The 288,358-nt window shown below is 43.6% G+C and overlaps 1 protein-coding gene and 3 long non-coding RNA genes across 9 annotated transcripts; 1 reads left to right on the forward strand and 3 right to left on the reverse strand.

Moving 5' to 3' along the window:
* Positions 1 to 3,963: 3,963 nt before the first annotated feature.
* On the forward strand, positions 3,964 to 230,225 carry LOC143835751 (uncharacterized). Of its 3 annotated transcripts, XR_013230334.1 has the most exons (8): positions 3,964 to 5,104; positions 63,083 to 63,213; positions 63,990 to 64,697; positions 83,413 to 83,508; positions 85,795 to 85,872; positions 174,150 to 174,353; positions 175,534 to 175,619; positions 227,987 to 230,225. It is a non-coding gene; the product is annotated as an uncharacterized LOC143835751 (long non-coding RNA). The 3 variants fall into 3 exon arrangements; XR_013230335.1 differs by lacking the exons at positions 3,964 to 5,104; positions 175,534 to 175,619 and having other exon boundaries at positions 63,120 to 63,213; XR_013230336.1 differs by lacking the exons at positions 3,964 to 5,104; positions 63,083 to 63,213; positions 63,990 to 64,697; positions 83,413 to 83,508; positions 85,795 to 85,872 and adding an exon at positions 123,771 to 124,134.
* TSPAN1 (tetraspanin 1) lies at positions 24,051 to 45,405 on the reverse strand. The gene is made up of 8 exons (XM_077333891.1): positions 45,272 to 45,405; positions 44,597 to 44,661; positions 37,528 to 37,734; positions 36,985 to 37,059; positions 33,219 to 33,317; positions 29,850 to 29,984; positions 27,650 to 27,733; positions 24,051 to 25,886 (listed from the first exon to the last, which is right to left on the reverse strand). The coding sequence occupies exons 2-8, from the start codon at positions 44,651 to 44,653 to the stop codon at positions 25,833 to 25,835; spliced, it is 711 nt and encodes a 236-aa protein (XP_077190006.1). The 5' UTR covers positions 44,654 to 44,661; positions 45,272 to 45,405; the 3' UTR covers positions 24,051 to 25,832.
* LOC143835753 (uncharacterized) lies at positions 132,200 to 133,752 on the reverse strand. Its single transcript, XR_013230341.1, has 3 exons — positions 133,610 to 133,752; positions 132,658 to 132,915; positions 132,200 to 132,306 (listed from the first exon to the last, which is right to left on the reverse strand). It is a non-coding gene; the product is annotated as an uncharacterized LOC143835753 (long non-coding RNA).
* Positions 215,189 to 223,964, reverse strand: LOC143835752 (uncharacterized). Of its 4 annotated transcripts, none has more exons than XR_013230338.1 (3): positions 222,678 to 223,964; positions 222,209 to 222,267; positions 215,189 to 220,534 (listed from the first exon to the last, which is right to left on the reverse strand). It is a non-coding gene; the product is annotated as an uncharacterized LOC143835752 (long non-coding RNA). The 4 variants fall into 4 exon arrangements; XR_013230340.1 differs by having other exon boundaries at positions 222,665 to 223,964; XR_013230339.1 differs by having other exon boundaries at positions 215,189 to 222,267; positions 222,665 to 223,964.
* Positions 230,226 to 288,358: the final 58,133 nt, after the last annotated feature.

Consider the following 288,358-nt stretch of genomic DNA (forward strand, 5'->3'; position numbering starts at 1 on the left):
TTGCCCTGCATCTTAGTCCATACTTGCTGATTAAAATAAGTAGCATCAGAACAAGGGCTGAGGTGTACCAATGTTCTCTAGTGAAAACAGTTGCCTTCTCTGGTGCTTGGCAAAAGTAAATAAGGCCCACAAAGGAGCTGAGAGAGCAGAACTGGGAACTCTGTGTGTGAAAGTATAGCGCCCTCTCCCTCTCTCTCTCTCTCTCTCTCACACACACACACACACACACACACACACACACACACAGACGTACGTTCACACACACAAGTCAGTGCCTGTATTATTCCTACCTATATTTTATTCCCATATGTTCCCAGGCAACTCTTCGCTGTAGCCACCAGAGGTCATCGGTGCTCCGGATCCAGAAAATGAGTTTTATTAGTCCTCAAATCACAGATCAAGAAGGAAATGACTCAGTATTTAGAGGTCGATATATTGTCCCAAGGAATGTCATTAAGCTAAAGGATGGTCATACATTCATCACTGGGTACAGTCACGAGGTCTCTGATTTAACCCTGCTCCCTTCTGTCATATCTTGTGTTGGCCAGAAGCTGAGGTTGTGCTGCCACTCAAGGCAAGCTGATGGCAAATGTGGAGTGCAGATCCTAACAGGCTAGGCCTTAAAAGGTTTGCCTGAATCCCTGATGCAGCATATCAGATTCGTAGTCCGGCTGTCAGGGGCAGCCAATGTGCCCTATGTGTGGAGGGGGTGTGGTGGGGGAGTCACCGAGCCACCCTCAGTCCTGCCCGCTGATGGAGGAGAGAAAACAAGTAGAACTGACTCTTGCTGCCCCCAGCCACCCCCCCCCAGGGCTCATTTAGCCAGCTTCTGGCAGCACCAGTTCCCATCCCCTCTGTGTGGGGCATGGGGGGGGGCTTGGGAGGCACCTGATTTTTTGGGGGGAGGGGGCAAGGATTCTGGGTCAAATCCTGGGCTTTTGCCCGGGCCCAAGAATTACTAAGACTGCCACCACAGCTATTGTAACAGAGAGCTTTTAAAATCAGCAGCTGTGGTTCAACCTGTTTCTCATTATCTGATAACTGCGTAGGGTTTCCAGTATGAACTATCAAATGCAGCTGCGATGGCTAAGAAAGGAATGCTGGACATGTTGGGTCTAGGATGCAACTGCACACTTTTGCTCACCTGCCTAATCATAAAAACCCAAGTGCACTTGAGCTGGTATGGAGGGCTTTGCTTGGATATCCTTACTCAGTCATCTTGACTGGGCATTGCCCTTCTGAGTTTCTACTGAAGCAGAGACATATTATTGGCTTAGAGGAAATGTTTCTTCTATTTGCCTGAAGGGTTGGTTCACAACGTGTGCAAAAATGGAGCAAATTAAAGGGAAATGTAGAAATCTCCAGAAAGTCGGTGTGTCAGGTCTATGCATTTTATTGCACACTTCCTGCGTTTCTGTAAAGCCTCACTAGAACCTTATGACTTTTGTATAAAGCACGAATACTGCTCTTTCTTCAACAAGTTTCTATGGGCAAGAATTTTCCTAACAGATGTGCAGCAGCCCAAAAGTTGAAAGTAATTGAAGCATGTCTGTGTGTGTGTGTAGGGGGGGGGAAGCAATGAACTTCTCTGTTGCAGATATTGGAATCCCATAGAGGCCCGACATACATTCACTAGAAGTGGGCAATAAAATAAATATGTATACTAGAAAACATTCAGTGCTTTGGGAAGTCTTCCTACCTGAAAGCTCTTCATTTAGAAAGGGGCTGCTGAAATGATTTCTAGACTTGATGAATGAAGCATCATCAAAAGCCTAATAATGAAGGTGCATAAAGGCAGCCTGTCAGCTACAAGTGTGGGGTTGGGTAGAGAAGTATATTGTGTCAGTCCTTGCTCTGTGGATTTATTATTCAGTGTGAAAACACTTAGATCTTGCATGCTTCATTTAAAGAAAAAACCCCAGAGCCTAAAAAAACAGAAACAAATACTAACCACACATAAAGCCAGGTGTTATCACAGTAGGTTGAAAATAATAAAAACAGTAGCAGAACAAACAAACAAGTTCTGCTGCAGCAGAGCTTTACCACAAAGGTGCTTTAGACCAGAGCCAGCCATAGTCATCCATGAATGTCTGAGAAAAGGAAAACATTTTCATTTAAAGATCAACTCACTCAGCTCTAGAGAAAGCAAAGAAGTTCTAAAGCAAAGATACTCTGTCAGAAAAAGAAGCCTGGTTGGTGGTAGTCATCCGTATGGCTTCAGAAGTTGGGGCGGGTGCTGGTGGGGCCTGAGTGGAGGGGATTTTAGGTTGCCGGGTTCCCCCCTGGCCACTGGTGAGGGATGTGGGGGGGGGGGAGATTATGTTGCCATATCCAGGTTAGGAAACTCCTGGAGATTTGAGAATGGAGCCTGGGACTACAGTGGGGTACAGTGCTGTAGAGTTTACCTTCCAGAGCATCCATTTTCTTCAGGGGAATAATCTCTGTAGTCTGTAGTTGAACTGTAATTCCAGGGGATCCTCAGGCTGTATATTCCCTGGAGGCTGGCATTCCTAAAGGGTCAGTTTGTGGCTTTGGAGGATCCTCTCCAAATCATCCCCTTCTCTAGCCTCACCTCCAAATCTCCAAGGATTTCCCAGCCTGGAGCTGGTCATTGAGGGATGTCCTGTGGCATAACTAGAGAAGACAAGCAAGGCAGTCCAAAAGAAGGCACAGAATTTTCAGCATAGCTGCTGGAGCCTCCCCTTAAGAACACACAGAGTTTCAAAAATATTGGAACAGGGACTCCAGTTTTATAGGTACCCAAAGAAGATGCCCTCATCCTCCATTGTTTCCAATGGGGTAAAATAGCAAGGGCATAGAAGCCTAGCAGAATGTCCTGAATAATCCCTGCAGTTAAAGTGAAGGGGGACATTTTTGCATGATCAGCTGAGAGGCAGGCCCAGTGCAATACTGCCCAGTTGAACCAGTGCCACTGTGGCAGTGCCAACCTAACACGACCAAGTTCACATCAGAGAATCTCCAGAGTAGAAACTGAAGGGGAGGGAGACTTCTTGAGGGACAGCAGAACCATGGAAATCAATGTACTAGTGCCCCATTGTGGCGAATACCAGCTCAACAGGACTGTGGCACAGAATCACAATCCTCTAGTCTTTCTCAACCTTTTTACCTTTGAGTAACCCCTGAAAAAATCGTCAGGCTTTGAGAAACCCTGGAAGTGATATCAGCAGGCAACACCTTCCTGCCACACTGCCAGAAGTCACATGTTACCAGACGTGACACCACCCAGACCCTCCCACCAGATGTGACATCACCAGGTCACTCCCACAGCACAAGAAGTGACAACAAAGAAATATTTTCAGATGATTTCTGAACAGAACCTACCTGTACTCTGGGCTGGTTACTAGTTTGCTCTTTCTCGCCAAAGGGAGCCTGCAGTGGGAGCCTGCCAAATAAGGCCAAGAAAGGCCTATGCTTCTCCATCACCCCATGCCCACCCCAAGGTCAGAAACAGAGCTGGAGCAAATCTATTTTGCTCTGTTACCCCTACCCCCCCCCCACCATCCAGAAACAGAGCTGGGGCAGGCTTATGCCACTCTGTCCCACAGTTAAGTTAAAATGATAGTACTTACCTCTCTAGGAGGTTGAGAGGGGACAGGATAGCCCTTTTTAAGTATTCAAAAGGTTGTCACTTGGAGGAGGGCAGGATGCTGCTTCCGTTGGCTGCAGAGGAAAGGGCACGCAGTAATGGGTTTAAACTTCAAGTACAACGATATAGGCTAGATATCAGGAAAAAAATTTTCACAGTCAGAGTAGTTCAGTAGTGGAATAGGCTGCCAAAGGAGGTGGTGAGCTCCCCCTCACTGGCAGTCTTCAAGCAAAGGCTGGATACACACTTTTCTTGGATGCTTTAGGATGCTTTGGGCTGATCCTGGGTTGATCAGGGGGTTGGACTAGATGGCCTGTATAACCCCTTCCAACTCTATGATTCTATGATTCCAGTTGCTACCACATGCAACAAGCCTTGACCAGGAAGGATTTGTATGACCAAGACTCCTCCATGTCCATCACCAGCCATTCTGGGAGGGGATGGGTGGGTTGAAATGATCAAAATGATTATACATACACATACACACACATATATATAAATTAACACCCACCCAATTGACGAAACCCTTTGGGAGCTGTCATGAAATCCCAAGGTTGAGGAAATCTGCTCCAAACCCTAGCTAAATTCAGTCTTCATTGATACGAGAATATATGTCTATTTTAGTAAGTAGCACCCTGAGTCCTTTGGGGTTAGTATTATTAATAACTGTCAAAGATATCTTGGGAATTGCAAGTATATTTTCCCAGGATTCTTGCTGTTCTAAGCAACACTGTGTTCTGGAGTTGAGGTGGTGTTATTTATTTAATACCCAGAATGTCCAGGTGTTCCTACAGTTCCAATGACAACAAGCACAAAGTCACCTTCTTCTCCCAGGGGAACCGTAGTTCTTGGTATTTTGTGGTCTTCTGTTCTTTCTTTTCTATTTTACTATCTACTGGGTTTGCAGTGTCAATGTAAATGATCCAAACCCTATTTCTAATATTTTTTCTACAGTTGTGATATTGGAAATGTTATGTTCCAGGTGTTTATTGGTTTGTAATCAGGAGTCCCAAGGAATCTTTGTTTCATCATTTTCCATGATTTGGAAAATCATCTGGTTTGTGCTGCCATGAATTTCTGACTAATGGTAAGCCATACTTCCTGCAAGGATTTGAGTAAAACGTAACTGCGACTCAACCCTGACATTCTTTATCGTCAGTTTGAACTTTTTACTTCAAGTACTGACCATGTGGTCCAATGTTTCATTTTTTGTCTTGAAAACTGTCATTTGCTGTTTGAGAGCTGGCTCTTTTGCAACTAGAAGGATCCCTTCTATTTCTTTCTTCAGGTGCTCATTTTGGAGCCACTTCCAGGTGTTTTCATTACCAGTTTTAATGCCAGCTGTGTATTTTAGATCTTGGATTGCTCACTTTTTAATTGTCTTTACTGTGTTGCCTCTATTTAATTTTGTCCTCAGTATCTCTAACTCTTGGTGGTACTCTTGGTCATATTTTTCTTAATAAGCGAATGCTTGATGACAGCTTCCACAATTGCAAGGTATTTGTCTGATTTTATTTCTACTTTTTAATCTCCCTCTAGTGATTTGTAGAATTGTCTTTGATTAGCTTGCAATTGGAAGTTTTATATATACTGCTGAATCCTACTGTTGTGCCTCTTGATTGCAACAATTCTTTGGCTGATTTCTTCTGCAACTTGGATTATTTTTAAATATCTGATTTTTTCCCCCAATGTTTTTCTTCTACCATTCTTGAGTTTCTTTTAATTTTTTTAAGGTGCCTAACCCTGAATGGCACTTGTTGATTCTCTTCTACAATTTCATTTGCCAATCTGGATTTGCCTTAAAATCCTTAATGTCCATTCCAAGTTCTCTTGTTACTATAACTGCTGTAGTAGGCATGAACTAACTGTTTTCAGTTATGTTTGCTGTAGGAATTGTTTCAATTGCTGCACTGATATTTTAATTGATGTTGTTTTCCTTTCTTGGATTGTTTGCCGATGTGGTTAATGATTTTATAAGTGGGCAGCAATGAAATTAGCCTGCATTGGGATAAGGGAGGGGGGATTGAAAGGATAGATGATTATCATGCCAAAATGAGGAAGTAGAATTTTTAAGCCATTTTGTTTTTAGACAACCTGATTTAAAACCTAAATGCATTGTGGTATATGAGGTAAAAAGGCAATGTGGTTCCACCTATGGCACTGAAACAAAAGCATGCTAAATCGCACTATGGCTCAGTTTATCCGAGTATTGTTTTGCATGTTAGTAAATTTCTCAGGAGTAAGACTGTTGTGTTGCTTTTCCCATAGTGGTTCAGGGTGTGTTTTTTTAGGCGGTTGTTAGATTTTCATTTCCAGCACTGTGGTATTAACTTGTAACCTGTGCAAACAGACATTAAAAGGCAGGAACAGTCCCAGCAGGCTGAAAGGGAGATAAGGAGTCCAAAATCAATAGTATATAAGCTAATGGCACAGCGAGTAAGCACTTGGGGCCTCTTACAGCTGATGCCTGGATAAGGTGGCAGGTAATATATGAGGCCGGTCAAGGACACAGCAGTTGTGGTTGGTTCTTGGTGACATTTTCTGCTATGCAGAAGGAGTCTGTAGCATGTTCGTTCTGATTAATAGCTGGTAGAATTGCCACATTAGATTTGCCAGGCGATCCAGGCAGATCTGGCTTCATGGTTAATATACATGAATCACTAAGGGTCAAAATAGGTAATGCCATTTTAAAAATAAATAACAATCATAGAATCATAGAATCATAGAGTTGGAAGGGGCCATACAGGCCATCTAGTCCAACCCCTTGCTCAACGCAGGATCATCCCTAAGCATCCAAGAAAAGTGTGTATCCAACCTTTGCTTGAAGACTGCCAGTAAGGGGGAGCTCACCACCTCCTTAGGCAGCCTATTCCACTGCTGAACTACTCTGTGAAAATTATTTTCCTGATATCTAGCCTAAATCGTTGTACTTGTACCATTAGTGCGTGTCCTTTCCTCTGCAGCCAAAGGAAACAGCATCCTGCCCTCTTCATAGGGCTTGGTCCCTTGGCCCCAGATCATCCTCGTCGCTCTCCTCTGTACTTTCAACAATGAAATAAAATAGCTTGATAAAAGTGTTGAATGCAGTGGTTCAGTCATCCCTTGTGGAAAGTGGTTTAGAGGAAGAGTTTTAGAGAACCATCCAAGGAAGCCACATTGAAGCACTCAGGATATTTCTTCACATGGCCTCAGAAAAGCTTGTGTGAAGGCAGAATAGTTATAGGAGCTCGGAAAGCAAAACAAACAAACAAACAAAAAACCCAATAAATAAATAAAGTCATAGTTCTGTGGGAGGGGATCACACTATATTTAAAAATCTGATCTGCATTTCACTTAATAATGGACTTTATGGGAAAGAAATTAATAGAAAGGAAATGCTATTGTTGGAATACAATGCTGGTGATTTTTTTGCTTGTCAAAACCTGTCTCAGCTTTTCTTTTTGACCAGACAGGTTACTTGTGCTTCTTATCTAATGAGCAACTAATTCAGTAGGTGAAAGTGCTCCTAATGCTTGCACCTGCCACATGCTGAAAGCAGCACCACCTACCTCAGCTCTGCTTCTTGTAGCCCTCTTAAACACAGAGGAGCCCTGGTGGCAAAGGGTTTTTTTAAAAACATCAAACCCTTCCTGCTCTGAATGGAGGCACTCCAGTGTGGCAGGGGCATGTCTGACATGTGATCTTGTGGTCATCTCTCTTAAACTGAGTGTTCAGCTGCTTCTCATGCTCTGTTCATACAGAAAGCGCTCCATAGCCCACATGGGCATTGCACTGGCATGCTAATATGGCTTGTGTGCAATGCTAGTGCAATGCCCATGTGGACAGTGGATCGTATGCTAAAGTTGCACAAGAAGCAGAGAGTCTAGTTTAAATTAGATGCAGAGTGCATGCAAGATCACATGGGTAAGTTCCCTTTGCTCATTAATTTTTACATTTAAATCAAGCCTTACCTGTGCAAAATTTCTTAGTGGTATAAACACCTCCTATATAGGCAGCCATGAACTCACCTTAAAAAAAGCAGACCTAAGGAGGGGGAAGGAGCACAGTTCAAAATCTGTTATATTTCACACACAGCCATCCCTTGCAGTTTTCTCAAACTAGAATACTCAAGGATTTGACCATATGGTACTTATGTTCTGGCAATTCCACAAAAGGAGCTATCCCAGGGCTGGAAGAAAGAAGGGAGTAGGACTGCTGCTGTCATTGGTTTTGTTTTGTTTTCCATGGAATAACCTTTGTATCTTCAATAACACAACAGGAGCTAACTCTGAAGGTGGATTTTTCTTTATTGTCATTTTTCCATGGTGTAGAAATTAGCAATTGTTGAAAGTCTGCTTCCCATGTAGGTGTTAAAGGCAAAGGAGCATGGGGCGTAGGGAAGGGTGCTCCAGTCATATTTGACTTGCAGGAGGGACTTTGGGCTTAAGGAAGACCTGTACACATTTTAGTTGGCTTAAACAAGACCACAGCTTTATTATTAACTCTGCAGGAGTATTGGCACAGCATGGGAGAGGGATACTGACTTGCAGTCAACTGACCACAAGACCCTGGACCCCAGTGGAGCCCTGGGGCCCACCCAGTTCCCCCGCCAGGAATGCAGGTCCCCTTGCTGCTGGGATCCCAACCAAGGGAAATGTCCTGAGGCCTACCTGATTCCCCTCCTGGGAATGTGGATCCCCTTGCTGCTGGAAGTGTCCACCTGGGGTGCCAAGAGGAAACACCGGCTTTCCTTGGTCCCACCTTAGGCCCCCTGCCATTGTAAACTCTGAGGGGCCAAGAAGAGGTGCACATCTCCCTTGGTCCCACCCCAGGCTACTGGGTCAGCCCTGCTCCACAGACCTGCCACCTCATAAGGAGGCCCCTTGCCTGGGGATGCACAGACTAAACTCCCCCCAAACAGGCCACATCTCATGCCAAAGCACCAGCTGTAATGAAATGCACATCAAATACATATGACAGTGGCCCATTCAAAAACTGTAAACAGTATTATCCAACCTAGCAGGGTGGGTGGGAGGGAATCTGTCCCAGAAGCAATTAGGGCAAAGGAGGCAGGACCCCTCAGGAGCAGCACCTTTTAAAGTGCTCCATGCCGGAGCTTCCCTGCCCTGCCCCAGGCATGAATACAACATTGGTGCACCTTCCCTCCATACTGCTGGGCTCTTTCTCCCAGCGCGTCCTCCTTCTCTACCCAGCTCCTCTGCTGAATCAACAGGTGCCTAGAGGCAGCGTCTCAGGCACATTTGTCTTCAGAATATCAGTTTCAAGGTGCTGGTAAAGCTGTTTTCACCTAGGCTGGAGCAAAATTTTCCATTATGGAAAGCCCTGTAGGGAAGAAAGGCTCCTGCTTCTGAGGTGAACTATCTCATGTCTCAGAAAAACAGAATGTGTTGCTCAGAAATCAATCAAAATATGCAAAATCTCTGCATATCTAATGATGTTACAAGCACAGAGGCTGGGCCAGTAAAAACATGGAATCTGGTCTAATTGCACACCAAAGGTCAGAGTGTTCCCATTTAATATTTGATCCAGGTATACATAATAAATAGGCACAAAATACACTGTAATATGGGGAAGATTTTATGTCCGGGTCAAATTCTATGTAAGGCGTTCACAGAATTTCAAAATCAGCTGGCTTCTTTCATTTGGCACATTATCTTCTCCATTGCAAATGAGTCCAAGATTTCTTGTTTCTGTGACTTCTGGGTAAGAGGTGTGGAGGAGGAAGTAGATAAGAGATGAGGAAACAGCAAGCACAGAGTCAGCAAAGAACTCATACATGAAAACAGCCTGCCCAACCCTCACCTGAGAAGCAACCTGACACATATCGAAGAGGAAGTGTAGAGCAGCACCTACAGCACAAGGGATGTCCCATCGCTACATCAGCCACTTATTTTTGAAAAATGATCTTGTTTACATTTCTGAAATAAGGGGATTCCTCCTGCATATAATTATCAAAGGAAAAGCTGGATGATCTGCCTGCAAGGTAGCTAATGCCTGTCAGTCACAGTTATGTCATGAGGCACCATCACTGTTCTTTATAGCAACCTGCTCATTTTTTGATGTGCTTTAGTATTTCCAGGTTTTATTTACATTTTTAGCATTTCTAACTTGTTTGAGTTTTCATGCCTTCAAGACACAAAAGAGAACCTATCTGGCTTAACTAGTCACATGAACACAAGAAACCATCTTACAGGGAAACAGATCCTTGATCTGCCGAGGTCCATCCATATTGTCTACTCTGACTGGCAATGGCTGCCAAGCATGCAGGATCTCTCAAGGATCTTTTGCATTACTTACCGTCTAATACAGTTAACTGGAGATACTGGGGATTGAGCTCTAGCGCTGAGCCATGACCCCACTCAACCAATTCAAGTCCCCAAACCACTTGACCAAACAAGGCTCCTCTTCTTCTACTCTTCACTTTCCACAGGGTATTCCACCGCTATCAGCAGGAGATCAGTTCTAAGGATTTTATCCAGCCCAAGAATTTTGTACATGGGCTTTTGAATTTAGTCCCTTAAAAGTCCCTTGAAATCTCCCAGTTTCTCCAAATTGCTTCAGATGGGTCCACTCTATCTTCTGTGAGCTCTCCAGGCAGGTATGGCCCATCCTGATAGGTGTGGGTTAAAGTTGGCAAAGATCAGATTTTAAAAGAAAAGAATTTTAATATGTAAATTAAAAGTACAGATTGCACAGGAAAACACAACAGGCTAAGCAAAGCTAAAAGAAATTTGCATAAACACACTTCCTCTTTCCTTAACCCTGCAAAACAATAAAAACTTTATATAGATGGAAGTGATGGATTGGGTTTGCCAAACAAATGCCAATTTTATTTTTTTGAATTACAATTTATTCAGCTTTTTTTCACACTTCATGTTGGTTGACAACCACAGCAATCCTGCGATCACAGAATACAAGCTATTTAAAATCTTGGGAGAAGCAATGCTTGACATGAGCAACTTGTGATTGGTGATGGGCCTGCTAAGCTGTATGGGCGAATGGCTACCATTTTTGCTGTGTTGCCTATTTTTCCTCAACTCTTTATAACTGTTAAGTTGTCATTATTGCTTGGAGGAATAGGTACCTAACTATTTATATCAGTTTGTACACCTGAATAGCAGCAACTATCTTTTCTTTGTGTCTTCTTTCACAACTGTCCTCTTCTGTCTGGACAGTACCTTGCTAATCATTGGAATCTATAAAGTATGTATAGTAAGCATACATATTTGCATAAATCTCATAATACGTTCAAGTTTCAGAAAGCAGGTTGCTACAAACCGTGGATATATTGATAGCATCATGACCTTTTTGCTGTCGTCAAATGTTCATTGGTACCGCCCACGTTTATGCTAATATGGCAGTGTTATGCCTATAAAACACAGTTGTGAAAAAGCCCCTTATAGAGTCCTGACTGTTGACATAAGCCTTTTCAGGAAATATCTCATTTTATGCATCACAAAGAATGATGTAAGGGCAAGAGTGAGAGAGCAAAGCTAATTAATTCTAGGCTCCTGAAGTTTTCCTTTTCAGTTCTTGTTGTGTTTTTGTTCTTGCAGCACGTAACCATAGCCATTTTAATTAGTAACTTTTTCTGGCTTAAAGATAAACCCAGCATGTTCAATGGCTGTGTCATAGATTTAAAAAAACAACAGCAAAACAGTGTTAGAGCTTTATTTTGTTACCACTAAATAAAATCCAACAAGGATATTAAACTTGATGGAAAATTTTCTTATGGCTTTTGCAATCTGATGCTCAAATTCAAAGGAATGGGCTCCTGGAGTGAATCCCCACACATTCACATTTAAATCCTCTGAGGAGGCCTTAGAACCTTCATTGTGCATTATTACATGAAGTTCAATTAAGTTCAAATGGAACATAGAATATATAGAATTTGTAATTGATTTGTTCAATTAATAATTTTCATTTAATAAAATATCAAACAAATCACTTCTATAAAGAACTGACCAAACACTCCATCTATAAATAACAGATTGAAAATTACAATTTGATATGTAATAACTATTTAATATAGCAAATAAAATTATTGCAATTTATGGAATAATTAATGTAGGGGAGGGGTAATCAATCAACCATTGTGACAAGGATCAAGTACAACCAACTTTGGTCACCATTGCATTTGATCACCAATACATTTACATTGGCATATTTATATAAAGGATAGATGAACTAAGTAAAAACATAAGAAGTGGTGCATCTTGTCCAGCTTCTTCTTTCAAGTAACAGCTGGTCAGGTGTTTCTGGGACACCCACAGGCAGGTCATGACAGCTATAGTTCTTTACTGCTGTTTGCTCCCAAGATCTAGCATGCCCCTGAGCATGGAGGCTTCATTTAACTGTTATGGCTGAAAGTGATTATAGTTTATGCTCTATCAATTTGTCTCACTGCAGTTTAAATTCTAGTAGGACGTGGCTTCTTCTCTGTGTGGGTTTGGCCATCCCCAACAGAGCTGAAGTGAGTTGGCTTTGGAGGATTTGACTGCTTAGAATGGCTCTTCAGTTTGTTTATCTGGTAGGAATGTGAGAATGAAAAAGGGGAAGCCCCAAATTTTCAGATTTAATCACTTCAGAGTATTCAATGACTTAAAATGCCTGTTACCATTTTCTCTAGAACTCAGAGCCCTTGGTCTAGCAATCAGAGTCCTGGCTGAGACAGTAACTTTGCCTCTGTAGCTTTGCTACAAGCTTTGAATGAATATTTTGTAAAATATTCTGCATTTGCAAAATACTCTGACTTCTGTGTGGCTTCAGACTTCTGATTGACAAGGTAACTTCTGAATACATGCAATTTTGCTGAAGGTAAGCAATTTCCAGCTGTAGAAACAAAAGGTAGCATAGAAATACAAACCCCCAGAAATATACCCACACATTCCGTCACCAACCACATACTGAGTGCCAGACTCCCATATCACTCCGGAATGGAAACCATCAGTCAGGAAACGGCAGTGAGTGCACAATCCCACAATGTCAGCAGAACTCATAAATACACTGCACAACCAGCAATCCCCAAAGAAATCATTGCCTCTCCCCCTGCAAAAACCTATGTGTTACTTCAGGTCAGAGAGGACTACATAGTCAGTCCATTGGGACCATGAGAGCAGGACTGCATTATTCCCACTATGAGAATAATGTCTTCATGTGAGCAAAATCCACAAGTCTAGGCATAGCTTTATATTGTCAAAGAAGCAGCATTTTTCTAGGGAGAAAAATAGGTGTTAAAGAGAAATGTATTTTACTTTAGAGGCCTGTAATATAAACACATTCACCTTTTGTTTTAAAAGGTTTTCTTTCTCTATTAGCAGAAAACAGGAAACAGGGAGGAAATCAATTTCTCTTCAGCTTCACCCTAGAATCATAGAGTTTAAGGGACCTCCAGGGTCATCTAGTCCAACTCCCTGCACAATGCAGGAACTCAGAACTACCTGTCCACCCACGGTGACCCCAATTTCTTGCCCCCCCCAGACACCAAAAATCTCCAGAATCCAGCCTGGCCTGGAGGAAATTTACCTACCACCCCACAACAGCAATTACCAATTTCCTGAGTGCACAAGGAAGGGCCACAAGAGACAAACACTGACACATCCCTTCTCACCCACTCACTCACAATCTGCCTAAGTTCATAAAATCAGCAAGGCTTTATAAATTCTAATGGCTTCTCTGGCTGGAGAAAATGAAATGGTCCAGCTAGCATGGAACAATAACTTGGGAAACTACAAATACAAAAGTATTTTCCCAGAGATTTCAGGAAAGGCATCTTTCAACCATGGGTAGGAGGGAAAAGAGACAATGAATCACCTGACCACAGAGATGATTCCATCTAGGGAAAAGGGCTTCTCTCCCCTGACACGTTGCTACCACCTGCAGGCTCCTCGGACGACTCTCAGCTTCCCCAGCCAGCCCCGAGGGCTCCAGCCACACCTCTCCACTGCAATTCACTGCTGCATCCAAACAGAGGACCAAGCTGGACCCCACAGGCCAAGTGGGGAGCAGCTCTTCTGATGCATGGTTCTCTTCTAGCCAGTGAGCACATAGCTTTTCTTCCCTCTCTACCATGACCTTGTCGGGGGGGGGGGGGCGGCACATTGGGGACTCTGAGGCACAGGTGGAAGGCATGTAGTCCACAGGAGGGGGAAACAAAGGTCTTCCGTGGGGCCCCCTGCCCCAGGGCCCCCCAACCCAGTTTGGCCTGAACTTGCCTTGGAACTCACTAGCAGAATATTGAAGTCCCAGTAGCGGTCTATTCATTCCCCACCGGTTTCCGGTCTTGCCGGTATCACAACAAAGGAGGCGATTTTTTTCTGCGCTTCTTCCTGCCCCTGGCCATCAATCAAATAGAACAGCCAATGAACTGTTGTGTTCGTGCTCCCAAAAAGCCCCTTTCCCTTTAAAAACTGTTTTTAAAAAAACCCCGTAGCAACAAATATTTGTTCATTGTTCATTCAATGTCTCAGAAAGACCTTTTTCGCTGGCATAGGAGCTGGTGCTTAATCGTTTACACGCTCTTCAAGTAAAAATAATTTCCCCCAATGGGTGCAATTTCTGGCCGAAATTACGGGCAGTGTCAAATAGGGGGCTATATTGTGCTCGAAAACTTTAAAGACAATTGCAGAAGGGAGCTTTATTTTACTGTTAAGCACTTCTGTGGAGGGACTTCAGCCGAAGAAGCCTCGCTTATTCATTGCTTTCGCCGGTTTAAGGGGGAAAAATGATCACATCTCTGGAAGATGTGAGAGGGCGAGAGCTAGGGAGGGATAGATGCATATGCATCCCAACTGAGAAGTTTCACTTAAATGTTAAAAAATGCTTGTATCACTGTCCCTTTAAAACAGGGAGAAACATGATTGGCTGCCTGCAATGAGTGACAGGCGGGGGGAGAGTCGCATGTATAGCGCTTCTCTCTTCTCCGCCATTTCAGGCAGTCATGAAAAGTGCCAGGAAGCAGCAAAAGCACTATTTTTAATAGTGTCACGCAATTTCGCTGGTGTGATGCTATTTTTTTTAGATGTGCGGAAAAGCCCAACCCCTCCCATTTGGATCTAGGGATCTAGTGATGAGATTTATAAGGAGAGAGACAGAGACAGAGACAGAGAGACAGACAAAGAGACACACTGATCCCAAGGATTGTCTTTCGTTATATCCTGGGTCCCGCCCAGCTTCAAGAATGCAGCCAGAGCTCAGTTTACCCTGTGCCTTACCATACCTGATTTCCAAGGTAAAGAATTATGCTGTTTTACTTTCTTCCTTGTCAACAAGGATGTTCTCAGCCTCCTTTCCATGTTCTGATTTGTTAGAGCAGTGCAAGCAGAACACACATACAGTTTAAGTCTTCCAATTCCATTTAGTGAACAGCTAGATTTTACTTGCTTGGGAGGGAATGAAACAATTGAATTAGGGCATGGGCCAGTGACCAGCAGGCAGGTGGTTGGAAACAACAGCACTCACTTTACTACTCTTAATCCTGAAATTACATGGCATTTCCAGCTCATAAAAATGATAACAAAGAGAAGAGACTCCCCCAGCATCCGTGTAAGATATAATTCCACTTGTCTGACTCATACGCTATTGTTCTATCACTTTGATTTTCACATCAGTTTACCATTGCAGAACATGCAAGGAAAATACTGTGGACACATGGTCCTGTTACCTCCTATTCATAAGCTCCTTTTGTGTCAAGGAACTACTAAATGGTTGCATTATCTCACAGTCAACATTTGCACAGCCTTTTATCTCAGTATGTGGGAACATACTATTCATTAATCTTTGAGATAAAGCCAGCTAATCTAGGGTGTGGTGGTGATAACATCTCGAAAAAAGTCTCTGTCATGCAGTGTATAATGCTCATAGGAGGTCAATTGTGGAGTCATTCAATAAATTCTCTTATTCAAACCTACTACACAGGGTACAGACAAGAGGCTTTGGAATCTGTTTTCTGTCCAATCTCTATTTTATTTTATTTTTTTAACATTAGAATGAGGATGATCTGGGGCCTGGGGCTTGCCCTGTGTGGAAAGGCTGAGGGACTTGGGAATGTTCAGCCTGGAGAAGAAGAGATTGAGAGGGGGAAAGATTGCTCTATTTAAGTATTTGAAAGGTTATCACTTGGAGGAGGACAGGGACTGGTTCATGTTGGCAGCATAGGACCCACAGTAATGGCTGTAAATTATGTGTAGAATGGTACTGACTAGATATTAGGGAAAACATGTTCTCAGGCAGAGTAGCTCACCAGTGGAATTGACTGCCTAAGGAGGTAGAGCATTCCCTGTCACCAGCAGTCTTTAAGCAGTGGCTGGACAGCTAGCTAGATATAGATATAGGTTGCTTTTAACGGCATAAAAGGCTACATAGATACTTATCAAGCTCCTTCCAAATCTATGATTCTATAACTCATGCACAGTTATAGAGAGTGCAAAGGCTTGCATGCTGTTTGTGGCATTGTGGTTGATCTTAATAAATAGTGTTACACAATGGGGGTTGTTTTGTGTTTTTATACTTCGTTTTAGGCAAATATAGTTACCTGCAATCTCTCTATAACTGAAAGGAATTGAGGCTAGATATCCTGTGCTCACATAGTCTTAAACTTTCTGCTGCTATTTCTCCCTTTTCTTGCACCAGCAGATATCTATGTCGATTTACCAGCAATATTTAAGTAACTGAATCCGTCCTCCATTCAAGCTTTACTCCAGCCATAAACTCAGTGAACAGCCTTAAGCCATTGTCACCTGGCTCTAAGTAGAGTCAAACATCTTAGGACTGTATCTTTAAAGGACAGTAACACAATACAGTTAGAACCAACTAAAAGTCATAAAGCAGTGAGCTAGATTTTGTGCTCATTCCACTCTGTGAACTTTGTGTCCATGCAGGTCACAGAGGGTATGGTGTGAGCCATATCTGCAACATATTACAGTTGAAATGAAACTCTTTGCAGACTCTCAGTACAGTCCTAAATAGAGATACACCCTTCTAAATCCATGGGTTTAGAAGGGTGTAAATCTGTTTAGGCTTGCATTATAATTATGCTAGACTGAGCCTGATGCAAAAGATCACACGTTGCTCTCAGACAAAGCTGCAGTGACCAAAGAGCAGCAGTTCCTTCAGTCTTTCTCTCTGGCAGTAACAGGAACTCACAGAAAGGAAAGGAAAATATGACATTTCTTGTGACTAAGTTGGGGATTAATTGAACGGAAGGCCATTTATGTCTGCCTCCACTCTACTGTCTTCCTTTCTGAAACTGCTATTTCCAAACATCCTCCTGGGACTTTTCATACTTAGCAGTGTGTTCCCCCACATTTTGTCATGTGACAAGAAAAGTCCAGGGTATGAGGTTATGATGTCTTTACTTAAGAAAAGTACAGAGACTATTCATAACGGCCGTTGTGGGCGATAGTGTAACTTCCCTAGTTTTACATTGTCACCTGTAACGATTGAGGAATTCATCCTTAAGCACTTGGGAAATATGGCCTTTTAGCTCTTTGACAATTTCATTCTACAAATGCATTACCTGCCAACTGAGACCCATCTCAGGTGTCTGACAAAGGTGTCCACAAAAGTTGATTCTGTAACAGTTATCTGGAGGATTGCAAGAGGGCCAGGTGTTCAGAGTGAAGGAAGCTGGAGGGAGGGTCAAATAAAAAGGGCAATTTGGTTATAGCACGAACAGTGGAGGAGCAGGCATTACAAGCAGAATAAAGGTTCTCAGGTGGCAGGAAAAACAAAAGGAATCTCTGCAATGCTGAATTCATTTAGGCGGGACCAGCGACTCCCCACTTCAGAGACTAGATCCAAATATCACCTGTAGTACTGAAACAGATCAGAGTGGGCACACAGCCTGCTTTGTCCGATGAACTGTTTCAGAATCCTTTCATTTCCTCAACCTCTTTGTCCTGTTTCAGCAAACAGTTCTTGTAGGAGTGGCTATGACATCAGATAAGGAAATGCAGCTCTGGCCTGATGACCTTCAAGGAATCACATGCCTTGGGGGATTTCTTCAGAGCGAGTAATAAAGAAGTCCTCAAGAAAATGCAGTTCTAAAAGGTTAAAGTGTTTCTAAGTAATAAAGAGTAATGAAGAGGTTCTAAGCCTTGGAGGCATGTGAGCTGCCCATTGTTGCATTCCCCCGGGTATGAAACTGTTAGCCTCTTTGATAGTTCCTGGTGTAAAAGTGCATGACATCAGCAAAAGAAAAATACACATTAATCAAGAATAAAGCACTGGCCACACCCCTTAACTACTTTGCTTTTTGAAGGAAGTGAAGTGACAACCGTGACCTTCCCACTCTGGTAGAAACAAAGTAGTAACAAAGTGATGGTTAGTCATATTAACTTTTGCCTGCTAAAAGAAGCAACATACTTAGAAAGTGCTCTTAGGAAGATCTATAAACCAGTTTGCTCAGAATGAGCAAGGACTCGTAGGCCTTAAGAATAAAAGGGACTCCAATTTCACTATGTCATAGCATTCTGCTAATATGGCATTATCATGTGCATTTTGGATAGTAGTATTTTCCCCAATTTATATCTCACATGCATACATATGCATACACCTCAGCAATGCTGTTTGCCAAATAACTTGCCAAAGTAAGTAAAGGGAGGGGAGCTGCAAAGTAAATTTAGACAATTAGCCTTTTTTTTTTTAAACACTGCAAGATAGTCAAATCAGCAACCTTCTCTGTTGTGAGTGCTGTGCAACAGTGATCAAGACCTTGGATCCTAACAGTAGCATTGGGAATGCAAAAATATCCTTGGCTACCTTGCAGGATCCAGCCTGCTGTTGGTTGTTATAGTTGCCCAGTCAGAGGGCCCCATCAATGGGCCCAGGCAGAGGCCAATCACAGGCTTTGCTGGGAGCCTCTGAATTCTATATAATTTTTAGTGGTGGGCTTTTGTTTAGTTCAGTTGTGTGCAACCAATAAAGAGCTGATGTTTCAGCACACAAGTGAATATTGAACCCACTATTCAATATTCTTGATATCACCTACTTTGATCCTAAGAAGGGAAACAATATCTTGCAGGAGATAAAGGGGAAATCGATGAACCTGTAACTTTCAGAACATGAGGAAAGTCTTAAATAACTTTATTATGCCTTTGGAACTTGTTTTCTGTGGGGGTGGCTGAGGCCATTGTACCAAAGCATAACATCAAAAGATTGATTGTAATTACAGTGACAACAAGAGAACGAGAGCCTACAGATTCTCAGTATAGTATCTTGCATTTGAGGGTCAGTCTATGCAATCTGGACCATTCTCATTATACAGGTTTATCATAACTAACATCCCCCCCATTTTTCCTCCCAAAATACAGTTGCCAGAAAGGTGCCAATGTGTTCAGAGTAACAAGCTTTATTCTTCCCTCCCAAGTTGCTGCCCCCCCCCCAACACAGAGCTTCCACTTTATGCCTAGCTCAGCCTTAGGAAGACTTGTTTTCTTGGAGACGTATAGCCTCAAGGCAGTGGTTGTGGCTATAAAGAGATGACCAGAACAAAAACAAAAAGTTGCTTGTCATTAAAGGGCAAGATGGGACCTGCATTAGCTGTTTAGGCTGGGACTTGCAGGATTCATTCACAATTCTTGCTTTTTGTTTGCATTGACAATCCAAATGTCAGGAGCCAGCCTGCTGTGTTTTTATCTTTTCCATGCTGTGTTTCTGTCTTGTTTCAAAATATTTAAATAATTTTTGATGTGTGTTTTTAATTAAACTGTTCATTAAAAAAAAAGCATTTGCTATTTCAATCTACCTTGTGTGAGGTGTCAGAGCACTACTGGGGTGTCAAGGTCCGCTGTTTCTTCCCACTCAAGATTAAATCTTGTTGTCATCCCATTCTGCACACACTGGACAATGCACTTTCAGTGCACATTAGAAGTAGATTTTGTTTCACACAGGAAAATCCAGCTGCCAAAGCATATTGAAAGTCATCATTCAATGTGTGCAGAAGGGTAAATTTATCAGCGTCTTCCTTGTGGAAGGGGAAAGCACCCTGTCTACTTTTAAGTGAACGTATATCCTAGTCTTCCTCAGCTAAAGCTCTACTCAGGAAGTGTAAAATCAGCAGAGTTGCACAAAATTTCCCCACTGCACATATTACCTGTATACGATCAGTGGCAAAGGGTGGTGACAGTCTGCTTAAATAGAATATCCTTGAGGCAGTGATTACACTGCCTGGATAAAGGTGTTTTTATTATATTTACCAAACAATACATTTACTCCCATGCTTAAGTCTCTGTAACAAGAAGGTCAATTTTATTGGCAGTACCTTCAAGGTTCAGTGCCATTTTGCATGACAAGAATGCCATCCTGTCCAAGTGCAGAGTTGCCTCTTTCTCACCATAGCTTCCCCCCTGCTTCTGCCCCACTTTTTGCTCAGAATTTCTAAAATGCCAGCCCACTGGGTGTCAGTTCCCCTTCTCAGGAACTAGGTACCATTTCAGGGGTACGGTTGGCAGCCTGATGCCCAATGGGCCCTGTTGGCACGGCCAGGGTATCCAGCCAAAGTAAGACAACAAAAGTAAAACTCACAAACCGCACTGTAGGATGCTCTCATCATTCTCCTGGGTTCACTTCAGCTGAGTTAATGAGTAACACGAGAGCAGCTGGGCTTCAGTGAGCTGCTTATTGCCCTGCCATGTCTGGGGCTCCAGGTCAGAGCATAAATGGGGAGGGGGGCAAGAGGCCAGAATTAATGAAAAGGGGCCCTTAATGAAATCCAAAGGCCTTGTCACTTCCAGCTCAGCTTCTCTGTAAGTCTGTGCAAAGTTTTCACAAAGAATACATTCCAGATGGATTGGCCTCACAATGCATTTAGAATCAGAAACTCCACTTCAGAGGGAGTGGACGTTGTCAGGGTTCCCAAAACTCAGTGTAAATTTCTTTTCCAGTAGTAGAAGGAAATAATGCAAATGTATAAGGAAGTTGCTTTGAAAAAATAGTAGCAAAACTGAGATCATTGTGTGCCAGGGCATTTCCACAGCCACAAGCAAATGCAGGGGCGGGGGTGGGGGGATCTTATGTTCTCTTACATTCATGTTCCAAATGTTATCAGGACAATCAATCTCCTATTCCCTGAATTGAAATGAGAGGCAATATCTATTATCTCAGAAGCATTATAATTAGCTCTGGTGGAACACTCAGGTTCCCAGATCTCCCCTGCCCAATGGAGGGTTTCCAGATCCAAGTTGGGGAGGAAAGGGATCTTAGTAGGGTACAATGCCAGAATTCAACCATCCAAAGCATCCATTTTCTTCAAGAGAACTGATCTTGGTAATCTAGAGCAGCCTTTCTCAACTTTTTTACCATTGACAAACCCCTGAAACATTCTTCAGGCTTGAAGAAACTCCAGAAGTGGTGTGATCGTACAGAATATGGTTGGGAAGCAGAGCTATATACACACCCACCTGGGGCACCTCCCCTTCCCACCCCTTCCAAGCCCATCATTGGTCATTTTAGGGAGTCAAGATGACCATATATGGTCATATCACAACAATGTTTAACATATTATATATATGTATGTACACACATATATAACTCCCACCTACTCAGGAAACCCTTCCAGGGTCATCAAGGAACCTCAGGGTTTCACAAAAATTCTGGTTAAGAAAGCCTGATCTAGAGCTATAATTCCAGGGAATCCCCAGGTCCCACCTGGAGGCTAGCATCCCTATGACACATACACAAAAGAAACTGAGACAAACACACATGGTAATATTGAGACAATTTGCTTTCAACTCTTTATAAAGTGCAACTAAAAATAATCTGCAAATAAGCTTGCCAGCCTGCAGGTGAGGCCTGGATGTGTCCCAGAGTTACAACTGATTTCCAGAGATCAGTTTCCCTGGTGGGTCCACAGAATGTAGGAGAAATTACAGTGGCTACTGTGAGTGAATACTGTAGGACTTTAATTTATCCTGTGGTATACCAGAAAGCAGGGCCATCTAACAAATGGGAAGGCCTTGGAGCCTTCAAGGTAAGGAGAAAGTAAAAAAAAAAAAAAAAAAGGAAATACCCTTCAGCCATACCCAGTGATTGGACGTAAAAGCTTGGGTCCAGTGATTGCCCAGCCTAAGAAAGGTGGGCATGACTCATGGAAGGGATTCATGATACAAGAGGGATACCTGAGTGTTGGGACCCAAAGGATGCAAAGACAGAAAGAGAGTAAGGAAATGAAAATGCTACCTTAGCTTCAGGATGAATCCCTGGCTTTAAACCCTGGCAATACAGTCACAGCAGTCCCCTTGACAGAGAAGGGAGTTAGCCAAACTACAAACACCCAAACTGAGATACAGCCCAACATGGTTAGAGCAAAACCAAGTCTTTGGAAACTGTCCCCAACACCCCAGAACAATTTGGCCATGTCCTGTAATTGCATTGCCAACAGACAAACTGAAAAGCTATGGTAGCTTCAGCTGGTGGGCACATTGGGTTTGGGACATGTCATGACCAGCATCTATAGCAGCCTGGATCTACAGCATTGGACCTGGCATTGGGTGGATTGTGTTTTTAAGCACGCTAGGCAGATTTGTCTGACCGTGTAACCACATTGCCAGAAGGCAGACTGGAACAGACCCAATTAAGCAGCATGACCTGCTGTCACACACAGTCAGGAATCTGGACCTTGATGGGCTCTAACTCCAGGAGGATTTGGCCATGCCCTGTAATCATATTGCCAGCAGGCCGACTGATAAGCCATTCCTGCTGATGGGGGTGGGGCAGGTCAGGAAGACATGGTGGCTCTTCAGGTTGGCAACATTATGACTACCTGATACTGTTAGCAGAGTTTAAATATGCAAAAGAGAAGCAAATGCCAGGCTGCTTAAATGACTAATATAATTTCATTATGAAGGGCCCCCCTAATGAAGATAGGAAGGAGGGGGCCTAAATGTCCTTCTTTCTGTTCTGGAGGCAAGCAGGAAGGAAGTCTACTACAAGGAGCAGGAAATCTCCTGTTGAGCCAATCAGGCACTGGGGGAGATTATTTGAAAATGGCCAGAAAGTTCCTATCTATGCTAAAAACAAATCCCCTTCAATGCTCCCTGTAGGACACTCTATCTATTCTTCTTCATCTGAATGAGCAGAATGAGTGAGGGGGGATGGCTCTTGCTCTGTGGTGGAGCCCATGACCAGCAGGAACACAGACCGTGTTACGTGGCCAGCCCTAGCCAGCAAGCACAGTCATGGGATTAGCTCTTACACAAATGCCCAGAAAACTACTTTGGGTAGACAAGTAGTTGCGAGTTCCCTGCATTCGACAAGGGGCTGGATTGGATGACCATGGAGATCCCTTCCAACTTTATGATTCTGTTTCTAGTCATGGGTTTCTTGTCTAATTTTATATTTTTGTAGCCAGTGAAACATTCCTAGGAAGTTAACTTTCCCTTGTTTATCCCAATTACTGTTGTTAAAGCCTGTGCCAGTTTTTGCCATCTTTGCAAGAATGTGACCACTGAGTAGATTCAGCAATAAGTAACATGTACATTGGATGCAGTCTTGATGCAGCATACTTTTGTGCATGAAGTACCCTATCTAGATGGCAGCATATATTCAGATCAACATGGGCCCTGGACATTTAAGCAAAGCATCAGTTTTCAGCATTAGCACAAGAACTCTCTTCTTCATGTACACTGTAATATGCAACATCATCCTCTATCCTCAGGTACAAGCAACATAGTCCTTTCTGAGATCTACTCACAAAAACCTTCTGGAAGCTTTAGAAACTGCCACCCATGGATACCTACCATTATGCAAGTTTCACATATTTGCAAAGCAATCAAGTGGCATTTACAAGCATTAACTGAGCCAAGGCAAAAGAACACCCCCACTAGTCTTGAGCCATAAAGCCATGCCATTTGGAAAGGGTCATTCATTGTGGAAAATCGCCCTGCATTCCTCACATGTATCCAGTTGCAACTGGAATTAAGCATCAAACTGGTTAGCAAGAAGGTGCTGGATATGACATCCGAAGAAATTATAGTCTTTTTGTAGTACATCAGTATCTTTTAACATTTCTTTAGCTTTCAGGTTTCTAAACCCAGAGGCTCCCATTCCACTTGCAATGTTGATTTGTCCAATGCAGGAGTAAGCCGGTATTTGCAGAAATCCAGAAGAGCTATACATGTAGACTCACCCTCCTCCACTATTAGCCTGGGAAAATTCACACCAGCTGTAGCTACCACCCCATAGTGACAGCCATTTGTGTAACCACCATGCAAAACTGTCTTTATAGAGTAAGCTCCAATTTTCACCAAGTCACTTACATACTCCCAATTCTGACCATTTTTCCAAGATGCAGTTGTTCTATCAAACACACACATACCTGTGCTGTGGGAAAGAAAACACTCATCATGAAATCAACTTTATCCCCCTGAATTACTATATTCCTATAGGTACTCTGAAGTTATAAGGATTGAAAACTATGCATCAAGGCATCAATATCCACAAGACATTGTTTAAAAGTAAATTTTATTGCAATAGTCAATGTGCAAACAGTGTATTTTAGTTAGATTATAAATTAAGTAGTATTTACAAAGAATAAAAAAATACATATCTAGAGAACTGACTTAATGTACAATTGATGAAGCTCTCTTCAGATATAGCCAGCTTATCCAGAAGTCCAGACAGACTTGGACCATTTCCACATGAGGAATCTGTCCCTAGACAGTCTTCAAATGTTGGCAGCTTTTATAACCCCCTCCACATGTTGTTGCCTGCATCCCGAGACTGTCAAGGAACTGGGTTGAGTTTTGGCCATGATTTGGCCATTAACTCGTGATTAAGAAACTCGCCCAAACTAGATTTACCACCTTTAATTGTGCGTCACATCAGTGAGCAACCAGTGGCAAGCCTGTATGGGGGGGGGGCACGATAGTCTCTGCAGCCTTGGCTTGCCCTTGCCCTTGCACCCGCCATCCCTTCTCAATTTCCTGCTCAGAGTTGTTTCTTTAAATGGTGCGGTCTGTGTTGCAGCGTGACCACAAACCTACATTGTCAAAGGTAAAGTGTCCATGGTCTTTTTATGATCAGGCAGGCAAAACACAGCCCCTTTTCTGTTTTCTGGAGGTGGGAAATGAGCTGGGAAAGGGGGGGAGTGATCAAGCAGTCTTCTTCCACTCATACAGGAGTCTGTATGGTTTTTAAGCCAACCATTTATACAAAATGATTTTTTGGACTCCAGGGATCATGTTCAGTGTCTCAGAAATCCACCCAGACAGAAATAAAGTCCAAAAAAACATGAATACCAAAAAAAGGAGGGAATGATATAGCGTTGTGGCATTTCTCCATAACAATGGGGAAGTGTTGATTTCTATTAAAAATGCATCTGTGTTGTGGCATTACCACATAGCAATGTGGAAGTGCCTTTAAAAAAATTGGGGGGTTGGGGGGGGGGAGAAGAAAGTTTCAGTCCACGAGATAACTGCTGTGCTGTTATTGGTGCCTTGCTGTGATTGACAAGCCAAGGAGTGGAAGAAGAAGTTGGTTTTGTTTTCCTTTGCAGCCTCGTCAGGAGGCAAAAAGCCATAACGAGGGCTGCAAACACTAGGTTTACCATCCCAAATTTGCAAGCTACTCGCATTTTACCCCCCCCATGTGGAAATGATCTTGGATTTGTTGTAATTAACATCCTGGGGGAGGGGGAGGAAGGAGGAAGAGAGAGAAAGGCAAGGTCAGTTCCCCCCACGCATTGCCGTGCAGAGAACATGTGTTTCCATATTCTAGCCATGGAGTCCCAATCCCAACTGCTGGCTGTTTTTTGTTTTAGCAGTCTGTCTTAAGCTGGCATTTATACCCAGAAGTGCAATTGACTACCATTTATACCATCCGTGGGTTTGAATCCTATCTGCATAGGAATTGGAATTCTTTTAAAACCATTGGCAGCATTCTGAAACATTCATTCTCCCAGGAACAGAGAGATATTTCATACAAGTCTCAGGGTGCCAGGTATCTAACTCACCCAAAAGGCAACTTCTGGAAGGGAGAAACACTGTCTTCCTTTTAGTCTTCGGTCTCCTTATCTCTGAATTTTAAAACAAGAGCTCTTCGCATCGCAAACATTTCATATCAAACCACTTTTCATTCAGGTACATACTATAGATTCCAGTTCGGCAAAGTCAAATAAATTAATCATATGAGATGCCTTGGGCTCAAGAAATGTTTGATTGTTATAGACACAGTTTAGAAAAGGTTGGTAGGTGTTTCCGGTCTCTTGCTGGTGGTACTCCTATCCTGCTCACTTCTCATCTAGGTGACAGTATAGGTACATGGCTACAGCCATAGCTGCAATCTGGAAAGCAAAACAGGACAGAAAAACACTTTGCTAATACTTTTGTTCAAGTTTTGTTACCCTGATATAACTTTAGAACTGGAAGCAGATCATACATTCCTAGTAAATCTTATAGATGTTTTAAGGAGGGAAAACAAGATGGATAAAGCTTTCAGGACAGATAAGTCCTGCATACAGCTGAGCAAAGCTTGTACATTCGATGCATACCATGACAGGAAAGGTTCCCTGAGGTGACCAAAATCAGGTCTTTGTTATTACATACCACTGCTAGAGATGGGCACAAACTGGTTCACAAAGTAAAGTTAATCACAAATTTTAGCCAGTTCATGATTTTTGAACTGATGAGCCACCATGAACTTTCATGAATACTGATTCCATTCATGGTGGTTCATGAAAGAAGGGGTTTAAATGGCTCTGAGCTATTTAAACTCCTGCTTTCTGCTCTTCGCAAAAACAACAATGGGGCAGTGGGAGCCGCTCAGTTGCTTGTGCTTTTTGTTCCTTGTAAAAAGCTGCAAGCAGCAGAAAGTAGAGGGTTAAATGGCTGGAAATCATTTAAACCCCTATTTTCTGCTGGCCTTCAGACATTCGGTCCCCAGATTTCAGCTGGCCATGGCTTTTCCCAGCAACTAGAAAACATAAGTGTCGCAGAGTGGCAAGGCAGCAGACATGCTGTCTGAAAGCTCTGCCCATGAGGCTGGGAGTTCAATCCCAGCAGCCGGCTCAAGGTTGATTCAGCCTTCCATCCTTCCAAGGTTGGTAAAATGAGTACCCAGCTTGCTGGGAGGTAAACGGTAATGACTGGGGAAGGCACTGGCAAACCACCTCGTATTGAGTCTGCCATGAAAATGCTGGAGGGCGTCACCCCAAGGGTCAGACATGACCCAGTGCTTGAACAGGGGATACCTTTACCTTTACCTTTTAGAAAATATGGAGTGAAATACTTTCAAACCATTTCCTCCCCTCCTTTTTGAGCATCACCAAAAGCCACAGCAAGCAGAAAGCTAGGAACTAAATGGTTCAGAGCCATTTAAGTCCCTACTTTCTGCTTTCCACTGTTTTTCTCAGGGCTTAGACTTTAAATGGCTCACAAACCCATATAAATCAATTCAGTTCACAAACCAACTTCCCAGTTCATATGGGTCTATGGTTCAGTTCATGGTTCGGCCACAAACCACATACTGAACTGCCTGAATTACTATGCCTACTTTAACCAGGCACAGGTAATTTTTTGCTCAGTGAAGTTCAAGTCAGCTGCCATTTCTCACTCCCCAGGATGCTTCTAAAGAATAGCTAATAATGACTTTTCCAGAGCTCAATAGGCCAGTGGCGTACAGCCAAGGAATGGTATTGAGATCATCAAGAGTATAATAATTAAGCTTGTAATATTTTTTTCAAAAATACTTATGGAGTTAGCATGTGAAGGTTATGAAACTCATCATCATATGGTTGCCAACAGGGCTCGTGGGAAAGTGCCCTGTCCCTTTAATAGAAATGCCATGTGTAGAAATGGGCAGCTGAACCTTTTCATGTTGTGGAGGTAAGTAACATCCCCTGGTAAATAATACCCCAGTAAAGGCTGCAGTGCTTTTCCCTCCTCCAGGCTTATTGTCAACCCTATATAATCCTCCCCAGTAGAAGCCACATGGGCTTCAATAAAGGGAGGAGCATCTTTTCCACAGATGTGCCCAGGCACCCATGAAATATAGCAGCGTAGCTTAGTGCTCCAAGGGAGACTGCAAGGAAAGGCTCAGTCAACATACCTCCAGCACACAGATCCCAGCGGCTACTCCTCCCACTGCACCAGCATTTGAACGTATTTCAGTCAGCAACTGAGGAAAGCAGCCCTAAGTTTTTTAAAAAAGAAAGAAACAAAGCTATTTCTACTAAAGTACAAGTCATAGTCTGACATGAGAGATACAATAGAGATAGGCAATAATTGAATTTCAGCGGTCATCCAGCTGGCATAAGCACTGAAGAAGAAGAGTTGGCTCTTATATGCCACTTTTCTTTACCTGAAGCAGGCTCAAAGTGGCTTACAGTCATCTTCCCTTTACTCTCCCCACAACAGACACCCTGTGAGGTGGGTGAGGCTGAGAGAGCCCTGATATCACTGCTTGGTCAGAACAGCTTTATCAGTGCCATGGTGAGCCCAAGGTCACCCAGCTGCATGTGGGGGAGTGCAGAATTGAACCCGGCATGCCAGATTAGAAGTCCACACTCCTGACCACTGCACCAAACTGGCCCTCATTTATAATGCTTCCAAACTCTAGGTAGTGGTGAGTGTGTGAGGAAACAATGGCTTGGATCCACCGGATGATTTCTGCATGTATTATGATCCTCACATGAGCATGAAAATAACCTCATGCTATCCCCTTGCACCATGTTGAACATATTTTATCCCAAACTGCTTTTCTGCAAGATGTTGTACAAGCAATTTCTGAGCACCATAAAGTATATGGAAACGGAACTGTAACTAAGTCTGTTTAGATGTCTGCTTATGCATTGCTTGATCCAAACCCATGCTTTAGCATTCTACTGAGCAAACTTTAAAGCCTCCCTCATGCTTCAGTGGCTTTTTCAGAAGCTGGATGAAGAGCTTCAAGTTCAGCTGAGTGGAATGGTGGGATGCATGTCACTGCCTGCAGCTTCAGGAGCTTCTGGGTGGAGTCACTCCAGAAGCAGCCATGGTGGCTCAGGCAATTAGCTATAAGTGAGATTAGTGGTGTTAGGCAAGGAGTCTGTGGCCGGCCGTGCAGGCATTGAACAGTCAGAGACAGGAGCAGAGCTGCCACCTGCCCAACAGCCAGGGTTGCCAACTCCGGGTTGGGAAGTGCCTGGATCACAGGAGCCATGGCCATGCTACTCAGTACTCTAATCCTTCCATATTATCATGTTCTCTTTTACTTACTCCCAGATTCATCAACTGGGAAAGCAACTATCCATTAATTTTTAATCTTGACATTTTTATTTCCTTCACAATGTTTCTTTCACCCAGAGGTGAACCCAAACAAAAGATGACTTTATAATTCATGTGAAGCCAGTATATCTGGTAAACAACTTTATCATGCTGTATACTAAGCCATGACTGACTTTCTCCTTATATAGGTGGGCCTGGTAATTTCCATTTCATTTTCCGATGAAGCGTGCTTTGCACACAAAAGCTTACAACATGAATAAATATTTGTTGGTCTTAAAGGTGCCATTGGACTCAAAATTGTCTCCCTCCATCTTATAGAACTCTGGTTGAACTAGTTCCCCAGAAATTCTACCCATAAATCTGACAGAAATTTATTTAAAATGTTTATATGCCATCCCCTGACCAAATCAATACCCAAGGTCACAATAGTAAAACAAAGCAGTATTTTTTTAAATCACAAAACATACTCATTAAAACAATAAAATATACTAAACCCATCATTTTAGAAACACATATTCCCTTGTGACCCAACATGGAACCCTAATTTCACTACTAAGTTATTATCCGAATGAAAGTCACTAAACACTATCTATGAAATACCCCCCAGTTGTAAGATTTAACTTGCTCAAAAAAAACATATTCAGCTTTATGCTCCTAGGAAAGAACAATGTTGCTCATGGCTAACAAAAACAAAAAACAAAATCAGAGTCCAGTGGCACCTTGAAGACCAACAAAGATTTATTCAGGGCATGAGCTTTCAAGCACAAGCACTCTTCCTCAGACTATGAACTACCCCGAGGACTAGTCTGACGAAGAGTGCATGCACTCGCAAGCTCAGATCTTGAATAAATCTTTGTTGTTCTTAAAGGTGCTACCTATTTGAATCTAAAACAAAAAACAAAAACATGTTCACCTATTTTAGAAGCACCATTACATTACCTGGTGAGAAACCACCAGTACACAGGCTGGGTGTTTCGAGATCCCTGCTTCCCCCCCTCCACACACACACACACAATGAAAGGAATAGCCATTTATTTTCTTACTTCTATATTGGACACGTTAGCTGGTGATGTAGTGCAGTCCTTATCTTTGCAGCAGAATAGTGGATATTCCTTATACTTATTGAAGTAGAAGGAGTCATCAAAATCTGTGTAGTTCATCAAGCCACAGCATCCCAGCTGAAGAGTACAAAATGAATATTACTATATTCCTGTTTCCCTTCACAAGTATGGCTTTCATAAGACAGCAGAATCACTCAACAACTTAGATAACCACCATCATCTTACTGGGATTAAGGCCTTTCTCAGACTCGCACTTTACCCTTGAATGACAGCCTTTCAAGCAAATACATCTTGCCATCTGACTTACTGTAAACTGCCCCTAGCTGGCTATGCCAGGAGAGGCAGTGAATACATCATATAAATAAACAATAATAAAAAATCTCTCCTTGGCAGTGAGGGATGCCAATAAATACTCACCACCCTAATTGCTCAGGATGCTACTGGTCCCCTTTTAGTCTAAGGGGACCAGATTGTCCCACTTTTGGAGCGACATCTGAGGGTATCTGGCAAATTGTACTTATGTTGAAATTAAATATATATATATTACAATACTATTTTTGCATTCTATGCATTCTATGAAACTTTTTGTTGCTCCATATAGACCAAATTTTTAATCAAGAACCCCCCTGGTCAATGGTGTCCCGCTTTACCAATGTTGAAATCTGGTCACCTTATTTTAGCCTCATCTCCAGTATCAGAGAAAATAGAAGGCACACGTGTCCACCTAGTCATGAACACCACAGTAAGAAACTAGTAAGAAACTAAATGAACCAGTAAGAAACTAAAGGCAATCCTGACAGCCTCTGCACAACAGATTAGGCTGTGGTCACCATTTGTTTGCGTGTGTATTCCCGCCTGCCCCCCTCCACTTATGCTCGGAATCAGACCTGGTCTAGGGAGATCTCTGGCTTGGCCCAATTTAGCCCTTCAGTTGCCCCACAGCCAGGGAATGCGGAGAAACCAGGTGTATGTCAGGGCTGGGCCATGTGGACATGGGAAAAACTGGACAGTCCACAGTCATCCTTTCCCCACCCTTGCACCCTCTCCCCCACCCCCAAACATCCTGTCATCCACCCTTCCCACCTTCCCTGGCTTTTTTTTTTTATGGCCGACTGCACAATTCCAATAGAACAAAATAGCAAAACAAACAAACAAAACAAACAAACAAAAACAAACAACCCTCTCCAGCCACCAGGTTTGGCCGACACCATTCCTTCTTTCTCTTTTTTCTTTAGGATTCTATTTTATGCTTGTTTGTACTGAGTACAGGGACAGCCTGTGTGCCTTTTCAACCACTCCTTTCAGAACAGCATCTTTATTGTACTTTAGTACAGCTTTTGCCTTCTGTTCCGGGGGGGGGGGGGTATTGAGAATGGGGACAGATATGTGCTCAAGCAATTACTCCTTTCACAAGAACATTTTTATTAAAGTTTAATGTGGTTTTTGCCCACAGTTATGGGCAGGAGGTGTCTCTACAACCTACATATCTTGTACATGATCGGGGGTGAGATGATATTGTAACACAGTAACAGCTTTGGAGGTTTGGAGTTTGAGATCATCAATAATTGTGGCCATCACATGCTCCTCATGAGGAGAGACTTGTTACCATGTTGGTGGCAGGGAAACGAAACTGCCAACATCAGCAGTGCCCTCCAGTCACTGTGGCCAGCTGGAGTGATACACCAATCGCAAAACTAGATCTGTGTAGAGAGAGTATAGCAACCCCAGAAGCCAAAAACATGCTGGGTTGGTGGTGTGACTATTTTATGTTTGGGGTTTAAGGTGTGTAGTTCTCAGCCAAAGAGAGAGAACAGTAAAGGCTTCTACCTCAACCACTTCAGTAGGAGAGTCCACTTCAAAAATGAGCAGGCCCTCTTGGAAGAACCATGAGATCCGAGCCCTGCTAGCCCACTGGAGAGGGTCCAGGAGATGCTATGCCTCCCCCAGGAGAGGACACGGACACTACAATTTGCTCTTCTGCCCTTTTTTCAACAGGAAACTCATTGTCTTGCTCTTCTCATAGCAAGCCTGTATGCACAATGGCACTCTTTTAAATATTTAAATCAATAATTAGACACTCAAACTCTGGGCCATTCCACACCGGGATCCATGTAGCAAATTGTTTGCTGAACGAAAAATCGCCATTTTAAATAGTGGAATTCGGCGTAACGCATACCTGCCTTTGTAGTGGAATCCAGTTGTGTTTCTATCGTTTCCCACAGGGTTCCGGTCTCTGCAAAAATCGCTAGCCAGGAAGCGCTATTGCTAAGCTGTGTCCCACCCCTGGCTGTCAAGCAGCCAATGGGCGGCCGTTATCATGCTCCCAAACAGCCCCTTTCCCTTTAAGGAAGGTTTTTTTTTTTTAAACACACCCATTGCAACGAATATGCATTGAGACCCATCCAGCTAGCAGGTGGTGTTTGAGCTGCTGTTTCATCGTTGCCACGCTCCCCCCGAGTGAAAAAAAAAATCCCCCCCCTCACGGGCGCGATTTTCGGCCAAAAACAGTGTGAAAAATAAAGTGAAAATAAACCAGCAAACGGGCCTCTGTGATGCTTGTGCCTGGTGACTTTAAACAGAGGGGCTGCAGCCAGGGAAGCCTCGCTGGGTAAACGAAGGCTTGCTGGTGCGTTGATCTCCGCTCGCTCGGAGAAAAAAAATGGCGATCGCTTCGCCGGAAGATCAAAGGGGAGAACCAGGGGGAGGGACTTTGCAGAAACCGCAACAATGGTAACGCACAGAACTTTCCCGCTAGTGTTGCAGATTGGTTGCAGGAGTGTAGCGCTTTCCGGAGGGTGAATCCACTTTTTGGGATTTCCCTGAAAACGCTACAACGAAGTGCTTTTTGCAGATCGGTTTCAGGAGTGTTGCAGATTGTCAACGACTTTGTGCATAATGGCAAAACTGTAGCGATTTCAATTAGTAACTATTGTGCTATTTTGGATGAATGCGGAACGGTCCTCTGTTCTTTCTTCCATGTGGGTGAAACCCACTTTTTTTTATAACCTGCGCTGATTGCTTCTAAGCTGATTGCTTATGCCAGGGATAGTCAAACTGTGGCCCTCCAGATGTCCATGGATTACAATTCCCATGAGCCCCTGCCATTGACATCTGGAGGGCTGCAGTTTGGCTACCCCTGGCTTATGCCCTTGTCCAGTTTGCCAACTAGGACCAGCACAGATCACAGTAAAAAACAAAGCTATGATGAAGCCAAGCAACAAGGTAGCCAACCTTGGCTACCGTAAAAGCAACCAAAATAGTATCTGATTTTCTACAGAAAGTCAAGCAAGTATCAGCCGGTAGTCATCATCATTCTTCATAATTGCAAACTGTTCTGCAGGAAAAACTTACTTTACTCATTGTTTTATTCCAAATGGCTGTAACTTGGTCATTAGCTCCATAGTCCTTTTGTAATGCCTTGGTTACTGTCGCTTCCAATATTGTCTCTGCCTGTAAGGAAATAAAGATGTAATCATGCCCAAACATTATTTGGGAAGAGCTAAAGATTCAATCCCACACTACTTTTGCTTTCATAGGACACAACAAACTGCTGCCCCAACCCTTCTCACTGGCACACAACAGAAAATAAGAACTGGATATTTGCAACAAAAAAAAATCTATTTGCTCAATATTTATAGGTACTAGTTGTCTGAGGACATTTTTCATTTGATCCATCTAACTAAATGCACACTGCAAAAAAGCTAAACAAACCATTCAATTGGAGCCATTTGTTTAGGACTATGCTGTGGCCTCATTTGGAATACAGTGTACAGTTCTGATCACCATATATCAAGAAGGCCATTGTAGAGATTGAAAAGTATAAAAGAGGGCAACAAAGATGATTAAGCGGATGGAACACTTCCCCTATGAAGAAAGGCTGGAGAATTATTTTCAGTTTAGAGAAGAGACAACTAAGGCCAGAGGGAGGTATGATAAAGGTTTATAAGATTGTGTATGGGGTGGAGAGAGGTAATAAAGATAATTTTTCTCCCTCTCTCCAAATACTAGGACTGAAAGTAAGGTGACCAGATTGTCCCATTTTTGGAGAAACACCTGGGGGCACCTGGCAAATTGTACTTATGTTTCAATTAAAAAAATATATATTAGAATACTATTTTTGCGTTCTAGGCGTTCTATGAAACTTTTTGTTGCTCCATATAGACCAAATTTTTAATCAAGCCCCCCCCCCCCAGTCAATGGTGTCCCACTTTGCCAATGTTAAAATCTGGTCACCTTAACTGAAAGGCATCTAATGAAGGCAATTGGCAGTAGGTTCAGGACATTCAAAAGGAAGAACTTATTTACACAGAGAGTGGTTAAAAGGTGAGATTTGCTGCCAAATGATAGCCGCAGACAGATAAAACTTTAAAAGGAGATTAGATAGTTCATGGAGGATCGGTCTATCAGTAGCTATTACCATGGTGACTAAAGCGAACTTCTACATTCAGTCAGCTTCTGAATCCTCGTACCCAGAGGCAACAACCGGGGTAAGCCTCAATCTCTATTCATTCATTCAATTTATTCACCGCCACTCTCGGGCCAGCTCTTTAACCCTGTTGTTGGATCTCCAAAGGAACAAGTGGGCCAGTTTGTGAGACCGGATATTGGACTAGACGGACCACTAGTCTGGTCCAGCAGGGCCCTTGTCATGAGGCCAGCAGCACTAGCCTAATCTGCTTGGGAAAGTTCTATTGAATCTCATGTGACTTTGGAAGAAACCTTTGTGTGTCTGTGAAACACTACCGCATACATGAGGTCTCTTCTTTCTATAACTATGAAACGGAGCCTAACTCCTGTTGCTTAGAAGTGTTAGCCATTTGTGGTGTGTGGAAAGTGGAAGTTTTCTTTGTGGTAAGCTGTGGGTTTGTTACATTGAAGCAGCAATAGCTTTGTAGTACCCTTTAAACATTTTCTTTGAGCCTTCCTTGTCACGGTGTGTTTCACCTCCTGCTTTTTCTGGCAACTGCCACATCATGGTTCATCTGCATCTTCGTCAAAGCAGTTAACCATTAACAAACAAGGCAATGTTGATTCCTTGAGTTCCTTGATGAACTCATATAAAGGTACAATCAAATTTGGCTCTTTTAGACCATTTACGCACTGGAGGTTTCATGCCAGGCTGCAGGCTGGCGTTTTAGTCATGGCAGGTTGCCCCACCTCTGCCTGCACTCACATGGGGGAGCATTTGGCCCAGTGCACTTCATCCACCCCCAATTTGTGCTCCTGCATGGGAGCTGGAGCAGTGAAGTTCCCAGTGCATAAACGGTCTTAGTAAGGACTTTATGCTACCAAGTTTTCTAGTGGATGGCTATCTTTCCCCCTTTTCAGTGGATAGTCTGTTTCCTTTACCGGGAAACATAACAGCTGGAAGGTGGCCAAGAAAAGATGAAGTGAAATTGAGCACACTGGATCTTAGGTTTATCTAGAGAGTCAGCATGGTGTAAGTATTAAGAGCAGCAGCTTCTAATCTGGCGAGCTAGATATGATTCCCCGCTGCCAGCTGGGTGGCCTTAGGCTACTCACAGTCCTGTTAGAGCTCTCTCAGCCCTACCTACCTCACAGGGTGCCTACTGTGGGCAGAGGAAGGGAAGGCAGTTGTAAGCTACTCTGTGACTTCTCTAGGTTGTCAATCAATCTTTATTGGCATAGTCCAGTTGTTAAAATTAAATATTAACAAATGCAGCCCTAATATTATGAACAGGTCTGAAGGTAGTGATTGCTCAATTTTTTTAATTGATTGCTCAAAATAAGTTACTGCTTAATCACCTTCAGGCATTAAAAAGTAGGGTACAAAACCCAACTCTTCCTCTTGTAGTCAGAGTAAGTGCCGAATGCTGGAAGCAACATGAGACAGACAGGGGTTTGCTCTTACACTCCCCTTTTTGATGTGAAAAATTAGATAGAGCACAGTTTACTTTTATAATGATAAGACACACAATCAGACCATCATGGATGCTCCTACAAGTTTTTTCCTAAAAAAAGCTTTTTCCTAAAAAAATTAAGAAAAGCTTTTCACTACCAAAGGAGTCCCAAAGCAGTTTACAAACACCTTTCCCTTCCTCTCCCTACAACAGACACCCGGTGGGTTAGGTGGGACTGAGAGAGCTGTAAGAGAATAGCTCTGGAAGAACAGTTCTAAGAGGTCTGCAGTTGGCCTAAGGTCATCTAGCTGGCTTCATGTGGATGAGTGGAGAATCAAACCCACTTCTTCAGATTAGAGTTTATTGCTCATAACCACTACACCACACTGGTCCATAGATCCTCTCTTAAAGACTTGGATACCTTTTCTTCTTCACATGCAACTAAAAATGTTTATGTATGTTAAGGGATAAAATCCAATAATTATCATGCACATTCCTTTGCTGCACATGCCTTATTTAGGAGTTCTGCTTTACAAACCCCATCGAGATATAGCCTCCCTTCTGAGAAGTTCTGAACCCATTTTGTACACTAAGCTATGATTACTTTAATTTTTTCCCATTAACTCATGTCAAATTCCTATGTGAAGTATACAAAACCAATTGTGATAATTTGCCATATTTTCATATCAAATATCAGAAGGCTTTCATGCTGCAAACCTCAACCCTGCTGAAAACAACCTCTTGGACCCCTCTTAACTTGTCAAAGAAGAAAATTCTTGCAAAGAGACCAAACTTTTATTTAAAATATTTCTTAGCCTCCTTTCCAGAACTCAAGGCAGCTTACAATATAAATATTATTTTAAAAACACAATTAAAATAACTATTATAAAATTTTATTAAAAGTCAACAACTGATATCTTCCAGTTGACTGTCAATAAAAACAATATCAGTCAAATGCAGTCCTAAATAAAACTGTCTTTAGCTGCCTCTTGAAGCTTGGGTGCATCTCAATAAGGACATTGTTCCATAACTGGAACTTTATCTGTGCTTGCTGGGTTTTTTAAATGTAAACATTGCTCCTAAGATTGGACATTTTCACATTGGAAGTCTACTCCCTGAAAGAGGAGAACTGGGTAGATATCCCTGATTCATGATATCCAAGGCAACCAGCCACCCAGTGCACCCAAGGCTGAAGATAGTAGGCTACTCTCCTGTCCCTTAAGTCTTCTTGCCCAACATTTATCCCTTCTACTTACAACAGATGTGTAGACCAGAGCCACCACTGCAGCAGCAACTTCAATTATGAAGATGATCAGGATAATGGAGAAGAACTAGGAAGAGAGAAAAGAGTCAGACTTTGTACTGGTTATCTGTGGATAGCACAACATTGGTACAATTGCAAATATCTTCTACAGCTCTTTGTAGCTATAACTAGTCCCTAGACCAAATCTTATTTAGCTTGAACTCTGAACAAAAAGGGGCATGTTGACACCATATTCTAGTAGGGATTTCCCAGTAACTGAGGGCTCTTACATGGTGGGAAATGATTTAGCTTAAGTCTTTTTAGAGGAAGGTGATTCAAAGTGCACACCCCCGTACCACTACCATGTGCAGAAGAGTCAGGATTAAGAAATTATATCATGTGGTCAATTGGCTGCATTGTCCAGAGACCCTTCTGCCTTAACAGACTAGCCTCATGAAGAAGACAGCCTCTCACTGGGCCTTAACCACCCTTTCTATAGAGCTCTCCGACACGGGTAGGCATGCAGCAGACTAGAGGCCACAGCTTAGAGTCTTACCGTGATCAAAAGGCACTTGCTCTCTTTCTGAGCACCACAGCATCCTAGGAAGCCCAGCGCAAACAGGACGGCTCCAATGGCAATGAGGAGGTAGCCCACATTCACAAATTGCAAAACGTTGGAAGACAGTGGGCCAAACAGGTTGATGAAAGAGGCACTGTCAACGGTGACCCAGATGCCAATGCCCAGGAGTGCTCCCCCACCAAGCTAAGAGAGAAAATAAAGTTATTTAAAAGATGAGACAGGAATAGGGATGCCAGACCCCCAGTGGTGCAGATAGCCAGTGGGAAGGTATTACCCACCTCCCCCAAATAGTAGGGATGCATGCTGAGCCAGATCATAACACTCAGGGAACATGTGGAACTGGATCATTTTGCCCAGCATGTCAGGATGCTTCTCTACCTAAGCAACTGAGGCAGATTCCTCCTGAGGTGCTGTGGGAAAGAAGGCATAGCTGAAGTCCCTCAGTGCTTTCTTGATATGTGTAACCCCCAGCAGGACCAGAAGGTACTTGTTTCTGGTCAAGTACTAGCCTTTAAGTGGGACCAAAGAAAAGACTGATGCCTTGGAGGATAAACTCTATGGCATTCTACCTCACTGAGGTCCCTGATTTCTCCAGAGTCCACCTCCAAATCTCCTGGAGTTACCCAGCCTGGAGTTGGCAACCTTACATCTTCTCTAGGGAACCTGGCAATCCTAAGCACAATCCTTCTCTCTCACATACTTTCATTATATGAGAAAATAGATTTTTCCTTATAGCTTTGCAAGGGAAGGGACAAGAGAATCCACTCCACCCCCTGAGTGAAAGCTGAGAATTCAGGAAATCTGAAGCATACTGGCATATCAACATAAGGCTATTCAATTATGGATTTCCTTTAAAAAAACAAAAAAAACAAAGGAGCCCTGATGGCAGGCAGAGGAAATGGCTGCTGTGGGAGAAAGGGTTGCTGTGTCAGCAGGTCCCAGAAAAATCTGGACTTCTCTGCCTGTGCATCAGCCATCCTAACTTTGCTGTGATCTTTCCCAAAATTTCAGAGCATAACAACTTTGAGAAAAATCAGAGAAAAGTTGAGGAAACCCCAGAAGGTATGCAGTATGCTTACTTGGAACAGCTAACTAGGTATCTTAACACACTAGAATAAAATATCTCGGAACACTCATCCTTATATGAAATATTTATCAAGCCACTGGAAACTGGAAGCAAGCAACGTGGACCATTCCAGACTAGGGTATGGTCAGTGCCTAGCACTGGGACAGCAATTCACACTTAGACTGTTTATGCACTGGAGGTTTCATGCTGGGCTGCAGGCTGGAGTTTTAGAAGTGGCAGGTTGCCCCTCCTCTTCCTGCACCCACATGGGAGAGCATTTGGCCCCGTGTGCCTCATCTGCCCACGATTTGTGTTCCTGCACGGGAGCTGGGGCAGTGAAGTTCCCAATGCATAAACGGTCTTAGTGAAGATGGGGCAGGCCAATCAAAGCCATATGACTGGGTTGCCTGATACTGTCTCTTAGTGGGAGAATCATAGAGTTGGAAGGGGCCATCTAGGCCATCTAGTCCAACCTCCTGCTTAATGCAGGATCAGACTGAAGCATCCAGGATACGAATCTGTCCAGCCGCTCCTTGAGGACTGCCAGTGAGGGGAGCTCACCACCTCCTTAGGAAGCTGATTCCAATGTTGAACTACTGACTGGGGGAAAATTTTTTCCTGATATTTAGCCAATATCGTTTAGTTTAGAGCAGGGGTAGTCAACCTGTGGTCCTCCAGATGTTCATAGACTACAATTCCCAGGAGCTCCTGCCAGCATTTGCTGGCAGGGGCTCATGGGAATTGTAGTCCATGAACATCTGGAGGACCACAGGTTGACTACCCCTGGTTTAGAGCCATTACTTCAGGTCCTACCTTCTGCTGCCAATAGAAACTACTCCCTGCCCTCCTCTGACAACCTTTCAAATACTTAAAAGACAGAAGATACACAGGAAACTCAGGCTCAAGCCACTTCTTACTCTTCTCATTCTTGGGCAAAATTTCTTACTGCTATCACTCTTGGGTAACACTTGGGCAAAACCTCCTTTTTCATGCAGTTCTTAAAGATGGAAGCCTTCTCTGCTTTTGTATCAAGTATCAGTAGTGAGCACCCTCCTTAAATTTCTAAACATTAGTCTTGTTTCAACGCTGCACTTTCAAATTCCCTGAATACTTGCACATTCTCTTGTTACATAGAGGAGGTTTCACAAGAGACTATTCACAGCTTCACCCTTCTAATTAAATTCAGCTATGCTCTTGGCACTGTGCAGAAATATCCCCAACAGGTTCAAAACCATTGTCCTTGACCAAAGGTGCCAGTTTTGTTTGCTTTCAAACAAAAGGGCAAGGCAGACCCTGCTCCAGCAGATGTTTACACAGGCACAAGGCAGGGAAATGTTCTTAGGGTGAGGCAAAGGAGAAATTAAGCCAATTTCAGAGCCACCATTTCCTTATAGTCAAAGTGTAACAGCAAGCTTATCAGCTAGCATCTAAGATCTATCAAGATACAGCAAGCATAACAGCTTGAACTAGCAATGAGAGATTGATTCAAGGCTGAGGACTTCATCAACAATTGTTGATTTCAGAAGACAAAGGCACACAATCACACTCTTCTCATGTCTTAACAACATAAGATAGCAACAGGTTAACTTATCACCCAGGAAAAGGAACTTGTGGGACTTCAGAGGGCAAGAGTTTACCGTCTAAACATATATGGGCACAACCATTATCATCTTACAGAAAGAGAAACAGAGAATATTTCCTACCACTGCCTCAATGGCAGAAGAACTTGTTTTTAAAATGCCATTAGGCCAGTGGTATGATATCATTCCTGCGGGAAACCTGGAAGAGATGTCCAACTCTGTCAGAATTGATGGATGCTTTGGGATGCCTTTGGTTTAATACCTGATAATCATGCTGAAAGCGCTTTGCTTCAAGTTCATATTGCTTTAGGATGCTTTGGGCTGATCCTGCGTTGAGCAGGGGGTTGGACTAGATGGCCTGTATGACCCCTTCCAACTCTATGATTCTATGATTCTACGAAACGGCGCTACCATACAGTTATGATGATTCATTGAAAGGCCTGACATCATGAAGAGTATAAGAAGTCTAATTCATTGCAACATTTCCATGTCCAAACCTGAAGGTCTTTTCCAGGAATTCATAGGGCACAGACCAAGCAGAAACAAATGTAGGCAGTTTCCTCAAGCAACACTTCACAGAGCTGGTTGATGTGCCTGATCATGGCTGCCACTATACAGCCAGATGAATCTGAAAGTGATGGGAGCTCAGCCACTAGGAATAACGACACCAGACTGTGAAATTCCTGGAGATTTGATAGTGGGACTTGAGGTGGGCAACGAGTGGAGAGAGGAGGGAAGTCAGAAGGGTGAGAAGCCACACAGCTCACCCTTCAAAGCTGCCATTTTCTCTGGGAGAACTAATCATTGTAGCCTGGAGATAAGATCTAATTCCAAAAGAATGCAGAGCCCTTCTAAAGATCAGCAACCCTATTAAACACAGATACTGCCTTTTATGCCTTGGTAGTAACACTGCCAGACCCCCTGGTGGAGGCTGGGGTCCTCCATCACCTGGTCCTTTTCAAGTCATTTCCAATTTGACCTGGAAGTGAAGTCATTACATGAGCATGATGTACTTGTTTGGGCAGAAACTCTATGTCAGAAGCCAAATTTACCATAGAGTTTTTGCCCAAATACCAGAACATCTCCCCAATGTCACTGTGCAATTACATCACTTCCAGTTTATGTCAGAAGTTATGGAGACACATCACCACTACATTAGCTGGACCTCTCTCCCACTCTTTGTAAATCCCCTTCATCCCCACCAATTGAAAGGAAGTACCTGGCACTCCTACTTGGGGGTCTGTGAGGTAAGACTATCATAAGTTGCTTTCCAGCCATCACTACCACCTGTCCCTTCTCTCCCAAAGGCCCACATAGCAATCAAGACTTGGAAACAGGCTAGGGTTGCCAACCTCCAGACAACAGTTCCTGTAGAGAAAATGGCTGCTTTGGAGAGCAGACCCTACAGCATTACACCATGCTGAGGTCCCTTCCAGAGCTGGCAGCCCTAAACCAGTCATCACTGCCACAAATGTTAACCACAAATGGGAACTCTAAAGATAGTTTTAGGCATGGAAAGACTGGACACAGAAGTACTTGCCAAGTTGCCATGACCTTGTTGAGCTAATCCATAGCCAGGATGTAAGAACAGTTGGCCACAGTAGTTATAGAGAGCAAGCACTGGCAAGCTGTAGCCAAATGGCTGCAGCTTAAATAAGGAAAGTTATTAGCAGAAGAAGACTGTTGAACTTCTGTCACACACTCCCAGCCTACCTTGTGTGTACAGTATACAGAAAAACAAACCAGAGTGGAGAAAAAACCTGACTTTTCCCAGTGCACTCCCATGTCTAGCATGGAGCCTAAAGACAAAAACCAGCTGGTTGGCACCTATGACACAGGTATGAGTTATATGCCCAGCTGGAAACTGACCAAGCAATGATATACATCTAGATCTGGAAGGATATCAGGTGGCTCATATGGCTTTTTCACTCTGCTCTTCAGATGGGCAGAATCATGTTGGCATGAAGCAGACTTTGACCTCTTAGGGCTCACAAAGTCAGGTTGTGGGTGTACTTCAGGAATAAATATGACTACATTTTCTGCCTGCTCTCAGTACTAATACGAAAGAAATCAGTTCAGTTTAACAAACCCACATGAACTTTTCCCCCTTCACACAGTTTCAGAATCTTGGTGCCTCTCCCTTTTGCAAACCAAGCCCACCTTTTGAACAATGCTATGTAGGGGCCAGGTTTCCTTAAGTCTTTTTCAAAATGTAGTTTTGACAGATAAAAAGGATATTAAAATTCACCACCACTCAGGCTAATCTGAGCCTTCGGGGAGGGCGGTATATAAATCTAAATAAATAAAATAAATAAAATAAATAAATAATAAAATAATTTAAGGATGGCCTTTGGTTTAATGCCTGATAACCATGCTGAAAGTGCTTTGCTTCAAGTTCATATGCTTCACACGACCCCCCCTCTCCCCATCTGACTTCTGTGTTATGGCAAGTATAGTTTGCCCTATTTATCCCACACAACAAATTATTAGTTTACAGTTATACAACACATACATCCCTTAAACTGTAAATCAGTTAACAGATAATTAATTTTACTGTGATGTCAAATCAGGAAACAAGGGAAATGATCCCCCAAGAGGTGAAAGTACTGCATGAGCCTGACTCCCAACAGCCATAAAATCTCAAACAATCTCTTCCAAGCAATATTCTGCCAAGAATATTGGTTTCTGGTTATTCCCAGATTCATCCTTTGTCACTTCCTTTTTAACCAGTCGGCATTGTAAGATCCCACTCAACCTCAACTCAAAGCCCTCCTGCACTGCCTGGCAAGCATAAAGGCAGGGCTTGTTATCAAATGAAAGAGTTTTCCATTTGAAGTTTGGGAGGAATAGTAAACTCCTGGGCTTTCCTTTAATCAGTGTTTGATTACATTCCCCCTTCCCAAGAGATATGAGGAAGAAGATATTACATGTGGTCCCACTTCCTGAAACAGCCATTATTAGTTTGACTCCATTTCCTACAGCAGCTTTTATGGGATGGTTCTCACATCTCTCTGCCAGATTCCAAAGGTGCTTACAAGCTCACAAGATTGGGGATCCCAGACTACAAGAATTATATTTTCTAAATGTGGAAAATAGTATTGCAGAATCTTGAAGATGGTACATCCACTTTTCATCTTCCTCATTTTGTTATTTTCCAATGTGAATGCATTCAGGTGCTATTTGTATTTGTAGGTAGCCTATAAGCTGTATTCTCTGTACACTGACAACAGTTTCCTGGACCTTGTAATGACCTCAGTGCCCTGGGCATTGTACCTCAGCAGTGCTACAGGACACAGCAGTTCTTGACTTTTTCAGGATTAGACCATACCAAAGGTATAAGTTTGTATGCAAGAGAACCTTGAGAATGTTGCTACAGAGGTATCATTGGGACCAATAAAGCACAAATACAACATCAACTCCAAGCTCATAGAAACTGTAGCACCCACTCAGCCTGTCCAGATACTGGCAAGGGATAGGTGCATACAATTTAATGAGTACCTTGGCTTGTGTCATGATTATAGTTAAGTTACCTATTGCAGGTTTCTAGGCTTGGCTTTACATGATGAAACACCTGTCCATCAGGCTTAATAAATACAATAGGAGCTTTTGGTACTTATCCCCATGGGTGTGTCAACTGAAAGCAACCAGAGTCAACAATAAAGCTTGTTATTATCCATCCAGTCCTAGTATAAAGTGACTGCTCTCTACCATCCACTAAATAAGTCAGTCTGTTAGCCAGCAAAGCAAAGCAATAACTAGCTTGGTCGAACAGATCTCTGCTTCACATAATATGCACCGTATAATCATCTGCTGTACAAGACTACAAGAAGCATGCAGTCCCACAAAAGCATCAGAAGAGGCCATAAACTAATCTGATTAGGCTTTTGGAATATTTACTTTGAGACGAAGATTATTCACATGCTTTGTTCATGATAAGCACATTCACAGACTATAAATCCAATATAAACCCTTTATAGTACTCTGGTACTGCTGGAATTCATAAGTACTCGATGGAACAAAGGACAATATTATGTGATCAGAATTAAATATAACACCTTACATATGGCACAAGTAAAAATTAGGTTGATCAATTATACATCTGGTTAAGGCGCTCTCAACGAAGCCTAATATTTCTTGTCTAAATCTGTCCAACCTATTCCCTGTCAATCTGGAAGGCATCATGCAGCACAATCTGGATCATATTCAAAAAGGGTGTTTACACTTGCAGCCTGAACTGTATTTTGTCTCAGTAGATCTACTGACACAGGGCTTTAGGTTAGCAGCCCCTTGGAGCTTTCATTAAGTAACAACTGACAGGGTTAAGATTCAGCTAACCAGTCCTTCATTAGAACACCAAGTATATCATCACTCATTGCCAGAGAAAGAAAAGAGTACTTACAGCTATGGCCAGGTTAAACAAAATCATCATGACCTTCAAGAAACTGAAGCAACTCATCTTGGTATCTAAAGAAAAAAGTTAACAGTGATCTAGGCAGATAGCTGTAGGGAGATAAAACCAACGAACCTTCCAGAATTTGAACATAAACTAAAATTAATGACCTGATCCTAAAAAGTTTATGCAGAAATCCCACTATGTTGTGTTTGCAAAACTTACTTCTTGGTAAGAATACTATAGACCACAGCCTTAGAAAAAAAATCATGATCAGTTTTTGGATGCTGTATTTGTTTTTGAGAAAAAACAAGCCCTAAAAGCAGAGGAGAAACATCATCCAAGAAGAGCCAGGGACCCCATTACACGTTAGCTACATTTCCTCTCATATTCTAAACCACATGTTTTAAAAACATATTTAAGGCAACACACTGATACAGGCTATAGTATAGAACATTAGCAACATTTTATTATGAGTTTCATAACCTCAGTATTTGTTGCTAATTTAGGGAGTGAGAGAGATCGTCCTCAAGTAAACTTTTTTAAAGCTCAGAGCTCCCTGCCACAACCAACAAAGGCAAATTAAAAACCACTACAACCCAAACCTACACCAAATCTCTTTTTTCAGTTTAGGAAATTCTCATTCTATCCCCCCTCCCTTCCCCAATTCCACATAGAACTTACCTTTAAGGGAAACTCCAATAGTAACTTGAAATACTCCTACTATTGTTCCTCTAGACAGGACAACCAGTTTCTTAAGCAAACCTATGCTTGTTGCTTCACCCTATCAAATAGATCCCACTTTCAGGCCAATCAAATCTCAAAGCACAGGCCACACCTCACCAACTTCTATTTTAAAAAAACAATATAGGACTAAGAGGTTAGTTTCCTTTATTCTTTACTGCTCTCTAGTGGCTACAGGTTTCTTCATTCACAGCAAGAGAGTAAAACAGTTATGCTAGACCAGGACTTCACCAGTTGTGACCTACCCAGCCAAAGGTTAGCTTGTCATTTATTTACTGTGACCATTCTTGTGCTTGATAGCAACACCCTCTAATACAGTGGTTCTCAACCTGGGGGTGAAATAACCCTTTCACAGGGGTCGCAGCAGGGCAAGCAGTTTGGCCGGGGGGGGGGTGCTGTCTGAAGCAGCAGAAAAGAGCGAGATCGGTATGGTGGAACAAGAGGCAGAACTGAACTGAGAAACCCCAGGAAAAAAAAACAATGTATATACAATCATGAACAATGGAAAATTTGAGTCCAATGGCACCTTTAAAGCCAACCAAGATTTATTCAAGGTGTGAGCTTTCAGGTGCAAGTACACTCCCTCAGGCAATGGAATAAAAATCATAAAAGTACAGATACAAGGAGAGAGTAAATTAGAATAATAACATCTGTTCTTTACCCCCATCCCATTGTTTCTGAAAAGACGGTTCAGATCTATTCTAAATGTGACTACTACTTACACCAGGCCACTGGGAGGCACCCTGACATCATATAAAAAGTCTTCATTGCCTAAATCTGGCAAGAAATAAAATTCATGCCTTGGGGCTCTTACAAGACAGCATGTTATATCTTCTGAATTACTTAGAAAGAATTCATAGCACACACCCACACAAGGAACTTCTGGGTTAATTTGAAGCTCAGTATGTCACCCAGTTACTAAGCATTAGAAAAGAGCAAGAATTCAGTAGCACCTTAAAGACTAAGAAAATATGTGGATCCCACCCTACTTTTTACTTTTCAATAATCCAGCCCCCTGGGTTAACATTGCCTAGGGTCATCTGTATAGGCCCAAGGCTGGACGAGCAGGGCTGCTTTTTAGGAGGGTTAAGGAACTTATTATGCCACCATCTATTTGTATTGTTTAAGGGGTTTATGGGTTTTGTATTATAATTGTATTGGTTTTATACTCTGTAAGCTACAAGATGGCTATTATTTAAAGGAGCAAACAGCACTTTCCTATGCTACTAACTTCCATTCACAGATTCTACTCCTTCTAGCCTAACTCATTGGATACGGGGGTTTACACAGCCACCTTTGGAATTCTTTGGACAGTGGGCACAACCACAAAAATCGCTACCACAGGAGGCAGAGCCACAAAACCACAAAGTGTCTGGAAGTGGGATTATTTCCTTCAGAAATATTGTCTTCCATAAACACAGTTTACAGTTGGAATGAAGACACTTGTGGTATGGTAGCTGCTACTTTTGAAACAATGTTTTTAAAATCTTCAGTCATACCTCCAGTAGCCAGTCAGAATCTCTGCTGTGGAAAAGGCCCACTGGTTCCCACACACTTTCCAAAAACCCCTGGCCAAAGCCAGGAAATCGACTGGTGAGTGTAACCGGTGCCCATGGGTGCCATGTTGGGTTGTCCTGGAACAGAATACACTCCCCTTCCTTTCCTAGGCTCCATCCAGCAGCACCTTAAAGACTCACAAGGTTTTCAGGATGTGAGCTGTTGAAAGTCAAAGCTCCCTTTGTCAGATATGAGATGTGGAGGGATGCTGCCCTCCTTAAGCAGCTTGATAGACTATCTGGACAACAGGGCCTTGTAATTATGAGTGACTTCAATTTCCCTGATGTGTGCTGCGAAATAAACTCTGTGAAGCATTCTGAATTAGGCAACTTTCTGATCTGCCTGGCTGACAATTTCATTGATCACATGGTGGAAAAATCTACGAGATACTCAGCCAGACTCAACTTAATAGGCAAAAGCTAGTGGATGGGCTGAAGGAGGTGAGAACCCTGGGAGGCATGACCATGTCCTCTTAGAATGTCTTATAAGATAGCAGACCAAGGAAGTTCATAGTCAGACGTCTCTGTTAGACTTTCATAGGGCAGACTTTAATAAACTCAGAGACATGATGAGAGTCATCCCTTGGACTAGAATGCTGGAAGAGAAAGGAGCAAGTGATGAGCAAGTGATGATAAACAAGAAAGGAGCAAGTGATAATAAACAAGAGCTATTGCATGCTCAAGCAATGACTATTCCAGCAAGATGGAAACATGGTAAGAGATCCAAGAAGCCAGTTTGGATAAACAGAGGAGCTAAGGAAGAAAAAGGGAATGATCAAGAAATGGAGGGAAGGACAGACCTCTAAATAAGAGTATCTGCAGGTTATTAGGCCATCAAGGAAACCAAAGCTGAGAGTGAGCTGAGACTGGCCAGGGAACCCCGCTATAACAAGAAAAGCTTTTTCAGATATGTGAGGAGCAAACAAGGCAATAAGTTTGCTGTTGGGTGAAGATGGAGAAACTCTGATAGAGGACAGAGAGAAAGCAGAAAGGCTCAGTACCTATTTTGCCTCTGTGTTTTCCCAGAAGAATATGGACACACCTAGGGCTGGTAGTAGGCAAGGTATAGTATCTGGCAGAGAGGTTGTTGAGAGGCACCTGGCTGCACTGGATGAGTTCAAATCCCCTGGGCCAGATATGCACCCAAGAATGCACAAAAAACTTCCTGGACCTCTTGGAGGACTGAAGAGGTGCCAGAAGACTGGAGGAGGATGAATTATCCCAATCTTCAAAAAAAAGGAGGAGAGATGACCCAGGAAACGACAGGCCAGTGAGTCTGACCTCAATTGGAGGGAAGATAAGGGAGCTGATTTTAAAGGAGATGATCTACAATCATCTGGAGAACAATTTGTTGATCTGAAGAAGTCAGCATGGATTGGACTCCAACAGATCCTGCCAGACCAACCTGGTTTCCTTCTTTGACCAAGTGATGAGCTTATTAGATTGTGGAAACTCAGTAGATTTCAGTAGGGCTTTTGCCTAAGGAACAAGCAGGGAGAGCCAATAAAGTAACAGGCTATGAGAAGCCATCATCATTTGCTGCTATGCTTGTAAAGCCATGTTTGATTCCCTGCTGTTCTGAGTAAGCAGTAATATCAAAGCTCTCTCAGCCTCACCCACCTCACAGGGTGTCTGTTGTGGGGAGAAGAAAGGGAAGGTGACTGTAAGCCACTTTGACTTCTTCTGTTAGAGAAAAGCGGCATATAAGAACCAACTCCTCCTTCTCCATTGAGCATTGTACACAGGGTGACTGTTTCTTTGCTGAGGCAAAGCACTAAGCTTTTAGCACCTCAGGAGCTCCAGTTCCCTCACTTACTACACTTGAAGCTCCGGATATCTCAATAACCACCAGAGGAATGTCTCACAACCATAACACAGCAGAAGGCTCCAGAGATGAAAGAATTACACAAGTGGACTTGTTTGTTGTTGTTGTTAGGTGCGAAGTCATGTCCGACCCATCGCGACCCCATGGACAATGATCCTCCAGGCCTTCCTGTCCTCGTGGACTTATTAAGTGGACTTAATTAGGTTATTAGGTTAATAAGTGGACTTATTAACCTACAAATCTCCTATAGGGTAGCATGTCCAAACAAAAATCTGAGCCAGCTTGAGGAACATGCCAGCCTTTCTCTGGCGAAAGCACAGCACAATAGGCATTGGCAGGATCCAGGTGCAGTTGCTCATTCGGGATCTAATCTTTGTTCATTTACCATAATGAAGCCAGCTCATACACCTTCTTGAACAGCTCCTAGCTCAGTAGGTTCTGGCTGCCTAGGTCCTATATTGCTTCTTTGCAAGCTTTCCTGAATCTATGGACAGCCTCTGATCATCAGGTATATTACTCACTGACTTCCCTAAATTGTAGGTTTTATTTTTATTTCAAGTCCACTAGAACTCATCACCCTTCTCTCAGAACAAAGTGAATTCCCATAACTTGGCAGTGATAGTTGTTCCCCATAGATTACAAGGGACTAACTATGCATTTCCAGTGAGCCATTTAATAGAGGGTCTGCATGTTTATAACATACCACAGTCTGTTGGTTGAGAATTACAAAGACTACTACAAGCATGAAGAAACTAATCCCACTAGTTCAGTTTTTTCTTGAAGAGGGGAATCATCACAAGACTCTGTGAAAACGCCTCACTGTCATTAAATTTACTAATATTTTGAGAATCAGAAATGTTCAGGTTGCCCCTCCCCCATCATTAACTGGATTGGAACAGATAAGACAGATAAATAATTTGTCCTTTTGCATGCAATCAACAATACAATACAATTTTGTTCCGGAAAAAGAACTGCTGCTCTCTATCAAAAGCGACTCCAGACAGAATCAGTCAGTGTTTTGAAAACACAGCCTTTTGTATTCCCACTCGTTGAGAATGTTGCCATTTTTCTGATGAGAATTCAAGCAAAGGAAAATGAACTGAGCTAAAATGTTAATTAGAACAATTCAGAGAAAGGGGGAAATTCAAGCACCCTTTGACCTGCTCCAGAAAGACCAGAATCCATTGTTCTTTGGGATAACTGACTTTCAGCGTTGTAGGATTATCCAACTGGCTATTCGGGTAGCTCTAAATGGAAGGAAATGGGGGTAAACAAGAATCTCTCAGATTCCTTGTCACTGTAAGATCAGTGCATGTTCCAGATTTTAGAGGGAAGTGTCTCAGATGTATGAGATTGACAGGAAGCTTTCTTGAAAGGCTCCATCACAGCTTTAAAACCATTTTAATTTCCTTTCAAATGGAATTGCGAGTAGGTTTTATCACACCATGCTCAAAATCTGCTACAACCATGAGAGACCAGAATGGTTTCATTGGTACTATCTGACTTGTGGTCCTCTATGGCCCATTATGCATGGAGTGGAAGGTCCACATTCGGGGTGGAATGTCAGCGGCTAAAATCACCAATTATGCACGCTGCAGGCGGCAACCGGGTACAGAGTCAACGTATGCTGCAGAAAAAGCTGCATTAGCGAGATGCAGAAGAAAGTGGAGCTTCCCGGGACCAGGGCGCAACCAGAAGCGGCTCTGGAGTAGCCATGTGCATAATCAGATACTCTGGGTTTTGCCGCCGTTGCGTTCCATCCCGTGCGTAAGTGGTTTGCTTCACTTCTTCCTCCTCCGCGTTCTCCATACCGCCGTTTCAGCGGCCATGCATAATAGGCCTATGTGAGTATCTCCAGTTAGACTGACCTTCTTGGGACATTAACTGAGGAAGAGGTCACACCTGCACTATTTCTCCTGAGAAAATAAATTAGAGAGAGGTCTCTTGGCCATGGTCTCAGTCACAACGTTAGTGGTTCTCACATTTCCACTATCATGTTGGCTGGCCATAGTTCAGAGAGTAGCAGCTGCCTATGATCCCTTATCCAGCAATTACCAGGTAATTGTTATATAGTTTGCTGTTGCCGTGTGATTAAACCCAGTTAAAAGCATTCCCCAGCAATCTTCAACGAATGGAAGTTCATGAGTGATTCTTGTACCCTCTGGTGAAGATGCTTCTCAATTACTTGTGCTGTGCATTAAGTTGCTCCTGTAACTAGAAGGCTGTATTTATTATATCCATGTAGGAATACTGAGAAACTGCTGTAGCTACTCAGGAGAGCTTTAACTAGTACACTGGTTGTTTGCAATATGGCCCATTTCACTGTGATGAACAGCTCACAGCTGCTTTTCTGTGCAGACAAGCCAAGTTAGTTTAGACATTGGTGCTGAGTAGTTAATAAGCAAGGCAGGATGCTGTGATCTAGCAACAGTGCATCTCAAGCTGGGAGAATAGCTATATAATATCTCTTAACACAAGATGATTTTTGCCTAAAGATGACATGGCCATTGCTCAGCATGACAAAATGCACCCTAAAGGAAAATGTAACACTCATTCCAGGCAGGAGCTTTGGGTTTTATTGTGCCCAACATGATGTACATAAGCTCTCATGTGAATACTGGCCATGGACACAAAGGTTAATTGGACTGGTGCTCTGAATACTCTGCAACGGGGCCTTTGTAAACAAATAACAAACATGACTAAATTTTCTTGATTACTGAGCAAGATGCACATATTCCCCAAGTTTAAAATGACTAATCCATCAAGCATGGAGCCATTTGGTGTTCCTCGCCCTTTGCACAATAGAATACACCTTTTAAATTATTTATATTGGAAACATTGCATTGTTTGCTTTTTGAACCTGGGCATTGATTCATGAAGAGAGTACCAGTGCTGATTTTTAGTTTAGCTAGGTTCATGGGTAGGCAGATATCAAAGGTGTATACTGACAACTAAGTAGTACGTCTCAACTAAAAAATCTCACACAGGTTTCCCCTTCAACTATGATCATTTAAGTAGCTGGAGGCAGCAGCTGCAAGAAAGTTGTCTAATCCTTTAAATGGGCACAGTCAAATTTACTTAGTCAAATCTGAACAATGTGATAAATAATCAGCTTCCAGTCAAGACTTCCTAGCAGGAAGGTGTTTGGGCACAACTACTGAAAAAGCTACTAATGCAATGACAGGCAGAAAAGATTACCTGTGCTGGGTTTTTTACATGACATGCCTTATGGCAGCATGGCTAAAAGTTAGCATGGGTTGGCAGAGATCTACAGTTCCTCGTCTTCCCCACATGTTACATTCAGCATTCATAGTACAGCTGAATATTTGAAACAGGACATTTATCCAGGTAATGGTCTCCAGTTTCATTTTTAAAGATGCAAGTTATACAGGCATTCACTGTAACATTTGAACAGGGCTGATGTGGTGACAGGACAGGGATTTATTCCCCATAATTTTCAATCATCAGACAACCTACTTGAGTTCAGCAACTGCTCCTCTGGATAAGGAGAAGTACAAGGACACTCCATGGGAAACTAGGAGTGTAGCACTGAGTTCTGCAGTCCATGGACTGAAACCATGCCTAGAAAATGCTAATTTCCCTGCTTGGTTAGGACACCAGTGCATGAACCCTGTTTAATATAATAACTGGCACAGGAGTGCAAAGCAACATGGAGATCTCAGTTTCAACCATGGGAAGTGTTGCTCCTATTAGCTTTATTAACAGACTAGTAAGCAAGCCCGCTGCAGGTAAATGCAGCGGGCGCTAGGACTCACCGGCGGCGGGCTGGTCGTCGTCGTCGTCGTCGTTGGCGGCGGCGGCAGCAGGCTTTTTTAGGCAGCAGGCAGGCAGGCTCCCTCGGGCGGCGGTCTGACGCGGCGAGAGGCGCGAAGCGCCTCTCGCCGCGTTAGACCGCCAGGGAGGGAACCCCTGGCAGCCGCGCTTCGCGCGACTGCCGGGGGTTCCCTCGGGCGGCGGTCTGCCTCTCGGTCTGCCTCTCGCCGCTTCGCGCGACTGCCGGGGGTTCCCTCGGGCGGCGGTCTGCCTCTCGCCGCATCAGTCCGCCAGGCAGGGAACCCCCGGCAGCCGCGCTTCACGCGACTGCCGGGAGCAACTGCAAGCCGCGCTGCGTGCGGCTCGCAGTTGCTCCGGCTGGGAATCGGAGGGACCAATCGGCAGGCGCTTTGCGCCTGCCGATTGGTCCCTCCGATTGTCTGTCGTGAGGAAGGGTCCAACCCGGACCCTTCCTCATCACGGACAAAGCCCACCTCAAGGGGGCTTAACGAATTATTTAGTCCGTGGCGCCCGTGGCGCCACGGGCTGTTTAAAGATATGTAAGGGGTTGTCTTAGTTATTCAATGGCAACTCAATAAGGTGTATATGGTCAAAAATGATATTTTAATCTCTATAGTTTTTATAGATTATCCAGACCACTTGATTTAATATTAACTCTTCTGGTGCCATTTCAAGCTTTAAAAACGAATGGAGGGGGGAGGTGGTTTATCCTTTAGCCCCTAACTTTCTATACTCATATCACCCTGGTTTTAGCATAACCATGAAATCATGTTGAAAACAAGGTTTTTTTTTTTTTTTTATAGAAAGTTTTTATTTTATTTTCCAGAATTGAAGAGTTGAAGACAGTGAGATACATGCAATCTACATTGTTAATACAAAAAAGGAGAGCTATACTCTTCATTTGATACACTTGGTTCCCCATTTTTAATCCCTTTTGTAAATAGTTCAGGTAAGGGCCCCATTGTTCTTGAAAGGCCTCTTAGTGTCAGTTTGGCTATCTTGGTAAGATCAGCTAGTTTATTCACCCAGTCTTCTGTCGAGGGTAGTTCTTACATTTTCCATTTCTTGGCCAATTCTAGTTTTTCTGCCGTCGTCGCATAGAAGAAGAAGCTCTGTATGTGGGTTAGGAAGCACTGTGGAAAAACATTTTGGTTCCCTGTTTCAATCTTAAAAACCCTCTTCTCTCCATTTAAGATTATAAACTGGCTACAATATTATGGACTTTTACCCAAAGCTTATAGACTTTTTATAGACTTTTTCACGTTTGCACCACATTTAAAAAGAGAAGTCTACCTTGTTACCATCATTTCAACATTTGTTTGCATAGTTTCTGATAGTTTTAACAATCATAAACAGTTTATACTTAACGTAGTCCTAGAGCCCTCCACATTTTCACTAGAAAAAGGGAAAAAGGAAAAAAAAAAAGAATAAGCCTACTTAATTGTACAGAAAGAAGAGAAACAAATATGTATAAGTATACATTGTTAATACCAGAAATAATAAAATGGAGTCTTCATTAATTAATAGAATAGATTTTTCGTTAGTTATATTTACACCTCCTCAGTTAAAAACCTTCTTTTAGTTATGCTTTAAATTTAGGCTGAAAGTCACTACAGAGATATGCTAGATAATTCAAATTCAGCTATCATAGGAAATCTAAAACCCCACACTATAATATAAGCCCATTCCATTAGGTGTCTCCTTTTAGTTATGCTTTGATTTTGAGCTAGTAGGCAGTGCGAAATTAGGTTTAATAATACAGATTCAGCTTACTTAAAAGATCTTAGACCCCAGATTAACTTCTTAACTAGTTATATTGCCTATATGGCTACATACAGGAGGTAAAAGAGGAAAGGAATTTCGACCACTGTGTTGCATTTCCATTCCCCAAGCTTCTTAAGGAGGTCTCATTTCGAGGCTTATTACGTCTTGTGGCTCCCGTTGACTAATGTTCTGTCCTATTGGTCTTTGGCTGGGAAAGTACAGTTGTAGTCTTTCCCTCGAAGTATACATCGATAAATCTTGAAGCAGTTGTACCTCCTGGACTCCAATATCAGTACAGATGTTTTTCCATGAAGCTCCTTTCAATCGATTGCTTTCACCGCAGATCCATATGTCTTTCTTGTGTATTGTTGCTTTGGAGTGGCTATATATCTTCTCAGGTAGGGTGTCCTTATCTGAGCTGCAAGACTCTGACATCCCCTTTTCCATCTCCATAATTTCAGATTCCTCTTCTGCTGGTAATTTTCCATCTTGTTTAAAGCTATCATCAGCCACTACTATTGGTTCATCATTCCTGTTAGAGACTTCTTCCTTAATGCCTTTAAACTCCATGAGCATATTTTTAAGTGAACCATTTAGAGATTCTTTCAGGTCTTGTGTTTGTTTATCTAGAAGATATGCAAATTTTTTAAACGAAAACATGTTCCAGGTTTGGAATTTTGTTAGACTTAATCAGTTATGCATATGTTGTTTCCAAAATATATTTGCAATTTTGCAAATAGCCAGTAGAGGTCCTACAGAGTCCTAACGAAAGCAACAGTCTGTTTTGAATTAAAGGAATGTTTCTAGAGCTTAGTTCTCGCGAGATTCCACGGCTCTAATCTCTCTTATCTTCGAAGACCAAAAACAGATATAATAAGAGCTGTTATTTATTAGTTTGAGTTGATTTAAGTCCTTCTTCGCTTAGAAAAGAAAATTAGCCTGCCTCATGATGAGGTGGCATCAAGCAGAGCCAGAAACGGGGGGAAAAGTAAAGACGGAGAAGCGGAAAAGCACTTGCATCTCTGCGTTGATTAATGACTCAATATCTTGGAATTTGGCTGCTTCACCCCCTCAGTGGTAATAAATCCTGTCACTCTGGCTTGTTTGGATTAGCGAGAGCAACTCTCCACGCCGAGAGTTCATTCCAGGGAAGAAGGTGCCGAGGGAAACCCCACTCACTGTTTGTAGGCTCTGATGTCTGCCAGATGTTTTCACTCCGGAGTTGTGGTGAGTCGAAGGTCTTGCTGGGAGGTATCCAATTATCTTTGTAGATTAAAATAAGCTTTGTAGATTGCAGAGTTGAAAAAAGAGGAAAAGGAAAAAAGATTTTAAGATGGCGGACGGCGCTTGCTGGACCCTGTGCACACTGAGCTTACGTTCCAGTGGGAGATTAATTTCCCTGCGGAACAGAGAGGCCCCAGAGATTCACAAGGAATTCCTGAGAAGATTTATGGTTGGGTTAGCGTACCCAAAACCCGATTCTGTCAATCACAGCAGTGATTGACCCTCAGTGGAACAGGAGCTCGAAGTATTCGAGCTATCCAAGTGCCATGGCTCCGCCTCCTCTCGATGTTGAAAACAAGGTTGTCAGACTATATCAGCGAGGATCCCAGCATATCACAGGTTAAAGATTGTTGCATGCAAACCTCTGAGGGTGGGGGTGGGCGTTTACAAATGTCTTGCTGTGAGCTGACATAGACTTAGCAGTCCCCTGGAGCTACAGAGCAGCTTGCCAAGATAATTGCAGAAGTCATGCTATGGCTGGGTAGCACAACTCCTTGTTCCAAATACACAGTTTGAGTCCAAAATCGTTTTATTGGTCACGAACATATAGCCCAGATATTTCTGCAGCAGTTAAGAAATAGTCTAAACTATTAAAAGTTCAGCAAAAAAGAGAAAAAATAATAGAACAGAATGTAATACGCAGTAGGCAATAGCTCAGGAGAAAAAAATAATTAAAAAAAATTATATCCAGAAATGGAGAGGAGAGGGTGGGTAAAATGCTATCGACTATTGCGTGTTTCTCCCTTCAAATGGGCTTGCTCCTGTTTGGGCACCGATTTGCAGCATGACAAGAAAGGGAAATTGTTTTTTTGTGATTTCCCTTATCGTGGAGCAAACTGGATGAAAACTCACACCAACTCCCTCACAGCTGCAGGTTGCTGCCATCGTAATGTAGAAGCAGCACTAAAACCCACAAGCATTGAGAGGTTGTGCAGGGGCAAATTCCACATGCAGAAATGGTCCATATGTCGGAATGTTTGGATACAGGCAAGATTTAAGACTAAATATTTCTAGAAATTCTATCTCCTTCCAAAACAAGTACACTTTTAGCTTGGTTTCATTTCCATGACATCATCAGTATTCTTTAGAGGGTAACAAAAACACATATCTGTGACTTGAGGGACTCACAGTGATTAAGATGGAAGAAAATGGGGGCACCAGAGATGGGCGGTTTGTCCCATTCAGTTTACATATATCCTTGGTGAACTTCAATGTGGGGGGGGGGCATGGCTTTGACAAATTGAGGATAGACATAGTTCCCATACTTCACCTTAAGTGAACCAGCTTGATGTCATGGTTATGAGTGCAGACTTCTAATCTGGTAAACCGGGTTTGATTTCCTACTCCTCCACATGCAACCAGCTGGATGACCTTGGGCTTGCCACAGCAATGATAAAGCAGTTTTGACTGAGCAGTAATATCAGGGTTCTCTCAGCCTCACCCACCTCACAGGGTGTATGTTGTGGGGAGAGGAAAGGGAAGGTGGTTGTGAGCTGCTTTGAGACTCCTTCTGATAGAGAAGAAGAAGCAGGTAAGAACCAAGACTTCTTCCAATTAATGAGATTAACAATCCTGGAAGTTGCTTCAAAACAGTCTTTACATCTCAAGGCCACTTTTACAGATTTTTACAACTTTTCTGCCAATAAATCTCTGCTAACAGCTGGAGTTAATGAAATGTCAAGAAAAGCAAATAGCAACAGCAGAGGCAGACTCTGGAACAGAGCATGAGTCCAATATATCAGATCAGATTTGAGACTAAAAAATCACCATGGAGAAGGGATATTAAACATGCTATTGACTTAGTGAAGGTAGAAATATTGGCTGGTGTGGCAAATTTGCTTGACTGTAACTTAGACACACTGACGGAAAAATTAGAAGATGTAGAAGCTGTGGCATTAGAATTCTCTGAGCTGGCAACCACCAATAAGGGCTGTTTAACCATACTGGGGGGAAAGCTGTCTACTCTGGAATGTGAAAATACTGTGATCGAAAACAAATTAACAGAGATACAGAACAGATAAAGGCATAATAATGTCTGAGTCTGTGAAATGGAGGAGCTGGTGGAAAAAGCTAATTTCCCTGTATTTATGGCTGAATAGTTTACCTCTTTACTACCAGAAACTCTCTGATAGTTGCAGTGGACTTTAAAGGAATTAAAAATCTATGAGCCCTAAAGTTATATTACATTGTGACCAGATTGTCCCACTTTTGGAGGGACATCTGGGGTCACCTGGCAAATTGTACTTATATTGAAATTAAATATATATATATATATATATATATATATATATATATTACAGTACTATTTTTGCGTTCTATGCATTCTATGAAAATTTTTGTTGCTCCATATAGACCAAATTTTTAATCAAGAACCCCCCCACCTCCGGTCAATGGTGTCCTGCTTTACCAATGTTAAAATCTGATCACCTTATAATACATACAAAATCAAGGCCTTGAAATAGATTTATGTTGAAAGAAGAGGGTGTCCATGGACTTAAGGGGAAAGGATAATTATCTCATAATGGCACTTCTCCTCCACAAATTTTACAATATTTGGTTCATGAAACTTTAGAGTTGGTTCTTATATGCCGCTTTTCACTACATGAAAGAGTCTCAAAGTGGCTTACAGTCGCCTTCCCTTTCCTCTCCCCACAAGAGACACCCTGTGAGGTAGGTGAGGCTGAGAGAGCCCTGATATTACTGCTCAGTCAGAACAGCTTTATCAGTGCTGTGGTGAGCCCAAGGTCACCCGGCTGGTTGCATGTGGAGGATCGCGGAATCAAACAGATTAGAAGTCCACACTCCTAACCACTACACCAAGCTGGCAGTACCAAGAATGACATTGTTTTCTTGAGGCTTTAAGATAAAAAGGAGTCAAATTCAAATGGGTTTCCGATTTGTGCTGCTTGTTCATCAAGAGGGGAAAACACTGACAGCTTAAAATGCTAAAGAAACATCAAATATGTTTGAGAGACAAAAGCTGTACATTTCAGCTTCATGAAATGGAAAAAAAAACAGAGGATTCATGACCAAGGTGGAAAGAAGACAGGGGAGAAATGGTTAGCCCCCAAGACAAGTGGAAAGGGTAAAGCTGGGGAAAGCTCTGGCTTTAACAAATCACAAGGCATGGACAGACTGCTGCAAAATAAATCTGAGTTTAAGGACTGAATTTTGTTTAATCTGAAAGTCAAAATCAAAAATTCTTTGGGGAGGGGAGTTTCATTCCAATGAATTAATTCTTAGCCTTTTTGATATACATTTTTTAGGATGCTAGTTTTTTATGTAATTTGATAATTAGTCTTGTTTATGTAACATTACAATTATAATTAAGTTTATTAATATTTTCTATTATGAGAAGGATTTTTTTCTTTTTATTAAATGGAACAACATATATTACTGGATATATAGTGGGTTCCAATTTAATATCTGGTTTCTTATTGTTGTCCTCCAGAGGTTTATTAGTATTTATAAAAGTCAACAGGGTGATGCAATAGATTATAGGTTCCCCCCTCATTCCCTGGAACATGAAGACTAAGGGAACTGATATCTCTCATTGCACTGTGGTAGGTTGACATCTCTCAGATTCAAAAATGGCTTTGGAATTCCAGAAATAATTCTGTTCACATTCAGAGCACTTACACTATTTACAAATCAGGGTTATTTGGGTTAGGACTTGATTGGTAAATTCCTGATTGCACATTTCTAATTATGAATAGGAATGTTAAAATTGCTAAGGAGCAAAATGAGAATGTTGTCACTGTAAAGTGAGCCAAGGTCTGAAATAGAAATGTGCACGGAGGGGGTGGGGTGGGAATTATACAGGAAAGCAACACAGAAATGCAGAAGGAAATAGAGCCATCAACAATGAACTCTACAGTTGAGAATCATATGATGGGGTTAAGTAGGCAACAGCTGGAACTGGCATGGTTTCTAAGGGGTTTGGGGAACAGAGATGAGGGAGAAACAGATGGCAGCAAAAAGTAGGAGTATGGAGGGGTTGATAAGGAAAATAGAGGGACTAAGAAATGAAAAGACAATGAAATGCAATGGCTGTTCCAAAATGGCAACATAGTCTATGATTGCAGAAGGACTGGAATCTGGATTTTCAGATAGTCAGATAGTCAGGTGGATAGAGAATTGGTTAGAGAACCAGACTCAAAGAGTTGTTGTCAATGGTGTTTCATCAGACTGGAGGGAAGTGAGTAGCGGGATACCTCAGGGCTCAGGGCTCGGTCCGGTACTTTTTAACATATTTATTAATGATCTAGATGAGGGGGTGGAGGGACTACTCATCAAGTTTTCAGATGATACCAAATTGGGAAGACTGGCAAATACTCCGGAAGATAGAGACAGAGTTCAACAAGATCTGAACACAATGGAAAAATGGGCAAATGAGAACAAGATGCAATTTAATAAAGATAAGTGTAAAGTTCTGCATCTGGGTCAGAAAAATGAAAAGCATGCCTACTGGATGGGGGATACACTTCTGGGTAACACTGTATGTGAACGAGACCTTGGGGTACTTGTGGATTGTAAACTAAACATGAGCAGGCAGTGTGATGCAGTGGTAAAAAAGGCAAATGCCATTTTGGGCTGTATCAACAGGGGAATCACATCAAAATCACAAGATGTCATAGTCCCATTGTATCCGGCACTGGTCAGACCACACCTGGAGTACTGTGTGCAGTTCTGGAGGCCTCACTTCAAGAAGGACGTAGATAAAATTGAAAGGATACAGAAGAGAGCGACGAAGATGATCTGGGGCCAAGGGACCAAGCTCTATGAAGATAGGTTGAGGGACTTAGGAGGTTGAGAGGGGACATGATATCCCTCTTTAAGTATTTGAAAGGTTGTCACTTGGAGGAGGGCAGGATGCTGTTTCTGTTGGCTGCAGAGGAGAGGACACGCAGTAATGGGTTTAAACTTCAAGTACAACGATATAGGCTAGATATCAGGAAAAAAATTTTCACAGAGTAGTTCAGCAGTGGAATAGGCTGCCTAAGGAGGTGGTGAACTCCCCCTCACTGGCAATCTTCAAGCAAAGGTTGGATACACACTTTTCTTGGATGCTTTAGGATGCTTAGGGCTGATCCTGCGTTGAGCAGGGGGTTGGACTAGATGGCCTTTATGGACCCTTCCAACTCTATGATTCTATGATTCTATGCTCTGAGCAGTCCATGGCTCTCAGGCATGTATCTGGGAAGATATAGTTACTGACTGCTCACTGCTGCAGCACATCCTCTTCAATAGCACAAGCAATCTGTTCAATATATTTATAAATGATTTGGATGAGGATTAGAGGGGGTACTTATTAAATTTGCAGACAATACTAAACTGGGAGGGGTAGCAAACACAGCAGAAGATAGAAGCAGAATATAGGATGATCTTGATAGGCTCGAGAAGTGGGCTAAACTGAACAAAATGAAATTCAATAGGAACAAATGTAAAGTTCTGCATTTAGGTAGGAAAACCATATATCCCAATATAGTAGCATGTGCAAAAAGAATCTAGGAGTCTTAATAGACCCTACATTGAACATGAATCAGCAGTGTGATTTGGTGGCTAAAAAGGCAAATGGGATTTTGGGCTGTATTAAATGGAGTATCATGTCCAGATCACGGGAGGTGATGGTACTGCGTTACTCTGCTCTGGTTTGGCCTCACTTGGAGTACCGTGTTCACTTTTGGGCACCCCAGTTGAAGAGGGATATAAACAAACTGGAGCATGTCCAGAGGATGGCAACAAACATGGTGAGGGGTTTGGAGACCAAGATGTATGAGGAAAGATTGGGGGAGCTTGGTCTTTTTAGCCTGGAGAGGAGACGACTGAGAGGGGATCTGATAACCATCTTCAAGTATTTAAAAGGGTGCCATATGGAGGATGGAGCAGCGTTGTTTTCTCTTGCCCCGGAGGGACGGACCAGAATGAATGGGATGAAATTCATTCAGAAGAAATTTTGTTTAATATTTAGTTTGGATCAGGGTCATATGGGGAGGGGCCCAGGTGAAATCTTCTCCCGGGGAGTCTCATTGGTGACCTGGTGGGCCAGTCCTGTTGAGAAGAGAGCTGGAGGGAATGGATTGTTAGGCTGCTTGAGGAAGCCCTGATCAAACACAGGACAGATGCTGTCAGCTGCATCTAACCTTACTTTTCCACTAGGCTAAAACCAACACTGAACGAGAGCCTGGAGATGCTTGGGGTTGCCCAGGTTTTAATTCTGCACCAGAAACTCAGGCTTTAATTCTGTGCCAGAGGAGAGAGGAGGAGAGGGGAAAGACGAGCCTTGATACTGCTTCTGCAGGAGCACACCACTTTATGTAATAATGTCACTGCAGTACCACCCCCATCTTGTTCTAAAAGCCATCATATAAGGAAAAAGCCCCCTTTGGACACTGACCTGGCAGCAATCTGGTGCATATTTTTCTGTATTATTATTTATTTTTGTATATAAGCATAAACAGAATAGAGAAGAGCCAAATTTGCATAGTTGAATACAAGTTTTCCCCTGTACCCCCATTCTCACCCTGCTAAGTTCCTTCTTCTCGCGAAGCCATATTTCTAATCTTGTACATAGTTATGTGAGATTAAACTCTATTGAATTCAGGAGAAGTTTGGATTTTCTATACATTTTATAAAGCAAAAATGACGGTTGTATTGATAACAGTATTTACCGCTGCAGAGTAGAAACATATATTAAGGAGTTGAACAGAGGAGAGGAAGGTCACACATATAAAAATTATATCACTGGCTTGCACAGCCTCAGTTTGTCTTGGGGCTATGTACAAAAAAGGAGATGGGATGTAATCCTTCAATGTACACTTACTTTTGTTTGTTGAGACTGGCTTCCCTGCTCTGCTATTAACAGCATGTTTCCTTTTCATGATCCACAAGAGAAGAAAGTGATATGACTGGTGGGTTTAGATGCAAGCATACATATATATATCAGTATTGCTACTGTGGTAAATATCATTGTAGATGCTGAAATTGTGGGTGCTGCATAGCACAGATAGCTGCTCTTTCTGCCAAGGAAACATGAAAAGCCTAGCAGAATGACAGCCCCTCCTCCCCTGCTTTTTGCCTTAATGTCCTTCACACATCGCTTCTTCTATGCTAGTCAACAAGCATGTTGTTTGGTGGGATGCAGGCAACTCATTCCCAGTGTCCACATAGAGTGCCCTGTGCTATTCCAGCCCCAATGCTCATGGTGGTTAAAATGGCTAACTTATGCCCCCCCCCGTCCTTTTGAATCGTATTTTGAATTTTGCTGCCTCTCCTAGACTTCTCCAAAGCCCCTTTGCATCAGATTTACTTTTCTCCCTCTGGTCTCCTCTCCCTTTTCGCACAGCAGAACTGCCAGACTCACATATTTCAGGCATCCAGGAGGTGTGTCTGCTGACATCACCAAATAAACCCTGTACAGCAGTGCAGGAGTGTCAAGTGGTTCAGGCAGGCAAACGAGAGGAGGAGCGGAGGGTGAAAATGCATAGTACCCATTTGACTGAACTGTCTTGGAATTGCTCTGCTTAGGAAAGAGGAGTTGAGAAGAGGGAGGTCACTGGCAACTTTCAGCACCGCCCTTGTTCCCCCCATCTGTCCTCTGCCACTTTTGCAGGGAAGCTCCGGAGGCTGCCAACAGGAGACAAGGCTGGCATTCAGGGGTAAGGAAAGCATGTGCATTTTGCCATTCTTCTTCCCTCCCCTCCCCATTTCCGGGTGCAGCAACATGGCCAAGGTGTGACAGATGACAGATGCTTCAAGGGAGGAGTGTGTTCCTGGGAGGCTTTGGTGGAGATCTGCCTATGTGGGGCTGGCCAGATGACTGTCCTTTAACATACTTGCATTTCCATGTCCTTCCTTCTGTGCTGCTGCTCAGCGGCTGGGGAGAGGCTTAATTGCCTCCACTGGATGATTACAGAATCAGAGGAGTTTTCCCCAAATGCTATGTGTGCTGTTTCATTTGCTTCACTTCCTGCATATTTAGTCATCACTGCCATTTCTGCCTCTCACTCAAAGCTCCACTTTGAAATGCAAGGGGGTTTCCCCATTTGAGCAATTCAGACAGGCCCTTTTCTGGGCTGCCATCACCTGTGGAGATGGTGGCAGCATTGGGGGGGGAGCAGAGAGCCTGGGTACAGGACACATCCGACTGGGACTTTTTGAATTTTGTAACATCTGCCTAATTTTTTTAAATGATTTTGGGAGTGGCGTTGAGTCCTTGTAGGGCGGCCAACTGACCCAGAAGAGACTGGCCTGGCCTGCTCTTGTGCCCTTAAAAACAGTTCAATCTGCAGAAATTTTCTCGGGAAGCATTTCACTGTTGCCAATGTCTGCACATTGAGCTTTTGTAAAAGGCACAGCTGCACAGGGTAGCTGGGAAACTGGCAACCGTATGATTGTTATTAAATCATTAACACACACTGTCCTACTCTTGCAGGGAAAGGAACTTCTGAAGGAATAGCTGCCAAGACCAGATGCTAAATCTGCAGCTGCCCAGACAGAGAAGAGGAGGAGGAAACCCACCCAGCCTCCCTTCTCCGTAGCACTGACTTGCTCACCTAGCCAAGGGTCGTGTTGCCAGCTTGTAAAGATGATCCCCACTGGATGGAGTGTGAATTTTGGAGACTATTGATCCCCCCAGGATTGTTTCCATTACTTTCCTCTTGCGAAAGAAATAGTTGTCCTTGAGGGAAGCATTGAAAGGGTTTGTGTGTAGGTGCAACTGCAGTTCTGTGTATCCATCTGTTCTATCCAAGCCTCTAGTTGTTCCTCCTCAGAGTTGGAAAGTTTTGAGTCTAGTGCAGGAGAACTCCCAATTTTTTTGTTATGGCTTTTATGGATGGCTTGCAGTACCAGGCTCTCTATGAATTTTAGAAGGACCAGGAAGAAGATTTGGCTCTGTATCCTGGAGAAGTGCTCACAGTCGGCAAAGCAGGTCTCCTTTGCTTGGACTCTAAGGAGGGAGATGAGAGGAACGCCCAAGGCTGGCTGAATGGCTTCAATGAGCGCACCAAGGAATGAGGAGTTTTCCCAGGCACTTATGTGCAATACCTGGGCCCCTTGCAGATTGCGGCCTCCACACCAAAATCTAGGCCCAGACCACTGCCATCAGCACCTGCTGGGATGCCCACCAGTCACCTCATAGGTTAGTACATCTTCAAATGAACAAATTGGACTTCCCAGCACCATAGCAACATTTCCAATCATGCCTTTGTATAGCAGTAGAAAAGGTCTTGTGGCCTTTAGCCATGTAAGATGGAGCTCTTCCACCAGGTCTATGGTTCAGGCTGGTGCGCTAAGGTAGATCTGACCCCCCTTGCTAACGACTTACAATCGTCCCCATGCCCACCCACCCCTGTCGGGGAAAACTACGGAATTTTATTTTTGCACCACATTCATCTTGAATTGTGGTTAATGGGGTTTTAGTTTTAAGGGGTATTTTACAAGGGGTTTTAAAGTTGTATTATATATTGATATTGTGTTGTGACCGCCCTGAGCCTCTAGGGAGGGGCGGGATATGAATCAAATAATAATAAATAATATACTGCATAGGGCTTTCTCAGCCTTTCATCCCACTTTCTGCACTTCCTCCCCATCAAAAAAAGAAAGGAACCTGTATCTCCAGGAAGTTTCCCCATTAAATCTAAGCTTTACTACTAAGGCAGGGAGGTGTTCTTGAAAGCCATACTATTGTGCTGTTCCTCAACTGTGTATGCGAAAACATCATGTTTACACAGAGACACCACTGGAGAACAGAGAGCAGGGCCAGGATGGGAATGGAAAGCTCATCTATAGTTCGCGTCCTAGCTGCTCCATTGATTTTGTGTGTAGGGTAATCATTTGCATGCAAGAAATCAGTGGCCAACCTAACATGTGACTGTGTGCTAGGAAGGCATGTTGATCCTGGGGTGAGGGTGGGAGAGAAAGATTGGGCCATTTCTGGGTTTCATTTCAGGGTATAACGTTGGGAGGTGATGGGCATGTGCTGCTTTATAGCCAAGTGCTGCCGGCCAGAAAGCAGACTGCTCAAATTGGCCCGGCAGGGGTTCAAATACGCACATGCAGCAGCTCTGCACATGGGCGAAACTGCCGCACATGCACGTTTGTACCCCCGTTGGGCGCAAATGCGCATGCACGGCAGTTACGCACACGTGTGGCAGGTACGCACATGCATCTTTGCGCCGCCGGCATGCCAGCAGCCGCGCTTCCCTCTCCCCCCCTGCCGCAGCAAGAAGCTTCTCGCTGCAAGGGGCCGGGGAGAGAGGTGGGGAGAGGGAGCCGCAGCCTACTGCCGAGTTCTAGCCCAGTAGTCCCCAACCCCCAAGCCGAGGCCCGGTGCGGGGCTGCGGCTCGGGGACCACTGGGCTAGAACATTATATAAACGGTAGAAATAATTATGGTGGAAGTTCATTTGATCTGAGGTTGTTTTGTATAGCTATGCTTCTCTCAATTCTTGAAACACCAAAATGCCTTTGTGACAAGCCATGTACCAAAATCAGCAGAAAAGATACTCATCCTCAGCATATCAGTGCAGCATCTCTCTTAAAAACAGACTTATCCTGAGTATCTTTCTGTCTTCTAGTCAACTATAGAGAAATTAACAGTTTGATCTTAGCCACATTTACTGTGTGCCGTGGAATTTATTTACAAGTCAATATGAGTAGAATTTAAGTCATTATACAACTGAATGCATGCGTTCCACTCTGCCCAACACTTAGAATTCTCCCCAGACTTATAATCATAATATCAAAAATGTGCTGATTCACATGAGTAAAGTGTAATAGCTGCTTTGATGAGATGGGCATAGAAATCAAGAGACTATAGAGTGAAATGCTTGCTGGTGGTTATGCTTTCTTGGAATTTTAGTCTGACCTGTAGAATTAAAAAAGATGTTGGCAGAGTTTACATATGCATAAGTATGAAACACCAAGCTGCTTAAAAGAATAAAATAGAAACAACATTGTAAAGGAAGAGAAGAGAGAGAGAGGCCTGACTGTCAGACTGTTGTTCTGCATTCATTCTGTTCTGTTCCGGAGGCAAGCAGCGGAAGCTCTATCAAAGGTGCAAAAAGTCTTCCAAGAACCAATCAGGACACTGGAGGAGATCATTTGAATTACATCAGGAACTTCCTAAGTTAACTATGCTAAATACACATCTCCATTGCTCTCTGCAGGAGTTCTTCTTATACTGTTAATTCATGTACATTATTATGGATCTTGCATTTGGTGCCTATTGCATCTTTCAGTGTTTTTATGCTTGTTTAAAGTTGGCAGGAAAAGATAATAGGTTTCAGTTCCTTAAAATATACTGCTTACAGGTATGCCTTCTGTTTGCTGCACTAGAATCAGTGATGCATATTTTGTTCTGTTAAAAAAGCACAACCCCAATTTATGATCTTACAGGATAGGGAGTGGGAAGATGCGTGGGGAAATGTCTGCTGATATACTGGTGAGGCAAAAAAGTTCAACTCTGTTTCTTTTAAAAGCAGCCTTAAAACAAAACTTTCCATATATTTACTTGCTTGAACAGTTTCAGGTATCAAAAGGGAATATCTAGAACTGTCTGTGGTGTTGGTTATGCTCCTATGGCTAGTTCATCTGATGATGTTCAGAGGCACATCTGAGATATAGAATAAAATCGATGGAAAAATCTTCGCCTCTTGTGTGTCAGGCAATGAATACTGGCCCTGCTCCTTTGCCTTTATAAAGATCTTAGGTCAGCCTGAGTCTACTCTAGAAGCTAACAGCACCTATCCTAGAACTTGTAGTAAACAGATTTTCCATTAATTGCTTATTTTATCTGATGGGATTTAGATAGCTAAACCAATGCAGAATATCTGAACTGGGTGACATTAATTGACCCACCTTTTTAAGATTATAGATTATGACGTTTCCTATTTCTTCAAAAGCTAAAATAATGGAGCCTGAAATATCTTTGGTATGTGTTGCATTGATCTCTTGCTTAACAATAGTGCTTTCTTCATCTGTCTATTTCTGTGTACTTTCTGTATGTTCAGATGTGGACATTGAATATTGGGGACCGATTAGGGTTTCTCCTAGCTGTTGCCTCAAAATAGACAACGGTCAGAATACCCACGACCACCAAGGCCCAAGGTTGTGCCTCCATGCTAACTTAAGGCTGTTTGGGCAAAGCACCAAAGAGCAGAGCACTTGTCTACCTAGCTGAGGCTCGGAGTTTGGATAGCTGTTGAGGTTGGAGGATAGCAAGCAGGCTGTTGTTAGCTTTCCTTTGGCCCAGCAAGACAGTTCTGATTAATCTGGGTCTGAACTAGACAGCTTGCTCCTTCATCTATAGACCTATCCTGGGGACTATGGCACCATGGTCTCCAGCATTTAATACAGTTTGCTGTGCTCCTGTGTTGAATCCAGAATCATAGAATCATAGAGTTGGAAGGGGCCATGCAGGCCATCTAGTCCAACCCCCTGCTCAACGCAGGATTAGCCCTAAGCATCCTGAAGCATCAAAGAAAAGTGTGTATCCAACCTTTGCTTGAAGACCTCCAGTGAGGGGGAGCTCACCACCTCCTTAGGCAGCCTATTCCACTGCTGAACTACTCTGACTGTGAAAAACTTTTTCCTGATATCTAGCCTATATCGTTGTACTTGAAGTTTAAACCCATAACTGCGTGTCCTCTCCTCTGCAGCCAGCAGAAACAGCATCCTGCCCTCCTCCAAGTGACAACCTTTCAAATACTTAAAGAGGGCTATCATGTCCCCTCTCAACCTCCTTTTCTCCAGGCTGAACATTCCCAAGTCCCTCAACCTATCTTCATAGGGCTTGGTCCCTTGGCCCCAGATCATCTTCGTCGCTCTCCTCTGTACCCTTTCAATTTTATCGACGTCCTTCTTGAAGTGAGGCCTCCATAACTGCACACAGAACTCCAGGTGTGGTCTGACCAGTGCCGTATACAATGGGACTATGACATCTTGTGATTTTGATGTGATGCCTCTGTTGATACAGCCCAAAATGGCGTTTGCCTTTTTTACCGCTGCATCACACTGCCTGCTCATGTTTAGTTTACAATCCACAATTACCCCAAGGTCTCGTTCACACACAGTGCTACCTAGAAGCATATCCCCCATCCAGTAGGCATGCTTTTCATTTTTCTGACCCAGATGCAGAACTTTACACTTATCTTTATTAAATTGCATCTTGTTCTTATTTGCCCATTTTTCCATTGTGTTCAGATCTCGTTGAACTCTGTCTCTATCTTCCGGAGTATTTGCCAGTCCTCCCAATTTGGTGTCATCTGCAAACTTGATGAGTAGTCCCTCCACCCCCTCATCTAGATCATTAATAAATATGTTAAAAAGTACCGGGCCGAGCACCGAGCCCTGAGGTACCCCGCTACTCACCTCTCTCCAGTCTGATGAAACACCATTGACAACAACTCTTTGAGTGCGGTTCTCTAACCAATTCCCTATCCACCTGACTATCTGAAAATCCAGATTCCAGTCCTTCAATTTATCCATCAGAACATCATGGGGAACCTTGTCAAAAGCTTTACTAAAATCCAAGTAAATGACATCAACCGAATTTCCCCGATCCAGCAAACCTGTTACTTGGTCAAAAAAGGAAACCAGGTTGGTCTGGCAGGATCTGTTGGAGACAAATCCATGCTGACTTCCTTGGATCACCAAATTGTCCTCCAGATGTTTGCAGATCGCTCCCTTTAATATCTGCTCCATTATCTTCCCCACAACAGAGGTCAGACTCACTGGTCTGTAGTTTCCCGGGTCATCCTTCCTCCCTTTTTTGAAGATCGGAATAACATTTGCTCTCTTCCAGTCCTCCGGGACATCTCCAGTCCTTAAAGAGGTTCCGAAGATGATGGACAAGGGCTGTGCAAGTTCTCTGGAAAGTTCTTTGAGTACTCTCGGGTGCATTTCATCTGGACCAGGGGATTTGAACTCATCCAGTGCAGCTAAATGCCTCTCGACAACCTCTCTAAAAGCCCATGCAGTAAACCTGACCCCAAAGAGAAAAGGGAGAAAGCTCACTTAACCACAGATTTTGCTCTAAATGTGTCAGGGAATCTAGACAAGAATGCAGAACTATCTGGATCTCTGAACTATTACCTGGCCATGATGCTGATGTCCCCAGAGTATCTCAGCTTCCAGGATCCATGGACTCATCCACTGAAGGTACTATGAGGCAAACCAGTAGTTGGCAACCTAGTAATATTTGGGGAGACTGGCACTGATTTTAGAGTTCCCTCATCAATCGCATGAGGGATTTGAAAGGAGAAAGGGGCTAAAAGAAGATTGTGATTTTTTTCCCCATTCCACCCCCCCTTTCATGAGTTCCTCATTTACTGTCCTTTCAGAACAAGTATCTTACAAATGCTACTTGCATTGAATCAAAGAGCTATGTGTACTTCAGAATTAAAATTTAGTCTCTTGGAATGTGTCTTAGACCTGCTATATGTACAAAAGTGTGTTTACTAATGTTTTATGGTAGGGCTTCATTTCCTTAAATGAAGAAAGCCAGCTTGTGTAATAGAACCAAGGAATCACAGAATTGGAAGGGGCCTTACAGGCCACCTGATCCAGCCCCCTGCTCAATGGAGGATCAGACCAAACCTTATAATCTGGTGAGCTGGCTGTGATTCCCCACTCCTCCACATGCAGCCAGCTGAGTGAACTTGGGTCAGTCAATGTCCTCATAGAGCTGTTCTCACAGAGTACTTCTGTCAGATCTCTCAGCCCCACTTACCTCACAGTGTGTCTGTTGTAGGGAGTGGAAGGGAAGGTTATCATAAGCTGCTTTGAGACTCCTCCGATTAGTGAAAAGCTGATTGTAAAAACTAACTCTTCTTCTTCTAATCTTTAAAGGGTGCCATCGGACTCTTGTTTGAATCATAGAATCATAGAATAATAGAGTTGAAAGGGACCTCCTGGGTCATCTAGCTCAACCCCCTGCACTTTGTAGTATACTCACAACCCTATTGCTCATCCACTGTAACCTGCTACCCCCTTGAACCTTTACAGAATCAGCCTCTCAGTCAGATGGCTATCTAGCATCTGTTTAAAATTTTCCAAAGATGGAGAACCCACCACCTCTCGAGGAAGCCTTTTCCACTGGGAAAATCCTTCTGGGTCAGAGTGGGATTTTGGTAAAGATCTGATCACCCTTTTAGCTCATTTGCACTACACCTGGGCTCTTTTGGCTCTAACATATTCAACATGCTGGTAATCATTTTGTGAAATGTTCTTTTCTACTATATCAGTTCTTAGTTCAGCTGCACCACAAGATGGGAGCACATGCCAGTAAGTATTCTGCAGTGCTCAAAGCAGGTTGTTTCTTGGTTCAAAGGTTCAAGTAACTCATTTGTTAAAATGCTGTTTGGGCAAAGCACTCTAATGCCTTGATGTGGAGAAAGCTGGCATCTAGACAATGAAGGGGCAGCAATGTCTTTCAAAGACAGATGAAGCAGATTGGGAACGTGTTGGCATAAATTTTGGGGACTGATCTTTTTGGAGTGAAATGTCTTTTCAGGTGTGAGCTGATGATGCCTGTAGCCTTTGCCAGCTCTAATACATCAAAGGGAGTTTAGCATTTTGGCCATGTACATTTTCTTTGAATGCTTGTTCCAGGTCTGCTTGCTGTCCAAGAATCAAAGCAGGGAAGTGGGAAATAGATAAGTGGATATGAAAGCTGTTGGAACATACAAGATCTGAGTGTGTGCGATTCAACAGCATTTATAGAGAATATATATATATCCTACAGGGGACATCAGGGGAGATGTGTAGTTAGCATATTTAGATCAGGAACTTCCTGGTATTTTTCAAATACTCCTTATTGGATCATTGGAGATTTCCTGCTCTTTTGAGCACACTTTCTCCCTGCTTGCCTCCAGAACAGACTGAATGGCTAAATGAATAGAACAGACAGACAGGACTCTCTCTCTCTCTCCTCTCACTCACACACCTAATCTGACTTGCATAAAGGGAAGTACATTGGTTTGGACAGTCAATGTTGGGCTAATGGAGAAGACAGACATTTGAGGCTAAAGGAGCACCACTGGGTTTTTGTTATAACATCAAGGTTATTTCCATTGATGTCTGTTCCATGTTTCTTCCAATAGAAAAAGAGAGGTGCCAGCTACTAGCACTGAGCTGGAGATAAGTGGCTTGTTAATAGCAATAAATGTAGATGGGATAAGGTTCAAAGAAACTTAGTGGCAATAGGGACTCAGTTGGCTATAGTCCAAACTGAATTGGTTGTACAGCACTGATTAGCTGAAATGGGGGGGGGGGCAGTTTCATGAAAATATTCACCGCAATAAAAGACATTTCCCTTTAAGAGTGCTTTACCGAAAAAGAAATCATTTGATCCAACTATTACATTTATATGTAATGGATGAGAAAGATGTTGCCAGGAAGAGCCAGTAAGAGTCAAGATACATAAATAACTGAGCAATAAATATAGTTAAAACAGGATGAAAGTTATTAGTAGGACCTGTGAATAGCAGCTAATTAACATTACTCCACTTTATAACAGATGTGAGAACTAAATTACGTTATCATGTGTGGTGAGACAAGAAACCAATATCTCTGTTAAGTGCTCGGGATTCCATTGTCCTGAGTGTTGTAATAACTTGTAACTCAGCAATCTCCCACCCTAAATCTGTTTATGAAGTTCCCCTGCAAGAAAACAGCTACTTTGAGATCTCTTATTGAATAATGAATGACCCAAAAGGCTGAAGTTGTCTTCTACTAGTTTCTCTGTGATTCAAAGTAGCTGAACAACTTCATTTATAAAGATAACTGGACCTCAAATTAAACTGTTGAAAACAATATAATCTAGAGTTTCAGAAACACAATGTATTCAGACTTCTATCAGATACATCTTAAATTACAGCTCTCTAAATGCCTGTGTTGTATACTTTTTTGCACTCAGGACCTCAGTTTCACATGAGGGGTCATGTGGTTGAATAGGTTCCAGTGCATTGATCTGGAGACCATCATACCTGAATGAAGGTTTGAAAAGTAGGCAGCATTTATAGGAATGATGTCCACTTGTTGCTGTGCACTTTCTTCCTTCACCCTTGCAAGAGGGCCACCTTTGAAGGTGTCCTCAGAAGCCTTCAATCAAGCTCTGGTTTTCTATGATGGTTTCATGCAAGTATTTCATCAAATTGCCTTTTGTTTCCTCTCACAAGCCAATATTCTACTCTGGCAGGTAGGGGAAAAAAACAAACTCTAGTTAATAGCTTATGTCCAGATGTCATGATAATGTGAAATTTACTGGAAATTAAAGAGTTTAATTTCCCTTATATCCGAAGGGAGATGGATAGAGATATACTTTGAGAAGACCCACCCTTTTCCTGCTATGGAGAAAGCATGCCCCAGCACTGAAATGCATTTACAGAGATGTGCTTATTAGAGCACTGAATGCTTACTGAGCTACTTGTCTTCTATGTGCAGACCCATGCTTCAGCTTTTTAAAAAGCACTACTTGAATGTTTAACCGATTTAACAAATGTTTACGGCATCTTCTTCTATTATTTATTGAGCCTAATTTTTTAAGAGTTGTTAATAGTGAGCAGTGAGGCCACAAGCCTCTAGTGAATGTGTAGTTTTTGGCAGGTTTGTAGTCCAGCCAGTCTAATAAAAAGACAGGGAGTACATTTTTGCAGTGGTTCCACCCCTCAAAGTATGTATATTTAGACACATCCATTATGCCTTTCTTTGATTATAGACAAACTAGCTTCAAAACCCGTTCCTAAGAACGGACCTTGAAAGGGCCCCCTCCCCTGGCCTGGCAGCTTAAGGTGGTTTTGGGCTACAGCTGGATCAAGTGGGGTGGGCGGGGGCTGGGCAGCTCGTTAACAGGCAGTCAGCAGTCCTGGAGGCCCTCGTTAGCAATCCCTCCACCACGACCCTTTGCCCAGGGCCCTCTCCCCTTACCTGCTGCTGGCTCCAGGCACTGAGGTGTCTGAGAGCAAAGAGGCTAGAGTCCAGGGACAGAGGGCGGGAGCTGCAGGGGTAGGACCAATCAGGGCTAAGTTGGCTGCACCCTGATTGGCCCTATTCCAACTTGGACAGCCAGACACTTCCCACCCCCTAGGCTGTTTCATGAATATATAGAGGAACAACAATGGTTAAGGATATGTCCGATATGCTTTTCATACTGGAGCATGCATCATACTAGTAGAGTTATTTCCTTGCTAATTATTGCAAAACCTGTCAAAGAACAAGGCATTCCAGTGCTTTAGTGGCCACAGATGTTCCTAAGCCAGCTACTCCAAACTGCAGCCAAAACTGTGACACCCCCAAATTAAGCCCATAATGAAGCATTTAACATAGACCCCATAAAATAGTTTACTAATTTTTAGACTCTCTGTTCCTTTGAAATCTTTTGTGTGTTTAAAAGTAGTCCTTTTCTTTTTTTGTCAAGCCATTGCCAGGGTGAGATGTGCAGTGGCATCAGCAACAACACACTTTAAACCACAATATATTTTGTAATTCATTAATTCCTTTCTAAGATATTGGCATAGATTATGTCTGCCTTCTGCAATCACCCACGTTGCTTGGTTAATTCTGACAAGTTAGGGTGCTGGACTGTTGACCTCTATTAATTGGCCAACATCTGTCTGGATTCTCACTGGGAACAAGTGTTTCCTGTTCCTTTGTTGTTTAAGCATAGCATTACTGCACATTAGATGTCATTTTGAGATTAGACTACATTAGCCTCCCCCCCTTCTTTTGGTGGCAAATTCTTATATTTTAATGGCTCCTAAACATTCTACAAATGGCATCACAAAATTAGTGGAGCAGACAGAAGCAAGTAATTGTATGCTGGTTTTCAAATTTCTCTGCAGCCTTGAAAACATCTGCTGGAAAAATCACATCATGCTTAAACAGGGCTGTTTAATTAAACTGTACAAAAGGTTCTGGGGCTGTGTTTCAATTGCTTGGATAAAATTTCTGGAAAGCTCAACAGGGAAATGCGGTCCAGAGACAACAAGCCCCTGAAGACTAAAACTAGCAACTTACATTTACAGACAGCTGAATTTGTGAGAAGTTGATACATCTAGCATCTTTGTACATTATCTTCAACACACAGCAGGTATTGGTGGGAAAGAGAGTAATTGCCATCTGAGTAGACAAAAATTATAGGAATGACCTCAGTAAAACTTCAGGTTTCCAGGGGCAGAAATATATGATATTTCAGTTAGTGTATTTATTTATTCATTAAAATATTTATATCTCATTTTTGCATATAGTTCAAGGCAGCATATAAATCATAACTAAAAATACTATCATTTCAAACCAACAAAAAAACATCCCCCCCAAAGAGATACCTGCAGTTTATACCTCATAAAAAGCCTTGACATAAAAAAAAATGGGCTCGCAGCACCCCTCAAAAAAATTGGAGCAGAACTAGGGTTGCTAGCTCCCTGCTACTTGGCCCCACCCCCTGCTGCAAATCACCTAGCCAGTATGGTGACTTACTAGGAGCAGAAAGGAGGCCCGGGCCACATTGCTGGCAATGTGGTGATGCTCTGGGGTTTGGCCAAAAACTCGATGCCTTGTAAGTACTGACCCCAGTTCCCCACTGGTTGCCAGGAGGGGCCTGGCAGACCTAAGTAGAACTACAGACCTTTTCTGCCCAGAGGGGTAAAATGTGCGTGACCTCTTGTTCGCAAACATGGGATGGTAAACCTCACATTTGCAGCTCTCTAAACGGGAGACCCTTCCCGTGTTTCTCTGCTACCTCATCGCACCTTTCCCCCTCTGTACAAGATGGCCGAGAAGCCTGAACAGAGAGCAACTCAAACTTTACTTCCTGCTCCTTGGCTTGTCAATCATTGGAGGCAACCAATTCCCTATCAGCAGTGGTTTGGGGGACTCAAAAGTTGCTCCGTGCACCTTTTTCTTTTTTTAAGGAGACTTACGTGTTGCTATGCGTTACTGTAACATTTAAACATTGATTTGTTCTATCATAGGAATTCACTTTCTCGTGGCATTTTGGCACTCACTGTTTGGGTGAGTGCACATCCACACCCCGACCACACCCCTGTGTGATCTTTATAAACCTGCAAAGCAGCACACCTTTCCATCATTTTCCCCTGATCTTTAATAGTAGCAATTTCCTGAATCTATTGAGAATGGAGAATCCTGGGCTTTTGTGTGCTCCCCAGGCATGGGGATTGGGTGTCCTCTTCCATTAACTGTTCCCTATCCTCCCTCCCATTGCATGCCTTGAATGAGAGGATGGATGCGCAGGAGTGTTGGAGGAGGAGGGCTGGGAAGATCATCTGCCTGCACGGGAGGAAGCTGTGGGAGATCAAGGCCATGCTCAAGTGCGTGGCGGCTCGACTGGGGATGAAGGAGAAGGAGGATTAGGGCAACTAAAGGTTGAGCCGTTGGGGTTTTCAGGGTGGGTATGGGAAGAAGGAGGTGGGTATGAGGGCGGGACAACGTTGGTGAGACTGTCACTTGTTTCCTCTCCATATGGGGTTGCCTCTGGTTGCTCACTGATGGGATTGGAGATAACAAGTGGCAAATCCAGTTTGGGTGATCTCCCTCATCCCAAGGCAAATCTGGCCAAAATGCAAGCCAGACCCTGGACAGCCTCGAGATGCAGGCAACATCACGTGGAGGGGGCACTTAAACCCACCAGCAACCGGAGGCTGTCCAGGGGCAGGTTCCTTGTGTGAAGATGGTCTCAGTATAAGAAAGAATAGTACTGCATGGCACAGTGAGGACTCAAACCTGGGTCCCCCAGATCCTATTTCAACACTTTCTAACCACTACAATATGTTGTCTGTCTTTGCAATACTGTCATATCCAACACCACAACTTTAAATGTTGCTGGGAATTATAGTGCTCCTGTTATTTCCTATGTCCCTTTAGGTGGTTTTCAAGGGTTCATTATACAGCACTCTTTCTGTAGCTGGTCCTAAATGTTCTGCCTAATAGTTAGAGAAGAGGAAGAGCTGCGGGGGGGGGGGGTTATAGCCTGCTTTTCACGACCCGAAGGAGTCCCATAACAGCTTACAAACACTTTCCCCTACAAAACAATCCTGTGAGGTAGGTGGGGCTAAGGGAGCTCTGAAAGAACTGTGACTGGCCCAAAATCACCCACCTGGCTGCATGTGGAGGAGTGGGGAATCAAACCCAGTTCTCCAGATTACAGTCTGCCATTCTTAACCACTACATGACGTTGCCCCAGATTCTTCTTTCCACAAAACAGATATCCTTAAAAGTTATAAATGTTGTTTGTTTCTATTGTCATTGTCATTGTCATTGTCATTGTCATTGTTTGGATTTTTAATCCCCACCACTCGCAGAACCAGCTCCTGGTTGGTTGCAACAGTCCATTAATTTAAAAGAAAAACCATAAACCCCATTAAGAATTAAAAACAGGACATAAAAATTACAACATATGAGTAGAAAACTAAACATTCTTGACTAAACATTAACTGTTTTAGTTATCTCATATTTCATGTACAATATTCTATCATTTTAAAGCAGGACATATATACCTTTAAAAACTATTCAGTGGTTTAAAAGGGAGGTATGGTGGGGAATAGGGCTTTCTAACCCTGTGTCCTTGTTTGTTCAGTGAAAATAATCAAGCTGTGCTTCTCTCTACCTTTTCCCCAGCAAAGTGAAAAAGAATATTGGGAAAGGGGAGAGTGGTTCACAAAGGGTTAAAATAGCCCTTTCTGTCTTGCCTTCTTAAACCAGAGTCTCACTGTGAGCACTGCATAACATTTTTGAAGTCAGGGCATGTAGTTGTACTCTTATGAGCGGATGTGAAAAGAACTTGCTGACTGGCCACCCATGGAGTGGCTGATCAACTTTACTGGAATGATGAAAGGAAATTCTGATCATGATTGCTCTGTAATCACATTTTGTACAATGTACAACGGGTGAGCTAGAAAATGCTTCTGGACATTGTACAGTTCCATTCCTCAGAGGTTTTGTCAAGGACAACACCCATATTTGCTTTGAATCTAGCTTTCTATTGTGACAATTCTCCAGCCAGTCATATATGTTGACCTGGCCTCTAACATTTGTGAAATGAGAAGGCATGAGAAAAAGAGGAAGAGGGTGAGGAAGAAGGAGGATTTTATACCCTGTTTTTCACTACCCAAAGGAGTCCCAAAGTGGCTTACAATCGCCTCTCCCCACAACAGACACCCAGTGAGGTAGGTGAGACTGAGAGAGCTCTGAGGGAAACTGTTTTCCGAGAACAGTTCTAACAAGACTGTCACTAGCCCAAGATTACCCAGCTAGCTGCATGTAGAGGAGCAGAGACTCAAACCCAGTTTGCCAGATTACAAGCTGCTGCTCTTAACCACTACACCAAGCTGACATTACAAAACATTCCTTTAATGAATTTAATAAATGTGTGGCTTTTCTTATTTATTTATTTTATTGAAGTATCTACAGTATTTGCTGGCGTATGATACTACTTTCCCCCCCTGAAAAACATGCCTCCAAGTGGGGGGTCATCCTATACGCTGGGTGCACTTCAGTTGGGATAGACATAGCTGTCCATAGTGGCCTCCCGATGCCCGCTCACCTCATTCTACATTCCATCCAGTATTGCGTGGTATCCAGCGTGGCAGGTCATCTGCGTGGCTGTGGCGAGCATCAGCAGTGAGACAGAGGTGCCAGCCTTTTTGGCGTGACCAGCCTGTTCTGCTCGGCGGGAAGCAGCGGTGCTCCGGCCCGCCCCTTGTCTACGCAGAGCTCGCACATGCGCACTTGCACACTAGTGCCAGTCACAGGGTGATGCAGGGGCGGGCCAGAGGTGCTACATTCACGCTGCGGCCGTACAATGGTGACAATGACAGGTACCATAATGTAATGTAACAAACTATATTTTGAGTGGAAATGTTGGGGGGTCGTCTTATATGCCCAATCGTCTTATACGCCGGCAAATATGGTATATCTCACCTTATCTTTTGGTTTAAAGTAGCCATTAGTATCAGCTACTCGCTAAACAGATACGTTCAATTGCTGAAGGGACATCATTTCTGTGACCAAGTCCAACTGCTATCTGGAATCTACTGTCTGGTTGTGCATCCAGATGAAGTTGGTATGGGACTGCAGGCACAGCATCTAGCAGAACTGATTGTGTTCTGATGAGGACATGCGTAAACCAGTTTGCATATTTGTACCAGTGCAAGCATAACACGAGATTGTGGGATCCCTTAATTCCAGGGTTATATGGGCTGAACTTGCTGACTAGTAGCTGGTGATATCCTTCGTCCCCTTTGTATTCCTGAAGTCTTGTTGGTTAAAATAATAAGAACTGTGCACAGTCATCTAGTCTGCCAATTATACTGCAGATGCCAAAAAAAGCAAAATGTGGATCAGTTTACTGCCTTAGCCATCTTCAGGACTATTCATTTCTTTGGGTTGCACGGATTTTAAGGCAGATGGAAATGTCAGCCTAACAGCAGTTCCTGGCTATGGGTGTCTGAAAGCATAACTTCTTCATGCTAAAGGCAAGGAAAGATTAGGAAGGGGGGCATGGATGTGATTGGTTAATATGCCATTTACCCAACAATTCTGCCATCCTTATGGTACCACTGAAGTAGAAATGAACATCCACTATCTGGAAAGGCAGGGGACCCAACCTCGGATTTACTAGACTCCTTGGTGATTTAACTTTGTTCCAGATTGCTCCCCACCCCCCGCCATTTCACTAGTTATTTTTTCTTTGTGTTATTATTATATTTAAATGCTTTTAAGATTTTAGATCTTTTCTTCTTTGTTAAATGGTATGGATGATGTCTGATTTGTATTGGTGCTGCTGCTTTCATTGTTCTGTTTGTTTTTTATACTGAGTTTTTCATTTATATATATTTTAATGATGATCTTGTGGTGAGTGACTTGTAGCACTTTTGATGGAGGAAGAAGGATGTATATATATTTTAAATAAATTGATGTGACCTTGGATAAATGATTGTGTTGTCCAGTTTGCATTTCAAAGAGATATTTATTGCATTGTTTTTACAACTCTATAACCTACCTCATGTTGCCAGGTTAAGCCTAGCAATCAGTGGGAGGATTGAGGTTGGGCAAAAGGGGGGGCAAATGGGTACATCCCTATGTTAGTTCTGGGGGGAAGACATAAAGTAGTCTTCCTAGGAATCACCAAACATTCTGTCAATCCTGGCAGCCCTAAATCCACCTTACGTCTCAATGAGAAAGCAGACAATAAATGCATAAAATAAAATAAATATTATGAGCTGTCAAGTATCTGTGTGCATATTAGTTCTATAAATGTGTCCCTTTGTACTTTATAGTGTGCATCTTGCACTGATGAACACTTAATGGAAATGTTACTGTTGTTGTTGCTATTTGTATTTGTTAGCCACCTTTTCTCTTCAGGCTCAGTACTCACAGAGTCAAAGATGAATGCGTGTTGGCAAGGTAGATATGGTGAGTGGGGGGACAATCTCTCTAACAGCAGTTCAGGATATACAACCTTAAGTTGGGTACATTTTGCAACACTTGCTCCTCCTTCCAAATTTGTTGAAGGCTATTTGAACCCTTTGTAGTCTATACACTCCGAAAGCTTCTATTTCTCCTGGCAACGTTACCTGTCTTTTTACAACTGAAACCAAATTTCTGTCATAACTGTAAACAAGATTCATGTATATTTAGATCTATTTAAAGCTTTTCAATTTTGACTTGTTTGTGAGTTGATACTGTTCACCATCTAAAATCGATTAAATCCAGCTGTAACTATCATCAAAATCCTAAACACACTTGTAGAGTTTGGGGGATATAGGCTGTTGGGTGGAGCAGTGAAACAATTTAATTGCACATTGGGAGGCGTGTGTATAGGTATGACTGGGGGAGGGGAAACTGGGTAGGATGTGGAGCATGAAGCCTAGGTGCCTTTTCTCCAAGGACTGGACTGCCGAGAGGCCTCAGCTGAAGACATTTTTGCCTGGTACAGGCCCTCCCTTTATGGAAATCTATTCTTCTGGGGGATGTAGTCCCCAGACCCTCTGACTTTGAACTGAAGCTGATTTCTTCTCTTGGATGGTAAGGATGGTAAGGCTCTCTTCTTCTGAAGTGGACAAGTTGCTGGGGTCGGTCAGGGCGACCACCTGCCCCCTTGATTCCTGTCCCTCTTGGCTTCTCAAGGGGAGCGGAGAAAGGATAGGAGGCCAACTCAGGGATATTATCAACCTTTCCCTGAGTTCCGGGGAATTCCCCAAGTGGCTGAAGGAGGCGGTGGTTCACCCTTTCCTGAAAAAACCAACGCTGGACCCGCAGGACCCTGCCAACTACCGCCCGGTGTCGCACCTAGCATTCCTGGGCAAGGTGGTGGAAAGGGCCGTGGCGGACCAGCTCCAAGCTTTCTTGGATGAAACTTTGGCACTCGATCCATATCAGTCTGGCTTCTGCCCTGGCCACAGGATGGAAACGGTGTTGGTCGCCCTGCTGGATGATCTCCATCGCCAGCTGGATAAAGGCAGGTCAGCCGTGCTAGTCCTTCTGCATCTGTCGGCTGCTTTCGACATCGTGGACCATGAGATATTGGTCCACCGCCTCGCCGGTACGGGGATATGGGGTACAGCCTTGCGCTGGATACGCTCCTTCCTCCAGAACCGGACCCAGAGGGTTGCGGTGGGGGATGAGCTCTCGCGCCCTTATAGACTCCCTTGTGGGGTCCCACAGGGCGCGGTTCTCTCCCCCACACTATTCAACATCTTTATGCGCCCTCTGGCTCAGCTGGTACGGAGTTTTGGGTTGGGTTTTGGGTTGGGTTGCCATCAGTACGCTGACAACATCCAGCTCTATCTCCTCATGGACGGCCGCCCGGACTCTCCCCCGGAACCATTCGCCAGATGTTTGGAAGCAGTGACAGAATGGTTTGAGCAGAGTCACCTGAAACTCAACCCCTCCAAGACGGAGGTCCTGTGGCTGGGAAGTAGGGGGCAGGAACAGGAAGCGCATTTACCCACTCTGGCAGGGGCGCGTCTTACCATCGCGTCCCAGGCCAGGAATTTGGGTGTGACCATTCATGCCTCCCTGACTATGGAGGCACAGGTCAGGAAAGTAGCCGGCCAGGCATTTTTCCATCTTCGCCAAGCTCGGCTACTAGCACCCTACTTGCCCCTCGAACACCGGGCCACTGTGATCCATGCAACGGTCACCTCCAGATTAGATTTCTGTAACTCGCTCTATGCGGGCCTACCCTTGTCTCTGATCTGGAAAATCCAGCTGGTACAAAATGCAGCTGCTAGGGTCCTCACCGACACACCTTGGAGGGCCCACATCCAGCCTGTGCTGAGGCAGCTGCACTGGTTACCAATTGCCGTCTGGATCCAGTTCAAGGTTTTGGTTCTAACCTTTAAGGCTTTATGCGGGCTGGGACCCACATACCTGAGGGACCGCCTACCATCCTATGCCCCCCGCAGGGCTCTGCGCTCTGCGAGTGAGAATCTTCTAGTCATTCCCGTCCCCAGGGACGCATGCCTAGCCTCGACCAGGGCCAGGGCCTTTTCAGTCCTGGCCCCCACCTGGTGGAATGAGCTCCCGGGAGAGCTGCGGGCCCTGTGGGACCTTTCAACGTTCCGCAGGGTCTGCAAGACGGAGCTCTTCCGCCAGGTCTATGGTTGAGGGTGGGGCTGCTGTGGTACATCGACTGCTCTCCCCCGGGCTTCTTCTTGAACACCGTTGACCTCCTTCTCCTCCACCCCCCCTTTTTTAGGAAGGGGGATAGGAAGGGGATTTTATTATTGTGCTGCCATGCTGTGATATTTTTAAGCCTTTTAATGGGAGTTTTAATGGGGTTTTAAGACACTGTAACCCACCACGAGCCATTTGGCAGTGGCGGGAAATAAATCGAAATAATAAATAAATAAATAAGCAAATAAGTAAATAAAGAAGGGAGTCTCTGAGAGCTTTCCTTCTCACTGAAGCCTGCTTCTGAGGGACTGCAGCTGGACCAGCTTCAACAAGACAACTGTACTTCTGGGATATCAGTGACTGCCGGAACTTTGGTTTGGGAAAGGAATTGAGGAGTACCATAACCTGTGTATATAAGTGTATTTTTGCTGTTGTAATAAGTAATTATTTTGCTTAAGCCAAGGCATGGGAGTGAAGGGGGCTTTTAGAACCAAGGCCGTAAGCCTTGAGATTGCCCTTTTCCCAATTTCCGGGTTATGGACTTCTTTGGAAATAAACTAGAATAATTTAATGGGATATTGCTAAATAATCACCTAAATGTAGGTGATTGAGAGTTCTGTAGGACTGCTAGACATAAGTAGTTAAATATGAGGATTTTAACTAGACAGATCTGACCTTTTGGATTTTAGTTTTTAATACTCCCTTGTTGCATGGTTGCATGGCTGAGTTTAGAACTGAAAATGGAGCTGAGCTTCACAGTATCCTAAATTCTCCTCTTGTATTGCAGTCATTCTAGTGACTGCTAGAATGAATTTAGTGAGATGTAACATTCCAGTGATGTTCCATGATCACAAGAGTATCTAGATTGCAGCTTGAATCTCCTTTAGACATGGAGTTAATCTTCTGTCTCTCTTTGGTTTGCTAATATTCTTTTTGAATGAAGTCATATCAAGATTTTCATCTACCATTAATGGGTGGTTTTCAAAGGCTATGTTGGTAGCTGAGAACTGTAATAAAATCAACTCAATTTCTTGCAAAGACCACAAAGACTACCTGCCTGGCTAGACCAGGCATCTCCTGCTAATGGTGACCCACGGGAGACATTTACTGTGCAACTTAATGGTCACAGCTATGATTCTGCTGATATGAGAATTAATTATTGGGAATTAATAATTAAAAATTGGGAATTAAATTGTCTCTATTTGTTTCTCCTCTTAACAGGATCACCTGGACAGATGGAGATTGCTAATCAGTTAAATGTTTCAGAACAAGCCCTTCTGGTCGTAAGGAGACTTCTTGATGCTGTAGAAAAAGAAGGTATCAAGTGGCATGCACTAGAGTTTTCTTCTGTTTTGCCTCCTAAACTATGCCTCAGTATATATTATAAATCATCCAAGCCTTATACATAAGACATTCATGGAAGGGCCAGTAGGGGTGTGTATATTGGGGAAGGGGGTTTAAAGTGCATGCTTAGTTATCAGAAATGGGGCGGAGTAACAGCTTCATTCTGATTCTCCTCAGTGGGCCTTGGAGTTTCCTTGGATCTATTGTCTGTATAGAAGTAATTATTCTGTCCAAGACACACAGAGCATATCTAATATTTAATGAGGATTCACGTACTTTACAAAACCATTCTGGAAAGCAGCATTTAGAGAAGGAGAGGGAAGGCAAATGCTAAACAGAAACCAGTGCTTAGAGTGATCTTCAGAGGTTTTTGGTTATGCCTATGATGAAGGTCTTCAAAATGAGGTTTAAACAGAGGTAGAATGATACAAAGTTCAACCAGTATGGTTTTTACCTCAGCCTTCCACCTGACAGACTTAGCTCAAGTGGCTTCTGTAGTAAATAAGTTCAACATCTGTGAGGGAAACGAAAAAAGAATGTCAACTTATATTTACTCACAGGGATAGGAAAATAAAATTGTTTAGAAATTAGGGCAGAAACTATTTACAGTTGGATCACAGTTGTCAGGATTCCCTTCTCCTGACTCATGCTCAGCCTTCAGATGCAGAACAACTGATCATTGATGTCTGAATGGTTGTGTCTAGGCAGCATGGATATAGAAGTCAATATCCAAAAGTATAATGTTCTCACAAAGCTTGAAGTTTTTCTCAGGCTTGCTAAAGTTAACATTATTAATACTCTTCTCCACTGAAATTGTCATCTGTTTGGCTCAAAGAAAGTTTAGTAATTTGAGTGGTTTTGGGCTGGAAACAAATATATGACCTGAGAAACACTATAAAACACACATGCAGAGTCTTAGATGCCCCCACCCCCCTTCCTGGATTTCCACAAGGAGAGGGGGCAATTTTTGCAGTCCCCCCCTCTCCCCCAAACCTGATTTTATGTCAGAAATATGCCTTGGGGATTCCCTATACTTCTTGAATGGGGGGGGGATATTTGGGTCACAAGAGGGGAGACCGATAAAAATCTTCCCGTATATGTGGAAATCTACATGAGAACCAACCTGCAAAATTTTTCCAAGAATATCATTGGTTGGGTAACAGTGGGACAATCTACTCCCCTATTTTAAATTTTCATTACTACACAATGTCTTGTGTGACATCTTGTCACATTCACACTTAGAAAACAAAAATACAGTTTTATCTGTCTTGGTGAGTTATTTTATTTATGAGAAATTTGGAATGTTCCCAGGAAAATGTTCTTGCTGTTTTTTTTTTACCAGCCCTTACATATTTTGAACAGATCCTTTACCTCCACCCAGTGGTGGGTACAGATCCTGTTATTTGTATAACAGATACTGTGGTCTCCTAGAATTTGTCTTGCATAGGAAAAATATTTAGTGGTAAGTTGCAAATCCAAAAGAAACAGGGGCCTCACTAAAGAGCAAGGTGGTAAAGGATTGCCATTTATACTTTTTAGACTGTTTTTTGATGTTTCTGATTTACTAAGCCTTTTCATTTCTTCACTTCTGATTCACCAGACCCACTAATATTTATGCTACTCATTCATCTTTTACCACAGTTTTAGATGTGGCAATCACAGCACATGGCCTGGAAGATTTTACAAATAAATGCACATAGTGGACCCCCAATACTTTGGCAGGGGTAATATAAAAGAGAGAAGAAGCTTGGAAAGAGGTAGTTTGGAACAAGAAGCAGCAGGTTTGGAAAACATCCCACCTGCAAGCCCCTGCTATTCTTTTGCTACCTCCTAAAACAATTTAGAGCCTCTTGTTGTGCAGGGTGGTAAGGCAGCAGAAATGCTGTCTGAAGCTGTCTGCCCATGAGGCTGGGAGTTCAATCTCAGCAGCCGGCTCAAGGTTGACTCAGCCTTCCATCCTTCCGAGGTCGATAAAATGTGTACCCAGCTTGCTGGGGGGTAAACGGTATTGATTGGGGAAGGCACTGGCAAACCACCCTGCATTGAGTCTGCCATGAAAACACTAGAGGGCGTCACCCCAAGGGTCAGACATGACCCCGTACTTGCACAGGGGAGACCTTTACCTTTAAAACAATTTACTTGAAAAGGGATGGAGGCTCAGTGACCAGTACTTGTATATAACATGTAGATAGCCCTCACTTCTGACTTTCTGCTCAATGTTTGCCATCATGCTAATTTTCTTTGTTTGGTTTTTTACAGACTTGGATAATGAAGCCCTTTACAGATCCTCTCCCAGCTCCTTTTGTAGCCCACAGCACAAACTGACCCTTCTTACAGGTAAGATCTGGCAGTCAAATCCTATGAGATAATTTGAACTAATTTGCAGTCACCCAGGGGTAGTGTGGGTTTCTTTGTTTTCAAGTGGTTCTGCAAGAGATATCCAGAACTGCAGCCATTTTCTTAAAACATCTACTGACAAGGATTCTTGCCCTTGGTGTAGAACATCTACAAAAGGGATTCTTGCCCCCTACCCACTCCCCCTCTCAGAGGACACAGCCAGACTCATTCCCCCCACACTCCTCACTCCCTTTCCCTCCTCACCTGTGTTGCTCCTGGGAACCGCAGCTGGCCCGTCCTCTGTGGCTGGGGTACTGGCCCCTACTGAGGCCCATTTGCCGATGCTGATGTCGCCTCCGCCAGTCTTCTGAGGCTGCTCCTGCTCTCTGGAGGGTGGGAGTGGCTTCAGAAGACTGGCAGCCACAGCGCCAGAGCAGTGAGCCCCAGCCCTGAAGCCCACTTGTGGCTCTGGTGCTGCAGCCATTGGCGAGTGTATTCCAAGGCTGGTCCTGCTTCTGGAGGGCAGGCCTCAGAAGACTGGCAGCGGCGCCAGCACCAGATCAACGAGTGAGCCTCGGTGCTGGGCCTGGCTGCTCTGGCACCACCTCCACTTCTGTGGGCCATCTACTGTGCACTCCCTAATGCGGGACAATGGACGTCACATCCGTTATCATTTCTGCTATACGGAATGCACCAGTATATGAATCCACTTCAATAAGAATATCTGCATCTATGGATTTGGCTGGGAAGGAAATTAAGGGAATATCAGAATTGTATAATAGGCCAGAGATATGGTTGCTGATTAGTGTCATGACTCCAGATGAAGTTTTGAAGAATGAACAAGACTTTTGTGGAGCTTTAGCAGGGAGGAAAGCACCATGGTATTTTTGTGAGAGTATCACACAAGGGAGATCCAGGTTCAAGTTTCTGCACAAACATGATCATTACTCAGGAGCTTAGGGAGTTTACTGTGTTGAACCTTGTGTCTTCCTTCTGTTCCCTCAGAGGAAAGCTCCTCTCCTAGGGGAAAGAGATATACAGGATCCAAGCCAATACGTCTTAATCTAATGTGCATCACAGAATTATTGTGAAGATAAATTTAAGCTGTCCTGACTTTCAGAAATGACTTTCAGAAATTGCTAACACAATTATAAGAATTATAGGTTTTGTGGTTTATTTGTTATTTATTTATTAATTTGTATGTAAGGTTGTTTGCAATAATTATAATCAATTGTCAGCAACCAATGGATCAAATAAGTATAAAGCACATAACTGCACTAATGTCATTGGCAATAATTGGGAAGCAAGTATGATATTAATAATTTATAGCCCATAATGTACATGCACAGCAGGCACATTTTGTGAACTTTTAGTTTTAATTTTTAAAACATCGTTGATATAGAATACCTCCTCAATATGTCTACCCTCCCTACACATCCTTTCGCTCATGCCTGTAGCTGGCGAGGACAGCTAGGACTGCCACAGACACCAAGATGCTTCGTGCCCCCCTTTGTGCCCTGCAGTGCTAGGCAACAGATGCAGTTTGGGCCACAGGTGGCAAAGCACACCCAAACCAGCAATGGAAGGATGTGAGTGCAGGCACGAGAGGGGAGACCTATTGAGTTCACAAAGTGGCTTACTGTTATTAATAAATTAGTGACAGCCTGACTTTCACAAGTATGTGGAACACCGGGCTCCAGGGCTCCTTGGTCCCTCCCCCGTCCCCCCTCTCAGACTCACACACATACACAAACTCCTTTCCCCCATTCCCCCCTGCCCTCCCCCCCTTACCTCTTGCTTTGCTGACCTCTTCTCTGATGCCTCCTCCCTCCCTCAGACACAAACACAGGCTCCCTCCTCCCTCCCACTTCCCCTCCCCTCTCCTTATCTCTTGTGGTAGCCCTGGCCTGACCCCCTGCCACACTGCCCCATGGCTGCCCCAGCCTCTTCGGGCATGCTCCCTGGGGCAGGACTATGGGCATCACATAAATACCCGTTTCCATCCCAGGGGGCGTTCCACATTTGTAACACTTAGCTGTTCTTATTATTTGAGCAGCAGCCTCCTGGGTGGATCCAGTCCAGCCTCTGTTTCCATCTTGTGGACTGGAAACAGAGGCCGGACTGGCCCCCAACAAACCCAGTGAGGGGCAGTTTGGCAAAATCACCGTCTCTCTGCTCCTCACTGCTCCTGGGAGAGTAGGTCAGTCGGGTTGGCGGGGTGGAGGGAAGGAGTTCTCTCCAGCCCACCCCCCTGGCCTGAAAATGCCTCCTGCGGCTTTTCCAAGCCTTGGCGGGCCTTTTCGGGGAACTCCATGCCTCCCATTTAGCCCCCAAAACGCCCACAGAGCCTTGGAGAGGCTGCGGTAGGCCTTTCTGGGGCAGGGGGGAGTGCTGGTGGGAGGGATGCCAATTTGGGGGGAGGAATGGGGTTCCCACCAGCACTCCCTTATGCCCCAAAAAGCCCTGCCACAGCCTGTCCAAGCCTTGGTGGGCCTTTCCGAGGCTGGGAGGAGTCCTGGAGGGAACTCCAAGACTCCCCCCCCCCAAAAAAAAGGCCCATTGAGGCTTGGACAGGCCACACCAGGCCATTTCGGGCAAGGGGGAATGCTGGCATGTACCCCATTCCTCCTTCAGCAATCAAATGAAGTGTAAACTCGTAACAGCATAGTGTGGACTCTGACTCTGTAGTAGAGTCCATTGGCACCTTTAAGACCAGCAAAGATTTATTCAAGGCGTGAGCCTGAGTCTGAGGAAGAGTGCTTGCACTCGATTTTGTTTTGTTGCTGCTTCAGACCACTTGAATCTAGTCTGTAGTAGACTTTTAATGAGCCTTCCATATTGTATTAAATTATGTTCTCAAGGACACTGCAGCCCCAGTCAGCAAGATATTTTGGGTCGCCTTTTCCCCATTATGATTTATCCTTAAATTCGTTTGATTTTGGATCTTTGAATATATCTCTCCCACGTGGTATATTTTCTGCTTGGATTTTTCAAGGCAGTAAGCAGTTCCCTGTTTTTTTGTTTTTAAAGGAAGCCCCTTTAAAAACATTGTGGCCAGAAGGTGGCACTGTAGTATCAGGTAGCACTGCACTTAACTTTTTTCGAGGCTGACTACCTTAACAGGCTGTAGGATGCCTTGGAACAGCAGGCTGATCCACCCTCCTGGTACCTGTGCTGGTTCCTCTCTACCCTGCTGCCTTTGAGCGGATGCTGTTTGCAGTGATGTGCAGGATGCAGCATCAAGCTCAAGCAGACAGGCTCTCTGACAGCACAAGCCCAGAGGCTGTCATGCTATGCCGTGTTGCTATGGAGAGGAATCTGACGGGATATCTATATAAAGAAACATGAGCTCATCCATCCTCAGCAGAACTAAGAAACCAAGTCCCGAGATACCTCATTGTCTGCAGCAAGGCACACAGAAGCCGCAGAAAGCAAAACATTCTTGCATTCACCAGATAGTGAAACATGGGCAAGGGGGCTGATCTCATCTCCAGCCCAAGCGGCATTAGAATTTTCAAGATAGGTCCAGCTCTCACTACCCTTTAGTCCTGTTGCCCAGGCTATGGAGAAGGTTCACAGATGAGAGGAACCTCCAGTGTGCTAACACAAAAGGTCCTCCAAGGCATAACAGGAAGGATACAGCAACTAAAGCTACGCAGGTCTGGGCTTGCTCAGACCTTCTGGGGAGCTTTTAGATGCCAGCCCATGATGGGAGAAAAATGTAATAAATACAGTGGATCAGACCAGAATACCGTTATTAGCATAATTACTAGATTCAATAAAATAAAAGTAAAACTTGGGGAGCACACTGCACTTATAAAAGTCCCATGGTGAAGATAGCCACGTCCCCAAAAGTCTTCTGGGCTTTGGATGGAAATAGTCTAACTACTACTACTACTATTATTAATTATAATAATTATAATCCAATCTAATTTAATTTAATATGACTCAGGGCGGTGTGTAACAAACAATTTACATCGAAACAGTTAAAAACCTTAAAATAATCCAAGTTTTAAAAACTCATAATCCAAGTTTTGGATTATCCAAGTACATAATCCAAGTTTTAAAAACTCAACATCTCCATGCCAACAGCAATTTACAATACATCTATTAGTGGGCATCCTTCATGGGGTGCATGGGAGATGACCCTTTGATGTAATTAGTATCACTGGCCCCAACCAAATGCTTGGTGGAAGAGCTCTGTCTTGCAGGCCCTGCAGAACTGGGACAGCTCCGACAGGGACCTGGGTGTAAACTGCACGGAGCTTTTATTCCAACCCCAGATCGATTCAGTCCCTGCCCTCTACACAGAATTCGATTTCAGTTTGGATTTTGGGCGATTTTAATTTTCCATCTGCAGCAAGAAGGATTGATCCGGAGTGACCCTACCTTTATTGTGCCATATCTGAGACTGCTGAAAATCCTGAATAAAGAAAGCTCCGTGGTAGAGAACCTCAGGCTACACCTGGTCATTGGACACACTTGCCTTAAAGGAGAAGCCCCTAACTTCTCTCAACTTCTGTCGGTCCTGGATTTTTTCCTCCCTCCTCTGCCTTTTTCGATCCTCTCCCCCTCCCCTCCAAGAAAAGAAAGAGGCTCCCTGCTTGGCTTCTGTCCCCCCTTCAAAAAAAGAAAGAAAGAGGCTTCAAGAAAAGAAAGAGCCCCCCCCCCACCTTCTGAGCCTCCCTAACTACGTGCAGAAGACTTTCCTGTTTCAATGGGGAGGAGGGGGGAGAGGAAGACCCAAGTTCAAAGCAATCTGAATTTAACAGGATTGACAATGGAATAAAGAAAGTAAGTGCAGATTCTGCCCAGGTCTCCTCCAGTAGCTCATTCCACCAACTAGGGGCCAGTACAGAAAAAATCCTGTCCCTGGCTGGGGACAGACATACTTCCTTAGGGCCAGGGACTACTAGATTGTTGGAATTTGCAGAGCATAATGCTCTTTGGGGGACATAGGCAGAAAGGTATGCTGCGCCCAGACCTCAAATGGCTTTAAAGGTAAGAGTGATGAGCAAGGAGGTCATGCTTACCTCATCTCCACAGATTCATGCTGGGGCGTAACTCTTCAATTGGGTAGACATGTGGATAGATCAGGTGGCTGGTTACTGGGTTTCCTTTGGAAAAATCACCCACTTTACTAGGACATTAAAGCCCCTGTGGGGATGGTTGGAAGCAGATGCAGTGGGTGAGATGGGCAAGCAGGCGCAGACCCTCAGCACCACTCACAGGGGAAAAGATATTCTTTGCAGCTACTCCCAGTCACATATTTGTAAGACCGGTAGTGCTTTTGAAAGGTTGTTAGACACTTTATTGCCCTTTAAATAGATCTGAGTATTCTTTTTAAAACCATCTCCCCAATATTTAGGTTGAGGCATGATCTAGAGCAGTGGTCCCCAACCTTTTTATCACCGGGGGCCACTCAACGCTTGACAATTTTACTGAGGCCCGGTGGGGGGGGGGTAGTTTACTCCTCTACTCTCAACCACTGCCCTAATGCTCTCTGATCGCTATGGTAATGTTTAAACATCCCTTCAAAATAAGATACAGACACGCCACAACAATGAACATAAGGAACATTTTATTTTCATGGAAATTTTAACTCATGACAATGACAAATCAATGAGAACCCTGAGCTTGTTCTCTGCAACGAGATCTGGGAGTGATGGGAGACAATGACACCCAAAGTGTGTTGTAAAGGGCCAGGGGGGGGTGAAGTAAAGGGCCCACCTCCAATTAGTCGGGGGGGGGGGTGGAAGGCGTCCTTCGCAGCCCTCCTCCAATTAGTTGACGAACCACATGTGGTCCGTGGCCCACAGGTTGGGGATCGCTAATCTAGAGCACTATAAGTACCTTTTGCAAACATAGAATTCAGCATATGCAAAATTCAGAATTCGGTGTTAGAGAATGTGAGCTTCCCATCACAAGGGCAGGGCTTGAGTTTGTGCTGTGGCCTTAAATTGTTCTTACAACTATTCCATTTTTTTCTGAGACTCTTAGAAACAGTGGCTTTAAGAGGTTTTCTAGAAATCTTTTAAATAGAATATTCTCTCAGCTCTCTATCCAAACAATGACTCCTGTGATTCTTAAGTAAAGCCAACAGAGTTCAACTGGTGTTAAAGCTATAAAGGTTTTTAGTGTAAATATCCCTTAGGTCAGCCTGTTTAAACACGCCGGAGCTGCTGGACGGAGGTATGAGCAGTAGGAGCCACTAAGAGTCACTCGCAACACAGTTTTTTGATGCAGTGGGGTGGGCCCTGAAATAATTCCTGTGGCTTTGTGCTTGGGAAAATATTCTGTGCAAGAAGGCGTTAATGTACCCTGCTTGGAAATGGTCCTGTGAGCCTTGAAGGAGTTATTGGTAGTTAGTGGTTCCTGGGAAAGTTTGTGGGCAAGCTGACCAGTTCATAGGTGCCTTTGACATAATACAGTCACTCCAAATGCAAAACATTATGTTGCCCTGTTACTTTATTTAAGGAAGGTGTGTCTGGCTCTATTCACTTGTGCCACTGACTTCAGCTTTGATAAGGAAGGAACTAAACTAATTAAAGTTATATTGAATGAACTGAATGAATGTTGACCTCATTAAATACAGGAGCTAAATATGTTCAATTAAGCTGAATTGTGTGTGAATAGTCACAGAGATATTGTAGGTTTTCAACTGAAAGATTAGTTAGAGAGAGTCAACTATTGAATTTTGGATTCACAATTTACTGAAACTCTTCTTTGTTATTCTTACATCTAGATCCAGTCTTCACTTTTACTCAATTTTTATGTGTTGTAGGGACAAAATATGATTCCAGATATGATTCACATATGCATGCCTTTATTTGTTCATGGATTGTCTCTCTCTCCAGTGGAATAATAGCACAGCATCCTGTGTCTTGATAATCTCACAGTCATGGTGTTGTGCTGTGTGCACAGGTCTTTTGTTAGATTATACACATCTTCTCAAATAAAAATAATTAAAACTAATTTCATTTCCCTTGGATTAAAAACTGGATCCCAGTAGACCTGTCCCATCATGAGGGATACCCCATCACTACCACAAGGATGAGTACTAGGTCTCTTCTATGGGGACACTGATCCACAGCAGCAACGTACAATTCATCAGCAGTTCATCAGCAGACCAGCTTTGTGGTCATGTCCAAGTTGTCTTAATATGGAGCAATGTCCACCACTCCACAGCCCCATTCAGCAGGTGCCCCTCCCATACTCAGGTCCTCCTTGCAGCCAGAAGGCATGGCCACACACTGACAGCAGCAGCAGATAGCTCCAGGGAAGGCAAATGTAACCTGCTTTGAGACTCCTTCAGTTAGAGAAAAGTGGCATATAAGAACTAACTCTTCTACTTCAAACCCCAGAAGATGCTGTGCTCATATATTAAAAACTTCTAGGGGGATTAGAGAGGGGAGCTGAGTTGTAAACTGGCACAAGGATAACCTGTTGTGAATTTAATTTCTCTCCTTCCTCCTAAAAATAGTCTAGTTTCCAAAAAAAAAATCATTATAATTTGAGTTGTCCTGGTTAATTCATCAGTATGAACTTGATTTACCAGCATGGAAAACATTAATGGTACATTGCTGGGCCATTTCTGAAGCAGGCTGTCTTGGGTACATATCTGGGCTTTCTGCAAGTTATTTCTGTGGATTATAGTAATTATTGATGTCCTCTCTTGTCCCCAAATGGTTGTTGCTGTGATTCCCTCAGAGCCTCCTTGTAAGTGTAACTAAAATAGATGTTTACACTAGTGGCTGATAATGATATATATGTAATTGACACCACTCATTCCCATCAATTCGGCTTTTGCTTGTGGGTTCTTTGGGAATGAACATTCACTAGAGATTTAACTCCTTAGCACACAATTGCCTCACTCTCCTGTGTAAGTCTGGCTTTGTACAATGCATTGTGGGGTTTAGGAGCTCCACAACCACCATTCATTCATTCATTCATTCATTCTTAAGATTTCTGACCCGCCACTTTCCAAGGACTCATGGTGGCTTACATATAACAGTAAAAACCTCAATAAAACCAATCAACCCCTTAAAAGTTTTAAACACAAGACAGTAGCATAGTCCCCAATTCTCCCTGATCTTCAGCCAATTACCAAAGAGTGGGAATTTGTCTGATGGTACAACGCTGGCTGGAGGAGGGGCCCAAGTTGTTCCTGACCCGGGCCTCAACCAAAAACCTGGTGGAAAAGCCCCGTATTACAGGCCCTGCAGAACTTACACAGCTCCGTCAGGGCTCTCAGCTCTCTTGGGAGCTTATTCCACCAGGTCGATACCAGACATGCTTCCCTGGGACCAGGGACCATTGTCTAACCATCTCAGTTTGATGGAATCTCAATTAGCCAAGTGGCAAATGGTTTTATGTGATGCCCTACTCATGCCCTATTCTCTTCTTGTGGGAGAAAGAGGATGTTCCTGCTGCAGAAGTGCTGAATCAGACAGGCATACATATTATTGCCATTTTTTTCCTATCCTTTTTTTTCTCCAGCTGATATGAGATGTGGTGAAGCTCTAAAAAAAGAAAAAAATCCACAGTTTTATCTTAAAGGATAAAATTCTGTTAAATCAACCCTCAGTCCTGTAGCTAGTGTCATCAGACAAGACATTTGACGTCCATAATTAGGTTAGCAAATTGCACAGTGGCTTCCTAGCTCACCATCTAGTGGCTTTCTTTGGAATCCTGAGGATATGTGCCCATTTCCCTGTTGCGTAAATGCTAGATTTTTTGTCAGTACAGAGTCTTCGAGTCCATAGCTGTCATTACACTAGCAGTTGGCATCTAATCTCATGTCCTAGGAACAAAAAGCATTGCATCCTTCAGCATGCTCTCAGAGGCATTTGATCCAAACAGTGAAGTAGGGGAACTTGCAGAATATCAGATGGAATCTCCTGGAGGAAGTCAAGGCTTTAATGAGTGAGTGATGGTTCCCAGAGGCTGGCAAGCAGAGCGGTACTGTAAAATTAGCCTGGATGCTCCAGGTTGAAAGCATCCCTGCCTCTTGGGGGTAGAACAAGGACTGACTTCATCAGCATGTTGTCTATAAATACTACCTCTCTTCCCCGCTCAGAGATAAGCAGTCCATTTTTTTCTTCCCAACATAAGCAATTTAATAAGATGCTCTCAGGTTGCATTTAGATGCAAAAGTTAGCCCACATTGTAGTATAATATCACAGTAAACTCTGATGGCGGGTGCAATTAAAACAAGAACTTCCAAGCAGATCAGGAACTGCACAACATTTAGCCAACCACAGTTCTTAAAGTCAGAGTTTCATTTTGTAAAGTGGAACTGACAAAAAAAATTTTTCTTCTTGACCTTTCTCCAGCCCAACATTTGTGTGCATTTTAATTGAACCAGGCTGAATAGACTGAATGTCCTTCCAGTGGTACATGCAGGGGAGAGACTGGGAAAACTTCCTATTATTCATAGAGGTTTTCCTTTCCAGACTCCTTCATTCATGGTCCTTCCTTTGCATCAGCTTTACAGGTTCTCATATTTCCAGTTCAATACCTGAAGCTTGGAGTTTGTTTTCATGGCAGGCTGTTTGTGTGAAGAAGCATCAAAGTTCGTGCAAGGGTTTGAAGCATGCTGTTGTATAACCCCTTTTCTGAGTGAAATTGGTATAACCAAATAGCAAGCAGTTTCTAGTTCACAGCTTGACCTGGCGAAAAGGGCTTGCAGTTGCTCCCTGGCCGCCGCCCAGGGAGCCCCCGCCAGCCGCGCTGTGCGCGGCTGCCTGGGGCTCCCTAGCCTAGCGCCCGCTGTATTTTGATTACAGCGGGCTTGATTACTAGTAAGGGTATATTTCTGAATTAGAAATTCTATGACTACATGCTTGATTCTGCATCAGACTTGCCTCCTAACAACTTTCCAGTGACCTGAATGCAAGTGACAACATAATATATCAGACCAATAATCCATCTAGACCAGTACCCTGTTTCTGAGAGTGACCAGCCTGGGTCATGGGAAGCCTGTAAGCAGGACTTTCAGGCAGCAGCCCTCACCTGCTGGCTTCTTCCTCTCCTCCAGGCTCTCACTTCAAGCTTTCAGACTCCATTTGCTCCATGGTGCTTCACAGAACTCCTTTTCTTTCATCTTGCAATTCAGCAAAACTGGACATGGAACCTTTCTGAAGGCAAAAACTGCTGCACTGTATTCCCATAAAGGAAAATGAGAAAAGAGTACATCCCTTTTCAAACCATAAATAATTTGTTTTAGAGAATTACATTCTCAAGCTTATTTATTTAATTTATATACTCCCCTCCCTTGTGGCTCAGGGCAGCTTACATTGGAAACTTTCATAGAATTTCATAATTTCATTAAAAACTTTCATAATTTAGCATTATGTTTTAAGCTAAATCCCAGAGATACCGTGAATTTTCTTAGCATGTCTGTAAGATGAACCAGGTTGTGATTCTCTGCACTTCAAGTGAGTTGTTGCTTGGCACACAGGAATTTCAGCTGCGTATTGGAAGATAAGTTTTCGGTTTTGAAAAAAAAACAAGAATATGAAATCACTTTGTGTTTCTAGCTGTCAGATATAACTGTTGCAAAGGCAATATATACCTGAACTAGCAATAAAGCCCATTGTGGGAAAAAAATAAAACATGGTCTAGAGCAGTAGTCGCCAACCTTTTTATCACTGGGGACTGGTCAACGCTTGACAAGTTTACTGAGGCCCAGGGTGGGTAGTCTTTTGCCAAGGGACATTGCCGCTGCCTGAGCCCCTGCACTGCTTGCTTTCCCGCCGGCACCCCTGATATCCCACCACCCGCTGGGGGACGCTGCCATCAGCAGCTGTGCAGTGCCATGCCAAGGGGGAGCCCCAGCCATGGCGGCCTCTGGAAAGCACCAAAGGTGAGCTGGCAGCAGAGTGGCAGGGCAGCCCCCGAGGCAGCAGCCGGGGAGGAGGACCAGGAGGAACCATGGCCCGGTACTGACTGATCCACGGACCAGGGATTAGGGACCACTAGTCTAGAGAACTTTTGCTAGTAAGGGCTACCCGGAGCCAATTGTCCAGATGGGACACACCCATGCCACTCTGCCCCCATCTATGGTTCTATGATCTCAGCTTGCAGGCTACCCTTCTCTCCCCCATTGCTGTTCATCTCCAGACTAATAATAATCAGCTTCGCAGGGGAATATGGCTGCTTTGGAGGTTAGGCTTTGAAGCATTTTACTGTTTTGATGCCCCACCTCCGAACTTCAAGGAATATTTCCAACCCAGGGGTAGCCAACCTCCAGGTGGGAGATCTCCTGGAATTACAGCTCACCTGCAGAGTATAAAAAATCCGCTCCCCAAGTGGGAAGGGCTGCTTTGGCTGGTGGACAGAGTTATTGTGCAGAAGAAATATTTAAGGCCTCCCACACAGGGTTGTTGTGCAGGTAGAATAGAATGCAAAAGAACCCCTGCAACACCATTCTGTTTCATCTACACAAAAACCCTGTACAGGAGGCCTGAAAATTTTGAAGAGGGGAGGGGAGGACATGCATGTCCTGGCTGCGTCTTTCTTCGAGCAGGAAGGCCAGCCAGAGCAATATTATGAGAAGGGGCTTTTCTGCAACTTTCCTGTCAGCTGACCATTAGGTTGAAGGGGAAAGCTCTCCCCATTCACATATGCCCTTTTGAAAAGAATGCACATGCATGTCCACAGGCATCCCTGCATAGTCCTCAGAAGAGTGGCAACAATGGCTGCCCATCAGCGCAACACAGACAGACAGACAGACAGAGAAATGTGTTCCTCTCCTCAATCAGGAGCTGTTAGAGGTTTCCTTCATAGCACATCTGAAGGGAAAGGAGGGTGCTGTTGGCCCTGAGTGGAGGGTATTCCACCAATAGGAAAATGGTATACTGGTTTTGTCAGCAGCTACTATGCCACAGGCTGGTTAACTGGTGAGCTATCCTTGATCACAAGTTCCTTTTTATGTGGGATGATGATGATGATCTGTCAAGATCCTAAAACAATGAAAGGGAGACATTACTCTTAACTAAATTATAAATAGAAATTGGGTAGTTATTTGTCAAACTCAGAAAATGGCCAGTTTCTAAGAATAACTGTGTCATCCTAAGAAGGGGGCCCTTTTAATATCATTGACTCCAGTAGATTTACAAGCATATAATCCTGTTTAGGATTGCACTTCAAAGGTATTTTAGGTGGTGCCTTGAAATGCCACATAAGAGAATAGAAAGGGAGAGAGGATATGAATTGATTCCTTTACCTTCTGTGACAGTTTAGGAAGGCTATTCTCAGTTATCACATGAGAAGAAAACAACTGGAGAGCTGTCAGTTTTTGATTCAGTTTCAAGAACTCTCCTTGATTTGTTGAGCTCTTTTTGTTTGCTTTCTGAAAAATTCCCAGCTCATCTTGTGTGTATGAGTGTTTCTAGCATTACAGAAAAAGCAAATAGTTTTATACAAGTATCTGCGAATAAGCAGTGCACTCTCTGTACTTCCAAACATTGTCTTTACGTTGTGTCAATACAGTAGTCAATCAATGGCATTCTTCCAGTGACATCATCCAGCTATTCATGGTAGCTGGTTAAGCTTCCTTTTTATTATGGTAATAATAGAGCATTGGCTTGCCAGCAGAAATATTTTCATACAGTATCTCACAATGCAGTTATCAATCTTTGTAGGGATCTTTTGAAAGAAACTAGGAGGCTCACAGTCTTTCAGAAAACCTTGGATCAAACAAAGCACTTATTTGGATAGAATAATTTCCACCTGCAGAGCACAACTTTCTTGTCTCCCCCACCCCATCCCACTGCAGCCCCAAATGCCACCCCGTCCCTAAATCTTGTTTGTGTGAGTCCCCTATCCCCCTGGAACACCATTGGGTGGGGCATTCAGTCCTGTTGGTGGAAAAGGTGTGAAATGTGTATACTGTAGATACAAATTATTCTGTTCCTGGAAACGCTCTGGCCCATTCCGCACAAGGTTCAATGTGGCAAATTGCTTTCAGAAAGAAGAAACTGAATTTTAAATAGTGGAATTCGGCGTAACACATACCTGCCTTTGTAGTGGAATCCAGTTGCGTTTCAATCGTTTCCCACAGGTTTCCGGTCTCAGCAAAAATTGCTAGAAAGGAAGCAATTTTTGCCATGCTTTGTCCTGCCCCTGGCCATCAATCAAGCGAGCAGCCAATGGGCGGTTGTTACCATGCTCCGAAAAAGCCCCTTTGCCTTTAAGAACATGTTTTTTTAAAAAAGAAAAACACACGTTGCAACGAATATGCCTTGATTCCTTGATTCCTTGCTTCCTCCTAACGTAGAGACCCATCTAGCTGGCAGCTGGCCTATGAGCTGCCGATTCATCGTTGCCACACTCCCCCGAGTGAAAAAAAAATCCCCCCTCTGTGCACGGGCACGATTTTTGGCTGAAAATAAAGGGAACTTGCAAACGGGGCTGTGTTGTGCTTGGTGACTTGAGGCGAGCTTTAAAGCAGCTCTGTGGAGGGACTGCAGCTGGAGAAGCCTCGCTGGGTGAATGAAAGCTCGCCGGTTCGTTGCTCTCTGCTCGCTTCGAGAAAAAAAAATGGCGATCGCTTCGTCGGAAGTTCAGAGGAGAGAGCCAGGGGGAGGGACTTTGCTGAAACCGCAACAATGGTAACGCACAGAACTTTTTCACTAGTGTTTCAGATTGTTTGCAAGAGTGTAGCGCTTTCCAGAGGGTGAATCCACTTTTGAGGATTTCTCTGGAAGCGCTACAACAAAGCGCTTTTAGCGGGACTGTTTCAGGAGTGTGGCAGATTGTGTATGACGTTGTGCATAACTGCATATTAGTAGCGATTACAATTTGCCACACTCCTGCTACATTAAACTTGTGCAGAATGGGCCGCTGTTTTTCCCAAGCCAAAAAGAGAGTTTTAAAATAGTTTAAAATTAAAGTACATCAATGGTAGATCAACTATAGCAAAGCCTATGGCATTTTTTTGTCACAGAACAAGATACAGAAATGTCTGCACTTCATTGCTGGACTGTTGGTGTTTCCCAACTCTTTAGCCTAAATATTGTAACTGGGAGTATCATGTGCATTTAACCCATAACAACAGCAGCTCACTGTTGAGTGATCATCCTGGGCATGCCCTGTCCTTGGTGAGATGGGATATAGTTCCTTGGGACTGACTGGCCATTTGGTCTGGCTTGTTAAAGTTGTTCAGGTTATTTATAACATAAGCCAAACGCTACTATTCTGTGCTGTTTTTTGAATACACAATGACAGTAAAACCATCATAGACCAGTATATATCTTTGCTGGCTCAAGGATTGTGAGCCAATGAATTGTTGGAGAGAGAAGCTAAAGGAACTTGGTAGATTTCTATTCCTGATCTATCTTTACAATACGATGGGGAAGTAATTAGGCTTTAAAATATATTCTTTTGAAGATCACAGTGAAAAAATATTATTGCTATTTTTGTTATTAAACATAGTTTCTACATCCTGCTAGTCACTTGTTGATGGCAAATGCTTAGTATTATTTAAAATGTGTTTCCTATTTCCATTTCCCCAGCCTATGGGTATTCAATTTCTATTTCAGTTGCATCTAGCAGCTTAAAGAATCTATCTTTATGACACTTTTCTCCACCCTGAAATATGCTCCCTTAAAAAGGATAATCTTCCTGCAATTGGTTTTCATTTAAATGCTCTTTGCCTTGTGATTCCTCATTGTCTTTGCTGTAAGTATAGCTGCTTGATCAGCCACCGAAGGCGATTATGAGGTGGTGCCATTATACGAAGTGGAGGCTGAAGAAACCGTGAAAATATTTGATCCATCTCAAGCGAAACACAACCTTTCCAGTTTTGTTCTTATCGGCTGATTTATAGCCATTGTTCTGTATAACTTGCATTCAAAAGTAACTCTAGAGTTAGATATGAAGCTTATGGATGACAAAGTACAAATCCAAGAAAGGGCAGCTTGTAGCTTCCTGGGACTTCCCATGGCGATCGTCATCCCACCCCTTTTGCTTTTAACAGCTGAGTTGCAACATTTGAAAGCTCACTGTAGCTACTGATGTTTCTATCCAATATATGCATTCATTTTAAATATGAGCTCGTATTTCTATTTGCTGAAGTTCTACCTTGACTTCTTCCAAAGTAAAATCAAGACAGCTTATAAAGTAGAAACAATCAGCATACCTCAACCATAAAAGAATAAATTATTTTTTAAAAATAATTAATTTAAAAAGACGCACAAATACAAAAAGAGAGACAGAATGCATAAAGACCAACAATCCTGCTGCTGTTACTCTGGAATTTGTGTTATGATCTCTCTAGCTGCCATAGGCTCTGTAATCATTAAAGGGGCTGGACAGTCAAAATGCCTCTATTGCCACCGGGGGATTCGTCCATATACTGATAACAAAGGAATTGGAATAAGCTCAGGTGATGCCATTGTGTCAGTATAGTAGTCATCATTGGTGAAGACACCAATGATTTCACTGTGGATCTAAGAAGGCCATTGTACAGGTCCAGCAATGTGGCATAACCCTACTCTGCCCCAATCTGGTAGAAGTTTTTTTCAATCCTTGCATAGCCTGAAGCTTCTCCCCCCACCTCAAGTGCAACAGGGGAAGCAGCTTTTGAAAAGAAGCTGTATGGCCAGTCCTGGTCTAGAGAAGTACGATGTTTTTCTTATGTATATGACAGCATAAGTATTCTGCGTTTTAACCACTACCTACAAATTCAGCATTTGCAGTAGCTAATTAATCAAGCACCATATTTTGCTGATAGTGTGTATACCTATTCTACATGTGCTTTTGTGTCCTTTGCTCACCTGAGAATTTGAAAAGAACTTGCTATATCATACCACATAAAAAGAATTGGGTCCTTCCAACAACATGCCAATCTCTGACTGGCTCTCACAGGGGGACATACCCCAAAGGGTGACAGCACTCCACCAGTGATGGCCAATCAGTGGCTCTTCCCCACCCCTGTCCTCCTCCTCCTCTGTGCCACTTCCCAGCACTTGGCATGAGAAGGAGGAACTAGAGGACGTAAGCTTGGGAGTTGGGGATGGCCATCCAGGCACACTCCACCACACCAATGCCATGATCTCCACCCCATGCCCTATCCTCCTGGCCACTGGGAGGGCCATCCAGACACATTCCGTGGTAGCTGCCCTGTGCTTCCCACCAGGAGGGCCATCCAGGCATGCTCTGCAGCGATCACCCCAAGCTCCCCACCCTCCTAGCCAAGGGGAAGCTAGGGAGGCCCATCCAGGCATGCTCTGCTATGGCCACCGAGGGGGGGGGGAGAACTTGGAGGCAGGACGCCTACACTCTGCTGCACCACCCAGGGTAGTTCACCATACTAGCAGCCACATCCTGGTCTATCGAAGCTCTTCAACCCCCCTCTGCCTTTCAGCATGCCTGTTTTCAAGGCAGGCATTTACTCCTAGTATGTATATATTTTAAGAGCTGTCTATATAACCTGGCAATTTCCCTATATAAGCAAGTATTTGTTATTCAACCTTGGATCCCTAAGAAGAAAGAAAATGGAATGAACGACTACCAGCTTTTCATTCATGAACCACAGGCCTGCAAAACTTCAAGTCCCACAGGACATTTGTGGTTCTATCTCTGACTATTTGTGCCCCTCTTTGAAAATTCTAAAATAGCCATTATATGTTACCTTTTCCCACACCTCTTAGAGAAAATAGCTACATTCTCATATGGCAGGTGGTATGAGGAAAGCCTGGCTTCTTCCTACACTAAAATCAGAGTCTAGTAGCACCTTTAAGACCTACACTGTTAAGTTACCATATAAACCTCTGGACTGTTGGGAAGAGCCTACTCTGAGTCCTAGACATGCTGGTTGTGTTTCAGTTTTCAGAAAGAGGAGTGGTGGTGTGATCAGGAACGTCTGCATGTCCTTCTCATAGTGGTGGCATGGGGGGGGGAGGGCTCTTGTGTCTCCAGTGGCACTGAAAGCAGTAGTGCTGCAGTGGCTTCCATCTCACTGGTGTAAAATGAGAACTACATCTCAGAGCGAACCAGCACACATCTGAAGTGGAAGTCAGAGAAAGTTTGTGTTATTGTTTCTGTGTTGGTACACTTCCCCCTTGACTCAAAGGTACTTGGTGTTGTGTCTGTGGCCATTCAGCAGCCTTGAGCTTGGAGCAAAGACAGGAATCCTGAACTCATGTTAGGGATTTGTCAGCTCCTGGTTTCTAACCTATCAGCAAACAGACTTCTAGACCTATCACAGGCTGCCATTAAGGGGCCAATCACGTGTCTCGGTGGGAGTCTCAAGCAATAAGTTTCCAACAAGTTTTGCTTGTTGGTTTTCAGTATTTTCTGATTGTAGTAAAATGTTGGTTGTTTGGAGCTGGAGTGTTAATTTCTTCACTGAAGCCCAGAGATTTAATACCTGGTGCAGGGTTTGTAGCAGTGTTCCAGCCTATTGCAGCAAGCCACACTTTATGGCCTGCCTTCATCTGAGACCCTCTCACAATGTGAAGGGGAAAGTCTTGTGTGCTTGGTGTCCTTTGAATCTGGAGAGGAAGAGTAGAAATGAGGGTGTGAAGTCATGCGTGTGAAGCTACGGTCAAGTTGCTTCTCATTTACGGCAACCCTAGAATTAATAATATAAACAGAACAAAACCAAGGGATGGAAGTAGGGTTAGCAAGGGACTGAAACATAGGCCACAGAGTGAAGGAATTAAAAAAAAGTGTGAGAGAACAGAGACGAGGATGATTCCTGTAATACTAGTGAGAGAGAAAAAGCAAGAAATCCTCATCACACATAGAGAAGACGTTAATAGGAAGGGTTAAAAATGACTTAAAATTGTAGCAGAAATGCTTTTCTATTGGTATGGAATGAATTTAAAAAATGTTCGAGTGGACCTCAAAGTGATTTGAGTTGGATGTCCTTGGCCTTGTACCATCACTTAGCAACCAACAGAGAAAGAGAGAATACCTCACCCTCCCTGTTGCCTAGCACCTCAAATGGAAAGGAGCACAGTACCCAAGCCTTTGTATGTGCTGCTCATCTAGTAAAATTCATACTTCCCAGTGAGATCACATTTTCCAGTCTGGGAATCCAACTGAGTACTATGAAAGCTTGTGCTCTCTCTGTTGTTGGCACCCACATTCCACCCTTGATCAAAAAGGTGCATGTCATTATGAAAATGCCCTTCAGCTGCACTGAGCTCAAGCTCCAGAATTCCACTGACTCTGGGTACTGGTAAAATATGCCAGTGGATTTTTGATTTGGAAGCCTTCAGCAAACATTTTCTTGCTTTATCTTGGTTATTTATTTTTGGGGAGGGGGGGACCCTCTTCCCATCACCCCTTCATTTTTGACACCACTACAGCACTGATGTTAGACTCATACATGACTTGTGTAAAGCCATTCAGCTTCCTTCTCTGTTTTTACTGCTTATTTCATTTGCATGGACGATTCTGGTTGGCTGATGGTGATGTCATTGTGCTGGAGAGTCAATAAGCAATTAGTGCTATGGATTTTGCAGTAAAAGGAGTTGAGCCATACACTGCTACTTAAGCCATTCTCTATTACAGTAATTTACTCTTCAGCTCCCTTTCTACAGACAGACCCATTTATCAAGCATTTGGTGCTGTTTTTCAATCAGAGCAGAGAAGAATCTTGAGATAACTCAGTATCAGGGTTGACCTAATGCAGGGTGCAACAGCAGTTACAAAAAAAACAACACTTTGCATTCAGAGCCACAAAGATCTTTAACTAATATACCTGTAAGCCAATGATAATATTCCCCAGAAATCTCATGCTCACTTACACTGTTTGCCCCCCAAAAGTTGGTCAAGCCATTGTATTTGAGCCAAATGTGTGAAGGGGTGGGGGGTCCTTTCTTGTTTTAGCAGCTCTCAAGATGGCTCGCAATGAGCTATTAAATCCACAGTGAAGGAGGTCATCACATGTTAGCAAAATCATTTCCATTAACAAATGAAGCTGGACACACTGAGGCTTTTGTATTAGCAAGTTTGGGGCGGGGGGGGGGCGTAAATCACACCTTCAGTCCAGGTTGCTTTCCTGTAGGAAATGGAGCAAAATGAGAACCATCTATTCTAGCTTGCTTCCTAGTTTTGGCCATTTTGACACAAAATTTGTGCCTGTTCATCTCCAAACAGTGAGGGGGCAATTATTGTTGTGTTGATCTGTCACAGAAACCAAATGCATTTGCCCACCTGACCAAGTAGTGCCACTTTCCACTTCTCTGTAAGCAACTAAACTGTGCCTGCCACCTTGAGTACCCCTGATGGAAACCTGGGCTACAGTCATCGGTCTGCAGTCATAGAGCTCTTTTCTTCAATATCACTTCACGTGCAATAATACAGTGATGCACTCCATTCTTTAGGACTGTAGGATTTATGTAATTTCATAAATCAGTACAGAAAGGATTATTAAATTTGCTAGGTTATACAAGTAAACATACATATGTGCTGTCTCAGACTTCCACAGGCAACTTGCCAGTAATAGTGACTGTATATATTTGTGACTAATATGTAAATATGGAATCATGCAAATATAAAAACATTTAGGGACCTATCTTTTTTAATTCTTTGTATTTTCAAATGTACATTCATGCAAACATCACCACATATGCTTTTTAAAAGCTCCTTAACACATAAATGCTAATGTGAAATTAACCACACATTAAGATACACAGGCTCTGCAAGAATAGACACTCTCATATCTTCAGTATGCTCTCCCCACCCCTTCCTTCTACATTCTCCACCAACAAATGTCTTGCTCAGGCAGCCAATCAGAGTGCTAGGCAACAGATGATATTTTGGGATGAAGGCTCAGATCTACCTAAGCAGCCTCTCAGGGCTATGTCTGTGCAGAGAATTCAACAACTGGTCTGTATGCCAGGCTTGGGGGGGGGGGGGATTGCCACTACCCTCTTTTGCTTTTGTTAAACATGTTGCATTAGATTTGAGTTGAATAAATATTGAAATGTTTGGATTGTTTATTTTATTTTTTGCCAAATTGAACCTGTTGATTTATTTGGGCTAAATGGAAAGAGACTTTTAATGCATTGATATTTTGCCCATCCACAACATACTTGGCAGATTTCTTTCATTTTCACCACTTTTGACAGAGATAACAAACCCAAGTGCACAAAAGGGCTTTTACACTAGTTAGTTATGTAGTTTCCTGGGATAATGCACAAACTGTATTGCTGACCAAGGACATACTCGAAAATTCTGAATATTCCCTCTTGCCTTAATATGTTAACTGCCCCATCCTTCTCATTTCATAACCTGAAATATATGCTGCTTTACCCTGTTAAAAAGTGAATGTGCTAAGAACCTCTGGCAACTAGAGCTTTTAAGTAGACTGGGGGATGATTCAATTTTTCACCTTTTACTGATTTTCTGCCCAGCAACACATGTCTTCCTCCCATTGTTCTTTCTGGCTACATTATTAGACTTAGCCTGTCACCTTTCAGCACTGATCCTGACCCAGAGGGAACACTTCCAGATGACCACCCCCTATAGCAATGGTAAGGAGAAAAAATACCTCCAGGAAGAGGCACAAGTTAGGATGAGAGTCAGAGTCTTAGTCACGAGGTTTGTACCACTTTCTCACTGCTACTTGAGTATGTCTTACTGATCTCTTGGATTCACAGCTCACAATTATGAGAGACCTGGGTGTCATTTCAGGTTTCAGGATGAGTGGCAAGGAGATCAGGATAAGCCATTGTGTCAAGTATGCTGAATCCTGCTGAACCAGCATGTGGGTCACTCATGAAAATCTTGGTTTTGAAGGCTCATAAAAAACCTACATTCTAGTCTGGAGAATTTCTCTTTTGTGGGTCATCTGCAGCCCTGTTGTTGCTAAAACTGGTACACATTTAAATTCCAGACTCTAGCCTGCATAAAGTATCAGAGCAGCTCTCATATGGATTGGATCCAATGCCCATAGTACATGTCTTTCAGTTTATACACAACTCTGGGGTATGTCTAAAAGTTGTTTCTAATGATTACTACTTAGTTGCTAACTCCTGTTGCTTGGTGGGGGATATACTGTGTAAGTGTATTTGACTGGCTAATGCTGTTGTATGCTAACAGTTCTGGGAGCCCCAAACTGTAATGTGAAGTAGGTGGATACAGTTACTGTTTTGTCCTTGATACTCACTTAAATGTGGATGCTGACTGTGTTTATGAGAGGGGAAATTGAAAGAATAATTGGCATTGTAACTGGGACACATTAGCCAGAGGATAATTATTGGTGCACATTCAGCAGTTCATTTTATTTCGTCTATGGAAAAAGATAGAGAAGTGTAAGGACATATAGGTGTCTAGCCATATGGCATGCCGTTAAGATGCAATTGAACACACAGTCATGTGCATGGCATTGTATGGAAATGGAAAATACAGTCTATCTATCTATTTATTTATTTATTTTTATTTGATTTCTATCAAAGAAGTCTCTTAAGATAATCCTATAGTTATCATAAACAAAATATTAGTGGTATTTATAGAGCAAAGGTGATCCACTTAGAATGTTTCTGCAAGACTCACTCACTCTTAGACCTTGGGAGAAAGAAAATATTTAGGATGACGTTTCTCTGTCCCACACATATACATACAGTCCATGGATAGTCGTGGGCATGAACCCTTCAAGTTTGGTGAAGATTGGATTTAGGGGTCTATGTTCCTTCCAAAGAAGGTATCCAATTCTTCATTGTTTCCAGTAGGACAGCAAAAACAACAAAACAGCAAAAACAACAAAAACAAAAAACCAAGGATAATATAAGCCCAGTAGAACAGAATCAAAGTACCAGAAAATATCTGCAGTAGACATTGAAAGGAGGGGGGGGGCATTTTTGCAAGACCAGAAGAACCAGTGCCACTGTGGCAGTTGTAAACCCAACCGGACTAAGGTTTAGTTTAGTTTATTGTTATTACAATCCCAAATCAACAGTTAAGAATATTATTGAACATAATAAGCTGCATGAAAGTCTCATGGAAAGCCCATTATGCAGAGGCAAACCGAGTTTTGCCTATCACACCTTTCAGAGTATGACAGCGAAATGTGTTGGCCAAAGTTCATAGTTACAAACGTGTGGCTACAAATCAAATTTTATATTATAAACACACCTTTAAAAATGTTGACTTGACTCCCACTAAGTAGGATTCTGCAATAAATGACATTTTGTTCCACTAACACAAAGGCATTTTGTAGTGATCCTGTCCTCATCAAGCTGCATGGATAGATGACCTGACACTAATTGGCTTGCAAAGGAGATGAGCTCTTGCAGTGGCCTCTGTTTTGATCTTATTTTGAACTTAGGAATTGAAAGTATTCTGCAACCAAGGATTTCTATACTAATGTTAAGAGGTTTTGTAAGATTTCAAGGCATGGATGCAGCAGTGTGCAAATGGAAATATAAATGGAATTGGCGCACTTACACTTGCACAGGATATTGTTCAACACTTAGTACTTTCCTCCCTATCCCCCCTCCCCCGGGTCACATAGAGGAGCTGGTACACCATTGGGAAACACAGGGGGCTTCAGATTGGTCCTGAGGTCCAATCAGAGAGCTGACACATCATCTAAACCAGTGGTTCTCAACCTTTTCTTCGCCGCAACTCCAACTTCTTCACCAAAGTCCAGCGGGGACCCAGCCAGAAGTGCTGCTGAGGTGCTTCCACCGGCCCCGTCAGCCGTGGGCATGGGTGACCCCCCGCAGGAGGTGACTGGAAGGGGGTGAGGGCCTGCCCAGGGTAGGGGGGCTGCTGTTGCTGCTGCCACCACATCCACATTGCTCGCTGTCCCACTCTGGGCTGTGTTTGGGAGCTCGTCTTGCTCCTTTGGCTTGCCGTTTCTCTCCTTTCTCCCTTCTTTTAACCACGGGGGGGGGGGTGTTCTGTGGCGGCTCTGCAGCAGAGCATGTGGGGCTTGGCAGATGGAGTCGGGCAGGATGGGGTGACTTTGGACCCACAGGGGGAGGGGATCACTTTCTTGCCAGCTCTGAAAGAGCTGAGCAAAGCATTTCGGCACTAGTGCTGGTGCAACCCTCCAGGCAGGTGCTGATACCACGGGTAGGCTGAGCAGCTGCAGAACAAACCAGTGGGGCTCTGGAAACCCGTGTGCGCGGGTGGCACGCTTGTGCATGTGCGTGCACACAACAATTGAGGTGGCATGGAGGCAGCCATTGCCATGGCTCTGCCACCTCTGCTCACCCCTCCGGCCGCCACCACAGGCCTCCACAAGCTGCTCCTGCTGCCATGGCAACAGACAAGCAGGGGACCCTGGGGAAGGGGCCAGGTGACCCCAAATGGGGTCCCAACCCCAAGGTTGAGAACCAATGATCTAAACACTTTTTCCCACTTCCCCTGCCAGAAAATGGCAGGCCATCACCAGGGGAGCCCGGGAACTGGGGACAGCTGTCCAGCCCTGCTCCACCACCCACCCACATGGCCTGCTCCTCACACTCCTGACTTGCCTCCTGGCCATGGGGGGGGGGTGCTGAGTGCTTCCCAGACATACTCTGTGTAGCCCACTCCAAGCTTTCTGGTGCCCAGGAGGCCACAGAAGGGAGGATGGGTATGTTTCACATGGCCAGCGACACTCTCACTGGATTTCTGAGCACCGCAAAATGCCATTCTGGCACCCTGTGCTCCTGTCTCCTGTATATCCAGAAAACCGGTCTGTATGCTCATCCACTGCTGCGTGCAGCTTTCCCCCTCCTCCTGCCTCTCTGGAGGATGGAAGAGGCTGCTTGCCGAGGACTCTGCCTTAGTGTGTGCCTCTCTGACTGCTTGTGCCTCCTGGAGCCTCCCCCCCCCCCCCCGTACACTGGGGAAGTTGGTAGGAAGCCGAGCACATGCTCTGCGCTGGCCCCACCACCCTCACCCTTCCTGTGCATTGGAAAAGGTGGTGGGAAGCTGAGTGCATGTTCTGCACCAGCCCTGCCACTCTCTCCACCTCTTGCATGCTGGGGAAGCCAGCTGGAACCCAAGCATGCACTCCACACCTGTCCAGCCGCCCTCCCTCTCCTGAATGCCAGAGAAGGTGGCAGGAAGCTGAACACATGTTCTGCACCAGCCTTGCTGCTCTCTCCTACTCCTGGACACTGGAGGAGAGTGGCAGGCCAAGTAGCCATGCTTTGCCTTCCCTCTAACTGGCCACCTATACACCAGAAGAGTTACTAGTATACTATATTATCCAGATGTAGACTACACAGGATCTTGTGCAAAAAGGTGGGGACACAAGATGTTTGACTTAGCACAAGCAGCTACTAAGTCTTCGACTTGCATCTTTACATGCTCCAAATCCCTTGTTTAAGCAGAAATTTTACACAAGATCCAGTTTCTAGACTGCATTCTGGACCAAAACACTTTGCATGAATTTTAACTACATTTCCAACAGAACTAGAACAGCTGATCTCAAGCCACAAGGGTCCAAGGTAAAATGAGTAAACAAATGGAGTCTTGGTCAAGGCTAATACAGCTAATCAGGAAATGTATGGTCAAAGCAATCAAAGCAATCCTCTTTCATCCTTCATCAACCTTCTTGACCTGTTCTTCTGATTTGTTTGAGATACCAAATCAAATATGTTTCAATGCATAACAATATAATAGTTCATTTCCAGAGGTCAACAAAGAGAATAAATTACAAAACATAATCTAAAATCCCATTTAATCCAGTCTGAGATCCTTTGTTAGCTTTAATAATATTTAGATTTCTCACTGAAAATCAAGCCACTCAGAAACAACTTGCATCACCCATTAATGCTTTATATGGTTGGTACAGCCCTGGCTGAAGTATCTAACATCTTGTTACCAGACATAGAGCTGGACATTGATATTGGATAGGAATTAGCCAATCAGGACTATTGTCAGGCAGGTCAGTTGATCTGATGCTGATTTATCTATACATTGACCTCCTTCTTGCCGTACCTAGCAATCTGCCTAGAAACAGGCTTGTTTGCCCAAGAATTAGGTCATAGCTCTTTAAGGATTACGAAGGGTTGTGGTAGGCCATTGTCTTTTGAGCTGCAAGGGGATATGCCACTGACTTTGACATCGCTCCTGTATCCAGGCAGAGAAAGTCTGTGAGAGAGATATGGCGATAGACCAGGAAAGCCAAGCCCACAATACAATACAATGAAATCATGCTTTGTTTGTTCTGTGCAGGGGGAAGGGTGCCTTGGCATTTGCAAACCTGTGCCTTTAAAGCCAACACAAAATACCTCCCTAATGGATTGTTACTTACCTCCTTATGTATGTGACAGCCCTGGCAAAACTTTGTATTGACATAAAAGCTAACACTCTCCCTCCAGCATTATGAATTGCATCAGCTTTTTGTTAGTTTCACTTGATGCATAGAAATATTATAAAGGCCACATCCCAAGGCTTCTCACTGATTGGAGCTCTGCTTCTAGTTTTCTATATGAAGTTAGTGAGTTGGTAAAGAGCTGTTTAAGTTCCTGGACTGTCCATCATTTTAACATGAGCAAGCATCCCATAATTGCTTTCACCCTAGCATTGTTTTCTTCCACAAGAAGGACCTTTTATTTCTTTTTTAGCCTTTCCCCTTTTCCTGCTTCCTTCTCTTCTACTATGGCTGCCAACCAGGTAATGTCTTGACATCAGAACAGATCTTCCAGATACTGAAGTCATTTCCCCTTAAGCTCCAGGTTGAGAAATTCCTGGAGATTTGGGAGTAGGTTAGACTGAAAGACGGTCCAAAATCATCCAGTGAGCTTCTGCAGCAAGATGAGGATTTGAATCTGGGTCTCCCAGACCCTTCTAAAGATTATACCACGCTGGCTTTCAGAGGGTGGCTGTTGTTGAACAGTATCAAGCAGTCAGGCCTAGAAAAGTCATGTAAGTTGGATGTCATCAAGTTACCCAGAAGTCACATCCAGGCCTAAGGTTATCAGCCCTGTTTCAGGTTTGCAGGAAGATTTGTCTTGCCCCTTCACAGCTCCAGTCAGCAGATTTACGTATCCAAAGATTTAGCTGACTTCACTATTAGAATCAGTCTTCATGTCAGCCTGTGATGTGAGAGTGACCCCCTACTTTAAAACAACTCCATGATCCCCAAAGCAAGAAGAGTTCTTTTAGTCTGTAGTATATTTATATACTAGTACTTAAACAGCAAGTTTTTTCCTTTTCTGCCTGGGCGATTGTGTGCCTGTTTGTTGCCCCAGGTGGTTTTTTTTAAAAAAATAGAAAGCCCCATTCCGGGTGAAGAGAGAGGGATGGGGGGCCCGAGAGCGGGCACTGGAGCTGGAGATCTCGCTACTCTGTAATTTGTAATTTCTAGAGACAAATTTCAGCCAGGCCAATGAGATCCTTGGGCCAGAGCTGGCATTTGGAAGCATTTGCCTGCTCCCTCTTGAAGTCGTATTACATCAGCTTAAGCCCCAGTATCTGCCAGGAATGTCACATAGGCCCATTATGCACGGGCCAGAATGCCCGCGTTGGCGGCAGCAGCGCTTTGGGAAAAATCACCGATAACGCTCGCTGCCGCTGCCAGCGCAGGCATCTCCCGGCTCAGGGCTACAGAAGGCCCGTGTTAAGCAAATGTGGGATTTTCCGTAGCTTCCTGGGGAAGCCGGGGCTGCAGTGGGACGGCGCTGTGCATAATTGCCAGCGCCAGGCCTTTCGGCCCGCCCAGCCCCTGTAGGGACACCAGATGCCTCTGCGGGCTCCACGGAGCCCCGGAGCTGGCAGGGGTGACTCCATGCCCCCACCTGGGCATGCACCCTCCCATACTGTCCAAACCACCACCACCCCGCTGCTCCAGCTTACCTCTTGGTCCCCACTATGCCGGGACAGTCCAGCATGCCCCACTCCCATGCATACACGGGAAACGGCGGGGCATCGTGCCCCGCCACAACGGCACGGCGGCAGCATGCTGTAGCTACCGCTGTGCATAAAAGGCCATAGGCAGGGTCTATCTGGATTGGCCTTTTTCATGTAAACAGTAACATCCACACCCTGATGGCTGTTGAGCAAAACTGGCACTTAACCTGTGGTTTCAGATTCTACAGTGACAAGGCCATATAATGTTCTGCATGACATTTAAGACAAAACACCTCTAACTCTTTATTATTTCAGACTTTCTAACTCAACCTCTGTCTTTGAAGCTGATTTTCTGTTTTGCACTCTATCATTTGACTTTATTCTGCTGGCCAGATATTTCTAAAATGGTTATTGATAATTAAGCTGTCCAAATTGTACTACCACAATGCCAATTCAACTCCCATGCAGAACCTCAGACATTAGATTACATTTTTACAGCTTTTTTATACCCATGATACACAGATGGATAAACCTGAGTGGTTAAGCCTACTGAATAACCAGAACTAAATCTTCTAGTATGACTTTTCAAGCTCCATGTCACACAACTGAACAGAATACCAAGAGATTAAAGTGCACCAAGCAGAATAATATGCACAAGCATTATGTACACATGAAAATTATGTATGGCCAGATCACATGATCAGCCTGCAAATAATGCAGGCAATGGTATGAGAGTTCTATCCTGCATGTGTGATGTATCTCCATGTCACACGTTTATGTATATATAACACAATCTCTGTGATCTAGTTAAATCTGGAGGTGGAAATATCATGAGAATCTGCATAATTGTGTATGAATGAAATCATACCCACCCTATCTGATGTTCTATCCTCTGCACGGAATATATTGCCAAACTAAGACTAGCTTTTAACCCTTGTGTCCCAGATCCAAGTGTCCCAAATGTTCACTGGATCACATATGATTTTACACTCCACTGGGGCAGCTACCAGGTCTTCCAAGCAGACAGGCTAATTGTTTTGTTCCATTGACCATTGGGAAGCTGAGTCCTGCGGCACTCCACAAAGATGCTGAGATTGAATGTAGGTTTTTAAGCTTCCTGGAGGAAATAAGGCCTGTCTCTTTATCAGAGGCTTAATGGGATATTTCTTGCCTGGTGGTGGGTGATATTTACTTCTATCCCATGAAATACTGCAGCTGCCCATTTCCACACATTAATCCTCTATTAAAGGGAAAGGTCATTTTTCTCCAGCCATTCTGGCCATCATAGCTGAATTCCTCACACGGCATATATACCCAAAGTAAACACTGTTGTTTTAAGGATATAATAGTTTATTTTTGTTTCTCTTTTTGCAATTTGAGAGGTGAGATTTGAAGCAGAGAAGTGGTGAGCAGGACAGAAGCAGTCAATGCCTCCCTCTCACTTATTTACACTCCTACAGTACTTCACCACTAGCTGTTCTTCCCTCAGCCCAAGCTCTGTTAATCTTTTCATTGCAAGTACAAATGTAGAGCCAGAACTGAGGGGGGGAAACTGAGAGGAGGAATGAAACATCAGGTGAGGGAAATTCAGACATCTCCTTTCCCATTGCTACTCCTCTAGTGCAGTGGTCCCCAACCTTCTTATCACCAGGGACCAGTCAATGCTTGACAATTCTACTGAGGCCTGGGGGGGTAGTCTTTTGCCCAAGGATGTCACCACCACCTGAGCCCCTGCTTCGCTTGCTTTCCTGCCTGCACCCCTGACTTCCCGCTGCCCACTGGGGGTGCTGCCAGGAGCAGCTGCGCAGTGCCATGCCGAGGGGGAGCCCCAGACATGGTGGCCGCCGGAGAACACCAAAGCTGAGCCGGCGGCAGAGTGGCAGGGCAGCCCCCGAGGCAGCAGCCAGGGAAGAGGACGAGAAGGAGCCATGGCCCGGTACCGACTGATCCACGGACCGGGACCGGTCCCCGGACTGGGGGTTGGGGACAGCTGCTCTAGTGTGTTCTCCAAGACCCAGCTTGTAAAGAAGAAGAAGCTTGTCTCTGAGGACTCAGAGCCAAGATAGAACAAGTAATTCTGTCCTTGAACATGGTGCCTTATCTAGTGTCAGCATGCATATAATTGTTTAAATAGCAAGAAATTTACTATTTTCCATTCATTTGTTTCTTTTTTGGATTTGTACTGGAACATATTAAAAGCTATACCATTTACTGTGGTAGTAGCCATTGATGGACCTTTGTCTATAAATCCATGAAGCCAAATTTTAAACCACCTAGGATGGCCTGTGAAGCACAAGCCACCAGCAGGAAGCTCAGGTGCAGAGAAATACATATCCCTGCTGCGCCTATGACTCCCAGTATAGTGTCTGGACCATCACTGCTGCTTGGCAGGGTAGCAGAAGGGGAAAATGGGAAATCAGAATTTCACTGAAATATTATGTTTTTACCTTAGAAGTTTCAGTGGAATCCTACAGCATCACACCAAGCCTGATGACATTACTTCCAGATTTGCACAAGAATTGGCATCATGCCATCACAACAATAGCAATTTTCATTTTGTTTCTTACCCTATTAAGCACCAGTGGTGGCCAGGGGAACTAAAGCAGGGGACCTGACCAGCTCTTCTACACATTCCCACCCCTTCCCCTGCTACTGCCAAGACCGGATACTGATAGCGCCAAACTGGCCGCGCCAACACTGGTTCACGCATCTACTCAAACTGGCAAGTAATAGATTTACCATTGGTTCAGGATCTAATCAAATTCAGATCCCTGGATCCAATAGAGATTCCCTGACTCCATCTAGCAGTGTGAAGGATCATGCCAGATGGGACCCCCTGCTTGGGAGTGTGAGGTCTTTGATCATTCCAGGAAACATTCCACTAGATACATGTATAACCTAAAATGGGCACATTTTGAGACTTGGGCCAGGGATAGAGGAATTTGCTCCTTCTCCTGCCCCATTGGGGAAATAGTGAAATACCTATTGTCACTAGCAAAGGGCAGGTTATCAGTAGCATTGGTTAAGACACATTTAACATCTCTGGCTGCATTCCATACCAAAGTCCAGGCCTTTTTAGCTTTACTCACAAATTAGTTCAACATATCCTGAAAGGCCTAATGAATATGTTCCCTCCGAAACCATGCGTGGTTCTCTCTCAGCTTTTCTGAGACAACCTTTGAGCCTATGGCCATGTTGTTGCTAGGATTGCTGTCTATGAAGTGACATTCCTGGTGGCGGTCATGTCTGCCAGGCACATGCACAAATTGGCAGCTTTAAGAATACACTCCCCGTATCTACAGTTCTGTCCAGGTAGGGTGACCTTATACCACAAGGCAGATTTTCTACCTAAAGTAATTTCTAGGTTGCACGTTTTGCAAGAAATCATTTTACGAGTTTTTTTTTTTCCCTTGGAGCTGTGTCAGGACTAGAGAAGAAGCTTCACTCTTTGGATCTGAAGCATGCCCTACTTTATTATATAAAAAGAAGAAAACAATTTTGAAAATCAAAATCTTTGTCTGTTATAAGGAAACTAGAATGGGCATGGCAGTGCCATCACATTCCATAGTCCAATGGGTGGTAGCAGCTGCAAGAACTGCATACAGAGTGGTAAAGCTTCCATGCCCACTCCATGTGGGCCCAGAGTATGTCCTTTTCAGCTTTGTGTTATAGGAAAGGTGCTCCGTACTGGACAGATGTGTTTCAAACGACCTCCTTGGTACTTGTCCATTGGCTGTATTATGTCATAGCACCTATAGATGATCAACCAACTTTTCCCCCCTGATTCTCTCTTGCTTCTTCCTGTCTCTCTCCTTTATATATTTGATTGTAAGATCAACAAGAAAGGGCTAGTTTAAGTCAAGATATATAACTAACTGGACAATAAGTATAGCTGAGATAGGATTAAAGCAGTAGGTAGGGTCTGTGAATTGCAGAAAATAAGTATACAAATAAAAAAATGAATAGACAGATGTGAGAATTGAGTCCAATGGAACCTCTAAGACTAGTGAAGTTCAGTTCTGTCTAGAAGTTGTTACCTGCCTCAAGCCACTGTATGGGAATGGTGGGCTATAAATGGAATCATACATACATACATACATACATACATACATACATACATACATACATACATACATACATACATACATACATACATACATACATACATGAGAACTGAGAGCATGCACACTTCTTGGTTTACTCTTGTATTTGTATGCTAATTTGCTGTCATTCACAGGTGTTACCAACTGCTTTAATCCCATCTCAGCTATACTTATTGCCTTGTTACTTATACATCTTGACTATAATTAGCCCTTTCTTACAACTAACACCCCACTACATATATGTAAGGTTTGAGGAAAACTTTCAATGTATCTAAATAAGTATGCATGCACACAAAAGTGTATAACTGGAATTAAACTTCGTTGGTCTTAAAAGTACCACTGGACTCAAATTTTATTTTATTGCTTTAGATCAATGCAGTTACCCATCTGAATCCATATTTGGTTGTGTTATTTATTAGACTGCAAGCTTTCCTCCATGGCCTTCATTTTTAATAATTTTGAAACAAGCCCAGTTGTTACAAGCACTTAATAATAAATACTATGATAATGTTGTTGCCTCTGGCTTTTTCATTGCCCCAGATTTCCTTTTTGAAAGAGAAAGATATAAAAATTAACACCTAATCTGCTTGGAACTCAGATCCAGCAAGCATTGGTGAGTAAATGCCCACCCTAAAAATTGTCTACCCTACCATCTTCCAATTCTGTCTTAATTGGTAATACAGAAGAGGCAATATAAATTTATGGCTGTTTGAAAGTATTATAAAATGCAATCCTAAGCTCCCTGCCCCAATGAACCTAGCCTGTTTTTTCCCCACGTAATATTTGTTTCTGGAGCTGGCATAAGGGAAGGTGGCAGGAGATAAATGACACCACACAGTCTTCTGCCTATCTGAGGAAGTCATGAAGCAGCATAGCTAATCATTGTAATAATTATTTGCTAGCAATGAGAGTCAGATATTACTTTTATGAGTAACGTCATAGATGGGATCTTAGGAATCTTTTTCACCAACATGTTCTTTTTGTTCAAGTGGCAGTCCACCAATACAAGAACCTACTTAGGTGGCAGAAGGGTCTCTTGAGTCTTTGAAAGGCTTTCTGTGTCAGAGGAATGAGCCAGTATCAGAGGAACAAGTTATAAGGACAATAAAGAAGGGAACAATTCCCTATTATCTAATTATATTCTTCTGTATAAAGAACTGGTGGAGAGAAGGGAAATCTGGCTACAAAAGGATAGGTAGTCCTTTTGTAGCTTGCAGGGTCTTGTTGAGGAGAAAGGGAGGCAGACAAATAACTAGCAACTTGATGGAATGAAGAGCAAGAAGCAAATGAATACTGCTGTCACAATGTGGCTTTAGCTTTACAGTCATGTACAACCTTACCAGTAGAACAGTCTGATGGCAGCAAATGCAGCTGGAGGTATACAGTAGTCGCAGGTCTACAGTAGTTGCAGTGTCAACAGCGTAACAAGTAGTCGTTATGCTGTTGCCTCTGCAGGCACAGCAGCAGAGTTAACCTGCTTGGTGTAGTTGTTAGAAGTGCAGACTTCTAATCTGGCGAGCCGGGTTTGATCCCCTGCTCCCCCTCATGCAATCAGCTGGGTGACCTTGGGCTTACCATGGCACTGATAAAGCTTTTCTGACCGAGCAGTGATAGCAGGGCTCTCTCAGCCTCACCCACCTCACAGGGTGTCTGTTGTGGGGAGAGGAAAGGGAAGGCGACTGTAAGCCACTTTGAGACTCTTTCAGGTAGAGAAAAGCGGCATATAAGAACCAACTCTTCTTCTTCTTCTACTTCTTCTTCTTCTTCTTCTTCTTCTTCTTCTTCTTCTAAGGAAAGATGTTCAAACACAAGGCACTGTAGTGATACATACAGAACCCCTCTCCGCATTACTGCTAAGTCCACTGCCTAGCACCAATCATGATGGTGTTGTACCATGACCATGTACCCATTGGCATGCTTGTGAAGTGCTTCTAGCACAGACTCCACCCAGTGACCATTTTTGTACTTCTTGTTCTATAGTTCTTTAAGGAGGGATTAAGTCTGATGTAGCCCACACATGTGAACATATGATGTCTTTGTTCCCTGCCTGGCAGTGTGCTATGTTTAGCTGCAGAGTTAGTTAGAATCTAATCTGCCCTAGAGACCGTGGGAGGGCAGCTCCCTGGGGTTCTCTGCTGATTCCAACGTGAGCATTTCACCTTATACTATCTCTTTTGCAGGTATCAAGTTATACCCATGTCACGGGAACAATGGTTCCGACTAATTCCACTCCTCCACTCTACTCTACATTTTCTCTCCTTGTACTGGTGGATTTGTTCAGGTTTAAGGATTATTCTAATAGTTGTCTTCTACCAGAACAAAAGTGTCACTGCTCTGATGTGGTTTTGTTCCCCCCATGACAGAATACTACTGTGCTGTTCCAGACGAAATTGCTTTAGGAGCAATGCTATCTTTTCTGCTGAGTATAACTTGAGAACTGGCCTGTTCTATTACTGATTTATTTATTTATTTATTTATTTATTTATTTATTTATTTATTTATTGTTTGATTTATATCCCACCACTCCCATTCCAATGGCTCATGGCGGGTCACAAAATAAAAACCCATTAACCCCTATCAAAAGGACATTCCAAATACAATAACATGGTAAGAACATAGCAAACAAAGCGATAAAGCAACTCGTACGTCCAGAAATCTAATAACCCACTATAGGGGAGGGAGAGGGAGGACCTAGCTGACAACAACCCAGGTGCTAGCAGTAATAAGGGAGAGAAGCAGGAGGTAGAAGCATCTAAAAAGCGTTTTAAGGAGACAGCATGCAAATTCATCTCTGGCTTTGGAAAGGAAATTAGGGGCGTGTTTAATAATTGTGAGCATAACTAGAAAGTCACAGAGCCAGATGTGGGCGTCACATCATGCTGCTGTCTTCAGAGAGATTCTTCCTGCAGCTGTTTCTGCTCTTCTGCCACCTTCTCTAACTAAACATCCTCCCAGGTTACTGAAAGTAACGTCGGGTTTGCACGGCCACCCCAATTTGTGTGAGTCACACAGCAGCCTCTCTGCTCCGGCCCCTGTTTCATTTCAAATTGATGGTGAAGGTTTAATACCATTTCCTGTCTGGCCTGAGTCAGCTGAATTCCATGGCTCACAGCCCCCATTCATCCTGTGAGGCAAAGGAAATAGCACCAGAGTTGCTTGCTTTCCTGCTCCATTTGTCAGACTTTACTCAACACGAGTTCTGAGCATTGGCACAGGCCTTTTAGAAGGGCCAAGGAGAGAGAGCAACGGGGGGGGGGGGAGCAGGGTGTGAATTACAAAATTAGGGAATTTTATGACCTTTCCTAAAAGTATTCACCTAAAAGTGCTCATTCCCCCATTCTCAGGTAACTGTTCTTAATTCCCTCATTTTTGTGTGCTTCACTGATTCAGGTGCTTTGAACTTTCCTACTGCTTTTTATGAGTATTAGCCCTTCACTGGCTCCTGTGTTTCTACTGTCATCTGTATACTGTTTTGCATATCCTGTTCTGCAATCTACCTGTCTCAGAAAATGGCCAGTTGTTTAAGTGTCAATTCACAGAGTCAAACTGGAGAGTTTATTGATTAACATTTTCATTAAGGAGGGATTAAGTCTGAGCCTTCGGGGAGGGCGGTATATAAATCTAAATAAATAAAATAAAATAAATAATAAATTAACAATTCTTAATTCATCCACATTACAACCTTGTCAGGCATATTTTGATGTTACAATTTCAGAGAGGGCAAATGACGGGTGAGAAATACTTGGGTGATGCCCTGTCCCTTTAACAGAGGTTTAATAGGATGCTATCTACTAGGCCTCCATGCCATGAAAAACTCCAGCTGCTCATTTCCATACATTATACCTCTATTAAAGAGACAGAGCTCTTTTCTCCAGTCCTATTTGTAACTGAAGAAATGCCTTTTGACTTGGAGGTTTCATGCTGAACATTTTAACCATTATCCCACCTGTCCGTTGCTGAAAACAGACAGAAGAGAAGAGGGCTAGGTAATGGCTTGCAAGGCTCACATCAGGGCCTCTTCTGCATGATGGATAAGCTGATGAAAACTCACTAAATACACTGTTGTTTTTCTGATCTCTGCACAGAAGAGTGAATTTACTCCGCAAAACTGATTTTGCTCTGCATGGTGAACTACCTCTTCAGTGCTTTAGGTGTCTTTTAAGCATTGTTTCTGAAAGATGCTTTTCACCGATTCATTTCTCTCCTGCCTGCCTGAGACGCACTATTAGTCATGCAGACAAGCTCCTTAGTTATGCAGATTAGTGACTGCATTCGAGAACAAAGCAGAGTTGACAAAACTACAGGGGGCAGGGCTATGAATTGTTCCATGCAGAGAGCATTGCCACGTAGTTTTTCAACAGATTATATTAAATGCAGAACAATGATTGTAATATAATAAAGCGGTCTAAACTGGTTGTTTTTTAAACTGTTTTATTTGGCACCATGCAGAACAGCTCACCTTTTTACAAATGCTAATTGAGCTAAAGACTGGTCAACCCCTCCCTTCTCCCTATAAGACTGTAGACTAGTCTCCAGGATATGCTTCTCTGATCTAGCTTGACTTGAGCTGTGGGTGGAAAAAGAGATATGATAAAATCACCTGGAAGGAAGAAGGAGCTCTTTTGGCATGGATTCCACCAAGAGGGACAGAATTATCACCTGAGGTCAGCTCAGGCAGCCATTGGCCATACGGTCGCAGCAAATTTTAAAGGGGACTCTATAGAAAGCTGTAACTTCTTAAGATAAAGGAACCAGTCCTATTTTGTAATATCTAGTAGGGCATGTTTAGTGAAAGCAACAAAGGATTTGTGTTTCTACCCAATTTCTTTTGAAATCTCTTCTCAATCAGGTGCTGTGCTAAAACTATGTAAATATTTTCTTATTAATAACTTATTTATAACTTTGTATGCTGGGAGTGGTTCTCTGTACCACATAGACCCCACCATCTTGGAAACATGATTGGAGAAGGAGAGCCCTAGGAAGGGAGAGAGGCTGGCAGTTGGCATACAGCCATCCCTCCAGTGGTGCAGCTGAAAGTAAATTGTTCCCATGGTAGCCAGGCACTGATTGAGGCCTCAGAATTGAAAATGGAAGTTGGGAGCACTGACCCTCTCAGCAGGCAATTCTTTTTAAAGGTCAGTGGTTGCAGTGGTAACCCAAGAGAGAGAGAGAGCCTCTCAAGGAGCTGGAAACCCTTTGGAATAGTCAGGGTGGAATATGGTCTGCAGGCCTTAGTGACAGATCATGATTTACAGAAGTCTGGCCAGATTAGATGAATACGGACTTTAAAAAATAAATTTAAATGTATGGGAAAAAACATTTAAATGTTAGGTATAATTATTTTTTGTAGCAGTTTAAGCTAGTGATTTAAACCCTGATAAATGAGTCCAGGTCTTAACCTTGGGCTTCCAGGTTAATAATAACGTGTGTTCTAAATCTAGAGTTTAGTTTTAGTGTCAGTTGCTAATGTGGCCACTTAACTGCTCACTCCCAATTCCAGGTTATTTTTGAACACCTTGAATTGCACTAATTCTAGCACACACACACACCTGGAACTCCACCACTTATTTCTCTCTGTTGAGAGAGCCATCCTTTTATTGCGTCCTACTTACTAGGTCATGAGAGGCCCCATACATGTGAGACATATTTCAACAAGTGCAGATGTTTTTTTTTTTTTTGGTATGAAGGTGCCATGCAAAGGAATTTCTGTCTATTAGCAGTTAAAAGAACAAACGTGTTGCCAGAAACAATGTAGCAAACTTTCTCATCATCCCTGTCTTCTCTGTAGATCCAGATGCCAAAGAAAGTCTTTTGTTCACCATGGGAGGGGGCATTGAAGTTGCTCAGTAAGGATCACACTGTTGGGCATCTGTGATTGGTTTCCCCAGCTATAACTAACAGTGGGACAGGGATGAGGTGAACACTCTGGAATCACCTTTTTCTCTTGAGCTGTTTCCCTGACTGGAAAAAAAATCCACCCATTAAAGCCCTTGTAGGGGGAAAGTACAGGTGCTCTTTTTATGCCTGTCTTCTCCCTCCCTTCTCTCCCCTCCCCAGCAGAGCATCCCCAACCAGGGAAGCAGCACAAAGGGGAACAGTTAAACCCCCTTTCCCAGCTCTGTGCCTGTGGTCCATATCCAAATTACAGGTGTTTTTGTAACTGAAGTACTAGCTAGGAAATCTGTTTATGAATTGTGATGATTTGGTCCCCATCCCTTTGAAAACCAAGAGACCCACTTCTCTCAAAGGACAGTTGATTATCATCGCCATTCTCCTACCCTCTCTCTGCCCAGTCTTTTTCCTGAACAAGCCACTGTGTTGGAGTGGCAGGCTGTAAATTGAATTATAAATAAAATAAAAGTAAATAAATATAATTGCCAACAGAAGGAAAATGTCCCATCCCTTTAATAAAAGCTTAATGTGTGGAAATGGGCAGCTGAAGCCTGTTATGACATGGAGGTAAATAACATCACCTAGGATATAAAATCCCAGTAAGCCTTAAAGGAACAGGACCTTTCTTTTTTTCTAGGCAGCCCTCTCTGAACCCTCTCTCAGTATACAGGTGTATGCCCAAATGGCAGCTGTGCCTGCTTTGGCACTGGAGCACACAACCAAGAGTACTGCAGAGCCTCCAGAAAAGGGCAGGTATCTTTTCTCCACAATACCCCAGGTTAAAAGCAAAAGCCCAACAGTGCACAGCACAGCTTGGACTTGAATGCAGCTACTCAGTCTGAGTTGGGGAAGGGCTTTGGGTGTGTGCATTTGGGTTTGAACAGGCTGCTCTCAGGTTTTGTTTCTCCTATCTGAAATAACAGTACTACACCTGACTACCTCACAGGGCTGTTAAGTTACTAAGATGGCAGGAAGCCTTTGGGATACTCTGCAACACTGTAACTTTTATGTTTGTTTAAAACAGGGATTTCCAGTCATAGTTCCAGGGAAACGCAGGGTTATGTGAGAGCTCCCCAGGGGTTACGTGGCCTTTCCCGGAAATTCATTTGGCCACTGATTTCACTAGACTTCACTGGAGCCCACTTCCCCTGTTATTCCACAGACCTAATCTCTTTCTCCGCGGTGGAAACAGTAAAGGATCGATGGATTGACTGGCTGGCTGCCACATCTTACTTCTCTGCCCACTTCTCTGAGGGCCATGTCATGACTTCCAGGATTCCTCAAAGCCTGGAGAAGATTTCAGGGATTCCTCCATGGTTAAAATGTTGGAAAAAGCTGGTTTGGAGGGCCAGGATGGGTTACACAAGTGTACTGTAGGGACTGATGGAGGAGCACTGCTGAACCAAATCTTTCTGAACGTGAGCACTGACTCCACCCAATCTCCGAAGGAAGAGCCTTGTAGATGTGCCCACTGGGGAGCCAGTTGTTACTCTCCTCACCTCTAGGCTCTGAGGTAAGTTGACTTCTTTATTTAGCGGAAGCAAAGGTCATTGGCTTTTATTCCTGTATTTACCAGAAAGCCATTCAAAATAGCTTGGGATTGAGGCTGAGCTTTACAAACATAAACATGCTGTAGGCTGAGCAGTGCCAACTTCCTTAGCTCTTTTCTGGGAAGCCATGCATGCCCTGGGCTGCCTCTTCTTGCCCTGATCTGCGGGAAATGGTCTGGCCTTTCTCTTTGAAGGTCCTGAAATGTATCTAGGAAAAAAGGCTGGGACACTTTGATTTGGTTTTTTGCCATGTCCAAAGAGCTGGAGTCAGCTTTAAACAAAAGCTGCTCTTAAATCTCAAACAAGACAGCCAAGCCAGCTCCCTGGAATCCGTAGCATGGACAGCGTAATCAAATCAACTTCGTCTGCGCTTAAGGCTTATCTCCACCCACTATACTTAGCTATTTTGAGCTGCTCAGGAAGCTGTGCTGCCCTTTTCATCATTGTGTATGTGTGCGTGGGATTCTCCCCCTCCCCCCTGCTTCTTGTTTGAGTCACTTCTCCCCATGCAAGGAGCTGTCTTGCTTCTGTGACTGTGCAGTCAGTTGAGCTACTTCTAAGGGGAGGAGGGCCTGTTGAGTGTCAGGAACACCTGCAAATCATGGAGGAGAGTGCTAATCCCTGCCAGCCCAAAGAACAGACCAGGGGCTAGCAGGATTGGCACAGTTCAAAACAGAAATGCCAGGAGAATCCTGATGCAGTCATCCCTTTCTCTTGGGGCCTTTCCTTCCTTCCCTATTTTAGCACTATGTCATCAAACAAAGTCAGGACAAGGCTCTGAAATCATGCCTATGCATTGTGGATGCAGGCTGAGCATGAACTGAAATGTCTGAGTGCCTTTTGCATTGTATCTCAAAAGAATCCCAGGCCAAGTTTTCCATGCCATCGATGTGGAACTGGGCCAGTTCCTGTGACACGGTGGACTGTGAATGTGGGTTGAATGGGTCCATGCATCATCATTATGACCTGGAGTGGCTGTGGAATGGTTCCCTTATGTGCCAGCCAAACTCAGCCCACGCTTGCCCGAATGCCGCTCAGCTCTTCAGCAAATTCTCAGCACAATAGCAAATATGTTGAGCTGAGTGGATGCTGAAGCAACAGAAATTTTACAATGATTTGCTTTATTTCTGAAAGGAACATTTATTTTTCATTTACTGATCTTTCCAAGTTCATTGTATGCATTTAAGCCTTAGCAGCATGAAGTTTCCCCTGTTGTAGCTGTCAATTTGCCGAGAACTGAGCTTGAGGCTGAAGGCAGGATCGTATCCTGTGCTGTAACCAGCCTCTGTATGTCTTGGTCCCCGCTCTGGATCCAGTCAGTTTAAACTGAAACTGACCAATAGCGTGCACTGGCGGGAAGGTCTATTGTGTTGTATTGTACATAAATTGGGGATTTTGGAGAAGGTTCTCTCGTTCAGTTTTTGCCTCTTGTACTGTCCTGCTGGGGTCACACTAAAGAGCTGAAATGAATTCCCAGTGTCCTGGTCTCTGAACACATGGATTTAATATCCCCTATAATAGTAGTCACAACTGTGGAGGGAGTATTTATTGTCCGAGTCTGCTGTTGCTGCCTTTGTGCAAGCAGCTCCTGAGCTTCCTGGTGCATTTTCTCTGTGGATTGTTGGTGCCCAATATACTGGAATGTTAGTTTGTTAGTCATTTATAAACTGCTGTGATCAGGGAAGAAAATGAATATGGGGAAATACTCTCAGCATCTCTACTGACTTTATTTTTCCATCTTAATGCTGGCAAAGTTGCTTACATGGCTAAGTGAAAATCACCACTGCAAAACAGAATAAATCTTTTTCCTTTTTAAATTAAAGCTACCATTAATAGAATTAATGTTTTCACTTAACTAGGCAGATGAAGAATCCTGTGTAACTCAGAAGCTCTCTTCCAGCATTTTAAAATTACCTAGTCCATGTATAGATACTAGCCTTGTTCACATGTCACAGTGAACATATATATGTACATCCTGTGTGTACATGTGTATATCTGTTTGTCAGAAAGAACCAACTTGCATCCACAGTACAAATGAAAGGGAGTCCAGCACCTGAATCTATGTGTAGCTTCGGTGATGTGTTCTACTGTTGGATATCACATGAGAATTACTCAGTGCATTTTCACTGTAACTTGTGGACATGGCTAGAGTCTCATTTGCTTGCTGTACTTTCAGTTTCTGGGGAACAAAACTAGCAAAATAGAGATGACTTAGCAGAGGGCATTTGTTTTATGTTATAGCATTATTAAAAATTAGGCACACGGATCAAAAAGTGGCAAACTGTATGCATTCTGCTATATACATTTTTCCCCATGCAATCGAGCATAAATCTAGAATCTATTATATGAATCCCATTTTAAAGAGAGATGAAATGTTTTAAACTGGAAGGAATGATCATTCATGGGGGGTGGTCAGCTGAACAATTATTATATATGCTCCTTTTATTTAATTATTATGAATTAAAATATTTATATCTTCTCTTTTCTCTTCGTTTAAAGTGACATTTTTATTACTTTCATCAGCCTGTTCGGTTTTAGTTACTAGCACAGGATCATGTGGGTTTCCAGAAGCAGGGCCAGTGGGGTTCGGAGAGGAAAATGCCAGGTTGCCAATTCAAAATGCTTTTATCCTGTAGGTCACATCAGCTGCTTTTTCCTTGGCAGTTTTGAGTAACAGCACTGTTGAGATGGGAATGAGGGAAACTTTTCATTCTATACTTTTGGCTTTTAAAAACAGGGGCACTTTGCCATCTTACTCAAGGCCAAATGTTCATTCCCAGGGGTAGGAGGGGAATGGACAGAAGAGATAGCTCTTGGAAAGGCAGATAGAATGACTAGGATGTTTCGGTTTGTTTGAACAGACACATCATCGAACCAGAATACATTTGATTTGATTTTTGTAAAGTTATATGGTGGCCCCAAACAGCCTTTAAAAAAAACATCACATTTTCTTCCTCTATCAATTTTGGGAAGGAATGGTGCCTCCTTAATGGAAACCTACTGTAATAGGCTGCCTTCCGGTGACATCTGGAGAGCTGCAGGAGAGAAGTGACTCAGAGCCAAAGCATCGTTAACTTATTATAGATGGCTATAATCTCAACCTGTAGGAGGGCCACGGACTGCTGAGGCCAGTAACTGAACGGTGGTGAGAGGGAAGGGAAGGTCTCCAAGATCTGCCCTTCCTTTCCGTTTGAGAAGGGAATGGTGCTGGAGATCTGTTGTAAACATGGGAATCAACTCCTTTTGTCATTATGAAATGTTCACTGTTAGGGATGGCAGGACAACTGGATGAAAATTCCATATGGAGAATTCCAACCTTCTCTAATGTATCTGGTGAAATTAACTTTGTTGTTTTGGATGTGAGGGTGCTCTGGCTGTGACATCAGTCACCCCATTAATTGCCATGGTTGATTCAGCTGATATAGCTGGCTAGGCAAGTGTCACCTACCTCCCTCGCCACTCCATGGGCATCCCTCCCAAAGCAGCATGCTTGGTGGAAGAGGCCGACAATCCCAAATAGGACTGTACTGTTCTTCTGTCGAGGGTATATGATAGTTGCGCTCCCCTGCTAGAACCTCCAAACAAGCTCAAGATCCATTTGTAGGAAAACTTTTGTTCTGTATATTACATTTGTCACTCGTTCCCTGGTTTTTCTTCATAAACAATATGAATTCATTTAAAAGGAAGATCCAGTTTTGACCCCATCCATTTCAACCAAATGTACTCTGGAAACTGCATGCCAAAAGTTGTTTGCATGCCTTGTCTGGACCCTAATATTTTTTAACTTTATTCTGGAATTTCAGGAATGAGATTTCAAAAAATGAAGAATATTCCTGATGTTTTCTTTCTTACGAAGAATATCATGAATTATTGGTGACATTCTGAAATAATGGAAATTTGTTGAATTCTCTGAACCCTTATGTTTTAAGCTGAAATATGGCCTTCATTTGCACCTAACAGTTGCAAAACCAGCAGCTCAGGATGTGCTCCGTGTGCTTAATCTAGAAGTATGTATTATGTGGTCTGTGGATTATCCTTGTGTACGCATGGATTGTATTGTTTAATATATGTTGTCTTCAGCTTGTGGGTTGCAAGAGGCAACACCCAGTGTGCATATTCCTCTTGGATCCAAGTTCTTTTTAATGTTGCATGTAGCTTCATCATTTGAAATTAAGATTTCAAATAATTTCAGGACACATCTGCATGCTTCTGGACCACCTGAAGTAACTTCAGGTTACACATTGTAATGCGACACAAGAACATTTTCATCAGTCAGTTGTTAGAAGCTTCTTTACCTGGAACTAGTTCTGCAGAGAATAAATAGAATGTGTTTAATCAAGCTGTAGCCTAAGGGAGCATCAGGAATTGCCATATTGATAAATTGCTTTACTCTTCCATGTAGATAAAAATACTTTAGAACCCCTCTCCCCTTAGTTACTTACTGCGCAATCCTGAGCAAAGTTGCACCCTTCTAAACCCATTTACTTCAGTGGACTCAGAAGGCTGAAAGTCTTTTTCACATTGTCCTTTTTGTATGATCTTTGTTATGTGAGTGAACGTTTTACTTTTCTATAACTATTACCTCTCTAAGTAATCAAATATTATATGGAATATAAAAGAGTGAATTATTTCTTGTTTAAGAAGACTATTTTTTTTAATGATTGTAAGTCATTATAAATGTGCATGGGCTAAATGGAACCTATTATGAATTGTGGTAATTCTCAGGAGAGCTCCATCTTCACCTGCCCTTGCTACTGGCAGTAGGTTTATTTATTAATGTAGGAGTAGTCAACCTGTGGTCCTCCAGATGTCCATGGACTACAATTCCCATGAGCCCCTGCCAGTGTTTGCTGGCAGGGGCTCATGGGAATTGTAGTCCATGGACATCTGGAGGACCACAGGTTGACTATCCCTGCATTAATGGACTTCCGGCATAATTCTTGATTTCTTGGATGACCAGGAGCAGAGTGCATGTATCCAATGGAACTGTAGATAGGGAGATTGCAAGCAGAATATTCAGCTGAGACTCCCAGTACGAATAGCTGCTGGAACAATCCTCATGAAAGAATGCAATTGTGTGCAGAATTTTTGCACAGCATTTCCTGTTTACACAATCACTCAATATATACAGGGTTCTCTATTATGAGTGGACCTAGAGATGCAGGATCCCTGCAAACATTATAAATGTACTACACAAGAGTCTTTTCCATGTAGAAAAGTATGAAACGGAGATGCACATTACCTGTGAGGAGTATCTTTGGCTATTACTGTGCAGTGAAATAAATATATGGGTGCAAATATATTTTCTGTTTGCCATACATATTAACTTGCTCTAGCTACATTGTTATCTAGCTATGTAGTTCCATTATTTGGCATCATTACTGTGTTATGTCTAGTATTTAGGCTTTGCTTTCAGATTTCTCTAATCCTAACAATATTATTTTATCAGATGTCTTATTCTATTGACCATACCGATTTACATTGTCTTATGCTCCTTGAGTGGACAATAAACAACATAAAAGATGGACAACAAACTGAAAGGTGGACAATAAACATAAATAAATAAAATAAATTGTTGCATATCATGCCTTAGACTCATGATTTATACTTTTCCCTATTTGGATGTGGAAAGGTATACTATTTGAAGCGAACTTGGAAGGTGGCCTTAATGTCTTACAATAGTGTCCACCACTCACGGTGGCTAATAATCCACAAGTGTCCATGAGCTTTGCTTGCTCAGATATTTGGCTAATCCTGGCTACTCAGGGCAATTCCGCATAATGGGCAATTTCACTAAGTCTGAGCGCTATTGAAAAGCGATGGAAGTAAAAGCGGCAGGTCTCGATAACGCACACAGCCCGTTCAGTCGAAAAAAAGGCTCTCCCACTAGCACTGCTCTCGTAACACACAAGTTTCTGGTCTCGCCAAAATTGAAACAAAGGAGGCAATATTTTTCCATGCTTCCTCCCTCCCCTAGCCGTCAATCAAAGAGAGCAGCCAATTAACTGTTGTATTCGTGTTTCCCTTTAAAAACTGTTTTTTTTTACACAAAAACACCAGCATATTCGTTCATTCGATGTATCAGAAAGACCTTTTTCACTGGCTTAGGAGCTGGCGCTTACTCATTTACATGCTCGGAAAGTTAAAAAAAAAATCACACACACCCCCAGTGCTATTTACGGCTGAAATTACGGGCAGTATCGAACAGGGGGCTGTATTGTGCTCAGAAACTTTACGGACAATTGCTTGTGGAGGGATTTCAGGCAAAGAATAATCGCTTATTTGTTGCTTTGGCCGGTTTAAGGGGGGGAAATGGCGATCGTGATGTCGGAAGCTCGGGTGCGAGAGATTAGGGAGGGACATGCTTGCTACTGCTGTATTGAGAACACACATGTCTTTTTCGGATGTGTTGCAGGTTGTTCTCAAGAGTTTAGCAGTTTTTTTAAAGGGGAATCCACTTTTGTGGATGCCCTGAAAATCGCCACAATGAAGCGATTTTTGCGGGAGTGTTGCAGGAGTGTTGCAGATTGTGTACAATGTTGTGAATAACGAAAAATAAATAGCGTTACACAATGGTAACACTTCGGCAACATTAGCGTGGTGCGGAATGGACCTCATTGTTCAGTCACTTGAAAAATGTGCTTGTGTGTCAGATGCCTCTCTTTGGAATGAAAAAGAAATAATTTTTTAACTTCCAAATCTTTGTCTTTGAAATCCTTCCCCCCAAAGCTTTGTTATGAAGAAATATGCAAATAATCCAATTAGTTGAGGGAGGGGTAGTCCCCAGGGCTAATAGCCTGAGGCCTGAACCAATTAGGAGCATCTTTCCCTAGTTCAGAAGCAGATTGCTACTGTTTTGTCCCATCTAGTCAATCCTCATTAATGCCAGGACCCAGTGGTGAATGCTCTGCTACCAAACTGGATGAAGAGCCATCATGCCATTTTCCCTGTCCTTGTGACTGCCTGAGGATTAGGTTGCTATGCAGGGGGCAGAAAGGGCCAAGGCAAGCTATGCTACGATTCCAGAACTATCTTAATTAATTATCAGGCTGCCTAACCATCATGCACAAGCACTCTGGACTGTCCATCCACATCACGGTTAGCCAGTCTAGTTAACATTTCATTGTCTTATTAGCCTCTCTATGTCTCAGGCTGTTGGGAAATTCCCTCAGCCCAACTTCCAAAGATCCCTGTAGACCAAAAGCCTTTCTTTTTGGGTGTTACTTGGTCCCTCTGCTGATATTAAACTACTAGAGTTTAGCTGGGATTAGAATCATAGCTGTGATTAGAGGCCCTGAAGGATTAATAATCAGAGGGCAAATGTCTCACTGACAGCTCCACTTACAGTTTTGCCTCCATTCATTTCTTACTCCTCTATTACAAAATTATTTTTGCATTCAAAATGATTTAAAATCAAATCCTGCTGCAGGATGTGAATATTGTCCTCATGAGCCTATGACCAGCATTTATGTTTTCTAAGATGGAGACATCTCGAAAGGGAAAGGCTTCCATGATGACAACATTCTGGCAGGTAGGTAGTCCATCATACTTTGCAACCAGTGGCCAGGAGCAAGAGAGCTGGGCCATAAAATTCCTGCTGAATAGCATATGTGGTCAGGGAACCTAATCGTCAATGAAATTGGAGCAAAGCGTAAAACCGCAAAGGTATTTTGCACGGAGGGACAATTTCATGAGGCTTCTCTTGTTTTTATTCCTGAGCTCAGATGTCACTGTAGATCCCAATGATAGCTTGACTCATCATGATGCTTCTCTTATGTCTGTCCCTAACAACACTGAAGCTGGGGCACCGTCAGGTCATCCAGTCTCGGAGGCATACCAGTACTGAGACCAGCAGAACAAAACACTTTCTGTACCAGTATGACTTCATTGGTCACCCTTGCTGGAACTGCCTGAATGCTATCTTTTGTCTTCTGCTTGCAACACTCTAGTAATTGTTGCCAAACACAACTTTAAAGTCAAAAACTGGATCGAGGCCTCATGGGAGAAGACGATCCCTGCAGTCTGTCTCTCCATCTGGTATGTGCCAACTTGGGTCTGCATGGCTTGAGATCTGAGCAAATCCAAACTGCAGAAGATTCATTCCTCTTTTGTCCAAGAAGCAGGGAACTGGTCAGCTGGAAGAAATAGTGAATATCACTCTAGTCTTATGATTCTCAGCATATGAGCTGTGTCAGCACATAACTATTTATAGGATGTATGTGAGCTATTCCCTGACCCTCTGTTTCCTTGCTCAACTTTTGGATGTTTGTCTCGTGAATGTAAAGTAGGTGGTTGTGTATTTCCTCCACAACTGTAGAATGCTAAATTTGAAATGGCACCTTGCTCCCCCACCCACCACATTTCCTTGGGATTTTGGTTTCTGTGTGACAGCTACAGTATCTGGGTAACCAAGGTTGAATTCTTAATCTATCATGAAAGCTTACTAGGTGACCTTGGGCCAGTTATGTATTCTTGGCTTAACTTACCTCATGGGGTTGTTATGAGAATAGCAGGGTTGTCCCTGATCACAAGTGGGGGATGGAGGGTAGGGCTGACAGACCCTAGTTGGGAAACTCCTGGAGATTTGGGGTTGGAGCTGGGGAGGACCAGAACTCCAGTGAGGTGCAATGTCATAGAGTCCACCTTCCATAGCATCTGTTTTCCCTGGGGGAACTGATCTCTGCAGTCTGGAGATGAACTGTAATTTTGAGGGATCCTCAGGTCACACCTGGAGGCTGGCATCCCTAGAGGATAAAAGGGGAGAATGTTATACCCTGCCTTTCTTCCACTGGGGAGAGAGGTGGAGTATAAATGAAGTACATAAATAATAAATATCTGAGACCCCAAAGCGTGCTGTGGATCTGCATGACCCTGTTCCACACCTTTTCTTTCATGAAACTGCTTTATACTGAATCAATCCCTTGGTCCATCAAAGGCAGTGTTATCTGCTTGGACTGGCAACAGCTCTCCAGGGTCTCACATGAAGCCACTTCTCACCACCCACTACTTGATCCTTAACTGAAGAAACCAGGGATTGCATGTGAGTTCTTCTGCATGCCAAAGAGATGCTCGAACACTGAAGCATGGCCCCTTCCTTTACTTCCCCACAGGTTCAGCACAAGAATGATCAACCCTAGCTATGTCATCCATTGTATTTAAATATAATCACGTTTGCAGGGGTTTGATTTATTTTGTAAACCTTCTGAAACACTCTTTGAGAATCCCTGTTTTGGCCCAATTGTTTGCCTTGAAATAAGGTTTTTGGTACTCTAAGAAGGGTTTGCATGGATATTCATGTCATCCAAATGAAAAAAATATCTTGTATGGTGCACTGAGATTAAGAGTGTCTGGGTCTACATGGAAGGTTAAACATTTAAGAACAAAGATTGTCTGTGTCTGTGCTCTTAAGACTTGCTAACTATCAGACCTTTTCCATACCTAAAGGCCAGTAGCTGTGCCATGATCTCAGTCTTCCAGAAGGATATTGGACATAAGCATTGCCACTTTTCTGGTGTTGAGAAGGAATAGAGTAAGGATGGAACAATTCTTGCAAGTAGTTGGGAAGCATTTTCTCTCGCTTTCCAGCTGCTACAGTCTTAAAAGAATTCAGTTCTGCAAATCAAGAAAAAGTGTGGAAATTTGCTAAGTATGTGAGCATCTCTCCAAGGGACAGAAAATATTTTGGGTAAAAAATACTTAAACTTTTATTGTGGGTATGGGGTGATTAAACTGGCATAGAATACTTTTTGCTTATATTAAATTAGGCTTGGAGACTGAAAGATTAGCCCTGTTGGATGCATTCTATGTTGGTCTATGTCTGATGGAAGCTGGAACATCAGGGGGCCTGGTGGGGAAGGTTTCTTCATAAAAGTCATAAAAGTATGGGTTTAATTTTGAATGGTGGATTTTGGAGACTTTCTGTGAAATGCCTTTCTAATGGAGACAAGCTGTATAGAGGGATGTTGGGTGTCATTATTAAGGAGCATTTCATATTTGTGGGTTAGGTGGTTGAGGTGCATGCCCGCCTGCAACAGCTCACATGTGTTGTGTACAGGAAAGGTTTAAGAATGAACTGTGTATAAGAGGCATGCCAGTTGGTCTACTTTGATTCACATTTGAATCTCAGGAACAAGGTGGCCAATAGTTGATTGAAAACATCCATTTTAGAATGGGAAAGATGACAAAGGATCTATATCATATCATTTCTCAACACTTCTGTTTTCATATATAGTTCCTAGCCGAGGAGTGGTATAGTAATTGCTTTCTTCATATAATCTTATATTTTTTTATATGTAGGAATACAATGTCATTCATTATTTTCTCGATTCTCAATGAGTACTGCCTGTTTATGTGAATGGATAGCAGTAACTGAGTCTCCATGGAAGAATAGCTCCTGGAAAGAATTCAGATGTCCACAGACATCATAAAATATATCGTGGGTCTTAGTAGGACCATAGCTGACAACTTTTAGATCGACCCTGGAGTCTAATGGATCATAGGAGATTTGGGGAGGCCAATCAGCAATGCTATGGAAAGTCTGGTGGGAGTGTGAAATGATAGTTTCTGCTATATGATAGGCAACTTTCAAATATAATCCCAGCCCCCTGGTTCTCAGGAGACTTCAGTCTACTAAAAAGGGCTGGTACACATCTAGAGCAATGGAGGTGGAAAACTCGGGACACATATGACAGAACATGCTGTAGAGAATTGGAAAGTCAATGAGGTGATGATGATGGCAGTAAAGTGCCTGGAAGGTGGTCCAGGCTCTGGCTTTTTCAGTGGGTGTCCCATGCCTCTGGAGAAGCAGCACAGAAAAGGTGGAGGAGAGCACCTACCTTCCTTGCTTTCTGGGGAGGCTGCAAACCAGAAGCCTTTTGAGGCCAGAGTGAGCTCGCAAGGGGGATAAGGTGTTTTCAGGTTTTGTTGATGTTGTTTTTAATGTTGGTTTCATTGAATTGTTGATATCATTTTTACATTGTTGCTACCCTTCTTGGCTCTTGGGATGCCTGGAAGAAAGGCAGATGTATACATATTCTAAATAAACAAATAAACATTGTGGTCTAGAAATGAGGCACTTATGGCATAAGTTGCCAAAGGTATTGTTGTTTTTTTCTTCCCTTTATAGACCTTCAGCCACTAGAAGCCAGCTTTTTTGTATGCACTGAAATAGAGCTAATATTCTGTTCTGCTCCATTACACCTAATAGGGAGATCTCCCTGGTCTTTTTTTTTTTCATGCATCCACTTATACTCTTGAAAGAGACTGAAAAGAGAGAGTAAATAGAAGTCCTTCATGGTGCTGTTATTCTCTGATGGGATGCAGAGAGATTATTTGGCTTTGTGTAGTAGCATCACTTGTTACCTGATGATCACTAATCCACAGTTGTTTCAGACAATCTATGATAATTATTACAAGTGTAAATTCAGATGAGAAAATGGGAAATTATGCACAAAATGACTACCCAGGAGAGGGTGATAAATAATTGCCACCTATTATTTCTGCATCGGGAGACCTGGTCAAAATTACTGTGTAGAGCAAAGCAAGGCAGTGGTTCTTCCTCCTCCCACTCTTGTCCAGACATAAAGAAAAATAGAGATCCCATAATTAAAGTTGCCCCCCCCCCCGCTCCCACAAGAGGAATGTGCAATAAAGGGGATTAACAGAAAAATAACAGGACTTGTTTTCCTATTTTTGATAAAGAAAAGAGAAAGTGTTCTAAATCTAAGATTTAAATATGATTGTAGTCTGAATTTAGGAGATCTGGTGCCTGAGTAGGGTTATGAAAGCAGAATGTTACCTATAAGGGAAGCTTTTGTTTTCTAGCATCTGTTCTCTAGTTTTGTAGACCCATGTACTCTGTAACCTTTCAAATATTTGAAATATTTGAAAGGTTGTCAGATGGAGAGCAGGGAAAGGTTCCTGTTGGCAGCAGAGGGTAGGACCCGGTTTAATGGCTTTAAACTATGTGTAGAATGGTACTGGCTAGATATTGGGAGTGGGGGAGGGGTCATATTCACAGTCATGGTAGTCCAACAGTAGAATTGACTACCTAGAGAGGTGGTGAGCTCCACCTCACTGGCAGTCTTCAAGCAGCAGGCTAGACAGAAACTTCTCATGAACAGATACTTTAGGCTGACCCTGCATTCAGCAGGGGGTTGGATTGGTGGCTTGTCTGGCTCCTTCCAACTCTATGATTCTATGAGGTAACATTTATTTTGGCTAGTAGCACTTGACTGTTCTGCAAGACGAAACAATCCGTAAACTTTACACTTTCCAAGTGTACTTGAAAAATGTGAATATGTAACCAGGGGCAGAATAATAGCACAATGGGTAATGCTTGTGTTTTGTGTACAGGAGATCCAAACTTTTAATGGCTTCTCCATCAATCAAGGGTCTCTGGTAGTACGGCTGGGAAAGATCTCTCCTTCAAACCTTAGCTAGCCAATGCTATTGCCGGGTAAATGAAATAATATTGGTTTAAATGGGCCAATGGTCTGATTTGATATAAGGCAACTTTGTATGTTCAATGTAGAGATTTGTAGAATATTGCCTTCAGGCTTAGGTGCATATTTTCCAGTTGATTGAACCTGAAGATTGCCAACCCTCATTCCATCAATTAGCCAGCAGATGACGTTCACCACATTGTTCCAAACATTTCAGATTCCATCATGGGCTTTTCATATCCAGGGCTCTATTGTCTTTTTGTTTTCCTCCTTACAGAAGAGGTCCCAAAGCCATCAGCTTTCAAATGAATCATAAAATTTTAATAATTGATTGTTTCTGGTGATATCACAAAGACCACATTTAACACAACTTGTCCCTGCCCCAAAACTTCCCACTTTTCTTATTTAGTAATCTTTCCATTAGATGAAAACTCACCAGTTACCTTTTTGACCAGTCCAGATGCTTTCTTCTAATGTCATCTGAATTTGACATTTCTTATTTTGATGCTGAAAACTATAAGAAGGGCTTAAGAAAGAACAGCTGTGTGGACTGATTAGCAGTCCACATAGAAGCTGCTGGAATCTCCTCCACCTGGGAGCTAAGATATAAGAATCAGCATTTGGTATGCCTTTTGTTGGCAAAGAGCAATGCACCCTTGAATATTCACTGTGATGTTCTGTCTGCATACAGGATTAAAACCCAGGAGTTGCAAATGAATTAAAACAAAAGCCTATAGTACTTGATGGATAAGCATTGACTTAAATCATGACAAGTATACCTGCATAGTATACAGGTTAAGAGAAGCAAACTTTCATCTGAAGAATCAGGTTTGACTTCCGACTCCTCCACATGAAACCTGCTGGGTAACCTTGAGGAAGTCATTGTTCTTTCAGAACTCTTCCACCCCCACCTAATTCTCAAGTTGCTTGTTATGGGGAGAGGAAGGGAAGGTGATTGTAAACCACTTTGAGACTGAGTAGAGAAAAGTGGGTATTGAAACCTTTTCTTTTTCTTATGCCTAAGACTGACACAATGAAAGGTTTAGTCCCAAGGAGGACAAACTTTTAAAAACGTTTAAAAACATGTTAAAAGTAGAGTTTGATTGAATGTTCAGTATCAGCCATTTTCACCCTACTTTGTAGCAGTTTGTAGCTAATCAACTGCTGAATTGTTAAGATTTCTTATTAAACGTTTGCTCTTTCTGTCCCTGCAAAAAGTACAGTTTGCCAACACTGTGTAATAGATGAAATGCCAGAATACAATCTGGGAGGTCCAGCTTTGAATCCCTACTCTGCATGGGAATTTGCTTGATGACCATGGGAAAGTCAAATGCTACTGGATGTATGATATCTATGCTTTCTGAAGTGACAGAAAGAACAATACTGTTAAAAACAAAAGGATTATGATCCAGCCAATAGAGACTGCATAGAAATGTATTGCAGAGTGTCTAGGCTGCTACTAAGGAGGTCTTAGGGATGGGAAGATCCTGTTCTTTGAGGGTTTAGAACCTAGTGAGAAATGAAGCTGCCTGAAAGGGGCTAATATGTGGGCCATTCCGCACAGCGCTAATGTTGCTGAAGTCTAATTGTTGTGTAACGCTAGTTTTTTACATTATGCACGACATCGTACACAGTCCGCAACACTCCTGCAACCCTTCGATGTAGCACTTTTCAGGGAATCGTAAAAAGTGTATTTCCCCTAAAAAAAACCTGCTTGACTCCAAAGAACAACTTGCAAAGGTTTTTTTGGTGGCACTCGGATATCGATTTCATTGGCTCTTTAGTTTGATTGATGGCCAGAGGCCAGCAGAAATGCCACAAATTTGTAGCGTTTGAGGCAAGAATGGAAACTTGTGGGTAACGAAAGCAGCACTAGTGGGAAAGCCTTTTTCCGCTAGAAATGGCTGTGTGCATTATCAAGGCCTGCCGCTATTAATAGTAGTGCTTTACGATAGTGCTTACATTTGGCTACATTGGCAGTTGTGCAGAATGGCCCTGTGAATATACTTGCCCCTTTCAAAACATGAGTGCGCCATTCTGAAAGGTAATTGGTTAACTTTGTTCATTCTTATAAGAATGTGCAGCAGATTGGTTATTCCTAAATGCTGGTGTACTTTGCTGTACAGCTTGCTGAAAGAAAAAAGGAGAAGAACAACACACACAAACAGCATCTCCAGAGTGGAACCTCTAACCCAGCAACTGGAGACACTACCTCATTGTCTATGGTTAACACAATAGTAACCACAAACCTCATTGCAATGCCCTCGGGCAAACAGCAACCCTTGGCAGCTTGACACTTGACATCTCATGAGAAAACTGGGAACAGAATCACATCAAGGATCCTGGCCTGCCTTGACTGAGTATGGCACAGATTAAAAGTTGTGGCTGCGTTTGTGCAGCTTTCCCAGCGCTAACATGCAGAAATCTGGGATTGGGAATAAAATAACAAAACAAACAATATAGTTTATTCACAGAAGGGTTTGGGACAGCTGTCTGAAGAAAAATTCAAGTGTGTGAGTGTGTTGTGTATGTGTGTATGGCACTCCATCTGATATTTTTCTAAGGCCTCTCTTGTTCCTTTGAATACAGACCAGTAATAATCATGTCACAGATTACTGTAGTGTCTCAACTACTCATCAGCTATAGTTAAGTTTGCCAAGACTGTTATTTCAGCTATCAGAAGGCTAGTCGGGGTCATGTTCCTATTTCTTTCTGAGTGGATTCAAATGAACAGCTGAGAGTGGTGGTGCAAACACCAAGTGGTGACCATCCATGGAAATGTGTAAAAATTGCCCTGACAAGTGGGGAGACTGCACATTACCACCTCCTGGAAACTGGTTGACATTTGGGGTAAGGCTTGAGCTCAAAATCTCACTTTTTAGTTATGGATGTCTTGGCATATTCATATGAAGAGTCACCCGCTGCAGACACCTGAAATCTGCCCATGTCTATCAAGGCTTTCAAAGAGGAATCAGTGAGATTCAGGAGGACACTCTGCTGAGAAATTGCTATGGTTTTAGAGTGCCTTCCCTCCTCCCCAGTCTTTCAGTTGTTTGAAACTATGCCCTGTAACTCAAGGCATTGCTGGAGAAGGGGCAGACAACCAGACACATGTAGCTTCCCAGCAAGAAATGAACAATCTAATTGATCCCTAGGTATGGAACCCTGAGACCTTATGTTCAGCACATCTTCTTCCCCGTAGTGGTGTTTTATGCCTGAAGAGGGTTGTTTTGTTCTGACCCATTGATGATGCATTTCACACAAAAAAGAAAAAGTAAATTCTGTATGTTATTCCTAAGAGCATTTGTCACTTTTTTGTGCGTAACACACTTTTCATTTGTTGTGCATAGTCCCACATATTATACCTCAAAACAGTCCTTTTGTTACGTAGATATCACGTTTTCCAAATACCCAAAGTGCAATATGTACTGTGTCTCTTTATCAGCATATATAATTTGATTTCCTTTCTTTATATCTGTAGTTACTCTTTTTTTCTTTCATTCATTCCTGAGACAATACACAGACATCTCCCAGTTTATTTGTATGTTCAGAATATATTTGTTTTAGAAATTTAATTTTTCTATATTTCTTCCATTTCGAACATATCTAATTTGTTTTTTTCAAAGTTGTTTAATCCCTGATAATGTTTTTATTATGATTGTTTTTATGTTCTTGTTTCAATCTCTGAATGTTTTCTGTTATTCTTTTGGTTTGTTCTAATATTTTGCACTTTTTAAAGCAGCAGCTCCTGTAAGAATTCCTTGGACAAAAGCTTTACTTGCTTCCCAAATTGTAGCTGAAGGTATTCCTTCTGTGTTGTTTATTTTTTAAAAACCCTTCCAAATCTTTTTTACATTTATTTACAAGATCTTGTAGTAATAAAGTATCAATTAACCTCCATCTTCTTCGTTCTCCATTCCATAGCAAGAAAACTTCTACAGGTTGTGGTCTGCCAATATCTTCTGTTGAATCCCTAATTTTTCTAAATTCATTGTCAAACATTTTGATATCCAGCACATGTTTGATGTCTGCCCAAAAAAGAAGATAAAGACTTCTTTTGATGTTTGATCCTCCAGGAATCTTCTATTTCCAGTGTTCTGATGTATTGAAATACATTTTTAGATAATTTCCTACCTTTAATATTCCTTTATCAGTCTTTTTTTTTTTGGGGGGGTGTCTAGTACATATCTGCAAGAATCATTATCTCCTCACCTTGAAAGGTGAGCATAGTTTGGAAAAAAATCCCCCCAAATTTAACAAGCCTCATTTAGTGCATATAGGCTCTTTTCTTGATAGGTGTACAGCAAAGAGTTTTAAAATGAGGGCCCTGGTATATTGAAGCTTCTCTCCTAGCCTGATTGTGGGTTTAAGTTTGAAGTATTATTTTGCCTAAGACATCTTTCCCAAACAGTGTCCCTCTTTTACACTGCTTATCCAGCCTTGATTTCTGGACCTTATCCAAAACTCAGTGTTTCTCAAAGTCAGATAATCGCCTGGCTAAAGCACATGATATTGTTAGGTCAACTACTGATATGATCCACACCAAAATATCTTCTCTCCCATGCCGTTATATTTTGTAAACATATGGTTTCTCTCTCTCTTTTTGTGTGCTTTGGTTGGCACTCTTAATTTTGTATAAATGAGAGAGTAATGGAAATGAATCACAACTTTTTAAGATTGGCCTTACTTATGACTATACAAGCAGCAAAGAAGTGCAAAAAACAGACACTTCTGCATGACATTTCACACATCTGAAATCAGTGAACCTGGAAGAATGTAACTCTGTTTAGGATTATATGAAGTTCTTTGGAGACTGTGTGTTCTCCTCTAACATTTCTTTTAAAGGGGGATAGTGCTGAATAGTATTGTGACATTTTAGACACAGTAGAACTATCTCCTCCCATTCACATAAAACATTATTAAATCTGGTAGTAATCAATATGACTTCTGTAAGTTAATGTCTTAATGATAAAAAGAACCAAAGTAATTCTTGTATGGTGCATGGAGGAAAGGAGTTCCAGAGGACATCAGTAGAGGGTTGGAATCCATGACCTATTAGCAGAAGGTGCAGATGGTCACAGATCTTTCACTACTTTCCCTTCATCTAGCAGTTCTTTCCAGTACTGGGAAACTTTATGCCCATTGGTACAGAACCAGCATCAAGCCATAGTTGTTTAGGTCAGGATATTCAAGTGGAGAAGGGCCAAAATCATCTCCCAACCTCTTGAGTGAGTGGAGATCTTTCAGTGGAAGAGGAAGAAGCGAGTGATTGGAATGGCATTTAGCTGCACTGGATGAGTTCAAATCCTCTGGGCTGGATGAAATGCACCCGAGAGTGCTCAAAGAACTTTCTGGAGAACTTACAGAACCCTTGTCCATCATCTTTGGGACCTCTTCAAGGACTGGAGATGTCCCAGAGGACTGGAAGAGAGCAAATGTTATTCTGATCTTCAAAAAAGGGAGATGGGAGGAGAGATTTTTCTTTATTGAAACAACAGGTGACAAAAACCTTTAAGCAGTAACTACAGTTTTAGAGATTCTTAAAAACTGGAATCCTACATTCAGCTAAGGTAGATCATATTCCTTACATGTGTTTTATAATGGATAAAATGAGCACATGGCATGTTTTAGTGACTATATGGAAAGACCATGAGCCTCTGCAAAGATTGTTAAGAGTGGAAATCCCCTTTTATCTGAAATATATACTTTGGCACATGAGCCTTTCTAGAGAAGCAATAGCCTGAAGGCCAAGTTTTGTGTCACGCTTCTTTCCTAAGAGGTGACATGTAGGACACAGGGAATATAATTAGGTGTCCCCATGGTTTGTGGTTGCTTGCCATTTCTAACTGTCAGTTCTTATTTTTAGTCAAATTATAGGTTACTGTCTAAGGAAAAAGAACCAAGCTTTGTTGATGTAATTCTTTTAAAATATATGCCTTTGCAATTGCTTTTCATAAATTTTGTTATCTTGGAAACAGGTACCTCTTGTTCCCAGTAATATATGCTGGGTAAGAAATGGCTTCTTGTTGTGAATTATGATTAAGGACAGATTCCCCCCACCCCCACCACATTTCATCACTTTCTTGTTCTACAATTGTGCTCCACACAGTATTGTGCCCCTTCTGAATTCCACTGTAATTAAAAGAATTTATAAACTTAATTCTGAAGCTGACTCTTGAACAGTTTTCTTCAACATTCTGTTTGTCATGTTCATTTGCACCATTCTCCCCCATAATGACCAATGAACACAAGTTCTTTGACAAAACACTGCAAAAAAGCAACCTTGCCATGATCTTATATATATTGCATTGTGTTACTAATGAACACCTCTGTGCATCAGTACTATATGCACATGCACACAGAGAGAGCCTTGATAAACTGGTTATGGAATCACCGCAAGCAAGATTACTTTTTTTTGTGGGAAGATAGTATGTACACATTGGGCCAAAAATGTTCCATATGAACTACAAGAACTGAAAGCTGTGGCCCAATACACAGCATTATGTATAACATTTGGAATTTTTTAACCTTAGACTAATGGAGAATTGCTATATATTCAGACCTCCAAAATTTCAAAATCTTCCATGGTTGTAATACAATAACAGGTTCTTCAGCATTACATGAATGATGGCTAATTATAATTAGCTGTCTAATTATAATTAGTCATCTGAAACTGACTATGAATGACTGTACAGTGAAAATTAGGCTTTGTTTTTTTTTTGGGGGGGGTATATTTTACTGTAATCAGAAACAGGTGGGTTTGTTTGTCTTTTCTGATTGTGCTGGTATATTTGCATAGCCAGGTATCTGGCACAAAGCCTGTTAGCTATTGTGGGTTTCACTCACCTTTCACTTTCAAATTAACCGTGTCCATAGCCTCCTTTGTTGGAGAGATAAGATAAGATTGACATAATTCATCAGAAAACTTTTTTAGAAATAGATTCCCCTATTCTTCTTTGTTCCTTTTTCATAACCACCATTTTAATCTTCCTCCTCCAGACCTTTATGGATAGGTTTGCTAGCTCTGGCTGGGCAAATACCTGGAAATTTGGGGGATGAAGCCTGGGGAGGATGGGATTTGGAAAGGGTTCTCAGCAGGTTATAATGCCAAGGTCATACTCCAAAGCAGCCATTTTCTCCAGGGGAAATTATCTTACTCATCTAGAGATCGACTATCGTAGTGGCCGTTCTCCAGGTGCTATCTGGAGGGTGGTAATACCAATTACGATTCCTTTTTCACTTGTATATATTTATTCTTGTCTCAACACTGCTCGTTTGGGTATGATCCAGCCAGAGATGAGCACAGCAGGAAATATCTGAGATAGTTTAATTATCCCATTTTTAAAAATGTGATTCAGTGTTATGTAACTTCTGCTGGATCTCAAGGTTTGACAAGTTTCTAGATTTTAGCCTCCCCCTCCCCCTCATTGTCCCCAGAATGAGAAGTACTAGAATGAAGGGTCCTTCTTTCCCCTTTTTAAAGTCTGAACCAGTCCCCCTTTTCCTGTCCTTTGTAGTGTATTTCCTTTGCATGTGAGGGACTTTAAGTAAGACTTAACCTTACTTACCAAGAGGGATCAGCTTGGCTTACTGTTTCAAAAAATTAATTTTTAAAACAACAACCAGGATTTGTATCCAGCATCAAACTTAGGTCCTTAGGCTCTACTCCGTGGGTCTCTAGACCTGAGTTTTAGAGGACCCGGCAAACTTGGCAGGATTATTCCTCCTGAATTTTGTAAAAAAACAAAAACAAACAAAAAAACCCCATCAAACATAGGGTTCTAAAGAAAGCTTTCTGATAAAAAATGCACTTTCAATCATATATCCCTCTGTGTGTGTATTTATTTTTTATTTTATTGTATTTATATTCACATTTATTAACTGCCACTCCCGGCAAAAACCAATCTATATATCTCCTGTTTCCCACCCATACATGACATACAACAACAGCCATAACTACCCCATGTGTGTGTGTGTGGGGGGGGGGGTATCTGCTGGCAGTTTGGTCTATGGGGCCTATAAAGGGAAGAACCCGATCTTCCTAGCCTGGCCTCAACCAAACGCTTGGCAAAAGAGCTCTGTCTTTCAGGCCCTGCAGAGCTGTGCTAGCTTCATCAGGGCCCACAGCTCTTCCAGGAGCTCATTCCACTAGGTCAGGGCCAGGACCAAAACGGCCCTGGCCCTAGTTGAGACCAGGTGTACCTCCCAGGGGCTGGGGACAACCTACAGATTCAAATCCACAGAGCGGAGAGCCCTGTGGGTGACATAAGGACACAAGTGGTCCCTCAGATATGTGGGGCCCAGGCCTTAAAGGTAACTGGTAACCAATGTAGCTGCCTCAGCACAGGCTGGATGTGAGTCCTCCAGAATGACATTGTAAGAACCCTAGCAGCCACATTTTGAACCAATTGCCATTTCTAGGTCAGAGAGTGCAGGCCTCTGTAGAGTGAGTTACATAAGTCTAAGCTAGAAGTGACAGTTGCATGGATCACTGTGGCCAAATGTTCTAGGGACAGGTAGGGCACTAGTAGGCTCACTTGGTACAGGTGGAAAAATGCCACTTAGGCTACCCTTGTGATCTGAGCCTCCATGGACAAGGAGGCATCAGAGGTCACCCCCAAATTCCTGACAGTAGGTATACAGCCTTAAGTGCACCCCATCCAGAGAGGGAAAGCACACTTCCTGGTCCTGTCCCCATCTACCCAACTTTGGCCTCTGACTGGGAGGGATTGTGTTTCAGGCAACTCTGCCTGAACCATCCAGATACCACTTCCAAACATCTGGCAAATGTTTCTGGGGCAAAGTCCAGCCAGCCTTCCATCAGAAGATAGGTGTCATCCGCATACTGGTCACACCCTAGCCCAAAGCTCTGGACCAGCTGTGCCAGAGGGCACATATAGATGTTAAAGAGTGTGTGGGAGAGTATCACCCCCTGCAGAACCTCACAAAGGAGAGCAAAGAGGCATGACAGCTCTTCTCCCACAACCACCCTCTGTGTTCAGTTCTGGAGGAAGGAAACAATCCACTATACAGCTGTCATCCTAATCCCTAACAACTCATGGTTGACCACATCAAATGCGGCCATCAAATCTAAAAGCACAAAGAGCACCAAGCCGCCCTGTTCCAGCTGGCGCCGGAGAAAATCCATCAAGGCAACCAGTGCAGTTTCCACTCTGTGGCCAGGTCAAAAGCTCCACCGGTACAGGTCCAAGGCTGAAGTTTCCTCCAAGTATGCCAGGAGCTAGTCCACAGCAGACTCTTACCCAGAAATCACCTTACCCAGAAACACCAAATGCGAGACCGGGCAGTAGCTGGCAGGGTCCCACTGATCCAGTGATAGTTTTTTCAGAAGAGGGCACACAACTGTCTCAGCCCTTCGGGGAACTCTCCAGATTACAAGGAGAGGCTGACAATATCCCTCAAAGAGCCTCCTATCTGTTTGTCACCCAATTTGATCAGCCATAACATACAGGGAAAGCTGCCTGAAGCCATCAAATATCATCCCCCTCAACAGCCATGGAGCTTTCAGTTCACGTTCTATATTGATCATGTGTGTGTATGTATTTGTGAAACAGCCTGGGGGGGTGGAATGTGTCTGGCTGTCCAAGTTGGAATAGGGCCAGTCAGGGTGCAGCCAGCATTGCTGATTGGCCCTGCCCCTACAGCTCCCGCTCTCCCTCCCTGGATGCTAGCCACGTTCCTCTCAGATGCGCCAAAGACAGAGAGAGACACACAGAGCCCTGCCAGACCGAACACGAGTCCTCATTCCCTCCTATTGCTCCTGGTGTGAGGGAGCCAGAGAGAGACACAGACTGCCCCAAACTGCTGACCAGCCCTGCTTCCCTCTTAAGTAGGAGCCCTAATTACTCCTCTTAAGTAGGAGCCCTAATTACCTGCTATGGCTCCTGTTGCCACGGAGAGAGAGACATAGAGAGGGCTACCCCTGCTACGATGGAGGGAGAGACAGACAGAGAGAGCTGTCCCAAACTGCACACCAGCCCTGCTTCCCTCCTACAAACCAGCCCTAATTACCTGCTATGCCTCCTGCTGTGAAGCACACCAAGAGACACGCAGAGAGAGGGAGAGAGAAACACAGAGAAAGAGATCTGCACCTCCCGGTGTCCCCTGGGTCCTAGCGCCCATTTAATTCCTGGTTGCAATGGGCTTTCTTGCTAGTACATGCATATGGTGTTTTGCCACATTTTATGACTTAACTGTATATTAGAAGTGGTCTATATTTTAACATTATCATCCAGAAAGCCCAGGTTAGTAGATATTAACCAAATTCTGTAGTATTCCAGATGTGAGCTTCCAAAGAACAGTACAGTGATGAAGTGGTTCACATGCCCATCAAAATGAATCCAAAAGAAACACACTGCATATACAGTTTAGCAAAATCTGTTCTTCACTTTAAGGATTATAGTTCTTCCAATGTCAGGTTTCAATGCAAGCATTGCTGCTGGCCTAGGAGAAGAGAATGATTTCCTCCCCAGCAAGGACTCAGTGGAGCTATAGGATAACACCTCTTCTTTTTGCTTCTGCCAGACCTTGCATCTGTTGAATTGGACTCTTTTGATGGACAGACATTAGCTGAGATGCTCAGGGGCTTCCTGCAAAAGTTGCCTTGCCCTGTCATTCACCCAGCAATATATAGTGCACTACTCTACACAGTTCTAGGTAAATGGTTACTGTTCACTTTTTAAGCACATTTCAAAAGGTCCACATAAAAAAAAAATTGGTCCGAGAGTTGGACATAACTGAATGGTTAACATCAACATTGGCAAGAGCTGAAGAATTGCTGGTGTCTGCCTGGTGTCTGGAAATGCAATGTTGATTACCTAGCTGAGATCCATGAGTATATTTCAGATGATGGTAGCTGACCAAAGAAGTGTCAGTCTTGGTGTGCTGGGGATATTCAGTGGGTTACAGGCTTGGAGGAAATTACAGAAGGAAGTTAGAACCTGCTAAGAGCCCTGTCCAAATATCATCTCACATTCCTCCTATTCTTAGTAGGCCAGGCACACCAGGAGACATGGTGCTGCCTCCAGCTCTGAAAAGGATATAAGCTCAGATCTGTGTGTTACTCCAGGCCAGAAGCCCAAATGGCTGCCAAGTCCCTCTGATACTGGCCTAGAAAGAAAGTGTTATTGTTATTTTCTGGCTGAGCTGCATGATAGGTTTTTACTGTAAACTCATCCTTTTTTGGCTTTATATGGGCATAGAAAAATCTCTGGGGCCTTTTTTTAGTTTGACATGCTGGAAACCCCTCTAAGTTCTTGGAGGGTTTCTCTTTCTTTTCCTTTTAGGCCTCCATATAAATATGTTTCCATGTTTATATTTAGTTTTACTGGTATCATTTGTTAAAGCGACAAGCCAAATACTTAACACTGTGAAAGTTAAAAGAAACAGAACTCGGAAGAGAACGTTTTGATTTATCAGTCATCAACAGGAGAATCTCAGCTACTTGACAGTGAAACACTTCTAAAACACATTTTGCTTTTTAGTTTTAAGAGTGCTATAAATGTAATAGTTAATAATAATAGCAATAATAATTAATGACACCATTTGTTAGTATAGATCTGCAGGCAGAAAAAACTAAGTTCCTGAGTATCCTGATCTGTATCTATCTCGCCATGTCTTTTTCTTCCTCAAAGATTCAAAAAAATACAATTCTTCATTTTACAGTCAAATAATTTTGACTGAATGGTTTGGATTTTGCAGATCACTTCAGCTGATACTATTGCTTTCTTCCAATGCAGGTAACCTTCTGCCAAGCATAAAAGGCTCTTCTGCTGGTAAAAAAAGCCCCTTGCATTGGCCAAAGGCTCTTTGCATCAGAGGAAAGTGCAGCTGTTGGAACAGATGTACAGGATCCAACCCAATATGACTGAAAATATGCCTCTTTAGAAAATAAGACAACAAAGAGTTTGCCACTTTCTCTGCATGCATTATATGTATTCATTTTCTAGGAATAAGTATAAATTGTTCATCAGGCTTATACCTAGAAGTCTCAAGAGTCAGATTCTTGTATGTAACAAGAGGCCATCCTCATGGTGTTCCATGTGAAAGTCTACATGCATTGGCTTTTATCCCTTTTACAAATGACAGCCATCCCTGGGAAAGGGGCTCTCTGTCCCAACCAAACAGGGGACTGCTGCTGGTGCTAAGCCTTTCTTGAGGGCTTTACATGAGGTCTTGATTTATTTATTTAATATATTTATATTCCTTCCTTTCTCCTGAGCATTTCAAGAGCTAAGGTGGGTAACAACAATGTAGAACAATTTTATGATTTAAACATTTAAAACAACAATATTAAAACCAGTCTAAAAGTACCTTATGCCCCCGCCCTCACTACGATCAGTGTCCAGGCTCAGACTGCCTCCAAAACTCTCCAGACCAGCTCTTTTTTACAGCCTCACAGGAAACCCAGGAGGGTGGAAGCTCCCCAACGTCTTCCCAGAATCTATTCTAGAGACATGGAGTTGTCACTGGAAAGGCTAAGCCTGACTCTTGCTAAACAAGCCTTAGTGGGGGCTGTACTGATAGTAGAATCTGCTGGGAAGATCAAAGCTGCACACATACAGAGAATTCTGCACACAGACTCCTGCGCTCATGTATACAGATTGTCCTCTCAATAAAATCAAAATCCAGTAGCAGCTTTAAGACCAACAAAGATTTATTGAGGGCGTGAGCTTTCGAGTGCAAGCACTCTTTGTCTGACTATGAACTCCTCACTTATACTCATGTATCCATATTCCTCACAATTTATTTTATTTGTGATAATGTGACTGTAAAATAATGGCAATGTAATGGAATTTTGAGTTTGACTCCCTGGCCTTGGGATAAGATAGTTACCAGCAATTTCCTTGCAGGAATGTTTCACAGTTGTATGGAGACAGATGGGGCAAGCAGCATATGGGGAGGTGAGAGCCTTTGATCACTTACACAGACAGTTTGGTTTCCTATGTGCTTTTGTAAACTACACAGAATTCCAGGGGATTGATTGGCTGTTTTGACAAATAATTATCATTGGCTGTATTTGGTTGTGTGACACAGTCTACTGATATAACATAATTTATTTTTGCTATATATTCCCTGTCATGTAAGGAGTTCATAGTCTGAGGAAGAGTGCTTGCACTCAAAAGCTCACGTCCTGAATAAATCTCTGTTGGTCTTAAAGGTGCTCCTGGACTCTGATTTTATTGTGCTGCTTCAGACCAACACGGCTACCCATTTGAGATTGCCCCCATGTTAATTTGATTCTGCTTAAGAATGTTTCCAGACACCATCTTAGAAATAATGGCAGAACTGCCCTTTGGCAGCCAGCATCTTTAGATTAAGATGATATACACTGTCTGTTTAGCTTGTGAAAGACTCAATGCAGGGCGAATGACTGAGGCCGATTCCATACCAGCGGTGCTGCTCTGGCTGCCAATGGTGCATTGCGGCAGAGCTGTATGCTCCACCATGTCTGTGTCCCCATGATGGACACATTTCAGCAGTGGAGCAGTTCTGCCACTAAAATGTGTCCCCGTAGGGGATGCAGCCACTTCGGAGCAGTTCTGCCTTGTGGGGGATGGGGGTTGTTTTGCAGGAAGGTGGGATTGCGTTCTTTCCTGCAAAACAGAAAACAAATGCCCCATTCACCCCTGCAGTGCGGCGAAGCACCGCAAAGCCGAGGGGGGCATTCCAGATCTCTAAAGGATGGGCCTGCCCTGTCCACACAAGCCTGAAGAAGGGAATGCATGGGACAAATAAGGATCGGATCCACGGCAGGCCTGGGAGGGGGCTAGCCTGTCAGCAGCATCATGTGGAAGCTGGGATTAGCCCCGCTTCCATGTGAGCTCCCTTACGGCCTTTTCCGTCCATGTGGAATCAGCCTGAGAGAAGGATGTTCTACAGTTGGGGTGCCAAATCTGAGAAGGCCCTTTTTCTAAAAATATTGTTCTTTTGCTTCTAATTTAGCACGCAATTTCCTTATCAATCAGAGAAGAAGAGTTGGTTTGTATACCCTTATTTTCACTATCCCAAAGACTCTTAAATAGCCTCCCTGCTCTTGTCAGCAAGAGAGGGAGAATAGTTTGACTCCTCTGATTCTCCACCTACATTACAAGTCCACATAATTTTAATTATTATATTTGTATTATATATGTATTATTTTATTGTTTATTATCTATGTTGTTGCCTGTCATAAGCCTTCAGGGAAGGTCAGGTAATAAATAAAATATTATTATTTATTATTATTAGAAGAGTTGATAAAAACCACATGGATTGCATAATAAGGTCCTTAACTTTGCTGTTGAACATCATTTAAAAGATTCTTCCTTTCCCCTAGATGGATATTATTGCCGTGGATATTATTGTAGACTTATCTCCCCTCACTACTCAGAATGAGTGTTGCCATGGAATTTTGCTGTTTCCATTTTTGCGGGTTTTTTTTTAAAGGACCACAGATTCCATATTAGTCACTGTGACCCACTTAACTTTTTTTTTTGTTTTCTTTCATATATACTCTTCTGTCACTCTTCAAGTGGGTCACCCCCTTTACCCTCCCTTGGATACTTCACAGAACCATGAGATGACTATTGCTGAATGTCCACTGAGAAATTCCAACCACCCATTCTGAGCCATTATCCTAACAATTTGGTTTGCCAAGATTCCTAGCAATTCTGCTATTGATCATAATGATACATTCAATTTGAGCTCCTGAGGGGACTTACAGGCAATCATAATGATACCCCCAAGCCAAAAATAAAGAAACAGAGACGGAACGTAATGTTTTAAAGGCAGAAAGAAGTGCAAAATAAATGACTAAAAGAAAAGTCAATAGAAATACATATCCACTCAGACTTTGACAAGAAGTTGAATGTGTTTGATATACCTCCAAAAATCCTTGAAACACAGTGATCTGAAGCAAATTGCCAAATGTGAGATTTTTTTTAACATCTCTAATTTAAACATCATCTGGACTTTGAATTGAGTCTGGAAGCACATAGGTAGCCAGGGCAATTGTTTTAATAGTGGCAAGATGTTTCTTATAAGTGCTACCAGTCAGCCTTCTGCCTTAATTTGCACCAATAGAACTTTCCTGTCTTCAAAAGTAGCCCTACATTTAAAAAAAAATTACCATAATTTAACTCGGATAGCCAAATCCTGCTTTTCAAGGAAAGACCCACTGCTGCTAAAACTACAGAAGAAATTTGCATCTCCCATCTGCAGATCAAGATGTAAAACCACGCCCAAACTGTGAGCCTGCTTTTTAAAGGGGAGTATAGCCCAATCCAGAACAGTCTAACCTCCCAATCTTTGCCTGGCTACATCATGAACTAATAGCATGTTCATTTAATCTGAATTGTTTTTCAGTTTGATCGTCCTCATCCATCCCTTTATTGCCTCCAGGCAACAGTTCAAAATATCTGCTGCCTCACTTGATTCAGATGAAAAGAAGAAATAAAGTTGGAAGTTATCTGCATATTGATGATGCCTTACTCAAAATGTGTCCTAACTAAACTTCGAGATTTGATTAAGCGGTTTATGGTACTGTTTGGAACCAATTCCATTTCTCTTAGCAGTCCAATGAGCCCAGTTTGACCTGAGCTCATCAGGGCTTGGAAGCTAGTCAGGGTAAACCATGGCCATTACTTGGAAAGAAGACTACCAAGAAAGACTGGGGTTGCTATGCAGAGGAAGGCAGTAACAAACCATCTCTGTCCATCTCATGCCTCGGACAGCCTGTGGAAAGGGTCACCATGAACCAGTTGGGACTCAACAGCATCTTCTTATTCTTCTAGGATTTGATTATAACTCTACATTTTTAATGAGTCACATTGGCTAATAGAACTCTATTAGCCAATGTGGCTCAGTAAAAATGTAAAGTTGTAATCAAATCCTAGAAGAATAAGAAGATGCTGTTGCATTTCCAGTGCAACTCACCAGTCTCCAGCCTCATGCTCTCCCATGCAGCTGAGCCAGGTAGAGAAACCAACTTCAGAGTGTTTTGAGAGACAAGCACAAGAAGTTGTGGAGCACTGTAATTAATTCTTGATTCTTGTTGAAGATATTGTATGCTACTCAGATATGCTGTAATCCTTTTCATCAGGGCAGGGAAGTAATACTGTTGTAATTGTATTTCTGAAGCACAACAGGAGCACACATATGCTCTTGATTTGACTCTCTGATACATAAATGCAGAATTAACAAAGTTTATTCTCAGAAGAAGAGAGAAAAATGGTTGTCTCTCTTACTTGCTCTTCCAGTGAAAAACAGGGTGGTTGTTTAGAGATTTTTTTCCCCTTGGGTAGATATTAGCAATGTGTCCCTTCTCACTGTTTCTATATGCATGTATGTTATGTCAGAGTCATATTAGTTTTATTGCATTAGACATTGGCTACCACAATCCTACCAAATATACCAGGTATACAAAGGACATAAAATAAAAGCATAAATTCTAAAATCGACAAAGTTAAGCTTGACTAATAGATATAAAATCAGAGTTAATTAAAAGAGCAAACATTTGTTTACAAAGTTCAGCCTAATTTTCTTAGCTGCAAATAGAGCAACTCTTAGAAATGTATGGATTGGTATCTGATAACAACAAATTCAGATTCTCAGATTTCACTGTGCCCCAAACAGTGGGCTATATGCAATGTGCATCATAAGTATATTTGACTATCCCCTTGACAATCAAGTCTTAATGCCAGAGGAAAATACCTTCAGCCCATCCATTGCTTCCTGCTTGTGAGAAGAGGCCTCTGCCCTTGTATGTTCCTTGTGTACTGCTGGGCTTGACAGAACCCAGACAATCAGATGTATATTTCTGTACAGAAGATCAGTGGCAATAGCATCAAGTTGTAGAGCAGCTGCAGGACTGGCTCATGTGGTAACGTTTTGTCTCATACCGCAGAAAGCCCCTGTTCTCCTGTTGCATTCTCTGAGTCTTCCAAAGACCGGATGCTTTCAGCTGGATCCAGCCAAAGCACATTCCTTCTAAATCCTTGAATCCAACATCCAAAAGTCCTTTTAAACACCTAAGTGAAAACTTGAATAAACATTTTTTTCTTCTCCTGAATTCTGCCCCTACCCCCAAAATTACCATGATCATTGTAACTACAAGGCTCTGTCATCTCTCTGGAAAGCATAAAACACGTTTCCCCCTCTTAATTTGAACATGCATGGTTTTAAATCACCTTTGGGGGGACAACCTAATACGACTGGAAGAGCATTCTTTAAAGAACGAAATTGGCTCAACTTTACCAGCCAGCATGAGAGCAAATCAAAAAAGCTGTGAATGAGAAATGCCTCTGAGTGGAAAATAAACATTTTGCAGTCTACACACCTCGTTTTTTTCTATTCCTTCACTCTGGCCCTTGCACATTTTTTCTGTGCCTAGAAGTACCAGGAAGAAAGTGAATAACAATGTACAGGGAATGTTTTTAATTAAGCCCAATATTTTAAATTTTATTTCAGGAAATGTCTATTCTTGCTTTTTTGAAATGAGAGTATATGAAGTAGCTTTGAGAGTGGCCACATTCCCCCAATAACACATGCATATGCAGAATTGTCTTGTGGCCCCAGGGACTAGAGAGGGAGTGGGGAAGGATAGACCACAGACATTTTGCTGGACAGAAATAGGCCACAACTTTGAGTACAATCACAGGAGTCTTTGGTGCAGCACTGGGTCCAGATCCATCATCAGGTGACCCACCTGCCGGCTGATGACACCAACTCTCACCCCAGCTGCTCTGCTATAAATTAGATACAGATGAGACACAAATTGTCCATTGAATGAAGAGAGACATTAGAATGTCTCAAAAAGTACTCAAGATATATATCAGGGCTCTCCCCACGCTGTCAATACCAGGTATTAAATGTGTTGGCCTTGGGTGGGATCAATTGAGAGTATGCTTGTGCACCAGGGGCCTCATTGGGACCAATTCAGTTTCAGCACCCAAAGTCAATAGCACCATTAACTAAGTCAATAGCACCATTGACTTCAATGGGAATTCCCATGTTCCTGCCTTTCCCTGGGCCTGGGGGGTGGGAGTTCCAGTTACAGCCTCCAAACTTTCAGGGTAGCACCAGGAGGCGCTTCCCTAACTCTCTTCTGAATTTGACAATGCTTGGACTATGAGGTCCACATCCAGGGGTTCTAAAAGAGGGTGCCCCATCCGTTCCATTCTATCCAATGGGACTGAATCTTACAAAGGAGGGAGCAAAAGGAGGACTAAGGGTGCAGGTTGTGATGTCTTTTCTGGGGGTGTGGTGGGGGCATGACCAGGTGACAATATTTCCAGGGCTCCTTGAAATCTGAACAATTATTTCAGGGGCTCCTCCATGGTCTAAAGGTAGAAAAAGGTGTTCTAGTACGTAGCTTAAGGAAGTAGAACTCCATCAGACTGTTTGAGAATGCATATGCAGGAAAAAGCAGTTGGGTTATACTGTACTGCTAGGGCAGAATATGTTGAAGCAACCTGCCAAACAGCCTCAGACCTGTCGCCAAATGGACAGTCTCCCAAAAAACCTTATTTTCATGATTTGCAAACAGAAAATGAGCCAAACTGGTGGGTGTTCAAGCATTCCTTTGCATTACCAGAAATATATATTAGAGTGGAATGCCAGAATGATGTTTAATTGCGTGGGGGTCTTGCACATGTGCTATAATACTTAAGAAAACAACTCCTTCAAAAGCAACTTCTTATATGTAGAAAAACATTTTCATTGCCTTGCCTTGGCTGAAACATTGCTTTGACATTGGGAATACAGATGCCACAGTGAGCCCAGATGACCTTCTTCCTCTTTCATGCTTGTGGCTCAACCAGTTTGGGTAACATAAGAACTGTACACAGGGCAGGGATTTCCCTTCTGCTGGAACAGCTGGCATCACAGGCTGTTGCTTCACCCTTTGGCCTAGTGCTGAGCTCAGCCATTGTGGTCTGGAAAATTAGCATCCAAGCCAGTCCATCAAAAACTGTTTTCCCAAGAGTTATTTGTTTATCCGTATGTATGTTAAAGTTGTTTATAGCAGGATGGTCATATGATCCTCTCCTGAGGATTTCTAAAGATACTAGCCTCTTATAACCCCAGACATGGTGGCAGCAGTATTACTGTGTGACTCAAGGGGGAACTGTCACTATCAGGTGTAAAGAGTGAGTTGGGAGAAAAGCATACGGCAAGAGAAGTGTCAGGGAGGAAAGGGGAAGGGTGATGGATTCTGCACTATTTGATTTGCACTTCTTTTGCACAAGACCCCTCTTCTCTCTATGTGATTGTACATGTTGTTACCCACCGCAAGCCTCAGGGGAGCAGTGGACTAGAAATCCAATAATAATAATGATGATGATGATGATGATGATGATGATGATGATAATAATAATAATAATAATAATAATAATAATAGGGCTGGCAAAGCCATCAGATGCAGAGGGAGGAAGAAGAGGGGGTTCATCTTTCGTTACTGTTGTTCTTGCTGCCACTACCGCACAGCAGCCTTCAGAAGACCTGGACTCTTATATTTCTTATATGTGACAGACCAGGCTTAAGTATACGTAAACACAGCAGCCTTCCCCAACTTCCCGTACCTGTTCCAAGTTGCCTGATAGTCTATCCCAGGGATTCTCAACTGGTGTGCCATGTCACATAGGTGTACTGTTACGCACTCAAGGTTGCTGCAGTGTAAGATGTTTTTATTATTATTACTATTATTAAATTTAAACTCCCTTATATGGGCATGTTGACCTGTCCCTTCACCAAGTGGCCAATGATGGGCCTGGAGGGGCTCCTACTATCACTTTGTTGACCTGTGTCATTGGTGGTAGCTGGAGCTGAGTGGGTAGCTCCACAGCACATGTATGCGTTAGCCCCATTTCTACATTTGTGCTTCTTAGAAGAGAATATAAAATTCTGTTGTTGTTGTTGTTTTTTTTGCATATAAAATACTCCTTATAAACCATGTGAATCAACCTACGTGGCCTAATATGGGTGAGAGAATGGTATGTTGAGTGTACCTAAATCCCTTGGAAACTACTGGAATTTAAGCATATATATTGAAACATTTTCTTTCATTGGTCTTCACTGGGCTTAAACATGGCTGAATTTATTTTGGGTTGTTCCTGTATTTTACAGCAGGCATGGTCCAAGCTAATAGAGTCTCCCCAGCCAAGCTGCTCAGGGGCTCAATATATGAGGGATGGTATTATAACTCTTCAGACCTTAACCTATGTAGACCCAGTCCCATTGTCTGAAGAATCTTTCCAGCATTAAAGAAGAAATTGTGTCAGCAGTCACCGTGACAACCACAACCTTTGAAGTGGCCTCTATTGCAGCACTGAGAAGAGCACTTGCCAACAGAGAGGAAAGCCTGAGAGCAGATCTTTTGGGATTTGACCAGCCTCACCTTTTGGCTTCCTTCCTACCTCATTGCCCCTTGGTCTTCTTGGTAGTGGGATGGAGAGACCCCCTAGAAGTCACATGCAACTCTGTGGATGCAACTAGATGACAGTGCAGACTAACAGCAGTTACAGGATTTCCTGAGTCAGAGTGTGGGTGGAGGAAGGGAGAGCTGACATTTCCCCACATACATCTCTTTCCCAATAAATAAATCCCTCTGTGAGCTGCTATTTCCTCTGAAAAGGACAAACTCATATGCTTTCCCACATGATGCAACTAGCAGAAACTTGATTGGGAATGCATGTGTATTTCTTGTTTTAAGGCATTTTGTTTTAAGACTTCCATGTCATGTTGGACAAGATTAGGATGAGACAGGCAGCATTATTACCCATCCACAATAGCTTTAGACCAACTCATAGGAAAAAAGCTGTGTCTTGAATGTCCTGCTTCAGAACATAATTCAGTGCTTACATCCTTCATTTTAAAAAACTCTCCCTGCACATAGAAAATCAGCAAGTTGGAGAGAAGGCCAGGGAGCCATTAGGACCCTTGGATGACCAAGGGGTAAAATGATGACTAAAATATGATAGGGCACACAAGCTGAAAGCAGTTTTTTTCTCTGTCTTCACTGTGGAAGCAGAGAGTGGCTTGCCCACAACAGATCTGCCAATTTAGGAGGGGTATCAAAAGTCCTGAGTTGGATTGAAGTGGCAAGATAGGAGGTCTTAAGACTGAGGAACAAATTAAAAAACTGACAAATTACCAGACTTAGATGCCACATTCAAGAGTTCTGAAAAATCTGAATTTGTGGATCTCCTGGCAAAAATATCTCTAAAATCTGTCTCCGTTCCCAAGGACTGGAAGATAGCTAATGTAACCCTTATCTTTTTTTTAAAAAGAAGAGATCCAGGAATTTATTTATTGGGAAAGAGGTGTGTATGGAGAAACTCCTGGGCTGATTCTGTACTTTTCCATTGTGGATCCTGTTGAATTCAGATCGATTTGAACTTGGGTCTTCCTCTATCCCCCCCTCCCCATTGAAACAGAGTGTTCTGCATGTGATTAGGGAAGCTGAGAAAGGGAGGAGCCAAGCACAGCAGGAGCCTCTTTCTTTCTTTTCTTGAAGGGGTAAGGGGGAGGATTGGAGACAGCAGAGGAGGGGGAATAAATCCAAGAGGAAAATCTCTGCTGAGTGAAGTTAGAACTTCTGGAGCTTTTGCTGAGAGAAATTAGGGCTTCCCCTTTAAGGGAAGCATTGCAACCTGGGAACGAGGAGTGCCTTTGAACTGACACCCTGGCCAATCAGGGCTTTTCTACAGTGTTGGGGGCTTGAGGCAGCAAGTTAGTTCGGGACAAGCTGCACCTTTACTCATGCTGATTTTTCAAATATCAAGGGTTATATCCACTCCAGTATAGTGCGGGGGAGAGGTAGGGTCACTCCAGATCTATCATGCTTGTTGCAGATGAACAATTTAAATTGTCCAAAATCAAAATGGAAATCGCATTCAGTGTAGATGGCAAGGATTGACTTGACCTGGGACTGGAATAAAAGCTCCATGTAGATTCAGCCCTTGTAGACCTCCTGATGCCCCTGAGTTTTGGCCTGATCCAACATGGCTTCTTCTATGTTCTTATGTTCTCCTTTACATAGTAACTGTCTACGTGCAGTAAGGGACACATTTTTCCATTGGAAAGCCATTCAGACTTGTGAACGCCACAGTCAGACTGTAGCAAAGGACAGGAACAATGTTACTGCCACCTATACCATTTGTGAACATTGTCAAATACAACTAAAGTGCTTTTTTCAGTCCTTCTGTTTTTGGTGTGCAATTGTGAAAACAAGAAAAGCCATTTTCAATGCACTTGTTTGTGAATTCATGTATGACTATAGAGGATAAACTTCCTGATGTTTTCAACACATGTGCAATTTCAGTCTGTGGTTATGCTTACTGTAACACAACATTTGTGGGTTTAGTCTGCATAAGAAGCCTAGTAAGCAATTGACCTGCCCTGTGAGCTTGTAATAAGGATGACCACTGTGAATAGCTAAAATGCTAAAGAAAGTATAGATCATAGGAAAAGTCCATTAAATACCCAGCAGGAGGGAAGAGGCCACATCCTAATAGGAGAGCATGTTGCATTAATGTTGTGACTGGCTTTCTATTGTGGCATTTGGATCCAAAGGATCGTGGATAATGGAGCTCGGAAAGGCTTTCGCCTGGACCCCTAGAGGGCTGCTGCCAGTACCAGGCTGGATAGATCATTGGTCTGATTCTACAAGGCAACTTCTTAGGAGGAATTTTTATGGACTTGCTGCGTGCAGTAGAAGAATGCTTCAGATTAACACCCATCATATAATTCAGGGAGCATAACTCAGATTGCTCCTTTGCCTTCTTCCTAGCCCAGAGGCCATGTTACCACATTAACTGCAGAAAAGGATTTCTTCTCTGAATTCTTCTGTTCCGTGGCAATAACACTCTCTTTTTTTCTCTTTGCTCATCCTGCTGGTCTTTTGGCACCAGCATCTCTGCCCCCTTTTTTATACATGTATTGTCTCCTTTTGCTCTGTTTCTGCGTCACCTGTTCCTGATGTCGCTCTTTAATGAGTTTATGAAGAGCAGCGCTCAAGGATTGCACTTTAGTAATTCGCAGTCTGAGGGAGTGTCAGGTTGTGTGCCATAATGGGCTAATAGCAGCTACAGTAGTATGTAAACACTAGTGCAAAATATATCTCAGTCCAGGAAGAGAAAGGCCAATGTGGACATTTTATTTATTTATTTGTTTGTTTGTTTTTTTATTTATTTATTTATTACATTTATTACATTTATATACTGCCCTCTCCGAAGGCTCAGAGCGGTTTACATCAAACAGAGATAACTGTACAGATAACTCAGTATATCTGTAAACTGTGTTCCGCAGTATAAATAAAAGGCTAAGGGGGGTGGGGCTGGGCTCAGTCCATGATGGGGGGGCAACAATTGGCCCCTAGGGGGACTGACAAGCGGAGGGGCCAATCGGAACACGCAAAGTGCCTTCCGATTGGCTCCTCCACTTGTCAATCTGGGGCCAAGGGGCCAATTCGATTGGGTCCTCACCAGGGCAGACCAGAGTTCCATCCAGTCACGAGGCTCAAAGCACTTCCCAACCCGCCCACCCAGTCCAGCCAGGGCCAATTGCTGCCTGGAGACATTGCTGCCAGTCTCCTCCTGACCACCACAGGGAGAGGTGGTCAGTAGGGCTGCCAAGGGGGATGAGAACAGAGCTTGGACAGGCTGCACCAGCCCTTTTTGCCCCAAGGTTGTCCTAACTGTCAAGTTTTAACTGCAAATTGCCTCAGAACCCTGACAGAGCTGGCAGGAGGCTGGTGTGTGCGCTCCCTCCCCCTCCCTTCAGGCCTGCTACGAAGGAGCCTCTGACAGGCCCTGACTGAGGGGAAGGAGGCGTTTCCAAGAGCAACCCAGAGGAGTCTGAGGGCATGGGGGTGGGCATTCCTTTTGAGGGTGGAGCTTTCCCTTTCTGCCAAACAGTTGGCTGACAGAGAAAAGCCCCTTCTCACTTAAAATACTGCTGTGGCCGGCCATGCTGCTGGAGGGAAGGAACAGCCAAGCAACTTTCTGTAGATTTGAGACCTGCCACACAGGGCTGTTGTGCAGGTGAAACTGGAAGCTATTTCATCTGCACAACAACCCTGTGCAGTAGGCCTCAAGTGATTCAACTCCACAACAACCTCCATTGGAGACCTTAAATGTTTCTTCTCCTCAACTGTGTCCAAACTCTATAGGAGCCCTTTCTGCCTGGGGCTGCTGATCTTTATACTCTGCAGATGAGCTGTAATTCCAGGAGCTCTGCAGCCTACCTGGAGGTTGGCTACCCCTGGGTTGGAGATATCACTGGAGGTTTGGAGGAGGGCCTTAATATCGTACAATGCCTCAGAGTCTGGCCTCCAAAGTAGCCATTTTTGCCTGCAGAGCTGATCATTATAATCTAGAGATGAACAGCGATCTAGAGAGGATGGTAGAGGTTCACAGACTGTAGTTGGGGTGGAGTGGTTGTGGGTGTGTCCCTCATGGGCTATGGGCTTTGGCGAGCCCTTACCAGCAACTGTATTTGGGGTGCAGAGAGATAGACAGACAGACAGACAGACCAATATCAATCCTGCGAGTCCGGGAAGTTCAGGAAGATCTAAATAAAGAATATTTACAGCCTGAAACTATAAATAGTGAACAAGTAAATGGCTGGAGAGACATGGGAACTAAAGTGACTTTTTCAAGCTTGGCCGGGTAAATAAAAACTCCTATGAACTCAAAGACATAAGTGGCCCAGAATGTCAAGTGTCTTTAGCTTTACAGGAAAGTAGACAGGGAGACTTTGGGGAAAACTAGGTGATCCACCTTTATTAGGCAACAACTTGGCCTTGCAGACAACAGGGACTGCAGTTGCCAGGAGTAGGTCTCAGGCTTCAGAAGGGCAGACGTCACCAGCTAAGAAACCAAGTGGATTCTGGGGCCATTTGCATTCCTTTTGAAGGGGTGCATGAGAGGAGGGAGAGCTTTCCCTTCAGCCTAACTGCCTAGAGATGAGCTGTACTTCCAGGGGACTCTCAGACCCCACCTGGAGGCTGACTTCCCTAAACCTCAGGGGGATACAATGCTATACAGTCACCCCTCCAAAGTAGCCATTTTTGCCTGCAGAGCTGGTCTGTATGGTCTGGTGATGAGCAGCAATTCCAGGCCCCACCTGGAGGTTGCCTGTCCCTGGTCTGAACATATTCCTTGAAATCTGAAAACGGGGCCTCAAAAGTGTGTAATGTCCCCACAGTTACCTAGCACCCCCTGACATATTTTAGGTCAAGAAAGGAGGTAAGGCTGCCAGATTGGTGTAGATTGATCTTCTGGAATTCCACATTACCTAGGTGTGCATAAACCTGACTAAGGTCAAGACTGCTGTGCACAGAGGACCTCCTCTTAAGGTTGCCATCTTCCAAGAGAGGCTCTCTACCCCACCACCCTCACAGAGAGTCTGCTATGGGGAGAAGAAGGGAAGGCAATTAGAAACTGCTTTGAGATATCTGAAGCCTGCTGGGTTACTACGGCTCATTTCCAGTTCTCTCAGACCTCTCACAGACCCACATCACTCACTGGTTGTCTGTTGTGGGGAGACGAAGGGAAAGGGTGTTTTGTAAACCACTTTGAGACTCCTTTGGGTAGTAAACAGCAGGGTACAAAAATCCAGCTCTTCTTCTAAGGAGCAGCCATGTAAGAAGCATTTGGCCACATAACATTTTATCAATAGTAGAAAAATTGAGACAGAAGAAGCAGGGTAGACACCTGTGTACTGTGACTACCCTATGTGTATTAGGGCAGGGGGACAAGAAGGGAAATGATGTTGAATGCAGAACTGGGAGGAATTGGTTTCCATGTAATTTCCCCCTAAGAAGAGTCTCCAGTCTGATTTCCCCTTCACATATCTGAAGACATGGCTCTGGAAAGCTCATCTGTAACCACTATGCCGCAATTCCCAAAGGTCAGTCCTCTTCCATACTCAATGAACATTCCACACCACAGGTTCTTGATACCCATATCTCCACACCCATGCACTCATTTGTCACCATGCCACCACAACCTCCCACACAACACACACATTCAACCCCATGCCCTTACAGACTGGACAATTCCTCCCCTTCCTCTTCCCACTGCCAAGCTCTAGCGCCAATTGTATTCCTGGATACAACGGGCTTTGCCTCTATTAATAACATAATAACTATAACATTATGAACAATAGAACATTGGGGAGAACAATAACTCAACACTTACTGATGGCCCAGTAATGTCTGGGCCATTCCGCACGAGTTTAATGTAGCAGAAGGCTTTCATATTGTAAACGCTACTAATTTGCAGTTCCGCAAGACGTCGCACACAATCTGCAACACTCCTGCAACAGTTCCGTGAAAAGCGATTCGTTGTAGCGCTTCTAAGGAAATCGGGAAAAGTGGATTCACCCTCCGAAAAGCGTTACACTCTTGCGAACAATCTGCAACACTAGCGAAAAAGACCTGTGTGTTCTCATTGTTGCGGTTCCAACAAAGTCCCTCCCCCCTGGCTCTCTCCTCCGAACTTTGGGCAAAGCGATCGCCATTTTTTCCCCCTTGGAGCGAGCGGGGAAAGCAACAAACCAGCGAGGTTTGATTCACCCAGTGAGGCTTCTCCGGCTACAGTCCCTCCACAGAAGTGCTTTAAAGCTCCCCTAAGTCCCCAAGCGCAACACAGCCCCGTTTGCAAGTTCCCTTTATTTTCGGCCGAAATTCGCGCCCATGCAGGGGGGGATTTTTTTTTCACTCGGGGGAGCGTGGTAACCATGAATCGCCAGCTCACACGCCAGCTAGATGGGTCTCTCCATTGCAACGAATCAACGCATATTCGTTGCAACGTGTGTGTGTGTGTGTTTTTTAAACTGTGCTTAAAGGGAAAGGGGCTTTTCCGGAGCATGATAACAACTGCCCATTGGCTGTTCGTTTGATTGACGGCCAGAGAGCATTAGTCACACATCTGAATCTTCAGTTTTTTTCAGTCAAACTGGCATGAACAAAGTAATAATGATACTTAGAGAGCCATTTTGCACCCAGAAAATAAAGACTTACTTTTTGTAGACACCATGGGCCATTCCGCACAACACAGCCCTGTTTGCAAGTTCCCTTTTTTTCCGGCCGAAAATCATGCCCGTGCGGGGAGGGGATTTTTTTTTCACTCGGGGGAGCGTGGTAATGATGACTCGCCAGCTCACATGCCAGCTAGATGGGTCAGGAAGAATCAAGGCATATTTGTTGCAACGTGTGTGTGTGTGTGTGTTTTTTTAAAACCTGTTCTTAAGAGGAAATGGGCTTTCTCAAGGCATGATAACATTGGCTGTACGTTTGATTGACGGCCAGGGGCGGGACCAAGCACAGAAAAAATCGCTTCCTTTCTAGTGATTCCTGCGAGACCGGAAACCTGTGGGGAACGAATGAAATGCTACTGGATTTCTCTACAAATGCAGGTATGCGTAACACGGAGATCCCACTATTTAAAATAGCATTTCCGCTTTGTGGAACCAATTGGCAACATTGGTCCTTGTGCGGAAACACCCTCTGTATCACCACCCCAATTTTGGGGGAGTTTGGAGGGCCTTTGAGGTTGCAACAGGAAGATGATAGAGCTGCAAGCAGTACAGTTCCCCCAAGGGGCCATCTACTGCTATATAGACCTGATATTTTCCATCTTTCCTTTAGTTCTGGGCCTATTCTAATACAGAACATTCCTGATAGAGACCATTCCTTTGGCCTCCTGTACTAAAAGTTCCAGCATCTGATTTGCTTGTCTGGTAACTTCCTTCTTCAGTGGGAAAATCTTCCCTTCTGTGCTATTAACAACTTTTTTAAAATGTCATAACCCCAGACTTTCAGCTTCTTAATATGATATCTCAATTAATTCTTTAGATCTCATCTTGAATTTGCCCTTGAGAGGAGTGTCACACTGTGGCTGCATATCTTGTCTCATGTTCCTATATTACGCACTAGAAAGGAAATCTCCTATCCAAGAAAGAAAAAAAAACCCTTAATTACCCTGAAATTAGTAGAGCTTGTTCATTAAACTATTTCAAAGCACCCCCCACCACTCTGCTTTCACCATTCCTCTTAGCCAAGGAGTTTCTAAAATGTGATCTCTGCTCATTTTGGAATGCAAGGAGGAGGCCAGTGCCAGTAAATGGCATTTTAAAGTGCCTTTTAAAACTGTCTTTTTCAATCTTCTACCATAGAGGTCCTTAGTCCCAAAGGCTAAAGAGTTGGCCACTATCTTTCATACTCTTGTAACATTTCAACTTGATTAATGAGAATGACCTTGAAGGCAATTCAGTAACTTCAACTGTTCCAGAATCTGAAACTTCTCTTTTATCTGGAACAGACCACGGAGTTCACATAACATGGGTTCTGTTCCATCTTCACTGGTAACCAGTCTAATACCAAGCTAAGTTCAAGATAAACATTTCAACCTTTAACAGCTTAAATGTCCTAGATTCCAGATAGCTCAGAAAAGAACATTCTTTAACCCTGCCTCTCCCAAAATTAGAGCAGTTGTTGAGACATTACTCCAGGTGTTGCTTTTATTTGAAATGTAATTGTCACAAGGTCTTTTTGATGGTGGCACCCTGCAATCTCTTTTTGTTCTGTTGAAAGCTTTGGGTAATTGATTACAACAGATCTCTTTTATTAGTGCTTTTGAAAACACACTAAGCTGATAGACTATATTGTTTAGCAGTTATAAAATTGAGATGTGTTAGTTTTAGAAACAATGGTAACTATTTTATTTTTAGTTGAGCAACTATATTATGGCATTAGATTCAGGTGGGTAGCCATACTGATCTTAAGTAGCAGAACAAAGTTTGAGTCTAGCGTCCCATTTAAGACCAACAATATTTATTCAAGAGATGAGCTTTTGTGTTCATGCACATTTATTTGTATCTGAAGAATACACATGAAAGTTTCCCCTGAATAAAATTTTGTTGGTCTTAAAAATGCCACTGGACTCAAATTTTATTTTATGACATTGTATACCATTATATTTTTAGCTATTGTTTGGGTAATATTACATTTTATGTTTTGTGTTATAGTTGTGTTTTATTTATTTATTTATTTATTTATTTATCATTTATTTAGATTTTTATACCGCCCATTTCTTTGCAGCTCTGGGAGTAGGGCCACTTTAGTATAATGCTCTGTATTGGTGGGTATGGAAGCAGCAGTTTACCATAATGTTATTATTTTATGTAAGCTACTTACTGGAGAATTTCCTAAGCAAATACAGTTCTACTTGCTCAAATAAACTGGAGGCTGACACTGTACTATTGAAGTATAAAAGACTTGTACAACATTTCATTGCAATTTAATTTATAGATCATTACTTTTCAAATACTGACTCGGGCTGATTTTGTATAATTGGGAAGTCAAATTTTCATTTCACCAAAATGCAAGTTTTTAACCCCTGTTATTTCAGTTTTTAAAAATCTGAAAATGTGTGCTATATCTGTTTAAAAGGTTAAAAGTTTGGAAAGTAGCCAAGTTTCTTCCTCCACCAGGTATGAATATCCTGCCATCTTATTTCCAGGAATGCATTGCATTCACCACTCATGCTATGCGAAACCAGGCATCAACTAGTAGGGGAAATTGGCCCTGGAAAAGGGCCCCATCCCCAGTCCACCTTGGTCCTGCCCTCCAAAGAGAGTGGCAGAGCCTGTTTGGCCATCCCCAAGCAGGAAGGGTCTGGCCAAAAAATGAGGCCTGGTGGGGCGAGTCTGGACAGGCGAGTCTCTCACTGGGCTGGTGGGCCCAGGCTGGGCACCTCCCCCACATCTCCAGCTCATGATGGTGGTAGATTGCACTTGCTCCTCTCTTTCAGCTGATGTGGCCCTGGTAGGGCCCCTCCAGCCCCCAGCCTCCTGGGACTTTTCCTGGTGGCCTTAAGGGACAGTCTGCCTCTTCCACAGAGCCCAGTTCTTCTTCCATCATGTACATCTTCTTTCATCTTTGTTTTGCCCTTCAAAAAACTGGAACAAAAACATCCAAAATCATCAAAACTTCCCTGTTGCATAATAGGTGGAATAAAGACTTTTCTAAGTTGGATTGCATCTGCAGACTTCTAGTTATATACTGTATTCAAATCATCAAATGAAAGATTCTCTGACAGCACAGCTTAGTATCTCAATTTAAATAAATATTTTAAGGTATTTATAATCTATCCTACAGAAGCTGGCTCAAAGAGGCATATGATTCAAGTGCTTACCTCCCTGGTCCTTTCCCCTCTGTGTTTCATGTAGCTAAGCATTTTACTGTTTGGAATGTATCTTGAAAAGTGAGAGACAGCTGCCAGTTCTCAAAATATTTGACCACGATGGTGGTGGCTGCATCTTAAAAAGTGCTGCGATTGAGCATTGCTTGTTGCTAGGGCTTCTTTTTCTTGGCCCCTTTAAATCAAATGAGCTCCTTGAATCCTTTGCTAGAGGAAAGGTCAGGCACACAGAGTGTTGCTAATGTTCTAATGAAGAGTTGAAGGGGGGGTGGCAGTGAGACATCAAAGGAGCCTTTGCCAGGGCTGGGGGTGGGGTGCAGAGGGTGATGCATAGCAGCAGCAGCACATCCCCAGCCCACAAGGCTTTGCTTTCTCCGCTGCTAAGTGGATTTGCCCAGATCCTATTTGCTGGGGAAATGTGGCTGAGCAGATTTCAGCTTTTTCTTGGCAGTTAGGGGAGCTGCCCGAGAGCGCTGATGGAATTTATAAATGAATAAGCTTTGCTGACTTTAATTATTACCCAGCATGGTGTAGACCACAAACTGGGGGCAAGGGAAGGACAGAAGGGGTGGCTAAGCCATTTGCGCCCCAGTCGGGGCATGATCCCCCAAGAGAATTGCTTATGCTTTAACAAAACCTTAACTTGCATTATCTCCTGCTCATTTCTCACTTGAAAGAAATGTTCAAATCTAGCAGAAGGATGAAATTCTCAAAGAGAAGTGTTTTCCTCTGTTCCCAAAGTGTTGTTTCTCAAACGTGTTGCCAGCAAGAGAGCCTTCTGCATCATTTCCCAGAGTGCCTCTGTCTATCACACCTTTCTGGTGAGAAGACAGGAGAGTTTCAGGGGTCACTCGCTTTGCTGAATGTGGCTTTTATTCGGGGTTCTCGCTGCCTGGTCGTGACACCTTACCACCCAGCAAGTAGCATCAGACAAAGGGATATCAGGCACACATTGAGATAAACCAGCAGCAAGGACAGAATACAGACCTGGGAATTGCAGGGTGATGTAGCAGCCCAGACAGTGGTGGTCACTTGGGATGGGGCTGGTGGGCCTGGGGGTGCCACCAGAGAATGAAAGGAACACCCCCAGGAGGCTTAGGATCTACAAATGGTTGTAAGGGAAGTCTGGTGCAGTAAGAGTAGTTAATTTAAGAGAATGGAGTGTGACATGGAAATCCCCTCACTTTTTGAGGGCACCACAAGTAACTTGCTATTCTTTCAATCTCACATCTACCTAATATTTACTTTCAGACAGTTCCTTGTTAATTCAAAAGCTGGAAACCTGTCATAATAATCTGCCACCATGACAAACCAGCTCTTTTTAAGTGCCTCAGTTCTCTCAAAAATCAAATAACATAACATAAAAAGAAAAAAATTAAGGTAAAATCCAGTCTTCCATACATTTAGAAAATTTATCTGTTTAATTTTTCTGTATTGTCACTGGTATGAAATCAATGCTATTTATTACAGAACATTAAAGAACAAGGAGAAATGTATGTTAAAAGGCTCACTTCAACCTACAGGGCAGGAACTGTTTGACAAGCATACAGTTATATATTTTTAAAAAATGCAAGCAGGACCATCACATTTAGGGATACCACCAAATCCCACAAAGTCAGCAGTACAATGCAGTTCTTAGATCTTACAAAGTCCTCTCTAGCTGTGACTGCTAGCAGTGCCATACAGTATCCTGTTTGCCGGTAAACTTAGCTTGTGCAAGAACAGTGTGTCCACTTCTAGAGATGGTTGTTAGCCCATATGAAGATTATGGCATTGAGTTTTTATCTGGTGGTGTTGGCAGGCCATGCAAAGTTTGGGGCATTCCATCTCCTTCAATAGAACTATCAGTTTAAGAGCAATCATGTTTTGACTTCCTCTGGTGACTGTACGAAATGTCCAGTGCTCTCTCCAAGGAGGGATTGATTATTTGTTATTTACATGAATAAAAAGTAGTACAGCTAAGTCACTCAGTTTCTGAAAGAAAGAGGTCCAAAGGAGACTCCATTATTGGTCACACCTTGAGTCATTATTAGGGGCCATGACACATAGAACAAACACTTTATTTGCATCCACTAGAGGGAAGCATTATACATTTACCTGGGCTAGTTTGAAAGTAGAGGAGACCTATATCTTGGAATGCCATCACATGAACCCTTTCAGTTATTTATACTACAAACAGAGAATTTGTATATAGCAAAGATCATATAACTGGAATGTATTATACTTGGTAATTCTGATTTTTGTTCAAACAACTCTCGTATGGAATTACTGTTTCAAGGGAAGTTTGCATATCTGCATTTTAACCATGTGTTTTCACTTTGGGAGCGGGTATTTATGATTTAAGTGGGAAGGCTATGGCTCCTAGGACTGGAATAACATTTTTGCCAGTAATGATTGAAGCAAGGGTGAGAAGAAACCATCCTTTGTTGGCTCGTGTCCCAATGTGGTTCTGTGTCTTCAGTTTATCATCTCCTTGCCCATAGTCTTTATGCCTTCTTACAGGCACTGAGAAAGCTGTAACGTAGATTTCTGGAGCTGGAGCCAATACATTTTCCACCCCCTAACAACATCCATCTTTGATTTGCGTTTCTCCATGTCTGCCTGCTCTTAATTGCAGCTCTGATTCCCGTAGTTCTGCTCCCTCCCACCCAATCCCCACAGCCTTGTTGGATGGGCCCTTGGGTCAGCCATCTTTCCCCACTGCCTTATTAACAATGCAAGGCCCAGCCCATTTTGCATCCCAGCAGCCTCGTTAACGAGCTGTAGCATCACACCATCCAAACCTGCTGGCTAATTATTATCATCAGCTACTACTGTTGCAGATGTGGTGGAGCCGGTAGTTACAGGGTAAACTTTGTCGAGATACAATTTTTAAGAACAGATGCTACCCACTTGATGATCATAGGATGCAAACCATATTATAAGGCCTGTAACTTCACACAAAATTTCCGACACAAGAGCTTTCATTTTAAAGGACTTGTTTATATTAGTAATACAGGTATTATTTTGATTGCAATCCTGTACAGGAAATAAACCTTGATGGGCTTAGTAGAATTTATGTCTATGTGAAGGAGCAGGCTGCTGTACATATTAAAGCATCAAATCCTGAGGAAGTAAATATCCTACACAGAGAACTAACCTGAGACAATAGTCTAGTGAATATCTGTTTTCCTTCATGTCTTGAAAAAAAAAACTCAAGGATGCCAAGCCGTTCTCACACATCCTCTGTAAGACAGGACAGTGCTAAGTAAGAGCTGGTAGCTTGCGTTTTAGCACAGGGAGCTAGGGCAGGGAACCTAGGGCAGAGCAATTCTTACTCATGTGCCAATTCTTGCCCAGTAAACCTAGGTTGTCCAGCTGGCAGATCATGTGTTAGATCTGGCCCACAAAGCAGGGTTATCTGGACCCAGTATCCCAACACATGTAATCAAGGTGTGAAAAATATTCTGCCCATGGTTTTGCTGGGAAGAAAAAATAATGACCCCCCCCAAATCTTCATTTTACTGTTGCATCCGTATAAAGCCTTTAGTGCTATTGGACTACATCAGGGGTAGCATTTGCTGGCAGGGGCTCGTGGGAATTGTAGTCCATGAACATCTGGAGGACCACAGGTTGACTACCCCTGGACTAAATTATAGTCTCACAAGTAGTCAGGTTGGGCTAGCAACAGCATGAGGTTTTGTGGCCCCCAAAAGACCACTAGATAACCACCCTTGCTTAAGAGCCATCTGCAGAGACCAACTAAATTCTGGACAAAACAAAATAGACAGAAGCTGCCATACAAGGTCAAACATACAATTCTTGATTAATACAATGAAGTAACAACACAAGAAGAACTGTGATTTCTTCCTGGGCAGAAAGCAACAGGCTTTTTCTCTTTTTAAAGGCTGCCTCCATGAGATTTAAACTGAGTCAGGTTGTTATGTGTGCACACTGTCTCTGTACAAGTAGTTCCCATCCAGCACTCAGGTCTTTGAACTCTGAAACTGATTAGTTGTTTGAAATGTCATTCGGAAGACCTACCAGGGGCCATCTATTCCACTCCAGGGAAAAGCTTGGGTTTTTCCACATATTACTGTCTCCAGTCTTTGTCGCGTCTGCATGTCCCAGGAGATCTTTTGCTACTTTGTTTAATAGGTTTAGCTATTTCCATTATTGCAATAGGGCAGCTTGGCAAAAGAGGGAAAGAATCATAAAAAGGACCAATTTTTTTAAAAAGCAAAATGGGTGCTATATATGCAGATTCAGCAACTGAAATGTGTAAAAATCAAGCAATGGCCATGCTGCAAGCTGAGCAATAACTTAAACCATACTAGTATAATAATGACATAAATTAATAATAAAGATCCATCACTCAAATGACAGAGTTTCTAGTTCTTGATGTTGTGGAGATAAATTTAAAATATTGACAATAATTGTATGTTCTGACTGAATAGATGTTCTGAAAACCCAACAGAAAAGTCTGTCTTTAGAAGCAAACAAAACTATGTTCATTTGGATGGGGCATGAACTGACCCACAAAGTAAAATATGTCATGAATTTTGGACAGTTTGTGGTTTGCAAAACAATTTTCATGGACAGGCATCAGACACGAACATTTCACAAACTTTGGTGCTGTTTAGAGTGGTTCATGAATGGTTACATTTCCAGGCAGAATGTCTCTGCTCAATTAAACTGTTTATAAAAACTCCAAGCCAACAGGGGGAGTAGAATTCTCCAGCCATGGAAACACCAATAGGAAGAAGAGGCCCTTTAGTAGTGAGAAGCAGAGTGGGAGATGGAAGCCCCTGAAAGACATTGATCACTCAGGGGGTGGTGGATGGAACATCAAGGCAGGCAACCCTCCTAGGGGTCATTCCCCCGGGGAAGCTGAAGAGTTCTATGGAAGGCTCTGGAAGCAGTCACTCACTTCATCAGTGAGATGATTGCCATGGATGACCAACCATTCTCCATTGTGTGAACATGGCTTTCACCAGCAACTGCACCACCTGGCTTCTTGGTACTCTGTCCCTTCATGGAGGACCATAAGCTGGCAAGTCTTGCCCACCTTGCATCGCTCTGCAGCGGCACTCTCCAAAGTGCAAAGCCAAACCATCCATTTCACCATGGACCTCAGGAATGGCTGGCAGCAAGGCAACCTCTCCCTCTCCATTAAATGTTAGTAAACAGAAGACTTCACTGTCCAGACTGTTGGGCTGTTGTTGAACTGGTTTGACTGAGCTTACAGAAATGCTCCCCCCCCCACACACACACACAAAGATTCTCTGGAACTTTGATTCTGTTCTGCTGGGCTTCTATTGCCCTTGCTTATTTCCCTCTCCCCCCCCCCCACACACACACGCACGCATGCACATCATTTGAAACAATGGAGGATGTGGGCATCTTTTTGGGAGAGCTGTAATTTGGACTCTGTAAATCCAATCCTCACCAAATTTAGAGGGCAGGTACAGGAGAATCAGCCAGAAACCTGCAAAATTGCTGCCTGTAGCACAACAGGAGGCATTCTACTGCATCACAAACCAAGCCAGTTCATGACTGTCTGTGGTTCATGAACTACATATGCTATGGACCAATGTGAACACCACTTTCCCAGTTCATGCCCATCCTATAAGTCAACTACCATATTATTTTTAAGACCTATTTCTGATTCTAAATGGAGACTCAAGCCTTTTATGCACTGATGTTTTCCCACACTTTTGCCATACATGTATGTCAGGCTTCTTTTCAATAATGCATTTCCCCTTTCTTTCACTATGCACTTCCATCAGATTTTATTTTTTGTTCTGCATTGGTCTTCCTTGCTCCACAGTTCAATTTGCTTTCCCATTGCTGTTTCCCACATTTTGTGAGACTGATACTTCATGGAGAGTAAAGGCCAGGGAGCCATCTATATGGACATGGAGCTTATCCCTGTGTCCACATGACAACAATGCTAGGCCTCTGCCCCCCCAGGCCTGCCACCACTGTGTTTCCAGGGGGGACAAATTTCCCCACGGGGACTCAGTATGCTGTGGAGCATGCAGCTCCACAGCAATGCACTGGCAGCAGCCCAGACTGGTGCTACTGGTGCGGAATCGACCTGAGAGTGGTTTTGTGGTGGTTCCCCCCCTTGGATGTCTTTAAACTTTAAAAGTTTAAAGATGTGTGCCCTCAGAAGGAAATGCCAGCTGGGTGGCCAGAGAGGCAGCAACTGACACTCCATGAAGGAAGCCAGCCAGCCAGGCATGAATTGTGCTGCTCTCACCCTCCCTGTCCAGCATGCGAAGGACCTGTCAAGACTTCCTAACTCTGTGGTGGAACTCTGGAGACTTAGTAGCCACCTGTTCTCAGGCCAGGCTCCTCTTGGTGCTTGTGGCTGGGCAGCAGAGAGAGATTTCTAGAGCCACTGAGGGCTGACAGTTTTACTAGCAAAGCAGGAGGAGGCTTGGGGCCAAAGCACAAGGTGACTTTTCTCCTTCGGCATCCTGGCTGAGGCCCAGACTGTGTAAAGGGAAGCAAGGCAGGAGGCTAGGCAGATGCCAAAGCTTGATTAAGAGAGGGAGGGAAGGAAGGAAAGCAGGCGGGATGCAAGCAAGCACCCTTGTGTGGCAAGGAGATGCACACTTTTGCTGTGGTTGGGCAGCCTTTTTGCATGCATGTGTAAAGTACTGTCAAGTTGCAGTGAAATTATGGTGATCCCCGCAAGGGACTTTCAAGGCAACTGAGAAGCAGAGGAGGTTTGCCATTGCCTCTCTTTACAGAGCCTTCCTTAGTGGCCTCTCCCATCCCAGAACAGACCTTGCTTAATTTCCAAGGTCAGGCTATTCTATGCCATTGAGTCAAAATCTAGCCTGCATATTGGAGGTCTGATGAAAAAGAAGGTATAAGTCTGGCAGACCCTTGCTGGCAGGGAGTCCTTGCATATTCTCCCCAGGCCTCAGACTGAAAAGGGAAGGGGTTTCTCTCTGCCCCTCTTCTAACCCTGCTTCTTTAAACTTGAGGAGCAAGAGCCAGCATGTCCTTCACAGCTTATTACCTTGTGCCATGTGACTCAGCTGCAACTAATTCCTTCATTCCCCCTCCCCCATAGGCTGCTTCCCAGCCAATTGTCAGGAAGCTTTTCCCTGAAAGCATCCCATGTGCTGTCACTTAGGTAAGTGAATCCTGAAGATGTGTTTCTAGGTCTCCTTGTGATCAGGAAGCCCAGGGGTCATTCAGGTGCCCAACATAAGGAGAACAGACAGGAACCAGAAGTTAAGTTTGGGTCATAAAATTCAAATATTGCTTGCCATGCATTTTTATTTTTACCTATACATAAAATCTCTTTTTCTTTCACCTCTTCCTTTCTTTTAGAAACTCAAACTATGGAACAGAGCTGGGTCACCAAATAAAGCTGATCCTGGAGTCTTCTTGCTTCCCCCAGTGGCACAGATGTCTATTACGGCATCAGACCAGACATTTCTGCAAACTGTGCCAGAATGCCAACAAGAATCACCTCACACCAAGGGTGCTTGGAGAAGCCTTCAGTGAAGTACTTTTCAGACCATCCTTATCAAGGTGAGACTGCTAGGCTGTGATCGTTATCGGAAATTTCATGGGGGTTGATTGGAGTTCTTTTTTACTTCTCTGTGAGCTACCAGCCAAACCTGAGTTTTTAGAAAAATCAGATTTGATTCCTGTCTGATAGTATGACAGACACACCAAGTGAAAGCCATTTATGAGTTAGATAAGGAAGGGTTTTTTTCTTTTTCACTTAACCAGCTCCATTATTTTGAAGATTTTGGATGATGGTCTTTAACAGGTGGCTTTCAACAGGCTATCATTGTTTTTCTAACTCACCAGGCAAGCATCTGATTTTAAACATGTGAATGATGATGTCATCCGTTCAGTTGTGTCCGACCCTCAGCAATTCTATAGGAAAGTTTCACCACGCATCAATGACCACTTCTTTTAGTTGGTTCATGGTCATCCCTGTGTCGCCTTTGTGTTGTTTGTGTTGAACTAACAACTTAGCATTTCTTCAGTTTCCTCTTCAATAACATGATTATGGAATGTGCTTGTAAAACCTGCAACATGAGATAGACAGCTATGTCATATTCCCTAGCCAAATGTGATAAAGTTTTACATTATAACTAGCAAGAAAGCCTATTGCAACCAGGAATATAATGGGTGCTAGGACCCAGGAGACACTAGCAGGTGCAGAAGCCTTATGAAGTAATCAGGGCTCATAACAGGGAAGCAAGGGTCGTTTGGGGTTTGTTTGCAGTTTGTCTCTGTGTCTCTCTCTCTCTCTCGCCCTCGCAGCAGGAGCCATAGCAGGGGTCACTTGCGGTTTGGCAGGGTTCTATGTGTCTCTCTCTTCGCATCTGAGAGTAAAGTGGCTAGCCTCCAGGGAAGGAGGGCCGGAGCTGGAGAGGGAGGGCCAATTAGGGTGCAGCCAGCATGGCCCTATTCCATCTCGGACAGCCAGGACACTCTCCACCCCCAGGACTGTTTCACAAATATCAAGAGGAACAATGGATAAGGATAACAAAGGAGCTATTTCATGATTGGTGGAACCATATCATAGATGAACCATGGTTAGTGTTAAAATCTTGAAGCAGCTCTGGTAGGCCACTTCTTGGCAGAAACCAGAGTTGCACAGACACTGAGACCGTATTTTACTGTATCTAAAGTCTCTGAGTGCCATGTGCCATCCCGGCCCTCTTAAAGAACTTTTTCATCTTCCGATCTCCAGCATTGACGCAACTCCTGAGCACCATATGAAGATTATTGAGGCTGTCATTGTGGCTGGGGGAATGTCTGAGATCCAGGCAGCAACAGGTAGGAAATCACAGCCATGGTGCCTCATGCACTATGGGATGAGGTGTATGGCCCTGCTGTATTTAGGCTCTGTTTCTAACATACCTGTTCATTCCACCCATGTTGGATAATAGACCTTCAATGTGCTTTTGCAGCTAGATTTGCCTGGCCAAAACAGGAAAATCTACTTTGAAAGTGCATTATCCAACGTGTGCAGAATGGTAGCTAATAGAATTTGTAAGTCATGAAGTTCCATCACTGTTGCTAAATATATACAATTATGGGAAGTAGTTGGGAACGATTTGGGATGTCACTGCTTTTGCCCCGCTACTTCTGTGGAGCTTTCGGGCAGCTATAAAGCAACTTCCTCCTCCATCAAGTCAGCACTTTGCTACTAAATTGGAAGCAAAGGAAATTCTTACAAATGCTCAGAGTACGAACAAGAAGACAACCCTCCCATTTTGCTAGCAAAAAGCTGGCGGCACAGACTACAAACTTTTTACTAGGTTGCCTGTCTAAAAATACAGACTACCAGCATATGCATGGGAATAGCATATACCAGCATTGCCTTGTGTGTACTGGAGGAGTGGTGGTTTTTTTTGGGGGGTGGTGGTGGTGGTTAACCATTTAATGGAACGTTCTTTATCACTGGACATGCAAATTTCCACATAAAAATAATTGAAATTCTTGAAAATGAGTTCCAGCTCCTTAATACTGTTTCATTACTACTTGGTGTTGCCACTGACACAAATTGAGAAGGGAAAAGAGGCTTTCTCATCTCAGAGTGGCTGCCTACCTTACGTTGTCCAAGATTGAGACTTTATAGGTAGGGAAGCTGGTACAATATTACATGACTTTGTTTATAAACCTCATTTCACAAGCAAGTTTCTGAAAATCACCAAAGGCAGGAATAGACGACTCTTGGGGAATTCAGCACCCAACTTTCTAATCCGTGCTTGCTTGCTTAGCCATGCTACCCTCCCCCTTTCTGGTGTTCCAGGAGGCCGTCAGCCTGCCTGGGGCAGAAATGGAAGATCCAACTGTGTCTCGCCTTCTTGTCTGTCCATAGTTGTTAGCTTGATCTAGTCTGATCAGCAACACAGCTGGCAGCTGGGGACAGTTTAATTGCTCTTCAGGGAACCACTGAGGTGATGTTACAGGAACGCCTTGGGTGAGGGTTGACTTTGGGAAGAGTCCAGCACACAGAAGAGAGGGGGAAAGGAAGTTACATTGCTGTATTTTCCAGTACACTGTTTGCTCTCATGAGGTTTATTGGCAGCAGAGATGACTTCTGATCCTGTTTGCGTTTGTCATCTGACCAGCAGGGTTATAGACAGGTAGTTCTTGAGGCACGGGGGGAGGGGATGGGATTGAGTCCATTCTCAGTGAACACTCTATAACCTGAAGCCCTATTGATTCCCTGTTTTGTCAGAGAAGTTTATCAATAGAAGAATGACTTTCAGATGTACCAAACAAACTTGCTTGACCCATGAATTTCAGATGAGCAATTTTCCTGAACACAGAAATTGTTTCCAATTGCTTAAAGATGTTAGTTTAGCTATACCAGACTGTCCTATTTAAAAACAGTGGAGTAATATGTTAAGAAGGCATTTCTTTGTCCAGAAGGATCTTATAAATGGTTCTAATAACATTTATACTGTTATTTATTACATGTAAAAGCAGAAAAATCAGTACACTACATCACGAACACTGAGAAAAAATATAGTGGATAATGTGTTTCCATTAGTGGTATTTTGTTTTTGTAGTTTTTATTCTTGCTTAATTGTTTTTGTCCATATTATTAACATATGGTGGACAAGAAGAATCCAGTGAACACTTTGTAGATTTGTTGCTTATAGATTGAAGATTGCACTGCAGAGAATTCCCCAGGTAAAGAGTAGGTGTAATATTTGCTGCTGAAACTTTTGGAAAATGTCCCAAGAGACATACTTACTGGGTATTCTGGAACTCTTTCAACAGCTGAGTTCAGAATGGCTGCTGTGTGAGGTTTCAGTTTTCTGTTGATGCCCCATAGAATGTCTCCGCTCTATGTACCCACTCATGGAATATTTTGTAACTCTCTTCTCTTCCCTTCCCATTGCATCCCCCTGTCAACTTACCATGACCCCTGTGCATGGCTTTCAGTCCCACAGATCACCAAAGAATTGGTGTTCAGCCACTTCTGTTCCTCCTCTAATCTTTGGGGAAACAGATTGCTCCAAGAGCCTCCTGTGATCATGCAGGTTCCTCACAGATAACCTCTTGTTTTTGGGCTGGAGGCCTGTCTAGCAGAAGTAGCATGGTGGTCTCACACTCTGTCTCCTCCATTCCCACCAGGCATTAGGTGGATTCCATTCAGTCACAGCCCTGGCCAGTTCCAACACTTTCTACAGTGCAGCTGGGGACTCCATTTTCAGCCCATGATAAACTTCCCAGCCATTTTTGCAGTGACTAAAGACTTTGTGTTGACATTTGAGATATGACCAGTGCTGTGTCTCTGCCTGCCCTCCTCCACTCCCTGGTGTATTTTAAAAAAAATATTTTGAACAGGATTGCATTCAAACACAGTTCCAAAGTAGCACAAGCACAATACACATGCACTATCTTCCCCTCTCCTTGAATGTTCAACAAAACACTTTTTGCAAATTTAATGCAGGGAAACAGAGTCTTGGTCAATATCATGTGGGGGCAGGGGGGGGGGGCTAGGAACTTCATCCAGCAGTCTCCCACGCTTTCTCCAGGTATAAGGGGAACAGCTGTCTTTGTGTTACTATGTAGGAATGTCCTAATGTAACAACTGATTTTTTTAAAGAAAATAAAAGAAAAATAACAATATGCAGTATATGGCGGGGGGGGGGGGAGGCAACGGACAGCACAGGATGCTTGTCTACACAAAGGTGTAAGCAGGCACCATTTCTGCCAAGCTGCCTTTGAATTTGCATTGTTCCTGAGAAGGCTGCAGGGCAGGGTGGAAGATGACCGGCACAGCATATGGACACCATTACATTATTGTGGAGTTGTTGTTTTTTTTTGGGGGGGGGGGGGTTAATGGAAGGGAGGTGAAGCAGGAGCCAGGAACTCTGACTCTCCTGATGGAAGTGTGAAATGCAAGCCACGAATGGACTCCAGGACAGTGCTGGAGAAAAGTACAAGTGTAGAATACCAGGCACAAAATCAAGTTCAGCATCCAGAAATCAAGGCTTCTAATCTGGCGAGCTGGGTTTGATTCTGTGCTGCCCCACATGCAGTCATCTGGGTGACCTTGGCTCGCCACATCACAGATAAAACTGTTCTGACCGAGCAGTGATATCAGGGCTTTCTCAGCCTCACCTCCCACACAGGGTGTCTGTTGTGGGGAGAGGAAGGAAAGGCAATTGTAAGCCACTTTGAGACTCCTTCGGGTAGAGAAAAGTGGCATATAAGAACCAACTCTTCTTCTGTATATCATCAGTATGTTAATAGTGCTGAACAGGAAAGGTCTAGATGATCTAGTCCTATAGCTTAATATAGATTATTATAAAGAACAAGGGTGAAAAGTCCAGAGCCCTAAGGGATCTCATAACTTGACCAGTCACTGATTCCACATTTCTGGTGCAAATGAGAAGGTGGGGTGGGAAGATTGAAACTAGAGTGTGCTAACCCTGCAACACTCACCCATTTTTCAGGCCACTGTAACAACATGGCACAATCCGTTATTTCAGCACTGTCAGTAGGTCTAACAGAATCAGCAAGGAAGATATGCATTACCTAACCACGGACAGGTATCACTTGCCAATGCAACTAAAGCTGTCTTTCTCTTTGAAGCAGGTCTTAAGCCCCCTTGATATAGGTCAAGGGCAAAAGTGTCCTTCAGACATGCCTGGAGTTGCTCGGTCATCCACCTGCTTAATCGTCATGCCCCAAAATGGTGAATTTGTAACCAGCTATCATTTGACAAAAGAGCCTGCTTTAGCAGAGCTCTTACAAATTGCAACTTAAGGGGGTTGGGGCAATTCCCTTCAAATGTCACCTGGCAAGATTTTATTAACTGTGGTGGGGGGTTGTCCATTTTTCAAATGGCGGTCTTCACAACTTCAAAGACCCTGCACATGAAAAAGAGAAAGACAATTCGAAACTATCCATTCAGAACAAGTATAGAGATGCTTTCAAAGCCTCCAGAAAAGGAACTACATTGAGAGCTTTGCATGTTCATAAAATGGAGAGACAGCACTAAAGCTAGTTAAGATAATGCATGAAGTGTTAGCAAAACCCTTTCAACCTTGTGCATTAATGAACTACATCAGAATGCATGTCTTCACAAGTGACCCTATTTTAATAAGTCCAGGAAGTAAGATGTGTTGTATGAGGTTTTCTGTGCCCTTTCCAAGATCAATAGTCTCTGGTATCAACTGTTATTGTATGTTCATATTAAACATGTCTCTCATGTTTAAGCTAGGACTGTTAAAGTGATGGGGGGAAATACAAACTTTACTGTAATACTTGTTTGATATAGGGTTTGCCAGTCATAGGAGTGTGATATTGAGTGCAGTAAATAAATGTCCCAAAAAGTAGGCTACAAAAGCAAAACCTGTATTTATTCAAGAGGCTTCTGTCACATTCATGTTGAGGTCCTATTCAAGTAGATATACACACTAGAGTGATGGAGCACCCCCAATGTCCAGCCATGCTGAGTTGCTCACTCCAACAAAATTTACTAGTGTAGCCTGTCTGAGAATGAGCTAGGATCTGTTACCAGAAACACACTTACACACATGTCCTGTGATACATGTATATTTAACTTTGGGGAATTTGCTTAGTGAGAGATGGTAACATAGCAAAATGGATTGTTTGCCAATGTTTATGAGGTGATTACACATTTAAGAACTCAAGGCATATACAAATAGTTATAGTAAAAATAGTAACAATCTTTATTAGAAGGAAAATAACAAAATAGGCAAAAACATATCTAGCTCACTAGCAATCAGGTAGATAGGGAATAACAGAGTGGGAAACGAGGTTTCAGTATAATTACCGGTCTTGAGGAGCAGGGAGGCAGAGAAACCAGAAACATGACCAGCATGCAGGGTTCTCTGAATGGATCTGAATCAGAAGACATGAGGTGGCTTTGTGAAGCCACTGTTTATATATGTTTTTGGGGAGGGGGCTTCATTATGTAACACAGGTGACCTCATGATAGAATTTTCCATGAAGCAGGATGTTGGACAATATCCTGGCCACGTTCAGAAATGGGTATTGAAGGGCTTAGACAAAAGAGTTAATGGGTCTAAGAAAGGGAACCATTATGGCAATGGATCTGTCTATTGCAGTGGGGGGAATGATTTCCCCTGGCAGAGAGGCCAAGCATGAGTCATAGGTGTGAGACAAAGGAGTTTGCCCAGGAGCCCCTCGACAAACAGGTTTCTGCCAGGCCACTGAATGAGCAGTACAATGGAGAGAAGGAGGAGAGCAATGCATGTTTCAGGCGGTTTCTGCCATTCCTAACCTATAGCGAATGACAAGCTGAAGAGACGAAGGGGGGGGGGGGGGCTTTCCAACAGTATCTTGTCAGGTTTTTGACTGGCTTTGGGACAAGTCTAGACTATGAACAGTGCTACCGGTTGTGGAATACAGTGTGCCATTCTTTAGGGTAGGGTCCTGCCATACGTAACGTATCTGGAAGTCTCTGTGTTCGAATCTTGTTTCTGTGACAAACCAAATGGGGGCTTTTGGTGAGCCATTCTGCCTCCTCTCTGCTGCCAGGGGTGGTGGTGACAATACTGCCCTATGTTATAGGGCTGCCATAAGGATTATATCAAAGAAATGGATGACAAATAATGTGCACTGAGAAAGTACTATATAAATGCTTAGCTTTATTACCTCACTTGAGTGAATCTCTCCCCAAAAAGGAAATCTGTGTAAAAACTTTCAAAATTAATTAAAAATAAAATCCTTTTCCTCCTCTATTATGTAGGCAGAGAATATCTTTCTACCAAAGCTAAAGCAATCATAGTGCAAGCACAGTACTAAGAGGAAGGTGCAACTTGTTAATTGTCTTCAGGGGCCCTGAGATGTACTCAGCCTCTCCTCTTAGTCATCCTATGGCCATGTAATGTGCACATGTGCTTCTTCTGGTAAATCCTCATAAATCAAACCCACTGCTCTCTAACTCACATTTATTGCTCTATTCAAAGCCCTCACCAATCAATTAAGCAATGCCATTATGTGCCTTTTCTCTCTAATTCAGCCATGTGTTAGGAAATCATAGTCTTTTTTCCCCTTGTTCCAGAGCCTGATATGTTATTAAACTTGAAATCTGGTAGAGAAACATCACCAGAGTTTGGCTTTATGTCTAAAACATTCAGATGCCTACATTTGCCAGGAAATATGTTCAGAATAGATTACACTGAAGATGACTTGGTAAAAAAAAATTAAAAAGAAGGAAAGGAAAGTACATTTGTTAAAATGTTATTCAATTGTTTTTGTATTTCCCTCTGAAGATTCTTTTACCCAAAACTTGAGCAGTAATATAATTTGAAATGGAATTTCATTGTGAGTGAGATTGTTGTTTCCTGTGGTTTCTGCAGATGTCCCTCAGTGAGTGTGCCTGTGTGTGTGTGTATTTACATGGTGTGAATGCTCATAGACTTCTTGAAGAATGCTCTGAAAGAATCCTGAAAAGATCTCTCTATGGTCAGATCCCACTTCCTTTTCAGCTTTGTACAGGCCTCATGCTGTCTCATAGAGGTAACTCTGTATTGCATAGGGGATCAGCATCAAATGCCCAGCTTTCTTAATTTATTGGTTTATTTTTAACATCACTGAAAACTTCAGAGAGGTGTAGTACTTAGAGTGTTGGACTAAGATCTGGGAGAATTGTGATAGAATCTCCACTCTGCCATGGAGGTCTGCTGGATCACACAGTCTCTGGGTTATTCCACAAGGAATATCGCCATGTTGTATTGAGTTGGCAACCCTATTTGGAATACTTTTGCATAAGCCCAGCAGTTCTGCAGCTTACTAACTTGCACATAGAAAACATTTCTCTCCAGGAGTTTCTACAGTGACCTTAAGAATCATGTCTGCAGTCATGCAGTCCCATGGTCACTTTCACACAAAATTTGGGCTCTGATGGCATAGATGTGCAGGAAATGACAGGATGCAGTGCTTTTTCTGAAACACGAGGAACCATGATTTTCCTCCCTGGATGGGTTGGGAATTCATGGAAACCCAATGTGTCTGATCACAATTTGCATTGGCTTCCCTCTTGTCTTCCCCACCCAGAAGGTCTCGTCATGCTTTCATGGAGAATTGAGACACACCCACCTTCTTCTCTGTCTGCTGTATTGCCCCCCCATCCTCAATTTTTTTTTAAATATGTTTTTGCATTAAGATGTATGAATGATGGAATACATTTAAAATGTCTTGGTCAGCATGAATAGCAGCAGTAAAGGTGAATGTTCTACCTAAATTTAATTTTCTATTTCAAATGTTACCGATTGTAATTAATGAGAAGATCTTGAATAAATGGCAGTCAGAGATAAATAAATTTATACGGAACTATAAAAGGCCCAGGATTGCCTTCAAAATTCTACAGGATGTAAAGAAAAGAGGAGGACAAGGCGTTCCAAACTTACTTTATTTACATGTGGTGGCACTTACGGCAATAGCAGACTGGATACGGGAACTGCAGGCAAGAGACTCAATTTTGGAAAAAGAAGGACTGGCATGGAATTTTATGGCCCTCTTCCAAACAAAAGTTCAAGAAGATAACAAGACCGTGCCTGGAACAAACACAAAGAGAGGCTATCACCCATACTCTTACTGTTGAAATCCCCGACAGAAGCATAATTTGATAAAGCTCAACAGAAAAGACTAACATGTTTGAAGTATAAAGATCTTTTAACTAAAAATGGTAATCTCAAGATCTACAAATTTTAGAAAAAGAAGGGGTCAAAATTAGATGGCTGGAATATAAACAGATCCTTTGAAGATTCAGAGCAGAATTTAGTAAACTTATAGATCTGGGGAAAAGATCTAGAAAAATCATTAATGCTCAGAATGATCAGTGGCAAAAGGAAACACGGTCGCCAAACGATTTGCTGGCTCGACACAATCTAAGCCGATCCAGGGATGACCATGAACCAACTAAAAGAAACAGTCAGAGACAGGATCACATGGCGAAGACTTTCCTATAGAATCGCCGAGGGTCAGACATGACTGAACGGATAACATCATCATCACAGATCTAGGAGCTTCCCCATCAGAATTTGAGAACTTGTTGATCTGAGATAAACCGCATCTCCAGGGGCAAATATATAAATTGTTACTGAGAGGCACCCTCCAAACTCCCCCCCCCCCCATGTTGAAGGCTTCTCTCCCTCACAACTTAGTTCAAGTGACAGAGCATGTTGGGTTTCCAATGGTTTCCTGGGTTTTTTCGGTTTTTTGGCCTGCCATTTGGTCTGCCATTCACAAGTCATGTTAACTTTTGGGGGAGATCGTTAAAGAGGCAGTATACAACCTTTTAAGCTTGCCAGGCAGTGACTATAATATGTTTATATGTGCACCTTTCTACCACTGAAACTGGGAAATAGATATTGGACTAGCCTGAGGTGAAGAGTCATCTAGACCCAAAAGAGGTTGATTCTGGCCTTGCTGCTGACTTGCTGTGTGCCCTACGCTTGTCCTGTTAACCTTCTGTATAACTGAGTTATGGGGATTTTTCTCATTTCCATCACACTTGGGGCAAAAGGCTTCACTCCCTATTTGTAAGAGTTTTTTTTTTGTAGGCGACAGATGGACACAGAGGTGCTATATAAAGTTTGTGGTGTTGATATTAGTATTATATATGAAGGGCCTAACCACTGTGCCATCCTGTCCTGTTCTGTACATGTTCCCCCCTTTCCCGCAGGGAGCCTCACCTTGTAATTATACAAATGAAAATAGCAATAACCTTGCAATAGCATAAAGGCTACTGTGCAAATACGATATAAATAGAACCCAGTGCTTGATGGTAAGGAAAATGAGAATGACCTTGCTTTGACTCCAGAATAAAACCATTTTCTTACTCACTACTTCCTTACTTCTTACTAGCTCTGCTCACCTGCCTTTGCATTCTCTTTAACAGCAGGAAAGTGAGTATAGTTCTGCTTGCTAGAACAAATAGGCCGCTTGCATCTGACTCCCTGCATTCACATGAAGAGACAATCTGCACTAGTGTAGCTCAACTGTGACTTCCTTTGCGCTCTTGAAAAACTTGTCATCCTTCAGTTAAGTAACACCCAGATTTTTCTACTTGTTTCCCTTTTTCAAATAAATCTGGCCTAGTGTATACTATCATTGATGTGCCAGCAATCTGAGTCAGACTGATGTGTGAAGCAATTGTGCAATGATTTCATCACAATCACGTGACAACTAAATCCATTCAACTTGGCCCATATCTGGTAGCCTTTGTGGTAGGTAGAGCTGCAGGTAGAGATGGGCACAAACTAAACCATGAAGCAACTTTGTCACAGTTTTTTTTACTGTTTTGTGGTTCATGTGGCTTCTGTGAATGTTTAAAGTTTGTAATGACTCGCAGTAGTTTATGGATAGAACAGAAAGCAGGAGTTAAAGCAACTGAGTTCCTTTAACCCAGGGGTAATCAAACTGTGGCCCTCCAGATGTCCATGGACTACAATTCCCAGAAGTCCCTGCCAGCATTCACTGGAGGGCCGCAGTTTGACTACCCCTGCTTTAACCCCTGCTTTCTATTTCCCACAAAAACTGCAAAAACAGCTGACTGATGGGGAACAACCTGCTACCTGCTGCTCAGCTGTTTCTGGTTTTCTTATGCTGTCCCCTTAAAGCTCCCTGCTGCTCAGCTATTCTTTAAGCTTTCTACAAACCCCATGAACACGAATTAGTAAGGTTTGCAAACAAACCTCTGGGTTCTATTCGTTTTTTTCAATTTTTCCTATGGTTGTGGTTATCGTCAGTTGCAATCCAGGTAGATGCTGAGGCAGTCATGATTGGTTTAGCACCTGTCACACTCTGCATAGAGATTTCAGCTCATGCTTTCAGGATGTTGGGTGATGTGGTATGATTTTGTTATATGACCCCCTCCTCCTGAAAAAAATGAAGGTCATACCACATTTTGTTGACTCTAAGGGGCAGCCCAATGCTATCCACCTCCCAGTTTTGAATCACTGCTAAAGTTGATGCAGGAGGAAGAAGAAATCTGCTAAGAAGAACGGATAGAAATACCAGCTTATGTAAATGTGGGTGATGTCATCTTTTCTCCTGGTGCTGTTTATAGCTACTTTAATTTACTCCCCTTTGCTTTATTATCTTTCCACAAGCTCTTTATCCCTTACATTTAGCATCTCAATTGGCAAGCAGCAGCAGCTGCATGATGGAGCAGGATGCGTTTTCTTGTGATGCAGCGAAGCCTGGCTCTGGGACAAGCTGTGAGGAAGATGTGGGAAGGAAGCGAAAGCAGTGGTTGAGCTGCAGAGCTCTGCCAGGCTCTTGGAGGAGGTGGAGTGAGTGAGTCTTGAGAGGGAGGGCAATGTCCCTGTCAGGAGTCCCATTGGCTAGGTAAGCACAACAGGAACTATTAGAATGCCAGGTGAGCAGCTCCGAATTAACACCCACTAAACATGACAGAAGGATTTCACCCCATCACCCTGATTCTGAAGTCTGATTTAATGTCTTACAATGTACTGAGGCCATACATTTTAGCAGAGCTTTTAAAGTAAGAATTAGCCTTTTTAAAAAGAATAAAGAGCCTCTTGTGGCGCAGAGTGGTAAGGCAGCAGACATGTTGTCTGAAAGCTCTGCCCGTGAGGCTGGGAGTTCAATCCCAGCAGCCGGCTCAAGGTGGACTCAGCCTTCCATCCTTCCGAGTTCGGTAAAATGAGTACCCAGCTTGCTGGGGGGTAAACGGTAATGACTGGGGAAGGCACTGGCAAACCACCCCACATTGAGTCTGCCATGAAAATGCTAGAGGGTGTCACCCCAAGGGTCAGACATGACCCGGTGCTTGCACAGGGGATACCTTTACCTTACCTTTACCTTTAAAAAGAATATCTGACCCATCAGATCTCTTCTTCAGACATTTTGTTGCAGCTCTTTAGTGGTAAGGCTTTGCCCATATATGTAATTTCCAAAGATGATGATAGCCACTCAGTTGAGTCCGACTTTTGATGATCCTATGACACAACTGCTGCCACGATTTCCAATTTTGCACCGCTTCTTTTAGTTGTATAATATTCTGACCAGTGTCCATTTTGATTGTATCTAACTGTCATGTTCTTTGTTGGCCTGGTTTCCTTTTTCCCCTCACCAATCCTAACATAATTCCTTTCTCCAATGAGTTGAATTGCACGATATGGCTAAAGTAAGTTAGCTGGAGTTTTGTGTTTTTGCCTACCAGTGATATAACAGGATTTGTGCACTGTATTATTTCCTTGCTCATGACTTTTGCTGTCCATGGAATATGCAGAAGCCTTCTCCAGTACCACAGTTCAAACAAATCGATTCTTCTCTTGTCCAATTTTTTCATCATCCAACTTTCACAAGTTGGAAAATGAAAAATGGAAAAATGATAGATCTCACTAATCTACATTTATTAGTCAGGCTTATAACCTACTCTTCCATGTTTGGTTCAAGCTTGTCATTGCTGAGAATCCCAGAGCAATCTGATGTTTTATTTCCATACTGCGATCACCAGTCTCATCCATTTGTGATTCAAGAAAAATTAATTCTTGAATTTATTCAATGTTCACCATCATCCTTTGTGAATAAGAATTGGTAAATTATTTCTCGATCAGGCACTGGGGCGCTCATGGACTTCAGCCTGTACCACTCCCCAATGTTGACAATTTGTCCACTGAACTGCTGGCTTCCCAGCTGCTACCCCCAATGTTCTCTTTACCTCCTACTCCCTTGTGATGCTTCCAGTCACAGAATTAGAGATGCTTGGTTTTGGGTGTTGGATTTGCTTTATTGTAACTAGAGCTTACTGGGATTCTTGTCTTTAACAGAAATACCATTGTCATTTTAACAGATCCCACAAAAAGATATATTGTCATTAGTAAAATGGAAAGTGAAGTATGTTCCTTTCTGTTGAATCTTCATTGTGATAAAATGACTGTGGATTCAAAATTAAAAGACAAAAAATTAAGCCAGGTGCTACTTCCAGTGTAGTGGTGGCCACCTTTAAAAGAGATTCAGCAGAGTTTTGGAGGACTGGTCCATCAATGTCTGGTGATCAGGGACCTTCATATACAGCAGCAGTAAACTTCTGAATATCAGTGGGAAGCAACAGGATCAGAGAAGGATTTGGCCTGTTTGCCCTGTTTGTTGGCACTGCCAGTTGGTTACTGTGTGAAACAGAGATATAAGTTAGATGAACCACTGGTCAGATCCAGCAAGGTACAGCTTCTGTTTTTATTATGACACATTTTGTTGGAAGAAGAGTTGGTTTTTATACCCTTCTTTTCACTATTATAGGGTGTCTCAATGTGGCCTACCGTTATCTTCTCTTGAGAAGTCTAGGAAGTCATTGTTTTGATTGGTCTAGGAAGACTGGTATGCCAACATTGTATAGTTTGGTGCTAAAGGCAGAGTAGATTAAATATGTCATTTAATTTTTCAGTATCTTCAGCCTCTTTAGCAGTCAGTGAGAACAGTGACTATACCCCAGTAGAGGTAATTATTTTTTTCTCCCAGTCTGAACACACCATTTCTTCCCCTTTGTTTTCTCAGGGCTGATCCTGCGTTGAGCAGGGGGTTGGACTAGATGGCCTGTATGACCCCTTCCAACTCTATGATTCTCTAGAATTTCTTTTCTTCCCACTCTCAGGAACTCACTTCCTAAAAGCAGCATCAGAGGAACTGTATTTATACCTCACCTTTCTCTACCATAAAGAGTATCTGGTTTACAATTGTCTTCCCTTCCTCTCCCCAAGGCAGCTTGGGGGGCTGAGAGAGTTCTGAGAAAACGGTGACTGGCCGAGGGACACCCAGCAGGCTTCATGTGAAGGAGGAGTAAGGAATCAAACTTGGTTCTCCAGATTAGAGGCCACTGCTCTTAATCAGTATACCATGCTGGCTCTTTCTAGGCTCTCAAGATGTCTTCAGAGCTGTATTCTTTTCCTCTGTTCAGCTGTATCTTCTTTATCACTTGGATCTAAAAGAAGATTTCAAAGAAAAGGGGGTGAAAAATAAAAAGCCAAGAAAAAGTCAAAGGGCAAGGAACATCTAGGTGCTAAAGGTAAAGGTATCCCCTGTACAAGCACCGGGTCATGTCTGACCCTTGGGGTGATGCCCTCTAGTGTTTTCATGGCAGACTCAATATGGGGAGGTTTGCCAGTGCCTTCCCCAGGGGTAAGCTGGGTACTCATTTTACTGACTTCAGAAGGATGGAAGGCTGAGTCAACCTTGAGCCGGCTGCTGGGATTGAACTCCCAGCCTCATGGGCAGAGCTTTCAGAGTACATGTCTGCCGCCTTACCACTCTGCGCCACAAGAGGCCCTAACCTAGATGCTAAAATTTGGTTCAAAGGTCTATAGAAGGAGAAACACAAAAACAAGGTGGTAACAGTTCCAGTGGAAACCCATAATAATAATAATAATAATAATAATAATAATAATAATAATAATAATGATGATGATGATGATGATGATGATGATGATGATGATGATGATGATGATGATGTTGTGTTGTGCTCCAGATATCCAAATCATCTCTTGTTTCCTAAAATTTTCTGAAGTGTTTCCCATCTACTTTTCAGCCACGTATATGGATTAAGTGATTTGTCAAAGCAGTAAATGCCCCCAGTATCAATCAGTGGAACAACAACTGTCTTCAGAATGAAACAAGGAATTGAGTTGAAGATGCTCTTTTATTTCCTGACTTGAAGGAGAATGCCACTATTTCCCAGGGAAATCTCTGCTAGAGATGGTCACCCAGGACACTCCCCACCTGCAGCCACATAAGCTGGGTGGTAATCACACCCAGCTGTATGTATACATGCACATGCCACTTTCCAGAAGAGACCTGGTGAGGCACCAGCTTCCCGTCAGCCTTAAACACGCAACAGCTGCCGTTGCACATAATTTTAATTCAGAACCACCAGGAAAGGAAAGAGGCGGCTGGGGGCGGGGGGGATTGAGAAGACCATGACTGATGTGGGTTCCCGCTCTCTGAACAGGCAGCTTCCAGTCATTATGCATGACACAAGCAAAGGCTTTCATAGCCGAAAAATTCCATGTTTTCCCCCACTATTAAGTCTTGCTGTGTCCTTTGCTATATGCCTAGGAAAAAGCCAATGAAGTTTTCTTTGATGTAAGTTAGACTCCCAGCTCCAGGCACGCTTTTTTATAAGGATGAATGCCTTAGAGAGACTTCTGGACTATATTTGCTATTCTTCGAGTATGCCTGCATGATTTGAGTCCAGTAGCACCTTAGAGACCAATAGGATTCTGGGGATTGTAAACTTCTGAGAATCTAAGCTTCCTTTGTCAGGTACCAGTTCCTTTTTCACAATATACATTGCAGCTGTTGGAAGGTACCAAAGGCATACCTGTTAGTAAAACATATCCCACAGTCTTGAAAATATTAACAGCTGGATGGCAAACTTATACAAAGGTGCAGTTGTGGTCTCTAAAGCAAAAAGCAAAAAGAAAAGTGATTTTGGTTAAGATCCTCAAAATTCTAAGATACACCAGCCAACCCTTGTAAGTATCATAATCACAGCATAAAAAAACAGGATTTAAGAATTGTTTTAATTTTAACAGGCTTTAACAATGTCTAGAATGAGGCGAGAGCATACAGGCTCTTTTGGGGTCATATTCCAAGGCAGCAGGCCTCTGAATACCAACGCTAGGAGGCAGCGTCAGCCTCTGTGCTCAGCTTGTTTTCAGTCCGGGGCAACTGGTCATCTGCCATGTGAAACAGGGTGCAGGACTGGATGGACCGCTGATAGTATCCAGGAGGCCTCTTCTTATGTTCTTATGAGACATCTTTCAGTCATTCACTGCATCCACACTCACTAGTAGACTCATAACGCCGATCCAAGACTATATGACATCCGAATCGGCAACTGCGTCGGCCGGGAATGGCAGATTTGGACGCCGCCGCACACAACCCTACATGTGACCGGGTAGGAATATCAAGAGCATGCCCATTCTTTTCTCAAAACTTCAGATAAATATTGCAGTAAATTAAGGTTTTTTAGTGGCAAGGACCTGTGAGTCTGATAGGTGGTTCGACACCAGTTAGTTTGGGCATTGTTTCCATTAGACATGCACACAGTTCTACTGGTAGCTCCCTACGAGGTCAGTAATAATCCTTGCATTCTTTCCCTGTTTCTCTTCTGATTTTTCTGTTGGCTGACTTGTGATCTTTTTCTACTGTTGTGAAATAGAAGTGGAGTTCTTATGGTGTGAGTGGCTTTTTGCAGCTTTGCTGGCTGATATTTACTCTTCATTACAACATCCTGGCCTGTTATTCGTTACCTTAGAGCAGTGCAGTAACAGTGGTGATCAGTTGGCTTAAAAAACAACAGCGTGCTGTTAAGAATTCATACCTTTTCTCAGCATGTGGCTTTTTAAGGGGAAAATTTGAATCTGAGGAGTACTTGGGAGTTTCTAACTAGAGTGAGATGAAGCAGCAGCTTGTGCCCAAAACAGCCAGCGCTGTGTCGCGGGGGGGGGGAGGGGAGGTGCGGGCATCGACGCGCCAACTGGCGTGTCGTGTCGATGCCCGTGCCTCCCCCCCCCCCCCCAGTGACGCAGCACTGGCTGCTTCAGACGCAAGCAGCCACTTCGGATGCCGAAGCACCCAACCCTAGATGAAACATGTGTTGCCATCTTATGGGCAAGGTGATTGCATAAGTTGTTCCCTGATGAAGGGTTAGTGCACTTGATGCTTAAAAGTGTGGGGACAGCAGAGTGGTGAGGGTGATGCCATGAAGTAGAAACGTATATTGGTTCCCGTAAAAAAAAATTAATGGAGGGATAACTGCTAAAATCACTGAACAGTAGGATATAGTGGAGTCATTATTAAAACAAAATCACCCCATGTGACTGCAGAAATCCAAGGGTGAATAATTTCAGTGATACAACACCTACATCTGTTTGGATTCTCTATAGAAATTCCATAAACAACCGAATGTAGAAAGGGGAAACAGTGCAAAACACTGATGTTCTCTACAGGCTATAGTTGGTTGAACAAAATTCAAGCTGGAAAATATACCTCCTGGACTGTCGGGAAAATATAAATGTGTGTCTTCCTGAAAGAAGAGCTTGGGTGCAGAATATTTTTCATTGTTCTAGACCAGAGATAACCAGGTAAGGTACTCATGGTGGGCACTCTGCATGCTGAGACCTGAAAATGAATCTCACAAGTAAAATCCTTAGCAAGTGTAACAGTGTTGGTGCCACCTAGCAGCAAGAGTGATCCAGTGATGTAGCACATGCACTTTTATAAGGTTAAGTCATCACTTGGTGGCACTGAGAAATAAATGCACTGCAAAAGATTCCCCCAAGAGACTACTTGGTAATGGTCCTTCGCCTTTCCAGAGCACACGTGGGATAGCAGTGCAATAAAATGTGTATGAAATTCACACTGAGTTTTATTGCTTCTCTATGGAGCTATCAGCCAGGGCATTACAACAAATTCCAAAGATAAACATCACAATAAAGTATAGAATAGTTCACTGTCCCAAAATATTTGTTTAAGGAAATAATTTTGCTTACAAGCAACAGTTTTACCACATCTCCATTAAAATCTGTTAAAGCTCCAGGGAGGAAGCCATGTAATAGGGTTTCATAGACTGGTCACCTGTTGTCTGACAACTCTAGATTGTAAGCAAAGCAATATAAACAGAGCATGTATTTAGCAAAGGAGGGAAGTGGAGGAACAGCACTCTAGTACTGCCCTGAAAGAAAGCTGTTCCAAATCAAATGGAGTTCTTGAGCATTATTTGGAGCAACTGGTTTGAACTTTTGGCTAAGGAAATCAGAATATGCAACCACCAGGTTACTTCTGCCTTTCCTTTATATCAGGAATCCCCCACGTGCTTCCTGTGGAGCAGGTTGGGGGCTCATGCTCAGTACAGCTTATCATCATCATCATCTTTATTTTTATAGCCCTGCCTTCTGATTGGCTCAGGATGGGTGGCAGCATATAAAAACATACAAATTAGAATAACATAATATATATAATTGTAAATTCTGATTGTCTATTAGAGATCTGATTGGCTGTGCAGATTGAAATGTTGTTTTAGAAGCAGCTGCCACCTCTGTGCTAGTTTTATGCTATCACTCGTTCTTCTTTTCAGTGTGGCGACTGAGCCTCCAGGCTCAAAACGTTTGTGGCAACAGCATGGCAGGAGCCATACAGAATACTGGTGGCCAACCTAAGATTAGAGGATGTACATTAAATTGCCAAGACACCAAAAGGTGTGTGGGAGGGGGGAGCAGTTACTGAAGTAGAATTAAAAGAATGAGGAGCAGTAGTTAAGAGCAAAGGCTTAGACAGTCAGGAAATATGAGTCATCTTAGAGGTAAGGTTTCTGACAGGACTGAGAGGAGGAGGAAGACACAGCTTGACAAATGGGAGATGGCAGTGTTCAAGTGCAGGGACCAGCAGCATGACTGTGGTCTGGAGAGAAGGGGATAAAAGCCCATGGAAGAAGTGACCCTCAAGGGCTGCAAAGTGAAACAAGGAAAGAGGTCTAGAGCTGGAGCACATGTCACTGTTGCCACCTAATGGCATTCATCTTTCTGCTGAAGCACCCTTTCCTTGGCAGGCAGGAGGAGAGGCCAGTTGTAAGAATTCTTGCTGCTCAGAGTATGGTCCTGCATCATGATTCTCTGTGCCTTTCCCTATGCCTATGCAAAATTATGGTATTTATTCTGAACAAATTCCATATTCAGTTTACAATTTTGATGATTTATCTTCTCTCAACTAGCACTGTGGCTTGACACACCTTTGTCTGCTTATGCTGTCTGTGTTCAACTATAATAGGATCAACTATGTGTTCAACTACAAACAGGATCATATTTGTGAAATCTAGGTGCATGAAGGAATGAATGCCAAGGGCAAGTCTGATGATCCCAGACATTGTGTTCTGTGGTGAATCAATTGTCAAGCACAAGGAGAGGATCATGTGAATGCCTCCAAAAATTTCCAGTTAAATTTCTAAACAAGTTGTGATGGTGTCCCTGGGCACTCCTGGCTCTTCTAGCTCTGTAATCAGATGATTCATATCCCTGTAGACCAGCCCATACCACAGGGACAGGTGCTAAATTCTCTCTGTAATTTGCTTTGCACACATGGCCATGCTGCACGCATCCCTCTTCTTCAGCCCAACCCATAGTGCTTTTTTCTCCCTCTCATACTAGAAATTGGGGGCACCTGATGAAATTCTTAGGTTCAGATAAAGGAAACACTTTTTTACAAATATCTACATTGCGGAATTCACTGCAGGGAAAGTAGGGAAAACCACTAGCATAGATGGCTTTAAAAGTAGTTAGACAGATTTATGGAGAAGTCCATCTATGCCTACTAGCCATATATAGAGGCAGCAAACCTCTAAATGCCTGTGCTGGAGGGAGCAGCAAGGAAGAACCTTGGCCTCTGTGATCTCTTTGCACTTCAGGGCAACTGGCTGGCCACTGTATGAAATAGGATGCTGATCTAAATGGACCATTGGTCTGACCCAGCTGGGTCTTTCTGGCTATTATGCATGGGTGTTTTCCCTTGTTTTCAGCATGCATGTCCATTGGGTTTTCTTTGTCATTTTGCATTAATTTTTCTCCCTTCGGCACTCAGTTTGCTTTCTGATCATTGATTTTCCTTTGTTTCACTTCCAAGCAAAAGCATACACATTCCTTTGGATTTCCCCTATCTGTGCTTTTGCCACATCTCAAAGATGGCATACATCGAGGTCGTTCTGCCCACTCTGAATTTTCCACCATTCTCCCCACTTAATGTGTGTGCAATTTCATTTTCCCATCATTTTAAAATTTATTTTTTACAAGCTGCTTGAGTCTAGAGATATTAGGCTATTGCTAGTCTCAGATAGCTGGATCTTAAAAAAATTAAATGATGGCGGAAAGCTTAAAAGGAATTGTGCGAAGTTAAGTTCCCTGCTCGTATTGACTTGAAAGAGGAATTAAGGATCCCTGAATCTCATGCACTAACACAGTTAATAAATATAATAATAATAAATGGCAGTGTCCCAGTGCAAAAAGAAATTACTGTATTGCTGCATGCAAGCAAATTAAAGCGCGGATCACCAGCATAGAATGGAATTGATATGAGATATAAAGAGAGAGAGACTTGGATGGGAAGCTTAAAGCTTTGAAAACGTTTTTTACTTTAATGCTTTAGTGAACAAAGTTTGGTGGAAGAACCATTTTGGCAGTCTCTGGAAGCCTAAAGTTAAAATGGTAGCTGAGCCACATGGACCTTCTGCAAATCACTGAACAATCGCTTGGGAATGGTCCATTTGGAGGAGAGACTGCAATCCTCACATGACAGGCTCTAAAAATCAGTGTGTGGGATCAAATTAGAGAATCACAGAGAGAAAACCTTGTAAATTTGCAAGGAAGAGCAGAAAATTAACATTATCATGCAGCTGCACTAGATCATTGGCAAAAATACCACCACCACCAAAAAATATTCAGTTTAGTGGCATAAGACTAAATTCTGTCAGAGGACTCCTCCATACAAAGTGCAGCCAACTGCACACGTGTGTGCACACAGACACACATTGCCAATGATCACAGCTTATAAAGCCAGTGTCACTGGGTTCTACCATACATTCTTTACACTCAACACAATTCCTCCTATTATGAGACTGTGACCCATGCTGGCGGCGGCAGGAATGCCCATGCTGGCGGCGGCAGGACAGCAGAGAAAACCCCCAATTATACATGCCCCCGCCACCAGTGCGGGCATGGCCCAGCCCAGGGCCATGGAAGGCTCGCGTTATGCGAATGCGGGAACTTCCACAGCTTCCAGAATACCGCGGGTGCCTGCAGGGGCTGGGGCGGGCTGGCGCTGTGCATAATTGACAGTGCGGGCTTTTCAGCCCACCAAGCCCCAACCTACAGTGTCCATATAGGGACACTGCACACACCTGCGGGCTCCACAGAGCCGGCAGGGGCATCCCCCTGCCCCCGCCATAGTGTGTGGAGGGGGGCCGCCCCCCCACTCACCCTGGCTGTTGCCACTTACCCTGCCTGGCAGTGTCCCAGGCTTCCTGACCCTGATGCAAAGCGCATGTGTGCATGCTACGCCGGGGCAGCCCCGTATGCCCCACCCCTGTGCGTACATGTGGAACGGCAGGGCATCCTGCCCCACCGCAATGGCATGGCAGCAGCACAGAGTACTGCCACCATGCATAAAAAGGCAGTGTGACTCTTCCCATCTTTCACAGTGGCTGATAACACAGCAGAGACTCGCCGAGGGCTTGGCAATATGGAAAATGGGGTTTCTCAGAAGCTTGTCAGTTTCAAAAAATGTCTGGTCAGTTTCAGCATCAGTTTTTCTTCCTTTGCCTGAGTTCCTTTCTGTTCTTTTTCATTCAATGAACTAAGGCTAGAATGAATTTGCAAAACCTGAACCACGAAGATTTAAATGGAAAGTGCTTGTGGGATGCTACTACACAACTGCAATAGGGCAATTGTGCAATATTTTTTAAAAACTTTGGATGCCACACACACACACATACACATACACATCACAAGTGACATTCTCCCCCAATTTAGAAAAGTGCAGTTTAAAAAAAGATTGTAGCTGCAGAATCAATGCACTGGAGGGAAAAACTGGTGTGTAAAGTAGGCACAGAATTTGAAGTCAAAATGAAAGGCTTACTACTCTGAAAATCTGCAGTAAGATGTTCAAACATAATGGGCCTTTATGTTTTTATACTCTGGCAACTCACAAAAATATGTGTCTAGGAGCACTGACCAGTTGTATTTACTGTGTCCTTCAAACATTGCTGAAAAAATGCAGTGCCCTTATCTGTCACAACACATGGAGCAAGCAGCAGCTGTTAAAAAGTAAATACACTTAGGATCATGGTGCCAGATTGCAAGCAAGTCTCTCTCACTTATATATACACTCAATTTTTTTAAAAAAAATTGACTCCCTAGACAAGTAGGGTTGCCAGGTCCTTTCTGGCCACTGTCAGGTGATGGGGGAAGGGCTGCCAGTTCCAGCTTAGAAATTCCTGGAGATTTTTTGGGGGGGAGGTAGGGATCATAGTAGGGTACAATGTTATAGAGTCTACCCTCCAAAGCATCCTTTGTTCCCCCACCCCCAGGGGAACTGATCCTTGTAGTTTGGAGATAAGATGTAATTCCAGGGAATCCTCAGGTTCCCCCTGGAGGATAGCATCCCTATATACATGGCTAGCACAGGGGACAATCACAGTGGACAATATATGAGAAGCTGGAACTGGCGCAAAGGCTTTGCAGATGCCTCCAGTATGATCCAGCATAGTTCTTACTATAGTGAGCTGGCTAAATTTCCTAAATGGTGGAGGATTCACTTCCAGCATACCAATCACTTTTTGGGAGGACCCAAGCTATGAAATTTGGACAAACCTAAAATAAAGAGACGGTATTTTGAGGTTATTACTGAAAGGCTAGATAAAGCTGGACTTCTGGCTATGAATCCATAAGGGAAAGCTGCAATTTCTCACCTGTGTCAAATAATTAAATTATACTATCATTTATAATTGGCCACTCCTTTTAAAATGTCTTACTGAATTGTGGAGGGGGGCAGTTTTAATAGGCAGTAATCCTACCTACCGTTCTCTGGCATTATACTTCAGATGACAGTTCAGGCCTATAGTTTCCTTTGGTTCATTCTCGATTCATATTAGATTTTGCAAGATAGGAAAAGCCACAAGAGCAATGTTGGAGTGGATTGGGAAAGTCTGTCTTCCCAAGGCTTCTTCCCTTTCAAGAAAGCAGCATAGCAAGACAGGCTGCTATTTGTCTTAGCGGAACTGTGGGACTGCAGATGTGGGGTGTGACCCCCACCACCCATTGACTTGGATGCTCTCTTCCCTTTTTAGCTGCCGTGATCTTTATCAGGCTTTCCAACTGCCCTCTGTTGATCTCCTGAGGCAGCAGCACAAACCTTGGCCTGAGATCATAACAGAAATGTATGCACACCTCACCCACTGCCCTGTCTCTGATCTCAGGAAGTGCTCAGCAGGCTTTGGGGGGAAAGAGGGAAACATAAACATGCTCTTGCTTCCAAACGGCTGCAGTTGCTAGAGCCTGGAACATTTACCTTTTAATCCGCCCAAGATGGAACTGAGAGGGGTTGGGGGGGGTGTATGAAAACCACCTGGAAAGCTTTTCTGAGGTTCCAAAAAACACTTTGAATCAGATCTGAAAGAGTCTAGTGGCAAATGTGTGTGTTTATGTATTAAATTTTCCCCTTGGGTCACTGCTCACATTATTTCCTGCTTTGTGCTGGGTTGCATTGGTCAGGAGCAGTGCCTAGCAGCATTTGATGATTCAGCATTTGTTCTGAAGGTACCATAACCTTGAATGGTATATAATATAATTAATACTAATTGGGTATTGATTTCACTTACCACTGGCATTTATTTCCATGTGGAATGTTTGGGATAAGCGAGTGAGGACTGTTTCTTTGAATAAATCCACATGTAGGGCAACTTAATTTGTCATGCAAAAAATTCCAGCCCTCTATAAAGTAACACCTGTAGCTAATCAGCTTGACATGGGCTCCAGCAGGGAGACAACATGCCTAGCGATTTGAGGCAGCCAACATACATCCAATAGTAATAAGAAACAGCCCAAAGTTGTGAAATAATGAAGCTGTTCATCTGGAGAAACTCATTTACAAGCATCCTTTGGGTGTGATCTGTCAACCAGTTCTCAGTGGGAGATGGAAGAACCGTGGACAGGCAGGATCTTTACACTCCGATTTAGGATTGTGCGCTTCAGCATCAGAAGCAGCCGTTCCAGGCACTGGTGCTGGCATGCCAGTTGGAAACATGCATGGAGGCTCAGAACTCTCTGCCTGCGTGCAGGTGCCATTGTTCCGTGCCACCACCGGGGCCTTCCCTCCACCCCACGCAGCGGCGCTGGCTGCTTTTGCCTCAAACAGTTGCTTCGGACAGCGAACCGCACAACCCTACTCAGATTCCCCCCTACCAATGAATCTGTATAAGAATGCCGGGCAAACGTCAAAGTGTCCAGCCACCCAAATCCGTACTCCCAGCTTACCTGCGGCAAGGGGAGGGGAGCAATGATGGCCATGTCTCGATCTACGCCAGCCTACCCTTGTCTCTGATCCGGAAACTCCAGCTAGTGCAAACCGCAGCTGCTCGGGTCCTCACTGGCACACCTTGGAGGGCCCATATCCAGCCTGTGCTGAGGCAGCTGCATTGGTTGCCAATTGCTGCCCGGATCAGGTTCAGGGTTCTGGTTTTGACCTTTAAGGCTATATGCGGGTTGGGACCCACATACCTGTGGGACCACCTATCACCCTATATCCCCCGCAGGGCTCTACGCTTGGTGGGGGAGAATCTCCTGGTCGTTCCTGGCCCTAGAGAAGTGCGCCTGGCCTCGACCAGGGCCAGGGCCTTCTCGGTCCTGGCCCCTACCTGGTGGAATGAGCTCCCAGGTGAGCTGCCGGCCCTGCGGGATTTACCAGCTTTCCACAGGGCCTGCAAGCCTGAGCTCTTCCACCAGGTTTTTGGTTGAGGCCGGAGTCAGCGAATGAGTGCCAACATTCCCCCCCCCCCCCCGGAACTAGTAAGTTAGATCTTCTCCCCGTCCTCCCTGCTGCTCTGATAGCAGGGGGTGGGAATAATGAGAGCTTCCGCCATGTTGGGATTGTTTTAAAGTCTTTTAATGAGTATTTTAATGGGGATAAGACTATTGTGACCTGCCACGAGCCTACGGGGAGTCGCGGGAAATAAATAATAATAATAATAATAATAATAATAATAATAATAATGATGATGATGATGATGATGATGATGATGATGATGATGATGATGATGATGATGATGATGTAGTTCTCCCGGTGAATAGGCCCCTTGTCTGGGTCCTCCAGCTGCTGTTGGCTGCTCTCCTCTGTAGCAGGCTTCCTTACTTTCAGCTTCAGGCTGTGAGCCACATGCTTTGGACAGCTGGTGCCATCCCCCTCTCCATGATGATGATGTTATCCATTCAGTCGTATCTGACCCCCTCTCCATAGATGCTCCTAAGAATGGTAAAATAGGGGCAAGTAACCAGTGCGGCTGCGGAGCCCTTGTTGTGGGCCACATACTGAAAGTACTCCTGCCTCAGGGTCTTGGTCTTGGAGAGGCACTCGAACCCAGTCCATTTGTGACCAAGAGCCGTCATCTCTCTTGCCACCTTAATTTGGATATTATGACACAGTTTACTAATTTGCCACAATTTATTTTGCTTTATATCTCTACACTTATGATGGCTGTTCATGTCATGAATCCCTGTTCCTGATCTGTAGTTTCATCCCTTTTGATGTTTGGCTTTTTCCTTTGTGCTCCCGGATCTCCCATGACGCTGTGGCACCTTCCTGGGCCTGCTTGAAAGTGCCCTTCCCATCCCCCTTTCAAAGCATTTCAAAGCATCCTCTCACATTCCCTCCATATAGCCTCTTGCAAGGATGGTCATGCGGGGAGCTAAGACTAAATACCAGATGGCTGAATGGGCTGTTTTGGCACCTTGTAGATCAGAGGAACCTGTATTGCCCTCTCTGTGAAAATTGGTGTTCCCACCAAAAACAGTCCCTGTGCCCCCCTTTCTCCCTTCAAGGTATATAAACTATGTAACCCCCTTCCCTAATGTCTGTGCCAAGAATCCTGTCTGTGAGCTGTTTGCAAAGTGCTGATCTATGTCCTGGTTCTCTAAATAAAGACTTCTGCTTAAAGCTTCAGCCTGAAGCCTGAGAGTGATGTCTGTTGTGTGGAACTGCTGGATCTCAACCGCTTGGTTCCTGACAGTTCATTTAGTCTGAGGAATGCACTTGAATAAATCTTTGTTGGTCTTAAAGGTGCTATTGGACTCAATTTTTGTTGAAGACTTCGTGTTTGTGATGAGAGGCATCAAGAGCCTCCTGGACCTTCTCATCAGAAAAGATGGCCAGAAGGTTTCTAATTTCGATTTCCCTTCATGTTGGTCCCCTGCCACCAGAGGTGGGGGGCATGGAGGATGCCTGAGAGTTTGATGCATTTGATGGTGCCTATGAGATTAACTCCATCTTGCCTGTGCAGCTGCTCACTGAAAATGGCCAGCAAGCAGAGCTGGTTGCCTCTGCTTTCTTCCCTCCTCGCTTCACCCAAGGGGATCTCCTTATAGAGTTGAGAGCCTCAGAGGCCATGTTGATTGGACGTCAAGGATCACGAGTTGACTTGAGTCATCCCTAGCAATGTTTCTCTCCTATGTGGAGCACATGAATGTAATACCATTGCCCCAGGTTTACATCGGGTGTGCAGCGTTGGGAATAGAGGAAGAAAATGGGCCTATTGTGGGTTATTGTGACCACCATCTATCTTGTTGTATTTGGTTCATGTGTTATGCTGTGTTTTTATATATTGTATTTTATGGGGTTTTATATTATGTTGTGAGCCAACGCGAGCCAGCTAGTCTGGGAGTGGCAGGATAGAAGTCTAATGATAAATAAAATGTAAGCATTTGCCTTCTCTCCCTCAAATGCCTGCCTTTGCCAAAAAATCTAAACCCATCTGCTTCAATTAAGTCATCCTATGCACCTTCCTTCATCTGCTGATCACCCAACCATTGCTAAATTGCTCCTGACAAATCCCTCCACCATAAGGGCTCTTCATATTTCAGCTATGATATGGTGAGACAAGTCATCCTCTGAGAAGGAAGCAAAGGATGGGTAGGAATGTGGAAGATCAGGTTCAATGGTTGTTCTCAACACTGGCTGACAATCCTGCTTTCAAAACTGCAGGTCTCTCTCATGCAGGGAAGCCAGGGTTGCTTCCATATCACCATTTGAAGAGGGGAAATAATTATTGATAGGCAGAGGCACAGGGCTTATAGCTCTACTTGACCAGATGGGATGCAGAATTTCTTTAGGTGTCTGTTGATAAAACTGCTACGTCTGCCCCTGAAATAGAGTCACCCAACTCAAAACACACACACACAAAACCCCTGTTTCCTTTCCTCTTTGTACTTGTAGTTATGGACTTTTCTTTCTTCTTTCCCCAGGCTTATACCAAACAGCTTCTTCTTCCACCTACCCCAACATTATCTGCTCTGCTCTGCTCTGCTCTCTGAGGCCTCAAGCAGCCTTTCCTAGCACCACTAAAATTGTTGGGTTAAAGCTAAAATGTTATAGATGCAAAGCACTTAATAGCGTTACCTATATTTAGGTGGCTGGAGGTGTCCTGATATTGAAATTGATCTCCAGATGATAGAGATCAGTTCACCTGGAGAATGACCACTTTGGAAAATCGATTCCTTGACATTATTTCCTGCTTAGGTCCTTCTCCACCCCCAAAATCTCCAGGTGATTTCCAACCCAGAGCTGGCAGTTCTACTTCCACCACTGGTCTATAAACATTCCATGATGCTGCTTCTGAGGAAACTAAATAGCAAGGTTTTGCTTATGCTCAGGATTTGACTTAGCTTCATACTTTGGGTCAGGAAGGAATTTGTCTCCCAATCTCCCATTAGCTTGGCTAATGACCCAGAGGAGGGGTTGTCTTCTCTTTGTGTGTATCTTGGCTCTCCCACTACCACCATCTGGAGCCATTAGCTTTGTGGTGCTTTTTCTCTCTGTTTGTGCTAGACTGTGGTTTAGATAGCCCCCATGATTAATTTCATGCTGATATTTGGGTGGTCTTTGGTCCTGCCAGTCCTAGGACTTGATCTATTTGGAGAACCATTACCACCAATGTGAACTTTCATAGTAAGTCAAATTGCCCCAATGATTAAGAAAGATACACAATAGTAATATACCCAGTTTTTAGGATCTCTCTATTCAGAGTCTTTTCTTTGGGAGTTTCCACAAGCGGCTTTTACAAATATCCTAGCTGTTCACACTCCCTCTAACCCTCTAATGATACCAAAGCAGCAAATTAATATAAAAAAGAAATGTTATAGACATGCTAAAAATAGCATGTCTTGAAGCATAAATTGGAAGTTGTAGAAATATGGCAAGTCACACCCCTGGAATTGGACACAGTAAGGCTGTTGCTTACACAGCTGGGTGTGAACCGTGGTGCAGTTAAGAAAAGGCAGCCAGGCTGGCCAGGCAGATCTATTGTGCGGTGCAACTGGTTTCCTTTACATTTTCAGATCAGATCTGGACCTCACCATATATATTATATAAAGACTGACAACAGGACTGTCGGGGACCCGCTTGCTAACTGAAAAATCAGGGTGCCCCTTTGAAGAAAACGTCACGCCAGGCCTGGTGAACGATACAACAGGAACAAGCTTTATTTCAGCAACGTGGAGTCCGCTGGTATGGAGTAAGAGCTTCCACCGAACTCCAGGTGGAAGCTCCCTTTTATACAAAACCCACCTCCTTAGGCTGTATTGCCCCACCCAGTACTTGCGGAGGGAACATGCTGATACAATCATGACTCATGCACATATGCGAGGTTTTCCGGGGTTCCTGATGGCCCATTTTCCTGGAACAAAGGGCCATCTCCGGGCCCTTGTCAAAAGGTGGAGGGGGACATTGAGGTTCTTTAGCGGCCATTGCCACCTCAACGATCGGGTGGGGCGCCCAGCTGCCGGCTTGCCTATGATCACCATGCCCTACCTCCGTGATCGCGGGCGCCTCTGATGGCGGGGTTCGGTCCGGTTCCCCAGCCACCAAGGACCGAACCACGACATTCTGCCCCCCCAAAGGTCCATTCTCCAACCCCCCGGGACGGCCAGGATACCGCTTGTGGAAACGTTCAGTGAGTCGGGGCGCAAGGACGTCCGCTGCCCAGACCCATTCCCGGTCCCCCAAAGCGAAGTCCTTCCATTCCACAAGGTACTGCAACTTCCCCCTGTGGAGTCTAGAGTCCAGGATATCCGCCACCTCGTGGTGCTCCCCCCCCGGCAGGACCTCGGGCGCTGGCGGGGAAAACACGGGGTGCCAAACGTCACCGTCCGGAGTTTTTTTTAGAAGGCTCACGTGAAAGACGGGATGGATGTGCCGGAGGTTCTTGGGGAGCTTGAGCTTGACCGAAACTTCGTTGATCGGGGCCAAGACCTCGAAAGGCCCCAAAAACCGAGGGCCTAGCTTCTTGCTGGGCAAATTCAACCGTAGGTTCCGGGTGGAAAGGTAAACTCGATCCCCCGGTCGGATCTCTTCAGCTGGTCGTCTCTTCCGGTCGGCGTCCTCTTTCTGCGCTGCCTTGACTTTGTGGAGCTGCTCCTGCAGCGACTTCCAGCAGCTCCCGGCACGCTTCCCCCACTCGCGAAGGTCGGCCGATTCCCGGGCGGGGACCTCTCCAAGCTCCGGGAAGTGTCTCAGGTCTGTCCCGTAGACGACGGCAAAAGGCGACATCTCCGTGCTGCTGTGGTCTGCGTTGTTGTACGCGAACTCGGCCAGGGGGAGCAGGGGCACCCAGGTGTCTTGATGATAGGAACCGAAACACCGCAAGTACTGCTCCAGTACTTGATTAACCCGCTCGGTCTGCCCGTCCGTCTGGGGGTGGTAAGCGGAGCTCAGCCCTTGCTCGATGTCTAACAGGCGCAGGAAAGCTTGCCAAAACCGGGACACGAATTGTGAGCCCCGATCGGAAATCACCTTGTCCGGCAGCCCGTGCAGTCGGAACACGTGATCCAGGAACATCCGAGCCAACTGTGAAGCACTGGGGACACTGGCGCAAGGAATGAAATGGGCCTGTTTGGAAAATAGATCTACCACCACCCAGATCACCGTTTTCCCCTTGCTGGGAGGCAAGTCTGTTATAAAGTCCATGGAGATCACTGACCACGGCCGGGTAGGGACCTCGAGCGGGTGCAGCAGACCTTTCGGCTTGCCAACCCCCGGCTTGCAGGTCAGGCAGACAGGACAACCACTGACGTAAGCTTTTGTGTCCCGCCGCAGACTGGGCCACCAAAACCGCCGCCGGGCCAACTTCCAGGATTTTACGAAACCGAAGTGCCCGGCGGTCTTAGCATCGTGGCAGAGGCTGAGGGCTTCCCGTCGTAGCCCTTCCGGGACGTAGACAGCCTCCCCCCTCCGCCAGAGACCGGAGTCCAAAATCAAAGAGTCCCGGAGCTCAGCCAGCTCCTCGTCTGTCCCGTAGGCTGCCACTAGGCGGTCTCGGAGCGGGGCGGTCGCCGGGTCGGGCTCCCATTCCTCCCTGGCCCGACGCCTAGTGACGACCCCCCGTCCCAGCTGCTCCTCACCAAACACGGACCTGGTGCAGGGAGCGTACCCCTCCCCATAATGCGGCAGACGGGAGAGGGCGTCCGCGAGGAAATTCTCTTTGCCGGGGATGTGACCAAGCTTGAAATTGTACCGCGAAAAGAACTCCGCCCACCTCATCTGTTTGGCGTTCAGGGATCGCGGTTGCCGGAGCGCCTCCAGATTCTTGTGATCTGTCCAGACCTCGAACGGCTCCTCTGTTTCCTCCAGCCAATGCCGCCATTCGGTGAGGGCGAACTTAATCGCAAACGCCTCCTTCTCCCAGGTAGACCAGTTCCGCTCCGTTTCGGCGAATTTTCGTGAGAGGTAGGCCGCCGGCCTCAGCTGTCCCGCCTTGTCTCGCTGCAGGAGAACCGCCCCGGCTGCTGCGTCGCTGGCGTCGACTTGTACCACCATCGGCTGGGTTGGGTCGACGTGCAGTAGCGTGGGCTCAGACGCGAAAGCTTGCTTGAGGGCCAGGAACGCTGCCTCCGATTTCTCATTCCAGCCGAGCGCTGCGCTGGGCCGCGTGGCGCGAGGACCTCTCCCCTTGGTACCTAGCAAGTCCGTGAGGGGAGCCACTACGGAGGAGTATCTGGGGATGAAGCCTCTAAAAAAGTTAGCAAACCCCAGGAAGCTTTGTAGCTGTTTCCGGGTGCGGGGCCTTTCCCAGGCCAGCACCGCCTGCACCTTCTCGGGGTCCATAGCTATGCCCTGGGCTGAGATGCGGTAGCCCAAATAGTCCAGGGAGGGACGGTGGAATTCGCACTTAGCCAGCTTCACGTATAGGTGGTTTGCCAGCAGGCGCTTTAACACCTCCCTCACCAGGGTCACGTGCTCTTGGGGATCTTGGCTGTAGATCAGGACGTCATCCAAATAAACAACCACCCCCTGAAACAGAAGGTCCTGCAACACCTCATTAATTAGACTCATGAAAACCCCAGGTGCCCCGCTTAAACCGAACGGCATCACTTTAAATTCGAATTGTCCCAATTGACAGTTAAACGCTGTTTTCCACTCATCCCCCTCCCGGATGCGTACCCGGTAGTACGCCTCCCTTAGGTCCAGCTTAGTGAACAGAGTCCCTTTGCCCAGCCGGGCCAGCAAATCCGGGATCAGCGGGAGGGGGTAAGCGTTCCCCGCTGCGATGGCGTTGAGGCCCCGGTAGTCCTGGCACAGCCGTCGGGACCCATCCTTTTTCCGGACGAACAAGACTGGAGCTCCCATGGGACTGGAAGCGGGCCGGATGAAACCTCGGGCCAGATTTTTACCCAAAAACTCCCGGAGGTCCTTGAGCTCACCCTCACTCATCTTGTAGATGCGCCCTTTGGGTAGTACCGCCCCCTCTGGGATGTTGATAGCGCAGTCCGTGCGGCGGTGTGGGGGTAGCTCGTCCGCTTCCCGCTCGCTGAAAACGGCTGCGAGGTCTCGGTACTCTGGCGGGACCTCGGGCTCTGGTATCTCCTGCTGCGCCGCCGCCGCTCCCCTGGGACGCGCCGCCGTCCTCTTGTGGCTGGAATTCTCGTGGGGGACCCGATGCCGTGCACCCACCGTCAAGTCGAAACTCAGGGTCCCCGCCCGCCAGTCCACCACGGGGTTGTGTTCCTTCAGCCAATCCAGGCCCAACACCGCCCGATATCCCGCTACGGGGACCTGGATCAGCCACCGCAGCTCTTGGTGGTCCCCTATGTGGATGGCGATAGGACCCACCTCCTCCCCGAAAGGTCCCCCCTGAATCGGGCTGCCATCCATCTGGACGAAAACCAGGGGAACCTTCCGAATGCGCTTCGGTAGCCCCAAAGCCCGGGCTATCTGGGGGTGGACCATGCTGTGGTCGCATCCAGAGTCCAAAAGAGCCTCCCCCACCCAACTTAGTCCGTTCTCCGGGTTCCGGAGCTCTAAAATTACCACGTTCGGAGGTCGCGCCTCATGCTGTAGGGGTTTTCCCTCGCACCGTGGGACCTGCTGCCCGGCGCCGTCTACAGCAGGTCCTGGCCGTTTCCCGTCGCCTGGGCGCTTCCCGGTTCGTTGCGGAGGTCCTCCGCCCGGCGTGCCTGCTGGGGGCGTGTCGCACCTCCCCCCTGGGAGAGCCCGCGGTCCTCCCCCCCTTGCCGTTGGCACGCTGCTGCGAAATGTCCTGACCCCCCGCATTTCAGGCACAGACCTTCCCGGCGTCTCCTTTCCCGCTCGGGGTTCGGGGGTCGTTTGGGGCGAGAGTTGTCGGGGCCCGGTCTCGGCGCCTCGGCTGACCCGCCTTTGGCCTCCCGGGGGGGTGCGGCGGCCCAACCCAGGCTGGCTTCCAGCTTGGCGACCACAAAACACCACCCCTCCAGTGTAGACAGATCTTCTTCCGTCCCCTTGATCACGGCCCATTCCCTAAGCTTCGGGTTAAGGCCCTCCCGGAAGTACTCGATTTGGGTCTCCTCGTTCCAGGAGAACACCTTGCCTGCTTCCCTCCGGAAAATGTCTATATAGTCCATAACCCCCCTAGTACCCTGTCGGAGTCCCTTGATCCGACTCTTTGCCTTGTCCTCAGCCTGGGGGTCCTGGAATCGTCGGCGGAGCGCGACCACGAAGTCCTGCAGGTCCCGAGTTGCCGGGTCGCCGCGCTCGGCCAACCCTAGGTACCACTGACCCGCCTTGCCCTGGAGACACGAGGCCACCCCCCAGACCAAGTCCTCGGAGTCCTCATACCGGTCTCCATACCTCCGGGCATGCGTCAGCGCGTGGAGGAGGAACTGCGGGAGGTCGTCCGGCGTCCCGTCGAAACGCGCCTTAAGCTCTGGGGGGGAACGTTTTGGAGAGTAGTCCGACCCCCTCCGGATCCGGGATTCTCGGCGTCCGCCGTCTCGTCCTGCTCCGCTCCACCGGCTACCAACTTGCCCAACGACGCCGTGCCGCTCCCTGCCTTGCACGTCGCTCCTGCGTTGGTCCGGCTCTCGCCGCCCCGTCGGCTCACCCGCTCCCCCGAGATCCTCTGCTGTCTCGCCTCTCCGCTGGCCGTCTCGCCTACTCGGGACTGAAAACTGCTCCGGGTCGGGGTCCGGGGCCCGCTCACCAGTGCCGGGCTCGTCCTCGTCGCTGGAGACGTCCTCACTCGACGCGATCCCCTCCGCCGTTGTATTACCAGTCCCTCCGGGCCCGGCCCGAGCTTGCTCATGGGCTTCAGCTGCCTGCAAGCGCCTGGCCAAGTCCGCCATGGCCCGCCGCAGGTCCTCTAGGGATTCCTCAGGTCCTACCGGGCGAAGCGCCTGCCTCAGCTGGGTGTCCCAGGTTGGGGCCAACCCCCCAGACCTCGGCGCGCTCCCCGCCGTGCTTGGGAACCCCATGGCCCGGCGCCTTCCCTTGGCCGCCGCTGCCGAGGGTCTCGGGGTCCCGGACAGCTGCTCCTGGCCCCCCGATTTTCGGAGGAAATCTCCCGGGGACATTAAACTCATGTTCCCGGGGTTCGTGGGGGTCGAGACCGCCCCGTTGCTTGAAAACGCCATCTCTGGATCCGTCCCGATAAGCGCTCGGATGCGATGCCGACCCTGGAGTTCGGTGGGAAGCTCTTACGATGTCGGGGACCCGCTTGCTAACTGAAAAATCAGGGTGCCCCTTTGAAGAAAACGTCACGCCAGGCCTGGTGAACGATACAACAGGAACAAGCTTTATTTCAGCAACGTGGAGTCCGCTGGTATGGAGTAAGAGCTTCCACCGAACTCCAGGTGGAAGCTCCCTTTTATACAAAACCCACCTCCTTAGGCTGTATTGCCCCACCCAGTACTTGCGGAGGGAACATGCTGATACAATCATGACTCATGCACATATGCGAGGTTTTCCGGGGTTCCTGATGGCCCATTTTCCTGGAACAAAGGGCCATCTCCGGGCCCTTGTCAAAAGGTGGAGGGGGACATTGAGGTTCTTTAGCGGCCATTGCCACCTCAACGATCGGGTGGGGCGCCCAGCTGCCGGCTTGCCTATGATCACCATGCCCTACCTCCGTGATCGCGGGCGCCTCTGATGGCGGGGTTCGGTCCGGTTCCCCAGCCACCAAGGACCGAACCACGACAAGGACATTCAGTGAGAACTGAACAAATCAATTGGCACCTCTCTCTTTTCCTAATGTTGCAAGTGATATTTTATTTACACCTAGGTGTTAACATGCCTTTTCTCAAACTAGTAAGCACTCCAGCACCAGGCAAAGGCAGTCTTGAACAGTCACATTTGATGCATTCTACACAGCCCTGTTGGGAGAGAAGATCTTTGTAGTGCCTCCTGCTGCCAGGAAAAATCTTGTTGCCTTGGGCAGAAGGTTGTAGAAGTAAGGGGAGGAAATACTATCTAGCCATTTGAATCTATCCTTATGGAAGGCACCACATTTAGCCTCTTGGAATGGAACTCCATCCACCTAACAAAGAAACTTGCACAGGCACAGACTGATATTTCCTTTCTTATCAAACAGAGTTCTTAGTCTGAGGAAGAATGCTTGCACTCAAAAGCTCATGCCTTGAATAAATCTTTGTTGGTCTTAAGATGCCACTGGACTCTGATTTTATTGTGCTACTTCAGACCAACACGGCTACCCATTTGAATCTATCTAGACACCTGTGAGGCAATGCTTGGAGGAAACCGGTATTGACTTATTCTTGTAGAAAACCGATTCAAGGGTTGGTCTGAAGCAATAAAACAAGTTTGAGTCCAGTGGCACCCTTAAGACTAACAAAGCTTAATTCTGAAGAAGTGTGTGCTCAAACAAAAGCTTATACCCAGAATTAAACTTTGTTGGCCTTAAAGATGCCACTAGGATCAAACTTTGTTTTGTGGATAACAGGAACTGTATTCCATCTCTGATGCTGGGCTGGATTAATTTAATAGTGAGTGTTGCTGTCCTTACAGCAAAGGTATCAGAAAATGCATAGAACAACTGAGAGATAGGATGTACTTGGGCCTATTTCCAGCCAGTGGCATCATCTCCTGAATTTAAATACAGGTTCATTTCTGGCGCAATTTCCAGTAATGATATTACCTATGTGACCCCCGAGCGAGCCTCTTGTGGAGCAGAGTGGTAAGGCAGCAGACATGCAGTCTGAAAGCTCTGCCCATGAGGCTGGGAGTTCAATCCCAGCAGCCGGCTCAGCCTTCCATCCTTCCGAAGTCGGTAAAATGAGTACCCAGCTTACCCCTGGGGAAGGCACTGGCAAACCACCCCGTATTGAGTCTGGCATGAAAACACTAGAGGACATCACCCCAAGGGTCAGACATGACCCGGTGCTTGCCCAGAGGATACCTTTACCTTTTACCAATGCAGCATTTAAGTGACAGAGCTCAGAATTCTTTCCAGAAGCATAAGATTGGGTTAAATGTCATCAGAGCTTTCTTTTAGTAGATCCTTTTGGATATTTGGGTTGTTTACTTTTCAGTGACAACTCTGTGTATCCAGTATGTCCTTGTGTATACTATCTATATCCACCTCTATTGCTCTACTACATGAGTACCAACCAATTTCTAATACATTTGTATTCACAGAATACATGGGAAGCAGTGAAATGGTGTTCTGGAAACATCTTTCTTAATCTGTCTGCTCCAGTTTTTAAGCAGCATCTAGTGCTTTATCTGTATTTTAAAAATCAAAGTTATAAATTCACACCTCTGCAGGAACTACTTTGTTAATGTAGCTAGAATCCCCCCTATTCCACTTGAGAGCCAGTGAGGTGTCCTGGTTAAGAGCAGTGTCTTCTGACTCCCAACTCCTCCACATGCGGCCAGCTGGGTGTCCTTGGGCTAGACATGGTTCTCACTCAGAGCTCTCTCAGCCCCACCTACCTCGCAGGGTTCTGTTGTGAGGAGAGGAAGATAAGCTGGTTGGAAGCTGCTTTGAGACTCCTCCAACTGGGGTATAAAAGCCAACTCTTCTTCTGTTACATTCACTTGAAGCAAATGTCAGCTGATATGGGCTGCACACACAGCGCTTGGGCCCAGATATCTATTTTCATCGTTTCTAAGTAGCCCTGTAACAGGCAAAGGAATAATCTCGAGAGTGCTTCTGAGCATGTTCAGAGAACTAACCTCTCCAACAGACAACCACAGCCAGCTCTGACTAGGGAACCGGAAGGGAATGAGAACGTTGTGTTTGAGCGAAATTCCAAGCAACTCAAGCTAGAGTGTATTGACTTGGGTAGTATGAGCAATGGTTGCATAGAAATTTTAGGAATGCCCGTGACCCTCTGAATGTTCATACAGATGCAGACAACCCTGAGTAGGGGGGAGGAAGGAGGACTGTGTACTGCTGATGTGCGAAAACTGGCGTGGCCTGATCTAAGAGAAGGCCGCCCTCCTGTGCGATCCAGGTGATGATTCAGTTTAGGAGATGCATGCTTGTGGATGGTGCAGGTAGACCAGCAAACCAGTAAGGATGGTACCGTCCAAGAGGGATGGTGGTGCAAAGTGGTGCCCTGAGTATAGCAAGCAGTTTTTGAACCCCAGGATCAGATCCTGCCATCACACTTGTTTGCCACCTCTTTGGTGAAGAGGGGTTCCTAATTATTTATTTATTTATTTATTTATTTATTTATTTATTTATTTATTTATTTATTTATTTATTTATTTATTTATTTATTTATTTATTTATTTATTTATTTATTTATCATACTTCTAAACCGCCCTCCCCGGAGGCTCAGGGCGGTTTACATTATAACAGAGAACCTTACAAAACAGTCTGTAGAACACGTACATCGATAACCAACAATTGCAACCAAACACAACACAGTATTACAGTAAACAGTCGTGATACAAACAGGTCCAGGGCTTGTTGGTGGGATTCTGAGGGTATTTATTGAGTATTAACAGAAATAAGCATGAGGAAAATAATAAGTGTCCCAGAGCAGTGGCCCCCAACCTTTTTATCACCGGGGACCGGTCAACGCTTGACAATTTTACTGAGGCCCGGGGGGGGGGGAGTTGTCTTTTGCCGAGGGATGACACTGCTGCCTGAGCCCCTGATCCACTTGCTTTCCTGCCAACACCCCTGACTTCCTGCCACCCGCTGGGGGGCACTGCCAGCAGCAGCTACACAGTGCCAGGCCGAGGGGGAACCCCAGCCATGGCGGCCACCAGTAAGCACCAAAGGTGAGTTGGCATCAGAGTGGCAGGGCAGCCTCCAAGACAGCAGCTGAGGAGGATGAGGAGGAGCCGCAGCCTGGTACCAACTGATCCACGGACCGATACCGGTCCCTGGACCGGAGGTTGGGGACCCCTGTCCCAGAGTTTCAAATAGCAAGTTTTAAGGTTCTGACATATGCAAAAAGCATCACAGCCTCACTATGTATGATCTACTCTGGAGCTCTTCATATGGCAATCCAAAGACCCACAAAATCTCATTACACGGGAAAGAAAAACAGGTCCTTTTCAAAAGGGAGAGAGATGAAACAAGACAACTGCACATGCAAGGGAAAAACAGAGAATGGTGGATGTGTGATGGGAAAATAAGTTTCTGGTTTCCCCCTTTTTAACATAGAGGACCATCTTCTGCTTTCCTGTTCCCTCTCTAAAGCCATGTCCCAGGCACATTCAAGCTGTCCACTTCTCTAGTATACACACTAATTGGCTTTGCTTCTTTGAAATACCTTCGTTTCTCTCCACCACCACCACCACCCCCCGCGCCATCTTCTGGCTCAGTGCAGCTGTCTGGAAACAACCTAATAGTTGTGTAGGAGGAAGATTTCCAGCAGGTGGGCTATCTCCTGACCCTGCCATCTCTGACAGGAAAAGCTCCAGTTGCTGAAAATCCCTCCCTCCTACACAACTCTTAAAAGACCAAATTCCTTGTCCTGTCCTGTACTCCAGCAAAAAAAAAAAAGTCATTTCCCCTGGTTCTGCTTCTCACATTTCCAGCTTATCATAGGAAGCTGCCCCACAGAGAGAGGGGGGGGGGAGAGAGAGAGAGATGTTCTGCAAGAAGATAATGGCAGCATTGGTTGAAAGGCAGCAATAAGCATCACTTAAGCCAATGGTTGAAACTCAGCAAGAACTTTCTGGTGTATGAACTAAATTGGCAGGCTTGTTAGCCTGCCAAGTGAACAGAACCAATTGGCCGGGTCCCAGAGACTTGGGGATCATTGTCTACCGGAGGGACGCTTTGAGCCGAGGAGGGAAAGAAAAAGGAAGGAAGTTGCCAAATTGGCTGACCTTAAATTGTGGAGTTTCTGGGGTTTTGTTTTGTTTAATGGTAGATATTCCTGGTTTTGGTCTGACTAAAAAGCATATGTCCTTTGAGGAAGGACTGAATACAGACCAAACCCAGCCCTATAAAACAGAGGAGCTCTCGTGGAAGAAAGAGCATTCTCTCAAGGCATGTGATGAGCAATGGAGCAGCTGGTGACTCTCCTGCCGGAACCAGGGAGCAAAGGAATGCAGTCAGATGACTCAAGTCATGCAGCACCTTCTGGAGCTTATTGACTCAGATGTAATGTCCATTCAGTTTATTGTTGCCTTCCCTTTAATCAACAGGCTTAGGACAGCAGTCTCAGTGCTGAGCTGCCTCTGAATGCAGCCCTTAGCATTGATTACAACTGTGCCTGTGCCTGGGGACTCTGGTCCCAAGGGTCACTCTGCCACAGAGATCAGTGCATATCTTTCAGCCAGGCTGTCTCTCAGCCTACCCTCCCTTACAGGGTTCTTGGAAAGATGCAGTGGGCAGGGGGGAAACTGCCCTGAGTGCCTCAGAAGGGTGGTGAGATGTAAAATGTGACTGGGTCCATAGCTGCTCAAGGCAGTTGAAGTTGGGGGGGGGGTGTCAGCTAGGCTTGACACCTCCTTCTGTAAAGGGTATGTCGGATTGCAACCCAGTTTTGTACTTCAGGCTTTCAAGATTCAGGAGTGGCCACAAAGGAAGGCAAAAAGGGGCTGCTTTGCGCAGTAAAAATTCAAAATGTATAGAAATGTTTTTTTTTTCCTGACGTGATGGCCTTTAGAGAGCTGTGGCACATGTACTGGTCAGCAGTCAGAGATCTCTGAGACCCATTCCTGCTAGGAGCGAATACCAGCAGGCTGCCTGGTCTGCAATCTCTGCTCTAAAGTAGCAATCCCCAACCTGTGGGCCGCGGAACACATGTGGTCCTTCGACTAATTGGAGGTGGGCCCCGAAGGACGCCTTCCCCCCCTGGCCCTTTACTTCATCCCCCCCAGCCCTTTACAACACACATCATTGTTGTGGTGTGTCTGTATCTTATTTTGAAGGGATGTTTAAACATTACCATAGCAATCAGAGAGTGCTAGGGCAGTGGTTGAGAGTAGAGGAGTAAACTACCCCCCCACCGGGCCTCAGTAAAAGGCGTTGAGTGGTCCCCGGTGAGTGGTCCCCGGCGTTGAGTGGTCCCCGGTGATAAAAGGGTTGGGGACCACTGCTCTAAAGGAAGGCCAGCGTTAGCCAGCAGCTCACTTTTCAGAACGTTGCTCAGTCTCTTCCAGTGGAGCTTCTCTTTGGCAGCAACAGATTTGTAAGATTATGGACAGAGTCAAAATAGAGGTGCTTTTTTTACTGTCAAGTTGCAGCTGACTTATGGAGAACCTGTATGGGTTGCAAGGCAAAAACTGTTCAGAGGTAAATTGACTCTGCGTAGTGACTCTGCGTATTCCTTGGCTGTCTTGCCTCCATATAGGGCCAATCCTGCTTAGCATCCAAGATTTGACACGATCAAGCTATTCTGGACTATCCAAGTCAGGGCAAAAATACAGATATAATTTGTCATGCAATACTGTTTAGCGTTAGTTATACTGAACTACATTGCTAGTTCCAGCCCTTGATCCTACCTAGTGTCTTTTGCCAAGACTCCTGCATGTTTGTCTTAAAGCAGTATTGTGCAGCTACATACACACTTCGTGAAATTTGCAGCAATGCATAACACAGGCTTAATCTCACTGTAAATGAGCGATGGAATTATAAAACAAAGACTTGGGGGGGGGGATGAGACAGTTTCAGAGACAGTTCAGGCAGTGGGACTGATTCATCTGCCTGTTTTATTTATAAAAAAGACAGCGTTAGCCAAAATTATCAAAGGCTCCAATTCATATTCAGAGCCCAACCCATTTAGGTTTTTTTTTTTTACTGTATCATTAAGTGGGCAAATAAAACTCTTGGTTAGTTTTATAATAATGCACCAGACTGCATGCTATACAGATACAGCCCTGGTTCCTGTGGCCTTCTGACCGCTGCTCAGAAAATGTGGCCTTTCTTTCTTTCTTTCTTTCTTTCTTTCTTTCTTTCTTTCTTTCTTTCTTTCTTTCTTTCTTTCTTTCTTTCTTTCTTCATAATCCTTTGTAGTAGTACAGGAATTTGGGGCAGTGTTGTAAATAATATCAAAGGTCAGGACAGTGTCTTGTAGTTGGAATCATCATCATCATCATCATACACTTTAATTTTCCCTGGCAAACTCAGAGCGGGTAACAAATAAAGCATTCAAATACAACTGCAATGCATAAAACGTTAATTAAATAAAGCAACTAGATTTTAAAAATCAATTAAATAAATTAAAAGTCATCTCTTCTTATAGTTAAAAATCTTCTGAGGGGAGGAGTTTGGTTAGTGTTCTTCTGATGGTTCTTAAGTTTTCAATTGATATTTCAGATAAGCCAGTATTTTGTCAGGGTTGAATTCCTGGCCTCAGCAATATATTTTGCCCTCCCGCTTCTACAAGAATTATTTCTGTGGATGATTTGGTGAGATTCCTTGGCTTATTCTGCTTTCAGCACTAACTTCTAGAATAAGAGAAAATACAATACTTGTATCTGGTCCGTCAGCATCACTGGTTGCGTATCTGAAAGCTGGAGGTACACCCAAAGCATTGGGGCAGTGCTCATTCCAGCCAGCAGAGTGCAGTTGTAAGCACACTGGGAATGTTGACTGAAACTGAATATTCATAGTTTGAGGAACTGCAGATTCCAAAGCATCATCAAATCCATTTCATCAAAACAAGCTCTTCCCTGACATGTGGTTGAATGCGCTGTGCATAGAACACACCTTGGGGAGGCCTCCAGTTAACACATGCTCATGCTTGATCTCAAAAAATGTGGCCAGGATCTAGTGCACTAGTTTTAATTGTCCAGGAGCTATGTGAGAGATACCGAAGATCACAGCATCCATTGTGTAAAAGAATTTGGAAATAAGTTCTGATCACACAATACATAAGTGATATCCAAGGTAGTCCTTGGTTGAAGTACTTATTATTTCCCCCCCCCTCTCTCTCTCTCTCTCTCTCTCTCTGTGATTTATTATTTGCACCCCAGGACTGCTTTTTAGATATTGGTATGCGATATGTATCTGTTCTCCTTCCGTGCACGCATGCTACCAGAGTATTAGGAGACTGATAGTTTAATCAAGTTTTAAGACAATATTTTGCTAAGTAACAAATATGTCGTCATCCACACAATTTGGATGACAAATTGGGAGGGGCTGGCCACAGGATCCCACTGGATTACATGTGCAATTCACTCAATACCTCCTGGAGTCTATTGGTCTGCAGTAGTGACAGGGAGTAAATCTCATGGGCACAGTTCCTGCACTCTCAAGTAGCTTCTATGTTACTGGATGTGAATTGCACAGAAACTGCCTGGGGTCAGGAATTCTATGGCAGACGGATGCCGTAGAACTGCTGGTTAAGAGTAGTGTATCTAAATAATTATGTCTACAGAAACAAATGTGGGCCCAACAGATTCTGGAGTGCAGTGAGGTTGGTGGGCAGGGGGAGGAGTTGCATATCCAACAAAATGAGAACAGTCTGTGAAATGCACAGGACACAGGCAAGGCAGCAGTAGAAGGCACCTAAAGCAAAAGGCAAGAGAAGGAGACTGTTTCCACACACACGTTCTTAAATCATCTATGTTTGTAAAGCTTTCTATACATATTTTGGCTGCTCCAGGAGTAACTCCAGATTTATTGCCTTATTGCCCTGCATTTTCTGGATCCACTTTTCCCACAATCCCCTTCCTGTTCCCAGCTGCCCTTCTGGGGCATTAGCATCATGTGTACCCAAATTTCCCTGAAAAATAGACTTTTTCAAAAAGCATAATTTTGATTGTGTTATGACACTGGTCTTTTTACCTGGGACAAAATGAGTAGTGAGGTTAATGTAGCATTTTCTGTACAATTACCCATCCATGAAGTTCTTTTCCTTTGTTTTTGTGGGTTTTGTCATTTCTCATCCTCTATAGCTCCCTGACTTTTTCAATGACAGTTCAGTCTTTTAAACATTTGAAAATAATGCAATTATATAACTATGGAAAATGAACATGCAGTATTTCCATTTATAATTTTTAATTACTAAATGGTCATAATAACACTGTTATGAATAGATTATCTAGTTTGATTTCTATTTTCCTTAGGATTTTGTGTTAATCTTCAGTAGCCATTTTGATAGTCAGTGACTAAATAGGAAAGGGACCTTGTAACGGCAGCATCCATGTTGTGCCCCATGATTCTCAGGCATGTATGGCCACTATGCTCAGACCAGAGAATTGCAAGTCTACTATGCCATTCAAGGTCTGAAATTTGAAGTTTGAATTGAAACCTTTTCAGTGCACAAGCTAGAATTCAAATGTCCACTAGTAATGAACATTGTTGGATGTGGCAGGAATCCAAATAGCCAATCAGCAGTGAGCCTCCATTCTACACGTTACTGCATATGCAGGGGGGGATTTAGGAGGTTCTGTCATTGACAAAATACATGATGAAATGGCCTTTCAGAGGAAGTATGGAACACATGGGTTGGGTCAAATGCAGTTTTTTTTTAAATGCCCCCAAATAAATGCCATTTTGCAGAAGGAGTGCCACAAAGTCAGAGCATCAGCTATGGGTTCAACTTGCTGGGACACAGCGGCAATGCCAAGATGCAAAAAACATCTGAGTGAGAGAAGAAATGCAAAATATTTGGTCATTAAAACATAACATGCTATGAGGACATTTGGATGTGCCTTGTGGAGCACTAGTTTCCATGTGTTTATTTTTCAATGGATGTAACTTTAGGAGGCTGCAAAGCTACAAAGCAGAAATAAAAACAGGTGGCTTAACCATCTCTGCTCTGGTTTCTCAACCTGTTTTTCTGCCCATAGCAAACAAGTAAGTTATAATTTCCCTATGACTTTCCCATACTCCCTTCTCCTTCTTGTAAGTCAAAAAGCAGCTGTAGGGGGAGATAATGTGCTTTGGGTTTACGCCCAAAAAAGCCATAGAAGAAATAATGGAGTATTTGGGTTGAATCTTAAAACCCCAGAAATGGAAGCAGTAAGAGGAACAGGCTTTGAAATGAGCCAAAGCCTAAGCTACTACTGCTGTATTATTGACTAAATAGTATGAAACTGGTGTATTTCCTGGAGCTACATTGTTGTGGAAGAAAGCAGAGATTGAATCCTTCCTATGGACTTGACTCTTTTTCTCATTTCATGGAGCTATGATGCCACAAGCCCACTGCTCCTCTTCTTAGAGCGTGTGGCTAGTATTCATTGGTATGATGCTAATGTACTAACACTGTAATTCTAAGAACATTTTCCTGGGAATAAGCCTTACTGAGTATAGTTCAGGTGGATTCTGAGTAGTCCTATTTAGGATCGTTTTATAAAACATTTACAGATTTAAAATGCCTAGATAAAGGGAGAAACAATACAATCCAAGACAGTTCAAAATCAGACAGACAGCCACAGTGACAGTCCTCTCTCTCTATTGTACTATCCTTCTCTCCAGTAAATCTAGAGTTGCCAACCTCCAGGTGGTGGCTGAAGATCTCCTGGGATTACAACAGACTCTATGGCATTGCACCCCATTAGTCCCTCCCCTCCTCAAACCCTGCCTTTCTCATATCCAGGTATTTCCCAATGTACAGCTTGCAGTCTAGGTAGATCTGAGCTTAGTCTGGGAAATGTTAGTTATTGCACAGATAATGCTACCTTTTTCCAGCATAATGAGTAGGGTTGCAGCTGGCTTAAGCAGAGGAAAAAGAAGCAGGCTCTATAGCAATCCATCTTTTCACCTCACTTGTTCTTTTGCTGTTGCTTGCTAGGAATGCTTCGGTATTGTTCATTATAATTCTACTTACCTCTTTGCCTCAACTCACCCTACTCAGCAAAGCTCAATTATGGGCTTCCGTGTCATAGATGCTAGGATTACACGGCTTCTGAGCCATTGGCTAAGCAGTGATAATACTCATGAGTTTGCAAACATGGCTTATTTGCATGAGAAACCCTTAAGACCAAGGAGCAGTGGCTGCCTAGGTTGCTGGACTGGACATGATAAAGTATTTTCAGATGAACTAAGCTATGCAGCACAAACAAAGGAAAGAACAGCCATTTTGCTCTCTCATAATTCCATGAAATTCCACAGGCCTCTTTCTGTTTATGTGGCCATGTTCCATGCTTAGTGCTAGTCAAAAATGCAGCCTCCTTTTACTGTCGGAGAGGACATGTACATGTGAAAGTGATTGTCACAATACTGAACCACTGCAGACTTTGGTTATAGAATAATAATAGTAATAGTAATAATAATGACAACAACAACAATAATAATAAAAGAAGCATCCTATTAAGACTCTATGTTTATTGTGTTGCCATTTCTGGGTTGGGCAAAACCTGGTAGAGTCTGGGGAAGAGGGAGGGGGGAGACTTTAGCGGGGCATAAAGCAACCATTTTCTCCAGGGGCATTGATCTCAGTAGTCTGGAGATCATATACAATTTCAGGAGATTTCCAGACCCCACCTAGAGCAGGGTTGCCAGCTCCAGGTTGGGTAATACCTGAAAAATTTGGAGGTGGAGCCTGAAGGAGGTGGGGCTTGTGGAGAGGAGGGACTTCAATGGAGTAAAATACCATAGAGACCACCTGCCAGATTAACCATTTTCTCAAGGTGAACTCTCTGTCACCTGGAGATCAGTCATAATAGCAGGAGAGCTCCAGCTTCCACCTGCAGGCTGGCAACCCTAACTTGGAGACTGGCAATATTACAGGAATTCAGAAGAACTTGAGGAAGAAGCTCTAATTAGTAGGCATGTCATAGTATTCTTCTCACTGTACCTGGAGAAGTTCATTGTGCCACTCGGAGCCTAACTTTAGAAGAACTACTGGAGTAAGATTGTCAACTGCAGTTCCTGATTTCCATCTGTGGCTCTTTATCTTTTTCTTGGCACACAGGAGTGTTTTGGATCATGTCTGAGCTGTCTTAATTGACACAACAGAATGGCAGAACGCTAGTTCAATGGTTCGTTTGAACAGCAGGCCTATGTCATTAGCAGTATTTCACTGCATAGAAAAAAACTGCTCAGGTAATAAACAGGATTAAGTTCTTTTCTTCAGTACCAAAGAAATAGAATGTTTACCTCTGATAGTTCACATATGAACTACAGCTAAATAGGTTGAAATTATCCAAGTAAAGGCAAAAGCATTGTACCCTTTCCCATTATATTGCAAGTTCTTTGCGGCAGGATCATATTCTTATTGCATCCTTTAATGTATTCTTTGCAGGTGAGAACAGTCCTTCCCACACAGGGTACCAACCAGGTAGTGTTGATCTTGAGGATCCACAAAGTAGGTCCAGATATTCTACACAAAAAGAAACTCTTCAATATTCTATCATTCCGAATGACTGAAGAATTCAGCAACCCGTGTAAAACAGAATTGTTCAAGTGGTCATTTTTATAAAAGAAATAAGGTCATAGTTCTTATAAAGGGAGCAGGATTGCAGCTCACTATAAATTATTATCGTACCTTGGTGTTCCTGAATTAGTTTCTGCTTTTGGAATCACTTTTTTTTGCATAGCTTATGATATACCATGTCTAATACTTTTTTGTACAGTCTCTAATTTTTGTGATCCTAGTCCTCTTGTATTAAGTGTTGAATGTGTCATGCTGTTTTATTGCACTGTCTTACACTGTGTAATTGACAACTCCCAGCAAGAAAGGAAGTCTATGAGCAAAGTCAATACATAAAATCCATTTTAGTGTGTGACAGAAAAGAGAAAGAGAAGTGTGATTTGTAGCAATAACCAAGGAAGAAGAAGAATAAAAATTGGTTCTTATATGCTGCTTTTCTCTACCCGAAGGAGTCTCAAAGAGGCTTACAGTCACCTTCCCTTTCCTCTCCCCACAACAGGCACCCTGTGAGGCTGAGAGAGCCCTGATATTACTGCTTGGTCAGAACAGCTTTATGAGTGCTGTGGTGAGCCTCGGGTGTCCCAGCTGGTTGCATGTGGGGGAGTGTAGAATCGAACCTGGCATGCCAGATTAGAAGTCCTCACTCCTAACCACTACACCAAGCTGGCTCTCCCCAAGAACCTATTGACTTGCTGAAGACATGCCAGTGAGTTAACGCCTGAGGTAGGATGGCCCTGCAGGTCACCCATGTTCAGGAGTCCTTACTGATTGATTTATTCCCCCACCTTCCTCCTCCATTTTATCCTCACAACAACCCTGTAAAGCAGGTTAAGGCTGTGACAGGTACAAGGTGACCCCTGCTGCCCAACCAAACATAATTTTAGAAAGAAAAGCCCAGACAAGGCTGCAAGGAGATCACAATAGACTAGGGATGAGGCAAAGAATCCAAGATTGTGCAGCCTGCAGTCATCAGATATTAGGATACCATCCAAGTTCCACATTAATTTCCAGTCAGGAATATCACCTTATCTCTCTATATCATATAACATGAGTGGAATGAACCACAGAGGTAACCTAATTCCATTTTGTGTAGTACTAATATTTGCTAGACTTAAGCCCACTCAAAAGATTCTTATCCTGGACCAAGTGTGCATATATATCCTGAACATATATATATATTCATCACTTTGCCCTGGCATATGGTTCTGAAAACATGAGAAAAAAAATACTCTGCCCACATTTTCAGTGAAATCCTAAATAGGTACACCCTTCTAACAATTGAAATTAATGGGCTTAGAAGTATGTAACTCTGCTTTAACAGTGTGCGGTCAGTCTCTTTTTTCACAACCTCCAGGGAAGAAGGTTTAGTCACTGTAGAGGCCTCTAGCCTGGCATCCAATTCATACTTTTTCTAACCATCCAACTCCACTTCAACCTAAAGGCAGTAATCCCGGTCCTCCTTGATCCTGGATAAATTAAGCCTATCTCCCAATTCCCTCTACACATAAACTGTGCCTGCCCAAAAGGAGAGAGCATCATTGGAACTATTTTCCAGAACTCATGATTTTAAATCACAATTATATATGTCAGCATGTTAGTGTAGCTATGTGAAAAATGGCATACCTGGGATTCAGCATATCAAAATGTTGAAAATCTTGACTGCAACACACCCCAAGCCATCTCTGTAAAAAACAACAACAACTCTATACATTCAGCAAAAGAATCAATGTAATGAGTTTCTAGTTCAAATTGAAGCAACCTGTACATATGAATCTCCTCACAGGCTACTCTTTGTTGCTTTCTGTCAGGAAAGACGTGAGTTTTTAAGCACCTGGTTGACAAACGTATGTTCTTTTTGTCACTGGCTGTTTTATCACTGTAGGGACATTCTTGGAACAAGGCCAAGAGTAGGGTACCTTATGGAAAAGTCATGAAATAAAGTCCCTAAACATATAAGTGAATGATGAAGCACTGCTTGTCCATGAAGGCAGCCAATGCCTGTAGAGTACACTGTGCACCTGTAGGAATCATGGGTATTCAATGGGCCATTTGTTCATGGAGGAAATGAGTACAACTTACCTAATTTGTTTACCTGAAAATGGAAATTTTGATCAGCCTAGCCTTTCAGTCAAGATGTTCTCACCAGGATGTCATGCCTTGCCACGCCAGAGCAAATGCAGCCCTGGCCATTTTACACACATTTTCCTCCAGCCTTTGCTACTGCTGACAGATTGCCTCTTCTTGGCATCCATAGCTGTTGCCTTTCCATTCTCCTGTTAAGAAAATGGATTAAGACTTCCTGGATGTCACTGCTGAAGAGATTTTCAAAGGCCATTCAGGAAGATTCTGTACTAGGTTAGTAGATCATAGGTACCCAGTAAAATAGTTAAATCTCCCTCAATAGCAGACTAGGGGTGATTCTGGGCTGCTGCTAGTACATTGCTGTTGAGCTGCATGCTCCACAGCTTTCTGTGTCCCCACAGGGGACAAATTTCAAGACCCTATCTGCTCAAGAGCTGAAATGTGTCTCTGTGGGGGACACATTTCAGTGGGACACCTGGTGTCCCGCTGAAATGTGTCCTCCTGGGAAACAAAGTGGTGAAAGAATGGTTCCACCACATGTAGGGAGGCCATGGGGGGTTATTTTGCAAGAAGGTGGGGATTGTGTGGAACACAATCCCACCTTCATGCAAAATAAAAATAAATGCTCTGGTCCGCCCCACAGTGCCGTGAAGTGCCGTAAAGCCGACTGCGGCATTTTTTGCCCCCTCTAGGCCATGGGACAGGCCCTGTTGACCCCCGCAGTGGGCTAAAAGAACAGAGAATAATCCGCATTCTCTTAGCCCAAGCCAACTGAGGGCCCAATACATGACAGGCCAAGGAGGGGGCATGCCTGGTGGCTGCATTATATAGAAGCAAAAATTAGTCCCACTTCCATATGACTGCCCTCTCGGTCTTTTCCACCCATGTGGAAAAGACTCAGCCTTGGCAAGGAAAGTAGGAATAGAGGCTGATAACAACCTACTCCTACACCGAAAGCTTGTTGTGCAAACCAGTTGTACATAGAGATGCATGATTGTACAGAATGCTAGGAAGATGTTTTGTTTTATTTTCAATATATGAAAAGGAATGACCCATTCATACACAGCTATGCCGATATGGGAAATCCAGTATATTGCACTTTTTGACATGGTTAGCCATCTTATGATAAGATGACCAGATGTAACAATTTTGGCAGGACCGTCCCGACATTCAGCAACTTGTCCCACATCCCGCGGACTTTTACAAAAATCCCAATTTTTTAAAATCTGCTGGCCGGCCGCAGGATCTGGTGAGGGCGGCCGCTGCCAGCGGGCTACAGGCTCCTCTTGAGCTGGCTCCTCTGCCCCCCTGAGCCCTTCGCCCCACCCACCCCGCCCAGGTCCTCCTCCGTTGGCCGTCATAGAATCATAGAATAATAGAGTTGGAAGGGACCTCATGGGTTATCTAGTCCAACCCACTGCACTATGCAGGACACTCACATCCCAATCACTCATCTACTGTAACCTGCCACCCCCTTGTCTTCACAGAATCAGCCTCTCTGTCAGATGGCTATCTACCATCTGTTTAAAAATTTCCAAAGATGGAGAACCCACCACCTCACGAGGAAGCCTGTTCCACTGAAAACCACTCTATTAGGAACTTCTTCCGGATGTTTAGATGGAATTTATTTTAAATTAATTTCATCCCATTCGTTCTGGTCTGTCCCCCGTCCTGGTCTGTCCCTCTGGTGCAAGAGAGAACAATTCTGCTCCGTCGTCGGGGCAGCCACTTTCGTACCACCCAGCCCAGCATACCAGCCAGTCACCGCGCCACGCGCTGCAGCACTAAGGCCAGATGGTGCTGTTGGGCAGCGGCGGCTGCTGCCCATGCCCGGGGTCTGGCTGACTGGGGTTGGGTATAGCACTGGGATCAGGCGGGGGGGGCAGGCGGAGGAGAGGCTTCAGGGCGGCCACAGGAGCGGCCCTGCCCACTCTCTGCCCACTCAGTGCTTAGCCAAATATGAATACAGAGAAAGCTGTATAAAGATACTGAGTGACTGGGCCAGTTACCCATTCATTCTTTGGACCAAGCACAGAGTTTTAGATTGCCACAGACACAAGAAGTGAGCAGTCATAGGAAAATATATATCAGCCTTTTTCAACCTTTTGACCATGAAGGAGTCCCTGAAATATTTTTCAGGCTTTGAGGAGCCCCAGAATTGGGCTGGAAGTGTGGCAGAATCCATGAATGCTGATATAGGGGAAAGCCTGGGGAGCTCTCATGGAGCCCTGATTGGGAATCCCTGATTTGTGTGTGTGTAGATATGTATGTATGTATAGTTCCCTGCTTCACCTCATGAGCAGAATGATGTGTATATGTCTGTTTTGATCTAGAACTTATATATGAAGCAGCAGTATTGCTGTACTTTTTTTCTTTTGTAGATGAAACTGGATGCAGAATGTTGGGGCATAATTCATGTCTGGTGAAATTCTGTCAGTGTAGCAATTCAGTCTCCACATCTTTTTAAGCCCTTTCGAACTTGGGGGTTCCTTGGATCTGATCCAGTGCATGCTGCAACTTACCTCTATTCAGGAATTTTCTGCAAAATAAATAAATAAATAAATAAATATGATTCAGAATCTGCATGTCAAAATTAACAAACTTTCACTGACTGTTGGAAAGAGGATTCAGGTGGGGAGCTATGTCGGCCTGCAGCAGCAGAACAAATTTGAGCCCAGTGACCCTTTTAAGCCCAACAAAGTAATTCAAGGTATAGGTTTTCTTGCGCTTGCATCCTAACAGTGCCACTGGACTTAAATACATTCTGCTGGAAAGAGGGACAGCTAGATTCAAGTCCATTAGCACTTTAATGAACAACCAGATTTTAGGGGTATAAGCTTTCGCTAGTCAACACTGACTTCATCTGATACCAGTAGAGCAGCTAGATTCAAGCACCTTAAGGAACCCAAAGATTTTCTGGGTATAAGCTTCCTGCCTCAGAAAGGGGAAAGTTTATATTTTAGCTCTAACTTAGAAAAGGGGGGAGGGGATCACCTACAGCAAAACAATGTGTATAGATTTTAATGGACTCTCAGTGTAAGCATACAAGAATGCTGAGGGCCATTCTGCACATCGAAAAAAAATAGTGTTATGCCAGCAACATGGCATAATGCTATAAAAGAAAATGCACCTCTGGTCATTCCTCACTTCCTCGCTCTCTCACTCTCCTCTGCTGCCTTCTCGCACTCTTGGCACTCTACATGCCTGCTTGAAATGGCAGGTGAGAGGAACATGCTATACACGCAACTCTCTTCCACCTGTCAATCAAGCCAGGCAGCCAATCACCTTTCTCCCTGTTTTAAAGGGACCTTGATGCAAACTAATTTTTTAAAAGTAAAACTTCTCCATTGCTATGCTTATGCATCTAATCACAGATGCATAGTGCTTACTTTACTGCCACCCCTTTTGGAATTATGAGCCTTGAAGCTTTAAATAAGTAACCTTGTTCCCGATTTGGGGGGGGTGATTAGAGAGGCATGCTTTGTGTGTTAACTGGTGGGGGGGATCTTTTTATTCTGTCTGGACGATTTAACGTATTTAACGCATATTTGTTGCTCCAGGCTTCAAAAAAAAAAAAAGCCCCATCCCCGGGAGAAGTGAGAGGGAGACAGGTGCAAGGATGGGCACTGGAGGTGGAAATAGCGCTACTTCACCTCCACAATGTTCCTTAGTGTGTGTTTGCTGGTTGCTCTCCTCTTGCTCGCACTACATGGCTGGGGGAATCAATTTTTATGGATTCCTGAGCTACTGCTTTAAAATAGTGGATGTAGCTGCCAGTTTGCTGCTGGCATGCTGGATGCTGATGACATTGTGTAAAACCCCCAAAAATGGGGCCTTTCCGCACAAGGACCAATGTTGCCAATAGGTCCCGCAAAGCGGATACGTTATTTTTAAAAGTGCAATCTTGGCGTTACGCATACCTGCCTTTTTAGTGGAATTCAGTAGCGTTTCATTCCCACAGGTTTCCCACAGGTTTCCGGTCTCGCAAAAATCGCTAGACAGGAAGCGATTTTTTCTGTGCCTTGTCCCGCCCCTGGCCATCAATCAAACGTACAGCCAATGTTATCATGCCCCGGAAAAGCCCATTTCCTTTTAAGAACAGGTTTTTAAAAACACACACACACACTGCAACAAATATGCCTTGATTCTTCCTGACCCATCTAGCTGGCGTGTGAGCTGGCGAGTCATCATTACCACGCTCCCCCGAGTGAAAAAAAAATCCCCTCCCCGCACGGGCATGATTTTGAGCCGGAAAAAAAAGGGAACTTGCAAACAGGGCTGTGTTGTGCTTGGGGACTTAGAGGAAATCTAAAGCACTTCTGTGGAGGGACTGTAGCCGGAGAAGCCTTGCTGGGTGAATGAAGGCTCGCTGGTTCGTTGCTTTCTGCTCGCTCCGAGAAAAAAAAATGGCGATCGCTTCGCCGGAAGTTCGGAGGAGAGAGCCAGGGGGAGGGACTTTGTTGGAACCCCAACAATGGGAATGCACAGGTCTTTTTCACTACTGTTGCAGATTGTTTGCAAGAGTGTAGCGCTCTTCGGGGGGTGAATCCACTTTTCCCGATTTCCCTTTAAGCGCTATAACGAATTGCTTTTTGAGGGACTGTTTCAGGAGTGTGGCAGATTGTGTGCGACATTTTGCGGAACTGCAAATTAGTAGCGTTTACAATTTGCAAGCCTTCTGCTACATTAAAGTTGTGCGGAATGGCCCATGCTGTCTACAAAAAGTAAGTCTTTATTTTCTGGGTGCAGAATGGCTCTCTAAGTATCATTATTACTTTGTTCATGCCAGTTTTTCTCATTTTCTGGAGACTGGAAAAAACTGAAGATTCAGATGTGTGACTAATGCTCTCCCACATGAGCCAGATCTGAATACTGCTCATTTACACCTTGTCTTCACCTCAGAGTTCTACCTCCAGCTATGTCAGCAGCTGTCAGTCCTCTTGAAGCTAGCTAATCAGGAGTGTTCCCTATATTTCCCAATAAATTAAATGTCTAGAATATTGCCTCTAAAAAGCTGTGAGTAGATGTGCTCAGTTTCCTGAGTTCTCCTCCTCTGAATCGTTTCATATCACCTGCTAGCTGGTTTATTAAGAAGGAAGAAAATGGTTTGAAGTTATTTGCAGTTGTAGAGCATAGGTCTTTGAAATGACTACAACCGATCAAGTTGCAATGCAGCCCATTTGTCCTGCCATTAGGTACACCATTAATAGTATGATCAGGACAGTGAGGAGTTAATAGATCCATGCTTCCTGATCATCACACACAAAGTAGGATTCATATTACTTTATTTTTATTGTATCTATTTTTGTTTGACTCCAGGCATGATCGGGCTGGAGTTATTTTCATCATGCCAATGATGACACACATCTAATCCCAGGGACTGCAAGAGAGAATGAATGAGCCTGCTGTACCCAAGAGCCTCTCTTTCTCTTGTGGTTCCCATGCAGAACTGAGGGTCGCTCAGAGAAGCATCAGCTAACTCTTTTAGCTGACATAATGCCAGCCCCATCTGAGTATTCTGCAAGCTGGATCTAGCAGCATACAGGGAAGATATTCTTCTGCCATTTAGCAAAAATTCCACAAATCCATTTGGATACTTCATTTGAGAGTTAGTGTCTCAATAATAACATGAATGTGTAAATCTTGTATTTTTGTCTTCCCCTTGCCAAGTTTTGACAGGTTTGAAATCTCTGCCATGAGTTTTAGGGACATGATCTGAAGAAGTGCTTAAAGGGTATGTGACTGGCTGCTACCACCACTTTTGCCACTGCTCTTCCAGTTCTGAAAAGTTTCTGCTGTGGCAACTTGGTCTAGAAGTAACAGAGCAGTAGGCACATGTGTCAAAAACTATCATGCCACCCTTCCCTGGTGAATGAGCTAGCCTGGTTCTACACCCAGTAAGATTCATGCACAATATCTGAGATCCATAGGAATCCCCCTAGAGAAGAAGTGTGATATCTATGTGGAAGAGAAAAAAAGATGAAGAAGAGGCAGTTTCTGACTCCAGCCTGTGTTTCTGCTTGGACCCTTGAGCAAGAATGGAAAGGACTGAGGAAGCCACCAGGCCACACTGCAGATCATCAACATTCAATGGATTTGTCTTGTGCTCAGCAAAGACTCATGAAGCCATTCAAGATTCGTAAAATCCCTGGATTTCCAGCATGATTACTGGAAATCCATCATCAGTCCTAAGACAAATTGCTCATCACAAAATTGGGTACGTACGGTACTTTTTCTAGGAGAACCTTTCTCTACAGAGGTATCTGTCCAGAAAGAATAGCTGTTCCTCTGCTTCTGTTGCCTTTTACTTCAAGCCAAATGAGCAGAACATACCTTTGGAAAATGAAGTGTCCTCTTCCATGAAATTCCCACACTGTCATGGGGTATCGAGTGAGACAGAACACATGGCTCTGAAGTTGTAACACTATTTTCTCAACTTGTTGAAATTTGGATTTGAACATGAAATTCAGCTGAAGATTCAGACAAAACTTGAACTTTATGGAATTTTATTACATCTGTATCCATTTAGCCATGTCAGCTGTAAGAGTTATCGATAATAATAATTACTGCAGGTTGGCTGTCAAATATGCATTGTCAAATGTTGATTACTGTACATCTGGTGTTGTCAACTATTGACATCCACTGCTTGTCAGCTCTCCATAGTGTCAAATATTGAGTGCTAAATGTCAGATATGCCACATTATTAAACTCAAATCTAATATCCCTGGAAAGCCTCCATGCAGAAGCTTTCCCAATATCTTTTTTAAACAATTGGCATGGCAGTCTTTGACTGTCTATTTGGGGGGGAAACAACCAATTGATCTTGGTTATAAACAGTTGGTTGCCCCCTCCCCCCCCCCCCCCACTATGGGAAATAGCAGGGGCTGCCACCTGAGGCGTACGCTACTGCTTACAGAAACATTGCAAGACAAAAATAAGCCAAGAATTTGCTGGGATTCAGAAAGGCTCTGGAGAATGTTTGTAGCACATGGGGAAAGCAACCTAGTCATTAGTAATATATTCCAGAGGGGCAGCTGTGAATCTGTTAGAACAAAAAACCAAAAGGAGTATTCTGGCACCCCAAAGACAAGCTTAAACCCATAAAAGCTTGTGCCAGCCAGAGAGTAAAACTTTTAGTCTTGAAGAAAGCTAAAGATGCCTTTAAAAAAAAACATCCAGTCCTTAGTAGATTCTATTTAAAAATCAAGGACCTTGGCTTCCATCAGAAAATGTATGGATTGTATCCTGGAAATGTCAAAACTGACAGCAGACTTTCTTGTCGTACGGCCACATGTCCCCCCCCCCTCTTAGGACATGGTGTAGTGGTTAAAATTGGTAGCCTCTAATCTGGAGAGCCAGGTTTGATTCCATACTCTTCCATATGCAGCCAGCTGTGATCTTGAAACCAGTCACAGTTCTATTAGTGCTGTACTTACAGAGCAGTTCTGTCAGAGTTCTCTCAGTCCCACCTACTTCACAGCATATCTGTTGCATATCTGTTGTGGGGAAAATTTGAGTCCAATGGCACCTTTAAGATCAAGAAAGATTTATTCAAGTTGTGAGCTTTTGTGTGCATGCGTACTTCCTCAGACAATGGAACAGGCATCATAAGAGTACAGACATAAGGAGAGAGTAAATTAGCAGCAAATTAGTAAACAGCATCACGTCGACATCCACAAATATGCAGCATGATAATTCCTTACTAGAATAAACAGATCAGTCCTTTTGGGTTCGATTTTCACAAAAACATAGGGGGAATACAAATGTTAAAGTTAGTAATTAATGGCAGAGTGGCAGAAGCTTTCCCAGTTATGAAAAGAAGTAATTAAAAGAGACCTGTTGCTATCCCCATCCGTCTCCACCCAAACATGGAAGCATGCCCACAAATGACAAGCCGTGCTGAATTTGTCCTCCTGTCCTGAGACCCAAGAGTAGATTCTAAATTATATTACATACTTACTTATATCACATTATAGTCTCATTCTCCCAAATAAAATAAAATGGAGAGGATATAGTAAGGAGTGTATATATAAGAGTGCTGCATATTTGTGGATGTCAAGATGATGCTGTTTACTAATTTACTCTCTCCTTATATCTTTACCCTTGTGATTCTTGTTCCATTGTCTGAGGAAGTGTGCACGCATACAAATACTCATGCCTTGAATAAATCTTTCTTGGCCTCAAAGGTGCCATTGGACTCAAATTTTGTTTTGTTACTTCAGACCAACATGGTTATCCTCCTGAATCTGTTGTGGGGAAAGGAAGGGAGGCAATTGTAAGCTACTTTGAGACTCCTCTGGGTGGTGAAAAGCAGAGTATTAAAAAATCTCTTCTTTTTCTAGTGGGCTATTTTATGTGTTCTTCTACAGATGCCTTCTTGAATATCAAAGTTCTCTCTAGTTCTACGAGGTAGAGGCCAAAGCATCTCCCATATTCTGTGATGACCATGGTAGCTGCATGTGGCCCTTTTCATCTGTTTTCCAGTCACATTTTTGTATTGGGATTTGCACATGAGCTCATGTTCATTTCTTCCCCTTTGGAAAATTAATTTGCTGCTTTACTGTGACACTGCCAGGGTGGATAGAATTGGGTCTGGGAGGCACAACTTCATATCCTAGCTCATCCGTGCTGTGAATGTATTAGGTGGCCTTGGGCAAGCCATTATCTCTCAGCTCCAATTCATTAATTTAGTAAAAATGGAACTGATGATAAATCATATAAAAATTACAGAGAGCTTTGTATACTTAGCTATACAAATGATTACTATTCATGATTATTTCTGCATATTACACCAGGAGTGTTATTAAGCAGCAAGGACTGAATTTTGCACTGGAATATGTCTGATATTGGTTGCTAGGGCTATCATTAATAAGGCCCCAGCAAACCCATTCACTCTAGAGCGATGTTGCAATCATGTGGTAAAGGAGCATCATGAGCTCTTCCCTTTTGCCAAGGAGGCTGCTCCAGTGGAAACTGGGCATTTAAACACCTGAGGGCATAGAGGCAGGGCCTGCCTTCAAGAAGGCTTATGCAAAAACTAGGCTGCTGTGCAACTGGACTCCATGCAGCAGAGCACCCTGGTTTCACTGAGGGCATCTGATTAGTGCGGGGAGGGATAGTCTGTTATACTAGGATCAGGGACATCTACAAATCTCCGTTGTTGTGCCTGCATGAGCTAACAGCCTGAATTACTGTAATGGCTGAATGTATCCGAAGCTACTTCCGAAACAGTTCCTGACATTCATTTGGTGCTGATAAGAGGGGGAAAAAATATTTCCTTGAGGGTATGCCTCCTGGCTAAGCTTCCTGGATGCAGGAAATCTTTCTCCCCATTTGAATCCCGATTGAGTTGAAACCCCCAACACTGTAGCTCTAGAAAAAGACAATGACTCAGATGTGTATCTGAGTGCAAGGCCAACTACACAAAACTGCGTGGGAGCCAGCCTCAAGCAGGGGATCTCGTTGTGTCCTCACTGGGGAGTTCTCCATAAGGAAACCAGAATTATTTACAGATGATAAAAGATTGTGATGCTGCCAGCAACTTAAACCATTGAATTGCCTGCCTGGAAATCTTTCTGCTTTGCTGCAAGCAAATGGGAGCAAGGTCCCCGCAAGTTTGTAAAGGCTCCAAGGGAAGGGAGCTCCCATGCTGCAGGATGTTCGTATATTTGTCTTCTGAAACTAACATTCTAAATAAGTGATTTTAGCACAAGCCAAGAGAGCCATGTTGTCTGTTTGATCTTCTACCCTTACATTAAGAGATTTGACTCTGCTAAAAGCGAAGTTGCACTTACCTGTAACTATTGTTAGAATCATAGAGTTGGAAAGGACATCCAGGATCGTCTAGTCTAGCGATCCCCAACCTGTGGGCCACGGACCACATGTGGTCCTTCAACTTGGAGGTGGGCCGCAAAGGACACCTTCTCCCCCCCCCCGGCCCTTTACTTCATCCCCCCCCCTGGCCCTTTACAACACACTTCGGGTGTCATTGTCTCCCATCACTCCCAGATGGGACTATCTCGTTGCAGAGAAACAAGCTCAGGGTTCCCATTGATTTGTCATTGTCATTAGTTGAAATTTCCATGAAAATAAAATGTTCCTTATGTTCATTGTTGTGGCGTGTCTGTATCTTATTTTGAAGGGATGTTTAAACATTACTATAGCGATCAGAGAGCATTAGGGCAGAGGTTGAGAGTAGAGGAGTAAACTACCCCCCCCACCGGGCCTCAGTAAAAGGCGTTGAGTGGTCCCCGGTGAGTGGTCCCCGGCGTAGAGGGGTCCCCGGTGATAAAAAGGTTGGGGACCATTGGCTTAAAGCATTGGAGAAGGGTGGTTTTCAAAATGGTATACAAGAAGGAGAGTCCAATTCTGCCCCTCCCCATCACAGTTGTCCCAATTCAGATTGAGCCTCCTGTCCTAGCTTTTTCATACCAATTAACACTCTTGGAGTTCCAGTTGTGCATAGTTTGGCCCTAAAATGACACGCAGACCAGAATGGACGGCATATGAGGAAGTGTGAGTGGTCCCTGGTGATAAAGTGGTCCCCGGTGAGTGGTCCCCGGTGAGTGGTCCCTGGCGTTGAGTGGTCCCCGGTGATAAAAAGGTTGGGGACCACTGGTCTAGTCCAACCCCCAGCACAATGCAGGAACTCATAACTGCCTGCCCACCCACAGTGAGCCCAATTTCATGCCCAAGTGATCTCCCTCACCAAAAAATCCCCAGAATCCATCCTGGCCTGGAAGAAATTCACCTACCATCCCACAGTGTTGATCAGCAATTCCCTGGGTATGCAAGGAAGGGCCACAAGAGACAAACACTGGCACATCCAGTATTGTTCATCAAGTATCTTTTGTGCAGCCACACATGGGACTGTTCATGAGCAGGCCTGCCATCAGACAGGTTTTACAGCTAAAAGCCTCTAGGGGGCACTGAGTGCTGGAGCCAGAAGCTTGTTCCCATCCAGGGACCATGTGCTCCCATGCAGCAGTGCCCCCACCCTTTAGTGCCACTGAAGTAGAACATGTCGCAGGGCAGGAGTGAGGGTATGTGTACCTGCACAAAAAATACTCAGTGGACAATAGTTATCGGTAAGTGCAACTTTGTTTTCATTATCAATCTTCGGGACCAAGTCAGGGTAACCTCCTGGCATAAGTTCCTGGACCCTGGATCCCCCTGGCTATTTAAATCAACCATTGTCACCATCTTGTCTGTTTGGACCAGGATATCCAAGAAACATCTAAGTGTCTGCAACTCTGGCAGATTAATATGAAGTCTCACATCTTCTGATCAAATACCCTTTGCAGAAAACCCCTCACCTAGAGTGAAGCATCCATCATAAGGACGATTTGATGCCCAGAAATTCCAAAGATGACTCAGGGTAAACTGTCAGGAGAAAGCCACCAGAACAAGACAAGGATAGCCTGTATGGGTATAGAAAATCTATACCATTGAGCATTTAACTCTGTTCTATAATGAGACAGGAACCAGAGCTGTAGAGGCCACATAGTCTAAAAGACAAAGAATTTTCCAAGCCAATTGGAACCAGTTCAGTCTAAACTGCCTAATTAAAACAGAAGCAGCTTGTACCCTATCCAGGGGCAAAAAACTTTTCCTACTATTAAATCTAATATGGCCCCTATAAATCATACCCTCTGGGATGGCTCTAAAATGGGACTTCTTCAAAACTGGAGAGCAATGCTTGAATAACTGCTCCTGGAATCAGCCTCCCACAGCCAGACTTAGCTGTCTGTTTGTTTTTCTTTATCAGGGACAGCAGCCTGCCAGTCCTGGTAGAAAAGAGCATCAAGCCCTAGAAAGGCAAGTCCTCTATCTCAAATTTGGTTTCTGCAGGCAATACCAGACATGACATCTGAGAACAAAGGAATTTGCCATAGCATGTATTGCAGCAGAATCTGCAGAATGCCAATCAGCATTAATCTGTTGTTTAGAGAGTATGATGGCCTCAGTCTGCAGGACCTTAGCCAGGGGCCACTGGTTCCCAATCAGAAACTTCAGGAAGGGCAAATAAAGCTGGTGGTCTGCCACAGTGGCCTCATAGATGGAAATCTTAAACCCCAATGCAGAGGAAGAATATAATTTTCATGCTAATATGAGGAAAGGCTGAGGGATTTGGGAATGTTCAGCTGAGAAGGGACATGATCGCCTTCTTTAAGTATTTGAAAGGTTGTCACTTACAGGAGGGCAAGGAGTGATTCCTGTTGGCAGCAGAGGAAAGGACACACAGTAATGGCTTTACACTACCAGCTAGATATTGGGGGTGGAGGTGGGGGAGATCCACAGCCAGAGTAGTTCAGCAGTGGAATCAGCTGCCTAAGGAGGTGGTGAGCTGTGCCTCATTGGAAGTCTTCAAGCAGTGGCTGGACAGCCAGTTTAGTGTAGTGGTTAGGAGTGCGGACTTCTAATCTGGTGCGCCAGGTTTCATTCTGCGCTCCCCCACATGCATCCAGCTGGGTGACCTTGGGCTCCCCACAGCTGTTCTGACCAAGCAGCAATATCAGGGCTCTCTCAGCCTCACTCACCTCACAGGGTGTCTGTTGTGGGGAGAGAGAAGGGAAGGAGATTGTAAGCTGCTTTGAGACTCCTTTAGGTAGAGAAAAGCAGCATATAAGAACCAACACTTCTTCTACCTACCAAGGATGCTTTAGGCTGACCCTACACTGAACAGGGGGTTACACTAGATGGCCTGTATAGAATCATAGAATCATAGAGTTGGAAGGGACATCCTGACCTCTTCAAACTCTAGGATTCTATGTCAAGCATCGATTCTATCCGTGGGGGCAGAATGATAAGCCTGTCAGTCAATGGCAGTCTCCTCTCTCATTACTGCAACTACTGGAGAGCAAGGCCTACATGATATCAATGCTGGAGGTATGAGGCCATGGAACCATTGCCATTTGCTCTGGATCCAAATAATGCAGGGCTTGACCTGCCTATAAACCAGCTTCTACTTCCCCTTCTGGGATTGAAACCAAAGGGGAACTTGGACCCATGGATGGGGTCCTAGGTTTCTCTAAGAGCTAGAGTAGAGACCAGAGCACACTGCTGAGATACAGACTTTTTCTTTGTTTTTGGGCTTGGTCTTCATCCTCTTAACTTGTGGCTCTGAAGAAGCACATTGAAGTGGTGAGGAACACAATCAGATCTGTTGCAACATGAATCCAGGAGGCAAGGCCAATCTTGTCAAATCCAAAGATGTGGTGACAGATTGTTCCAAAGTCAATTTGGACAATGACTTTCTCCCACAATCCTGCCTTAGGTATTGATGCCCTCTCCCACGAAGAATTGGGATGAAGAGCTGGCAGGCCTTCCTTGTGGGGACACTGTGACCCTCACCCACACAAAGCAGATATAAGTCATATTCATCCATTTGGTTCATCTTTGATACACAATGGGAGCATTTTTGAAAAGAGCTTTCTGAGCCATCATACCCCAGAAACCACAACAAACCAAGCAACCCCAGGAAGCAATTCCTCTAAATACAAACAGCTCAAGACTCCACAAGGACAACCTTCTCCTTCAACAACAAAAGAGGAAGTGAGGGTGGAACATGCAAATTCATGGTCCTTGGGTGGGAACAAGCTTCTGGCTCCAGTGTGCAATGTCCCCTGGAAACTTTTAGCTATAAAACCTTTCTGATGGCAGTCCTGTTCATGCACAGACCCATGTGGGGCTGCACAGAAGACTGGTGTTGATTCTATGCTATGCAAAGCACGAGACTGATTATGAACTTAAGAATTTTCCACTAGCCACTTCACTATTCTGTATCCATAAATTTGGCTAAGTTATGCTTAAATCTGTATGATTTATATAGGATGCTGGATGGTGTGTGTATGGCCCATTATGCACAGAGTGGATATGGCGGTGGCTAAAGTCACCAGTTATGCATGCTGCAGGTGGCAACCGGGTGCAGAGTCAATGTATGCCATCGAAAAAGCCGCGTTAATTTGTAGTAAAGTATTATATATTCACTTAAACACATACAGTCTCATCTTCCTGACAATACTGACAGTTTCTTTTATCAGGGAACAAACTGCATCACACAGTTGAGGTGGGAGTGATGGGTGCTCATGAAAAACACGAACATCTATAGGTTATAGATGCCTGTAAGCATTCCCCTCTCAACTCCCTTAATACTTTATTCTTCAGCTTAGAATGTTAGCTGAGTGCAACCTCAAGGTGTATGAGAGTACATATGCAATTCTCCATTTCCCAGTTCAGTATTTTAACACTCAAAATAAAGGGCTTGCAACGTGGCATGTGACAGCCCATGCAGAGAGCCCATCCTAGCTCATAGAGATAGCAGGGTCTGCATGGCATCGGTTGTCATATCTGTATGCCATGCATGCACAGATAAAAGGTCATAATATCTCCCCTCATGGTAGCATAGCTCACAGTGAATGCATGTGCTGAGTAAGCACATCTGATCTCTGGTAAACGTCACATGCAGACAACTATGATTGACACTTTGGAGTACCCATCTCAGACTGGAGAACTGGCAGGTTCAACTGGCTGAACAAAGCCCTTCTCCTGGGATGGTATCTCCCTTTAAGAGCAAGGAGGCGATTACTTTTTAAGCAATCTCTTCTTAACAAAGTCCTGCTAATCCCCTCACTAATCCTTAATGCTCCCTGAAGAACTCTGGAAAATAAAGGAAGCATATTTGCCGTTGCAGAAGAACCCAAGAACTTTCTGGGAGCACAGACGTATCTCCAAGATGCACAGCTTTGCTTTTAATAGAGGGCTGGATAGTTTTCCCACCTGCTAATTAAATGACTCTGGATCATTACAGTGCAACCTTGTAATTTAGCCGTTTAGGGAGGCTGAGGCTGGCACATCAAAGTGGCACAGCCATAGGCTTGGAGGGTGTTTTGTTTTGCAGCTTTCTCTGGGAACAACTGTAGCAGAAACGGAGAGGAACGCTACAGTTTGGGGTGCAAGAAACTGTTCATTTTAAAGAGACCCAAGTTAGAACAGGTGACAACATTATGGCACATTCTGCTGGTGTCAAAGATCACCTTCCTGCTTCCCATGTCACTAGCATGTTTCATTTCAGTGCATTAGTACAGATCACCAGACACATGACGCTCTGTTGGCAGATGTTTTTATGCATGGGACTGAGCAACACCATACACAAAATCTTACATTCATTCAGTTAAGGATATGTACAAATTTTCCCTAAGAGTGGAAAAGTAACTTTGAAAATATTTATGCCTGAGTTGGGGAGAAATAGGTGAATTGGGTACAATATTTAATGTAATAGAATTTAAGTGTCATCCTAAGCAAAGTTACAGACTCCTAACTCCCCTGAAGTCAGTGGACTTAGAAGGGTGTAACTCTATTTAGGATTATAGCGTAACATCCTTTGTTGATGGGGCATGGAATGGAGCTATAGCTTGTCATCATAACAAGAACTGTTTCTTGTGAAAATATTTCCCCCCCCCCAAACATTTAAGAACTAAGAAGTGCACTGCTGGATTAGATCAGTGGTCCATCTATTCCAATACCATGTCTCACCCAGTGGTTAACAGGTTCCTCTGGAGGGCTAACCACAGGGCATAGAGGCCAAGGCCTTTCCCTAATGTTGCTTCCAGGCTCTGGGATTCAGAGACTTAGTGCCTCTGAATGTGGAGGTTCTCCCCAGTCCCCATGGCTAGTAACCACTGATGGATCTATCCTCCATGAATTTGTCGAATCCTCTTTTTAAACTGTTTAGGCCTGTGGCCATTCATCCTTCTGCTTTTTAGTTAATCCTAATTAAAGATCATAGCAAAAAAAAGTATCTAAAATTTTCTGAACATTAAAAGTACTGTAAATACTGTTTAAATACTGTTTATTATTATTACAAAGACATTTATTAGTAGAATAATGGTTATTACATCTTAGTCATCAAGCAGATATAAGAGAATGGAAGTTGTAGTAATTCTGAAAGACTGTGTAGTTCACCCAACTCCTTCTCCTTAAACTGGTTTTGTTGGGATTAGATTGTGGAATAGCTCATCCCTACTTCTTATGCCACAAATCCAAGGCGATTATACACAAGGGTCACGAAGGAATTTGTCTTGTGAGCTGGCAACATATTCCACTAACCTGTCTCTCAGCCGTGGTCAGTCATAGCAAAGCCAGCCCCTCCATTTCCACTTTACTAATGAATTACATTTGTATGAGCAGTGCCGGCTTCTGGTGTTTTATTATTAACTAGTAATCAAGCCCGCTGCAGCTAAATGCAGCGGGCGCTAGGGACTCACTGTGTGTGGGTGCTCCCTCGGCGGCGTTCTTCTAGAGGCGGCGGTGGTCCGATGGGGCGGTGGCTGCCCTGGGCGGCGTTGTTTCGGCGGCAGGCCGCCAGGCAGGGAGCCCCCGGCAGCCGCACTTCGCGCGACTGCCAGGTGCTGCGTCGGGCAGCGGCCTGACACGGTGAGAGGCGCGAAGCGGCGAGAGGCGTCAGGCCGCCTGGCAGGGAGCCCCCGGCAGCCGCGCTCCGCGCGACTGCCGGGGGTTCCCTCAGGCGGTGGGCTGATGCGGTTAGAGGCGCTTCGCGCCTCTCGCCGCGGCAGGCCGAGAGCAACTACGAGCCGCGCTGTGCGCGGCTCACAGTTGCTGAGGCTGGGAATCGGAGGGACCAATCGGCCCATGGCGCCACGGGCGGTTTAAAGATATTTAATTTCCATACCGCCCCTTCCCATGTGGTCTTGAGGCGGTTCACAGCAATTAAGCCATGTACACAGTAAAATACAATATGATAATAAAATAATATACTAAAATACAATTTAAAACCCCATCCCTATCCCACCCCCACCCTTCCTCCGCTGGATGCATCCAACTGAAGATGACGTAATAAATATGTGGGGGGAGCCAAGGAAGAGGTGATGAAGGGAGGCCCGTAAAGCTTCAAACAGCTCTGGTCTCAATCATATGCATCTGGAAAGTCAAATTTACACCCACTTACTTCTAACAGAATCCCAATAGGCTAAATATACAGGAAATGTTGGATCAGGCAAAATATATCCTCAAAACTATAAATGAAAGTGATGGAATGCCTCTTCAGAGAGAGGACCCAGCTTCTTATGCTTAGGGGGAAAAACAGAGTTTAACTCTTTCCTCATTTCCATCCGCTCCCTAGAATGACCTCAAGCAAATTGATTAATTTCCCTTTTGCCAGGCACTCTCACTGCTCAGCCTCCCAGCTGTCTGGCTACGTAGCTGCTCTATCTTGGAACATTTGCTACGTGACCAGCTCAGTTGATTAGAGGGCTTTCCCCCCCTCTTTCTCTCTCTATCTGGGACTGGATAAGTGAGCAGAGTCCGAGTTGCTGTAAATAAGGTAAATGTAAGTTTGAAAGGAGAGCTTAATCCCTAAGAGAGGTGGATAACATGTTGGCCTTGTGCCCTAATGCCTGTGGGGAAGTCAAAGTAAGGCAACAAGCAAGGCTGGAGCAGCAAACAGCAGGCTCTCCTACTCATGGTTTATAGTGAGGTGCAGGGCTGCCGAGAGGCACCATGGTCCCCTGGACAAAAATATGTTCACTTTAGTGCACTGATTCACATAGATATTTTTGAGTGCATGCCCAGATGCCCTCAGTATGCAATGATAAAATTATATTGTGAAAAAAACACAAATGATCTATACCTGAAAGATGGTAGAAAACAACCTTTTTGCAAATTCTATACGGCTAATTGTGTTCGTTTGTTTTAAAAAACAGCAGTCTTGTAACACCTTGAACATCAGCAAACCTATTGCAGAATAAACTGCTATGGACTAGACCCCACACCATCACATATCTCAGGTCCACAACGGTTCATTCCACAATGCATCTTTTAACCTTTTGCCAAGATGCCTTGATTTTTTGACAAAACAGTATCAATTTTGCAAGGCAATTTTTATTGTTTGTCTATGATAGGAAAATATAACTTTATGGTTATTCTTTGCCCTCAAAAAAGATTGCATGAATTGACCAGAGAAGCCATTCCTAAAATGTTTAAAATCAACAAAAGCAACTCTAAAATAAGCAGGAAGTCATTCTGGATTAGCAGGAGCAATGTTCTGTGTGAACATGCCAGTCTCAATTATGTTTCCAAATGCATTAGGCCTTTCTAAAAGGAAATAAAATTGCACCTTGTGATTGGCCTGATCTATATGAAGAGTGACACTTCTAAAGACATATCAAATGCTCATTAAAATCAAAATCAACATTAAAGAGAGAATCAATGAATAATCCAGTCAGGGATTGCCTAGAAATGGTAACAGCCGTGCTGGTTGACGGAGGAGATGGAGTGATGTCATAATGATGCACTCAAGCAGAGGGTAATCTGGTCCATGATTGGCTGAACTGAGGTTTTACACTGAGATCCCCCTAGCCTGTCACTGCTTCATTAAACCTTCCAGATTCCTGCTGTCAGATAGGATTGAGTTGATTCTGGAAGGAAGGGGGAGGGGGTGGAATAATGGGTCAGCACTTTAAAGATTTTTTTTGCCACTGCTAAATGGAAATTAACCCTTTAACAAGAAGGAAAGTCCTGGGATTGTTATCCTGTTTAAGAAATGTTCAGGAAGTCTTTTCATGGAAAGCAGATATGGAACATCTGAGTGGGGGGAAAGATGGTTAGGAGCCAATAAGGCCATCTTGCTTAAGAATTTGCATTTAGTTACTTAAATAGTCTCAGGCTGCCACATCTTTGCTTATGACACAAGGGAATGGCACCAATAATTGCAGTATAACACAAAGCATCCCATAATTCTGTTTGAAGAATCCTTCCAGGGCAACTTCATTCATAGATCTGCATGCAAATTGTGAGTCAATGCATCTTATCAGCTACTCAAGTCTCTTTATGGAATAGCTGATACATGCTACTACTATTGGATACTGGTCCTGAGGTAGTCGATAGCACATCTTTACAAAGTTAGGCAAGACCACTGTATGATTCACATATAGGAAGCAGGGCCCCAGAATGAAACTTTGCATGGAAGCACTGAAGAACAAGTATTTTATTTAGGTAGATGCTCCTGTAGTTTTTTTGCTTGCCTGAAATATGCTAAACTGGACACATTATGGCAGCTCATAATGGGAGTGCTGCCAAATAGGCAATATACCTCCTCTTTGTGTCTTTTTAATGCAGCATCTACACATTGTGTTACAATCTAAAATCATCAGGCTGTTGCAAAAATGATCATATCTGCTTTAACTTTCAAACCAGGTAAGTATTTTATCTTTCACCTTTGCAGAGGAAAGCCTTAAAACTCTGCCATATGAGATTTCCCATCAATTGCATTTTGAGTTTGTGCTATTATGACACAAATAATTCCCTATTCCACCTGTCTACCAACATCTGAACAGATACTTTGCACCCATCTTAGAGTAGCCAAGGGTCTGATTGTGGTAAAGGGGGAGTGGGAACGTGTTTGTGCCTATACCATTATGTAGAATTCTCCAATATGAGATGTTGTTTCAAAGGCCACTTATCTTTGGGGTTTACCAAAACCTAATCCAGACCAAATGCTACTGTTATGATAAGAACAACATTGCTGCACCAACACCAAAAATTAAGCCTATAGATGAGGAAATTATTTTGCTATCTAACCCAAAATAGCATATTCTAAAAGTATGCATACAGAAATGCAAAAGTAGTAGAAATATCGCATGCAGATTTCTGCTAATTTAAATATTATATTCCAGTTACTAAACTTAGATTTTTCCATTCATAAGATCATATAGGATTCTAAAGATTTGGCAAACTTAATTATGAATTTAGGTAGGGCTGCAATTTTTTCCATTTCATCTGTGAGGCAGGAAGAGGGGGTTAGCTTTTTGTCATTCTGCAGAAGGAAAAGAATAGGAAATCATAGTTCATTCAGATTTTCCACTTCTCAGAAAATATGTAATATTTGTTTTCTCTAGGGTTGCAACTCTTTTTATGTGTAACATTTTGTTTCCTGGTTAGTTTTCTTTGTTTCAGAATTATTTCATTAGTATCTAAGGTTTTGGTGTAATTGCCCAGGTTAGCCTCTTTTCCTTTCTTTCTGTGACTCCATTTTATGTAATTATTATTAATTCAGTTTCCCATATGAAAGTCATCATTAGCTATAATTAGCAGACTGTCACTCGTCTTCTGCAGTAAAAAAGTGTGCTTGCAGCCATAAGAATTGCTTATCCAACCATGACTAAAATAAGTATATTTCCAAACATTCTAGAAATAACAGGCCTTAATGATAAGACCACCCTCTCCTTCTTGCAAGGATCAAGAAGAAGAATCTTGAGGTCCTTGAGGCTTCACTATTGCTAAAGTTTGCATATGTCTCCACAGAAGAGAAAGTATTAGGAAAAGTTGGACGATTTCTTTGTACTGGACAGCCTGAAGTCAATAAAGTAGAGTGACCTTCCTTGATGATCCTTGAGAACACATCCTTGCCAGATCTAAAGCCCCTCAATGTGGAAAGGTTTGCAACTAGAGTACAGCTATTGGAAGTGTATATCTGTTATTTGGCTCTTCAATTGTGGGTATGTTGGCAATACAAGATCAAGTAAAGCCTATTGACATTGGGAGGGTTTTTTGTTGTTGTTCTTGTTTTTGCAGAGCAGCTCTGACAGACGAAGTTCTAAAGTATGTGTATGTTTGTACACCTGAGTTTAAGGAGTTGTGCACAATTTAAGGAGTTGATATGTATGTTTTATGCTGATTAATGAAAGACCCAAATGTCTCTTCTGTTATGATCTTTAGAATCAGACTCCTTAACAACACTTTTGGGTTCAACTGAAAAACAAGGTTGCCTTAGCCAAATCCCAACTGAACATCTTTCAGAAGTGGTGTAAATATGCTCTGGCTTTCAGTGGCTCAAGTTAAGCCCAGTATAGGATACATTTGGTCAGAGAATGGATTCCATTTCACTGGGTGATAGGATAGGTTAATCTCATTTAAAGACAAGCCCCCAATAAGGGAAGTTTCTCTACCCCTTTCCCAGGCTTTCCTTGGACAGCTCAAAATTGCCCCTTCGTTGTATGTGCCAGTTGTTCATAAGGCCTTGTCATTCTTTCCATGATGCTACGAAGGCTTCAGTCTCTGGAATGAGGCTGTTTGTAAATGCCTGTCTTTAATGAGCAAACTGCAACATCCTTACAGCCAGCCTTGCGACCCTGCCTCCCACCTTATCGCCTGCCTTTCACAATCATTCCAGAGAAGCCAGGGAAAGGGACAGAGGAACATACAGCCCTCAGAACAGGACAGTCACTTAGAGTAGACCACATCCACCTAATATGATTAGTTTAAAGCTGTGTCCCTTACCTTTGGGGCACAGTCTGATTGATGGATGTGAGGAAGGAAGCAACGAGGGGCAGCAATCAATGTGCTTATTACAATAGCGGCAAGAAATGTGGGGGCAGAGCTCTAAGAGTTATTATCTGACAGAACCACCATGTTTGCTTTTGTGTTTTCAGACTCAAATCATCCTTCTCCAAAGCCCTCCATTCCTGTGTCCCATTGTAACCATGATAAACCTTAATCTCCCTAGCATTTGTTCTTTGTGGCATTTTTACTGCCAATATATAATCCTTCTCTTATTAGAGGGACTGTCTTTACACTTCTCTACAATGGGCTTAAGGCTAAGGTTGTGGTTTAAAAGAATTAAGAGTATTGCTAACAGACTTGTTCATGTTCAGAAGCAGTTCGCAATCTTTTCCCTTTAGATCTTATATATTGGGATTAATTTCAATTCCCTTGGAAGAAAAGAAGCTTCACACAGTATCCCTGATCCTCCATGTTTCCTGGTTAGGAGAAAATGCTGTTTGAACAAATTATAAAGATGATCTGACTCCAATTGTAACAAGAGAAAGAAATTTTACTTACAAAAATAGATGCACATCTTACATGATATATTCATGCAGGTACATTTAAGAAGAAGAAGAGTTGTTTTTTATATCCCACTTTTCACTGCCTGAAGGAATCTCAAAGCAGCTTACAATCGTCTTCCATTCCTCTCCCCACAATAGACACCTTGTGAGGTAGATGAGGCTGAGAGTGTTCGGTCAAAACAGCCCTATCAGGGCTGTGATGAGCCCAAGGTCACCAAGCTGGCTGCATGTGGAGGAGCGGGGAATCAAACCTGGCTCACCAGATTAGAAGATGCCACTCTTAACCACTATACCATCACCGATTGGGAGCAGATTAATTTCAAAAGGCTAACTTGCTACAGCTTCAAGTCCATGTAAGAGACAGAAGAGAGATCCTATATAAGGGGAAACATAAGGAAAGCAACAGCCAAAAAGGCTCAACAGCTAACCAGTAGGAGGGTGGGCCAACTGCCAAGTGTACTTGAGAGAGAGAGAGAGAGAATTACCTTAACCCTTTCCCTCCTAGATCCTCCTGCATGAAGAGTTAAAATATCCAACATTATATTGGTGCTTGTTAAAAGGTAATATACTGCATGACTCATTGCTTTCTGGTTAACAGTGCCTACATGTGAATTTTTAGTTATTAAAAATACACAGGTATCTGCCAAATCCTATGTACTATTAGAGATGTTGTCTTACATGACATTGCTTTATACTGATCAGATGGCTGGCCCATCAAGATCACACTTGTCTCCATAGACTGGCAGCAGCTCTCAAAAGTCTCAGATCAAAGTATTTTCTATCACTTGAACCCTGATCTTTTTCAAACTGGAGATGCTGGGGACTGAACCTAGGACCTTCTGCATGCCAAGCGGATACTCTGGGACCCCAGTCACAGTCTCAGAGACAGTTGACATGATATAGTGGTTCAGAATGGCAAACTCTAATATGGAGAACCAGATTTGATTTCCCATTCCCGCACATGAAGCCAGCTGGGTCAGTCACAGTTCCCTCAGGGCTCTCTCAGCCCCACCTAATTCACGGGTGTTAGCTGAGAGGTAGGTGAAGAAGGAAAGATTATTGTAAGCTGCTTTAAAACTCCTTCGAAAAATGAAAAGTAGGATATAAAAACCAACTCTTCTTCTTCAATGCTACATTACTTGAAAAGGCCACAAAAAAACATTCCTAATAATTGGGAAGAAGAAACTGAGTCAATAATAGATCCTCCCATGCACTTCCCCTTCTTACTCAAAGTGACAGATTAAAACTTAGCGTTTGTCAATGGAAAACAAAACCCATCCAACAGTCTTCTGATGACACATATTCCTTGCCAGAGAACTTACTGATTCAAAATTTAATTTAATTTGGCAAGGTGGGCAATTTTTTGGTGAGCAAACTGCACCCCTCCAATTAGTCAGTCAGTCCTCTTAATATTCCTTAGAGGGTTAACTTGCCTATAATATGATTCAAGTCACAGGAGGTAAAAATTAGTCCTCTCCTCAGCAATGGTTAGCTGGAAAGTAGCCAGTTTAGGTCAGCATATTTTAAGATGCAAGCAACCTGGAAAGGATTCAGTAGGGAGCAACAAAAATGATACAAGGTTTGCAGTACACATACAGAGAGAGATTGAAGCACGTTTCACCAACAGAATGTATCTTAACCCTTCTCAGTTACAAGAGAACCAACATGCTGGCATTTTTAAGTGGACTCACTTAGGTTGGTGAAGGTGTAGGGTAGACTATTAGGTTTCATCAAGCAAAGAGGTAATGTTAAACTCAAAAACTTGTGTGATACTCCTTATCAGTCTGAATAGGTACAATAAAAACAGCAATCTACAGATTAGAAACCCATTGTATACGGCACTGGTCAGACCACACCTGGAGTACTGTGTGCAGTTCTGGAGGCCTCACTTCAAGAAGGACGTAGATAAAATTGAAAGGGTACAGAGGAGAGCGACGAAGATGATCTGGGGCCAAGGGACCAAGCCCTATGAAGATAGGTTGAGGGACTTGGGAATGTTCAGCCTGGAGAAAAGGAGGTTGAGAGGGGACATGATAGCCCTTCAAGTATTTGAAAGGTTGTCACTTGGAGGAAGGCAGGATGCTGTTTCTGTTGGCTGCAGAGGAGAGGACATGCAGTAATGGGTTTAAACTTCAAGTACAACGATATAGGCTAGATATCAGGAAAAATATTTTCACAGTCAGAGTAGTTCAGCAGTGGAATAGGCTGCCTAAGGAGGTGGTGAGCTCCCCCTCACTGGCAGTCTTCAAGCAAAGGTTGGATACACACTTTTCTTGGATGCTTTAGGATGCTTAGGGCTGATCCTGCGTTGAGCAGGGGGTTGGACTAGATGGCCTGTATGGCCCCTTCCAATTCTATGATTCTATGAAAAGGCCAGTCACAGTATTCCTGCTTTATAAGTTTGAAGCATCTTGTGGCTGATTTCTTGCAAACATTTGCAAGGAACTCTGCTCTAAATCTTTCTTCTTAGAAAGTTTACCTCGTTTATGTTAATAGTCAAGAGCAGTATTTAGGAAATTCTGTGATTCATTGTAGCACTTCAGATGAAAAAGCCAGTACTGCGGTATACTTGGAGGTGTCGGCATGAGTCAAAAGAGGAAGAGAGGTTAAGCTGCCATAATGTCAGTGGTCTCTGGCTGCTCAAGGAATGTCAAATTCACCCAAGAGTGGATGTTGGCAGATATGCCACAGATCTTCAGATACTGCGTTCCTTGTGTGTACCACAAGGTACACTTGCAGCCTTTATTACTGGATGCTGGTGGCTTCCAAGGAGCAGGGGAGCACTGGAGAGGTACACAGGGATTCTGACTTGACTGTATGCTATCGGCAGCTTCCCCTGTTCCTGCCTTAAAGTGTTGCAGGCTCCTAATGCTGCACCCATTGTGGCCTCTGTGCCTTTGGTTAACAGGCCTCTTTCTTTACCCTGCTAATCCTAATGACATCCATCCTAGATTTGCCAAATGGATCAGTTTTGCCTACTTTACGCAAACTTTAATAAACTCAGAGACATGATGAGTGTCATACCATGGACGGGAATGCTGGAAGGGAAAGGAGCATGTGAAGGGTGGGCGCTACTCAAACAAGAGCTATTGCATGCTCAATCAATGACTATCCCAGAAAGACGAAAACACTGCAGGAGCTCTAAGAAGCCTATTTGGATGAACAGAGAACTTCAAGAGGAACTAAGAAAGAAAAGGGAAATGTTCAGGAAATGAAGGACAGAGCTCTAAAGAAGAGTACCTACAGGTTACTAGGCACTGTAGATCAATCATCAGAAAGGCCAAAGCTGAGAGTGAGCTAAGATTGGCCAGGGAAGCCCATTGTAACAAGAAAAGATTTTTCAGTTATGTGAGGAGCAAACGTAAAGTAAAGGAGGCAATAGGCCCACTGTTGGGTGTGGATGGACAAACTCTAACGGAAGATGCAGAGAAAGCAGAAAGGCTTAGTGCCTATTTTACATCTGTTTCTTCCCACAGGTCAAAGGGTTTAGGCACATCTAGAGATGGCAGTAGCCAAAGGATAGTGTCTGGGTGGCAGGTTACCATGGATAGGGAGGTTGGCGAGAGGCATTTAGCTGTACTGGATGAGTTCAAATCCCCTGGGCCGGATGAAATGCACCCGAGAGTGCTCAAAGAACTTTCCAGAGAACTTGCACAGCCCTTGTCCATCATCTTCGGGAACTCTTTAAGGACTGGAGATGTCCCAGAGGACTGGAAGAGAGCAAACGTTATTCCGATCTTCAAAAAAGGGAGGAAGGATGACGCGGGAAACTAGACCAGTGAGTCTGACCTCTGTGGTGGGGAAGATAATGGAGCAGATATTAAAGGGAGCAATCTGCAAACATCTGGAGGACAATTTGGTGATCCAAGGAAGTCAGCATGGATTTGTCTCCTGCCAGACCAACCTGGTTTCCTTTTTTGACCAAGTAACAGGTTTGCTGGATCGTGGAAATTCGGTTGATGTCATTTACTTGGATTTTAGTAAAGCTTTTGACAAGGTTCCCCATGATGTTCTGATGGATAAGTTGAAGGACTGCAATCTGGATTTTCAGATAGTTAAGTGGATAGGGAATTGGTTAGAGAACCGCACTCAAAGAGTTGTTGTCAATGGTGTTTCATCAGACTGGAGAGAGGTGAGTAGCGGGGTACCTCAGGACTCGGTGCTCAGCCCGGTACTTTTTAACATATTTATTAATGATCTAGATGAGGGGGTGGAGGGACTACTCATCAAGTTTGCAGATGACACCAAATTGGGAGGACTGGCAAATACTCCGGAAGATAGAGACAGAGTTCAACGAGATCTGAACACAATGGCAAAATGGGCAAATGAGAACAAGATGCAATTTAATAAAGATAAGTGTAAAGTTCTGCATCTGGGTCAGAAAAATGATGGTCCATGTGGGAACGAATGACATGTCCCTGAATACCATCGCTCCTATTAAAAAAGACTATCAAGATCTGGGGAGGAAGCTCAAGCAAATGGGGGCACAAGTGGTATTCTCTTCAATCTTGCCTGTCAAGGGAAGAGGAATGCGTCGGGAGAGGAAGATAATGGAGGTGAATCACTGGCTGCGTAGTTGGTGCCGGCAGGAGAGATTTGGTTTCTGGGACCATGGGATAGGCTTTCTTGAGGAAGGCCTACTAGCACCTGATGGACTGCACTTATCAAAACTGGGGAAGAATGTGTTTGGCAGGAACCTGGGGAGATTCATCAGGAGAGCTTTAAACTAAAGCCACTAGGGGAAGGAGACGATCAACATAGGGAGTGTATGGAAGGAAAACTATCGGAGGCAGCCCAACCGGCAAGGCCAGCTCATAGGGAACCAAAAGTAAAAGGATTCAGATGTCTTTATACTAACGCCCGAAGCATGGGCAATAAAAAGGAAGAGCTGGAACTTCTCATGCTGATGGAAAGGTATGATCTAGTAGGCATCACAGAAACTTGGTGGAATGATTCTCATGACTGGAATGTAATGGTGGATGGATATGAACTGTTCAGAAAAAACAGAATAGATCGAAGAGGTGGAGGAGTGGCACTGTATGTGAGGAAAGGGCTTACCTGTCAGGAAATTCTAGTGAAGGAGAGCATATCTACAGTGGAAAGCATCTGGGTGAAAATAAGCGAGGGGAAAACAAACAGTGTGGTGGTTGGTGTCTGCTACCGACCGCCTGACCAACGAGAGGATGTGGATGCTGCACTTTGTGAGCAGCTTGAGAAAATATCCAAACGGCAGGACCTTGTCATCATGGGTGACTTCAATTTCCCAGATGTGTGCTGGGAAACAAACTCTGCGAAGCGTCCTCAGTCATGCAAGTTTCTGACCTGCCTGGCTGACAATTTCATTTATCAAATGGTAGATGAACCCACAAGAGGTTCAGCCATACTGGACTTAATACTGACCAACAGGCAAGAGTTGGTGGATGAGGTGAAGGAGGTGGGGACCCTAGGGGGAAGTGACCATGTCCTCATAGAATTCCTTTTGAGATGGGGAGCCAAGGAAGCTTGTAGCCAGACGCGGATGTTGGATTTTCGTAGGGCAAACTTTAATAAACTCAGAGACATGATGAGTGTCATACCATGGACGAGAATGCTGGAAGGGAAGGGAGCATGTGAAGGGTGGGCTCTACTCAAACAAGAGCTATTGCATGCTCAATCAATGACTATTCCAGAAATACGAAAACACTGCAGGAGCTCTAAGAAGCCTATTTGGATGAACAAAGAACTTCAAGAGGAACTAAGAAAGAAAAGGAAAATGTTCAGGAAATGGAGGGAAGGACAGAGCTCTAAAGAAGAGTACCTACAGGTTACTAGGCACTGTAGATCAATCATCAGAAAGGCCAAAGCTGAGAGTGAGCTAAGATTGGCCAGGGAAGCCCATTGTAACAAGAAAAGATTTTTCAGTTACGTGAGGAGCAAACGTAAAGTAAAGGAGGCAATAGGCCCGCTGTTGGGTGCGGATGGACAAACTCTAACGAAAGATGCAGAGAAAGCAGAAAGGCTTAGTGCCTATTTTACATCTGTTTTTTCCCACAGGTCTAAGTGTTTAGGCACATCTAGAGATGGCTGTAGCCAAAGGATAGTGTCTGGGTGGCAGGTTAACATGGATAGAGAGGTGGTCGAGAGGCATTTAGCTGCACTGGATGAGTTCAAATCCCCTGGTCCAGATGAAATGCACCCAAGAGTACTCAAAGAACTTTCCAGAGAACTTGCACAGCCCTTGTCCATCATCTTCGGAACCTCTTTGAGGACTGGAAAAGAGCAAACGTTATTCCGATCTTCAAAAAAGGGAGGAAGGATGACCCGGGAAACTACAGACCAGTGAGTCTGACCTCTGTTGTGGGGAAGATAATGGAGCAGATATTAAAGGGAGCGATCTGCAAACATCTGGAGGACAATTTGGTGATCCAAGGAAGTCAGCATGGATTTGTCTCCAACAGGTCCTGCCAGACCAACCTAGTTTCCTTTTTTGACCAAGTAACAGGTTTGCTGGATCGGGGAAATTTGGTTGATGTCATTTACTTGGATTTTAGTAAAGCTTTTGACAAGGTTCCCCATGATGTTCTGATGGATAGGTTGAAGGACTGCAATCTGGATTTTCAGATCGTTAGGTGGATAGGGAATTGGTTAGAGAACCGCACTCAAAGAGTTGTTGTCAATGGTGTTTCATCAGACTGGAGAGATGTGAGTAGCGGGGTACCTCAGGGTTCGGTGCTCGGCCCGGTACTTTTTAACATATTTATTAATGATCTAGATGAGGGGGTGGAGGGACTACTCATCAAGTTTGCAGATGACACCAAATTGGGAGGACTGGCAAATACTCCGGAAGATAGAGACAGAGTTCAACGAGATCTGAACACAATGGAAAAATGGGCAAATGAGAACAAGATGCAATTTAATAAAGATAAGTGTAAAGTTCTGCATCTGGGTCAGAAAAATGAAAAGCATGCCTACTGGATGGGGGATACGCTTCTAGGTAGCACTGTGTGTGAACGAGACCTTGGGGTACTTGTGGATTGTAAACTAAACATGAGCAGGCAGTGTGATGCAGCGGTAAAAAAGGCAAATGCCATTTTGGGCTGTATCAACAGAGGCATCACATCAAAATCACAAGATGTCATAGTCCCATTGTATACGGCACTGGTCAGACCACACCTGGAGTACTGTGTGCAGTTCTGGAGGCCTCACTTCAAGAAGGACATCGATAAAATTGAAAGGGTACAGAGGAGAGCGACGAAGATGATCTGGGGCCAAGGGACCAAGCCCTATGAAGATAGGTTGAGGGACTTGGGAATGTTCAGCCTGGAGAAAAGGAGGTTGAGAGGGGACATGATAGCCCTCTTTAAGTATTTGAAAGGTTGTCACTTGGAGGAGGGCAGGATGCTGTTTCTGCTGGCTGCAGAGGAAAGGACACGCAGTAATGGGTTTAAACTTCAAGTACAACGATATAGGCTAGATATCAGGGAAAAGTTTTTCTCAGAGTCGTTCAGCAGTGGAATAGGCTGCCTAAGGAGGTGGTGAGTGCCCCCTCACTGGAAGTCTTCAAGCAAAGGTTGGATACACACTTTTCTTGGATGCTTTAGGATGCTTAGGGCTAATCCTGCGTTGAGCAGGGGGTTGGACTAGATGGCCTGTATGGCCCCTTCCAACTCTATGATTCTATGATTCTATGATTCTATGATTCTATGATTCTATGAAAGCATGCCTACTGGATGGGGGATACACTTCTAGGTAACACTGTGTGTGAACGAGACCTTGGGATACTTGTGGATTGTATACTAAACATGAGCAGGCAGTGTGATGCAGCGGTAAAAAAGGCAAATGCCATTTTGGGCTGTATCAACAGAGGCATCACATCAAAATCACAAGATGTCATAGTCCCATTGTATACAGCACTGGTCAGACCATACCTGGAGTACTGTGTGCAGTTCTGGAGGCCTCACTTCAAGAAGGACGTAGATAAAATTGAAAGGGTACAAAGGAGAGCGACGAAGATGATCTGGGGCCAAGGGACCAAGCCCTATGAAGATAGGTTGAGGGACTTGGGAATGTTCAGCCTGGAGAAAAGGAGGTTGAGAGGGGACATGATAGCCCTTTTTAAGTATTTGAAAGGTTGTCATTTGGAGGAGGGCAGGATGCTGTTTCTGTTGGCTGCAGAGGAGAGGACACGCAGTAATGGGTTTAAACTTCAAGTACAACGATATAGGCTAGATATCAGGAAAAAAATGTTCACAGTCAGAGTAGTTCAGCAGTGGAATAGGCTGCCTAAGGAGGTGGTGAACTCCCCCTCACTGGCAGTCTTCAAGCAAAGGTTGGATACACACTTTTCTTGGATGCTTTAGGATGCTAGGGCTAATCCTGCGTTGAGCAGGGGGTTGGACTAGATGGCCTTTATGGCCCCTTCCAACTCTATGATTCTATGATTCTAAGGCTTTTACCAGTCAACCAGTCTGTGTTTTAGAAATGTATTGTTCCTTTGGTCAGTTGTCTTTATAGTGACTTGTACAGAACTGTTTTAATTTTCAGTCCCACTCCAAATTGTTTCTGCTTTTCAGCAGTTCTAAGAATTGGCAAAGAAACTGAATGCAGAGCCTATTTGCCTCAAAACTTACCAAAACATTCTTCTCAAAACTGGGGCAGGGGTAGCGATTTTCACTTCTCTTGCTAGGAAAGAGAGCCATTCCTCATGTTATTAATGTCATTCTCTGAAACAGGATGAAAAACATGCCTTCCCCACTGACAGATGATTAGACCAGCCCACCCTAGTCGAGCAGCATCCTGTTCCTACTGCAGCAAGTTTGGAAATGCTTGTCACAGCAGGGAACTGGGACAACAGACTGCACTGCAGTCCAGTAACACAGTTGACTCTGCTGAAGCGACTCTGCAGCATGTAATTCACTTAACAGGTTATTATTCACTTATGTAGAATCCCGTTTTGTGATGGTCACTGTTTGGTCCTTGGGCTCATTATCACCCCAGCAGATATGGAATAGACCCACTTCTGGGTTGCACAGCTTCAGTGTGAAAGTGAGGAGCTTCCTGAATGGATTGTTCCTCAATATAAAACAAGCATGTAAGAGAGGAAGGGTGTAACCAGATCCCAGGAGGACTGTAGCCCTTCTCTCTGCCGCACCACTTTCCCTTGTGTAGGGAATCTTCATTTTTTGCAGGGGGATTTGGTCATGACAGCCTACACCTGGCATCTGATACAGTATAGCCAGGAAAAGATTCATACCTATTGTATGTGAAGATTAGACCTTGGTAATGAGTGCAATTTAACAGAAATCCCAATTTACAATCTTTCCTTCACTGTATTTCTCTTATGTGACTACAAGCAAACACTCTACAAGTCCTTCCAGACGTGCACATCATCCAAGAAGTTCCCAGGTTCTTTCTAAGTGGCCATGCAATGACATATCATTGCATGGGGGAAGAGGTTTAGAAAATTATGTCGCCTTTGTTCGGGCTGTATCTAGATTCAGGCCAGTCTCCAAGCTACTTCTGTAGCCAGACCTTGTATTATATGTCATACAAAAGGAGTGTTTTATATTAAGCGCACATCTCATCATAGATCCTGCATTTCTACTACAAATGCCCCCATGTTTGGGTATGTGTGTATTATTTTCTGTAATTTAGATTTGCCAAAAGTTCTTGATTTCAAAGAACTGTTATTTATTTAGTCTTAATAAAAATACTAATGCCAAAAGAAGACATGTATCATATGTTTAAAGAATGGTATATTTTGATCAAATAGCAATCACGTGCCAATGCATGTACACTGTTATTTTCTTCCACTCTGACACTGTTTTAGAGTATTTCTGAAAACAATCTTGTGAAATGCATTTGCACTTCGGGGGGCAGGGAGAGTAAACATTCACCTGATGAGTAAACCCTTCCTGATAAGGAAGAGTAAAACCTTCCTGATAAGTTAGTCCTCATTAGGGTTGCCAGGTCCTTCCTGGCAATCAATGGGAGATGGGACTTGCCAGAAGCAGGGAGAAGCCCAGCTGATGTTGCAGTGATGTGTCTACATCATGTCCACCATGACCCAGAAGTGATGTCATCACATCACAAATATGCTCTGGTATTTGGGCAAAAACTGTATGGTAACTTTGACTTCTATCACAGAATTTTTGCCCAAATTTCAAAATCTCACCTTGACATTACTGACATTGTGCTGTCACTTTCATGTGATGTAGACACATTGATGCAATGTTGGCTGGGCCTTCTCTTTTTCCAAGTAGGTCCCCCCCCCCATGGGAGGTGGGACCTGGTGTTGGGGACTCTGCTTCCACTGTCTCCAGCAACCCTAGCCCTCATAGGAGTAAGCAGTTAATTTACATTGCTGTGTTTTTGCATGAATTGGCTCAGGATAAAAAATTGGGGTATTTTCATGGACAATTGCTGGCAGGGGCTCATAGGAAATGTAGTCCATGAACATCTGGAGGACCACAGGTTGACTACCCCTGCTGTAGGGTTTTCAAGGCAAGAGACATTGGGAAATTGTTTGCCATTGTCTGCTCTCCGTAGCAACCCTTGACTGCCTTGGTAGCCTCCCATCTAAATACCAACCAGGGCAGATCCTGTTTGGCTTCCAAGATCAGATGAGACTGGCCTAGCCTAGCCTATCAAGGTCAAGGTTTACTGATTAGAATAGAGTCCATTATTCTTAGCCAGATTGAGGATATTTGCATGTGTTTGCAAACAATGCAAGAGAAATTTAACTTCAAAGCATTCTTAGTGCCATACGTGAAAATGGTCCCATATGGGGGGGGTAATCATTCTTGTTCCTGAAGGACATATTTTTAACAATCTGTATGTCATAAATATGTATAGTTCCTGCATGCCAATATATTACTATATTCAGAGCTGAAAAATCTCTATATATGCACTAGTCAGCTTGGTGTAGTGGTTAGGAGTACGGACTTCTAATCTGGCGAGCCAGGTTTGATTCCCTGCTCCCACACATGCAACCAGCTGGGTGACCTTGGGCTCCCCACAGCACTGATAAAGCTGTACTCACTCAGCAGTACTATCAGGGCTCTCTCAGCCTCACCTACCTCACAGGGTGTCTGTTGTAGGGAGAGGAAAGGGAAGGTGAATGTAAACCGCTTTGAGACTCCTTCAGTATATAAGAACCAACTCTTCTTCTATGTTTGAACAGAATGAGCACATAGTACAGGTTTTAGAGCCCTGGTGTGTTGATTCTGTGCTTCCAAGCCACACAGCAGACAAAAGGAAGTAGGCATACAATGCGATCCCCAAAAGAGAAAGAGGCTCAGAATCTCTCAAAAAAAACTGGCATTGCTTTGTTTCCTTCTCTGTGTGTGCATATATATTAAAGCACGATTGAATGTGCATTGAGATTCCATGTGTTTAGATGGGTTTAATCAACATTAAATCCAATAAAATATCACAGATGACTATAACCAAATGCTGTGGATTGCTCTGACCATACCAGCAGTGATGGATTTTCCCTTATTCAGCTGTAATATATCTGCAGTATAAGAATAGGGGCACTACTAGCACATCCCTAGTTTCACCTGTGAAGTACCAAAGGCCTTAGAGAGAAAATTTGTTTTCTTCCCTGTCTAGTAATGTGAGCCAGCACAGTGTAATGATCAACGTGTTAAACTAGGATCTAGGACACCCAGGTTCAAATCTCTACCCTACCATGTAAGCTTGTGGGGTGATTCTGAGCCAGTCACATACCTTTCAACCTAACCTACCTCAAAAAGTTCTGAAGATAAAAGGTTATAAACCACTTTGGGTCTATAGTTGGGAGATATAAATAAGATTTAAAATGCAAAGTTTCCAAAGTGTTTTGTTCCAAGAATCTGGGTTGGCTGTCTGGCTAAGTAGGCCAGACAGTATCAGCCAGGTATAAAGTGCCAAATTACAAGGATTTACTCTTTAAAAAGACTTTAAAGCAGTTGCCTGAGGGCAGGACAACATGTATAAGGTTATGGAGATGGAAAAAGGGGATTAACTGTTCCCCACCATGCTCTTTACCTCATCAAACCTACTCCTCTATTTCAGTACTCATCTGCCCTCCCCCATGCTTTGAAGTCTTCAAGAAAATCCTGGGACCTGATCACAGACACTGTGTGTAATGCTCAGTTTAAGAAAGCCATGAAAAAGGGGGGAGGGGAAGAGTAATTAGTCTCATGGATGATCTTAGGCAGGCACTTTCTATGTTCCCTGTGCAATGAGCGAAGTGTCTTAATGAAGCCTGTGAAAACTCCACCTCTTCTTGCACACTTCCTGTAAGTTCTGCATGTCTCTCAGGGAACATTGTTAAACAGCCATCTCTCTCAATTACGACTACGGCAAAATACTAATGAAGACACTTTAACTTCACACACCTGCATGCATCACTAGGTAACCTAGTGGACTTATACCGAGAACAGGAGGGGGGCCCATCAGTCATGGCTGGAAGCGTATTTTTTGAATAGGCACCTTGCCATGAAATAGGTATCCCAAAACCTTCCCCTAGGCTGGGCTGTGAGTACAGTCCGCTGAAATGTGCTGATGCTTCAGGCACACAATGCATCTTTCTTAATCTGTTCAGTGTCATATTCTCCTCTGCCATGCACCCACAAGCTGCATCTGCCAAGTGCCGTTCCACTGAGAATTCCAGTCAGCCGTGCCAACTGCAAGTGACATCATGTGCCGAATGAATGCGCAGTGCCAAAGCATTAATTGATGGATTCAGTTCCCTTTTGAAATGTCTGGAGAGCTTGATGTTGAGGGACAGAACTAGCTCAAGAAGACAGGAAAAGATCAAGGCATGACAAGCCCTTTCAGAAAATAAAGAATGTATGAAAATTGTTGATGTTGCTGAAGCGAAGAGACAGAAGCGAATTTCACAAACTACTTGTGCTTGTTCTTTATTTTCTTTTTTGTTTAATTATTTCCATATTTAGATCTTATGGGAAAGGAAGGTTAAACTATTAGTTAATTATCCCTCACACCTTTATGTAAAACAGGACTGGTTGGGCCCCCAAGTATGCCTCCCTTGGGGCCAGAATATATGTGAGGATTTCACTATTGTGAGCAGAACTCCCAAGGATCCTCGCTTTCTAAATAAAAACTCCATGAAGCCCTAATTCAGATCAAGACAACATGTGGAAAGAGAGGAATTTCCTGCTTTCCTCCAGGCTGTTTTTTTAACTTGAAACTGTCCCATAGAGGTGCTACGTATCTTATTGGAGCAAATATACAAGTACTTTGTATATTGTTTGGAACTTTGCTCCAATTTACTTATTTATTTATATTTGGATTTATATGACCACCTCTTCCAGCAAGCCAGCTTGGGTTGGCTTACAACAATGTATAGAAGAAGAAGAGTTGGTTTTTATATGCCACTTTTCTCTACCAGAAGGAGTGTCAAAGTGGCTTACAATCATCTTCCCTCCCTCTCCCCACAACTGATACCCTGTGAGGTAAGTGGGGCTGAGAGAGCTCTGACAGAACTGCTCTGTGAGAACAGTTCTAACAGGACTGTGCCTAGCCCAAGGTCACCCAGCTGGCTGTTTTGTGTTCTTCAACAGATAAGGTTAGTTGTTCAGGGAATCACTTCCAATAAAGTGCAACTTAAGGTGCCTAACTTGCCACAGCAGTCCAGTCGACTGGAGCACAATTTTATGCTTTGGCAAGTTAGACTCCCTAGGTCATATTTTATTGGAAATGATTCCCTATGTGGAACAATTAACCATACAAGTCCTTATCTGATGAAGAACATGAAACAGAGCCTCCATCCAGAAACTCATTCCCTGCCTTTTTATAAGATCTAACATGCAGTCTGAAAGCTTTGCCCATAAGGCTGGGAGTTCGATCCCAACAGCCGGCTCAAGGTTGACTCAGCCTTCCATCCATCCGAGGTCGGTAAAATGAGTACCCAGCTTGCTGAGGGGTAAATGGTAATGACTGGGGAAGGCACTGGCAAACCACCCCGTATTGAGTCTGCCATGAAAACGCTAGAGGGCGTCACCCCAAGGGTCAGACATGACCCGGTGCTTGCACAGGGGATGCCTTTACCTTTAACCAGAATGAGACTTCACATTTTCTTACATGAACTTTATTCCATGTTTGAAGCATAGAGCCAACACTGGTTCTTGTTTTCAAAGGTGGTAAAAAGCCTCCATAGATAAGGAGGTGTCAAAGTTCACATCCAGGTTCCTAGCTGCACCCCATCTAGGCTGAGCAGATACACTTCCTCTCCCAACCTTTTCCTACCCAGACACAGGACCTCTATCTTTGAGAGGTTGAGTTCCAAGTGACTCTGCTTGATCCAGGCCATCACTGCTTCCAGACAGCTTAAGCACATGATCACCTCCCAGGATTTTCCTGCCTCTTGTGCATTTGTCTCATACAGGTGACTGCCTTCTTTTTAGCAGAATTGCCAAGACACTTTGGTGGCAGTTGAGGATAGGTCCAGATGGAGCTGCAAGCCTCCCGGGATTGCCACTGATTCCCAGACTATGGACCTCAGTCCTCCTGGAGAAAACAACAGTCTCAAAAAGCTGACTGTACAGCATCACATCCCAGCTGCTGAGCTCCCTTCCCAGCCCAAGCTCTGTTCTCCTCAGGCTCTTCCCATGAACCTCCAGAGTTACAGCTCCTGAGGACTTATGGTTAGTTGTAGCTCCACATGCCCGCATCAACATTTGGTTTAAAGAGCTCCCTTAACACTTACAGTCTCTTGGTTTATTTAAAAACAGGTAAAATCAAGCTGGTCTTATAGAAGCATGCACACACAAACCCACTGTGCTGGTCCCGTGGCAACCACCTTTTTCTCAGACACCTCCAAACTGCTGCTCTTCACCTGCACACACTTGTCTGAGCTTCTGTCTTTGTCTGTCCTCTTCATGGTTCTGCACCTTATGGTGGAGTAGAGTCCATCAATACAATAAATGGTCTGGATTGGAGCCAATATATATAGCTGCGCCTATTTTCTCTTAACCTGAAAAGTTGCAGTAGAGTATCTCTGAGCATGCACAGAGTGCACGTGGTTCTGTAAATGAGTCACTACAGCTAGTTCTCACACCTGGAATGAGGGACTGAGGACTAAACAGTGGCTATGATGCTGTATAATAAACTGCAGCATGAAGTAATCAGTTGCTGCACAGAGTGATCACTTATTTCTACCTGTTCCTAATCAGTCTCCCTGGGACTAATACGCCAGATAATTGAGCTTTTTCCTATGGTGGCTGTTTGCTTGTTTAATCTGTCCCATTTGTAAGAGAGATTGGTCTTGCATTGTCTTTTAAACATAAGTAGTCAACTCTGGACAGCATGACCATCTGATTGTGACTTCTGTGCAAGGGGACTTTAGTCCATCCCCTTCTATTGCCATCTTCCGCCAGTTTCATTTGGCACTCCCTCAGTGATCCCTCCTTCACAACTAATGTTTTAATTGCTGTTGTTATGTCTTTGTACATATTTTAACTCAGTTTTTAACCGTTTTAATGGTGTGTTTTTGGAGGGTTTTTTAACGAGTATATCATATATGTTTTAGTTTGTTAGACACTTTGGTGACCTTTGTGAGGGCAGAAAGGCAACATATGAGTTTTGTAAATAAGTAGTGGGCTCAAACTTGGTTTGCAAACAGTCTGGGGGGGGGGAGAATCTTGTCCTTTTAACAGAGGCTTAATGTGTGGAAATGAGTAGTAGTGGAAACGAGTAGTAGTTTTCATTACACGGAGGCCAATAACATCACCAGGTATATTACAGCCTATTAAGCTGCTATCATGCTGTAGTCAGCCCTAGCTTTCACTGGAGTAATTCTGCATAGGATTGTGATCTCAGTTCAACAGTCTGTCTTGACAGGATACTCTGGAATAAAAAATTCTGCTGTCCTTTTCATCTCAGTCTTATTCCAAGAAGCTTAGGGCAGCTTCCATGGTTTCTTCCCCCTCTACCATGGGGAAGGGGTGTTCAGAATAGTGACTAGCCCAAGGTCACCCAGCGAGCTCCTGAGCTGAGTGAGGATTTTTATCTCGATCTTTTAGTCCTGGTCCAACATTCTAACTCATACAGCACATTCACTCTTCCCTGGATGATAAGATTCTGCTGCCCAGCTCTCTTGACAGATAGTTTCTCTCCCTAGTCTCTACTCTGAACCTCTTCTATGGAATCTTAAACCAACCACTTCGTCATCATTCTCATGGGATGCATTTTATGGAGCATCCAAGGGCAGAAGTCATGAATCAAAGTGGAGATAATTACCTGGTGAGATCACTGTTCTTGATTTACCACATATTTCACAAGAATTCTACAAGATGGTGAACTGATCAGCAGAACACATGAATGCAAATGATAATGCTATTCAGTGGCTTCACTCCTTTGTCTGAATCCTAATAAGGAATTGTTCCCTTCCCACCCCCCACTTATTTCCATGACCTTGTTCACATACATCCAGCATATTCCATTGGATGCTTGGCTTGCTGTTATGGCCTGCTGCAATCAGGGTGCCATTGCTCTCTCCTCTGGGCATGTACACTAATCTATGGTGCTGTGTGCTATATAGATGTTATCAACTACTTGTATTTGGGTTGACCTGCACAGCTTGCTCTTATCTTCAGCTCTCACAGGTGATGTATATGCCAAGCCAGCATTCATTTCATATGACAAAAAAAATGTATGCTATGCTTGGCAGAATTTGCCTAGATATGCATCTGAAACTCCGCTTCTGCTGTCATTAAATAATGATTGGCTGCTCCCTCTAATTTCCTGCTCTTGTGAAAATATAAGCTTCATAAAAATGAAAAATAATCTAAACATTGGCATTATCTGTCAGAATTATATATATATAATTATATATATATCAGAGCTCTGTGAATTTGCAAAAATAGATGAATCTGTGCTGGTCTTATGGTCTCTCTATGCTAGGCAGCAGTTATGCAACTAGAATAATAGAATCATAGTAGAATCAAAGAATTGGACAGTACCTCCAGGGTCATCTAGTCCAACCCCCTGCAGAATACAAGAAATTCACAACTGGTGTAATACAATCAGAATTCTATGTATTCCCAACAGAAAAATCAACAGAACCACAGATGTAGAAACATGGCAACTCTGACTGATACTTCCAAGTATCCATAGAAATGCTGTTACCGTAGACCACTCATGATATGGTGCCCCAACAATACCCCATTGATAATTCTATATGAATGGTTCCAAGAAATGCAACAGTGGCCAAATGATGACCTAATAGCACACATCCATTGCTCATACCTTCTCACACAATGCACAACTGGGCAGCTAGAAGGAGACCCTAGCATCCTTTCTAGTTCAAATCACCTTGGTGCACCAGGTAGCAATGGCTCATAAATACAAGCAGTCTGCAAATCATCATTTTTCTAGGCAAACCAAAGGAATAAAGAAGTTCCACCCCAATCACACCATCCAGCTGATTTCATAGTTCAGTGGTAGAAAATATGCATGGTGAATCCAAGTGTTCAGATCCCATTGCAGAAATGGTGCTCCCTTATAGACAACAGAAGAGTCTACAAAATACAGTGATATTTTTGTCCAAGTGAAATGACAACATCTGTCTCACAAAGACCATCATTATGTCTGGTAACTCAGTGGGAGACAGCATGACAATGGAGAACAGGAGATAGTGTTCAAGATCCCACCACAGAGAAGTATTAAAGTAATCTTTGCAAAGCTAAACTTACCTTTTAGGTATTCTGCAATCTACAATTATCTTAGATTTAAAAGGGCATCAGGAATAGAACTTAAACCATTCAAACTTGCTTGACACACAGCCACAGAAGCAGGAAGAAGAGAGATTGAGGGGGTGGGGGGAGTCCCTTCCAGCTTCCCCACATGTTCAAATATACATATTAAAGACTGTTTAAACACTGGGGACTTCACTGCCCCAGCTCCCATGCAGGAGCACAAATTGGGGGCAGATGAGGCACATCTGCTCCCCTATGTGGGTGTACAAAGAGGTGGGGCAACCTCCCATGACTAAACCTCCAGCCTGCAACCTGGCATGAAATCTCCAGTGCATAAACGGTATAAATCAGTGGTCCCCAACCTTTTTATCACCAGGGACCGGTCAACGCTTGACAATTTTACTGAGGCCCGGGGGGGTAGTCCTTTGTCGAGGGGCATCACTGCTGCCTGAGCCCCTGCTCCACTTGCTTTCCCACCTGCGCCCCTGACTTCCCACCACCTGCTGGGGGCACTGCCAGCAGCAGCTGCACAGTGCCATGCCGAGGGGGATCCCCAGCCATGGCGGTCGCCGGAGAGCACCAAAGGTGAGCTGGTAGCAGATTGTCAGGGCAGCCCTCGAGGCAGCAGCCGGGGAGGAAGACAAGGGGGAGCCGCAGCCTGATACCAACTGATCCACAGACCGGTCCCGGGGGAGCACTGGTCTAAATGACTTTCCATTCAGGTGATGGATTGATCTGGAGATACAGTTGCCCATTCCTGCCCATCCTGTTTCGTCACATGTTGGAGTAGAACATTTCACATTAAACTAATGGGGGGAAAATGGAAATTTATCTGGCGTCCCTGAGAAAATTTGTAATTTTCCATGCATGTTTGTTTCTACACTGGCAATATGACAAATAATGCCTTGTTGTCCTCTGCTTTGTGTTCTGTCAATTTGCAATTTGTCAATTTGCATTCCGGACCTGCTCTTCTCCCTACCACCACCTTCATTCACAGAGATTCTTGAACTCCTTCATTGAAGTCTCACATGTTCTTTAAAATTTCCATTCCAAAATCAAATCTTTTTTCGTATGTCAACTTGGAACAGTTACCATCTCTTAATCAAGAACGAAGTACAAAGTTATTAGAAAACTACAAGTCACCAAGCTTCAGAAAGTTTTTGATGCCACAGAGAAAACTTGTTGCTGCTGCTGTTGTTTTGATGTTAGATAACATATAAACTGGCATCCTCCTATCCTGACTAGCTCAAAATAACTGCTGTGCAGTTTTTTGTTTGTTTGGTTGGTTTACCTCTCTGTAAAATTTGTTTCAGCATATCTGAGCATTAACACAGTACAGTTTAAACATTTCCCATCCAAAGTTGTGTTTTTACCCTGATAGCTGAGGCTAAAATGTGTGTGTAATTCTGAATTTGGCCTCTGAATGCAAGTTACAAAAAATCATTTAATGGGACCTGATATGGAAAAGGAAGATGTGGGGCAACCTTTGAAAATTGTCTGGAAACTCCATCTGGCTCAAAATGCAGCAACCAGGCTATTGTCAGGAATGAATCATAGAATCATAGAGTTGGAAGGGGCAACACAGGCCATCTAGTCCAACCCCCTGCTCAACGCAGGATCAGCCAAAAGCATCCTAAAGCATCCAAGAAAAGTGTGTATACAACCCTTGCTTGAAGACTGCCAGTGAGGGGGAGTTCACCACCTCCTTAGGCAGCCTATTCCACTGCTGAACTACTCAGACTGTGAAAATTTTTTTCCTGTTATCTAACCTATATTGTTGTACCCATTACTGCGCGTCCTTTCCTCTACAGCCAATGGAAACAGCATCCTGCCCTCCTCTATGTGACAACCTTTCAAATACTTAAAGAGGGCTATCATGTCCCCCCTCAACCTCCTTTTCTCCAGGCTGAACATTCCCAGGTCCCTCAACCTATCCTCATAGGGCTTGGTCCCTTGGCCCCAGATCATCTTCGTCACTCTGCTCTGTACCCTTTCGATTTTATCTACGTCCTTCTTGAAGTGAGGCCTCCAGAACTGCACACAGTACTCCAGGTGGTCTGACCAGTGCCGTATTCAATGGGACTATGATATCTTGTGATTTTGATGTGATGGCATTCGCCTTTTTTACCACTGCATCACACTGCCTTCTCATGTTTAGTTTACAATCGACAAGTACCCCAAGGTCTCGTTCACACACAGTGTTACCTAGAAGCGTATCCCCCATCCAGTAGGCATGCTTTTCATTTATCTGACCCAGATGCAGATGTAGAACTTTACACTTATCTTTATTAAATTGCATCTTGTTCTCATTTGCCCATTTTTCCACTGTGTTCAGATATCGTTGAACTCTGTCTCTATCTTCCGGAGTATTTGCCAGTCCTCCCAATTTGGTGTCATCTGCAAACTTGATGAGTAGTCCCTCCACCCCCTCATCTAGATCATTAATAAATATGTTAAAAATACGGGACCGAGCACCGAGCCCTGAGGTACCCTGCTACTCACCTCCCTCCAGTCTGATGAAATACCATTGACAACAACTCTTTGAGTGCGGTTCTCTAACCAATTCCCTATCCACTTAACTATCTGAAAATCCAGATTGCAGTCCTTCAAGTTATCCATCAGAACATCATGAGGAACCTTATCAAAAGCTTTACTAAAATCCAAGTAAACTACATCAACCGAATTTCCACGATCCAGCAAACCTGTCACTTGGTCAAAGAAGGAAACCAGGTTGGTCTGACAGGACCTCTTGGAGACAAATCCAATGGGATACTGCAATCTTATCACTCTGATTCTGGAAAATGTACACTGGCTGCGCATTATTTTCCTGGCACAATTCTAGTGTTCTAGAAGTTCTAGTTTTCACCTTTAAGGTCCTGTGTGGCTTGGGGGCCAGGTACTTGAAAGACCACCTCCTCCCATCCAACCCACCCTACTAGCTAAGGCAGAGACAAAATGGTAACTTTGGGGGTCTGGGCCATCTACACCATAAAATATAATGCCTGGTACTAGAGATAAAAACTTTATAATAGACACAGGCAAGCTCAATTAACAATATTAACTTTTACGCAGAATACAAACATGCTTAAAACATTAACACTCTTACAGTATCTCCCTGAAACCTGCCCTCCCACTTTCACTACCTGTCACACATTAGCATTGGGACAGTACATAGCTACATATCTGCTATCTGGCCAAAAAAGATAATGACCAGTTGTTTACTGGCTGGATGAGAGCCCTAGACGACCTGGTTCTGGCTCATGAGCCATATGTTGTGCTGAAAAAGTAAATATCCTTATAAGTTACTATTTCCTGCTCTCTTTTTTAGCAGTCCTAAATTATTTGTCTCCTTTCCCATATATCAGATTAATATCACAGGTGGCAACAAGGCTGGATATATCAGGTTGGAACTGGTGTTCTGGTCCAGCCTTGTTTTGAATGTAAGCGTGCTACACTTTGTGGTTTCTAATGACCAAAACAACAAAGGTTTCCTTTTCATCATGACTCCCAGTGCCTTGCAATCTAAGAGCAAACTCCCATTCGATATTCTTACCAAAGAACAAAACTCATTGCTATAAGAAGACATTATAAATCTGTTTTGCTCCATCAAAAGCACGCCTGATGTCCTCCAAGGCCCACCTTGACTTTATTAAGTTTGAACTGCTCCAGGGCATGTTGTCGAAACCTTTCATGTGCCCTCAGTATGAATAACTCCTTGGTATATTTTTAATTAAAATGACGTGGCTTCAGAAGGCCAGCTAAAATACACCATCTTGTTTGAAAGGCTTGTCCTTGGAGAGGCAAAGCCAATACATTCATCTGCTGATACAGGCATTGATTTCTTCAGACGGAGAAAATGGACATCAAACACATCAGGTATTGGAAAATGAAAAGAACTGTGGCCCTTTTGTATAGTCTGGATGGCTAGAAACTGAGGAACAAAAAGACTTAGAAAGGCATTTGAAAAACAAATCATTTGGATTAAGTCATCAGTCATAGGCTTTAAGATAGCGCCTACCATGTTGGAAGAAGATATCTTTTCAGTAATCCTTTAAATGGACACTTCCTAGAATCCTTCCTACAACTGATTAGACTTCAGACTCTTGCCCCTTCACTGTCACTTTTAGTCCAATCTCCCCGTATATATAGAAAGTTGTGTTTTGCTAATATGCAGTCAAGCATAGGCAGGATAAGGTGTTTTAAGACTGTTGGCCACCTCCAGTCTTCTGTAGCCATCACATCCCTACAATATTTATTCCCAAGAACACAGTTCCAATCCAGACCAAAAACTATCCTAATTCTGTTCCCAGAATCAAAAAAGAAGAGGGCTCTGAGTTCTATTTTATAGTGCAGCTTATAAATTAAACTGCAGACTGGTGGTTTTTCTATATGCCTGAAATATCTTTTTCTCTTTTATTCTTCATATTTAACACTCAACCTGATGTCATGCTTGAAAGCTTGCTCACTACTTTGTGACATTTGACTTGGTCTTAATAATAAACAATATTATGTGACTGTTGTGTGTTCCTTCCATCCAATGGGCCATCATGACTGCTTGTGATCTTTGAATGATTAAGTGTTGGACACTTTCACCATCCCTTTCTTCATTCAATCAAGGTGGCCCAAGTGGGATTCAACTGAGTTTAATAGAAATTCTAATGATCTAATATCAAGTTAATTATCTTGAAGTTGTAGCACAATGGACAGAGCTGATTAGAAAAATATTTCTAGACCTTGATGGAGTCAACTTTTTAAAAATTTCTCTCAAAAAGGCATTGCATTAATTAGTTTTTAAACAAAAGAAAAATACTTAAACAAAAGAAAGTTACTTTTAAACAACGGAAAAATTGTTGTTTATATTATATTACCCTATATTATACAAAGAATAGTTATAAGAAAGCAGAGAGAGCAGGCTCACCAGGTGCAAGAAAATCTTTGCATGTTTGCAAAGGGAATATCTGGATTCCAGGCTCAGCCTGTGTTCATCGGAGAACTAAGACTAAAAAAGGGCAACTTTGCTTTCCTGCTTACTCTGTTAGGGATATTGAGTAATGATGGGGGGAATGTTTTCTTTTGTAACATGGCTAACTTGAAATATCATGAATTATTCTTCTAGACTTGTTCTTCACATTGCAGATATTTCATTATTGTTTTCCTGTTACATTGTAGTCCGAGTGAAATGATCTTAAACTAGTAAGGATGCAAGCATGAAATGAAAAGATTCTGCTCTTGTTAGTACATTTTGCCTTTCTACCTGCCTCTCCTTCATGATCTTATCTCCTGACAGTGTTAGAATGCAAGGATCCAGGGCTCAAGCTAACTTGGCAACAATAGTCTCAGAGAACTAGAACTGGATGAATGTCACTTGCTCTGTTCTATATTGGTTTCATAGTTTTACTGCAGTATTACATTCCATGTCCTTCTAATGACCTATTGCACAGTTCTGTGAGCTTCCGTGCATATGTGTATTCAGTACATTGCAGTCTACACATTCAGAATTAAAATAATAAGTATCCAAATGCATATCTAAATCTGTATCCAATGTATATTAATCCAAAATGTTAAGACTCACCAATTGAAAATGGATGAAAACACTTGGCATGGCTTGGACAACTCAGACTGGAACATAAAATGTGGGAAGAATTCCTTGGGGGGGGGGGGAATTAAATACAGAAGCTTTGCTACTTACAGCCTTTCCTTATATTTCTACAGTTGCACATCTTCCAGAGTTAAAGGCTAGCTCTGAAAGAAGATCCAAGATACACTCAAGAAAGCCCAAATTAAGCCCTGTGTTCGAAGGAAGGCCATTGGGAAAAGGCAGACAAATAAGAGAGAAAGAGCAAGATAAGAAAATATGCAGTGAAACAGGAGGGATTTTAAGAAGGCCATATAAGAAAATAACAAAAACCAGGTACAGAAAGTAGACAAGTAGTAAACAAGAGGAGGACTGGGGAGATCATCGTAAGGATGCAAAATGGTTTAGGGATACAGCAGAGAAGGGAACTGAGAGGGTGAGATAGGGAAAGTGCACAGCAGGTGTGCTAGAGGAGGGGCAATGGGAGGAAGAGGGATGAGAGGAAACAAAGAGAAGAGAAGAGAAAATAAAGAACTGGAAAGGAAATTTTAAACAACTTGCCCGTCTGTTTTCTTGTAATAAAAGCAGCAATTCAGAACTCTCCCCCTATCTTGATATCTAAGAGAACAGGTCAGGGTAAAAGTGTCCCCCAAAAAACTAGGGGAAAAGATGGGATAAAAGAAAACAAACAGAAACTAAAGTGAAACCAAGGGCACAAAAATGCATGCAAAATTCAGGTGATAAACCAAAGCAGTATGCGGGCCAGAACCATTATTTCAAATCGTGTGGAAAATCCAAGAGACAGAGAGAGAGAGAGGCTGTTTCCACACCAGAGGCTTCACACTAGGCTGGTGTTTGAGCCGGGGCGGGTTGCCCTACTTCTTCCTGCTCCTGCATGACGGAGCATTTGGGCCGGTGCACCGGGTCTGCCCTGGATCTGTGCTCCCACACAGAAGCTGGGGTAGCGAAGTTCCCAGTGTGGAAACTGTCAGAGAGAGAATGTAGTTAAATGGAATATAGACTGAGAAACAGTAGAAAAGAAAGCAACTCTAATATCCAAAGGAATGTAAGGGCCAAACTTTATATGATGCTGGGGTTTCATGAGTGGCTCCATTTGTATTCTTTGGCCCTAGGGAGCACTTGTGGAAGGAGGTCCAATATGGATCAGGGTCAAGGTACTTCATGGATTTCTTCTTCCTCTACATAGTTTCCCTTTTTTAAACTGGTTCTACCTCCACTCCACCCTCACTGCTACCTTTTAGGCTGCTTTAAGTCCTAGTTGCAGAAAGGACATAATTTGTGCCTCGTTTTTTCCCCTACTGTGGCTTAAAGTAGCGATCCCCAACCTGTGGGACGTAGACCACATGTGGTCCTTCGACTAATTGGAGGTGGGCCCCGAAGGATGCCTTCCCCCCCCCCGGCCCTTTACAACACACTTCGGGTGTCATTGTCTCCCATCACTCCCAGATGGGACTCTCTCGTTGCAGAGAAACAAGCTCAGGGTTCCCATTGATTTGTCATTGTCATGAGTTAAAATTTCCATGAAAATAAAATGTTCCTTATGTTCATTGTTGTGGCGTGTCTGTATCTTATTTTGAAGGGATGTTTAAACATTACTATAGCGATCAGAGAGCATTAGGGCAGTGGTTGAGAGTAGAGGAGTAAACTACCCCTCCCCCACCGGGCCTCAGTAAAAGGCGTTGAGTGGTCCCCGGTGAGTGGTCCCCGGCGTAGAGGGGTCCCCGGTGATAAAAAGGTTGGGGACCACTGGCTTAAAGCATTGGAGAAGGGTGGTTTTCAAAATGGTATACAAGAAGGAGAGTCCAATTCTGCCCCTCCCCATCACCGTTGTCCCAATTCAGATTGAGCCTCCTGTGCTAGCTTTTTCATACCCATTAACACTCTTGGAGTTCCAGTTGTGCATAGTTTGGCCCTAAAATGACACGCAGACCAGAATGGACGGCATATGAGGAAGTGTAGCCTGTTTTTATCCTCTTCAACAACCCAGGCATTAGCACTGAGTACTGGGCATCTATTCCCACCACCCGACTAGCTATAGGGAACTTATTTAAATTTTAGAAATTATGCATGGTGAAGTTCTGATTCCACACAGCTATGAATTTTTCTTCAAATCATCCCCCATTGTTGATTTACGTGCTTGTTTGCTTGACCAAAATCTATCTTAATGTGTTCAAATGAATGCATTTGTAGCTCTGGCCATGTTTGAAGTGAATCATATTAATCATGCGAATCAGGAGCAATGGGGAATACAACAAATTGTTCTTGTTTGAATAGGAATAGTACAGTATGTGATAGCCATGAGCTTACACCACTCCTGAGCACTCTCAAGTGTGCTGACCCCGCATCCAGAGCTGTCTGCAATGCAGATGAATACTGTGCTGGTGCATGGCACAATGCAGATTGTGCAAATCAACTGCACACTGGAGAATACTGGATACACAAATCTGCATGTTCAGGTATGGCCTTGGGATTACCACATGTAATACTTGTGCATTCAGCTACAAGTTTCCTTATTACAGATTACTCCACAGGAAATGACAGACAAACAGTAATGTCAAAGCATATTTTTAAAAACAGTACATGTCTAGTGTGGACAATGCAAGTGCATTCTAAAAACAGTATATAAAAAGGTATTCAGTTATATGGACAAAAAGGCAAAGATGGACACTGTATTGTATTTGTACATGAGGATCAAAATTGAGGTCCAAAGCAGGATTGAAGTGAGCAATGGGATTAACCAATGCACAGCTAGATCTTGTCTGCCAGATCCAGTCAGTTTAAACCTGAAACTAACCAATAACATGCTCTGCTAGGAAGATCGATTGTCTGCTCAGGTATATAAGTTGGGCTTTTCAGGGGGGTTCCTTGGTTCAGTTTTGCCTCTTATACCATCATGCTGAGAACTGACTGAACTCCCAGTGCCCTGGCTTCCTTTGAACCCATGGACTTAATACACTCTTTCTTCTGCAAGTCAAAAAACAAACAAACATGTTCTTCCCCCTTTAGGATAGCAGCAAACCACATGTTTGAGCCAGAAGAGGACACTGGCACATACACCTTACCCAGATTGTGTTGCCATTAATTCCGGCATCCCAATATATCTGCCATGTAAGAAAAATGTAATGGAAGCCATAGATACAATGGAAGCTATAATAGTGGAGATCAGTGATTGTATGTAAAATCCATGGAACCAGGGACAATCATTAGAGCTGTCTTTAAACAATCAGTAAGGACAAAGGGCAGCCAATAAGTGACTGAGCTCATAGGGAGCATGGGAGCACTTTCTTTATGAGATATACAGTATTAATGCAAAAGGCCACGATAATGAATGTGCTGCATTGGAATTGATTACACAGAGCAGTAAGTGCTATGCGCTTAGCTCATCTTGGTGCTGGATTACAGCCTAAAGAGGCCACATCTATTTAGCTTGCTGCTTAATAGTTTATGTAAATGGATGATGGTGTGTGCACAGATATCAGTTAAAGCAGTCCAGTCTCATCCTCAAATCCTCATTGAGGTTTACCGTACCACAGGTGGCATAGGGTTAGTTCTGCTGTGCTGTGATGAGCAGGATTGGGAGCCCATCCATGCCATGCTGGCAGGAGTCAGACAGCAGTGTTAAAAGAAAAGGGCAGCAGGATGAGCTGTGTGCAGACACAAAGACATGGGTCACTGGCATCAGCCGTCTGCATAGGGTGCTGTTAACCAGTGTGTTGGCCTTGTCCCTCTAGGGCTGTTGTTGGTGGGAATTCCCCTTTAGATGCTGCCCAGCACCCATAGCTCTACCCTCCTTGCCTCATCAGTGTTCGCTCTAAGAGAACATGACAGTATTCTACTGGTAGAGTTGCCAGCTGCCTGGATAAAAAGTCTTGTCCCTTTAATAGACGCTTAATAGGTAGTTGTTTGGTGATGTTATCTACCATCATGCCATGAAAAGCTTCAATTATCCATTTTCACACAGATTCAAGCAGGTAGCCGTGTTGGTCTGAAGCAGCAAAATTTGTTCTATTTTCACACATTAAGCCTCTGTTAAAACACCTGATAATTTTTCTTCAGGCATACTGGCACCCCTATCTCCTCCACCCAGACAAAGATGTCTTATTCTGAATGTTCCTTAGGAACTATAGTGGGTACCCCCTTCTGTTCCTATCTCCCCACTATCCATGTGTCAATCCCTGACCTTTCTCCATCCCTGAGTGGATCTAGTTATTGTCCAATGAAGGCCCCCTGGGCAGGAAGGGCAGCACTTATTTGCCCTGCACATCTGCCCTGCATAATTCTGGAGTTGGTTGTTAATCAGGAGGACGAAGAACACAAGAAAGATTTAAGTGTTTCCCCCCCACCAAGATTTAGACAATCATAAGGCTGCACTATTGTGAAGCCACCGTGGATAGCCAAATGTGCAGATGGCTGCTCTCATGATTTTATGGCAAGTCATGGGAGGCTAAAATCACAAGCCCCCCAGTGAAGTTGTGTGCTATTATTGTTAGGAGATCGCTGTCCTCTCCTCCTTCTGTCTTAATTCTTTGCTGCCAACTTGTATGCCAGAAATGGCAAACTCTTAGAGATGGGCTGTTGCAGAGCTTTTAGAACCATATGTCTGGCTGAAAGAAACCTTTAGCCCTGCTCCCATTTTTCCAGTGCATATAATCTAGTCTTCATCAGCCTCCCCTAGTGAAAGACACCTTCTCCCAGCACTAAAGCTCTAAGCAAATACCTGGTTAAATCAAGGAGATCTTCAAAGTGATTGGAGTGATAACCTGATCAGAACATCAATGCTTACATCCTTGGAGCATCATGTAGATCAAATATCCTATTAGTGACTTAGGCAAGTACCTGGACTTACAGGCATAGTTGCACTATCTCAAAAAATGTCATACAATCTGGAATAGAGTGAGGGTAATATTGGAACTATAGTTATAAGAACTTGCTCTCAGAGTTTTGCTCTACAGACATTACCAGTCTAAGAACAACACACATTCCAGTTCTGAAGCAGTGTTTTCATGATTGTTTAGGCATACTGGCACTTCCCAGAAGTATTCCAGAAAAGGCTGTTTAACAGGTTTGGTTGAAGGAAATTTAGGTTCAAATTCCTGGTCAGGTGTGAAGATCACTGGCTGACCAACGTCAAATCATTCTTCTAGCCAACGTAACCTTACAGGATTGTTGCAATGACAGAATTAGAGTCCTATTAAACAATTCAAAGACAGTATAGAATACAGACTGGATAAAGGATGAAACTTCCCCTGAGCAATTGAACAAAGTCCTGACACTTCCCCCCCCCAACACATGCACATAGCATGCTTTCATTTTTTTGCCATTTAGCACTACAATCTCAACTACAATACAATGACCAATAGAGTTGCTATTTTTAAAGCATTTTTCCCCCTTGTGTGCAGCTTTCTTCCAGAAATAAAATATACCTGTGTTGAAGAAATCACAGCATGTTTTCCTTAGGGATAACTTCTGCAACTTGTCTTTTGTTTGTTGCACCTGACTGTAAATGTTGTGTGTTGGAATGGGGGGGGGCTCCATTTGGTTTATATTCAGAAATTCATGCTCCCAATGTCTTTTCTCCTTGCCAGAAGGAGAATCTTGGGAGCAAACTAACAGTATCTCCTGTGTAGATGAAGGGAGGAGAGATAGAATAGAGGAAAAGAAGGAAAAGGTTGTGTTTAGTTAAGGACAAATTGTTCTCCTGGCATTTTTTTTTCTCTCATTGAATTTCAATCAGTCTCATCAGAGGGAGAGAGGTACTTTGGGTCAGTATGCAACAATAAAGATGAATGCCTGCAAAGATGGATTTGTGCAGCACGCCCTTTGCTTTCCCGAGTGCCAATAGGGAAGCAGCCAGGAGCACAGACGCCTCATTAAAGGAGTTTTGCACAAGGCCAGGAGGGGAGGTCGCATTGCAGCTGAAGATGACATCATCGAGTTGGCAGCAACCAGGGTAGCGCTCCATTGCCGGCAATCACAGGGAAGAGATGGGCAGCTTTATTCCCCACGGTGTATCGGAGCTAATGGAGCAAATGCATCGCTGAAACCTATTCCTCCGATAAGAATGAACAGCGCAATCCCCATCAATAAAAGACAACATTCTTGGACTGGAGTCAAGAGAAATCGTCATCCTCAGCCCAGGGAGAGGGAGGCAGGCAGGGGGATGGGGGGATCAGTACATTCTCAAGGTTGAAAATACAAGCGAGGAGAAAATAGGCAGGCCTGCCTTGTTCCAGAACAAAGAGCTCCTAAGACTTTTTCAGCACCCAGCAAGCTACTGACCAAGGAGACTCCCAGCCACATATGTGTCCTTGCCAGAATGCTGCTGATTAATTTTTGAAGCCAATCTGGCGAGGCTGTATGACCCTGGGGCTCTTGCTTCTCCAGGATTCATCAGGCAGAAATGAGTTTAAAGTCACCAAGCACAAGCAACACAGAAGCCCGTTTGCTGGTTTATTTTCCCTTTATTTTTCACACTGTTTTCGGCCGAAAATCGCGCCCGTGAGGGGGGGGGATTTTTTTTCCGCTCGGGGGGAGCGTGGCAATGATGAAACGGCAGTTCAAACACCACCTGCTAGCTGGATGGGTCTCTTCGTTGCAACGAATCAACCCAGATTCGTTGCAACTTGTGTTTTTTTTTAACCTTCCTTAAAGGGAAAGGGGCTGTTTGGGAGCATGATAACGGCCGCCCATTGGCTGCTTGACGGCCAGGTGCGGGACACAGCTCGGCAATAGCGCTTCCTGGCTAGCGATTTTTGCTGAGACCGGAACCCTGTGGGAAACGATAGAAACGCAACTGGATTCCACTACAAAGGCAGGTATGCATAACGACGAATTCCACTATTTATAATGGCGATTTTTCGTTCCGCAAACAATTTGCAACATGGATCCCGGTGCGGAATTCCCCCCTCCATCAGTGACTCAGGGCCCCAATCTTCAGGGATGTCAATAGTTTGCCAGATAAAGTGGGGCAGGCGGGGGCTGGGCAGCTCGTTATTAGGGCCGGGATAGAGCTCCTTAGCAGGCAGTCAGCAGGCCGGGAGGCCCTCATCAGGAGACCCAGCCTAACATGCCAAGAGGCCCTCGTTAGGAGGCCCTCCACCACGACCCTTTGCCCTCTCCCCTTACCTGCTGCTGGCTCCAGGCACTGAGGCGTCTGAGAGCAAAGAGGCTAGAGTCCAGGGATGGAGGGCGGGAGCTGCAGGGGCAGGGCCAATCAGAGCAAAGCTGGCTGCACCCTGATTGGCCCTATTCTAACTTGGACAGCCGGACACTTCCCACCCCCTAGGCTGTTTCATAAATATATAGAGGAACAACAATGGATAAGGATGTGAGCTGTGCACAAAGTAAAGGTTCAGGTGAAAGAGACACATTCACTTCTTTAGAAATCATTTCACTTGTGATATACATCCTAAAAACATGCTCAAAAAACAGTTTGGGAGAGTTGGGGTTGCCAACTCTGGGTTGGGGAACTCCTGGATAATTGGGGGTGGAGCCTGGGAAAGACAGGATTTCTTAACTTTCTTAATCTGAATTCTTGCTCCAGTTTTGAAGCCGCATCAGGTGCCTCACCTATATTTTGAAAATGGTACAGTTATAAATTAACAGTCATTGACCACAGCAGGAATGACTTTAGTAAACGTAGTCAGAATCCCACCTATTAGAATGAAGCAAATGTCAGCTGATATGGGCTGTGCACAGTGCTTGGGCTCCCCAGGGCTACGGCCAGGAATCTGTTTTCATTGCTTCTAAGTAGCCCTGTAATGGGCAAAGGAAGAATCGAGAGAGTGCTTCTGAACATATTCAGGGAACTGCCCTCACCAATAGACAACCACAACCAACTTTGACGAGGGCATCCAACTCTAGGTTGGGAAATTCCTGGGGATTTGAGAGTGGAATTGGGGAGGGGAGGGACATCAGCAGGGTATAAATGTCATGCAGTCCACACTCAAAAGGAACTATTTTCTCCAGAGGAACTCATATCTTTAGTCTGGATATTGTAATTCCAGGAGATCTCCAGGCCATACCTGAGTGCTGGCAGCCCTGGAACCCTTCCTTTATGTGCAGCATTCATGTGCAATAGAAGCAAAAAGTATCTAGTCCTGTGTTTCAACATGCATTTCATTAGCTAGCCAGCAGATCAGAGGGAAAACCTTGCAGGGTCTACATCAGCTAAGCGCTCTGAATGCAGCTAATATGTAACTCAGCTGATTCTCTGCTGTCACACACCTCATTGTATCCCCCTCCTGGAACAATGGACGGAAGCTCAGCTCAATGCAAATGATCTCGGCCAAACAATGTGTCTCCGGATCGGCTGCCAGCACCACTGGGTTTGACCGGCTGCTGCTGCCAGTCAGTCTGAGATCTCCATCTCTGGGTTGTTCAGAGTTCAGCTTGGAGAACAGAAAAGGATTAAAAGAGCTCCTCATTGTGTAGGTGGTAAACTGAATAGGCAGCTATTCAGGAAAATGGGTTTTCCTCTCATCCTGCAAATTCCAGGACTTCCTTCACTGAAGAAGTTAGGAAAGTCAAACACTTGGTTGCATTTAAAAATATACTGGAGACACGCAAGAATCTTCAGATATAACATTTTGTACTTGAGGATTCGTTTTTAAATTATTCTTCTTGGCCATCTGTATTTTTTCACACAGAGAGAAAGAGAGCATATCCATTCCAGTCAGCTAGTGCTTTCCACATGGTTCTCAAGTTAGTTGAACTCAGCTTAACTTCAGCTGCTAGCTCCAACCCATGATTCACAGACCATTTTCTGTGCTCTATATACCTACTTGTCTGTCCTGACTATAAGTACAATTACTGGGACTGCAGCACCAATGCAATAACAGCATGGTTTCTCCGGTGTCACACTGGATGAATCTAGTTTACAAGACTAAATGTGCTAATCTGAGAACCAGGAAAATCATCTAGTATGGTGATGGTGATGGAAGTAATGTTTTATGGCATATAGACTGCTGAGCCAGGATTTATCAACACATATATTTTAAAAGATAATATGGCATTAAAACTTAATTTAACAGAGAAGGACCAACAATTTTTAAAAAATGAAAAATACATGTACTGAGCACAATGCAATGGATAGAATCTGGCTGATGCACTTACTACACCTGGGGGGGGGGGGAACGTGAGGCCATTTCCTGTGAAAATTCATGCTACAAAGTAATTTTAAAGTGCCACAGCACTCTCACCTTAAAAAGAGATTTTGTATCTGAACCATAGTGTGCTGCCATTCAGGTTCTTTGTGACTTGCAAGGCCTGAGTACATTGACTGAACACTTTTAACCCCACTCTACTAATGCCATCTGCAGAGGGCTCCTAACATGGCTGATCTGAACAATGGGTTACATCAGCCCAGGAATGAGATCAGACTAAACTCACCTTTCTTGTGCACACTGCTCACATCAGCTGCGTTCTTTTAGAAATAAATATGTTGCCATGGTACCTTAAAAGGTAACAAGATTAGAAATATGTTTCAGTGACAAATAAAAAGGAGTCCTGCCAGAAAATGCTTCCTTCCTGACCTTCATGAGTACACCATAAGACTGTCAGCGGCTTCAACCACCAAGATCACAGCTGCCTGCACAGGCTTTGGGTGAACCTGGGAGTCTTCCCTGATTATTGGGGATTTCTAAATTTCAAATGTATATGTTTCATCAGAAATGCAGTACTCTAAGTAAATAAAACTTTCCTAGCCTAATATTACTGGCAAATCTCTTTATATAATCCATATTCTAAAGGTAAAGGTATCCCCTATGTAAGCACCAAGTCATGTCTGACGCCCTCCAGCGTTTTCATGGCAGACTCAATACAGGGTGGCCTTGCCAGTGCCTTCTGCAGTCATTACCGTTTACCCCCCAGCAAGCTGGGTACACATTTTACCGCCCTCGGAAGGATGGAAGGCTGAGTCAACCTTGAGCCGGCTGCTGGGATTGAACTTCCAACCTCATGAACAGACAGCTTCAGACAGCATTTCTGCCGCTTACCACTCTGCGCCACAAGAGGCTGATAATCCATATTCTACCATCAGTTTTATTCCCTTACACAGAAAGTATTTTATGATACAAAGTTCCTTGGAAATCCATTGCAAGAACTGGGATAAGCCTGTACATAAACTTCCCATGGTTTCTTTCCTCAATGAAAGGCCCTTTTCCAGGCTATAGTCCAACAAGGCTGCCTTTTTATTTATTTTGATGAGGATTTTCAGATATAAAAGTGAGAAGAGCTCTGGGACAGGAAGAAGGAAGTACATGGTGGGGAGTGTCCTCTTCAGAATTATTTGACAACTACAGATGCTTGAAGAGGGAGAAACTGAAAACTTTTATGCAAAAAAGTGCTGTTATTGGCAGGTGACTACAGTGAAAAAGTGCAAAATTAATCAAAGAATTGTTTCAAATATTTTAAAAAATAATACAGACAAAATATAGGATGCATCATAGTGTTTTGTGGCTTAAAAGGAATGCTGGGTAATTGCAATAGTAACAAATGTGTTGTCTGGGGGTCGACTTCCATGTTCTCACGTATTTTGGGGGCTTGGAAAATGCCATGTTCCTACTACAGAAGTTTCAGGGAATACGTATGGACTGTTCACAATTTAAAAAATCAGTGGTGCCAAAAATCCTGTCAACAGCCACATGCTCCAATTGAATATATATCAGTTTGCTTTTTAATCTCACGGACTGTTCTGAATCCAATACAATAACAGCAAAAACGCCAAACCCAATCTTGGTAAAAGCTCAAGTTCTTCCTCCTTGTGACAAACACCTTTTAGAAAGGTAGAAGAGTGCCTTGATTTGATCTGTCACAAGCTGCTTTTCACAGTGCATTAAAAGTCCAGATTACAGCTATCTCCATTCTTTCTCAGGAGCCTCCTTTCTTTTTGAGTTGCAGAATTTGAAAAACTTCAAGAGAGAAATGTAGACAGCTGGCAAATATGTGGCTCCCTCTCCTCTCCTAGAGGGAAGCTTTTGCAGTGTTCTCTCATTCCATAACTAGCCTCTGCCAAAATGCAGTTCTGTCAGATTTAAAACCTTTATGTGACAAGGACTCTAGTTCAATGATGGTGAAGTCAGTAATGTGTTTATAACACAGTTGGATATATCACACAAGCAATTTCTATTTGTACATGAACATGTGTTCCACGGGCATGAGGCACATGGATTTATGATAACGTACATACAGCTAACAGGAATAGACACATTGCACTTATGAACACAGAAAGAGCCGTGCTGGATCCGTCTAATCTAGCATTCTGAACAGTGCCCAGCAAAATGCTTCCTAAGAGCCTAGAAGCCAGAACTGAAAGCAATGGCCCTTCCTTGGACCCTTTCGTATGAGACATCTATCAGATTTCCTCATTAGTAACACCATCCAAGTATTCTAAAGTGCTGATGACACAGGGCTTCCCTTTAGTGGGAAGTCATCCTTATTCTCTCACTGGTTGTGTTCTTCAAAATGATTAATAACTCTCTATTTAAAACCATTGCACCAATTTACCTACAAAAGAGCTTAAACTAATGAGCCTTTAATTTCCAGGCTCTCCTTGGGATTTCCTTTACACAACAGGTGTTTCATTTCTTCCAGCACTACAGTAAGGAAGCTAATTTTAGGAACAAGTTTCATATTTTTGTTACAAGATCAATAGTTTCACACTTGAGGTTCATAGAGGGCCTTCTATTTTGTAATTGCCAAGTTAATTGACTAAAATGTCACCTCTTATGCCCTCTCTGACCTGCTTCTAAAGAAACACTTCCTCCCTCCTAGCAAATATAGTCTACAAAGAAAAATGATACAAAATGTTAATTCAGCTTTTCTTGTCTTCATTTGATCAACTCTTGGTATTATATGTTCCAACTGGGTACTTTCCATTTTAGCTTCCAGCATCCCACAAGAGCAATCTGATACCAGGTAGTCACACCCTGTGCCTACTGAACTTATTGACAGCCTAAAGACATCCTACAAGATGCAAGGGCACCAAAATGCTATGACCTGAAAATGTGTTTTTCTCCTCCCTTCATTTTGTTTGTTTTCTAACATCCAGGTTTGAAAGGCTGTATTGTGGTACTTTGGTTGGTCTTAATAAAAGGTATCACATGGCTTTTTTATTTTCCTCCATCAGTAATATTTTCACAACTTTGTCAGCAAGTAGTGTGGTTATCTGCAACAAGCATGACTGATCCATAATTGACCCTACCTTTTCCCTGCAATATCCTAGAGTGGATATAACCCTCAATATGCAGCTCTCTGCTTGTTCCGAACTTGCTGCTGAGCCTCCATTGTAGAAAGGCCTGATTGGCCAAGGCTTCAGTTCAAAGGCTTCCTCGTTCCCAGGCTGCAAGCTTGCCTTAAAGGAGAAGCCCTAACTTCTCTCAGCAGAAGGTCCAGAAGCCCTAACTTCTCGGCAGAAAGCTCCAGAAGCCCTAACTTCTCGGCAGAAAGCTCCAGAAGCCCTAACTTCTCTCGGTAGATATTTATTTTTCTCCTTCCTCTGTTGTCTCCAATCCTCTCCCCCCCCCCTTCAAGAAAAGAAAGAGGCTCCTGCTGCGCTTAGCTGCCGCTCCCTTCTAAGCTTCCCTAACCAGGTGCAGAACACTTTTCTGTTTCAATGGGGGGGGGGGATATAAGAAGACCCGAGTTCAAATTGATCTGGATTCAGCAGGATCCACAACAGAATAAACAAAGTAAGTGCAGATTCAGCCCTTGTCTTGGGATTGTTGTTGCTGTTTTTGTCATCCTGTTCATTTCCATCTGAGAAATAAATTCTGTCATATAGCCCATGTCCTCTATTTTACAGTAAAGAAATGCTATCCAGCACAGTAGGGGTTTTACAAGTCTAGAGAAACTGTGTAAATGCTTTGGTAGCATTTTTAAATGCCTGTATTTTGGTATGCTGTGACCTGCTCTGAGCCCCTTGGGGGCAGTGGGATAGAAATACAATATTAAATTCCAATAACTTGTCAACTTGCATTTTTTTTAATTTGCCATATTTTGTACTTCTTTATATTTTTATTTGCACAAGACTTATTTGGGATTTGTTGTCTTTGCTTCATGACCTAGCTCATTAATGAAGCTGGTATCATATAGCATTTGTTTGCAGTTTTCTTCATCTGCATTGTTGCACATTGACAGGAGTGTGAAAAGCTTTAAACTCCAAACCCTGGGATTTGCCAGTCAATCATACTTTATTTATATTTGTAGTCTACTTTCTCACCAAGACTCAAAGTGAATTTACTTAAATGGCAAAAGACATATACTTTACTGTCAATTGGGAACATAGTATAAAAAGGTGAGGTTTCCATTTGGGTCTATTTTTTCTGACCCATGTTTCTATGTTTTGTGATATAGAAACCCAACCAATACCAACACAGGTACCATCCATGGTTAGTGGAACCTCAAGTGTATTGTGCTATTTCAACTCAGGGATTTTTTACAGGGCTATTTTTAAGTCTTTTGTCACCCCAAGCCAAGTATAATTTTGCTTCTCCCTCTACCCCTTCCTAAATAGCTCAGCATGGGATCATGGAAAATGACCCATGATTTCCTAGGAAATGATCAGAAAAATTGAAGATCCAACAACATTTTCAGTATCCCCAATTACTACCTTCTGAACAAGTCAGACAAAATAATTTAACCCACTTGGATACCAATGTGCTACTCCCAAATCCCATCTCCAGATATTTGAGCAATATGGAGTAGTCAACCATATCCAAGTAGCAGAAAGATCAAGCAAGTCCAGGAGAGAGTTGTTATCTTTATTGATCTGCAAATGAGTAGATCCTAACCAGGTTTGAAGCCAGACAGAAAAAGATGTGTTGTTTAGAAATACCTGGGGTTGCTATGCTACCAACCCTCTCAATCACTTTATCTAAGAAAGGTAGATTTGAAACTAGCCTATAATAACCTCTATTAATGTTTGTTTCCCATGGATCATTTTACTGTTGGGTTGTTGGATGATGCTGTTTTTAAATAGAAGTTTTGTATCATTGATTTTTAATTATGTTATATTCCATATTTCTTTTTCTTATGGGTTTTAATCTTGAATTGGATTTTATTTGAGTTGTATATTTAATATTGAATTTTATTTATTTATTTGTTTGTTTGTTTATATGCCGCACTCCAACTCAGGGTGGTGTACAACATAAAAGTAAAACAATAATAAATAATTTATAGCATATTAAAGCCATTTTGTTGTTGTTAGGTGCGAAGTCATGTCCGACCCATCGTGACCCCATGGACAATGAACCTCCAGGCCTACCATTCCCCGGAGTCCATTTAAGTTTGCACCTACTGCTTCAGTGACTCCATCCAGCCACCTCATTCTGTGTCGTCCCCTTCTTCTTTTGCCCTCAATTGCTCCCAGCATTAGGCTCTTCTCCAGGGAGTCCTTCCTTCTCATGAGGTGGCCAAAGTATTTGAGTTTCATCTTCAGGATCTGGCCTTCTAAGGAGCAGTCAGGGCTGATCTCCTCTAGGACTGACCGGTTTGTTCGCCTTGCAGTCCAAGGGACTCGCAAGAGTCTTCTCCAGCACCAGAGTTCAAAAGCCTCAATTCTTTGACGCTCGGCCTTCCTTATGGTCCAACTTTCGCTGCCATACATTGCAACTAGGAATACCATAGCCTTGACTAAACACACTTTTGTTGGCAGGGTGATGTCTCTGCTTTTTAGGATGCTGTCTAGATTTGCCATCGCTTTCCACCCCAGGAGCAAGCGTCTTTTAATTTCTTTGCTGCAGACCCCATCTGCAATGATCTTGGAGCCCAGGAAAATAAAATCTGTCACTATCTCCATTTCTTCCCCATCTATTTGCCAGGAATTGAGAGGGCCAGATGCGATTATCTTTGTTTTCTTGATGTTGAGTTTCAAGCCAACTTATGCACTCTCCTCCTTCACCCACATCAACAGGCTCTTTAGTTCCTCTTCACTTTCTGCCATTAGAGTGGTATCATCTGCATATCTGAGGTTGTTGATATTTCTCCCTGCAATCTTGATCCAATTTGTGACTCCTCTAATCCCGCCTTTCTCATGATGTGCTCCGCATACAAGTTAAATAGGCAAGGCGACAGTATACAGCCTTGCCGAACTCCTTTCTCAATTTTGAACCAATCAGTGATTCCATGTTCAGTTCTCACTGTTGCTTCTTGACCTGCACATAAGTTTCTCAAGAGACTAATAAGATGCTCTGGTATTCCCATCTCTTTAAGAACTTGCCACAATTTGTTGTGCTCCACACAATCAAAGGCTTTAGCATAGTTAATGAAGCAGAAGTAGATGTTCTTCTGGAACTCCCTAGCTTTCTCCATGATCCAGCGCATGTTGGCAATTTGATCTCTTGTTCCTCTGCCTCTTCGAAATCCTGCCTGTACTTCTGGAAGTTCTTGGTCCACATATTGCTGGAGCCTAGCTTGTAGGATTTTGAGCATAACTTTGCTAGCATGAAAAATGAGTGCAATGGTGCAGTAGTTTGTACATTCTTTGGCATTGCCCTTCTTTGGGATTGGAATGTAAACTGACCTTTTCCAATCCTGTGGCCATTGTTGAGTTTTCCAAATTTGCTGGCATATTGAGTGTAGCACTTTTACTGTATCGTCTTTAAAGATTTTGATTAGTTCAACTGGAATGCTATCACCACCACTAGCTTTATTGTTGCTCAGACTTCCTAAGGCCCATTTGACTTCACATTCCAGGATGTCTGGCTCCAGGTCAGTAACTACCCCACTGTGATTATCAGGGATGTTAAGCTTGCTCTTATATAGTTCTTCTGTATAATTTTGCCACCTTTTTTAAATCTCTTCTGCTTCTGTGAGGTCCCTACCATCATGGTCCCTTATCATACCCATCTTTGCATGAAACCTTCTCTTCATATCTCCAATTTTCTTGAAAAGATCTCTGGTCCTCCCCATTCTATTGTTTTCTGCTATTTGTTTGCACTGTTCATTTAAGAAGCAGGAAGAAGCGGGAGCAGGAAGCACGCTTACCCACCCTGGGAGGGACGCACCTTACCATCGTGTCCCAGGCCAGGAATTTGGGTGTGATCATTGATGCCTCCCTGACTTTGGAGGCACAGGTCAAAAGAGTAGCAGGCCATCTTCGCCAGGCCCGACTACTAGCGCCCTACCTGTCCCCCGAACACCTAGCCACAGTGATCCATGCAACGGTCACCTCCAGAATAGATTTCTGTAACTCGCTCTACGCGGGCCTTCCCTTGTCCTTGATCCGGAAACTTCAGCTAGTGCAAAATGCAGCTGCTAGGGTCCTGACTGGTACACCTTGGAGGACCCACATCCAGCCAGTGCTGAGGCAGCTGCACTGGTTGCCAATCGCTGCCCGAATCCGGTTCAAGGTTTTGGTTTTAACCTTCAAGGCTTTACGCGAGTTGGGACCCACATACCTGAGGGACCGCCTATCGCCCTATGCCCCCCGCAGAGCCTTACGTTCTGCGGGAGAAAATCTGTTGGTCGTTCCTGGCCCTAGGGAGGCACGCAAGATGGAGCTCTTCCGCCAGGTTTATGGTTGAGGCCAAGGCTAACATCTATGCCCCCCCCCTGGGACCTGGGATTAGGATTGGGGATGGGACCATCGGTATCCCCTCTCCACCTGCTAGTAGAAGGAGGGAGAAGTTGATTAGCCGATCTTGCCATGTTAGCTTGCTAACTAATAATTGGGGAATGGTAGTTATCGTTAACGGATTTTAATGGATTTTATGGGGTTTTAGAATGTTGTAACCCGCCACGAGCCGCAAGGGAGTGGCGGGCAATAAATCGCATAATAATAATAATAATAATAATAATAATAATAATAATAATAATAATAATAATAATAATAATAATAATAATAATAATAAGGCATTCTTATCTCTTCTAGTTTTTCTCTGGAATTCTGCATTCAGTTGGGTGTATCTTTCTCTTTCTCCCTTGCCTTTCACTTCCCTTTTCTCAGCTATTTGTAAAGCTTCCTCAGACAGCCATTTTGATTTCTTGCATTTCTTTTTCTTTGGGATGGTTTTAGTTGCTACCTCTTGTACAATGTTGCGAACCTCTGTCCATAGTTCTTCAGGCACTCTGTCTATCAGATCTAATTCCTTAAATCTTTCACCTCTACTGTATATTCATCGGGAATATGATTTAGTTCATACCTGAGTGGCCTAGTGCTTTTCCCTACTTTCTTCAACTTAAGCCTAAATTTTGCAACAAGAAGCTGATGATCTGAACCACAATCAGCTCCTGGTCTTGTTTTTACTGACTGTATAGAACTTCTCCATCTTTGGCTGCAGAGCACATAATCAATCTGATTTCTGTGTTGACCGACTGGTGATGTCCATGTGTAGAGTCGTCTCTTGGGTTGTTGGAAAAGAGTGTTTGCTATGACCATTGTATTCTCTTGACAAAATTCTACCAGCCTGTGCCCTGCTTCATTTTGTACTCCAAGGCCAAACTTGCCTGTTATCCTGGTTATCTTTTGGCTTCCTGCTTTAGCATTCCAGTCCCCCATGATGATAAGCACATCATTTTTAGGTGTTGCTTCTATAAGGTGTTGTAGGGCTTCATAGAACTGGTCAACTTCGTCCTCTTCAGCAGCAGTGGTTGGGGCATAGACCTGGATTACTGTGATGTTGAATGGTTTGCCTTGGATTCGAACTGAGATCATTCTGTCATTTTGGGGATTGTATCCCAAGACTACTCTAAAGCCATTTAAAACCATCTATAACTAGCAGCAACATTGATTACAGTGATTATTTCTAGTGCTGTCCCTTTCAAGAGATCTATTTCCAGATTAAGATGTTGTTGTGGGGGTGTTTTAAAGGGGGGCTTATGAGATGTAATTTACGTTGAATCAAGCCTTGCATGATGAGAGAATTTGATAATATCTGGAACAGCTTTGCTGTATAATATAAAAAGTTAAGGCCTAGGTGGGTGGAGAGTGGGCAGGGCCAGTCTACTCTTTGGACGAATAGGGAGGTGACACAGCCTGCCTTCCAGCCCAGCCAGGGGCAATCTGGTGACATCACCACCAGTCTGTCCCTGACCACTTCAGGGTGAGGTCAGTACGGCTGGCAAGGAGGGTGGAAAAAGAGGCTTGGACAGGCCATGTCAGCCCTTTTCACCCCAGGCTGTCTTAACTGCTTTGAGACTCTTTAGGGTAGTAAACAACAGGGTACAAAAATCCAGTTCTTCTAAGGAGCAACCATGAAAGACGCATGTGGGCACATAACATTTTATCAACAGTGAAAAAAATGGAGACAGAAGGAGCAGAGTGGACACCTGAGTACTGTGACTACCCCATTAGTCCATGGCAACATTTTGGTGTCTGTGGCCTAATTCATTCAAGAAGGGAAATGATGCAGAACTGGGAGGAATTGGTTGCCATGTAATCTCTGGAAAGCTCATCTGTAACCACTATGCCACAATTCCCAAAGGTCAATCCTCTCCTGCATTCAACGAACATTCTAAACCACAGGTTCTTGACACCCATCTCTCCACACCCATGCCCTCATTTGTCACCACGCCACCACAACCTCCCACACAACACACACATTCAATCCCATGCCCTTACAGACTGGACAACTCCTCCCCTTCCTCTCCCCACCGCCAAGCTCTAGTGCCTGTTGTATTCCTGGATACAATGGGCTTTGCCCCTAGGATATACATAAAATTTTAGCAGTCCTTCTCAAGTATCTATCCTCAGGGTACTTTGGGGCTGGGCAACAGTGACTGCCAGGATATTTGTCCTACACTTTTCTAAGCCAAAGTGCACACAGCAGTCCAGTCACCCGTGGTGCACAGTCACACAGGCTCTGTGTTCTACATGTTCTCCTGCTTGTAGCCACACACACAGTGCAGGCAGGCTTTGCTATTTCAGGGACGGGATTGGGCAAACTCAGAAAGCAGTGAGCAGACTGAGTGATGCCTCCTATTAAGGCCACAACAAAATTTGAGTCCAATAGCACAGGGATCGTAAGAGTACAGATATAAGGAGAAAGTAAATTAGTAGCTAATTAGTTATATCCAAAATATGCAATATGATAATTCTTTGCTAGAAAAGCAAATCAGTACTCTGGGTTCAATTTTCATTCACAAAAATATTGAGGAAATAAAAATGTCAAAGTTAGTTATTAATGGCAGACACTTTCCCAATTGTGAAAAGAACTAATTAAAAGCCCCATCCATCTCCACTCAAGCATGGAGACATCCCCACAAATGACAAGGCATGCTGATTTACTTTCTCCTTATATCTGTACTCTTATGATCCCTGTTCCATTGTCTGAGGAAGTATGTATGCACACAAAAACTCATGCCTTGAATAAATCTTTGTTGGTCTTAAAGGTCCTATTGTTGTACTACTTCAGACCAACCACAAATTTTGTTGCGCTACTTCAGACCAACACAGCTACCCACTTGAATCTGTCCTATAGGGCCAGTATACCAGCAGCAGGCTCAGACTGGTCCCATCCTCTAAATTCTGCAAACTGTCATTGCGATGCCATGCACAACTAGTGGTGCCTCCATCAGCACCGCAACCATCAAGTATTTCTTCAGTCTCATTGTGCCACCCCAAATAGTTACCTGGGTGGCTAGGTGGAGGAAACAACCTTAACAGTATGAGACTTGAGTGTACAATGGGAAGTGTGAATTAGCTCTTGTGCAGCTTCAATGTGGAGTTCCAGATTCCTATGAGCAGTGGAGGTTTCTTGCATTGCCACAGACAAATGTGAGCAACTGGGTGTGTGTGTGGCGGGATATGTGTGATTTCTTTCTTTTTCCTAATGTGATGTTCATTCCCAAAGACTTCTTACATATTACAAATGTTCTGCTTCCTTCCTTACAATGCCAATAAGCCATGAGTTCTGCCCAGTAAAGTTACTATGTTTCCCAGTTGACATTTTTTTTTAAATAAAAGGATTAAATATTGTGTGTTTCCTAGCAAGGTACACTACTTATGATGGCTTGTCTCTTAAGCTGAACCCCTCCCCCCCATGCCAGTTAGGAACCAGGCCAACATGACTCACTTGGCAATTGTTAAGGCAGAACAAGTATTTTTACGTTGGCAGCAAAAACACAGAGGGCATGGTTGCAATTTACTGTAAATCTATGAGGCTTGTTTGAAGTACTGTAGGCGGAAAACTAGCCATATCCCACTGAAACAATTGGGCCCTGCTTCCTGTGTCCGTGTGTGCTCTCGGTGCAATCCCCCCCAAGCCTGCCTTGTAGATCAGGAATCGTTAATCCTGTGCTGATTTTAGAACTTGTCTCCTGATCCCAATATTATGTGGCAATGGGGTGAAGTGTGTTCTTCTGAAAGATGAGTGACCATAATTAAAGGGGACCAGGATTTCCAGTGCAGTACTTTTTCTGCACTGAAGACTGGAGTCATTCCTTAGAAGAAGCAATTCATGCCAGAGGTGAAGTTGGTATGGAAGTATGTGTAATATTGTCACTTATCATCTGTGACTGATGAGGGAATCCAGAGTTGGTAATTAACTGATTTTTTAATGCTATGAAACCATAGGAGAATTAACTCTATTTTCCCTCACTAATGAGTTGAGAT

The sequence above is a fragment of the Paroedura picta genome, chromosome 4 (genome assembly GCF_049243985.1).
Source record: "Paroedura picta isolate Pp20150507F chromosome 4, Ppicta_v3.0, whole genome shotgun sequence".
Taxonomy (NCBI): domain Eukaryota; kingdom Metazoa; phylum Chordata; class Lepidosauria; order Squamata; family Gekkonidae; genus Paroedura; species Paroedura picta.

Coding starts and splice junctions, on each gene's coding strand:
- TSPAN1 (XM_077333891.1), bottom strand. CDS start 44,653: ATGAGTTGCTTCAGTTTCTTGAAGGTCATGATGATTTTGTTTAACCTG. Junction 37,735..44,596: donor TGTTTAACCTGGCCATAGCT/GTAAGTACTCTT, acceptor TTTCTCTCTTAG/CTTGGTGGGGGAGCACTCCT. Junction 37,060..37,527: donor GCAAGTGCCTTTTGATCACG/GTAAGACTCTAA, acceptor CTCTCTTCCTAG/TTCTTCTCCATTATCCTGAT.